The sequence below is a fragment of the Homo sapiens genome, chromosome 19 (assembly GCF_000001405.40).
Source record: "Homo sapiens chromosome 19, GRCh38.p14 Primary Assembly".
Taxonomy (NCBI): Eukaryota; Metazoa; Chordata; class Mammalia; order Primates; family Hominidae; genus Homo; species Homo sapiens.
Genome location: NC_000019.10, coordinates 50,750,677 through 51,010,878, shown reverse-complemented (window position 1 = coordinate 51,010,878; position 260,202 = coordinate 50,750,677). Strand labels below are relative to the sequence as shown.

The 260,202-nt window shown below is 50.1% G+C and overlaps 14 protein-coding genes, 3 long non-coding RNA genes, 3 other non-coding genes and 4 pseudogenes across 77 annotated transcripts, besides 98 other annotated features; 16 read left to right on the top strand and 8 right to left on the bottom strand.

The window, feature by feature from the left end:
• Positions 904–1,404: an enhancer, noted in NCBI's record as "H3K4me1 hESC enhancer chr19:51512731-51513231 (GRCh37/hg19 assembly coordinates)". NCBI's record gives its function as "activates a minimal SCP1, AML or CMV promoter by ChIP-STARR-seq in primed H9 embryonic stem cells {active_cell/tissue: H9 hESC(primed)}" and the evidence as "EXISTENCE:reporter gene assay evidence [ECO:0000049][PMID:30033119]".
• On the top strand, positions 1,287–8,371 carry KLK9 (kallikrein related peptidase 9). Its single transcript, NM_012315.2, has 5 exons — positions 1,287–1,374; positions 1,540–1,696; positions 4,156–4,421; positions 7,039–7,175; positions 7,619–8,371. Exons 1-5 carry the CDS (start codon positions 1,332–1,334, stop codon positions 7,766–7,768), a joined length of 753 nt encoding a protein of 250 aa, NP_036447.1. The 5' UTR covers positions 1,287–1,331; the 3' UTR covers positions 7,769–8,371.
• Positions 3,801–4,300: an enhancer, noted in NCBI's record as "H3K4me1 hESC enhancer chr19:51509835-51510334 (GRCh37/hg19 assembly coordinates)". NCBI's record gives its function as "activates a minimal SCP1, AML or CMV promoter by ChIP-STARR-seq in primed H9 embryonic stem cells {active_cell/tissue: H9 hESC(primed)}" and the evidence as "EXISTENCE:reporter gene assay evidence [ECO:0000049][PMID:30033119]".
• KLK8 (kallikrein related peptidase 8) lies at positions 9,275–14,871 on the top strand. Of its 6 annotated transcripts, none has more exons than NM_007196.4 (6): positions 9,275–9,347; positions 9,704–9,781; positions 10,296–10,455; positions 10,621–10,883; positions 12,995–13,128; positions 14,665–14,871. In NM_007196.4, the coding sequence occupies exons 2-6, from the start codon at positions 9,712–9,714 to the stop codon at positions 14,818–14,820; spliced, it is 783 nt and encodes a 260-aa protein (NP_009127.1). In that variant the 5' UTR covers positions 9,275–9,347; positions 9,704–9,711; the 3' UTR covers positions 14,821–14,871. The 6 variants fall into 6 exon arrangements, 5 of the variants coding, with proteins under 5 accessions (NP_009127.1, NP_653088.1, NP_001268360.1 ...); NM_144505.3 differs by having other exon boundaries at positions 10,161–10,455; NR_104008.2 differs by lacking the exon at positions 10,621–10,883.
• Positions 16,372–16,666: an enhancer, noted in NCBI's record as "tiled region #5518; HepG2 Activating non-DNase unmatched - State 22:ReprW, and K562 Activating DNase matched - State 12:CtcfO". NCBI's record gives its function as "activates a minimal TATA promoter and a strong SV40 promoter by Sharpr-MPRA in HepG2 and K562 cells {active_cell/tissue: HepG2 | K562}" and the evidence as "EXISTENCE:reporter gene assay evidence [ECO:0000049][PMID:27701403]".
• Positions 20,220–20,420: a silencer, noted in NCBI's record as "peak3546 fragment used in MPRA reporter construct". NCBI's record gives its function as "represses an SCP1 promoter by STARR-seq MPRAs in K562 erythroleukemia cells {active_cell/tissue: K562}" and the evidence as "EXISTENCE:reporter gene assay evidence [ECO:0000049][PMID:32103011]".
• Positions 26,673–27,227: an enhancer, noted in NCBI's record as "H3K4me1 hESC enhancer chr19:51486908-51487462 (GRCh37/hg19 assembly coordinates)". NCBI's record gives its function as "activates a minimal SCP1, AML or CMV promoter by ChIP-STARR-seq in naive H9 embryonic stem cells {active_cell/tissue: H9 hESC(naive)}" and the evidence as "EXISTENCE:reporter gene assay evidence [ECO:0000049][PMID:30033119]".
• On the top strand, positions 26,815–34,411 carry KLK7 (kallikrein related peptidase 7). Of its 4 annotated transcripts, none has more exons than NM_005046.4 (6): positions 26,962–27,028; positions 28,422–28,552; positions 28,965–29,112; positions 30,392–30,639; positions 30,955–31,091; positions 33,188–34,411. In NM_005046.4, exons 2-6 carry the CDS (start codon positions 28,480–28,482, stop codon positions 33,341–33,343), a joined length of 762 nt encoding a protein of 253 aa, NP_005037.1. In that variant the 5' UTR covers positions 26,962–27,028; positions 28,422–28,479; the 3' UTR covers positions 33,344–34,411. The 4 variants fall into 4 exon arrangements, with proteins under 4 accessions (NP_001230055.1, NP_005037.1, NP_001193982.1 ...); NM_139277.2 differs by lacking the exon at positions 26,962–27,028 and adding an exon at positions 27,064–27,107 and having other exon boundaries at positions 33,188–34,400; NM_001243126.1 differs by lacking the exon at positions 28,965–29,112 and having other exon boundaries at positions 26,815–27,028; positions 33,188–34,400.
• A 1,741-nt stretch (positions 34,412–36,152) lies between these two features.
• LOC105372442 (uncharacterized) lies at positions 36,153–60,756 on the bottom strand. Of its 9 annotated transcripts, XR_007067301.1 has the most exons (9): positions 60,572–60,756; positions 57,941–58,119; positions 53,110–53,242; positions 52,064–52,111; positions 43,391–43,554; positions 42,526–42,606; positions 37,819–37,919; positions 37,546–37,698; positions 36,153–36,219 (listed from the first exon to the last, which is right to left on the bottom strand). It is a non-coding gene; the product is annotated as an uncharacterized LOC105372442 (long non-coding RNA). The 9 variants fall into 9 exon arrangements; XR_007067304.1 differs by lacking the exon at positions 57,941–58,119; XR_007067308.1 differs by lacking the exons at positions 53,110–53,242; positions 57,941–58,119.
• KLK6 (kallikrein related peptidase 6) lies at positions 41,288–52,248 on the top strand. 6 transcript variants are annotated; one of them, NM_002774.4, is made up of 7 exons: positions 41,288–41,389; positions 42,288–42,338; positions 42,767–42,814; positions 43,554–43,710; positions 47,330–47,577; positions 48,999–49,135; positions 51,563–52,248. In NM_002774.4, exons 3-7 carry the CDS (start codon positions 42,775–42,777, stop codon positions 51,713–51,715), a joined length of 735 nt encoding a protein of 244 aa, NP_002765.1. In that variant the 5' UTR covers positions 41,288–41,389; positions 42,288–42,338; positions 42,767–42,774; the 3' UTR covers positions 51,716–52,248. The 6 variants fall into 6 exon arrangements, with proteins under 6 accessions (NP_002765.1, XP_024307379.1, NP_001306877.1 ...); XM_024451611.2 differs by lacking the exon at positions 42,767–42,814; NM_001319948.2 differs by lacking the exon at positions 43,554–43,710.
• KLK5 (kallikrein related peptidase 5) lies at positions 57,841–67,576 on the top strand. 5 transcript variants are annotated; one of them, NM_001077491.2, is made up of 7 exons: positions 57,841–57,929; positions 58,065–58,132; positions 58,211–58,294; positions 60,763–61,024; positions 61,764–62,020; positions 62,106–62,239; positions 67,093–67,576. In NM_001077491.2, exons 3-7 carry the CDS (start codon positions 58,222–58,224, stop codon positions 67,246–67,248), a joined length of 882 nt encoding a protein of 293 aa, NP_001070959.1. In that variant the 5' UTR covers positions 57,841–57,929; positions 58,065–58,132; positions 58,211–58,221; the 3' UTR covers positions 67,249–67,576. The 5 variants fall into 5 exon arrangements, with proteins under 5 accessions (NP_001070959.1, XP_011525005.1, NP_001070960.1 ...); XM_011526703.3 differs by having other exon boundaries at positions 57,841–57,943; NM_001077492.2 differs by lacking the exon at positions 58,065–58,132.
• Positions 71,678–71,841: a silencer, noted in NCBI's record as "fragment chr19:51442294-51442457 (GRCh37/hg19 assembly coordinates)". NCBI's record gives its function as "represses an EF-1alpha promoter that drives an FKBP-Casp9 reporter gene in an ReSE screen in K562 erythroleukemia cells {active_cell/tissue: K562}" and the evidence as "EXISTENCE:reporter gene assay evidence [ECO:0000049][PMID:32094911]".
• PPIAP59 (peptidylprolyl isomerase A pseudogene 59) lies at positions 83,262–84,012 on the top strand (the record flags this gene model as incomplete). The annotated part of the gene is made up of 1 exon (XM_047439804.1): positions 83,262–84,012. A coding segment is annotated over one exon (540 nt), but the record flags the coding sequence as incomplete, so codon positions are not given.
• KLK4 (kallikrein related peptidase 4) lies at positions 99,484–104,528 on the top strand. Of its 4 annotated transcripts, NM_004917.5 has the most exons (6): positions 99,484–99,540; positions 100,130–100,201; positions 101,465–101,627; positions 102,050–102,300; positions 102,384–102,520; positions 103,793–104,528. In NM_004917.5, exons 2-6 carry the CDS (start codon positions 100,141–100,143, stop codon positions 103,943–103,945), a joined length of 765 nt encoding a protein of 254 aa, NP_004908.4. In that variant the 5' UTR covers positions 99,484–99,540; positions 100,130–100,140; the 3' UTR covers positions 103,946–104,528. The 4 variants fall into 4 exon arrangements, 3 of the variants coding, with proteins under 3 accessions (NP_004908.4, XP_011525847.1, NP_001289890.1); NR_126566.2 differs by lacking the exon at positions 99,484–99,540 and having other exon boundaries at positions 100,141–100,201; positions 101,484–101,639; positions 102,388–102,520; NM_001302961.2 differs by lacking the exon at positions 99,484–99,540 and having other exon boundaries at positions 100,141–100,201; positions 101,465–101,639.
• Positions 113,812–113,941: an enhancer, noted in NCBI's record as "active region_15007". NCBI's record gives its function as "activates an Ori minimal core promoter by ATAC-STARR-seq in GM12878 lymphoblastoid cells {active_cell/tissue: GM12878}" and the evidence as "EXISTENCE:reporter gene assay evidence [ECO:0000049][PMID:35858748]".
• Positions 113,972–114,351: an enhancer, noted in NCBI's record as "active region_15006". NCBI's record gives its function as "activates an Ori minimal core promoter by ATAC-STARR-seq in GM12878 lymphoblastoid cells {active_cell/tissue: GM12878}" and the evidence as "EXISTENCE:reporter gene assay evidence [ECO:0000049][PMID:35858748]".
• Positions 114,481–128,783, top strand: KLKP1 (kallikrein pseudogene 1; annotated as a pseudogene). The gene is made up of 5 exons (NR_002948.1): positions 114,481–114,552; positions 115,187–115,288; positions 115,611–115,816; positions 123,005–123,160; positions 128,195–128,783. The product of NR_002948.1 is annotated as a kallikrein pseudogene 1 (transcript).
• Positions 119,579–119,688: an enhancer, noted in NCBI's record as "active region_15005". NCBI's record gives its function as "activates an Ori minimal core promoter by ATAC-STARR-seq in GM12878 lymphoblastoid cells {active_cell/tissue: GM12878}" and the evidence as "EXISTENCE:reporter gene assay evidence [ECO:0000049][PMID:35858748]".
• Positions 119,759–119,808: an enhancer, noted in NCBI's record as "active region_15004". NCBI's record gives its function as "activates an Ori minimal core promoter by ATAC-STARR-seq in GM12878 lymphoblastoid cells {active_cell/tissue: GM12878}" and the evidence as "EXISTENCE:reporter gene assay evidence [ECO:0000049][PMID:35858748]".
• Positions 130,312–137,440, bottom strand: KLK2 (kallikrein related peptidase 2). Of its 5 annotated transcripts, none has more exons than NR_045763.2 (5): positions 137,360–137,440; positions 135,913–136,158; positions 134,121–134,407; positions 133,871–134,007; positions 130,312–132,475 (listed from the first exon to the last, which is right to left on the bottom strand). NR_045763.2 is itself a non-coding variant. In NM_001002231.3 (5 exons), exons 1-5 carry the CDS (start codon positions 137,403–137,405, stop codon positions 132,471–132,473), a joined length of 672 nt encoding a protein of 223 aa, NP_001002231.1. In that variant the 5' UTR covers positions 137,406–137,440; the 3' UTR covers positions 130,312–132,470. The 5 variants fall into 5 exon arrangements, 3 of the variants coding, with proteins under 3 accessions (NP_001002231.1, NP_005542.1, NP_001243009.1); NR_045762.2 differs by having other exon boundaries at positions 133,834–133,994; positions 135,999–136,158; NM_001002231.3 differs by having other exon boundaries at positions 133,834–134,007; positions 135,999–136,158.
• Positions 137,415–137,768: a promoter, noted in NCBI's record as "CP325 or hKLK2-323 minimal promoter fragment". NCBI's record gives its function as "androgen-responsive minimal KLK2 promoter in transfected LNCaP and PC-3 cells" and the evidence as "EXISTENCE:reporter gene assay evidence [ECO:0000049][PMID:10197620, PMID:7686046]".
• Positions 137,415–138,040: a promoter, noted in NCBI's record as "hKLK2-597 promoter fragment". NCBI's record gives its function as "androgen-responsive KLK2 promoter in transfected PC-3 cells" and the evidence as "EXISTENCE:reporter gene assay evidence [ECO:0000049][PMID:7686046]".
• Positions 137,415–144,459: a promoter, noted in NCBI's record as "7 kb CP383 construct fragment". NCBI's record gives its function as "drives expression of the KLK2 gene upon androgen induction in transfected LNCaP cells" and the evidence as "EXISTENCE:reporter gene assay evidence [ECO:0000049][PMID:10197620]".
• Positions 137,602–137,616: an enhancer, noted in NCBI's record as "ARE or ARE P fragment used in duplicate or triplicate in reporter pBLCAT2 constructs". NCBI's record gives its function as "activates a heterologous thymidine kinase promoter upon androgen induction when duplicated or triplicated in transfected PC-3 and LNCaP cells" and the evidence as "EXISTENCE:reporter gene assay evidence [ECO:0000049][PMID:7686046, PMID:11064155]".
• Positions 137,602–137,616: a transcriptional cis regulatory region, noted in NCBI's record as "ARE region that has its 5' half-site (6 bp) deleted in the hKLK2-597delta and hKLK2-323delta constructs". NCBI's record gives its function as "necessary for androgen-responsive activation of the KLK2 promoter in transfected PC-3 cells" and the evidence as "EXISTENCE:site-directed mutagenesis evidence [ECO:0005528][PMID:7686046]".
• Positions 140,092–140,386: an enhancer, noted in NCBI's record as "tiled region #1578; HepG2 Activating non-DNase unmatched - State 4:PromP, and K562 Activating DNase unmatched - State 1:Tss". NCBI's record gives its function as "activates a minimal TATA promoter and a strong SV40 promoter by Sharpr-MPRA in HepG2 and K562 cells {active_cell/tissue: HepG2 | K562}" and the evidence as "EXISTENCE:reporter gene assay evidence [ECO:0000049][PMID:27701403]".
• Positions 140,828–142,594: an enhancer, noted in NCBI's record as "CP379 construct fragment; includes the DEE 2 (distal enhancer element 2) region that is similar to DEE 1 upstream of KLK3 (see GeneID:106128905)". NCBI's record gives its function as "activates the minimal KLK2 promoter upon androgen induction in transfected LNCaP cells" and the evidence as "EXISTENCE:reporter gene assay evidence [ECO:0000049][PMID:10197620]".
• Positions 140,995–141,878: an enhancer, noted in NCBI's record as "hK2 0.8f construct fragment". NCBI's record gives its function as "activates the KLK2 promoter and a heterologous thymidine kinase promoter upon androgen induction in transfected LNCaP cells" and the evidence as "EXISTENCE:reporter gene assay evidence [ECO:0000049][PMID:11064155]".
• Positions 141,027–141,613: an enhancer, noted in NCBI's record as "KLK2 LTR40a fragment used in the pGL3 promoter construct". NCBI's record gives its function as "activates an SV40 promoter upon androgen induction in transfected LNCaP and C4-2B cells" and the evidence as "EXISTENCE:reporter gene assay evidence [ECO:0000049][PMID:22597536]".
• Positions 141,029–141,613: a mobile genetic element.
• Positions 141,086–142,253: an enhancer, noted in NCBI's record as "CP390 construct fragment". NCBI's record gives its function as "activates the minimal KLK2 promoter upon androgen induction in transfected LNCaP cells" and the evidence as "EXISTENCE:reporter gene assay evidence [ECO:0000049][PMID:10197620]".
• Positions 141,243–141,267: a protein binding site, noted in NCBI's record as "ARE E gel shift oligonucleotide". NCBI's record gives the evidence for it as "EXISTENCE:protein binding evidence [ECO:0000024][PMID:11064155]".
• Positions 141,244–141,266: an enhancer, noted in NCBI's record as "ARE E fragment used in triplicate in the pBLCAT2 construct". NCBI's record gives its function as "activates a heterologous thymidine kinase promoter upon androgen induction when triplicated in transfected PC-3 and LNCaP cells" and the evidence as "EXISTENCE:reporter gene assay evidence [ECO:0000049][PMID:11064155]".
• Positions 141,244–141,266: a transcriptional cis regulatory region, noted in NCBI's record as "ARE E region mutated in the CP457 and CP458 constructs". NCBI's record gives its function as "necessary for androgen-responsive activation of the minimal KLK2 promoter in transfected LNCaP cells" and the evidence as "EXISTENCE:site-directed mutagenesis evidence [ECO:0005528][PMID:10197620]".
• Positions 142,172–142,365: an origin of replication, noted in NCBI's record as "20mer2 M amplicon; peak of nascent strand synthesis detected by PCR of lambda exonuclease-treated nascent DNA". NCBI's record gives the evidence for it as "EXISTENCE:nuclease protection assay evidence [ECO:0001106][PMID:16707432]".
• Positions 142,242–142,261: an origin of replication, noted in NCBI's record as "20mer2; can confer replication of a plasmid". NCBI's record gives the evidence for it as "EXISTENCE:genetic transformation evidence [ECO:0005027][PMID:16707432]".
• Positions 150,115–155,964, bottom strand: KLK3 (kallikrein related peptidase 3). 3 transcript variants are annotated; one of them, NM_001030047.1, is made up of 5 exons: positions 155,878–155,964; positions 154,480–154,639; positions 152,564–152,850; positions 152,284–152,420; positions 150,115–151,349 (listed from the first exon to the last, which is right to left on the bottom strand). In NM_001030047.1, exons 1-5 carry the CDS (start codon positions 155,921–155,923, stop codon positions 151,263–151,265), a joined length of 717 nt encoding a protein of 238 aa, NP_001025218.1. In that variant the 5' UTR covers positions 155,924–155,964; the 3' UTR covers positions 150,115–151,262. The 3 variants fall into 3 exon arrangements, with proteins under 3 accessions (NP_001025218.1, NP_001639.1, NP_001025219.1); NM_001648.2 differs by having other exon boundaries at positions 150,115–150,907; NM_001030048.1 differs by having other exon boundaries at positions 150,115–150,907; positions 152,564–152,721.
• Positions 155,927–156,586: a promoter, noted in NCBI's record as "PCPSA 660 bp fragment". NCBI's record gives its function as "androgen-responsive promoter" and the evidence as "EXISTENCE:reporter gene assay evidence [ECO:0000049][PMID:1724287, PMID:8573614]".
• Positions 155,927–161,716: a biological region, named in NCBI's record as "KLK3 upstream enhancer/promoter region". NCBI's record gives its function as "regulatory_interactions: KLK3".
• Positions 155,953–156,288: a promoter, noted in NCBI's record as "300 bp fragment". NCBI's record gives its function as "minimal androgen-responsive promoter" and the evidence as "EXISTENCE:reporter gene assay evidence [ECO:0000049][PMID:1724287]".
• Positions 155,953–156,504: a promoter, noted in NCBI's record as "550 bp fragment". NCBI's record gives its function as "androgen-responsive promoter" and the evidence as "EXISTENCE:reporter gene assay evidence [ECO:0000049][PMID:1724287, PMID:8626436]".
• Positions 155,953–161,716: a promoter, noted in NCBI's record as "6 kb HindIII fragment". NCBI's record gives its function as "directs prostate specific expression" and the evidence as "EXISTENCE:transgenic organism evidence [ECO:0001131][PMID:9259317]".
• Positions 155,990–156,053: a transcriptional cis regulatory region, noted in NCBI's record as "-100 construct sequence including B region". NCBI's record gives its function as "required for mitogen-activated protein kinase-stimulated promoter activity" and the evidence as "EXISTENCE:reporter gene assay evidence [ECO:0000049][PMID:12858361]".
• Positions 155,995–156,036: a protein binding site, noted in NCBI's record as "Sp-A; -72/-31 probe; includes region R1 and region ii DNase I footprints and P2 site". NCBI's record gives the evidence for it as "EXISTENCE:nuclease protection assay evidence [ECO:0001106][PMID:1724287, PMID:11006269]" and "EXISTENCE:protein binding evidence [ECO:0000024][PMID:15708372]".
• Positions 155,998–156,122: a transcriptional cis regulatory region, noted in NCBI's record as "pN/H region". NCBI's record gives its function as "positive regulator of promoter activity" and the evidence as "EXISTENCE:reporter gene assay evidence [ECO:0000049][PMID:11006269]".
• Positions 156,032–156,073: a protein binding site, noted in NCBI's record as "Sp-B; -109/-68 probe". NCBI's record gives the evidence for it as "EXISTENCE:protein binding evidence [ECO:0000024][PMID:15708372]".
• Positions 156,065–156,111: a protein binding site, noted in NCBI's record as "Sp-C; -147/-101 probe". NCBI's record gives the evidence for it as "EXISTENCE:protein binding evidence [ECO:0000024][PMID:15708372]".
• Positions 156,113–156,142: a protein binding site, noted in NCBI's record as "ARE I". NCBI's record gives the evidence for it as "EXISTENCE:protein binding evidence [ECO:0000024][PMID:7514587, PMID:8626436, PMID:9013762]".
• Positions 156,116–156,138: an enhancer, noted in NCBI's record as "ARE I". NCBI's record gives its function as "androgen-responsive enhancer" and the evidence as "EXISTENCE:reporter gene assay evidence [ECO:0000049][PMID:1724287, PMID:9013762, PMID:9070893]".
• Positions 156,143–156,166: a protein binding site, noted in NCBI's record as "TRE (T3-responsive element)". NCBI's record gives the evidence for it as "EXISTENCE:protein binding evidence [ECO:0000024][PMID:11191079]".
• Positions 156,179–156,579: a DNaseI hypersensitive site, noted in NCBI's record as "DHS IV; stimulated by androgen in LNCaP cells; the nucleotide coordinates are approximate for this feature". NCBI's record gives the evidence for it as "EXISTENCE:in vivo cleavage assay evidence [ECO:0001075][PMID:9013762]".
• Positions 156,220–156,266: a protein binding site, noted in NCBI's record as "Sp-D; -302/-256 probe". NCBI's record gives the evidence for it as "EXISTENCE:protein binding evidence [ECO:0000024][PMID:15708372]".
• Positions 156,331–156,365: an enhancer, noted in NCBI's record as "ARR (androgen response region); includes ARE III, ARE2S and region A". NCBI's record gives its function as "androgen-responsive enhancer" and the evidence as "EXISTENCE:reporter gene assay evidence [ECO:0000049][PMID:8626436, PMID:9013762, PMID:9224617]".
• Positions 156,340–156,359: a protein binding site, noted in NCBI's record as "ARE II; also known as ARE2S and region A". NCBI's record gives the evidence for it as "EXISTENCE:protein binding evidence [ECO:0000024][PMID:8626436, PMID:9013762, PMID:9224617]".
• Positions 158,076–158,087: a protein binding site, noted in NCBI's record as "PSA H". NCBI's record gives the evidence for it as "EXISTENCE:protein binding evidence [ECO:0000024][PMID:10625666]".
• Positions 158,121–158,132: a protein binding site, noted in NCBI's record as "PSA G". NCBI's record gives the evidence for it as "EXISTENCE:protein binding evidence [ECO:0000024][PMID:10625666]".
• Positions 159,437–160,847: a DNaseI hypersensitive site, noted in NCBI's record as "DHS I, II and III; stimulated by androgen in LNCaP cells; the nucleotide coordinates are approximate for this feature". NCBI's record gives the evidence for it as "EXISTENCE:in vivo cleavage assay evidence [ECO:0001075][PMID:9013762]".
• Positions 159,629–161,213: an enhancer, noted in NCBI's record as "DEE (distal enhancer element)". NCBI's record gives its function as "androgen-responsive enhancer" and the evidence as "EXISTENCE:reporter gene assay evidence [ECO:0000049][PMID:8636136, PMID:11170135, PMID:12589022]".
• Positions 159,726–159,737: a protein binding site, noted in NCBI's record as "PSA E". NCBI's record gives the evidence for it as "EXISTENCE:protein binding evidence [ECO:0000024][PMID:10625666]".
• LOC105372441 (uncharacterized) lies at positions 159,736–180,349 on the bottom strand. Of its 2 annotated transcripts, none has more exons than NR_131205.1 (3): positions 180,315–180,349; positions 179,586–179,780; positions 159,736–159,968 (listed from the first exon to the last, which is right to left on the bottom strand). It is a non-coding gene; the product is annotated as an uncharacterized LOC105372441 (long non-coding RNA). The 2 variants fall into 2 exon arrangements; NR_131203.1 differs by having other exon boundaries at positions 179,586–179,763.
• Positions 159,775–160,215: an enhancer, noted in NCBI's record as "AREc". NCBI's record gives its function as "androgen-responsive enhancer" and the evidence as "EXISTENCE:reporter gene assay evidence [ECO:0000049][PMID:9013762, PMID:11006269]".
• Positions 159,781–159,806: a protein binding site, noted in NCBI's record as "ETS10 probe". NCBI's record gives the evidence for it as "EXISTENCE:protein binding evidence [ECO:0000024][PMID:19789348]".
• Positions 159,809–160,409: an enhancer, noted in NCBI's record as "LTR40a". NCBI's record gives its function as "androgen-responsive enhancer" and the evidence as "EXISTENCE:reporter gene assay evidence [ECO:0000049][PMID:22597536]".
• Positions 159,810–160,409: a mobile genetic element.
• Positions 159,813–159,829: a silencer, noted in NCBI's record as "XBE". NCBI's record gives its function as "negatively regulates transcription" and the evidence as "EXISTENCE:reporter gene assay evidence [ECO:0000049][PMID:14715080]".
• Positions 159,813–159,829: a protein binding site, noted in NCBI's record as "XBE". NCBI's record gives the evidence for it as "EXISTENCE:protein binding evidence [ECO:0000024][PMID:14715080]".
• Positions 159,826–160,649: a promoter, noted in NCBI's record as "PSAR822 fragment". NCBI's record gives the evidence for it as "EXISTENCE:reporter gene assay evidence [ECO:0000049][PMID:9012480]".
• Positions 159,826–160,649: an enhancer, noted in NCBI's record as "PSAR822 fragment". NCBI's record gives its function as "androgen-responsive enhancer" and the evidence as "EXISTENCE:reporter gene assay evidence [ECO:0000049][PMID:9012480]".
• Positions 159,836–159,857: a protein binding site, noted in NCBI's record as "ARE IIIB DNase I footprint". NCBI's record gives the evidence for it as "EXISTENCE:nuclease protection assay evidence [ECO:0001106][PMID:10464314]".
• Positions 159,884–159,916: a protein binding site, noted in NCBI's record as "ETS8/9 probe". NCBI's record gives the evidence for it as "EXISTENCE:protein binding evidence [ECO:0000024][PMID:19789348]".
• Positions 159,886–159,991: a tandem repeat, noted in NCBI's record as "LTR40a internal Dup 2 region". NCBI's record gives the evidence for it as "COORDINATES:sequence similarity evidence [ECO:0000044][PMID:22597536]".
• Positions 159,896–159,919: a protein binding site, noted in NCBI's record as "PSA2/HNF-3". NCBI's record gives the evidence for it as "EXISTENCE:protein binding evidence [ECO:0000024][PMID:12750453]".
• Positions 159,911–159,937: a protein binding site, noted in NCBI's record as "ETS7 probe". NCBI's record gives the evidence for it as "EXISTENCE:protein binding evidence [ECO:0000024][PMID:19789348]".
• Positions 159,922–159,948: a protein binding site, noted in NCBI's record as "Psa3.1; includes PSAe4045 probe". NCBI's record gives the evidence for it as "EXISTENCE:protein binding evidence [ECO:0000024][PMID:11000519, PMID:12782640]".
• Positions 159,942–159,989: a protein binding site, noted in NCBI's record as "ETS6 probe". NCBI's record gives the evidence for it as "EXISTENCE:protein binding evidence [ECO:0000024][PMID:19789348]".
• Positions 159,952–159,967: a protein binding site, noted in NCBI's record as "A3a binding site". NCBI's record gives the evidence for it as "EXISTENCE:protein binding evidence [ECO:0000024][PMID:11006269]".
• Positions 159,959–159,981: a protein binding site, noted in NCBI's record as "ARE IIIA DNase I footprint". NCBI's record gives the evidence for it as "EXISTENCE:nuclease protection assay evidence [ECO:0001106][PMID:10464314]".
• Positions 159,961–159,990: a protein binding site, noted in NCBI's record as "PSAe4085 probe". NCBI's record gives the evidence for it as "EXISTENCE:protein binding evidence [ECO:0000024][PMID:11000519]".
• Positions 159,992–160,087: a tandem repeat, noted in NCBI's record as "LTR40a internal Dup 1 region". NCBI's record gives the evidence for it as "COORDINATES:sequence similarity evidence [ECO:0000044][PMID:22597536]".
• Positions 159,999–160,013: a protein binding site, noted in NCBI's record as "PSA1/HNF-3; includes fp6 DNase I footprint". NCBI's record gives the evidence for it as "EXISTENCE:nuclease protection assay evidence [ECO:0001106][PMID:11170135]" and "EXISTENCE:protein binding evidence [ECO:0000024][PMID:12750453]".
• Positions 160,012–160,049: a protein binding site, noted in NCBI's record as "ETS5 probe". NCBI's record gives the evidence for it as "EXISTENCE:protein binding evidence [ECO:0000024][PMID:19789348]".
• Positions 160,023–160,045: a protein binding site, noted in NCBI's record as "ARE III DNase I footprint (PMID:10464314)". NCBI's record gives the evidence for it as "EXISTENCE:protein binding evidence [ECO:0000024][PMID:9013762, PMID:9070893, PMID:10464314, PMID:11006269]".
• Positions 160,025–160,039: an enhancer, noted in NCBI's record as "ARE III". NCBI's record gives its function as "androgen-responsive enhancer" and the evidence as "EXISTENCE:reporter gene assay evidence [ECO:0000049][PMID:9013762, PMID:9070893]".
• Positions 160,059–160,082: a protein binding site, noted in NCBI's record as "ARE IV DNase I footprint". NCBI's record gives the evidence for it as "EXISTENCE:nuclease protection assay evidence [ECO:0001106][PMID:10464314]".
• Positions 160,061–160,090: a protein binding site, noted in NCBI's record as "PSAe4190 probe". NCBI's record gives the evidence for it as "EXISTENCE:protein binding evidence [ECO:0000024][PMID:11000519]".
• Positions 160,104–160,128: a protein binding site, noted in NCBI's record as "ARE V DNase I footprint". NCBI's record gives the evidence for it as "EXISTENCE:nuclease protection assay evidence [ECO:0001106][PMID:10464314]".
• Positions 160,174–160,204: a protein binding site, noted in NCBI's record as "ETS1 probe". NCBI's record gives the evidence for it as "EXISTENCE:protein binding evidence [ECO:0000024][PMID:19789348]".
• Positions 160,178–160,200: a protein binding site, noted in NCBI's record as "ARE VI DNase I footprint". NCBI's record gives the evidence for it as "EXISTENCE:nuclease protection assay evidence [ECO:0001106][PMID:10464314]".
• Positions 165,942–166,463: an enhancer, noted in NCBI's record as "H3K4me1 hESC enhancer chr19:51347672-51348193 (GRCh37/hg19 assembly coordinates)". NCBI's record gives its function as "activates a minimal SCP1, AML or CMV promoter by ChIP-STARR-seq in naive H9 embryonic stem cells {active_cell/tissue: H9 hESC(naive)}" and the evidence as "EXISTENCE:reporter gene assay evidence [ECO:0000049][PMID:30033119]".
• Positions 166,464–166,986: an enhancer, noted in NCBI's record as "H3K4me1 hESC enhancer chr19:51347149-51347671 (GRCh37/hg19 assembly coordinates)". NCBI's record gives its function as "activates a minimal SCP1, AML or CMV promoter by ChIP-STARR-seq in naive H9 embryonic stem cells {active_cell/tissue: H9 hESC(naive)}" and the evidence as "EXISTENCE:reporter gene assay evidence [ECO:0000049][PMID:30033119]".
• Positions 170,272–170,459: a silencer, noted in NCBI's record as "fragment chr19:51343676-51343863 (GRCh37/hg19 assembly coordinates)". NCBI's record gives its function as "represses an EF-1alpha promoter that drives an FKBP-Casp9 reporter gene in an ReSE screen in K562 erythroleukemia cells {active_cell/tissue: K562}" and the evidence as "EXISTENCE:reporter gene assay evidence [ECO:0000049][PMID:32094911]".
• Positions 172,331–172,460: a silencer, noted in NCBI's record as "silent region_10982". NCBI's record gives its function as "represses an Ori minimal core promoter by ATAC-STARR-seq in GM12878 lymphoblastoid cells {active_cell/tissue: GM12878}" and the evidence as "EXISTENCE:reporter gene assay evidence [ECO:0000049][PMID:35858748]".
• Positions 174,446–174,495: an enhancer, noted in NCBI's record as "active region_15003". NCBI's record gives its function as "activates an Ori minimal core promoter by ATAC-STARR-seq in GM12878 lymphoblastoid cells {active_cell/tissue: GM12878}" and the evidence as "EXISTENCE:reporter gene assay evidence [ECO:0000049][PMID:35858748]".
• Positions 174,656–174,915: a silencer, noted in NCBI's record as "silent region_10981". NCBI's record gives its function as "represses an Ori minimal core promoter by ATAC-STARR-seq in GM12878 lymphoblastoid cells {active_cell/tissue: GM12878}" and the evidence as "EXISTENCE:reporter gene assay evidence [ECO:0000049][PMID:35858748]".
• KLK15 (kallikrein related peptidase 15) lies at positions 177,305–185,590 on the top strand. Of its 8 annotated transcripts, none has more exons than NM_001277081.2 (6): positions 177,305–177,352; positions 179,356–179,429; positions 183,067–183,217; positions 183,718–184,001; positions 184,122–184,258; positions 184,931–185,590. In NM_001277081.2, the coding sequence occupies exons 2-6, from the start codon at positions 179,387–179,389 to the stop codon at positions 185,081–185,083; spliced, it is 768 nt and encodes a 255-aa protein (NP_001264010.1). In that variant the 5' UTR covers positions 177,305–177,352; positions 179,356–179,386; the 3' UTR covers positions 185,084–185,590. The 8 variants fall into 8 exon arrangements, 7 of the variants coding, with proteins under 7 accessions (NP_001264010.1, NP_059979.2, XP_047295020.1 ...); NM_017509.4 differs by having other exon boundaries at positions 183,064–183,217; XM_047439064.1 differs by lacking the exon at positions 184,122–184,258 and having other exon boundaries at positions 183,718–183,883.
• Positions 187,092–191,733, top strand: KLK1 (kallikrein 1). Its single transcript, NM_002257.4, has 5 exons — positions 187,092–187,176; positions 189,008–189,167; positions 190,436–190,725; positions 190,844–190,980; positions 191,530–191,733. Exons 1-5 carry the CDS (start codon positions 187,131–187,133, stop codon positions 191,683–191,685), a joined length of 789 nt encoding a protein of 262 aa, NP_002248.1. The 5' UTR covers positions 187,092–187,130; the 3' UTR covers positions 191,686–191,733.
• Positions 189,831–189,900: a silencer, noted in NCBI's record as "silent region_10980". NCBI's record gives its function as "represses an Ori minimal core promoter by ATAC-STARR-seq in GM12878 lymphoblastoid cells {active_cell/tissue: GM12878}" and the evidence as "EXISTENCE:reporter gene assay evidence [ECO:0000049][PMID:35858748]".
• Positions 191,014–191,143: an enhancer, noted in NCBI's record as "active region_15002". NCBI's record gives its function as "activates an Ori minimal core promoter by ATAC-STARR-seq in GM12878 lymphoblastoid cells {active_cell/tissue: GM12878}" and the evidence as "EXISTENCE:reporter gene assay evidence [ECO:0000049][PMID:35858748]".
• TMEM277P (transmembrane protein 277, pseudogene) lies at positions 192,001–205,978 on the bottom strand (annotated as a pseudogene). 4 transcript variants are annotated; one of them, NR_197389.1, is made up of 6 exons: positions 205,771–205,978; positions 205,271–205,392; positions 201,909–202,005; positions 193,349–193,495; positions 192,842–192,934; positions 192,001–192,744 (listed from the first exon to the last, which is right to left on the bottom strand). The product of NR_197389.1 is annotated as a transmembrane protein 277, pseudogene, transcript variant 2 (transcript). The 4 variants fall into 4 exon arrangements; NR_197390.1 differs by lacking the exon at positions 205,271–205,392 and having other exon boundaries at positions 192,842–192,971; NR_197391.1 differs by lacking the exon at positions 205,271–205,392 and having other exon boundaries at positions 192,001–192,652; positions 192,842–192,971.
• Positions 193,138–193,367: an enhancer, noted in NCBI's record as "active region_15001". NCBI's record gives its function as "activates an Ori minimal core promoter by ATAC-STARR-seq in GM12878 lymphoblastoid cells {active_cell/tissue: GM12878}" and the evidence as "EXISTENCE:reporter gene assay evidence [ECO:0000049][PMID:35858748]".
• Positions 193,448–193,507: an enhancer, noted in NCBI's record as "active region_15000". NCBI's record gives its function as "activates an Ori minimal core promoter by ATAC-STARR-seq in GM12878 lymphoblastoid cells {active_cell/tissue: GM12878}" and the evidence as "EXISTENCE:reporter gene assay evidence [ECO:0000049][PMID:35858748]".
• Positions 205,656–205,705: a silencer, noted in NCBI's record as "silent region_10979". NCBI's record gives its function as "represses an Ori minimal core promoter by ATAC-STARR-seq in GM12878 lymphoblastoid cells {active_cell/tissue: GM12878}" and the evidence as "EXISTENCE:reporter gene assay evidence [ECO:0000049][PMID:35858748]".
• Positions 205,956–206,205: an enhancer, noted in NCBI's record as "active region_14999". NCBI's record gives its function as "activates an Ori minimal core promoter by ATAC-STARR-seq in GM12878 lymphoblastoid cells {active_cell/tissue: GM12878}" and the evidence as "EXISTENCE:reporter gene assay evidence [ECO:0000049][PMID:35858748]".
• On the top strand, positions 206,285–213,175 carry C19orf48P (chromosome 19 open reading frame 48, pseudogene; annotated as a pseudogene). Of its 10 annotated transcripts, NR_171556.1 has the most exons (6): positions 206,285–206,307; positions 207,005–207,326; positions 208,265–208,425; positions 208,622–208,662; positions 211,522–211,607; positions 211,921–213,175. The product of NR_171556.1 is annotated as a chromosome 19 open reading frame 48, pseudogene, transcript variant 3 (transcript). The 10 variants fall into 10 exon arrangements; NR_171562.1 differs by lacking the exon at positions 207,005–207,326 and having other exon boundaries at positions 211,522–211,585; positions 211,955–213,175; NR_171554.1 differs by lacking the exon at positions 207,005–207,326 and having other exon boundaries at positions 211,522–211,585.
• Positions 208,358–208,858: an enhancer, noted in NCBI's record as "H3K4me1 hESC enhancer chr19:51305278-51305778 (GRCh37/hg19 assembly coordinates)". NCBI's record gives its function as "activates a minimal SCP1, AML or CMV promoter by ChIP-STARR-seq in naive H9 embryonic stem cells {active_cell/tissue: H9 hESC(naive)}" and the evidence as "EXISTENCE:reporter gene assay evidence [ECO:0000049][PMID:30033119]".
• Positions 208,458–208,554, top strand: SNORD88C (small nucleolar RNA, C/D box 88C). The gene has a single exon (NR_003069.1). It is a non-coding gene; the product is annotated as a small nucleolar RNA, C/D box 88C (small nucleolar RNA).
• Positions 211,344–211,440, top strand: SNORD88A (small nucleolar RNA, C/D box 88A). Its single transcript, NR_003067.1, has one exon. It is a non-coding gene; the product is annotated as a small nucleolar RNA, C/D box 88A (small nucleolar RNA).
• SNORD88B (small nucleolar RNA, C/D box 88B) lies at positions 211,754–211,850 on the top strand. The gene has a single exon (NR_003068.1). It is a non-coding gene; the product is annotated as a small nucleolar RNA, C/D box 88B (small nucleolar RNA).
• Positions 213,775–213,894: an enhancer, noted in NCBI's record as "active region_14998". NCBI's record gives its function as "activates an Ori minimal core promoter by ATAC-STARR-seq in GM12878 lymphoblastoid cells {active_cell/tissue: GM12878}" and the evidence as "EXISTENCE:reporter gene assay evidence [ECO:0000049][PMID:35858748]".
• Positions 215,475–215,534: a silencer, noted in NCBI's record as "silent region_10978". NCBI's record gives its function as "represses an Ori minimal core promoter by ATAC-STARR-seq in GM12878 lymphoblastoid cells {active_cell/tissue: GM12878}" and the evidence as "EXISTENCE:reporter gene assay evidence [ECO:0000049][PMID:35858748]".
• ACP4 (acid phosphatase 4) lies at positions 215,660–220,464 on the bottom strand. Its single transcript, NM_033068.3, has 11 exons — positions 220,354–220,464; positions 220,181–220,285; positions 220,019–220,105; positions 219,077–219,223; positions 218,708–218,806; positions 218,542–218,637; positions 217,063–217,195; positions 216,909–216,991; positions 216,298–216,422; positions 215,915–216,093; positions 215,660–215,836 (listed from the first exon to the last, which is right to left on the bottom strand). Exons 1-11 carry the CDS (start codon positions 220,462–220,464, stop codon positions 215,721–215,723), a joined length of 1,281 nt encoding a protein of 426 aa, NP_149059.1. The 3' UTR covers positions 215,660–215,720.
• Positions 215,785–215,844: a silencer, noted in NCBI's record as "silent region_10977". NCBI's record gives its function as "represses an Ori minimal core promoter by ATAC-STARR-seq in GM12878 lymphoblastoid cells {active_cell/tissue: GM12878}" and the evidence as "EXISTENCE:reporter gene assay evidence [ECO:0000049][PMID:35858748]".
• Positions 216,315–216,444: an enhancer, noted in NCBI's record as "active region_14997". NCBI's record gives its function as "activates an Ori minimal core promoter by ATAC-STARR-seq in GM12878 lymphoblastoid cells {active_cell/tissue: GM12878}" and the evidence as "EXISTENCE:reporter gene assay evidence [ECO:0000049][PMID:35858748]".
• Positions 216,535–216,594: an enhancer, noted in NCBI's record as "active region_14996". NCBI's record gives its function as "activates an Ori minimal core promoter by ATAC-STARR-seq in GM12878 lymphoblastoid cells {active_cell/tissue: GM12878}" and the evidence as "EXISTENCE:reporter gene assay evidence [ECO:0000049][PMID:35858748]".
• LOC105372439 (uncharacterized) lies at positions 217,581–223,498 on the top strand. The gene is made up of 4 exons (XR_936026.3): positions 217,581–217,914; positions 218,375–218,474; positions 221,164–221,261; positions 222,437–223,498. It is a non-coding gene; the product is annotated as an uncharacterized LOC105372439 (long non-coding RNA).
• SMIM47 (small integral membrane protein 47) lies at positions 224,719–225,151 on the top strand. The gene is made up of 3 exons (NM_001384597.1): positions 224,719–224,789; positions 224,878–224,937; positions 225,056–225,151. The coding sequence occupies exons 1-3, from the start codon at positions 224,775–224,777 to the stop codon at positions 225,065–225,067; spliced, it is 87 nt and encodes a 28-aa protein (NP_001371526.1). The 5' UTR covers positions 224,719–224,774; the 3' UTR covers positions 225,068–225,151.
• Positions 226,973–227,267: a silencer, noted in NCBI's record as "tiled region #1509; HepG2 Repressive DNase unmatched - State 12:CtcfO". NCBI's record gives its function as "represses a minimal TATA promoter and a strong SV40 promoter by Sharpr-MPRA in HepG2 cells {active_cell/tissue: HepG2}" and the evidence as "EXISTENCE:reporter gene assay evidence [ECO:0000049][PMID:27701403]".
• Positions 230,153–230,323: an origin of replication, noted in NCBI's record as "20mer1 M amplicon; peak of nascent strand synthesis detected by PCR of lambda exonuclease-treated nascent DNA". NCBI's record gives the evidence for it as "EXISTENCE:nuclease protection assay evidence [ECO:0001106][PMID:16707432]".
• Positions 230,236–230,255: an origin of replication, noted in NCBI's record as "20mer1; can confer replication of a plasmid". NCBI's record gives the evidence for it as "EXISTENCE:genetic transformation evidence [ECO:0005027][PMID:16707432]".
• Positions 232,442–233,266: an enhancer, noted in NCBI's record as "H3K4me1 hESC enhancer chr19:51280870-51281694 (GRCh37/hg19 assembly coordinates)". NCBI's record gives its function as "activates a minimal SCP1, AML or CMV promoter by ChIP-STARR-seq in naive H9 embryonic stem cells {active_cell/tissue: H9 hESC(naive)}" and the evidence as "EXISTENCE:reporter gene assay evidence [ECO:0000049][PMID:30033119]".
• Positions 239,147–240,415, bottom strand: GPR32 (G protein-coupled receptor 32). Its single transcript, NM_001506.2, has one exon. The coding sequence runs from the start codon at positions 240,276–240,278 to the stop codon at positions 239,208–239,210; it is 1,071 nt and encodes a 356-aa protein (NP_001497.1). The 5' UTR covers positions 240,279–240,415; the 3' UTR covers positions 239,147–239,207.
• GPR32P1 (GPR32 pseudogene 1) lies at positions 251,378–252,646 on the bottom strand (annotated as a pseudogene).

The window sequence follows — 260,202 nt, the reverse complement described above, 5'->3', positions numbered from 1 at the left end:
GAACATTCAAGGGGAGCCCAGACCCAGCTTCATAACCAGGCCTGTGAGCAGGAGAAAGTGGAAGGGATCGTAAGTGCCCAGGGGAGGCAAAGATGGACTCTGCCTGAGGATCTCAGAGATTTCCTGGAGGAGGGAGAATTGAGGTTGGGTGTTGAAGGATGAGTGGGAGTTCACCAGGAAAAGAAGGATATGGAGAAAGACATTCACTCATTCAATGAACATCTCCTGAGGACTTCTGCAAGCCCTGTTCCGCCTGGAACGGGGTGATGCTGGGACACAGAGATGAGTCAGACCTGGGCCCAGCCCTCCAGAAGCTGTCCACCTGGTGAGAAGGAATGATGAGGAGAGAGGCAGGGAGGATGGGGTGATGGAAGGGACAATGGGGTGGGGGGCAGGGAGATGGATGAAAAAAATATATAGCAAATGTTCTCAGGATTTGGCAAAGATCAGGATGTATTAAGAGAGAGCACAGGGCACTTGCTACCTGGAAGGTTGGGCACCTGGGTCCTTGGGTGGTGGAGCCGTGGGGAAGGGGGCAGGTTATGACAAGAGTGGGTTAATCCAGATGGAACCAGATTTCTCAACATTCTAGGAGAGGGCCTTGTCCTTGTGGGAAGAGGCCCAAATCCCCAGGGCAGGGAAGGTTCTGCAAGGTGTGTAAACCTGTGCAGCTGCCTGTGGTCTCTGCCTCACTCCACCTGGATTTCCCTCAATCTTTCCCGTGTTCTGTCTCCTCCTCCCACTCCTCCTCTCATCTTGGGTCCTTCTGTGCCTGTACCTCCCTCTCTTTGTATCTTTTGCTCTTGTGTCTGAGTCCTGACTCTGTCTTCCACCCCTCGCCTCCTTTCTGGGTGGTCCCCCTGCACATCCCTCCAGCCTGCCGTGGGAGGTTGGTCTCTGCACACCACTGCTTTATCCAAAATAAACCTGCTGCACCCCAGGACCTTAGGCTTCAAGGATCTCCCTCCTTTTCCAGGACACAAAAGATTCTGTATCTTGTAGCCTAAGGTGATGAGGAATGAGGTCTCCCACTCTGAAGACCCCAGAGGAGGTGCCCACAACCTCTCCACACCCCCAGCACTCCTCCTCCATTCAGTCAAGCTCTGGCCCAGCAAGCCGCCAGTTCATCCCAAAAGGGGGGTCCCCCTGCACTTACCTCCTCTCCCAAGGCCCCTGTCACAGCCCCAGGGCTTCCCCCTCCCCCAGGTACATTTCCCAACCCCGATTAATCACAGGGGCGGCCCCATGGAGGAGGAAGGAGATGGCATGGCTTACCATAAAGAAGCACTGGACGCCGGGTGCACGTTCCAGGATCCAGGTGCCCAGGGGTCATGAAGCTGGGACTCCTCTGTGCTCTGCTCTCTCTGCTGGCAGGTGAGGCTCCCAGGCTGGCTGCCCCTTCACGGCTGTACTAAGGTCACCTTGCTCTTCCCTCCCATCCCAGGCTTCTGCCTCCTGCCCTCTAGGCTTCTCAGCATCCTCTCCCTGCCCTCCCAGCCTGCTCTTCGCTGACCCCTTTGTCCCTCATCCCCACCCCAGGGCATGGCTGGGCAGACACCCGTGCCATCGGGGCCGAGGAATGTCGCCCCAACTCCCAGCCTTGGCAGGCCGGCCTCTTCCACCTTACTCGGCTCTTCTGTGGGGCGACCCTCATCAGTGACCGCTGGCTGCTCACAGCTGCCCACTGCCGCAAGCCGTGAGTGACCCAGGCTGGCCATGCTGGGGAGGGACAGAGGCTGGGGGTCAGGAGAGGGTGAGGGGTGCTTTAGGCCAGAAGTGCGGAGCCTCCACTTCTGATACCACAAGTTCAACTCTTAGAAGTAGGAAGGGTAGCCTCCCAAATCCTAAAATTCTAGAGACCAGCAATATCTCATTTGAGAAGTCTAAGATTCGAAACTTAGGCTCTTCGAATCCGAGACTGACCCAGAGAAATCCAGAATCGTAGAATCCTAAAATCTTGAATTTATGAAATTCTGCAATAGCCTCAGCAAATTTTAGAATCATAGATTCGCAGACTATTAGAATCTTAGCAGTCTGGGTCAGCACTGCCCAGAGGAATTATGATGCCAGCCACATGTGTAAGTTTAAATTTCTGGTGGACACATTTAAAAAATAAGGAATGAGTAAAATTAATTCTAATAGATTTAACTTGACATACCCAAAAACTTATTTTGACATGTAATCAATTTTTAAATACGTATGAACGATACAGTTTACTTTTGTTTTGGTACTAAGCCTTTGAAATCTGTTCTGTATTTTACACACATAGCCTGTTACAAAATGGACTAGCCACATTTCAAGTGTTCAATAGCCATAATGGCTAGTGTGATCCTAGAATCTTAAATTCAGAGCTTTCTAGATTCATTGAATATTGAAACTCACAGTACTAGAATCTTTGATTCACAGTATCCTAGAATATTGAGATTCAGATAATTCTGTAGTCTTAAACTATTTGAATCCCAGACTCTTAAATTTCTAAGGTTATAGATTTATAGAATGATGACATTCTAGTCTTTCTTTTTTTTTTTTTTTTTTTTTTTTGAGACAGAGTCTCCCTCTATCTCCCAGGCTGGAGTGCAGTGGCACAATCTCAGCTCACTGCAACCTCTGCCTCTCGGGTTCAAGCAATTCTCCTGCCTCAGCCTCCTGAGTAGCTGGGATTACAGGTATGCACCACCATGCCAGGCTATTTTTTTTTTTTTTTTTTTTTTAGTAGAGACGGGGGTTTCACCATATTGGCCAGGCTGGTCTTGAACTCCTGACCTTGTGATCTGCCCGCCTCGGCCTCCCAAAGTGCTGGGATTACAGGCGTGAGCCACCGCGCCCAGCCAAAATTCTAGTCTTTTTGTCCTAGAACATTAAAATTCTATGTTCAAATCTTAGATTTAATTCAGATAATGTTAGAATCCTGGAGTTTTTTTGATCCAGGGGAATCTGGAATGTTAGAATCTTGGATTCATAAAACTCTAAACCTTGAGCCTCTAGATTCTAGAATCATGGATAATAGTGTGTCGGAATCTGAGAATTCTAGAATCTTAGGTTCTGGGCATTCTAATAGTATCCTGGAATCCACCTGATGCAGGAATCCTCTCTCCATTGCCTCTGAAAAGTGACCATCCATACTGTTCCAATTTTCTTCCCTCCATGAGTAAAGCACTGATTGTGGTAAGAGATGCTGTGTGGGAATTTCCCATCATGCATTGCTCCATGATGGAACCTCCTTTAACTTAAGCCTATACATCAGACTGGGAGAACGATGTTCAGATTTCAGCCGAAAGTGAAGCAGGAGAAATGCAGAGATATGAAGGTGGAAGAGAGTGAGAGGCAGGGGAAGGGTAGGGGGATGAAGGGATGTAGGGGTGAGGACTACTTTTCCAGATCCAGAGCCAAGACAGCAAGAATGACAGAGAGAGACAGACACAGATGTTTCTGGTTCCCCAACCCTGAATTCGCAGTCATTAGCCTGCTGCCTAATGTCAGAGGTCAGAGGCTGGGGAATGGACTTGTCATCCCCGAAAGGATCCCAGCTGTCTAGGGCATGGACCAGAAATGAAACAAGTGCGCTGAGACTGTGGTGAGGGCTTAAGGTTAGACACCAGGAAGACATGCATTGAAGGGTGAAGGATATGATAGACAGGAAAAGCTGAGGCCAGAGATGACCCCCAATTTGGGGATTTTCCATATCCCATCCCCTTTCATACACACGCACACGTATACACACACACCACTTAGACATACAGAGCCGCTCCCACAGAAGCCACCAGACCTGTGGGGGCAGGGGTGGGGCGGTTGTTATGTGGTAGGTGGGGTCCCCCGTGCCCACACCGTTCCTAGGGACCCAAGTCACCACCAAGGCTCCAGGTGAGTAGGGAGGAAGGTGGCTCACTCAGCCTGGGACTAGGAGCGGGGGCTTTGTGGGGAGAGCTACAAAGATGGAGACACACAAAACATCAGAGTGGGGACCAGGGACCCAGAGGAGGTGTGTGCCTCGCTTAAAATCACAGTACCCTGGGCCAGACATAGATGATGAGGGTGCAGAGAGGGTGTGTGGCTTGCAGAGGGTCACACAGCACCCTGATGGACAGGAAAAGAGGGCTGGGGCTGAAAGGACTTTTACCTTTCCCCCAGCTTGACCTCTGAGGCCTGTCCCAGCAGGTATCTGTGGGTCCGCCTTGGAGAGCACCACCTCTGGAAATGGGAGGGTCCGGAGCAGCTGTTCCGGGTTACGGACTTCTTCCCCCACCCTGGCTTCAACAAGGACCTCAGCGCCAATGACCACAATGATGACATCATGCTGATCCGCCTGCCCAGGCAGGCACGTCTGAGTCCTGCTGTGCAGCCCCTCAACCTCAGCCAGACCTGTGTCTCCCCAGGCATGCAGTGTCTCATCTCAGGCTGGGGGGCCGTGTCCAGCCCCAAGGGTATGACCTGGCCCAGAACTCTCTCTGAAACTTGCTCCCTCACCCCTCTGTCTCTGCCTTTTCATCTCTGTCTTCTCCTTTTCTCTCTCCTCTCTCTCTCTGTCAGTCTATCTATCTGCCAATCGATATATTTAACCAAATATAAGATGCTAGCATTTTTAAGATGTGCCATTATTTCATGAACTGCGAAGAAGTGGAAGAAGGAGGAGGAGGAGAAGAAAAAAAGGAGGAGGAGGAAAGATCCCATTAGATCCCATTGATTATATAACACCATTTTCTGGAAGACACATTCTAATTTCAGAGTGTTTGTTTGTTTGTTTGTTTGTTTGTTTTTGAGACAGGGTCTCGCTTTGTTGCTCAGGCTGGAGTGCAGCGGTGTGATCACGGCTCATTGCAGCTTTGAACTCCTGGGCTCAAGTGATCCTCTCGCCTCAACCTCCCAAGTAGCTGGGATTACAGATATGCACCACCACATCCCACACCGGGGTCATTTTTTTATTATTTATTATTATTATTATTATTATCTTTTTTTTTGTATTTTTAGTAGAGACAGAGGTTTCACCATATTGGCCAGGCTGGTCTCAAATTCCTGACCTGGTGATCTGCCCGCCTTGGACTCCCAAAGTGCTGGGAAAACAGGCATGAGCCACTGCACCCAGCCAAAATTCTAGTCTTTTTTAAATCTAGTCATATCTTAGATTTAATTCAGATAATGTTAGAATCCTGGAGTTTTTTGATCCAGGGGAATCTGGAATGTTAGAATCTTGGATTCATAAAACTCTAAACGTTGAGCCTCTAGATTCTAGAATCATGGATACTAGTGTGTCAGAATCTGAGAATTCTAGAATCTTAGATTCTGGGCATTCTAATAGTATCCTGGAATCCACCTGATGCAGGAATCCTCTCTCCATTGCCTCTGAAAAGTGACCATCCATACTGTTCCAATTTTCTTCCCTCCATGAATAAAGCACTGATTCTGGTAAAAGATGCTGGGTGGGAATTTCCCATCATGCATTGCTCCATGATGGGACCTCCTTTAACTTAAGCCTTATGCTAAAAATTTTTATTATTTTTAGCAAAGATGAGGTCTTGCTATGTTGTCCAGGCTAGTCTCAAACTCCTGGCCTCCCAAAGTGCTGAGATTACAAGTGTGAGCCACTGTACCTGGCCCAGAGATGTTTAAATGTGAAATGCGTTCATCTTAGAATGGGAATAAGACCATGTCTCTCAGAGTCACGGATCACTGACCCATTAGCCAAATTGGGTCAGTGGATTGGAAAAACAGTCTGAATTTGTTGCTGCCAATATCTAAAACTTGGAAAGTTTTATACAAAAGCCAGGTTTCTGGATTCACCTGAAAAAGTTTGAAGAACTCACATTCCCAAAATAGCAAGCATTGGGCTGAGTCAATGGAGGCTGCCCCCTTCAGCCAAGATAAGTTCTCTGATTCACTCCAATGGACCCAAATGGCTCCTGTCTCCCTGCACAGCCCCCGTCCCCGACTTCTGTTTACCAATTCTGTTTATCATATCCCTTGATGCATCGGAGCCTGCACCCATGTCTTATATAGATGCACATGTGTATTATATATCCATATCCACATCTATACTGACTACACTGTATCTGGTATCTCTGTCTATGTCTCTGTCTCCATCAGTGACCATCTTCCTGCAAATCTCTTTCCTTTTATCTCACTGCCTTCATTCCACCCCTTGAGGTCTGGGTCTTTTTCTATTTCTTTTTTTTTTTTTTTTAAGAGACTGAGTCTTGCTCTTGTTGCCCAGGCTGGAGTGCAGTGGTGTGATCTCGGCTCACTGCAACCTCCACCTCCTGGGTTTTAAGTGATCCTCCTGCCTCAGCCTCCCGAGTAGCTGGGACTACAGGTGTGCAACAGCATGCCCAGCTGATTTTTTGTATTTTCAGTAGAGACGGAGTTTCACCATGTTGGCCAGGATGGTCTCAATCTCTTGACCTTGTGATCCGCCCGCCTCAGCCTCCCAAAGTGCTAGGGAGTTATATATGCATCTCCTCTTATCTCTTGGCTCTCTGCATGCATCTTTCTGTTTCTCTTCCTTCCTTTCTTTTTTTTTTTTTTTTTTTTTTTTTTTTTTTTTTTTTTGAGACGGAGTCTTGCTCTGTCTCCCAGGCTGGAGTGCAGTGACCAGTCTCGGCTCACTGCAACCTCCACCTCCCAGGTTCAAGTGATTCTCGTGCCTCAGCCTCCCGAGTAGCTGGGATTACAGGCGCCTGCCACCATGCCTGGCTAATTTTTGTATATTTAGCAGAGATGGGGTTTCACCATGTTGGCTGGGCTGGTCTCAAACTCCTGACCTCAAGCGATCCGCCGGCCTCGGCCTCCAAAACACTGGGATTACAGGCATGAGCCACGGTGCCCGGCCAGCCTCTCTCTCTACTTGGCCCTCTTCCTCCTTGTCTCCATTTGTTTCTCTTGTGTGCTATGACTGTCTGTCTGTCACTGTCTCTTGTCTCTATCTTTGAGAGTCCTAAATGTGGCTCCATTGGTCCTTTGGAAAAGCTGCAGGGAGGACTCAGGGCAGTGGGGTGCTGAGTGTGTTGGAGACAGTTGCAGATCCTTGACAGTTCTCTTCCCTGACAGCGCTGTTTCCAGTCACACTGCAGTGTGCCAACATCAGCATCCTGGAGAACAAACTCTGTCACTGGGCATACCCTGGACACATCTCGGACAGCATGCTCTGTGCGGGCCTGTGGGAGGGGGGCCGAGGTTCCTGCCAGGTGAGACCTTACTCTGGGGAAAATGAGGCTGTCCTGCCAAGTTTTCTAGGATTTAGGGGAGCAGAGGGGTCGGCCCCCAGCCTTCCTGGGTCAAAATGAGAAGGAGACTGGGATACCTGGTTCCTGGGAGAGGACGGGACCAGGGCCTGGACTCCTTAGTGTAAAAGAGAAAAGGTCTGGAGGTCCAGACTTCTGGATCTACAGGAGGAGTGGGCTGGGCGTCCAGAGTCTGAGTCCTCGGGGAGGAGGAGGTTAGGTCCTGCGGGGAGGTGGGCCCTCTGAGCTTTTACTCCTGGGTCTGAGGAAGAAGAGGCTGGAGATGGAGGACTCTCGGATGTTGGAGGAGGAAGGGGCTGGGGCCTTTCTGGGAGGGAGGAAGTGGCCCGTGTAATTGTCATGAACAGAGTGGCCTAACAGTTCCTCTGCCCTTCTCTCGCGTACAGGGTGACTCTGGGGGCCCCCTGGTTTGCAATGGAACCTTGGCAGGCGTGGTGTCTGGGGGTGCTGAGCCCTGCTCCAGACCCCGGCGCCCCGCAGTCTACACCAGCGTATGCCACTACCTTGACTGGATCCAAGAAATCATGGAGAACTGAGCCCGCGCGCCACGGGGGCACCTTGGAAGACCAAGAGAGGCCGAAGGGCACGGGGTAGGGGGTTCTCGTAGGGTCCCAGCCTCAATGGTTCCCGCCCTGGACCTCCAGCTGCCCTGACTCCCCTCTGGACACTAAGACTCCGCCCCTGAGGCTCCGCCCCCTCACGAGGTCAAGCAAGACACAGTCGCGCCCCCTCGGAACGGAGCAGGGACACGCCCTTCAGAGCCCGTCTCTATGACGTCACCGACAGCCATCACCTCCTTCTTGGAACAGCACAGCCTGTGGCTCCGCCCCAAGGAACCACTTACACAAAATAGCTCCGCCCCTCGGAACTTTGCCCAGTGGGACTTCCCCTCGGGACTCCACCCCTTGTGGCCCCGCCTCCTTCACCAGAGATCTCGCCCCTCGTGATGTCAGGGGCGCAGTAGCTCCGCCCACGTGGAGCTCGGGCGGTGTAGAGCTCAGCCCCTTGTGGCCCCGTCCTGGGCGTGTGCTGGGTTTGAATCCTGGCGGAGACCTGGGGGGAAATTGAGGGAGGGTCTGGATACCTTTAGAGCCAATGCAACGGATGATTTTTCAGTAAACGCGGGAAACCTCACCTTCTTTCTGCCTGAGCTGTGAGATGAGTGGAGAGCAAACGGGTGGGCGGTGAAGGGCAGATGAGGGAACCGGTACCGCCTTGCAACTCCCCCTTAAACCCCTAGTAAGTTTTGCCTAAAGTCTCTGTCCATCAGCCCTATTGCAGCAAGACTCCTGGGTTCTGCTTGGGTTGGTCTTGCCGCCTCCAGGGGAAGGGGAAACCAGGTCACAGTGCCTCCCAAACCTGCCCTCCCAGATCCCGGACCTCTCAGGGGACAGCGGGCGGGGCCTGATCCACCCTCTGGTTTCTGACCCTAGAAGACCTGCCTTTCTTCGGTTCCCGGTTACTGGCAGCAGCCCCCTCCTCCCACAAAAGATCAGGTTCCAAGCTTCTCCTTTTAAAAGTACTTAGAATTCAGCCCCCAGCTCTCTCCTCCCTCACACCCAGGAATCCAGGCCCCTAGCCCCTCCTCCCTCAGACCCAGGAGTCCTGGCCCCTAGCAGCCCCCTCCTCCCTCAGACCCAGGAGTCTGGGCCCCCAGCCCCTCCTCGGTCAGACCTAAATCCCAGGTCCCAGTCCCTCCTCCCTTAGATTTAGGAGTCCAGGCCCCCAGCCTCTCCTCCCTCAGACCCAGGAATCCAGGCCCCCAGCCTCCTCCCCTCTCAGAACTAAAATCTTGGCCCCCAGCCCTTTATGTTTCAGATCGTAGAGTCTCAGCACCGAGTCCCTCCTCTCCCTAGCCTCAGGAGTCTGAGATTCCAGCCCCTCCTCCCTCAAGATTTCACGTTCAATCCCCTCCGCCCCTTCTCACTCACACCCAGTGTTCCAGTTCCCAGAAGCTCCCCAGGCTCTAGTGCAGGAGGAGAAGGAGGAGGAGCAGGAGGTGGAGATTCCCAGTTAAAAGGCTCCAGAATCGTGTACCAGGCAGAGAACTGAAGTACTGGGGCCTCCTCCACTGGGTCCGAATCAGTAGGTGACCCCGCCCCTGGATTCTGGAAGGTGAGGTGCAGAGGTACTCAGATACAGACATCAGGCCCCGGACCCTCCTTCTCCAGATTCCAGGACCCCAGCCTCAGATGCCCTTCTCTGTCGAGATCCAGCAGTCTGGACCCCGGCTTCCTCCTCTCCCTAATTTAGGAGTCCCAGCTCCCAGCTCCCTGTCCCCTCAGACCCAGACATCGAGGACTCCCCCCTCCCTTGGAATGTAGGAATCCAGTCCCCCAGCCTCCTCCTTCCTCCAGAGAAGCCCAGAACAGCCCCAGATACTCTCGGCTGCCTCCCCAGTGCCCAAATCCAGAACTGGGAGCTCAGGCTCCTCCTTCCTGTTTACCGGCCCCGCCCTCTCCATTTCCCAGACCTCACCATGGGACGCCCCCGACCTCGTGCGGCCAAGACGTGGATGTTCCTGCTCTTGCTGGGGGGAGCCTGGGCAGGTGAGGAGGGTTGCGGAGGCCTCCGGAGGGGAGGGATCTGAAGGCAGCAGTGGCGCTGGGGAGTCTGTGGGAATGCCGCGGGGGTTATGTGGGTGCGTGTGCACGGATGTGAAGAGTGCGATACGGTGCAGGAGCCTCTGTGGGCTTTCCTCAGGGTGGACAGAGGCAAGAAACAGGTAGCAGCAGGTAGGAGTAGGTTCCGTGATGCTGTAAATTGTCTGAATAGCTACAGCCTTTGGGGGCTGCTTGCTTGGGGGCATAGATTCACCTGGGAGTACTCGGGGCCTGTAGACTCATGTGGAAGCATGTGGGGGCATTCTTGGGTGTGTGACTCTTGTATGATGACACATGGACTGAAATGAGTGTCCCCGTGTGGCAGCGTGTGGAAGCCTGGACCTCCTCACTAAGTTGTATGCGGAGAACTTGCCGTGTGTCCATTTGAACCCACAGTGGCCTTCCCAGCCCTCGCACTGCCCCAGAGGGTGGCGATCCAACCCTCTCCCTCCTGCTGCAGGACACTCCAGGGCACAGGAGGACAAGGTGCTGGGGGGTCATGAGTGCCAACCCCATTCGCAGCCTTGGCAGGCGGCCTTGTTCCAGGGCCAGCAACTACTCTGTGGCGGTGTCCTTGTAGGTGGCAACTGGGTCCTTACAGCTGCCCACTGTAAAAAACCGTGAGTGGATGATGGGGGCAGAGGTCAGCTGGGGCTTAAGGAAAGAGGGGGCTGGGGTTTCGACTCAGGAAGGAGAGAGCTGAGGACTGGACTCCTGGGTCTGAAGGAGGAGGGGGCTGGGGGCAATACCCCTGCCTGGGTCCCAAACTATCCCCACCATTACAGGAAATACACAGTACGCCTGGGAGACCACAGCCTACAGAATAAAGATGGCCCAGAGCAAGAAATACCTGTGGTTCAGTCCATCCCACACCCCTGCTACAACAGCAGCGATGTGGAGGACCACAACCATGATCTGATGCTTCTTCAACTGCGTGACCAGGCATCCCTGGGGTCCAAAGTGAAGCCCATCAGCCTGGCAGATCATTGCACCCAGCCTGGCCAGAAGTGCACCGTCTCAGGCTGGGGCACTGTCACCAGTCCCCGAGGTAGTGGGCTTGTCCACTAATGGGAGGGAGAGGAGGAGCTGGTTGGCCCAGTGGAACCCAAGCTATTGGCAAAGCTTGGTCCCCCAGAGGGAGACAAAGAAGGGAAAGTGATCATGATGTTGAGATTCACAAGCAGGAGTCATATGAGAAGCCTCGAAGATCTGACTACTAACAAGAGTGGTGAGAGAAAGAACCAACTAGCAGATTGTTAAGCAGGGCCAGAAAAGCCCATCCTGTATGGCGGAGAGCACTACCCTATGGGACCTTTGGTTGTATAGGATTTTATATAATCTTAACACACTTGGGATATTTGGACTTCTCAGAGGCCCAGGAAAACAGGCTCCTAAGCACCTTCTCCCCCACCTCCCTCCTTTTTTTTTTTTTTTTTTTTTTTTTTTTTTTTTTTTTTTTTGCAGGGGGACACAGTTTCACTCAATCGCCCAGGCTGGAGTGCAGTGGCACAATCTCAGCTCACTACAATCTCTGCCTCCTGGGTTTAAGCGATTCTCGAACCTCAGCCTCCCGAGTAGCTGGGATTACAGGCACCCGCCACCACGCGAGCTAATTTTTGTATTTGTTGTAGAGACAGGGTTTCGCCATGTTGACCAGGCTGGTCTCGAACTCCTGACCTCAAGTGATCTGCCCGCCTCGGCCTACCAAAGTGCTGGGATTACAAGCATGAGCCACCGCCCCTGGCCTTTTTCTCCTTCTTGAACCCAGGAAACCTGGGCCCTGGTCACCTCTTCCCTCAGACCCGGGAGTCTAGGCCCTTCTTCTCCCAGGACCCAGCAGTCCTAGCTCCCTCTTGACTCTGGACCCCAAAATCTGGACCTCCAATGAAGCTGTCCCTTTGGGACTCCAGAATCCAGAGAGCCCCTCGCCTTCCTTCACAGTGAAAACATTGGGACTCACCTAAGAGAGTCAAGGAGCTTCTCCAGGAAGTGGCAAAGTCAGCATTCAGGTCCCTGCCTGCCTCACTCCTGCTCTGAATGCTTTGGATGAGACAGTTTGCGGCTGTGGAAACACACGTGCTCGCAAATCAAGTAGATCAGTTCAAACTATGGCTCTGCCCTTTCTCCCTGGGCAAATTCCTTTCCATCTCTGAGCCTCACTTTCCTTATCTGCAAAATGGGAATCATTAACCAATAGATTTTTTAGCTACGTGAGGGTTCAGGTTACATCAGTTTTCTTCATTGTGTTCTCCTAGTGCTCAGAATGGTGCCTGCTACATGGTAGATGCTCAATAAATATTTGTTGAATGGATGACCTGATGAATAAATAATGAAATGAATGAATGCATCTCTCCTTCAAAGCGCTGTTGTGAGGATTAAATGAGATTATGAGCATATTGCTTTTGGCACGTAGAGATGCCAGATGGAAGTTTTTCCCCCTCAAAGAGGCTTTGGAGAAGTCTATTCCTCAAAAGAGGTTAATAAAAAAGATCAATTCCACCTTCAATCATTAATTCAACTCTTATTTACTGAGCACCTAGTATGCCTGAGGTGCTGTTGCAGGCGCTGGATATACAGCCATGAGCAAACTGTACAAAGTCCTTGTCGTTATGGAGTTGCAAGCTAGGTGGGAGAAATAGACAATAAACAAATACACATAAAATAAAACATTAGGCAAAGTGCTGTAAGGAAATATTGTGGAGCGTAAAAGGATAGGGAGTAATGGAGGGATGGTATTTTTTAATTCGAGTGGTCAGGGAAGGCTTCCAGGAGGAGGTGACACTTGGAAGGAGCAGGATTTAGCACAGATTGAGGACCCGGTTGTCTGAGGGCAGGAAGACTGGAAAGAGAGGGTCAGAGGTATCATAAAGGGGCACCTCCAAGTAACCCCCAGCCCCTTGATTTGAAAATGGCTCAGGGTAAGAAAAAACACGTGAGATCCAAGGGCCCCTCTCTAGATGGAGAAAGCCCAATAGCAACAAGTACAGCTTCGTTTAATGTGGTGAGAAGTGATGTCCCCTGTGCACAGTGTCAGAAAATTCCCCCATGCAGCTGGAAAACTCCCCCATTACATCCTGGAAAGAAAGGGGGTTAGATCCAGACAGGGATGGAGGCAAAGGGCTGCTCTCTCAGGGAACCTTACAACCTCTTCCCCCTCAGAGAATTTTCCTGACACTCTCAACTGTGCAGAAGTAAAAATCTTTCCCCAGAAGAAGTGTGAGGATGCTTACCCGGGGCAGATCACAGATGGCATGGTCTGTGCAGGCAGCAGCAAAGGGGCTGACACGTGCCAGGTGAGCAATTTCTGAAATCCTTCTCCTCACACATCCCTCATTGCCCTCTCGAGGTTCAAGGCTTGGATGGGGGTGGGGGTGGTAAGGGAGTGACCCCAAAGACTTGGCACCCGGAGTGTTCACCCCTATCTCTACGGATTGGGAGCCAGGTTCAGAGAAGCCAAACTCTCTCTCTGAAAGTCACACTGCATAGGGATTAGGAGCATTGAATTGCTGCTGCTGTTTTCTTTCGAACGCTTAACTACAGGATGGGATGCAGAGTTGGGGGCTATAGAGGGTGGGGTAGATGTCCAGCAAGGAGAGAGTCTGAGGCTAGAGTTTAGACGAGTTGCCTGCTCTCTGGTTCCCAGCATTACATCGTGGAATTTGTGCCGACTTTACCACCGGCCCGGTGGTCAGCCACTTTTCTTTGAGACCGGGCTAGAATCCCAAGGCTGGTTCCCTTCTCCTGTGATTGGTTCCTTGGGAGACAATGGTGTCTTCCCAGTTGGCTGGAGTAAATGGTGCCATTGACTTCAGTGCTTCCTCAATGAGCTCCAATCCCTTTCTCTTGGGATTTGTCATAGATATAACTCTCTCTTCTAACTGCAACTTCGTTGTTCCTAGCACTTTCCCCTGGCTTTGTCCACTTCCTGGAAGCCCCACCACCTTTGCCAATGACTGGTCCCTAAATACAATGCTTTCTTCCCCATTGGCCAAAAATGGAGTCGTTTCCATCAGCGATACTGCCATGAAAGCCAGTCTCTGGATTGTTCTGTAGAGATAGTGGTCTCTTCCACAAATATTTCAGCCATGGTCTCTTGGGGATATGGTGTGTGTGTGTGTGTGTGTGTGTGTGTGTGTGTGTGTGTGTGTGTCCATAAGAATCTTGATCCTTTCTCCTATGTTTGGCAACTGCAATCAATGATGCCTTCACTATTGGCCAGGAACAGAGGAAACTTCAGCTCAGTCCTCTCCAAGTAATCCCTACTGTCTTCTCCCTGGATTGGACCCTCGAGAACTCTTTTTTTTTTTTTTTTGAGACAGGGTCTCGCTCTGTCCCCCAAGCTGGAATGCAGTGGCACAATCTTGGCTCACTGCAGCCTCTGCCTCCCAGTTCAAGCAATTCTCCCACCTCAGCCTCCCGAGTAGCTGTGATTACAGGTGTGCACCACCACACCCAGCTAGTTTTTGTATTTTTAGTAGAGACAGGGATTCACCATGTTGGCCAGGCTGGTCTGGAACGCCTGACTTCAAGTGATCTACCGCCTCGGCCTCCCAAAGTGCCGGGATTGCAGGTGTGAGCCACCAAGCCTGTCTGGGATTTCATTCTTTCCCCTCTTCTGTCAGTGTTTTGACCACTACCCTTAGACACCATGTCTGTCTGTACATGGAAGCCCCAAGCCCTGTCCTGACTGGTCTCAGGGGACAATGCTTTTACCCCCATTGGCTACAGGGGACCAATCATGCCAAAGAACTGGTAAAACGCTGGGACAGCAGGAAAAGGGACGTTGTGGACATCTCAGATGCAAGGCTGTTCTCATTCTCCCTGTCTAGGGCGATTCTGGAGGCCCCCTGGTGTGTGATGGTGCACTCCAGGGCATCACATCCTGGGGCTCAGACCCCTGTGGGAGGTCCGACAAACCTGGCGTCTATACCAACATCTGCCGCTACCTGGACTGGATCAAGAAGATCATAGGCAGCAAGGGCTGATTCTAGGATAAGCACTAGATCTCCCTTAATAAACTCACAACTCTCTGGTTCCTTGCCTGTCTCTGTTTTGGCCCTGTGGGGAGGGCTGGATGGGGATCCGGGATTGTTCCTGCTGGCAGACTAGGTGGGGATGTGCAGAAACCAAGTTCTCATGGTCACTTTGGCCATCACCACTGCCTAAAGTGATCCCTCGTTTTCTGGAAGAACTTGGGTAAGAGCTTTATTTCAGGGGAGAAAATACATACAAAGGTCTTCAAACATTCAGTGGGCTGGTATGTGAAAGACAGTTTTGAAAGAGTTTGTGTTTAGTTTTCCTGAGCAAAGCATTTACAAGCTTTGGAGATAAAATTTTCCCCCTTTAAAAAATAATTGGCCAGGTGCGGTGGCTCAAGCCTGTAATTTCAGCACTTTGGGAGGCCGAAGCGGATGGATCACCTGCGGTTAGGAGTTCGAGACCAGCCTGGCCAACATGGCAAAACCCCGTCTCTACTAAAAATACAAAAATTAGCAGGGTGTGGTGGTGGGCATCTGTAAACTCAGCTACTCAGGAGGCTGAGGCAGAAGAATCGCTTGAACCCAGGAGGCGGAGGTTGCAGTGAGCCAGGGATCATGCCATTGTACTCCAGCCTGGGTGACAAGAGCAAGACTCGGTCTCAAAATAAATAAACAAATAAATTAATAATAATAATTGTGCCAGGTATGGTGGCTCATGCTTGTAATTCCAGCACTTTCACAGGCTGAGGTGGGAGGATCACTTGAGCCCAGGAGTTCAAGACCAGCCTGGGCAACAATGTAAGACCTCATCTCTATTTTTATTTAAAAAAAAAGAAAAAAAGAAGAAAAGGGAAAACATTGGGAGATATGCATAGAAAAGAGTGCAGAAAATATATGAACAGCTTAAATATTCACAAATGAACAACCATGAAACCACCACTCGGGTCAAAAATCTTGAGAGCTCCCAAAAATCCAGATAGAACTCTTTCTCACAGCCTAGAGCCATCTGGTGGTGTCTGCTGTGGTAGAAGGAAATGAGTGGTGTGTCCAAATTGAAGTGTGACGCAAAGGGCATTTGGGAAAGTTTTCATTAAAGCAAAGGCTTAACATAACTTGTTTTAGGGAAAGATGAGTGTGGAGGGGGTAGTTATTACAAGGATATAGTCACTCTTCTAGTGGTGCAGGCCAGGTGGGCCCAAAACTGGAGCTTAGCCAGGGAGGGTTCCTGGCTTTGTCCAGGAAATAATTCAAGGGCAACCCAGTGGTGTTAGTGACTTTTCTTGAAACAGTACTGCACAGTAGCAGAGGTACTGCTCTTTGCAGAGCAGGGCTACCCCATAGGCATTGAGCACAAAGTAGCAGCTCAGGGCCAGTTCTGTAGTCATATTTAGTCCCATTTTCAATTACATGCAAATTAAGGGGTGGGTTATTCAGAAATTTCTAGAAAAGGGCTGATAAATTTTGGGTGTTGTCATGGCAGTGGCAAACTGTCATGGTGCTGGTGTGCACGTCTTATGGAGATGTGCTTTTGGTGCCTTTTCCCTGTTCCAGCTGTCTTCAATCTAGTCCAGAGTTAAACCCCGCCTCCTCCTTCACTAGGATCTTTAGAAAATAGTCTCATGAAAGAGAATCTGATTCATCTAGCTCACCTTTTCTTCTTCAGCCACATCATTGGTCACTGAATGGCCAATCATTTGATGGCATCCCAGTCAGGTGACCAAATCTTAGCCAATCAGTGGCTACTTGGAGTCATGTGATATGAAACATGGCCACTTAGTGCTATGGGAAGGCAATTCTCCACAAGGGGCGTGGGTGTGTGAGATACCTTGCATTCATCAATCTCCCTGATGCTTTATGACAGTTCCCCCATACCAGAAATCCTGAGGAAGTCTTTCAAGCATGGCATTAAACTTCTGATGCCAGGGATGCATTTCTGGGGGGGACATCTCAACTCAAAGAATTGTTTTATAATTTTTATTATGGAAAATTTCAAACACATGCAAAATAGAATAACATAATGTGTCTTCATATACCACCATCCAACTTCGATAATGAATGCAAGGTCCGGTGCAGTGGCTCACGCCTGTAACCCCAGCACTTTGAAAGGCCGAGGCACGAGGATTGCTTGAGCCCAGGCATTCAAGACCAGTCTGGGCAACATAGGGAGACTGGTCTCTACAAAAGATTAAAAAATTAGCTGGGCATGGTGGCATGCGTCTGTGGTCCCAGCTACTCAGGAGGCTGAGGTGGGAGGATCACTTGAGCCTGAGAGGTTGAGACTGCAATGAGCTATGATTGTACCACTGCACTCCAGCCTGGGTAACAGAGTGAGACCCTATCTCAAAAAAAAAGTTAATGCAAAACCAATTATTGTTTCACCTATACTCCCACCACACACTTCCCTAATGCCAGAATATTTTGAAGCAATCTCAGTCACCACAACATCTCATTCTTAAATATTTTATTATGCATTTTTAAAACAGGGGATGGCAAATTACAGCTGTTGGACCAAATCTCCTGAGCTAAATTTTTTTTTTTTTTTTTTTTTTTTGAGATGGAGTTTCGCTCTTGTTGCCCAGGCTGGAGTGCAATGGCGTGATCTCGGCTCACCGCAACCTCCGCCTCCCTGGCTCAAGCAATTCTCCTGCTTCAGTCTCCTGAGTAGCTGGGATTACAAGCATGCACCATCACGCCCGGCTAAAATTTTTTGTATTTTCAGTAGAGACAAGGTTTCTCTATGTTGGTCAGGCTGGTCTTGAACTCCCGACCTCAAGTGATCTGCCTGCCTCCACCTCCAAAAGTGCTGGGATTACAGGCGTGAGCTTGATAAGGAATAGCAACAAAAAATTTGTACTAAATTATCATTACTACATTTTGAATTTCATCAATTAAAAATTGTGAAATTTTATTTTCTTTCCTGCTATTAAATATCTACATAATATCTTCCATTTTTCTCTCTTGGTCCACATAAGCTAAAATATTTACTCTCTGGCCCTTTATTTTAAAAATTTGCCAATCCTTGTTCCAAAAGAGACTCGTTTTAAACATAACCAACTTACATTATCACACCTTACACAGTTGATACTTTCTTAGTATCATCCAATGCCAAGGAGATTTTTTTCCTTTTTGAGACAAGGTCTTACTCTGTCACCCAGGTTACAGTACAGTGAGCATTGCACAAACAATGCTTAAGGCAGTTTCTACCTCCTGGGTTTCAGCCATCCTCCCACCTCAGCCTCCTGAGTAGCTGGGACCACAGGCATGTGCCACCACGCCCAGCCATTTTTTTTTTTTTTTCAGTAGAGCTAGGACTCTACCATGTTGCCTAGGCTGGTCCAGGAGATACTTTAATGTCTCCAGTGGAACATAAGCCTGAAAAGACTTGGGGATTGATTTACTCAATCTTAGGTACTAAGGAGGGGCATGGAGGGAACATAGCAGCTACTAACAGAAACAAAAATCTCCTTTCTCCTGGCATCTTGATATTAATCCCAGGGAGGAACTCTAATTGGTCCAGTTTGAACTGGGCCCACCCCTTGAATCTATCATTGTTGCCAGAGAGAAAACACTGATCTTGTTGACTTGGCCTGGGTCATTTCTCCGCCTCAGTGGGTGGGTGGAGTTGGAGAACTACGATTGACAGTTTCACCAGAACTATAAGAAATAAGGCAGCATCTCCCCCAAAAGAAATGGGGTTCTGCCGGAAGGTGGAGGTTGCAGTGAGCTGAGGTCGCACCACTGAACTCCAGCCTGGGTGACAGAGTGAGACTCTGTCTCAAAAAAAAAAAAAAAAAAAAAAAAAAAAAAAAAAGAAAGAAAGAAAGAAATAAGGAGGAAGAGAATCCAGGAAGTATGAAACAATGGGCCATCAGAACCCATGGGCTGAGTCAGGAGGTACGAGGGTCACAGTGTTCAGAATCCCTCAGGGAAAGGCATAGCTGGCAAGATTATCAGATGCCAGTTCTCAGGTGTGATCATAAGGTGGAAGATGAGTCATTTAACAAAGGTTCAGGACATAGGTCTGAGGACGATGGAGGTATGGGGCTGGGTGTCTGGATGACACTTAGCAACAGGTGCCAGGACTAAATGCAAAGGGCACAGGGGGCCTGGATATGGGCCTCTCTCTGACATGGGGGTATGCATCATTAATAGGCTGAGGGCGATCCAAGTCTGTTTTGAACCAAATGAGACTCAGAGGGTACATGTGGATGTAACAAGGAAATTTCCTTCTCAGAGTATGGATTTGTGCAGTAGTGATACCATAGGCCTTTGAATCCCAATGTTCAAATTCTGGCTTTTTTTTTTTTTTTTTTCCTGAGATGGAGTCTTGCCCTGTCACCCAGGCTGGAGTGCAGTGGTGCAACCTCGGCTCACTGCAACCTCTGCTTACTGGCTTAAGTGATTCTCCTGTCTCAGCCTCCTGAGTAGCTGGGAGTATAGGCACATGCCACCACATCCGACTAATTTTTTGTATTTTTAGTAGAGATGGGGTTTCACCATGTTTGCCAGGCTGGTCTCGAACTCCTGACCTCAAGTGATCCATCCACTTCGGCCTCCCAAAGTGTTGGGATTACAGGCTTTAGCCACCACGCCTGGCTGAATTCTGACACTTCTGACTCCTCAGCTCTGTGACTTTGCTCAAGTGATCTAGCCTTTTTTAAACCTCCATTTTCTCATCTATAAAATGGGGATGATGGGGCAGGCGGCAAAAAATAAAGGTAAAATGGGGATGACAATCCTCACCTGGACCAATGTGAGGAATACAGACACACCACACTAAATGTAGGGGGGAAAATGGGAGCTGCTTCTTCATTCCGTGGGTGATGGGCTGAGGGAACTCATGTTAATTCACTGGCTGTTATGTGCCCATCAATTTTCCATTCATAATTTTATTTAATCCTCTCATTTGCCTCGGTAAATAGGTTTTGCTCTCCTCCACTTTGGGGAGGGGCAAAGTCTGACTCAGAAAAATGAAGTCACTTACCCGAAGTCACAGGGTGGGCAACCAGGATTCAAAGCTGGGTTGAAAGTCCAAGTTCTTTCTAGTTCTTTCTGTCACACTGCATGGTGGAACAGCTCAGGGATCAAGGCAGGACTGAATCTAAGGCCTGTGGACCTGTGGATGCCAGAAGTTTGCAGACTAGTATTTATTTAAGTACCTCCTGTGTTCTCCGGTCTGGGCGGGGTGCTGGAAAAAAAAAAAGAACCCCACACACATTTCCTCTGCTTGTGATGACCAGTGTTTGGCAACAAAATCAGGTTAAATAATTAGGAATATAATTTACAGAATGATAGATGATGAAAAGCAGAGGATAGACGTTTTGGTGACTTAGGAGTGAATAACAGGGCTCTAGAGTAGCCTGGCTCCTTCCTCTTTCTAACAGATACTAAGGAGGCAGAGGACTGAGGGAGGAGAGAATCTAAGGATGAAGATGCAGGGAGTAGATAATACACTGGAAGTCTTGCTACCATTTCTGTCTTTGAGAAGCCAGGAAGGAAAGATACAGATTGCTGAATCATGGAGCTGTGAGGTCAACTGGGCTGGAGTCTGCTTCTCCTTGATTTGGGAGCCCAGGTCAGGAATGTTGACACCCTTCACGACCAGATTGCTGCTGTGGAATGGGCAGGGCTAGATGTCCAAGTTCGGGGATCTGATTTTGGATTCGATGACAGTAAATGTCTCAGAAGATTTTGGGACTCGGCTTGAGTTGAGTTAGTATAGCATCAATGTTAGCAAGATATTCGTTGGCAGACTTTATTTTAGAGTTTTTGTAAAATGAAGAGTCAAAGTTGTGTGGTGAGCTGGAGAAATAAAAATGGAACTGGGAAAAGAATTGGGGATGGAAATGAGAATGGGATTTTAGGTAGCAATTGGGTTGAGGATGAGAATAGGGGTGGGATGGGGTGAGAGTGTTAGAATTGGTGTTGGATGTGAGGGAATGGGTTCATGGGGGAGGATATGAATGTGGGCTTCCTAGAATATGATGGGAATGGAGACTAATGTCTGAATTATCCCGTGGCAGGCTTGATACTCAGGCTATGGTGACATTCACTGCTCAGGTCAAGGTTGAGTTTGGCTTATGGCTAATGGTTCAGGGTTAAGGTCAAGGGTCAGGAGGGTTAAGTTTGATTGAGGTCTGGATCCTAGCCTGAGTTGATATTTGGAGTCAAGAACTCAGTCAAGATTTAGGTTATTGGTTGAGATACAAATTGGGGTTCATCAAGGATAAAGCAGAATTTGAGGTTCAGGATTGGGTACAGATTAAGGTTTGGGGTTAAGACTGGGGCTTACTAAAGAGTCAAAAAAACAATAGATGTTGGCATGGATGTGATGAAAAGGGAACACTTATACACTGCTGGTGGGAATGTAAAGTAGTACAACCTCTGTGGAAAACAGTATGGTGATTTCTCAAAGAACTAAAAGTAGATCTACAATTCAATCCAGCAATCCCACTACTGGGTATCTACCCAAAGGAAAAGAAGTCACTATATCAAAAAGACACATACACACGTATGTTTATCGCAGTACAATTCACAATTGCAAAGATATGGAACCAAAGTAAGTGCCCATCAACTGATGAGTGGATAAAGAAAATGTGATGTGTATGCACCACGGAATACTACTCAACCATAGAAAGAATCAAATAATGTCTTTTGAAGCAACTTGGATGGAGTTGGAAGCCATTATTCTAAGTGAAGTAACTCAGGAATGGAAAACCAAATGCCTTACGTTCTCATGTGTAAGTGGGAGCTAAGCAGTGGGTACCAAGTGGTATAATGGACACTGGAGACTCAGAAGGGGGAGGGTATGAAGAGGATAAGGGATAAAACACTATAAATATTGGGTACAATATACACTACTTGGGTGATGGGTGCACTAAAATCTCAGACTTCACTGCTATACGATACATCCATGTAACCAAAAGCCACTTGTACCCCGAAAGCTATTGAAACAAACAAAAAGGCTGGGGCTTATGTCAAAATACGTGTTGGGAGTTGTGTCAAAGTAAAGGTTGGATTTAGGGTTCTGCTTGAAGTCAGGGTCTGAGGTCTTTTCTTGTCATATCAGAACCATTTGACCACATCTACCATGTCTTCTCAATGAATGGCATCACTGTCCATCGAGCAACAGACTTTGAAATCTTAACATCTTCCACTACCTCAACACAACCTTCATTCAATCCATCACCAAGGCTTGTTGATTCTCTCTCCTAAGTGCATTTTGAACCCATGTACTTAACATCGTCTCCACCTTTCAACCACCTGTATCCAAGTCACCATCTTCCCTCATCTAGACAACAACAATGACTTCCCCCATGGTTGCCCAGTATCTTCACATCCCACCCAAATCCAGCCTTCATACAGTAGCTAGGTTGATGTTTTGAAAATACAAATCTTGTTATGTTATTTCTCTGACTAAGGTTCAAATAGTTCTTCATTATCCACAGGATAAAGCAAGACTCACAATGACATACAGAGCTCGTCATTATCTGGTCCCAGTTAACCTCTGGCCTCCGAGCTCCAGCAATAATGCCTTGGGCCTTTGCACATGCTCTTTTCTCTACACAACACACTCCCCATTCTCCTCCCATTTTCTTCTAGTTACCAGAAGAAATTTTCTTCTAGTTACCAGAAGAAATTTTCTTCTAGTTTACTATTTCTAGTTACTAGAAGATTTCTTCTAGTCTACTTCTAGTTCCTAGAAGATTTCTTCTAGTTTAATATTCTTTCAAATCTCAGCTCATAGTCAATTCCTGGGTCTAACCCCTCTGGAAGTGCCTTCATAATACCCTGCACCTGTCTTTCAGAGCATGCCTTGTAGTTGTAATTTTACACTTGTTTATGAATTGACTGTATTTCTTTTACATGACACTATCAGCTCCTTGAGGGAAGAGACACTATCTAGGTTTGCACACCATTGTATCCTCATTGGTAGATAGCTACCACCCAATCCATATTTGTTAAATATATAAAGGATTGGTGTTAAACTATTGCATAAACAATCAACAACTTTTCCCTAAAAAATAAGAAATCCACTGTATAGAAGAAAAACTAAGAAAAAATTAAATTTAGATGAGAGGTAGTCAGCTATAGGATCCAAATTACTAATTTGTTTTTTTAAAAAAGACTATTCTAAAAATTAAATTGGTCATCTTCACATTAACAATGGCCAAAATGGGATATGGGCTGAAATGGGATATGGGGATGAGGGTTGGGAAGAGAGCTAAGACTGGAGGCATGGTTGAGTTTGTTGATTTATGTGGCTTCAAGATATGGAATCAAGTTAGAATCGGATTTGGATTTGTGGCTTGGGATCAGATTTGGGATCTGAGTCAATATTCTGATTGAACATTGAGGTCTTATAAAGATGATTTTGGCTACAAGGACCAAGCAACTCTAACCCAGAAGGGGAATCTGAAAAATCATGACATGAAGAGGCTCCATCGTTGGTTAATTCACCAGCTCAGTGACTTCATCAAAGACCCAGCTGATCCTCACCTCTCTGGTGGGCTACCTGCAGTGTTTTGACTTAGTCCTCTGGTCACTTCCCTCTGTGGTCCCTGGGGTGCTGCCACAGTTCCAGAATTTGCATCCAGAAAAGACACCATCTAGCAGAAGAAAAAAGTCCCCTTTCAGTGCCTCTTTTTGAAAATGAGAAAGTCTTTCCTAGAAGTGCCTCAGTGGTCTTCCCCTCCTCCTCATTGGCCAGAAGAACAGCACATGTCCATTTTCCAACTAATTAAGCAAACGAAATATGGCTTCAATGCTTGGTTCATTGAGGCTTATAGTCCTGATGAGGATAAAGTATTATCCAAACAAAATGGAGCCTCTGATAGAAAGGCAGAAGGAGTGAATGCCTGGGGACACAACAATAATGTCTACTATTATGGGTCAAATGTAGAATCGAGTTGGGGTGCCAGGCGTGGTGGCTCACACATGTAATCCCAGCACTTTGGGAGGCTGAGGAAGGCAGATCACCTGAGGTCGGGAGTTAGGGACCAGCCTGACCTACATGGAGAAACCCCATCTCTACTAAAAAAAAAAAAAAAAAAAATTAGCCAAGTGTGATGGTACATGCCTGTAATCCCAGCTACTCGGGAGGCTGAGTCAGGAGAATTGCTTGAACCTGGAAGGCGGAGATTGCAGTGAGCTGAGATCGCACCACTGCACTCCAGCCTGGGCAATAAGATCAAAACTCCATCTCAAAAACAAAAACAAAACAAAACAAAGCAAAAAAAAGAATTGAGTTGGGGTCAGGATTGAGATAAGTTTTAGGTCCAGGGTGGAGAAATAAATCCCATTTTGGGGATATAATTTAGAGGTTGAGGTCAATTCCAACTTTAGAAGTGTGTCCAACAATGGTTCCTGTCTTACTCAAAATAAAAGCCAAAGACCTTTCAGACCGCATGTCATCAGAGTCCTGTTATATTTCTGGCCTCATCACCTGCCCTCATCTCCTTTGGTCACTCTGTATTGGTCGCAGTGATTTGTCTGCTGAGGCACTTCAGATATGCTCCTTGGCTAACACACCTGCCTGCTCGCTTTGCCTGGAACTCACTACCTTCAAGCAGCCACCTGGATCCCTCCACCATCTCCTTCAAGACTTTGCTCAAATATCACCTTCACGTGGGGTCTTTGCAGCCAACCTTCCTGATATTATAACCTCAGGGATCCTCGAGGGTAGAGGGAATCAGTAACTCCCCAACCCTCTTCCTTGCTTGGATTTTCCCTTATAGCGCTTACAACCACCTAACAAACTCTACATTTTATTTGCTTATTTTTGTGCTGACCTGACAGTACAAAACAAAAACCTCTATGAAGACAGAAATTTTTCTCTGTTTTATCACTGCTGTGTCTCCAAGAGCCTGAATAGTTTCTGGCACAGAGTAGATGCTCAATGGATGCTGTTTGAATGACTACAATGAACAAAGATGAATGTACAAAGAAGTTCATCTCAGCATTATTATAATTAAAACTATCCAAGTGTATTTCAATTTGAGGCAGATGACATGCATCATGATACAAGTATAGTATGGAATATTACACAACCATTATAAAGGAAGGAAAAGTAATCTAAATGTACAAAGAGGGAAAAGTTTTCCTCTTTTTAAAAAATAAATGTTATTGTGTATATTTAAAGTGTACAATATGATCATATGCGATGTATATACATAGGACAATGATTACTATAGCTGAACAAATGAACATGTCCATCATCTCACATAGTTACCCATTTTCCTCCCCTGTGGCAAGAGCAGCTATAATCTACTCATTTAGCAAAAATCCTTGGCTGGGCGCGGTGGCTCAGGCCTATAATCGCAGTACTTTGGGAGGCCGAGGCCGGTGGATCACCTGAGGTCAGGAGTTGGAGAGCAGCCTGACCAACATGGTGAAACCCCATCTCTACTAAAAATACAAAAATTAGTTGGGCATGGTGGTGCACGCCTGTAATCCAGCTACTCAGGACTCTGAGGCAGGAGAATCACTTGAACACGGGGGAGTGGAGGTTGCAGTGAGCCGAGATCGTGCCATTGCACTCCAGCCTGGGTGACAGAGCCAGAGTCCATCAAAAAAAAAAAAAAATAAGAAAGATTCTTCTCTCCTCTATGTGTCCATGCAGTCTCATCATTTAGCTACCACTTGTAAGTAGGAACATGCCATATCTGGTTTTCTGTTCCTGCTTTAGTTTGTAAGGGTAATGGCCTCCAGCTCCATTCACGTCCCTACAAAGGACATGATCGTGTTCTTTTTTATGGCTACGTAGTATTCAATTGTGTATACGTACCACATTTTCTTAATCCAGTCTATCACTGATGGACATTTAGGTTGATTCCCTGTGTTTGCTGTTGTCAATAGTTCTACAATGAACGTACGTGTCCATGTGTCTTTAAACAGAATGATTTATATTCCTTTGGGTACACACACTGGGGCTTATGAGAGGGTGGAGAGTGGGAGGAAGGAGAGGATCAGAAAAAAATAACTAATGGGTACTAGGCTTAATACCTGGGTGATTAAATAATCTGTATAACAAACCCCCATGGCGCACGTTCACCTACGCAACAAACCTGCACATCCTGCACATGTACCCCCGAACTGAAAAGTTAAAAAAAGAAAAATAAATATTTGCTTATAAATTAATAAATGAAGCCCTCAAAAATGTTCTATTAGATAATGTTAAGTACAGACATTTTTGTTATAAATACATAATATACAAAGAAATCTATGTATAACATGATTAAAATGACCATAAGAACATAGATCCTAAACATGGCAAATATTAGTGGGGTGGGGTTAGGGAAAGCGTTGTTTTTAACTTACACCTCTCTGTTAGAGTTGGGAATGGGTTCAGGCGTAATTACAGGCACGACTGGGATCAGCTTGGACAAGTTCCCCCAGGCGGGCCAGAATTAGGATGTAGGGTCTAGGCCACCCCTGAGAGGGGGTGAGGGCAAGAAAATGGCCCCAGAAGCCGGGCGCAGTGGCTCACGCCTGTAATCCCAGCACTTTGCGGGGCCGAGGCGGGCACATCATGAGGTCAGGAGATCGAGACCATTCTGGCCAACATAGTGAAACCCGGTCTCTACTAAAAATACAAAAATTAGCTGGGAGTGGTGGTGCGTGCCTGTAATCCCAGGTACTCGGGAGGCTGAGGCAGGAGAATCACTTGAACCTGGGAGGCGGAGCTGGCAGTGAGCCGAGATCGCGCCACCGCACTCCAGCCTGGCGATAGAGAGAGACTCCATCCAAAAAAAAGAAAGGAAGGGAGGGAGGGAGGAGGGAAGAAAGAAAGAAAACCGCCCCAGAGAAGGACCCGAGCCAGAGCCTATTCTCTGAGCTCAGCGACTGCTTGAATCCCGCTCCTGCCCCTCAGACCCAGCGCACCGGGTCCCTCCCCCGAGAGCAGCCAGGAGGGACTGTGGGACCAGAATGTGCGGGGGCGCAGGAGCTGGGCACCGCCCGTCCTTCGGAGGGAGGGTGGAGAGAGAGTGCAGTGGTGCCAATTGCTCTCGCTGCGTCAGGGTTCCAGATAACCAGAACCGCAAATGCAGGCGGGGGTGTCCCAGAGTCGGCTCCGCCTGCACCCCAGGGCGCTGGGGCCGGGCATGGGGCGGGGGGTGATATAAGAGGACGGCCCAGCAGAGGGATGAAGATTTTGGAGCCCAGCTGTGTGCCAGCCCAAGTCGGAACTTGGATCACATCAGATCCTCTCGAGGTGAGAAGAGGCTTCATCAAGGGTGCACCTGTAGGGGAGAGGGTGATGCTGGCTCCAAGCCTGACTCTGCTCTCGAGAGGTAGGGGCTGCAGCCTAGACTCCCGGTCCTGAGCAGTGAGGGCCTGGAAGTCTGCAATTTGGGGCCTTTTAGGGAAAAACGAACTACAGAGTCAGAAGTTTGGGTTCCACAGGGAAGGGCAAGATCGGAGCCTAGATTCCTGGGTCTCTAGGGATCTGAAGAACAGGAATTTTGGGTCTGAGGGAGGAGGGGCTGGGGTTCTGGACTCCTGGGTCTGAGGGAGGAGGGCCTGGGGGCCTGGACTCCTGGGTCTGAGGGAGGAGGGGCTGGGGGTCTCGACTCCTGGGTCTGAGGGAGGAGGGGCTGGGGGCCTGGACTCCTGGGTCTGAGGGAGGAGGGGCTGGGACCTGGACTCCTAGGTCTGAGGGAGGAGGAGCTGGGGCCTGGACTCCTGGGTCTGAGGGAGGAGGGGCTGGGGCCTGGACTCCTGGGTCTGAGGGAGGAGGGGCTGGGGCCTGGACTCCTGGGTCTGAGGGAGGAGGGGCTGGGGCCTGGACTCCTGGGTCTGAGGGAGGAGGGGCTGGGGCCTGGACTCCTGGGTCTGAGGGAGGAGGGGCTGGGGCCTGGACTCCTGGGCCTGAGGGAGGAGGGACTGAGACCTGGACTCCTAGGTCTGAGGGAGGAGGGACTGGGACCTGGACTCCTGGGTCTGAGGGAGGAGGAGCTGGGGGCCTGGACTCCTGGGTCTGAGGGAGGAGGGGCTGGGGCCTGGACTCCTGGGTCTGAGGGAGGAGGGGTTGGGGCCTGGACTCCTGAGCCTGAGGGAGGAGGGACTTGGACCTGGACTCCTAGGTCTGAGGGAGGAGGAGCTGGGGGCCTGGACTCCTAGGTCTGAGGGAGGCGGGGCTGGGGGCCTGGACTCCTGGGTCTGAGGGAGGAGGGGTTGGGGCCTGGACTCCTGAGCCTGAGGGAGGAGGGACTTGGACCTGGACTCCTAGGTCTGAGGGAGGAGGAGCTGGGGGCCTGGACTCCTAGGTCTGAGGGAGGAGGGGCTGGGGGCCTGGACTCCTGGGTCTGAGGGAGGAAGGTGCTAGGGTCTGGACTCTTGGGTATGAGGGAGGAGGAGGTTAGGGGTCTGGACTTCTGAGTGTAAGGAAGGAGAGGCCAGAGAAAGGAATTTCTGGGTCTGAGGGAGGAGGGGCTGGGGTTCTGGACCCCTAGGTCTGAGGGAGGAGGGGCTGGGGCCTGGACCCCTGGGTCTGAGGGAGGAGGGGCTGGGGCCTGGACTCCTGGGTCTGTGGGGGGAGGGGCTGGGGCCTGGACCCCTGGGTCTGAGTGGGGAGGGGCTGGGCCTGAATGCTTTCTCCTTCTCAGCTCCAGCAGGAGAGGCCCTTCCTCGCCTGGCAGCCCCTGAGCGGCTCAGCAGGGCACCATGGCAAGATCCCTTCTCCTGCCCCTGCAGATCTTACTGCTATCCTTAGCCTTGGAAACTGCAGGAGAAGAAGGTGAAAGCTGGACTGGGAAGTCTGACCTCACCTCAGGGCCCCCACTGACCCTCTCCAAGGAGTCCCTGAGTCAGAACCCTTCCCTCCTCAAACAGCTTCCATCCTGGGAGGACCAGACTGTCGGCTGAAGCCCCCGCTCTTCCTGCTTCTGCTGACTCAGGGGGTCTCTGTCCCCTCCAGGCCCTGCCTCCTGTGCTCAGGGTCTCTCTGTGGTTCCCCAGATGAGATGCGCCTCCTGGGTTTCTGAGTGGGCTCCTTCTGTCTGTCTCTATCCCTATCTCTTGCTTTCTCTGTATTTCTCCACACATTTTCATCTGTCTCTGTCCATCTCTGACTCTGGGAATCCCTGAGGTGCAGCCTCAGCCTTCCCCTAATGCTAGCTACCCACGTGCTCCTCCATGTCTCCATCCAGCCCAGGGTGACAAGATTATTGATGGCGCCCCATGTGCAAGAGGCTCCCACCCATGGCAGGTGGCCCTGCTCAGTGGCAATCAGCTCCACTGCGGAGGCGTCCTGGTCAATGAGCGCTGGGTGCTCACTGCCGCCCACTGCAAGATGAAGTAGGTGCCGCCCAAGTCTCTGCTGGAGGTGCACCAGCGTCTCCAGCTCGCTATGGGGGTGGAAGGGCAGTCTTTCTGTGCCTACGGCTCTATTCTCCTCTCTCTGGGTCTCTGTCCTCCTCTCTCTGGGCCTCTGTACCCCCTCTCCCTGGGGCTCTGTCCCCCTCTCTCCCTGGCTCTCTGTCTCCCTCTCTCTGGGTCTCTGTCCCCCTCTCTCTGGATCTCTGTTCCCCTCTCTCTGTGTCTCTGTCCCCCATTCTCTCTAGGTCTCTGTTCCCCCTCCTCTCTCTCTGGGTCTCTGTCCCTCTCTCTCTGGTCTCTGTCCCCCTCTCTCTCTGGATCTCTGTCCCCCTCTCCCTGGGCCTCTGTACCCCCTCTCCCTGGGGCTCTGTCCCCCTCTCTCTGGGTCTCTGTCTGCCTTTCTCTCTGGATCTCTGTTCCCCTCTGTGTCTCTGTCCCCTTCTCTCTCCGGGTCTCTGTTCCCCCTCCTCTCTTTCTGGGTCTCTGTCCCTCTCTCTCTGGGTCTCTGTCCCCCTCTCTCTCTGGTCTCTGTTCCCCCTCCTCTCTCTCTGGTCTCTGTCCCTCTCTCTCTGGGTCTCTGTCACCCTCTCTCTCTGGGTCTCTGTCACCCTCTCTCTCTGGTCTCTGTTCCCCCTCCTCTCTCTGTGGGTCTCTGTCCCTCTCTCTCTGGGTCTCTGTTCCCCTCTCTCTCTGGTCTCTGTTCCCCCTCCTCTCTCTCTGGATCTCTGTCCCCCTCTCCCTGGGGCTCTGTCCCCCTCTCTCCCTGGCTCTCTGTCTTCCTCTCTCTGGGGCTCTGTCCCCCTCTCTCTCTGGTCTCTGTTCCCCTCTCTCTGGGTCTCTGTCCCTCTCTCTCTGGGTCTCTGTCCCTCTCTCTCTGGATCTCTGTCCCCCTCTCTCTCTGGGTCTCTGTTCCCCTCTCTCTGGGTCTCTGTCCCCTCTCCTCTCTCTGTGTCTCTCTCCCCCCTCCTCTCTCTGTGTCTCTGTCCCCCCTCCTATCTCTGTGTCTCTCTCCCCCCTCCTCTCTCTGGGTCTCTGTCCCCCCCTCTCTGGGTCTCTGTCTCCCTCTCTCTGGGGCTCTGTCCCCCTCTCTCTCTGGATCTCTGTTCCCCTCTCTCTGGGTCTCTGTCTCCCCTCCTCTCTCTGTGTCTCTGTCCCCCCTCCTCTCTCTGGGTCTCTGTCCCCACCCCGTCCCCCAGGTCTTTGCACACCCTCTCTGTCACAGTGTCTCTTCTGAATCTGTGAATGTCACTCCTCGCAGTGAGTACACCGTGCACCTGGGCAGTGATACGCTGGGCGACAGGAGAGCTCAGAGGATCAAGGCCTCGAAGTCATTCCGCCACCCCGGCTACTCCACACAGACCCATGTTAATGACCTCATGCTCGTGAAGCTCAATAGCCAGGCCAGGCTGTCATCCATGGTGAAGAAAGTCAGGCTGCCCTCCCGCTGCGAACCCCCTGGAACCACCTGTACTGTCTCCGGCTGGGGCACTACCACGAGCCCAGATGGTAGGTGGCCTCAGTGACCCAGGAGTGCAGGCCCCAGCCCTCCTCCCTCAGACCCAGGAGTCCAGGCCCCCAGCCCCTCCTCCCTCAGACCCAGGAGTCCAGGCCTCAGCCCCTCCTCCCTCAGACCCAGGAGTCCAGGCCCCCAGCCCCTCCTCCCTCAGACCCGGGAGTCCAGACCCCAGCCCCTCCTCCCTCAGACCCAGCAGTCCTGGGCCCCAGACCCTCCTCCCTCGGAACCAGGAGCCTGAACAACAGCCCTTCTGGTCCTCGCCCCCATCCTCTCTGACTGACAGCTCTCCCTGCTCCTCCCTGCAGTGACCTTTCCCTCTGACCTCATGTGCGTGGATGTCAAGCTCATCTCCCCCCAGGACTGCACGAAGGTTTACAAGGACTTACTGGAAAATTCCATGCTGTGCGCTGGCATCCCCGACTCCAAGAAAAACGCCTGCAATGTGAGACCCTCCCCCCCAATTCCTCCCCAGTCCTGGGTACCCTGTCTGCATGCCCCAGGGACAGAGCTTGACCCGAGTGACTGGGTACCAAGCCCGGCCTTGCCCTCCCCCCAGGCCTGGCCTCCTCAGCTTTTTCCACCTCATTCTCTGCCTAGGTCAGGGGTGGGAGTTTACTTAGGGGCCAATGTGGCCCTGGGGATGAGACAGAGAGTTTAATAGGGGTGAGAAAGTGGGGGTGGGACCAGGGAAGGAGACTGAGGTGCTGGCCTCAGGCCCAAACCTTAAGGGGGCACCAAAAACCTCAGTGATTGAGATAAATCATAATGCAATATTTAAAAATAAAAATAAAAACTCATGCAGAAGTCCATGATGGACAAAATGTCACATTTTAAATAAAGAGCAGGTGGATCTTACTGAATTTTCCCTTGCCGTAAGTACTAGCGTGGCTCAGCACAGCGCTGTACTGGCACTGTCTTCATTTAAAATGTGGATACCATGCCCATCATGCAGTTTTATGTATTACATTTGATTTCGTTAAGTACTGCATTGAAGTATTGTGTATTGCAGTTACTGAGATTTTGTGCCTGAAGCTGATGACTCACTCACCTGACCCTGGCCCTGGTCCCGGGGAAAACACTCTTTCTCTCCACCTCCTCTCTGTTCCCTCTTTCTGGCCTTTTGTCATCCCCTCTGTTTCTGAACAGTCTTCCCACATCTCTCTTTGTGACATAATTTCATTTCATTCTTTTCCTCTTTGTTTTTTCTCTGTGTTGAGCTAGCTTGCTCTCCCTCCCTTGTTCTCTCTCCATGCCCTCCTCTCTGCTCTCTGTCTTCTCCCTCTTTCTCTTGCTTCTCTCTCTCTCCTCCCCTCCCTCTCTCCTCTCCCTGCCCCCCTGCTCTCTCTTTTTTCCTCTCTCTCTGTCTCCTCTCTGGCCCTCTCCTCTTTCTCTCTCTCCCCCACTTCTCTGTCTCTCTTCATCTCTCTCCCTCATCTCTCCTTGCCCCCTCCTTTTTACTGTCTCTCTCTTTCTCTTTCTTCTATCTCTCTCCTCTCCCTGCCGCTCCCCCATCTCTGTCTTTCTTTCTCTCTCTTTATTCTCCTCCTCTCTTCCAGTCTCTCTCTCCTCTCCCCACCCCCACCCCATCTCTCTCCCCACACCTTCCCCCCCTTTCTCTTTGTCTCTCTCTTCTCCCTCTTTCTTCTCCACCCCCATCTCTCTCTCTCTTCTCTTCCCACACCCTCCCCATCTCCCTCATCTCTTTGTCTGTCTCTCTTCTCCCTCCTTCTTTTCCACCCCCATCTCTCTGTCTCTCTCTCTCCCCATACCCTTTCCCTCTTCCTCATCTCTCTTTGTCTCTCTCTCCTTTCCCTCTTTCTTCTCCACCTCCAACTCTCTCTGTCTCTCCACACCCATCCTCCTTGCTCACATCTGCACCTTCAGCTGTCAGGGGATGTGGGATGGTGAGTGTTAGGGATAGAGGAGATGGGAGAGAGATGACTGTCCTAGAGAATAGGGTGTTCCCCTTCTCCCCTGGTGAGGGCCAGTTTCATGAATGTGCAAGCTCTGCACGGACACAGAGCCCCACACTCAGAAGGGTCTCAAACTTAGTCTAATGCATTCCTGCTGTTGTCTTGAAATTCTCAATAATTTTTGAACAAAGGGCCCTGCATTTTCGTTTTGCACCAAGTCCTGTAAATTATGTAACTGGTCTTCACCCTGGTCTCCGAGACCATCGTGTCCCCCTTTCCTGCGCCACAGGGCACGCATCCACCCCTTGGAGATGATGTTCCTTCTCCCACTAGCTTGGAGCAGGGTCCTTAACATTGGAAAATAAAGAGTGCTCTGATCCTGGAAGCCCCACCCCTTCTCTGCAATTGGTCTCATTGGCCAAGGGTCAAACCAGTGTCTTCAAAGGACCTAGTGTGTCCCTAGCACTAGCTCTCCCATTAGTCCCCAGAGACAATGAGTCTCTTCTCATTGGCTATGGTGGAAGTCCATAATCTGCAAGACAAAGACCGATAACTGAGGAATGTATGAGAATGAGTTGGGCTTTGATCTGAAGCCAAAGTTAATCTCCGGCTCTATTCCCTCTAGGGTGACTCAGGGGGACCGTTGGTGTGCAGAGGTACCCTGCAAGGTCTGGTGTCCTGGGGAACTTTCCCTTGCGGCCAACCCAATGACCCAGGAGTCTACACTCAAGTGTGCAAGTTCACCAAGTGGATAAATGACACCATGAAAAAGCATCGCTAACGCCACACTGAGTTAATTAACTGTGTGCTTCCAACAGAAAATGCACAGGAGTGAGGACGCCGATGACCTATGAAGTCAAATTTGACTTTACCTTTCCTCAAAGATATATTTAAACCAACCTCATGCCCTGTTGATAAACCAATCAAATTGGTAAAGACCTAAAACCAAAACAAATAAAGAAACACAAAACCCTCAGTGCTGGAGAAGAGTCAGTGAGACCAGCACTCTCAAACACTGGAACTGGACGTTCGTACAGTCTTTACGGAAGACACTTGGTCAACGTACACCGAGACCCTTATTCACCACCTTTGACCCAGTAACTCTAATCTTAGGAAGAACCTACTGAAACAAAAAAAATCCAAAATGTAGAACAAGACTTGAATTTACCATGATATTATTTATCACAGAAATGAAGTGAAACCATCAAACATGTTCCAAAAGTACCAGATGGCTTAAATAATAGTCTGGCTTGGCACAACGATGTTTTTTTTCTTTGAGACAGAGTCTCTGTTGCTTGGGCTGCAATGCAGTGATGCAATCTTGGCTCACTGCAACCTCCGCCTCCTGGGTTCAAGTGATTCTCGTGCTTCAGCCTCCCAAGTACCTGGGACTACAGGTGTGCACCACCACACCAGGCTAATTTTTTGTGTATTTTTACTAGAGACAGGGTTTCACCATGTTGGCCAGCATGGTCTTGAACGCCTGACCTCAGATGATCCACCCACCTTGGCCTCCCAAAGTGCTGGGATTACAGGCATGAGCCACCACGGCCAGCCCACAATGATATTACAAACCTATTAAAAATGATACTTAGACAGAATTGTCAGTATTATTCAAGAACATTTAGGCTATAGGATGTTAAATGACAAAAGGAAGGACAAAAATATATATGTATGTGACCCTACCCATAAAAAATGAAATATTCACAGAATCAGATCTGAAAACACATGTCCCAGACTGCATACTGGGGTCGTCATGAGGTGTCTCCTTCCTTCTGTGTACTTTTCCTTGAATGTGCACTTTTATAACATGAAAAATAAAGGTGGGGAAAAAAGTCTGAAGATCTAAGATTGGAGAGAGGTGACCTTTCAGGAAGGGAGACTAGAAAGAAATATGTGCCTGGTTTTGAGCCCTGGTCCTGCCGGCCCTGTTCCAGGGCATATTTCCATTTCCCAGATCTCAGTTTTTCCTGTCTGTAAAATGGGAGAGAGAGGAAAGGATGGAGAGAGGAAGAAGGAAGGGAGGAGGGAGGAGAGAACAGGCCAACTTCATCAGCGTGGGAAGGGGTGTGAAAGTGTTTCTGAGCATCTCACGAGTGACAAGTGAGGAGGGAGGCTGGCGGTTTTCAGAGGGATTGGGATGACAGTAGACAGGACACAGGGGTCCCACGGGGGTCTGCCAGAAGTAAGCAAACAGTGCCGGAGGAAGATGGTGGCACCTGCTCCCCAAGAAGGGAGGGAAAGGAACCTCGGGAAGCGGGTAGGATGAGGGAGGAGTCCTCTGTGACTCAGAGCCTGGCCACAGCCCCAGCCATCTAACATCAAAGATCCTCTGTGTGGTCACACCTCAGACGCTGCTGACCGAGGAGCCACTCCAGCCCAGGACACGCCCTCCTACCTGTTCTTCCTGTTTTTCTCCCAGAATTCCCTCCCCACCAAGATCCTCCAGATCCTTCCCCTCCTTATCTCATCTCCCTCTGAGTCTCTCCTAACCCAGGCACCACAGCCCTGTCATATTGCAGAAATTCTGCAGCCGCTAATTCTGATTCTCCCATATAGGAGGCTAACACAGAAAACGCAGGAGTCCAGGCCCCCAGCCCCTCCTCCCTCAGACCCAGGAGTCCAGACCCCCCAGCCCCTCCTCCCTCAGACCCAGGAATCCAGACTCCCCCCAGCCCCTCCTCCCTCAGACCCAGGAGTCCAGAACCCCAGCCCCTCCTCCCTCAGACCCAGGAATCCAGACTCCCCCCAGCCCCTCCTCCCTCAGACCCAGGAGTCCAGACCAGCCCCAGCCCCTCCTCCCTCAGACCCAGGAGTGCAGGCCTGCCCCCACGAGCCCCTCCTCCCTCAGACCCAGGAATCCAGACTCCCCCCAGCCCCTCCTCCCTCAGACCCAGGAGTTCAGAACCCCCCCCACCAGCCCCTCCTCCCTCAGACCCAGGAATCCAGACTCCCTCCAGCCCCTCCTCCCTCAGACCCAGGAGTTCAGACCCCCCTGCCAGCCCCTCCTCCCTCAGACCCAGGAATCCAGACTCCCCCCCAGCCCCTCCTCCCTCAGACCCAGGAGTCCAGACTCCCCCCCAGCCCCTCCTCCCTCAGACCCAGGAGTCTAGACTACCCCCAGCCCCTCCTCCCTCAGACCCAGGAGTTCAGACCCCCCCCCCCGCCAGCCCCTCCTCCCTCAGACCCAGGAGTCCAGACCGCCCCCAGCCCCTCCTTCCTCAGACCCAGGAGTCCAGACTCCCCCCAGCCCCTCCTCCCTCAGACCCAGGAGTTCAGACCGCTCCCCGCCGCCAGCCCCTCCTCCCTCAGACCCAGGAATCCAGACTCCCCCCAGCCCCTCCTCCCTCAGGCCCAGGAGTCCAGATCCCCCCCAGCCCCTCCTTCCTCAGACCCAGGAGTCCAGACCCCCCGCCCCAACCCCTCCTCCCTCAGACCCAGGAGTCCAGGCTCCCCCCCAGCCCCTCCTTCCTCAGACCCAAGAGTCCAGACCCCCCGCCCCAACCCCTCCTCCCTCAGACCCAGGAGCCCAGGTCCCCAGCCCCTTCTGTTTCTGGGCCTGTCAAGTTTAAGAATGTCAAACATTTTCGACCAGTCATTCCCCTGAAGTTTTAGCAACATTTTCTCTCTCTTCTGCAAGGCACTCCAACATTCAATCTGGAATTTTAAAAAGTAACAAAACATTGCATTTGCACTAAGTCAGCCTGGAGATCCCTGGCCCTGGCCCTCTGCTCTCCTATACGCAAGCTACAGGTAGATTGGTTTGCAATGACTGAGATGGTACTAATGTTGATTTTTTTTAAGTAATTCATTTTTCTTTGGGTAAGCAGTATAGTGTGGTAGTTAAGGGACTAGCTCTGGATCTTGGCTTCTTGGGTTCAAATCCCAGTTCTAGTCCCTACAAGCTATTTTCCTTTAAGCTCATTACTTCCCCTGTCCCTGTTCCTTCATCCTTGAAATGGGAGAAAAAGCACCTACTTTCTAGGGTTATTACAGAGATTCAATAAGTTAATATACAGAAAGTGCTCAAACATTGTGTGGCACGAGGTAAGCCTTCCTTCAATGGTCATTGGTTTTAGTTTAGTTTAGTTTAGTTTAGTTTTTCTTTTTTTTTGAGACAAAGTCTTGCTCTTGTCACCCAGGCTGGAGTGCAATGGCGCGATCTCAGCTCACTGCAACCTCTGCCTCCCAGGTTCAAGTGATTCTCCTGCCTCAGCCTCCTGAGTAGCTGGTATTACAGGTGCCTGCCACCATGCCCGGCTAATTTTTGTATTTTCAGTAGAGACCAAGTTTCACCACGTTGGCCAGGCTGTCCTCAAACTCCTGACCTCAGGCAATCTGCCCGCCTTGACCTCCCAAAGTGCTGAGATTACAGGCATGAGCCACCGCGCCTGGCCCAGGCATTGGTTTTTATTGTTTATGACTTCTGGCACTTTTTTCTGCTTACAGTCTCATGAAGTTTCCTTATAATTTTTTTTTTCTTTTTTTCACATAGGGTCTTGCTCTATCATCCAGGCTAGAGTTTGGTGGCATGATCATAGCTCACTGCAGCCTCAGTCTCCTGGGCTCAAACAATCCTTTTGCCTCAGCCTTTCGAGTAGCTGGGACCATGCCTGGGCTGATTTTTTTTTTTTTTTTTAGTAGAGACGGGGTCTCACTATGTTGTCCAGGCTGGTCTCTAATTCCTGAGCTCAAGTAATCCTCCCACCTCAGCCCTCCAAAGTGCTGGGATTACAGGTGTGAACCACTGCACCGAGACAGAAGAATTTATTTAGTGAAGAGTTTTGCAGAGCAAGACAATCTGGAGCAAACTATCCAGTAAATAAGCATTCAAAGTATGCAGAGATGGCAAACCATGAAGGTCACCAGAGAAGAGGTAGAGTTAGAAATTTCTTTCTCTTCAAAGTCCCTCCACTCCCCACAGCCTAACACCTCCCTTCTTTCCCCACCCAGCTCTCAACAATTCCTCCCAAGTTCACTCACCTCGTACTGTCATAAGATAGACCCAGCCAGGCCACCAAGGGATGGGCCACATCCACGCCATGTTGGAAGCTGAGTTCCCATTCAGGCTCCACCATTTCCTGGATGTTTGATGATGAGCAATGAACTTCCCGTTCTGAGCCTCAGTTTTCTTATCTGTAAAATGGGAGTGGGTGTGATAAAGTCATTTAGTCATTTGGTCAGTCTTGCCTAAGGCTTCTTCTGGGCAAGGTCCTGTGTGGTTGCTTGGGACACAGGGATGAGTCAGTCCCGTACCTGCCCTCAAGGAGCTCACGGTCCAGTGGAAGAGATGACGAATGTCAATCCAGGTGGCCCCCCGTCCAGGTTGGGTTGAGGGAGACACCTGCTGTGGGAACCTACGTGAGAGAATGAGTAATCCAACTACAGCAGGTGGCAGCTGGGTGGTGTTCAGGGAAGGTTTCCTGGAGGAGGTAATGTCCAAGTAAAGACTTGAAGGACAGGTTATTGCCAGGAAAAGGTGGGGAAAACATGCTAAGAAGAGAGAATAGGCCAGGCACGGTGGCTCACGCCTGTAATCCCAGCACTTTGGGAGACCGAGGCAGGCAGATCACCTGAGGTCAGGAGTTCATGACCAGCCTGGCCAACATGGTGAAACCCCATCTCTACTAAAAATATAGGCATGGTGGTGTGTGCCTGTAATCCCAGCTACTCGGGAGGCTGAGGCTGGAGAATTGCTTGAACCCAGCAGGCGAAGAGAGATCGCGCCACATCACTCCAGCCTGGGCGACAGAGCGAGACTCCATCTCAAGAAGAAGAGGGAATAGCATTCAGTGAAGGGCCAGAGGCCAGAGGGCATGGCATGGGTCAGGGAAGCTTGATGTGTTCTAGAAAGCTGGAGCCACACGGAGACGTAGACATAGCTGTGTCATGCAGTGTGAGGGCCACTCACCACTCAGGACTCCTTTTAAAAAAATTTTTGACAGGGTCTGGCTCTGTCACACTGAAGTGCAGTGGCGTGATTATGGCTTACTGCAACCTGGGCCTCCAGGCTCAAGCAACTATCCCACCTCAGCCTTCTGCATAGCTGGGACCACAGATGTGTGCCACCACACCTAGGTAATTTTTTTCTTTTCTTTTTTTTGTTTTTTTTTTTAGAGATAGGGTCTCACTATATTGTCCAGGCTGGTCTCGAACTCCTAGGCTCAAGTGATCTTCCCACCTCTGCCTCCCAAAGTGCTTGGATTACAGGCATGAGCCACCTTGCCCAGCCATGTCAGGCTGGGGTGCAGTGGTATAGTCACAGCTCACTGCAGGCTCGACCTCCCAGGCTCAGCAATTCTCCCGCCTCAGCCTCCGGAGTAGCTGGGACTACAAGTGTGCACCACCACATCTGGCTAATTTTTTTACTTTTTGCAGAGATGGTTTCTCACTATGTTGCCCAGGCTGGTCATGAACTTCCGGACTCAAGCTATCTACCCACCTTGGCCTCTCAAAGTGCTGGGATTACAGACATGAGCCACCATGCCTGGCCTTAAATTTATTTTTTAATTGACAAGTAAAAATTGTATATATTTCTGGTGTATAACATCATGTTTGATATATGTATGTATATGTTGTGGAATGGCTAAACCAAGCTATTTAACATATGCATTATTTTACACCCTTATTTTTTGTGGTAAGGACACTTAAAAAATCTTCTGACTTAAAAAAAAAAGTATGGTGATTGGAAAATGTAAATGTGCATGCGTGCTTGGCATCACATTTCATTGGCCAGGACTTCCCTGGATGCTAAAGGTCCTCAAATGCCAGGCTGGGGGGCTGGGACTTGGTCCCAAGGGAGATGGGGACCCAGGGCACGTCTGTGAGAGGAGGGGCAAGGTCAGCACAAGGCACAGGAAGGTCTCTCTGGGGCAAGGGATACAGAGAACAGAGGGATCCTGGTCCAGGTGGGAGAGGTGCAGCTCTGAGTTGGGGTTGAGGGTGTGGGTACAGAGAGGAAGGGACCCCCCAGAGAGAGGAGGCAGAGGGATAGGGCCTGGTCACTGGGTTGTGCAACATCAGACTTGCTGTCTGTGAAGATAGCACGTCCTGAGAAGAAGGTGCTGAGGTCAGTGGGGACCAAATGTGAGAGGGAGCACCCGGAGAGTATACTGAATACCGAAGTAGTCTTCATCCCTGGAGTGATGGGGGGTGCACAATGCAAGATGACAATTAGATTCAATGCAAGACAAAGAAAAGGGTTGGCTGGGAACAGTGGCTCATGCCTATGGTCCCAGCTCCTGGGAAGACTGAGGCGGGAGGGTCGCTTGAGCCCAGGAGGGTTGAGGCTGCCACGAGCAAGGATCGTGCCACTGCACTCCAGCCTAGGCGACAGAACAAGACCTTGTCTCAAAAGAAAAAAGAACTTTTTTTTTTAAGTTACCTGTAGTGCCCAGCCCAAGCAGGTGCTGAGCCAGACTTCATTCCTATCATTGTCCTTATTACGCAGTGACTTCCCCCTCCTCATTTCTCTCCACTCTGCCACGCACACACCCTCACCCTCCAGCCCATACCAACCACCCCAACCACTGCCTGTGGTTTCCCATGTGCACCCAGGCCAGGCATTTTCACGGCCTTTCCTCCTGACCTACGCCTGGCTCAGCTTTCTAGGCCCAAGTTCAAAGACACCTCCCTAAATCTTCCCAGATCCCTCTGCTACTGCCCAGCACCACCATCTTATCACAGCCCCACGTCGTTCCCAAGTGCTCTCCGATTTCTGCTTAACTCCATGCCTCTCGCTGTGTGTCCGCATCTCATCAATAAGTCCTCAAGTCCTCTTCCATCCTGCTAGCTTCCTCATCGCTCGGGAATCATCCCCGCTACTTCCTGGGGAAACTGACTCCCTTCTGGGCACACACAGTGCTACCCCCGGGGAAATCTAAGAAGAGACCCAGGAGAAGATAAGCACGGAGAGTCAGAGAATCAAGGGGAAAGAAAGGGAGAGAGGCCGGGCACAGTGGCTCACACCTGTAATCCAGCACTTTGGGAGGCCAAGGTGGGTGGATCACCTGAGGTCAGGAGTTTGAGACCAGCCTGGCCAACATGGTGAAACCTCTTCCCTACTAAAAATACAAAAAACATTTAGCCGGGCGTGGTGGTGGGTGCCTGTAATCCCAGCTACTTGGGAAGCTGAGGCAGGAGAACTGCTTGAACTCAGGAGGCGGAGGTTGCAGTGAACTGAGATCACACCACTGCACTCCAGCCTGAGTGACAGAGCAAGACTCCGTCAAAAAAAAAGAAAGAAAGAAAGAAAAGAAGGAAGGAAAGAAAGAAGGAAGGAAGGAAGGGAGGAAGGGAGAGAGGAAGGGAGAGAGGAAGGGAGAGAGAGAAAAAAAGAGGGAGAGAGACACAAATACAGAGACTGAGATGGGAGAGAGAGAGAGATGGAAGCTCCCTCCCCTCCATGGCCAGGGAGACAGATGGAGCAAGAGACCTCAGGGGTGGGCAGACTTGGAGGAGAAGGACCAGGAGGATGTGGAGTGCCGAAATCTCCAGTCAGGGCCAGGTGGGCAGTCAGAGACTGCAAAGGAGGACTGTCAGACAGGGACAAAAGGAAGCCATTGATGTAACCGCCCTCCCGCCTGCCCGCCGGAAGAGAGGTTGAGGCCGGAGCTGCTGGGAGCATGGCACTGGGGTGCTGGGGGCGGACAAAGCCCGATTGTTCCTGGGCCCTTTCCCCATCGCGCCTGGGCCTGCTCCCCAGCCCGGGGCAGGGGCGGGGGCCAGTGTGGTGACACACGCTGTAGCTGTCTCCCCGGCTGGCTGGCTCGCTCTCTCCTGGGGACACAGAGGTCGGCAGGCAGCACACAGAGGGACCTACGGGCAGGTGTGTGAGTCACCCCAACCGCACTGAACCTGGGCAGGCTGCTTCCCAGTGCCGGAGGGCTCTAGAGCCCGGAGTGAGGGCCTGCAGGTCCCTGGGTGGCACAGAGAGTGCTGGGGGTGCAGGGAGGCCTGGGGCACCATCTGCTTGCCCCAGAGGCCGGAATTTGTCTTCAGACACTTTCTTTCTCCAAAACCCGGAGGTCTAAGGACTGAGCCGACTAGAACTTCCTCTGCCTCAGATTCAGGCCCCAGCCCCTCCTCCCTCAGACCCAGGAGTTTAGGTCCTAGCCCCTCCTCCCTCAGACCCAGGAGTCCAAGTTCCCACCTCCTCCCTCAGACTCAGGAGTCCAGGCCCCCAGCCCCTCCTCCCTCAGACCCAGGAGTCCAAGTTCTCACCTCCTCCCTCAGACCCAGGAGTCCAGGCCCCAAGCCCCTCCTCCCTCAGACGCAAGGGTCCAGGCCCCCAGCCCCTCCTCCCTCAGACTCAGGAGTCCAGGCCCCCAAGCCCCTCCTCCCTCAGACCCAGGAGTCCAGGCCCTCACTGCACTCAGGGACCAGTGCTCCCTTCCCTGGAGGCCTGGTCAGGGGTCACCAAGAGCAGAGCGTGGGGGCGGGAGGAATGTGTGTGGGAGGCCTGGGTAAGGAGGAAAAGGGTGTAGCCAGTCTCCTGGCTCAGGGACCTGAGAGACAGGGGTTAAAAGGACGTTCCAGAAGCATCTGGGGACAGAACCAGCCTCTTCCAGGGAGGCCTGGGAGCTGGGGGTGTGTGTCTGGCAGTCCCTGCAGCCCTGGGCTCTGCGGCCCCTGCGTCCTCCGCTTGGCTCTGCCACTGCATCTGAGTGTCTTCTCTCCTCACGGCTCCCCGCATTTCTAACTCTTTCTGCCTCCTCGTCTCAAAGCTGTTCCTTCCCCCGACTCAAGAATCCCCGGAGCCCGGAGGCCTGCAGCAGGTGAGATCACAGACATCACAGAACCTGCCGGGTGGGCGGGGTGGGTGGCCATTGCGCACAGAGCCAGGCTCCGAGGAAAACTCCCATACAGAGGAAGAACGCTAGGGCCCCCTAGGGTAACCCTCTCCTGTCGACAGGAAGGCAAATCAGTGCCCAAGAAAGTAGAAAGATCTAATCAGAATCTCACCATGGGTTACTGGACCAGTGGACGTAGTTCTGAATTCTCTTTGGCACTGTTTTCGTGGGATCCTCTGATGGAAGATGTGGGCTGAGGAAGAATAAATCAGGAGGCTAGATGGGAAGGACAGAGGTCAAGGCAGGAGACCATAGCAGGCCAGGAAGGAAGGAGAGGATGCAGAGGGAGCAGACAGAGGGATGGGGGGAGGGTCGAGGCAGTGACTAATGGACCATGTGGCTTCCCCTCTCAGGAGCGGCCATGAAGAAGCTGATGGTGGTGCTGAGTCTGATTGCTGCAGGTGGGGAAAGGGCATTTGGATGGGGGAGGCTTGCAGACAGGGTTGGGCTTGTTGATGGAGAAGAGGCTGGTATTGGGGATGGGGATATGCACAGGGTTGGGGTGGGGGAGCTTTGAAATGAGGAAGACGTTGGGGATTAGGCTAAGGGTGGGGAATACAGATAGGGAGGGTGGTGGGAGGTGGGTTTGAAGATATGAGGGTTTGGGGTGGGGTTGGCTTTAGGGATGGGGATCTAAACATAGAAGAGGTAGGAGGTAGGTTGGAAAGTTGGAGAGAGCCCGGGAATAGGGGATACAGTTGGGTTTGTAATGGGAATGGGGTAAGTTTGGGAGTGGAAATACAGAGAAGCTTTTTTTTTTTGAGACAGGGTCTCACTCTGTCACCCAGGCTGGAGTGTAGTGGCATGATCCATAGTTCACTGCAGACTTGAACTCTTGGGTCTCAAGTGACCCTCCCACCTCAGCCTCCCAAGTAGCTGGGACTACAGGCGTATGCCACCATACCCTGCTAATTTGTGTGTGTGTGTGTGTGTGTGTGTGTGTGTGTGTGTGTGGAGATGAGGTCTCACTGTGTTACCGAGGCTGGTCTCAAACTCCTGGGCTCAAGCGATCCTCCTGCCTCAGCTGGGATTACAGGCATAAGCCACTGCACCTGACCAATCTTGACTGGAGTTCATGTTGAGGGGGATGCGCTTGGTTTCTCCAGAACTCCTCTCTGACTCAGATCTTCTCTCCCTCAGCCTGGGCAGAGGAGCAGAATAAGTTGGTGCATGGCGGACCCTGCGACAAGACATCTCACCCCTACCAAGCTGCCCTCTACACCTCGGGCCACTTGCTCTGTGGTGGGGTCCTTATCCATCCACTGTGGGTCCTCACAGCTGCCCACTGCAAAAAACCGTGAGTCTACACTGTAAATGAACAGCAGATGCGACTGAACCCTGAGGGTGTCTTATAGATGTCAGGCAGGAGGTGACATAGGCATCCCCCCCATCCCAGCACGAGGCCATCTGATAGCCAGGTGCATTCGGCTGTTGCTTAATTGAGTACTTAATGTGTGCCAGGCCCTGCGGGCATAGCAGTGGAAAAGAAAATAAAAAAAAGAAAACAAAAAAAAACAAGCAAAATTGCTGTTTTCCTGAACTTACTTTCTAATGGGGGAATTGGATCATTTGGGGACCTGCAGGGCGTGATGGGCATTTGGATTTAATTCTGAGCACAGTAGGAAGCCACTGGGCAGTTTTGTTTTTGTTGTTTGTTTGTTTTTTGAGACACAGTCTCGCTCTGTCACCCAGGCTGGAGTGTAGTGGCATGATCTCAGCTCACTGCAACCTCTGCCTCCCAGGTTCCAGCGATTCTCCTGCCTCAGCACCCCAAGTAGCTGAGATTACAGGTGTGCACCACCTTGCCTGGCTAATTTTTGTATGTTTGGTAGAGACGGGGTTTCACCATGTTGGCCAGGCTGGTCTCGAACTCCTGACCTCAGGTGATCCGCCCGCCTCGCCCTCCCAAAGAGCTGGGATTACAGGCATGAGCCACCACCACACCCAGCCTGATTTACATTTTTACAAGCACCCTGGCTACCACGTGGAACGTGGTCTGGGCAAGAGAGAGGGAGGGAGGCCCACGTGGGGGCTGTTGCTTTCATCCGGCGACATAGGAGGGTGGCTTGAACCCAGGCGGTCGCAGTGGGGATGGAGGGATGTTGAATATCTTGGGATGTGGAATTCTGAGACTGAGCCAGCAGAATCTGGCAACGAGGAACAGGAGGGAGAGGAAGAAGCACGGCTGGCTTCCGTGTATTTGTCCTGAACAACTGGGTGTTTTGCCACGTCTTTCTCTGAGTTGTGGGAGAGGGAAAGAGAAACAGGCCGGGTGTAGGCAGGGGAGCATCTGACATTTTGCTTTAGCCACGATGAGTTGGAGATGCCGGGGAGATGTCCCAGCAGGGAGGCCAGGGAGGACTCTGGAGCTCAGAGGAGAGGTCAGGGCTGGAGGTTAAAATGAAGGCATCGTCAGCAAACAGGTGTATTTAAAGCCATGGGACTAGATGAGATCATCCAAAAAGCTGGCATAGTTGGAGGAGCTGGAGGGCCCAGGACAAAAACCCTGGGCGCTGATCCTCACTAGTCAGATTCACGACAGCTGCCACTTGTTTGATGCTAACTACCAATCAGGTGCTGAGTGAAACCATGTACACACCTTTCCTGGAATGCCCACCACAAGGGACTCTTGGCACCATTTTGCAAATGAGGAAACTGAGGTGCAGGGAAATAGCAAGTGACAATCCCTGGGGTGGTTCCCCTGACCCCAAGGAGACCTTGGATGACTCTCACCACCATCATTCATTCCTTTGATGTACATTGACTAAGAGCACCTGCTAAGTGCCACATTCGAGTTGGGCAGTGGAGATTCAGCAATGGATGGGACACACACGTCATCCCTGCCCTCGGGAGCACAAGGACAGAAAGGTGCAGACAAGCAAAGTGAGGGCTGGGCATGGTGGCTCACGCCTGTAATCCCAGCACTTTGGGAGGCCGAGGTGGGTGGATTACCTGAGTTCGAGACCAGCTTGGCCAACATGGCTCAACCCTGTCTCTACTGAAAATACAAAAAATTAGCCAGGCGTGGTGGTGGGCTTCTGTAATTCCAGCAACTTGGGAGGCTAAGGCAGGAGAATTGCTTGAACGTGGGAGGCGGAGGTTGCAGTGAGCCGAGATCGCGCCACTGCACTCCAGCCTGAACCACAGAGCGAGACTCTGTCTAAAAAAAAAAAAAGGAAAGAAAGAAGCAGCAAATTGGGCTGGCCGTGGTGGCTCATGCCTGTAATCCCAGCACTTTGGGAGGCCGAGGCGGGTGGATCACTCGAGCCCAGGAGTACAAAGCTGCAGTGAGCTGTGATCTACAGAACACCACTGCAGATCCAGCCTGGGTGACAGAGCGAGACCCTGTCTCAAAAAAACAAACAAACAAAAGAAGCAAACCCTTCAAAACCCCATATAATTACAAATTATGAAGGAAAAGAATACGGGTACCTACTTTAGATGGAGGAGGGTCAGGAAGGACTTTCTAATGAGATAAAATCCAAGCGGAGGCATGAAGATGGGAAAAGGAATGTTCAGGGCAGAGGAAAGGCTGTGATAACACCCCTGAGGTGAGAACCGTCTTGAGTATTCTCAGAAAATAAAATTTCCCGTTCACTGGGGGGCAGAAGGTGCTGGGAGATAAGGTTGGAAAGTGACTACAGCCAGATCACACAGGGGCTCCAGTGCCAAGTGGAGGAGCCCAGGCTTTATTCTTAGGACAATGGGGAGCCATGGGTGATGTCTGAGCAAGGGAGTGACTCTCTGTTTCAGGAATATGTATCAAACACCTATCCTGTGCCAGGTGCTGATCAACGCACTGGAGATACTATATCTGAATAGAACAAAAATCCCCATCTTGACATCCTAGAGCTGCACTGTCTAATATGGTAGCCATCAGCCACATATAGCAAATTACATTGAAATTAATGAAATGGAAAATCCACAAGCCACATTTCAAGTACTCAGCAGCCACCTGTAGCTTGTGGTTCCCCCAGCCACCTCTGGACAGTGCAGATCGAGATCATGGCATCGTAGCATTTAGTGGACAGCATTGCTCTGCAAGGAGGAGAAATAACACAATGAGTAAATATTTAACAATAAATATATAGCAGGTCGGATGATTGTGATAGGTTCTCTGGTGGAACAGAAAGCAGGGGAGGGAGATAGGAATTGCCTACTAACAGGTATTTGTATTTTAATTGGGCAACTAAGGAAGGCTTCCCTGAGAGGCGACATTTAAAGGAAGTGAGGGAGTGAGCTATGCAGATACTTGGAGGACAGACTTGCTGGCAGAGGGAACAGCAGTGCAAAGGCCCTGAGGTGGGAAGATCACTATTGTGTTCAAGGCAAGACAGGGAAGCCAGCGTTTGGCTGGAGCAGAGGGAGAGAAGGGGAGAGTGGGAGGAGAAGATGTCTGTGAGATGATGGGGCAGTGCTTGCAAGGCCTGGTGTGCCACGTTGAGAACTTTGGCTTTGATTCTGAGTGAGATGGGAGTCATAGGAGGGGCTGAGCAGAGGAGGCACAGGACCAACTTACATTGTTAAAATATCTCTGGTTGCTTTGTGGAGGATGGACTGTGGGGGACCAGAGACAGAGCAGGGAGCCCAGTGAGGAGGCTACTGCTCTAGTTCAGGTAGGAAGTGAAAAGGCAGCTCAAACCAAGATGGTAGCCGTGGGAAAGGTGAGATGTGGCCAGATTCTGGATATGCTTCAGAGAGGCAAAAGGAATTCTGGACAGCTTGGATGTAGGGCATGAAATAAAGAGAGTGAAGAATAGCCCCCAAGATTATTCTGAAAGGATGGAATTGCCATTTACCCAGCTGGGGAAGACTGTGGGAGGAGCAGGCCAGCGATTCATGACTTCCCAGCCCTCTCTGAAGCCTCAACTGCAGCCCAAGGGCTCCAGGTGAGACCCAGCCCTCTTCCTTCCCAGGAATCTTCAGGTCTTCCTGGGGAAGCATAACCTTCGGCAAAGGGAGAGTTCCCAGGAGCAGAGTTCTGTTGTCCGGGCTGTGATCCACCCTGACTATGATGCCGCCAGCCATGACCAGGACATCATGCTGTTGCGCCTGGCACGCCCAGCCAAACTCTCTGAACTCATCCAGCCCCTTCCCCTGGAGAGGGACTGCTCAGCCAACACCACCAGCTGCCACATCCTGGGCTGGGGCAAGACAGCAGATGGTCAGTAGTGGGAGGCTGGTGGGGAGCAGGCTACTGGCTACTTGGGGAAGTGTGCCAAAGGATGGGGAGTGGGAAAATTGGTGAGGGGCCATGGGAAGATGGGCTAATGGTGAGGACCAATGGGACAGGGTTTCAATGGGAGAAAGGTCAAGGGGGAGGGAGAGTGAATTTGGGAGCTGGGCCAGTGAGTGAACAGCCAATGGAAAATGTAGACCAATGGGTGAATAGCATGGGAGAGATGGAACATAAGATGAAGGTTCAATAAAGAGGGAAGGTCAGTGGGGAGATGCTAATCAGGAAGGATGTCAAAGGTCAAAGGGGACTGATCAGGATTCATTGAACAGCAGGAAGGAATAATGGAGAAGGAACTGATGGAAGAAGAGAAACCAATAAAGCACAAAAGCCAACTGAAGGATGTGAATTGAGACAGTGAATGGGGGTATAGCTGATGGAAGAGGGACTAAGGGGAAAGGATCAATGGTCCAGAGGAGTCACTAGAGGAAAAAACAGGTCCAATAGATCAGCAGGATCCATGAAGGTGGGCCTGTGTGTGAAGGGCCAATAAGAAAGGTGAACCATTGGATGAAGGGCCAGTGGGAAGGCAGAGACAATGGGGGAGGATGCGGCAAGTTAGAAAAGGACCAATGAGGGAGGTGGACCATTGGATGAAGGGCTAATAGGAAGGGAGAGCCAGTGGGGGATGGTGAGGCCAGTTAGAAAAGGACCAAGGAGGGAAGCAGACCAATAGGAAGAGAGAGCCAATGAGGGAGGGCAGGGCCAGTTAGGAAAGGACCAATGAGGAAGGTAGACCATTGGAGGAAGGGCCAATAGAAAGGGAGGATCCATGAGGGAGGGTGGGGACAGTTAGAAAAGGACCAATGATGGAGGTGGACCATTGGATGAAGAACCAATAGAAAGGAAGAACCAATGGGAGAGGGCATGGCCAGTTAGGAAAAGACCAATGGTCACAGAGTGACCAATCAAGATGAATCAATGGGCAGGAAGTGTCCAATGAAGAATGGACTACTGATCAGGAGGGGTACAGTAGAGGAGGGCGTAACAGAGGAAGAGTCCTCCAGGTCAACTGAAACTACTGAAGAAGGTGGGACCAGTGGAAGAGAGAAAAGTGGAGGAGGGACCTAAGAGAAAAGGAAAACCAATAGGAAATGAGGACTCCTGGAGAAGAGACTATTAATGAGGAAGACAGCCAATGGGGGGGAAGAATGATAGAAAGAGGGACCAATTAGGAGGCAGGGACGATGGTAATGAGATGTAAGAATGAGAGACAAACAGGAAGAGGGGTGCCAATAGAAAAGAGGGACCAATAGAGGATGGAGGACTTATAGGGGTTGGGGGGTGACTGGGGAGGATGAGGGGAGTGCAAGGCCTGGGCTGAGTCTGGCCCATCTCTCCCCTAACAGGTGATTTCCCTGACACCATCCAGTGTGCATACATCCACCTGGTGTCCCGTGAGGAGTGTGAGCATGCCTACCCTGGCCAGATCACCCAGAACATGTTGTGTGCTGGGGATGAGAAGTACGGGAAGGATTCCTGCCAGGTGAGGTGACCCGGATCTGCCACTTACACAGCCAGGGACAGGACGAAGTCACAAAAACATGGCCAGACACAGGAAGAGAGAGACACAGGCCAAAAGAGAGCTTTACAGAGACAGATAGAGACAGGCTGAGGGAGAACCCAAGCCTTGAAAAGAAGAGACTTAGTTCAACACACAGAGACACAGTCAGGGATATGCAGAGATATAAAGACACAGCCAGCAGAGACAGGAAGTGCAGAGACAAGGATGGAGGCCGCGGGATCAAGAACCAGAGAGGCCAGGAGCAGCGGCTCATGCCTGTAATCCCGGCACTTTGGGAGGCCGAAGCAGGAGGATCACCTAGGGTCAGGAGTTCGAGACCAGCCTGATCAACATGGTGAAACCCTATCTCTACTAAAAATACAAAAATTAGGATGGGCACAGTGGCTCATGCCTGTAATCCCAGCACCTTGGGAGGCCGAAGCAGGAGGATCACCTGGGGTCAGGAGTTCGAGACCAGCCTGATCAACATGGTGAAACCCTATCTCTACTAAAAATACAAAAATTAGGATGGGCACAGTGGCTCATGCCTGTAATCCCAGCACCTTGGGAGGCCGAAGCAGGAGGATCACCTGGGGTCAGGAGTTCGAGACCAGCCTGATCAACATGGTGAAACCCTATCTCTACTAAAAATACAAAAATTAGGATGGGCACAGTGGCTCATGCCTGTAATCCCAGCACCTTGGGAGGCCGAGGTGGGTGAATAACCAGGTCAAGAGATTGAGACCAGCCTGGCCGATATGGGGAAACCTCATCTCTACTAAAAATACAAAAATTAGCTGGGCGTGGTGGCAGGCGCCTGTAGTCCCAGCTACTCAGGAGGCTGTGGCAGGAGAATCACTTGAACCTGGAGGCGGAGGTTGTTGCAGTGAGTCGAGATCATGCTACTGCACTCCAGCCTGGCAACAGAGCAAGATTCCGTCTCAAAAAAAAACCAAAAAACAAAAATTACGCAAGCATGGTGGGACACACCTGTAGTCCCAGCTACTCGGGAGGCTGAGGCTGGAGAATTGCTTAAACCCAGGAGGCAGAGGCTGCAGTGAGCTGAGATCACGCCACTGCACTCCAGCCTGGGGACAGAGCCAGACTCTGTCTAAAAACAAAAAGAACCAAAGAGAAGTAGTAAGGAAGCAGATGGTGTGAGGGGACTGTCCTTCCTCAAACAGAGCCCCCACGAGTCCTGCTCAGAAACGACCAGGCTCTGGAGGAGGGAGACACTAGCTGGGGAAAGGGGACTCCCTCCCGAATACTTTAACTTGGGTTTCCTCCATTGTCATCCATCCAGGCTCTCCTCTTTATGCCAGAATGACTAATGCACTGAGGGATGTGCAGAGACCAACCAAGGGGGAGACACAGGCAGAAACGGAGACACAGGCAGAAACAGGGACAGAGACAGGGAAAGCGATACATAGCAAGTTGGACGCAAAGAAAGGGCAGGTGGGCGAGACTGTCCTCAAGACACGAGGTGGAGAGGTGTCCCTGGACAGAATAGTGCCAGGCATATCTCTCCCTGGGCCCTCCCTACCTCTCCCACCTGGGTCTTATCGTCTCCTCCTCCCCCTCCTCCCCCTCCCCATCCTCCTCCCCCTCTCCATCCTCCTCCCCCTCCCCATCCTCCTCCCCCTCCTCCTCCCCCTCCTCCTCCCCCCTCCTCTCCCTCCTCCTCCTCGTCTTCCCCCTCCTCCTCCTCCTTCTCCTCTTCCTTCTCCTCTTCCTCCTCCTCGTTCTCCTCTTCCTCCTCCTCCTCTTCCTCCTCCCCCTTTTCCTCCTCCTCCTTTTCCTCCTCTTCTCCTCCTCTTCCTTCTCCTCCTCCTCTTCCTCCTCCTCCTCTTCCTCCTCCTCCTCTTCCTCCTCCTCTTCTTCCTCCTTCTTCTCCTCTTCCTCCTCCTCTTCCTCCTCCTCCTTCTCCTCTTCCTCCTCCTCTTCCTCCTCCTCCTCCTTCTCCTCTTCCTCCTCCTCTTCCTCCTCCTCCTCTTCCTCCTCCTCTTCCTCCTCTCCTTCTCCTCTTCCTCCTCCTTCTCCTCTTCCTCCTCCTCTCTCTCCATCGGTCTCTACACCTCTGCCTCTCTCCACACCTCTCAGTCTCCATTCTTAAATTGTTTCTCTTTCTTGCTCTCTATGTTCCTCTGCATCTTGGCATTCCTATCTCTGTGTCTTTGAGTCTCCTTTATTCTCTCTCTACCATTCTCTCTCTGTGCCTTTGTGTGTCTTACTGTCTCTCTCTCTGTCTCTCTGTCCCTGAGTCTTTCTCTCCATCTTTCAGTAAGTACCTCTGTCCCTTTCTACCTCTCTCTCTGTCACACACACACACACACACACACACACACACACACACACACACACAGTCTCTGGGTTTCTATCTGTATCTGACTTTCTCCCTCTTTCCTGCAGGGTGATTCTGGGGGTCCGCTGGTATGTGGAGACCACCTCCGAGGCCTTGTGTCATGGGGTAACATCCCCTGTGGATCAAAGGAGAAGCCAGGAGTCTACACCAACGTCTGCAGATACACGAACTGGATCCAAAAAACCATTCAGGCCAAGTGACCCTGACATGTGACATCTACCTCCCGACCTACCACCCCACTGGCTGGTTCCAGAACGTCTCTCACCTAGACCTTGCCTCCCCTCCTCTCCTGCCCAGCTCTGACCCTGATGCTTAATAAACGCAGCGACGTGAGGGTCCTGATTCTCCCTGGTTTTACCCCAGCTCCATCCTTGCATCACTGGGGAGGACGTGATGAGTGAGGACTTGGGTCCTCGGTCTTACCCCCACCACTAAGAGAATACAGGAAAATCCCTTCTAGGCATCTCCTCTCCCCAACCCTTCCACACGTTTGATTTCTTCCTGCAGAGGCCCAGCCACGTGTCTGGAATCCCAGCTCCGCTGCTTACTGTCGGTGTCCCCTTGGGATGTACCTTTCTTCACTGCAGATTTCTCACCTGTAAGATGAAGATAAGGATGATACAGTCTCCATAAGGCAGTGGCTGTTGGAAAGATTTAAGGTTTCACACCTATGACATACATGGAATAGCACCTGGGCCACCATGCACTCAATAAAGAATGAATTTTATTATGAGTGGGGCTTTTTGCTTTGATTTGACGTCCACCTTTCTGAAATCTAGATATTCTCAGTTCTCCTTTACAGCCAATTTGATTTTTCCTCCCCTCCAGGAAGGCACTCTTGATGCCTCCACCTTGTGCTATACCTCAAAGATGGCTTTTGCCCCTAAATTTTTTTTTCCCTCCCCAAGATGGAGTCTTGCTCTGTCACCCAAGCTGGAGTGCAGTGGCGCCATCTCGGCTCACTGCAACCTTCGCCTCCCGGGTTCAAGCGATTCTCCTCCCTCAGCCTCCTGAGTAGCTGGGATTACAGGTACGTGCCACCATGCCCGGCTAGTTTTTGTATTTTTAGTAGAGACGGGGTGTCAACATGTTGGCCAGGCTGGTCTCGAACTCCTGACCTCATGATCCACCCACCTCGGCCTCCCAAAGTGCTGGGATTACAGGTGTGAGCCACCGCGCCCAGCCTAAACTTTTGTCACAGCCAAACCAGGAAGGTGGGAGGGTAGGAAGACCACCATGCATGGGTAACGGTGATGGGAGAGGAGGGCAGGGATCAGATCCCCAAGGATCTCAGATGCCAGCATGAGAGGCTGAAACCTTCTCCTGAGGGCACTGGGGAGCCATGGAAAGTCTGTGAGCTGGGGCAGCCCTAGGGCCATGTGCAGGATGAACCAGAGGGGAGACCCTGGAGGCTGGGGCTGGGGAGGAGGTTGAGGTGATGATGCAGGGAGAGAAGATGAGAGTTGAGGTGGGGCTGGGCCCAGGAGGGGTGGAAAGGAAGGCTGGATATGAGGTCACCCTTTGGAGAAGTTCGGGTGGGTGGCATTCTCACAGAAGGAACAACATGTAGACAATCCTGGGGGTGTGAGGACACCTGTGAATCGTCCTGGATGGTGGAGGCTGGCGTTTGAGGTGGGAGAAATGAATGATATGGCTGGAAATGTAGGTCAGCGGAAGATGATGCCACTGAGCGCCAGGCAGAAGAACTTGGACCTGATCCCGAGGGCCTGGAGAAAAGGAAGGACGTGGTCGGATCTGGGCTTTAGAAAGACCCTATGATCTTTGCCTTAAGAATCAGAGAAATGCAACATTCTATCATGGGGACGTGATGGAAGGAAGTGGCTGACTTTGTGACTTGATGGAATTATGAAGTCATGTGAATGACCTGGGCCCCCCTTGAGCAACCTTCTCCGGAAAAGCCGTGAAATTCACCAGGGTCACCAAGAGGAACCCAGCCAATGACGGTCCAGACCAAAATCAGCTGCAGTTAATTGAGAGAAAATTGACTTTCTTTTTTTCTTTTTGAGACAGAGTCTCAGAGTCTCACTCTGTCACCCAGGGTGGAGTGCAATGGCACGATCTCGGCTCACTGCAACCTCTGCCTCCCGGGCTCAAGCAGTTCTCCTGCCTCAGCCTCTGAAGTAGCTGGGATTACAGCTGTGTGCCAGCACACCCAGTTAATTTTTTTTTTTTTTTTTTTTTTTTTTTTTTTTTTTTTTTTTTTTAGTACAGACAGGGTTTCACCGTGTTGACCAGGCTGGTCTCAAACTTCCGACCTCAAGTGATCCATGAATCTCAGAATCCCAAAATGTTGGGATAGCAGGCGTGAGCCATTCAGAAAGAAATTGACTTTCTGAATGGATAATAAGAATAATGATAGTCATGACAACAGTAATAATAATAATTTAAAATATACTGATTAGCACTTACCAGGTACTATTCTAAGTGCCTTACATATATTAACTCATTTGATCCTCATCACAAGCCTGTGAGGTGGATACCATTATTGTTCCCATTTTACAGACAGGGAAACCAAGGCACAGAGGGGGTCCATGGTGTGATCAAAGCCTCACAGCTAGTAGATGGCTACACCAGAATTTAAATGCTAGGGGCTGGTTCCACAGTTTGGGCTCCTAACCACTCTTCTGTGCTGAAGTCTTCTTGTAATTCTGAGATGTTTTGGAACTGAGCATTAAAATGTTTAGACATCCAACCCTTCTTATGAATTTTATTTTTTTGAAGCAGAATCTCTACACTTTTGGTATTTTAGGTGCTTGTGTGTCTAAGAGAATTTCACCTGTTATAGGGAAAGCCTTGTGACTTCAGCTTTAAATGTGTAATAATTGAGCTGTGATTTTTTTAAGATGGAGTTACGCCAAGTTAATATCCAGCATTGGGATATCTGAAAGAATGCAACATGGGTCATATTTATGAGTGTAATACACTCAGATGTACAAACTCACTTCAATGCTTTGGAAGTGGTGCCTAAAAATCAAGGGACTTCCAGAAGAGATTGAATATGTTGGTTTTAGAAATGTAGTTTAAAATGTCTGAAGGTGTTTAATTAACTTAGTTTGTGAATAGGACCAAGCATTATTATGAGGACCCCATAGGCCGGGTGCGGTGGCTCACACCTGTAATCCTAGCACTTTGGGAGGCTGAGGCGGGCGGATCACGAGGTCAGGAGATGGAGACCATCCTGGCTAACACGGTGAAACCCCGTCTCTACTAAAAATACAAAAAAATAATTAGCCGGTGTGCCTCCTGTAGTCCCAGCTACACAGGAAGGAGGCTGAGACAGGAGAATCGTTTGAACCCAGGAGGCGGAGGTTGCGGTGAGCCAAGATCGCACCACTGCACCCAGCCTGGGAGACAGAGTGAGACTCCATCTCAAAAAAAAAAAAAAAAAAAAAAAAAAAAAACTTAAAAGCAACTGATGTCTAAAAGAAAGAAAGAAAAAAAAGATTTATCTAGACCAAAATGGGTTGCAAACAACTTAAAAGACTAAGGAAGAAATAGGTTGCTGGTTTTGTCACTTTATTAATTAATTAATTTATTTATTTTGAGATGGAGTTTCGCTCTTGTCACCCAGGCTGGACTGCAGTGGCGTGATCTCAGCTCAATGCAACCTCCACCTCCCAAGTTCAAGCGATTCTCCTGCCTCAGCCTCCTGAGTAGCTGGGATTACAGGCACCCGCCACCACGCCTGGCTAATTTTTGTATTTTTAGTAGAGACAGGGTTTCACCATGTTGGCCAGGCTGGTGTCGAACTCCTGACCTTGTGATCCACCTGCCTTGGCCTCCCAAAGTGCTGGGATTACAGGGGTGAGACACTGCGCCCGGCCACGGTTTTGTCACTTTAATGAATGAAATATTAATTGTCATAATCAAAATAAACCTCAGAATAGGTTTTTGTTATTTTGGGTTTTTTGGTATTTTCCCTGTGCACTAAAACCAGTCCTGAGTGCTCTAAAATCTCCCCTTTAACAGAATTATAGATGTGAGCAACACAGCTCGGTTGTTTTTTTGCCCTCAAGGAATGAGGGCTCAAAGAAGGCAGCATCTTCAGGCGTCTTTGTCATTTTGTTCACGGACACCTGAGTCTGATTGTTCACAGACACCTGTGTCTGGCACATCACAGATGAATGTTTCATTAGCTCTTGCTTCCTAGTGAGGACAGAGACAAGGAGACACGAAGACAGATGCAAAGAGCTGGCGGCAGATGGAAAGAAAAGCTGGCGTAGAGACGAGGTCAGGAGAGGTGGCCTCAGATGGCTCAGGAGTGGAGAGGGAGAAGCCACCTTTCGGGTTCCCCACCCAATGCCCATTTCCCAAGCCGTCTGCCCCTCTCCTGGCCTCTTGATCTATTTTCCCAATAACAAGTAGCCCTGCCCAACTCTCTCACCCATGCCTGGCCACACCAGCCGGGCCACGGCACCTGCAGATTCCCAGACTGGGTCCCTGCCTCTTTGTGCTCCACGGCCTGGGCCCAGAGTGAAGGCAAGAGAAGGAGTTGAGAGCTCCCTCTGCAAAGTGGCTTGAGTCTCCCCTGCCTAAAATGCAGGGAGAGGGAGGCAGAAAGACAGGGAAGGAGGAAGGGGTGGGGAAGAAAGAGAGAGAGAGAGAGAGACAGAATAACACAACTACAGAAACACAGAGAGAACACACAGAGAGCCTGGGACACAGGGACACACAGAGTCAGAGAGAAAAGAGAAGATAGAGAAAGACACAAATGGAGACACAGAGGTGTAAAGAAAGAGAGATTAACAGAGTCCCAGATACACGCAAAGGGGCAGAAGCACAGTTTTCAGGGTGGTGTCTATGATCATCTTCTTTTTTTTTTTTTTTTTTTTTTTTTTTTGAGACGGAGTCTCGCTCTGTCGCCCAGGCTGGAGTGCAGTGGCGGGATCTCGGCTCACTGCAAGCTCCGCCTCCCGGGTTCACGCCATTCTCCTGCCTCAGCCTCCCAAGTAGCTGGGACTACAGGCGCCCGCCACTACGCCCGGCTAATTTTTTTGTATTTTTAGTAGAGACGGGGTTTCACCGTTTTAGCCGGGATGGCCTCGATCTCCTGACCTCGTGATCCGCCCGCCTCGGCCTCCCAAAGTGCTGGGATTACAGGCGTGAGCCACCGCGCCCGGCCATGATCATCTTCTTGACTATGCTGATGTGACAAGTACCTAAAGCCATCAGACTCTACCCTTTAAATATGCAGTTTGGGCCAGGCACCGTGGCTCATGCCTGTAATTCCAGCACTTTGGGAGGCAGAGGTGGGTGAATCACTTGAGGCCAGGAGTTTGAGACCAGCCTGGCCAACATGGTGAAACTCTGTCTTTACTAAAAAAAAAAAAAAAAAAAAAAAAATCAGCCGGGTGTCGTGGGGCACACCTGTAATCCCAGCTATGCTGGAGGCTGAGGCACGAGAGTCACTTGAACCCTGGAGGCGGAGGTTGCAGTGGGCCGAGATCACATCACCGCCCTCCAGCCTGGGCGACAGAGCAAGACTCTGTCTCAAATAAATAAATAAACAAACGAACAAGCAGTTTGTTGTACCTTAGTTATATCTAAAAAAAAAATGCTGTCAACAAATAGAGCAGAAGTGAAATAAAGGAAAATAAATGGGCCAAGAACTCTAAGGTATATTTGACAAATCATTCAGAACCTTTAAAAAAGAAAGAATCACAGAGGCATAGAAAGACAGGGAGGAACAGGGAGACAGAAACACCTGTGGCCCAAGGAGAACAAAACAAGGCTCCTAAGACAGACAGGAGGAGAGAGAGAGAGAGTGAGTGAGAGACAGACAGAGAAAAAGACAGAGAGAGAGAGACAGAGACAGAGAGACAGAGAGGCGAGAGGGATAGAAAGAGAGAGAGGGGTGGAGAGAGACACGAGATATTGAGAGAGACTCAGAAAGATAGCCGAGGGAGAACCACAGAGAGATGGAAGAAGACTCTGAGAAAAAACCAGAGACAAAGATGGAAAGAGGAGTATCGAGGGTGAACAGACAGTGGTGGAATGAGCAAAATGCAGAGAAGAAAGCAAGCAATCCAGGCGCCAAGAATAGTGACCCAGAGTTGGTGAGAAGCCAGATCCTTAAGGCTGGGGGAGGCAGGGAAGGGGCTGGCCTGGCTTCCGGAGACCCCTCCCCATTCTCCGGGCCAGGGAGGTAGGGAGTGACATTCCGGACTGGGTGGGGGGTGCTCTGGGGGTGGAGATAGGGGGAGCAGGAGGAGCTATTGCTAAGGCCCGATAGGCACCTCATTGCCCGGGAATGTGCCCCAGGGAGCAGTGGGTGGTTATAACTCAGGCCCGGTGCCCAGAGCCCAGGAGGAGGCAGTGGCCAGGAAGGCACAGGCCTGAGAAGTCTGCGGCTGAGCTGGGAGCAAATCCCCCACCCCCTACCTGGGGGACAGGGCAAGTGAGACCTGGTGAGGGTGGCTCAGCAGGCAGGGAAGGAGAGGTGTCTGTGCGTCCTGCACCCACATCTTTCTCTGTCCCCTCCTTGCCCTGTCTGGAGGCTGCTAGACTCCTATCTTCTGAATTCTATAGTGCCTGGGTCTCAGCGCAGTGCCGATGGTGGCCCGTCCTTGTGGTTCCTCTCTACCTGGGGAAATAAGGTAGGGGAGGGAGGGGAAGTGGGTTAAGGGCTCCCCGGATCGCCTGGGCCTCCCAACCCTCTGACATTCCCCATCCAGGTGCAGCGGCCATGGCTACAGCAAGACCCCCCTGGATGTGGGTGCTCTGTGCTCTGATCACAGCCTTGCTTCTGGGGGTCACAGGTAACCAGAACTCTGGGGTGGGAGGGTTGTGGGATTGGGAGGACTGTCTCTGCGGCACTAGAGCGCCTGTCCCCTGGGGAACTGTGTGAGCCTGGGCATGACTCCGGGACCGGGTGAATGTGAGTCTCTGTCTGTACTTGTGGTTGTGCGATCGTATGTGGCCCTGTGACTGCCACGGTGTGTGTCGGGGAGGGGGATGCCTTTTCCCATATCAGGTGACTGTGCGGCAGGTGGCACTGACCCTTTGAGGCTGTGTGTGTGGTTTTGTGATTGTGTGTGCATTTAAGATTGTGTGTGGCTCCACAGCTGTGTGGGTGAATGCATGTAGCACTGGGGGTGTTCACTGTGTGTTTGGCTGTGTGTGGTGACTTGGCATTGTATATGACTGCAGGTATCTGCAGTTCCTGTCCCTGAGGTCCCGGGATTGCGTGCAACAAAAGTGGTCATCACCATGGAAAGCTGTGACTGTGTGCTGCTTGCAGGCGATTATGTGATTGTGGCTGAGTGTGACGTTATGGATGCCCGTATTTGTGACCGTGTGACTACCTGAAGCTCTGTGTAGGGGTGACTGTATGTGACTGTGTGTGTCTGTGTGAGGCCGTGTAAATGCTACTGTATGTGTGATGGTGCAGCTGTGTGTCTGGAGTTTCTGTCTCTGCCTGGAGGGATAGAGGGTGCAGGGGTAGCTATCTCTGGGAGATGGGTGCCAGGTGACTGACTTGCAGTGTGTGCCTGTGTGCAGAAGAGTATGTGGCAGTCTGAACATCTGTGCACACACGGCATCTGTGCGTGGCACTGAGACACTGTGGATGAGGGTGTGCGATCCCGCTAGGCTGCCCGGGAGCGTGTGTACCTGGAGACAGAGCTGTATGTTAGCTGCACCTGTGGAGGCAACATGGGCGTGTCTGCAGAACTGCGTGCGTGCTTGGCTGTTACTGCTGTTGTGCGCGTGGTTCTTGGGGTGAGTTCGTGAATGATGGTGGTGCCAGGGCCATCAGCAAGGGTAAGAACCAGGCCGGGCGCGGTGGCTCACGCCTGTAATCCCAGCCCTTTGGGAGGCCGAGGCAGGCGGATCACCTGAGGTCGGGAGATCGAGGCCAGCCTGACCAACATGGAGAACCCCGTCTCTACTAAAAATACAAAAAATTAGCTGGTGTGGTGGCGCGTGCCTGTAATCCCAGCTACTCGGGAGACTGGGGCAGAAAAATCGCTTGAACCCGGGAGGTGGAGGTTGCGGTGAGCCGAGATCGCGCCATTGCACTCCAGCCTGGGCAACAAGAGCGAAACTCCGTCTCGAAAGAAAAAAAGAAAAAAAAAAGGGTAAGAACCAGTGAATGGGCACGGGAGGACTGATGATGGAGTGGGGCATGCATGTAGTCTGTAGGTCTGTGTGTGAGAGGAGGAGATTGACAGGATTGAGAAGGCATGTTTTCATCTGAGAATTCAGAAACCTAGGCCTGCTCTTCCCCTCCATGTGGCCCCCTAAGCTGAGCCCTTCTTTCCTGGTCCTGCTTTCGGAACCCTAGCTCCGCCCATGAGCTCTGACCCCACCTCCTTTCCTCAACCACGCCCCTAGGCCAGACTCTAGTGGACCCCGCCTAAGGCCACACCCCTTTGGGCCAGGCTCCACCCCCTATTCTGTGGGTACCTTCTAGAACCCCCTTCAAAGTCAGAGCTTTTTTTTTTTTTTTTTTGGAGACAGTCTTGCTCTCTCTCCCAGGCTGGAGTGCAGTGGCGTGATCTCGGCTCACTGCAACCTCTGCCTCCCAGGTTCAAGTGATTCTCGTGCCTCCACCTCCTGAGTAGCTGGGATTACAGGTGCGCGCCACCACGCCTGGCTAATTTTTGTGTCTTTAGTAGAGACAGGGTTTCACCTTGTTGGCCAGGCTGGTCTCAAACTCCCAACCTCAGGTGATCCGCCCACCTCGGCCTCCCAGAGTGCTGGGGTTACAGGCGTGAGCCACCGCCCCCAGCCCAAAGTCAGAGCTCTTTATAGGAGACTCTAACATGTAACCCTGACCCTGGCCCTAACTAAGTCAATTCCAAACCCCTTCCTGCCTCCAGCCCTGACCCCACTCACTGAGGCCTGACCCCACTTCTTGAGACCAGTTCCATCCCTAAAGCCCTGGTCTCCCTCCCATCCCCAGGCTCCAGCCCCCACAGCTTTGGCACTACCCCTGAGCTTGTCCAGGAATCCTGTACCCAATTTTACCCTCACATGTAGTTCTAGCCAATTCCAGGAATCTGTGAGGTCCAGTTAGAGTCCAGTAACCCTACCTGAGCCTGGGCTCTGTCCTTGAGCTTGAGCCTGGGCTTGAGAGGTGCCACTCTTATTCTCCAGGCCCTGCCCCTGCCCCCTCAGCATGTCAGACACCCACCCTCTAGCTGGTCTGGCCTCTTGAGTCTGAAACCCACCCCCAGCCCAAGCCCCGCCTCTGAGCCCCGCCCAACCCATTTTCCGTTCCCAGAGCATGTTCTCGCCAACAATGATGTTTCCTGTGACCACCCCTCTAACACCGTGCCCTCTGGGAGCAACCAGGACCTGGGAGCTGGGGCCGGGGAAGACGCCCGGTCGGATGACAGCAGCAGCCGCATCATCAATGGATCCGACTGCGATATGCACACCCAGCCGTGGCAGGCCGCGCTGTTGCTAAGGCCCAACCAGCTCTACTGCGGGGCGGTGTTGGTGCATCCACAGTGGCTGCTCACGGCCGCCCACTGCAGGAAGAAGTGAGTGGGAGTTCCAAGAGGAGGGTTGGTGGGGACGGGGAAGTGGGGGTGGGGGTGGGGAAGTGGGGGTGGGGGTGTCATGGAGGTGAGGGCTGGTGGGGACGGGGAAGTGGGGTTGGGGGTGTCATGGAAGGTGAGGGTTGGTGGGGATGGGTTGGGGATGTGGGAGCAGGAGGAGGTCGAGTTGGGGATAGGACTAAGGATGGAGTTTTGCGGGGGAGCAAGGTGGGAGGATGAGGTTGGAGAGGGGAGAGTGTTGTGGTAGGGAATGGGAAGGAGCCAAGGATGGGTTGGATTTGGGGTTAGGAGCATATATTTGTTGAATGGTTTGGGATGGAGGTGGAATTGGGATTGGCTTTAGAATTGGGGGTGGGTGAAAATCGGGCTGGGGTGGAAATGAAGATAGCATGGAGATAGGGTTGAGATTGGGAGCAGATATAGAATGAAGGATGGGGATTGGAGTTTTGGGTGGGGTTGGAGATGGTTGGATTTGGGCTTGAGAATGCATATGGTGATGGCTTCTGGGTAGGGAAAGAATTAGGGTTGGGAATGGGATGGGTTTGGAATTGTGACTGGGATGGGGACAGGCATGGGATTGGAGACCAAGAGGGAGTTGAGGATGGTTTGGGGACCGGGGGTGGGGATGGGGGTGGGGCTGGGGCTGGGTGTGGGGTTGGGATTGGCGTTGGACGTGGAGATAGAGATCAGGGTTGGTGGTGACCTGCCCCATCTTCCTCAGAGTTTTCAGAGTCCGTCTCGGCCACTACTCCCTGTCACCAGTTTATGAATCTGGGCAGCAGATGTTCCAGGGGGTCAAATCCATCCCCCACCCTGGCTACTCCCACCCTGGCCACTCTAACGACCTCATGCTCATCAAACTGAACAGAAGAATTCGTCCCACTAAAGATGTCAGACCCATCAACGTCTCCTCTCATTGTCCCTCTGCTGGGACAAAGTGCTTGGTGTCTGGCTGGGGGACAACCAAGAGCCCCCAAGGTGAGTGTCCAGGTTCTTCTTGATACCGACCCATCTCTGCCGCCTTCCATCTTTCTCCACTTCTCATTGTGTTCCTGTTTGACAGTGCACTTCCCTAAGGTCCTCCAGTGCTTGAATATCAGCGTGCTAAGTCAGAAAAGGTGCGAGGATGCTTACCCGAGACAGATAGATGACACCATGTTCTGCGCCGGTGACAAAGCAGGTAGAGACTCCTGCCAGGTGAGGACACCTCTCTTTATTCAGCAGATACACACTGAGTGCCAACTCGGTAACATGGAGCGTTGCCAAATTCTGAGAATCCAGCAATTGCCAAGACAGTCAGGACCCCTGTTCTCACAGAGCTCATACCCTAGAGTAGTGGTGTTTAGTAGAAATAATGCTGAGCTGCTTATGTCATTTCCAGTTTTTTAGTAGCCACATTAAAACAGGTAAAAAAGGCTGGGCGCAGTGGCTCACACCTGTAATCCCAGCACTTTGGGAGGCTGAGGCAGGCAGATCACCTTTGGTCAGGAGTTTGAGACTAGCCTGGCCAACATGGCGAAACTCTGTCTCTAAAAAAAAATACAAAAATTAGCCTGGCATGGTGGCGGGCGCCTGTAATCTCAGCTGCTCAGGAGGCCGAGACACAAGAATCACTTAAACCCAGGAGGTGGAGGTTGCAGTGAGCTGAGATCGTGCCACTCACTCCAACCTGGGAGACAGAGTGACACTTTTGTCTCAAAAAGAAAAAAAAAAACAAGTAAAAAAGAAACAGGTGAAGTTAACTTTAATAACCCAATGTATCCCAAATACAATCATTTCAAAGTGTAATTAATATAAAACAATTATGAATGAGATACTTTACATTCTTTTCTTGTTTTCATATTAAGTCTTTGAAAGTGAGTATATATGTTATGCTGACAGCACATCTCAATTTGGACTAGCTACATTTCAGGTGCTCAGTAGCCACATGTGGCTAGCAGTTACTGTATTGGATGGCACGGATCTAGAGGGAAAGATCAGGGCTGTTTTGTATGGTTGGGCAGGTTGTGCACTGCATAAAGATACCATATCTAATAGGGGCACTCCGTGTTACAGATGTCAGTTTTGGCAGTTTTCAGGCGTGTGGTAGTTAAGTGTCTTGTTTCAACAAAATCTGTAATATGACAGTTTTCTAGCAAGTGCTGGTAAAATATCTTGAGGAAGGAAAAGAGAAATCTGGTAGGTATTTTTACAAGAGAATATTTAATACAGGGGATTAATTGCAAAGCTGCTGGAAGGGCTGGAGGAACAAAGTTAAAAAATAAAAAACTCTGTGGTCAAGAATCTGCATAAATAGGGCAATTTCAGAGAGTGGTAAAGGTTAACCCCAAAATAAAACATGGTTTTAGGATAGTAAACAATAAGGGCCAATATTCAAAAAGGTGGTCAGGGGAGCCTCCTTGGAGAGGTGGCATTTGAGCAGAGAATGGATGACACAAAGAAGCTAAACTCGTGAAGTTTAAGGGGAAAGAAAAGGCACGTGCAAAGGCCCTGAGGCAGTAAGGAATTTGGCTGATTCAAAGAAGAAGAGGAAACCAATGCAACTGGAGAACAAAAGTGGGGGCAACAGTAGAAAGTGACGCTGGAGGTGTAGGCAGGGGCGAATGCTCTGCAAGTATTTCTTGGTCACCAACACAGAGCTTCCCTATGTTCTAATGGAAGCTGTATCTGTTGAGGAAGACAGAATTTAAAATCAAACTGTTACATCAACCAGCACCCTTCTCTGTATTCAGGCTCCCAAGGGATCTAGAAGGACGTAAGTTAACAAGCTCTCATTAGCAGGGTGTGTGTTTCAACAGTAGTTAGGAAGCTGGGGATTCAGGAGTACTCCAGTCCCATGGCTATGAAAAGCTCCCCCCAAATTGTACAAACCTGACAAATGCAACACCTCCCCAGCTCTCCCCATTTCTTCTCTGTGCCCTGGGTGTGGGGGGGTGGGTTGCGAGGGGGAAAACTTTTAACAGAAGAAAGCACATCTCGGCCGGGCGTGGTGGCTCACACCTGTAATCCCAACACTTTGGGAGGCCGAGGCGGGTGGATCACTAGGTCAGGAGATGGAGACCATCCTGGCTGACACGGTGAAACCCTGTCTCTACTAAAAACACAAAAAATTAGCCGGGCGTGGTGGCAGGCGCCTGTAGTCCCAGCTACTCGGGAGGCTGAGGCAGGAGAATGGCCTGAACCCGGGAGGCGGAACTTGCAGTGAGCCGAGGTTGCACCACTGCACTCCAGCCTGGGCAACACAGTGAGACTCCGTCTCAAAAAAAAAAAAAGAAAAGAAAAGAAATCACATCTCATTCAAGTGGTGGCATTTAAAACTATTTAGCCTTTCTGTAGGCAAGGTTAGTATCTTGTTTTTCCAGACCTCAAGGTGTTTTTTTGTTTGTTTTTTCATACCGGTGTGTGGTCTGGGTGTGGCCACTAAAAGCTACAAGCAAGAAATAATAACAACTACAACAATACTAATACCAATAGTATAAAAATAATAGCATCTGGCTAATTGCTGGACACTGTTTTAAGTGGTTTGCATGCCTCAGCTCATTAACTCATTTACCTGTTATTATTGGCCCTATTTTACAAACAAGGAGCCAAGGCTCAGAGCAGTTAACTAACAGCCTCTCAAAAGAAACTCTGCAGAGATATTAAATTTAAAAAATAATGAGAGAAATTAAACCACAAGAAAGTTGAAATTTAGAGGTACAGGCAGCTAAGCTTGTTTGCTTTGAAACAGTGTCTGCTACTGGGAAAAAGGCAAGTCTTGGCTTTCCTAATAATTGATACCAGGACTCTGTAATTCATATTTTGCATGCATGTAAGTAAGAAATGAAGCCGGGTGCAATGGCACATGCCAGTAATCCCAGCACTCTGGGAGACTGAAGTGGGAAGATCACTTGAGCTCAGGAGTTCAAGACCAGCCTGGGCAACTAAAAATTAAAAAAATAAAAATACTAATTGTTTTTATTTTAGTAGATTTTATTCATACCACTTACATCATTATTGTAGTATGTACATATTTATTTCTTTTCTTTTCTTTTCTTTTCTTTTTTGAGACGGAGTCTCGCTCTGTCACCCAGGCTGGAGTGCAATGGCACCATATCAGCTCACTGCAGCATGCGCCTCCTGGGTTCAAGCATTTCTTCCACCTCAGCCTCCCAAGTAGCTGGGATAACAGGCACCCACCACCATGCCTGGCTATTTTTTTTTTTCCGTAGAGATGGGGTTCCACCATGTTGGCCAGGCTGGTCTTGAACTCCTGACCTCCAGTGATCTGCCTGCCTCGGCCTCCCAAATTGCTGGTATTACAGGTGTGAGCCACCGTGCCCAGGTGGGAGATAGACATTTCTCTCTACCTCAAACAGAGGTCCACTCAAGCTACTTTTCATTTTCTTCATAAATATTAGCCGAGTGGCTATTTTGCACCAGGAATGGTTCCAGGTGCTGTGGATATGGCATCAGGCAAAACAGACCAAAAACTTCCTGCCGCGTGGACCTCATGTTCCCCAAGTGGAAGACAGGCAATAAAGAGATAGATAAATATGTAGTAAATTAAAAAAAAAAAAAATTAGCCGGGTGTGGTGGCTTGCACCTGTAGTTCCAGCTACTTGGGAGGCTGAGGTGGGAGAATTGCTTGAGCCCAAACGTTTGAGGCTGCGGTAAGCCATGACTGCACTGCTGCACTCCAGACAGCAGCCTGGGTGACAAAGCAAGACGTTTTTGTCAGAAAGAAAAAAAAAAGAGACGAAGGGAGGAAGGAGAGAGAAAGGAAGGAAGGAAGGAGAAAGAAAGGAAGGAAGGAGAAAGAAAGGAAGGAAGGAAGGAGAAAGAAAGGAAGAAAGAGAAAGAAAGAAAAAGAAAGAAAGAAAGAAGAAAGAAAAGAGAGAGGAAGGAAGGAAAGAAGGAAAAGAGGGAAAAAAATGACTGTTGAAGAGCAGTGAGTATTATTATAGGAGGGTAATTATAGGGAGGTATGGGGAATTGAAGACAGGAAACACAAATTAGTCCAAGCGAATGGATTTCTATTGGGAGTGATTCTGCCCCTAGAAGACACTGGCAATACCAGGAGACATTTTTGGTTGTCACAACTATATGGAGGGGCATTACTGGCAACTAATGGATAGATGCCAAGTGTGCTGTTCAACATGCTATGATGCACACGGCAGGCCTCCACAACAAACCATTATCCAGCTTCAGATGCCCACAGTGCCCAGATCGAGGAACCCTCATCCAGGGGCTGAGAACCGTATTTTTGCAGAAGGGAGGTATAAGGATGGGTTGGTGGAGAATGGGGAAGGAAGGTGTGTGTCCAGTAAGAGAAATAAGGCCTGCACAGGCTGGAGGGGAGAGTGAGAGAGAAAGGGAGGCGGAGAGATACACGATGAGGGAGACAGGCTGGAACAGAAAGTAGAGACGAAGATTCGAGATGTGGAGAGGAAGGGTCACAGACCCCCCCGAAATGATGTGTGGACAACAGGAATCTGGAAGAGGAAGATGGAGTGGAGAGTGACAAATGGGGTCTAAAGGTTGAACTTGGAGGCCAGGCATGGTGGCTCACGCCTGTAATCCCAACACTTTGGAGGCTGAGGTGGGCGAATCACTTGAGGCCAGGAGTTCGAGACCAGCCTGGCCAACATGGTGAAACCCCGTCTCTACAAAAAAAATACAAAAAATTAGCCGGGTGTGGTGATGGACACCTGTAGTCACAGCTACTTGGGAGGCTGAGGCAGGAGAATTGCTTGAACCCGGGAGATGGAGGCTGCAGTGAGCTGAGGTCAGGCCACTGCGCTCCAACCTGGGCAACAGAGTAAGACTCCATCTCAAAAAAAAAAAAGCTGGATTTGGAGTGAAATATTAATAACATTCTCCCTCTCTCTCCTTTTGCCTGTGTCTCCATCTCTGTCTTTTTCTGCATTTCTTCATCTCTGTACTTTCCATCTCTGTGTGTCTGTTCCCATCTGCTTCTCCATCTATGGGCATCTCTGGGTCTCTCATGTCTCCTTCTGCCCACTTTGCCACATCTCTGCCTCTCTCATGCCCCCCTTTCTCTCCTGCAGGGTGATTCTGGGGGGCCTGTGGTCTGCAATGGCTCCCTGCAGGGACTCGTGTCCTGGGGAGATTACCCTTGTGCCCGGCCCAACAGACCGGGTGTCTACACGAACCTCTGCAAGTTCACCAAGTGGATCCAGGAAACCATCCAGGCCAACTCCTGAGTCATCCCAGGACTCAGCACACCGGCATCCCCACCTGCTGCAGGGACAGCCCTGACACTCCTTTCAGACCCTCATTCCTTCCCAGAGATGTTGAGAATGTTCATCTCTCCAGCCCCTGACCCCATGTCTCCTGGACTCAGGGTCTGCTTCCCCCACATTGGGCTGACCGTGTCTCTCTAGTTGAACCCTGGGAACAATTTCCAAAACTGTCCAGGGCGGGGGTTGCGTCTCAATCTCCCTGGGGCACTTTCATCCTCAAGCTCAGGGCCCATCCCTTCTCTGCAGCTCTGACCCAAATTTAGTCCCAGAAATAAACTGAGAAGTGGAATCTTCCTGTGTCTCCTCCCTGTGCAGGGTGGCTGTGAACAAGTCATATCTCCGCCTCCAGGCTCATGTGTTTTGTCTATGAGGTCACTTGGGTTGTGAGAAACAGAGGTCCAGTCAGACTACTTTTCACCTTCTTCATAAATATTGGCCAGGTGGCTATTTTTTATTTTCATTTATTTATTATTATTATTTTTTTTTTTTTGCGATGGAGTCTCACTCTGTTAACCACACTGGAGTGCAGTGGCACAATCTCGGCTCACTGCAACCTCCACCTCCCAGGTTCAAGCGATTCTCCTGCCTCAGCCTCCCAAGCATCTGGGATTACAGGCGTCCACCACCACGCCCAGCTAGTTTTTGTATTTTTAGTAGAAACAGGGTTTCACCATGTTGGCCAGGCTGGTCTCGAACTCCTGACCTCAAGTGATCTGCCCGCCTCAGCCTCCCAAAGTGCTGGGATTACAGGCATGAGCCACCACACCCGGGCCCATGTGGCTACTTTGCACCAGGAATGGTTCCATGTGCTGGGGATAAGGCATTGGGCCAAACAGACCAAAAAGTTCCTGCCTTGTAGAGCTCACATTCCAGGAGTGGAAGACAGACAATAAAGAGAGAGATAATTGGGAGGCCAAAGCAGGCGAATCACAAGTTCAGGAGATCGAGACCATCCTGGCCAACATGGTGAAACCCCCTCTCTACTAAAAATACAAAAATTAGCTAGGCATGGTGGCATGCACCTGTAATCCCAGCTACTCAGGAGACTGAGGCAGGAGAATTGCTTGAACCTGGGAGGTGGAGATTACAGTGAGCAGAGATCACGCCACTGCACTCCAGCCTGGCGACAGTAAGATGCCAGCTCAAAAAAACAAAAGAGAGAGAGAGATAAACTTGTATGTGCCATAGTAATTATGTAAGTGACATGAACACAATGAGAGCAGGGCATAAGGCAAGAGAGGAAATGTCGTGAGTTGGTGGGGGGGGTCTCTACATTGGATGATCAAGGAGGGCATGGGAGGCAGCATAATGCCTCCCTCCCACCTCGAAACGCCATCTTAATTTCTGGAGCCTGTGAATATGTTACCTTCTATAGCAAGGGGGCTTTGCTGATGTGATTAAGGGTCTTGAGATGGGGAGATGATCCTGGATTATCTGGGTGGACCCAATATAATCAGAAGGGTCCTTATAAGAGGGAGGCGGAAAGATCAGAATGAGAGACTGGAAGATGCTATGCTGCTGGCTTTGAAGACAGAGGAAGATGAGCATGGTGGCTCACGCCTGTAATCCCAGCACTTTGGGAGGCCAAGGCAGGGGCATGGCTTGAGGCCAAGAGTTCAAGACCAGCCTGGGCAACATAGGGAGACCCCATCTCTAAAAAAAAAAAAAATGTTTTTTAATTTGCCAGGTGTAGTGGTGTGTGCCTACAGTCCCAGCTACTCGGGAGACTGAAGTAGGAGGATCACTGCACTCCAGCCTGAGCAACAGAACAAGACCCAATCTCTAACAATAGTAATAATAATAATAATAATAATAATAATAATGATGATGATGATGAAGGTGAAGGAAGGGGCATGAGCCAAGGAATATGGGCAACCTCTGGAAGGCAGGAGGACATGGGAATGGACCCTCCCCTAGAGCCTCCAGAAGGAACCAGCCCTGCCGACCACCTTGATTTCTGCCCAGTGAGATCTTTAGGACTTCTGACCTCCCAAACTACAATAGAATAAATCTGTGTTGTTTTAAGCAACTAGACTCTCAGTGATTTGTTACAGTAGCCACTGTAACAAACACAAAGGGCCTCGCCGAGGAGGTACCATTTGAGACTGAGAGGATAGAGTGGCCAGCCCCAGGCAGGGCGCAGTGGCTCATGCCTATAACCCCAGCACTTTGGGAGGCTGAGGTAGGTGGTTACTTGAGGTCAGGAGTTCAAGACCAGCCTGGCCAACATGGTGAAACCCTGTCTCTACTAAAAATACAAAAACTAGCTGGGCGTGGTGTTGCACACCTGTAATCCCAGCTACTTGGGAGGCTGAGGCAGGAGAATCACTGGAACCTGGGAGGCAGAAGTTGCAGTGAGCCGAGATTGCGCCACTGCACTTCAGCCTGGGTGATGGAAGGAGACTCCATCTCAAAAAAAAAAAAAAAAAGAAAGAAAGTGGCCAGCCCCATGAACATCTGGGGCACTGATGTTCCAGACAGAGAGGAGGTCAAGTGCCAAGTGCTGAGATTGGAGCATGCTGGACATTCTCCAGGAGCTGAAAGAAGACCCATAGAGCTGGACACTTGTTTGTTTTCTCTGAGAATTTGGGAAGTCATTGGAGGTTTTCCAGCCGGATCTGGTTCATGCACAAAGGAGAACATTCTGGCTCTTTGTGGAGAACAAACTGGAGCTGCTTGTTGGCCAGGGTAGAAACGGGAGGTAGGTTATTGTATTAGTCCATTCTCAAGTTGCTGCAAAGATACTACCTAAGACTGGGTAATTTATAAAGGAAAGAGGTTTGATTGACTCATAGTTCAGCATGGCTGGGGAGGCCTCAGAAAACTTACGATCATGGTAGAAGGGGAACCAAACATGTCCTTCTTCACAGGGTGGCCGAAAGGAGAAGGGCAAACTGAAGGGGGAAAATTATAAAACCATCAGATCTTGTGAGAACTCACTACTATCACAAGAATAGCATGGGGGGACTGTCCCCATGATCTAATCACCTCCCATGAGATCCCACCCCCAACACGTGGGGATTATGATTCAAATTAAAATCCAAGATGAGATTTGGGTGGGGACACAGGGCCAGGCCATATCAGTTATCAAAAGAATATCCATTAATTTAAATTGGAAAATGTCAGGGCAGAAGCAGCTGCCTGTGGGATCTCTATCCCTTCTCCCCTAGGTATGTGTCTTTCACGGTCTCTTTCTTCTCATCCCACCTCTGTTTTCTCATTACATTGACTGCCTGTTGCCTATCAAAGCATCTCTTCTCTCCCCCATAACTGGCTCCAGTTACTGGGTTTTCTTTGTTCATAGCCCCTAGAGAAAAAATCTGGTTGGCTGTCCTAGGGTCAGATGCAGACTCTATCTCTAGTCTGAAAGGTGGGCCCACAGAGTGCAACATGGATCCCCCAGCCACCCCTTCATCCATAGCAGTGGGCAGGGCAGGGCCCCTAAGAAGGTTGTGGGCGTGGTAGTCATTGAAATGGACAACACATCAACACATGGACATTCTAGTCTTCAGCACTTTCTGAGTGACCTGTGTAAAGGTCATTTGTACTTTTTCTGGACCTCAGTTTCTCTACCTGTAAAATGGGAGGATTGAAACGTAATGATCTCCACGTGCCAATCCAGCTCTAAGATTTCTCAAGATACTCACAGGTGGTTATAGAAAGTCACTCCAGGGAATACTTTGGAAATTGAACACTCTAGAAAAGGAATTACACTAGAAAATTTTGTCAGTAACAAAATACCCAACTCAAAGTGGGTTAAGCAATAAGGACGTGTATTATTTCACATAATAAGAAGCCCCAAAAGAGGGAAGTACTGTGGTTTGGTGATTCCTACATTACATCATTAGGGACCCATCTTTCTTCTCTACTGCCCTCTGCATTCATTCATTCATATATTTATTCAACTCATGAGCACCTATGAGAGCCAAGTAATATTATAGACACTTGGGATAGACTGATTAATAAAACAGACACCAAACCCCTGCCTTCCTTAAGCTTATGTTCTAGCAGGAAGAAGAAAATATGTCAGCTTTCTCCTTTAGGCTTGTAATCTCGTGGCTGTAAAATGGCTGCCACAGCTCCAGACATCACATCCTCACGCACCATGACAAAAGGCAGGAAGGAGAGACTCTGTTGGCAGAGCTCTCTTCATTAGGAAAGAAAGTCTTTTCCAGAGTCCCCCCACACCCCTGGATCTGTTCTTGGGTCTCAATGACCACTCATTGGAGAAGGTCCCAATGCTGACACTCTAGCTTCAAGAGAAGCTGAGAAAGTGAGTTTCTGACATTTCTCTGTCACGGGTGCAGTCCTTACCAGCAAGGAAGAAGAGATAAGAAGTGTCTGCCTGATGAACAGTCAAAGGTGTGAGAGAAGGACACATACATCAAAATGATCCAATAATTGTCACCTTTATCTTCCCCTTTGTGCCTAGCCATTTACAAGTCCTCACGACTTTTTAGGGGACATTCCAGAAAGACTGGGCTGCCAGGGTGTGTGGTGTGGTGTGAAAATAGGGGCAAATAGTACTGGGTGACAGTTGTAATTCAATGTTTGTTTTTTGTTTTTGTTTTTCTTTAGACAGAGTCTCACTCTGTCACCCAGGCTGGAGTGCAGTAGCGTATTCTCGGCTCACTGCAACTTCCACCTCCCCAGTTCAAGCAATCCCCATGCCTCAGCCTCCTGAGTAGCTGGGACTATAGGTGTGAGCCACCATGCCTGGCTAATTTTTGTATTTTTAGTAGAGACAGGGTTTCGCTATGTTGGCCACACTGGTCTCGAACTCCTGACCTCAGGTGATCTGCCTACCTCAGCCTCCCAAAGTGCTGGGATTACAGGCGTGAGCCATCTGGCCTCAATTTTTTTTTTCTTAATCTTAAAAAAATCTAGATAGGAGCAGAATCCTAGCTAAGGGGCAGTCTTGAGCACATTTTCCAAAATGATGTTTCCGGTTAAGCTGCTTTGAGGAACAAGAGAAGATTCATGCTGGCTTCAATAGTAAATAAGTTTTAATTTCACATATCAAGAAATCCAGGTAAGGGCAGCTCCAGACACAGGGCGTCAGGCTGTGTTTCGCTTGGTTCTCCTCGGCGGGGGGTCATCATCCTTAAGATCAACACCCGTAGTGGGTCTGTCTTTGAGAAGGATGATGCTTTTCCAGAAACCACCCCAGCAGAATTTTATCTTATTCTTACTGGCCAGAATTGGGTCACATGTCCTTTCCTAAACCAGTCACAGACTGGTGGGGTGGGGTGGGGAGTGGGGTGGAGAGGTTAACATGGTTGATTTGAACCAAACAGGATTATTCTTTCACGATGGAGTGGAGGACCTCCCCTAAAGCATGTAGAAGCTGCTCCTTGAGAGAAATCAGGATTCCGACATCAAAGAACGGGAGGAACAACCAATGATGTCTGCCCCATAGATGCCCTTGCAGCAATATTTTAAATTAACTTTTATTGAAAGATAATGCACAGGGCCGGGCATGGTGGCTCACACCTGTAATCCCAGCACTTTGGGAGGCCGAGGCGGGTGGATTACCTGAGGTCAGGAGTTCGAAACCAGCATGGCCAATGTGGCGAAACCCTGTCTCTACTAAAAATACAAAAATTAGCCGGGCTCGGTGGTGGGCACCTGTAATCCCAGCTACTCGGGAGGCTGAGGCAAGAGAATCGCTTGAACCTGGGAGGTGGAGATTGCAGTGAGCCAAGATCACGCCATTGCACTCCAGCCTAGATGACAGAATGAGACTGTCTCAAGAAACAAAAAAAGAAAGAAAGAAAGAAAGAAAGAAAGAAAGAAAGAAAGAAAGAAAGAAAGAAAGAAAGGAGAAAGAAAGAAACATGCACAGAAGTATCATAAATGGCAGTGAAGTTTCACAAAACAGAACACACCCTTGTAACCAGCATTCAGACAGAGCCACGGAACCTAAGCATCTCCTCAGAAAAACCAGTGGGGTCTTCCTTGCAGTCACTACCTCCCCTGCCAAATGTAGCCGCTTCCATTACTACCTAAATCCCTCGCCTGCAAGGGTAGCGACTTTCATGACTTCTCCCCAAGTGTAGCAACTTTTGTGACTTCTATCACCATAAATTAATTTGTCCCATTTATGAACAACATATAAATATAAATTTATTTACATAGACATATAGAAGTATAATAAGTTTATATAAATAAATCATTTGGGAGGCTGAGCCGAGTGGATCACGAGGTCAAGAGATCGAGACCATCCTGGCCAGCATGGTGAAACCCCGTCTCTACTAAAAATACAAAAATTAGCCGGACATGGAGGCATGCACCTGTAATCCCAGCTACTTGGGAGGCTGAGGCAGGAGAATTGCTTGAACCTGGGAGGCAGAGGTTGCAGTGAGCTGAGATCGTGCCACTGCTCTCCAGCCTGGTGACAGAGTGAGACTTTGTCTAAAAAAACAAAAAAACAAACAAACAAAAAAAGCAATGAGTGTCTTATATTATTTTGTGTTGGGCTTTTTTTTTTCTCAGTATTATATATTGTGTGGTCCGCCCAGGTTTTTGTTTATGGTTGTAAATGTTTTATTCTCATCGTTGCACAGTATACCATTGTGTAAATGTACTCCGATTTATTGAGCCATTTTTTTACTATGAGGAGACATTTGGATAGTTTCTAGTTTCTTTAACAGTTGTAAAGGTAATACACTTGTGGAACAATTGCTACAACCGTGATGAAAAGAAGAGAGGCCGGGCATGGTGGCTCACACCTGTAATCCCAACTACTTCAGAGGCTGAGGCAGGAGGATTGCTTGAGCCCAGGAGTTCGAGACCAGCCTGGGCAACAAAGCCAGACCCTGTCTCAAGAAAAATAAACCAAGAGTTTAGGAGAAACAGTGTGCTTGGTTCTCTGCCCACCAAAGATGCAAGCACTATCCCCACGCTGATTGTTGCTAATGGCAGAGCCTGGATGCATTTTCCCATCAAGTTCAGGCTCAAGGGCAAACAGGCGAACAGAGGGGAGATGTGTGTGGACTAAGAGGCAGAGGTTGGTGTTTTGTGACTTGTCTGACTTGGCACAGGGCAAGCTGGGTGCAACTGAGATGTGCTTATCATTCTTCCCACTGCATTACTGACGAGCCCGAGTATTGCTCAGATTGGCATATGACCTGGATACATCCGGGTGGCCATGTCATCCAGTTATAAGCAAGAAGACAAAGCTGGAGTTTCTGGGAAAGTTTTTGTTTTGCTGATAAAAGAGAAAGAGTAGGCTGGGTGTGGTGGCTCACACCTATAATCCCAGCACTTTGGGAGGCCGAGGCAGGTGGATCACGGGGTCAGGAGTTCGAGACCAGCCTGGCCAACATGATGAAACCCCATCTCTACTAAAAACACAAAAATTAGCTGGGCACAGTGGTGGGCACCTGTAATCCCAGCTACTCAGGAGGCTGAGGCAGGAGAATTGCTTGAACCCGGAAGGTGGAAGTTGCAGTGAGCCGAGATCGCACCACTGCATTCCAGCCTGGGCGACAGAGCAGGACTCTGTCTTAAAAAAATAAAAAATATAAATAAATAAATAAATAGGAGAGAGAGAGTAATGTTTGGACCTTTGGACCTTCCCTTCCACCTCTTCTCACCTGGAATATGGGTGCCTGGAGACGGACCAGCCACCTTGCATGATGAGAATAAAAGCCGCAGGATAAAGATGGGATTACAGAAAGCAGCTCACATTTCTGATGATTTCCTTCGGAGCTCCATGCATGGACTTCCTACATCTGGGCTTGGAACAGGCAGAATACAATCTTGGGTGTCCGGGCTACCGTAGTTGGTTTTCTATATGCCGATATAGAGAGGATGGTATGGGAAATGAAGCTTCTGGAAACTGAAAGATGAGCTAAGACATTGTGCAGATTTTCCTGGGCAGCCTTGACTTTCTTTTCCTGGATGAAGATGTCTTTTTAACATGGAGGCTGGATCCAGAACCAGGAGGGGACAGATGTCTGTAAATTGTTCCCATTAAGGGTGGAGGAGATCAGTGTATTTCCTGCATGGTGATGTAAGTGGTGAGAAAAATGCGGCTGTGGCGGTGCAAGAAATAAGCTCCTCGCCCTACTCGATATTAAGACATGCTACAAAACAAAATCAGTGTTTTTAAAAAAGGGTGGGATCAGTGCAAGAACAGACAAGTAGACCAGAGAGGCAGGAGAGAGGTCCCAGAAAGAGAATCATAGGAAACTGATGTATCATCATATAATATATTAGGGACTTAATATAAGATAAAATATCAACACAAATTAGTGGGAGAATGATGGTATATTTAGTAAGTGGCATTAGAAAAACTCGTCTGCTGTGCAGAGAAAAAGAAACCTAGATTTCTAATACTACACATGAAATTGGATTCCAGCTGTATTAAAGACCACTGAAAGATAATATTATAAAATTAATAGAAAAAATCATGGTGAATATATATTTATTTTATTTATTTTTTTATTTTTTTGAAGACTCTATCGTCCAAGCTGGAGTGCAGTGGCATGATCTGGGCTCACTACAACCTCTGCCTCCCCGGCTCAAGCGATTCTCATGCCTCAGCCTCCCAAGTAGCTGTAACTACAGGCACATGCCACTACGTCCAGCTGCTTTTTCTATTTTTGGGTAGAGATGGGGGTTTTGCCATGTTGGCCAGGCTGGTCTCAAACTACTGACCTTAAGTGATCCTCCTGCCTTGGCATCCCTGTGCTGGGAATACAGGCATGAGCCACAACACCCGGCCTATTTTTGAATCTCTGTGATAGGGGATGACTTCTTAAGACCTAAAAAAAACACACATCATATGACAAAACATTGATTAGTTTGATTATTTTAAAATTAAACACTTTGGTTTAAGAGAAGGTAAGGACGATTCATAGGCATTTATCAGAATGGGAGAAGTTATTTGTAACATCCAAAATGGACAAAGAACTAGAACCTGTAATATGCAAGAAGCACCTGTGAATTAATGAGAAAAAATATGGATATCCTTATAGGTAAATGGATAAAAGCTACAAAGAGGTGATTTGCAGAAGCAGAATTCCAAAAGCTAACATGCACATAGAGATGTTCAAGGCCAGGCGCGGTGGCTCGTGCCTGTAATCCCGGCACTTCGGGAGGCCGAGGCAGGCGGATCACTTGAGCTCAGGAGTTCAAGAACACCCTGGGCAACATGGCGAAACACGGCCTCTATAAAAAAATATTAAAAATGAGCCAGGCATGCAGGCGTGGTGGCGGGCGCCTGTAGTCCCAGCTACTCGGGAGGCTGAGGCAGGAGAATGGCGTGAACACGGGAGGCGGAGCTTGCAGTGAGCCGAGATCACGCCACTGCAATCCAGCCTGGGCAACAGAGCGAGACTCCGTCTCAAAAAAAAATAAAAAATAAAAAATAAAATAAAATTAGCCAGGCATGGTGGTGTCAGCCTGTGGTCCCAGCTACTCTTGAGGCTGAGGTGGGAGGATCACTTGAGCCTGGGAGGCTGCCATGAGCTGTGATCGCAGACTGACACCTGGTCTCTAAAAAGAGAGAGAGATGTTCAAACTTTTTAGATACTGTAACTTGAGATGTGACTTTACATCAAGTAGTCTTCTCATTTTGAGAAGGGCAGACAAGGTCAAGGGCTGTCAGGGATGTGTAGACATTCGAATGTTCAAGTGCAACTGGGTTGAGTGTGGTGTCTCCAATTATGAAGACGGAGCTGATGCTATTTCATCAAACAAGTATACACACACCCAATGACTCAGCGATTTCTCTCCTGGCTACACATCCCAAAGAAATTCTTACACACCCACAAGGGGACACGTACAAGCTTGTGCTTTGCAGTGTTCTTTGCAGTGGCCAGAAACTGGAAGCCACCAAGTGCCCATCAGTAGGGGAATTGTGTAAATGTGGTGGACGTCCCGCCATGAAGTTCCTATGCAGAAGTCAGATGCAACGAACACATGTATGAACACGTAACAACACGGGTGGGCCTTAAAAACATAGTGCTATTTGCAAAGTGGCTTAGGATAGAGTAAGAATATCACCTAATGCCAGTTAAGTAAATTAAAGTCACACATTCACTCATACATAAGAACCACACTGCACATTTTGTAGGACTGAGGGAGAGTGGGAGGGAGGAAAAGAAGGCACAGAAAGAGAGAGAGAAAATGAAGAAAGGGGCCGGGCATGGTGGCTCATGCCTGTAATTCCAGCACTTTGGGAGGCTGAGGTGGGCAGATCACCTGAGGTCAGGAGTTCGAGACCAGCCTGATCAATATGGAGAAACCCCACCTCTACTAAAAATACAAAAAATTAGCCAGGCATGGTGGCGCATGCCTGTAATCTCAGCTACTTGGGAGGCTGAGGTAGGAGAATCGCTTGAATCCATGAGGCAGAGGTTGCGGTGAGCCAAGATCGCACCATTGTACTCCAGCATGGGCACGAAGAGCAAAACTCCATCTTAAAAAAAAAAAAAAAAGAAAAAAGAAAAGAAAAGAAAAGAAAATGAAGAAAGGAATCTGTTTGAACCAGTGATGATAATAATGCATTTAATATTCAACCTCTTCACCTAAGCTATAAATGGAGTAAAAAGTAGCTTGTCAAATTGTCAAGCCATAGCTTGAATGGATGTTGACCTGGGGCTGAGCCACCCGTGAGACTAGTGTGTGTGTGTGTTTGTGTGTTGTGGTTCCTGCTCACTGTGGCCACCTTCTGATGCTGTTTTATATCCCTGACTTGCTAAACCAGACACTTAATGTAACCCAGCGGTGGCTGATTCTCACTTGAATACATACCTCTCTGAAATGTACAAAATTGTGGCTCACACCTGTAATCCCAGCATTTTGGGAAGCCAAGGCAGCAGGATCGTTTGAGCCCAGGAGTTCAAGACCAACCCGGGCAACATAGTAAGACCTGTCTCTAAAATAAAAAGGGAAATAGATAAACCACTTTTTATAAAAGAAAAAAAAATGAAATGCACAGAATTGGCTGAAGATCTCAGATAGGCTTTGACTGAGGGCGAAAAGTGTCAGCAGGTGTGGCTCAGAAAGCTGGCACATCCTCCACCCGGTCCTCGCTCTTGGGGTGGTTGATCCTGGCGAGAAACCGAGGTCAGGGAGTGGCCCCAATTTTATTGGTGGGAGGGCCCTCCCCCCCTGCATTCCACACACCAGATAAGCATCTAATTGTTGGCTACAGAGAGGCTGGCTGTGGGTTACCTTTTATTAGTAATAATAATAATGATGATGATGACAACATCTACCATTCATCCAGTGCCAGACACCTCACTGCATTCATTGCATGCTTATTCCTCCTGGTCCTGACAGAAACCTTAGGAGGGAGGCCCTCAGCCAGCCAGGAGGCTGAGGAGCAGGGAGGTTTGGTGCATTTGGCTCAATTTCTGCAGCCGGTACTTGGCAGAGCCGGAATTTGAGTCAAGGGCGTAGGAGTCCTAAGCCCGTGCCGGTAACCACAACACTAGATTGAGCCAGCGAAAGCAAACATAGGTACATAGGGCCAAAGCCATAAGGATGTGAGGTGAAGGGGTAGGAATGGGGGAAGTAGGGAGACTCTGAGAACTTTAAAGAAAGAAAGACTTGGCCAGGTGCGGTGACTCACACACCTGTAATCCTAGCACTTTGGGAGGCCGAGGCGGGCTGATCACCTGAGGTCAGGAGTTCAAGACCAGCCTGGCCAACATGGTGAAACCCTGTCTCTACTAAAAATACAAAAATTAGCCAAGCATGTAGGTGGGTGCCTGTAATCCCAGCTGCTCAGAAGGCTGAGGCCAGAGAATCACTTGAATCCAGGAGGCAGAGGTTGCAGTGAGCTGAGATTGCACCATTGCACTCCAGCCTAGGCAACAGAGCGAGACTCCATCTCAAAAAAAAAAAAGAAAAGAAAAAAGAAGAAAGAAAAGAAAAGAAAGAGACTCAAACAGATGTAAAGACAGAGAGAGATGGAGAGAGACAGATTTGGAGGGGAGAGGAAGGAGGGAGAGAGGAAGGGAGGAAAAGGAAGAAAGAGAGGAACAGAGAGATATACTGGAATAGATTTAAGGCAGATGGACTCAGAGAGACTTAAAGAGAGAAACTTGGGGAGAGTGAGACAAACAGACTCAGATTTTTTTTTTTTTTTTTGGAGACAGAATCTTGCTATGTTGCCCAGGCTGGACTCAAACTCCTGGGCTCAAGGGATCCTCCCACCCCAGCCTCTGGAGTAGCTGGGACTGTAGGCTCATACCACCTCAACAGAAAGACTCAAGTTTAAAGAGACTGGGGGTGGGGAGGGTAGAGAAAGATTCAGAAAGAGGGGAAGAGCTAGCTTTGGTGACATTCAAAGAGAGAGAGAGAAACAGAGAGAGAGAAGAGACTGAAACACTGATCATAGAGAAAGTGATGGAAGAAGGACATAGGGAGAGCAAGAGGATTGAGGAAGGAAAGGAGGGAGGGAGGAGGAGAGATGAAGAGAAAGAGACCCAGAGAGAGATCTGGAAAGAGAAGGGCAAACAGAGAGGGAGAAATGAAAGGGAGAGAGAGAGAAAGAGAGAGAGAGAGAAAGGATTCCTTTGGTGAGAGTTGTAAGGGAGGTAGTGCAGGATCTGGGGTTACTTTGCAGATCTTTCTATTTTATTATATTATTATTATTATTATTATTATTATTATTATTATTATTATTATTTGAGAGGAGTCTGGCTCTGTTGCCCAGGCTGGAGGGCAGCGGCACGATCCCAGCTCACTGCAACCTGTGCCTCCCGAGTTCAAGTGATTCTCCTGCCTCAGCAACACCCCCAACCCCAGTAGCTGGGATTACAGGTGCTCACCACCACACCCGGCTAATTTTTTTGTATTTTAGTAGAGACGGGGTTTCACCATGTTGGCCAGGCTGGTCTCGAACTCCTGACCTCAAGCAATCTGCCCACCTCGGCCTCCCAAAGTGCTGGGATTACAGGCGTGAGCCACCGTGCCCGGCCCTTTGCATATTATTGATCTCACTCTTCCTCCTAATCCCCACAATCCCGCTGCCTAAGCGGCCTCGTCCCACCGCTTGGCCTTGCAGCCAATCCCCCAGAGCCCGGGCCTCTCTTCCCCCATGCCTTGGGCTGAGTCCCCCAGGGATGGCATCTATCCTGTAGGAAAAAGGGAAGGGGTGCAATAGACACAGACTGGTTCAATCCTACCTGTTTCCTATTCTGTAAAATGATGCTACTTCATGAGACTGCCTTGAGCATTAAAGGAGAGAATGCGCATAAAGGCAAAGACAAGAACACAGAGGCCGGCACAGAATAAACATGTGGAAATCGTTGTTTCTGTGATTGTCATGAACGTCATTAGTTACTGTTCTGGAGTTGGCTGCCTGCACAGGTGTGGCGAGGGCTGTTTATCCCACTGAATGAAGCTCTTGCTGCTCAAAGCTGAAGCGACATGCCCTGGAAGCATATTAAAAAACACAGTCCCACTCCAGACCAACTGAACCAGAAGCGGCATTTCCATAAGATCCCCTGGTGTTTCGTGTGCACGTTCAAGTAAGTGCCCCACCCTGCAAGCCTCCCAGGAAGAAATTGTAAACCCAAGTTAGCGGAATCCACCATTTGCTCTATCGCGCCACCTGGAGGCCTTTGCAAGAACTGAACTGGGACCTGGGAAAGTTGTGGGAGGGGCATGAAATTTGGAATCCAGGGCCGGGCGCGGTGGCTCACGCCGGTAATCCCAGCAGTTTGGGAGGCCGAGGCCGGTGGATCACTTGAGGTCAGGAGTTCAAGACCAGCCTGGCCAACATGGCAAAACGCCGTCTCTATTAAAAACACAAAAAATTAGCCGGGCGTGGTGGCGGGCGCCTGTAATCCCAGTTACTTGTGAGGCTGAGGCAGGAGAATCGCTTGAACCTGGCAGACGGAGGTTGCAGTGAGCCAGGATCGTGCTGCTGCACTCCAGCCTGGGTGACAGAGCGAGACTCCGTCTCAAAAAAGAAGAAAAGAAAGAAAAAGAAATTTGGAGTCCTACAATCCTGCGAGCCATTCCCAGCTGTCTAGTTTTGGGCAAGTTCCTTGACCTCTCTGAGCCATGGTGTATAGGTCACACTCTTCACCTGTAACACCAAGATGACAATTCCACCTCATGCACAGTGCCTGCCCCAGAGTTGGCACAGACCAATCTGGTTTCACTTTTTTTTTTTTTTTTTTTTTCAGACAGAGTCTCACTTTTGTCGCCCAGGCTGGAGTGCAGTGGCACGATCTCGGCTCACTGCCACCTCCACCTCCCGGGTTCAAGCAATTCTTCTGCCTCAGCCTCCTGAGTAACTGGGATTACAGGTGCGTGCTACCATGCCCAGCGATGTTTTTTTGTATTTTTGGCAGAGACGGGGTTTCACCGTGTTGGCCAGGCTAATCTCAAACTCCTGACCTCAGGTGATCCGGACCTCAGGTGATCCAACTGCCTCGGCCTCCCAAAATGCTGGGATTACAGGTGTGAGCCACTGTGCCCAGCCTGGTTCCACTTTTATGTAACAAAGTTGTGAGATGTTTTTCAGTTGCCATGGTATTTCAGGTCATATAACCTGAGTACACCCAGATGAACCATGCGTGCAACCACAGGGGGAACCAAAGTGCTTGGATGGAGGAGCAGGGACTGAATTAAGAAGCTGACACTGCATGGCAGGATCCAGGATCCGATCAGATTTGAGCCTTGGTGTCACCCCATGGCAGGATCCAGTCAGATCATGCTTCTCCAGCATCACCTTATTGCCAGATCCAATCAGATCACGCCTCCTTACTCCATGCTTATAAAACCTGCTCCAGCCCCCAGCTCAGGGAGACAGAGTCAGGTATTTCCTCCTATGTCCTTTTGCTGATCAACGTGCAATTAAGTTTTTCTTTTCTCAAAAGCCGGTGCTATGGTATTGGCCTCTATGCACATGGGGCTGTGAGCCCACTGGTTGCATGGTAACACTACCACTTTTGGAATGCATCACTGACGCATCTGAGATGTAGCCTAGAGCCTGGACATTATTTAAAGGGCAGGCTACTGAATCCATAATGTTATAGGTTGAAGTGTTCCCCCACAAAAAGATATGTTGAAGTTTTTTTGTTTTGTTTTGTTTTGTTTTTTTTGTTTTTTTTTTTTTTTGAGATGGAGTTTTGCTCTTGTCACCCAGGCTAGAGTGGATGGTGCAATCTTGGCTCACTGCAACCTCCGCCTCCCACGTTCAAGCAATTCTCCTGCCTCAGCCTCCCAAGTAGGTGGGATTACAGGCATCCACCACCACGCCTGGCTAGTTTTTGTATTTTTTTTTTAGTAGACATGGGGTTTCACCATGTTGGCCAGACTGGTCTTGAACTCCTGACCTCAGGTGATCCACCTGTCTCGGCCTCCCAAAGTGCTGGGATTACAGACGTGAGCCACCGCGCCCAGCCGATATGTTGAGGTTCTAATCGCCAGGACCTCAGAATGTGATCTTAGTTTGAAATACAGTCATTTCAGGTATAAGTAGTTGAAGTCTTACTAGAGTATGGTGGACTCTTAATCCAGTATGACTGGTGTCCTTATAAAAACAGGGAAGAAAATATGAAGACAGACACAAAGGGAGAGGGCCATGTGAAGAGAGAGGCAGAGATTGGAGTATTGCAGCTGCCAGCCAGGGAAGGCCAGTGGTCAGCAGCCGTCAACAGAAGCCAGGAAAGACTCTACGCAGAGCCTGAGGGCGTGTGGCCTTGCCGACACCATGGGGACCTTGATTTCAGACTTACAGTCTCCAGAGCTCTGAGAGAATACATTTCTTTTGTTTAAAGCCACCCAGTTTGTGCTAGTTCGTTACAGCAGCCCCACAGAACTGATACACGAGTGGGTCAGCTCTCGGTGTACACAGGTCCACTTGACAACAGCAGACATACAAAGGGCCATAAAGCACACGAAACAATGCTCAACTTCTTTCGTCATGAGAGGAAATCCAATTCAAGCCACAATTAGACGCTACCACCCACCCATCAGATCGGTTTTAAAAAATTAAAATAGGCTTTGCAGACACTGCCGCTGCGAGTCCTGTACTATCAGCCACGGTCAACCCCACCGTGTTCTTTGACATCGCCGTTGATGGAGAGCCCTTAGGCCACGTGTCCTTCGAGCTGTTTGCAGATAAGTTTCCAAAGTCAGCAGAAAAGGTTCATGCTCTGAGCACTGGAGAGAAAGGATTTGGTTATAAGGGTTCCTGCTTTCACAGAATTATTCCAGGGTTTATGTGTCAGGGTGGTGACTTCACACGCCATAAAGACACCGGTGGCAAGTCCCTCTACAGGGAGAAATTTGATGATGAGAACTTCATCCTAAAGCATACAGGGCCTGGCATCTTGTCCATGGCAAATGCTGGACCCAATACAAATTGTTCCCAGTGTTTCATCTGCACTGCCAAGACTGAGGGGTTGGATGGCAAGCACGTGGTCTTTGGCACGGTGAAAGAAGGCATGAAGATTGTGGAGGCCATGGAGTACTTTGGGCCCAGGAATGGCAAGACCAGCAAGGAGATCACCATTGCTGACTGTGAACAACTCTAAGTTTGACTTGTATTTTATCTTAACGACCAGACCATTCCTTCTGTAGCTTGGGAGAGAACCCCTTCACCCCACTTGCTTGCAGTATCCTAGAATCTTTGTGCTCTCACTGCAGTTCCCTTTGGGTTCCATGTTTTCCTTGTTCCCTTCCATGCCTAGCTGGATTGCAGAGTTAAGTTTATGATTATGAAATAAAAACTAAATAACAAAAAACTACAATAAATTCAATAAAAATAAATAAGATGAAAACGCCAAGATGTTGCACACTTCGTGGGGCACCTCGAACTCTCATACCTGGTTGAAGGGAGTGTCAAATGGTTCAACCGCTTCGGGAAAAAGTCTAGCAGTTTCTGATAATAAAAACCCCAGCCTGGGCCAGGTGCAGTGGCTCACGCCTGTAATCCCAGCACTTTGGGAGGCCAAGGTGGGCAGATCACTTGAGGCCAGGAGTTCGAGACCAGCCTGGCCAACATGGTGAAACCCTGTCTCTAACAAAAATGCAAAAATTAGCCAGGTATGGTGGTGGGAGACTGTAATTCCAGCTACTGGGGAGGCTGAGGCAGAACAATCACTTGAACCCCGGAGGTGAAGGTTGCAGTGAGCCGAGATCACAAAACTGCACTCCAGCCTGAGCGAAGGAGCAAGACTCTGTCTCAAAAAACAAAAATGAAAAAACACCCCATGATCTCACCAACCAGAGGAAACCAATGTTGACATTTGTGTGCGTGCGCGCGTGCGTGTGTGTGTATGTGTGTGCTGGACAGAGACAGGATAGCAGAGCAGCTAGGCACACAGTCTTCCGAGCCAAAATACAAGAATAATAGTACAAATGCAAGAATAATAGTACAACTTCACGGGGTTGTTTCAAGGATAATGGATTACTCAGCAAAGCTTTGGATTTGGATTTGGGTTTCAAGAAAAACTGTCGAGAAACCACTCTACCAAAACACCCCTGCAAGGCAGTAGACCAAGATGAGTGAAATTGTTCATCTTCACAATTAGGAGCTTGTCCTGAGTTTTTGTAGCTTTTTGAAACAGTGCACCTTAAGAAATAAGCCAGGTCTGCATCATCTATCTCCACTGATAACAATGAAGGGAGTCATCACTAGTTCTCACACTTAGTCACTGTTGTATAACTTACGCAACTGACTCAATGATGTTTCACAAAGTTTGTGACCAACTCAAAGGTGGTCTTTTGTTTTGTTTTGTTTTGCTTTTGTAGATAAAGTTTTATTGGAACACAGCCATGCTTATTCATGTATGTATTGAGTATGAGTTGTTCGATGAAGCAGAGTTGACTGGTTGATAACAGAAACCATATAGTCCACAGAACTTAAAATATCTTTAAAATTGCAATTTAAAAATATTTCCCTTATTTTATTTTATTTTTTATTTTATTTTATTTTATTTTTTGAGATGGAGCCTTGCTCTGTTGCCCAGGCTGGAGTACAGTGGCATGATCTCGGCTCACTGCAAACTCCACCTCCCGGGTTCAAGCGATTCTCCTGCCTCAGCCTCCTGAGTAGCTGGGATGACAGGTGTGCGCCACCACGCCCGGCTAATTTTTGTATTTTTAGTAGAGACGGGGTTTCACCATGTTGGCCAGGCTGGTCTCGAACTCCTGACCTCAGATGATCTGCCCACCTCGGCCTCCCAAAGTGCTGGGATTACAGGCATGAGCCACCACGCCCAGCCTGAAAATTTCTTTATGGTGATGAAGTAGTTCTGTATCCCAACTGTGGTGATGGTTACCTTTATCTATAGAGCTATAAGAACTAGATACATGAAAAGAGAGACAGAGAGAAACAGAGACAAACAGATGGTGGGGATGGGGTGGAGAGAGAGACAGAGAGAGAGATGTAAAAAATGATGAAATCCAAATAAGGTCTCTATGTGAGTTAACAGCATGGTATCAACGATGTTTTCCTAGTTTTGACAGTGTACTATCCTTATAAAAAATGTTACCATTGGGAGAATCTGGATGAAGGGTACATGGGCATTATTGCACTAGTTTGCAATTTTTGTGAGTTTTGAACTGTTTCAAAATAAAATGTCATAATAAAAATGTGTCTGGCATATCGGAAGTGCTCAGTAAAAAATATTGTCGTCCTCCTAGATCTCTCTGATTGCATTTTCCCTTCGACTTTATTTGCTGTATTGCCAGTGTCTATTTTCTGGCCAGCTCTAATCATTGCAGAATGAGCAATGAGATCCCTTTAGGAAAAAAAAAAAAGTTCCTCCCACTGAGTTCTCGCAGGCTGAAAGACTCTCTAGCAGAAAGCTTGACAGCCATATGTGTAATTATGAATCATCTGTAATTTTCACACCAGCTATTGTTTTATAACTTGTGTAATTATCCAAACAGTGTTTCACAAACCTTGACACTAACCAGGCATTACAGGTCTTCAATTCTGATAACAAGAAAGAGAATTCACCAAGTGGTCTAAGCTCCGGGAGACACGTTTCTTGGTGCGAAACCCAGCCTGGTGGCTAAAGGCAAGAGAAAAAAAAATAAAAACACATCTTTGTATGCATCTGTCCCTGTGCCACAAAATCCTGGAAGATGATCCAAAAAAACATATTCTAGTTTTTGTGTTTTGAAGAGGGATGAAGACAGGACAGGTTGGGGAACAAAGTTAGGTGGAGGTTTATCACTCTGTATTTTTTATAAACATATTTTTTTACCATGTAAAAATATTTTCTTCTTTTTTTTTTTTTTTCTGAGATGGAGTCTCACTTTGTCACCCAGGCTGGAGTCCAGTGGCGCGATCTCAGCTCACTGCAACCTCCGCCTCGTAGGTTCAAGCGATTCTCCTGCCTCAGCCTCCCAAGTAGCTGGGATTACAGGCACGCATCACTATGTCTAGCTAACTTTTGCATTTTTAGTAGAGACAGGGTTTCGCCATGTTGGCCAGGCTGGTTTTGAACTCCTGGCCTCAAGTGATCCACCCACCTTGGCCTCCCAAAATGCTGGGATTACAGGCATGAGCCATAGTGCCTGGCCGAAAATATTTTCTATTCAAAAAATTAAATAGAAATGATGTTACACACACACACTTGTGCCAGAGTCCCTGTGTCCAAACCTGGCTGCTCCTTACTGTGTGACCTTGGAAAATGACTTAAAAAATTTTTTTAATAGAGAAAGGGTCTCACTATATTGCCCAGGCTGGCCTCGAACTCCTGGACTAAAGCAATCCTCCCTCCTCGCCTCCCAGGATTAAAGGTGGGATTAAAGGTGTGAACCATGGCACCTTGACTTAGAAAATAACTTTAATCTCCCTTTGCCTCAGTTTCTTCCTATTTATAGTGGCGATAGAAACAGTAGCAACTTCCTAGGGTGGCTGGGAATATAAACAAGTTCATTCCTGCAAATCCCTTAAGACTATGGTACAGCACACACACTTAGCATGTGTTACCAATTAGCGGCAGTGTTCTCCCACTTCAGTAAGTGTGGAACCAAACAAAGATTTGCTTTCTTCTCACCTTTCCCCAATCTAACAAATCTAGCCAGTGAGAATTTTGCGGAGAAAAGCTGATTTCCTTTTCAAATGGGGAAAGAAATCAATTCAGAAATTGATTGTTTGCAGACAACAGAGTGGCAGGTGAGAGCGCTGGGGATCTGCACTTTTTTTTTTTTTTTTTTTTTTTGAGATGGAGTTTTACTCTTGTTGCCCAGGCTGGAGTGCAGTGGCACCATCTCAGCTCACCGCAACCTCTGCCTCCCGGGTTCAAGCAATTCTCCTGCCTCAGCCTCCGGAGTAGCTGGGATTACAGGCATGCAGCACGACGCCTGGATAATTTTGTATTTTTAGTAGAGACAGGGTTTCTCCATGTTGGTCAGGCTGGTCTCAAACTCCCAACCTCAGGTGATCCGCCCACCTCTGCCTCCCAAAGTGCTGGGATTACAGGTATGAGCCACCATGCCCGGCCCTGCACCATTTTTTTTTTAAGACAGGCTTATGATTTTATCCTATAATATTAAGTACAACAACTCAAGTTAAAGAATCTGCTGGGTGCAGTGACTCACCTGTAATCCCAGCACTTGGGAGGCCGAGGTGGGAGGACGGTTTGAGGCCTGGAGTTGAAGACCAGCCTGGGCAACGTAGTGAGACCCTGTCTCTATTTTTAAAAAATGACTATAGCCACTCAATTATGTGAGAAGTTAATTATTATTATTATCTGCATGGTTGTTATTTGACTATATGGGTGCACAGCGGAGCGGGAGATGGCGAAGGGCAACCAAGGTCACCATGTGACTTCATTGTATTCATAGCAATAATTGGAGATACCATTTGCCGGGCTCTTGTGTGTCCAACGTGTTGTGTGGACGTCCCCATTGAAACTTCACATAAACCCATGCGATGTCGCTATCCTCAGCTGAGGAAAGCCGACCATGAGGCCAGACACTCAGCCCTCGCCTGATGTCACGCTTGAACCCCTCCCTTTACATCTGAGAGACCCAAAGTCAGGACCATGACTTGGTGTCCCCAGGTGGAAAGCTCTGGTGGCGGCCAGCCCTGCTTCCTGCCACCTCTGCTCCCGTTTCTGGATCCTGAGCCGGATGCTGCGGCCCAGGGTGACTGGCGCAAGAGAACCCTGGGCCCACAACCTTTAGTCCTCCCCGAGTATGTCTCTCCGGCTCCACTAGGTGGCAGTATTGCACAGTTGTAGGCGCACTTGCTCCGAGCTTGGGGAGTGCCCAGCCCAGCGCTCTCACCTGCCCGCTGTTTTCTGCAAACAACCCGGGAGCTTCTCTGTGACTCTTTGTTTAAATCTATAAAGTGAGGGTGATAATAGTTCCCACCTCATGGAGATTAAATGAGTTCACATTTACAAAGAGCCTAGAATAATGCCTGGCACAAGATAAAGTACGTTACAAGAGTAGCTATGATGATGATGTTCATGGTCAGGGTGATGGATGACTCCTTTTGTGGTGTTGTTTCGTTATTTGTGACTTTCTTTCCCTCTGATCTCTTTATATCCATGTCTCTGTGTGTCCATGCTTTTTTCTCCACCGAGGTCACAAACTCAGCCACCTCCTGGGGCCAGGCAGGAAGTATAAATGAGGGAAGCTGACTGTGTGTGGGCCAAGGAAAACCACAGGGTGCCCCCGGGGTGGCCACTCAGCACCTGCTGATGCTGGATTATGGCCACGTGGGAATGCAGGCGTGATATTGACTGATACCGTGGCCTTTTCAAGAGAAACTTGCAATCTCTTGACCTTTTAATGCTCGTGATCCATTCAAACAAACAAACAAGCAAACAAAAAAGTCCAGACTCTACGAGACAGGCCAGATGTGTCTGCAGCCTGCATGTTGTTCAAGAGCCCTCTGTGGGTGGCCCGGGTAGAGATCCTAAGAAATTGCAATGAATTTCACTCCATAACCAGAGGAGCCAGGAAGCAGTTCATGAAAGTTTCCTTTTATGAAACAGAAACGATAAGGCTTTCTCCTCTCCTTTCAGAAAAAAACCATGGCTTTCCCCTTTAAGAAGGAAATCTGCTTTTAATCAGCAATTTGGCAGCTGAATTTGTCAAGCTAGGAGAATGAAATCCAGACTCAGTTTTGAAATGAGTTCGTGAAAGAAAAATAAATCTTGGGGCCCCCAAAATTACTAAGCTAAAGGGAAAAGTCCAGCTGGGCACTGCTTAGAGCCCACCAGACTCCCATTCTATTCAAACCCACCCTCTACTCACTGAGATAAATGCATATCTGGCCGGGGTGCGGTGGCTCACGCCTGTAATCCCAGCACTTCGGGAGGCTGAGGCGGGCAGATCACAAGATCAGGAGATTGAGACCATCCTGGCTGACATGGTGAAACCCTGTCTCTATTAAAAATACAAAAAAATTAGCTAGGCTTAGTGGCGGGCACCTGTAGTCCCAGCTACTCGGGAGGCTGAGGCAGGAGAATCACTTGAACCTGGGAGGTGGAGGTTGCAGTGAGCCAAGATCACGCCACTGCAATCCAGGCTGGGCAACAGAGCAAGACTCCATCTCAAATAATAATAATAATAATAATAATAATAATAATAATAAATAAATAAATGCACAGCTGATTGCCTTCTTTGGAGAGGCTAATCAGAAACTCAGAAGAATGCAACCGTTTGTCTCTTATCTACCTTTGACCCGGAAGCCCCCTCCCCGCTCGAGTTGTCCCACCTTTCCAGACCAAACCAATGTTCATTTTATATATGTTGATTGATGTCTCATGCCTTCCTAAAATGTACGAAACCAAACTGTGCTCTGCTGACCTTGGGCACACATCGTCAGGACCTCCTGAGGCTGTGTCACGGGCACACGTCATCAACCTTGGCAAAATAAACTTTCTGAAAAATCTGAGACCTGTCTCAGATTTTCAGGATTCACAACTTGTACGGACTGTATTCTCTCGCTCCTTGAGTTCATGGTGAGCTCAAGGTGGAGACAATAAGAATCTTCCAAAGTGTTGCTGAGATGTTTAATCTATTTGGAACTACAAACGAATCCCCTATGCTTGGGTTTGCATCATGTTTTGTTAAATATCATTTCAGATATTTGCAGAATAATATTAACAATGACAATGAAAGCTAACGCTTATGAAGCACTTCCTTTGCGCCTGGCAGAGTTCTAACTGCCTTGTATGTACTAATTCATTTAATCCTTCTAACATTCTATGAGACAACTACTGTAACTATCCCCATTTCACGGATAAGGAATCGAGGCACAGAGAAAGTACGATTTGCCTAAGGTTGCCCGGCTAGTGAATGGCAGAGCAGAGATTTGAACTATGACAAGTGTGTATTCCAGAGTCCGTCTCTTAATCAGTGTAAAACGCAATGCCAATTTCAAAACGGTTTCTGTTACTGTAAATCACTTGTTCATAAGAGCATGAATTTTTCTGTCCTTGGAACATTTGTCCTCAGTGAATGGTTTTGTTTTGCTTTGTTTTGTTTTGTTGAGACAGTCTCGCTCTGTCGCCCAGGCTGGAGTGCAGTGGCACGATCTCGGCTCACTGCAAGCTCTGCCTCCCGGGTTTACGCCATTCTCCTGCCTCAGCCTCCTGAGTAGCTGGGACTACAGGTGCCCACCACCAAGCCTGGCTAATTTTTTGTATTTTTGATAGAGACGGGGTTTCACTGTGTCAGCCAGGCTGGTCTCGATCTCCTGACCTCATGATCTGCCCACTTTGGCCTCCCAAAGTGCTGGGATTACAGGCGTGAGCCACCGCACCAGGCCAGTCCTCAGTGAATGTTTACTGATCAACTACTATGTGCCAGGCATCGTCCCTGGCATTGGGGATACAATGGTGACCCTGACAGGGTCATGTTTTGTTCCTCATGGAGCTTATGGTCTAGCAGAGGCAGGCACAATAAACGAGCAAATCACTGAATATGCCGCGATTTTTGAGTACACAGAATAATACCCCCTCTCCAAAGATGTCCATGTCCCAATCCCCAGACCCCGTGCATATGTGACCTCACGTGGCAGAACAGACTTTGCAGATGGATTAAGTGGATGATCTGGAGATGAGGAGATTATCCTGGATTACCCGAGGGGGCTCCAGGTGATCACAAAGATCACCTTGATCACCCATAAGAGGGAGACAGAAGAGTCAGTCAGAGAAGGAGGGTGAGTACATGAAGCGGAGGTCAGGATGATGCAGGCGACTGTTGGCTTTGAAGATGGAGGATGCGGCCACCAGCCAAGGTAGGCAGGTGACATCTTAAAGCTGGAAACAAGGGTGAAACAGAGCCTCCTCTGAAGCCTCCAGAAGGAATCAGTTCTACTGACACTTTGACTTTAGCCCACTTTAGACACTTTGGACTTATGACCTCTGGAATTGTAAGAGAATGCATCTCTTTTGTTTTAAGCCACTAAGCGTGTGGTAGTTACTCCGGCAGCAATGGGAAATGAAATGAATACAGACTTACATACTTGATAACAATAAAATCAGGGTAAAGAGATGGAGCCATTCTAGACAGGTGGTCAGGAGGGAACATTTAAGAAGAAACCTGGACCAGGTGCAGTGCCTGACGCCTGTAATCCCAACATTTTGGGAGGCTGAGGCAGGCACATCACTTGAGCCCAGGAGTTCAAGACCAACCTAAGCAACTAGTGAGACCCTGTTTCTGCAAAAATAAATAAATAAATAAATTTAAAAAGGAAAAAGAAACAGGTAAAATTAATCTTAGTAACATATTAAACTTGATATATCCAAACTTGTCATTTCCACATGTAACCAATGTAAAAAAAAATCAGTAAGAGAATTTACATTCTTTATTCCACACCAGTTCTTCGAAATCCAGTGTATATACTTACACTCCCAGCACATTGCAATTTGGATGCTAAGTTTTTTCAGAAATATTTGATCTGCATTCAGAGCCCAGAAAGTTTAGAGTTGAAAAAGATGATTCACGCACCCACGTTGTTCCAAACATACTTAATTAAAACTCTCCCAATAACTGAATCAGGTGTGGGTGTTTACATTTAAATTAATTAAAACTAAATAAGGCCAGGCACGAGGGTTCACACCTGTAATCCCAGCACTTTGGGAGGCCAAGGTGGGCAGATCACTTGAGGTCAGGAGTTCGAGACCAGCCTGGCCAACATGGCGAAACCCCGTCTCTACTAAAAGTACAAAAAAATTAGCCAGGTGTGGTTGCGTGTGCCTGTATTTCCAGCTACTCGGGAGGCTGAGGCAGGAGAATCACTTGAATCCAGGAGGTGGAGGTTGCAGTGAGTCGAGATTATACCACCGCACTCCAACCTGGGCGACAGGGCAAGACTCCATCTAAAAAAAAAAAAAAAAAACCTAAATAAAATTTAAAAGCTAGTCCCTTGACCACACCTGCCCACTATGGCCTGCACAATTAGATCTTAATTGATTTCAGTCTGCTCCAGGCCCACTGCCCCTGTCCCCATCTGCCTGGCAAGAAATGTCACAGCTACTTTGGGGTCCCATCCATCCTCCTTCTTCTGTAGAGTGATGTCTGATGACTCAGCTTGGTTGCTGCTAGAAAAATGGGGGATGCCCAGGCCCTTGGTTAATGAGGCCACCATCATAACTTCTGCTCCTTTGGTTTTTGTGGGGTTTTGGGGTGATATTTTTTTTTTTTTTTGGTGAGTTTGTGTGTGAGACAGTCTCACTCTGTCGCTAGGCTGGAGTGCAGTGGCGTGATCTTGGCTTACTGCAATCTCCACCTCCTGGGTTCAAGTGATTCTCGTGCCTCAGCCTCCCAAGTAGCTGAGATTACAGGCACGCACCACCAAGCCCGGCTAATTTTTTGTACTTTTAATAAAGACGGGGTTTCAACATGTTGGCCAGGCTGGTCTCAAACTCCTGACCTCAGGTGATCTACCCGCCTTGGCCTCCCAAAGTGCTAGGATTACAGGCATGAGCCACCATGCCCAGCCTTGTTTGTTTTTGCTCTCACAGGCTGGAGTGCAGTGGTGTGATCTTGGCTCACGGCAGCCTTGAACTCCTGGGCTCAAGCGATCCTCCTCCTGCCTCAGCCTCCTGAGTAGCTGGGACGACAGGTGTGCACCACTATGCCTGGCTAATTTATTTTTAGTAGTGACGGGGTCTTGCTATGTTGCCTAGGCTGGCCTCGAACCCCTGAGCTCAAGTGATCCATCTGCCTCAGCCTCCCAAAGTGCTGGGATTACAGGCGTTAGCCACTGTGCCCAGCCCTCCTTTATTATTTACTGGGGTTCTTCTACTTGCTGCTGCAGAGTGGCTAGAAGATCCTCCCCAGAGTGGTCCCCCCAGCCCACAGCCATCCTCCCATCTTGCTGGCAAACAGGCTGTGTTCTCTCTGCCTCCCTGCACCTCCCTCATGCTGGAGTGAGCTCCATCTTTCCTTCTCCCAAAGTCCGTCTCTCCATCCTCCTCCCCACTTCTGGAGGAGATCCCAGGATTGCACCATTCAGTCCCAGCCTCTCTCCTCTTGAGACCGGAGCAGGAAAAGGAGCCACTCACACCAGGACTTTTGAGTTTTCTTCCTACTGAATATCCTATCGTCCATACTAAGGAAGGAAAAGACTTTTCTTGTGTAATACAATCTGCCCCAAGGTAGCCTTATGTTATTGAATAAAAGGCAAGGATGGGCCGGGTGTGGTGGTGTGTGCCTGTAATCCCCACTATTCGGGAGGCTGAGGCAGGGGAATTGCTTGAACCTGGGAGGAGTAGGTTGCAGTGAACCGAGATCCCACCACTGGACTCCAGCCTGGGCGACAGAGCGAGACTCCATCTCAAAAAAAAAAAAAAAAAAAAAAAAAGCAAGAGTGATGCCTTCTTCCACCCTTGAGGTTTGTTCAAATCCAGCCGACAGGAGTTCCCTGAGGTTACTGAGGAAAACTCAGGGGTCAGTTCCCTAAGGGCTGCTCTGGGCACCTCAGCAGAGATGGCTGGGGCTGCCTCGGGGCCTTAGTGCAGCGGCACCACTGCATCCAGAGATTCATGCCTCTTGTGGCTCAGCCAGCCCCCAGGGGGATGGGAGGTAGAAGGGGCTTGTTCTTCCAGTTATACAGTAAGAGCGGGCTCTCTCGGTGGGCGGGTGGCCCCGTCTGTGGCCGCATTCCCTCCCCTCCCCAGCAATACTCCCTGGCTTCTCTGGCTGAGGCTGCATCTCATCCGCAGGTGGGGGTGAACTCAGATGACTCAGATGATGGATAGTGGGCCAGGGTGGGCCCCCATGACCTGTGTATCTACAGGAAGGCCCACCTGTCCTTTGGCTTCAGCTTCTGTTTCCTGACTTATAGAGAGAGGTGGCATAACAGCTCAAGATATGGGCTCTGGGGTCAGGCAGCCCATGTGCATGGCTGCTTTGCTGTGTGATCTTCAATAAGTAGCTTGCCCTCTCTGTGCGTTCATTTCCTCTTTCATCACATTGGGAATAATGATGAGTACCTCAGGGAGTTATGAAAATTAAAACTAGTTAACTTGTATAAAATTGTTACCATGACAACTAGAAGAGAGGTGATAGATAAATGTTAGATATTTTATCATTATTATTATTACTTGTTTGTTTTCTGAGACAGAGTTTCACTCTTGTTACCTAGGCTGGAGTGCAATGGCGCGATCTCGACTCACTGCAACCTCTGCCTCCCGGGTTCAAGTAATTCTCCTGCCTCAGCCTCCCAAGTTGCTGGGATTACAGGGGCCCACCACCACGCCCAGGTAATTTTTGTATTTTTAGTAGAGATGGGGTTTTGCCATGTTGGCCAGGCTGGTCTCGAACTCCTGACCTCAGATGATCCACCCGCCTCAGCCTCCCAAAGTGCTGGGATTGCAGGCGTGAGCCACCGCGCCCAACCTGATATTTTATTATTTTTAAAGTGATGATTATTCCTAATTCCTGAGACGTGTCTCTCTTTCAGCGTCTTCCTATCTTTTTGGCCACATCTCTCAGTGTGTTCCCAGCTCTCTCCTACTCTCCATCTACCCACTTCTGTCTGTTCTTCTCTTTTGGCCTCAGTCTTTCTGTGACCTTGGTAAACTACTTACCCTCTCTGTGCCTCAGTTTCTCCATCTGTCAAACAAAGTTCATAGCAGCATCTACTTCTTAGATTTTTTTGAGGAATACATTTGTTATTGCATTTAAAATACTTAGAAGAGGGCCAGACATAAGGTAAGTTCTTGACCTCCTTACAATTAATTTAACATATTCTAAAGGTTAATTAATAGTAAGCTACCATTGTTGTCTGTTGTTATTTTCTCTCTCCGTCAGCCTTCATCTCTCCCTCTCCTGTCTGTCTCTCTCTATTTTTGTATCTCCCTTTATCCATCCACTCAACACATCTGCAGTGAATAGTTTTTATCAGTGAACATAACAGACACCAGCCCTGTCCCCAAGGGGCTCCCACACTAATGAAAGAAACAGCTACTAGAAAAATAAACACACAAGACGGGCGCGGTGGCTCTCGCCTGTAATCCCAGCACTTTGGGAGGCCAAGGTGGGCGGATCACCTGAAGTCAGGAGTTTGAGACCAGCCTAGCCAACATGGTGAAACCCCATCTCTACTAAAAATACAAAAATTAGCCAGAATTGGTGGCAGGCACCTATAATCCCAGTTACTGGGGAGGCTGAGGCAGGAGAATCGCTTGAACCCGGGGGGCGGAGGTTGCAGTGAGCAGAGATCGCACCACTCTACTCCAGCCTGGGTAACACAGTGAGACTCCATCTCAAAGAAACAAACAAACAAACAAAAAAGAAAAAAAAAGAAAAAGAAACACATAATAATACGTGTATACATTGTACCAAATTCTCTAAAGGAGCATGTAGGATGCTATAAGATGAAAAAACAAATAGGGGAGTGAAGACCCTGAATCAGACTAGGGGAGGGCTCAGGGAAGGGCTCTGAAGAAGTAACACTTGAGTTGAGACACAATGAAGAGAGCGAAGGGAGAAGTGTTGGAAGCGCATGGAAAACAAAGACAGAGCAACATGAGAGAAGACAGGAGGAAAGTGGAGACAGAGAAAGATAGACAGAGACAAAGGTGCAGAGCCACAGACAGAGAGACAGAGACAGAGATGGGAGGAGAGAGACACAGAGAAAGATGGACAGAGACAGGTGCGGAGACACAGACAGAGAGACAGAGACAGAGATGGGAGGAGAGAGACACAGAGAAAGATGGACAGACACACAGGTGCGGAGACACAGACAGAGAGACAGAGACAGAGATGGGAGGAGAGAGAGACACAGAGAAAGATGGACAGAGACATGTGCGAAGCCACAGACAGAGAGACAGAGACAGAGATGGGAGGAGAGAGAGAGACACAGAGAAAGATGGACAGAGACACAGGTGCGGAGACACAGACAGAGAGACAGAGACAGAGATGGGAGGAGAGAGACACAGAGAAAGATGGACAGACACACAGGTGCGGAGACACAGACAGAGAGACAGAGACAGAGATGGGAGGAGAGAGACACAGAGAAAGATGGACAGACACAGGTGCAGAGACAGACAGAGAGACAGAGACAGAGATGGGAGGAGAGAGACACAGAGAAAGATGGACAGACAGGTGCGGAGACAGACAGAGAGACAGAGACAGAGATGGGAGGAGAGAGAGACAGAGAAAGATGGACAGACACACAGGTGCGGAGACACAGACAGAGAGACAGAGACAGAGATGGGAGGAGAGAGAGACACAGAGAAAGATGGACAGAGACAGGTGCGAAGCCACAGACAGAGAGACAGAGACAGAGATGGGAGGAGAGAGAGACACAGAGAAAGATGGACAGAGACACAGGTGCGGAGACACAGACAGAGAGACAGAGACAGAGATGGGAGGAGAGAGAGACACAGAGAAAGATGGACAGACACACAGGTGCGGAGACACAGACAGAGAGACAGAGACAGAGATGGGAGGAGAGAGACACAGAGAAAGATGGACAGACACAGGTGCAGAGACAGACAGAGAGACAGAGACAGAGATGGGAGGAGAGAGACACAGAGAAAGATGGACAGACAGGTGCGGAGACAGACAGAGAGACAGAGACAGAGATGGGAGGAGAGAGACACAGAGAAAGATGGACAGAGACAGGTGCGGAGCCACAGACAGAGACAGAGATGGGAGGAGAGAGACACAGAGAAAGATGGACAGACACAGGTGCAGAGACACAGACAGAGAGAGAAGGCAAGGTGAGACAGAGACAGGAGGAAAGAGAGACACACAGGGGCAGACAGAGACAGACAGAGATCAGAGGGTCACAGACAGAGGTCAGAGGGAGAGCGAGAGAGAAGGGATCAGAGAGAGAAAGGGACAGGGACAGGGAAAAGAGAGACAGAGACAGAAACCTGCCAGGGCTTCCTGTTCTGTGGTCCCAGCCTATGTCCCGTCCTGCCCAGAGTTATCTGGGGGCGCACGGGCCCAGGACAGAGTTGGGGGAGGGTCTCACTTGGGATGCTTCCAGTCTGGCAGGTGAGAGAAACAGAGACAAGGGGGAGAGAGACAGAGATGGGACCAGAGAGGCAGAGGAAAAGAGAGCCAGAGAGAAAGAGAGACAGACACACGGGGTGGGCTGTGGGGGAAAGAAGTAAGGAAGGAGAAGGAAAGAGTGTTAGAGACCCAGGAGAGACAGAGAGACACAGAGACATTCCTGCCTCGTCGCGGTCACCTGCGGGCACTATCCCTCACCCGCGCCGGCTCCGCGGTCTACACCCACCCACTCCTTGGATGATCTCACCCGGCCTCGTGGCTGTAAACACCACCTCTCCCCTGATGAGTCCCCGCTGTTTCTCGGCAGTCCTGACCTCGGCCTGCCCCTCCGTGCACCCTCCGCGGTCTACGGCACCCTCTCACCCCCCACCCCCCTTCCCGCACCTATGCGTCTCCACAAGATCCGTAGAGCGCAAGCCAGCAGACCAAGCCTCCACGCCATCCTTGGCCCCTCTGCTCCTGGCCCCCCACTTTCCATCCATCGGGCAGTAACTTGGCTCCACATGCAGAGGGGACCCCGTGTCCATTCACCTCTCTTCTCCCTTGACCCCGTCACCTCCCACCTGGGCTGTTGCCACTGCCCCCCGCCCCGCCCCCACCATCACTCTCCAAGCTGGAAGTTTTTAAAAAGTAAATAAGATTATGTCACTCCATCCTCGTGCTTAAAATCCATTGCACTTAAGTAAAACCCAAGCTCCTTAATCCTGGTACGTAAACTCCTGCAGGCCCGCCCGGTTCCCGGTCTGCGCTCCTACCCGCCCTGCCCTCCTACCCGCCCTGCCCTCCTCTGGCTGGAGCCAAGTTCTCCCCTGCACCCCGCAACCGCCCCTGCTGCGGCGACCCTCCTCCTCCTCTTCCCTGGGATCTCAGCTTAAATGTTCCCCTTCTCTGAGTCTCCCCGACCACCACCTTATATGCTGGTCCCTGCAGTTTTCCTTTATGGTCTGTGCCCCCGGGTAGGACGCGATCCCCAGTGACGAGGACTTTGCTGGTTCCTCCTGTGGCCCCAGCACCTGCCGCAGAGCTCGGAGTGTGGTAGGCACTCAGCTGCTTTTCACTGAGCGAAGACTTTTTAGTTCTCCCGCTCACCGAGAGCCTACAATGTGCCTGGCACTGTGTGCCTTTCCCTGAATTACCTCTTTGAATCCACTTGGGAAATGGGGCATAATGGTCACTCCAGTTTTACAGTTGGAAAAACAGGCTCACAGGGGTGCAGTCACTTGCCCAAGGTTCCAAAAATAGTTCGTGATGTAGGCTGGATACGAACCTGGGGAAATTTGCTGGAGAAGCACAGAAAGAGAGGGATGAAGGAGGAGGGGAGAGAGAGAGAGAGATTTAATTTAAAAAGAGAAAGAACATGAGAGAGAACAGGAGAGAATGAGAGGAAATGAAAGAAAACACGAGAAAAATAATGAGAGAGAGAATGAGAGAAAGAAAGAAGAAGAGAAAGAGAAAATGAGAGATACAGGCAAGAGAGAGGTATCTCATGAGAGAGAATAAGAACATGAAAAGAGAAAGAATGAGAGAGAGAGAGAGAAAGAAAAAGGAGAGTGGAGTCTAGGATCTGGGCAGGGGTCTCCTCCCTGGGTCCCTAGACCCTGCTGCCAGCCCCTTCTGGGCCCCCAACCACTGCCTGGTCAGAGTTGAGGCAGCCTGAGAGAGTTGAGCTGGAAGTTTGCAGCACCTGACCCCTGGAACACATCCCCTGGGGGCAGGCCAGCCCAGGCTGAGGATGCTTATAAGCCCCAAGGAGGCCCCTGCGGGAGGCAGCAGGCTGGAGCTCAGCCCAGCAGTGGAATCCAGGAGCCCAGAGGTGGCCGGGTAAGAGGCCTGGTGGTCCCCCACTAAAAGCCTGCAGTGTTCATGATCCAACTCTCCCTACAGCTCCATGTCGCTGGATTCTCAGCCTCTGTGCCTTCTGTCTCCACATCTCTCTAGACAGATCTCTCACTGTCTCTAGTTAGGAGTCACTGTCTCTAGTTAGGGGTCTCTCTGTCTCTCTGAATCTATATCTCCATGTCTAACTCTCAGACTGTCTCTGAGGATATCTCTCAAGCACTCTGTCTCTCCGGCTCTGATTCTCTGTGTGTCTTCCCTCCATGCTTGTTTGTGGGTGGCTAGACACCATCTCTCCCCATTCACAGATGGCTAGATGCTTTCTCTAAACTTTCCTTTCTACCTAGTTCTCTCTCTCTCTCTCTTTTCCCATCTCTCTCTCTCTTTTTCTCTCTCAGTCTCTAAATCTGTCTCTCTAGGTTCTGGGTCCATGGATGGGAGAGGGGGTAGATGGTCTAGGCTCTTGCCTACCTAATAACGTCCCAGAGGGAAGAAAGGGAGGGACAAAGAGAGGGATGGAGAGACTTGGGCTGAAGATCCCCAGACACGGCTAAGTCTCAGTCCTCATCCCCAGGTGCTGACGTGATGGCCACAGCAGGAAATCCCTGGGGCTGGTTCCTGGGGTACCTCATCCTTGGTGTCGCAGGTATCTGAGTATGCGTGTGTGTGTCTGTCCGTGCTTGGGGGCACAGTGTTTGTTAATGTTCAGGTGTGACTCAGTGTCCTCTTGCTTGTGACTGCAAAGCTGCCTGTGAGACGGTACCGTGTTATCCGTCCCCCATGGCTGTGCCCCTGCAACTCCTTGTATCGTGGTAAATTTGTGTGTGGCAGTGTGCCTGGGTGTGTGGTTGTACCTGTGAGACTCTGACAGTTTGTGCCTCTGAATATCTGGTGGAGTGACAACAGTGTAATGATGATATGGGGACAGGGGAAGCCGAGGGTGCAGGAGATTGTGCTTCCTGGGGCGTGATCCATTGCTGGGAATCTGTGCCTGCTTCCTGGGTCTTCAGTCCTGAGATCCCCCTCTCCCATCCCCAAGGAACTCACCTCACAGGACTATAAAACGGTGTTTTGGTGTGCATGGGCTTGTGGCTTGGTGTGACTGTGGGCAAGGCTGGGAGAGGATAGGAGTGACTCGGCGCAGGACCGACTCTTTGAGCATCAGTCTGCGCAGACAAGTGACCCGATCCTTGCTCCCAGCAACAACTCCACCCCCTGAGCTTTAATTCACCCCGAAGGACCCGATCCTACTGCTATGAGCCTAGACTCCTCTGTTGAACCCCTCCTGACCGTGGCTTTGCACCGCGATGGCACCAGTCTCACCTCCAGAGCTCACCCCAGAGCCCTGACTCCGCCCCAGAAGCCCTGGTCCCACCTTCTGAGACTGCCTCTAGCCATAACCCAGCTCTTGAAGCCTTGATGGCGCCCCTGCGCTGTAACCCCAACCCTAGGAGCACTGATCCCGCCTTCTCAGCCCACCCCCATGCCCTGACTCTCCTCCCAGGAGCCCTGACTACCCTGAATCCCTGACCAGGCTCCTGCACCGTGATCACCGCCCCTGGGAGCCCTAGGCCTATATCCTGGACCAGCCCCTGAAGCTCCGATCATGACCCCTGCACCATAACCCCACCCCCAGGAGCCCTGGGTCCGCCCCCTGGGCCCGCCCCCAGCCCTGACTCGGCCCCCCAAGAGTCCTGACTGCTCCTGAAGCCCTGACCACGCCCCTGCTCGGTAACCCCTCCCCCAAGAGCCCTGGGCCCGCCTCCTGAGCCCGTTCCCAGCCCTGACTCCGCCCCGAGGAGCCCTGACTGCTCCTGAACCTCTGACCACGCCCCTGCTCGGTAAGCCCACCCCCAGGAACCCTGGGCCCGCCTCCTGGTCCCGATCCCATCCCTGACTCCGCCCTCAGGATCGCTCGTCTCTGGTAGCTGCAGCCAAATCATAAACGGCGAGGACTGCAGCCCGCACTCGCAGCCCTGGCAGGCGGCACTGGTCATGGAAAACGAATTGTTCTGCTCGGGCGTCCTGGTGCATCCGCAGTGGGTGCTGTCAGCCGCACACTGTTTCCAGAAGTGAGTGCAGAGGTAGGGGGAGTGGGCAGGGCCTGGGTCCGGGGGCGGGGCCTAATATCAGGCTCATCTTGGGGTGCTCAGGGGGAAACAGCGGTGAAGGCTCTGGGAGGAGGACGGAATGAGCCTGGATCCGGGGAGCCCCAGAGGGAAGGGCTGGGAGGCGGGAATCTTGCTTCGGAAGGACTCAGAGAGTCCTGACTTGAAATCTCAGCCCAGTGCTGAGTCTCTAGTGAACTAAGGCAAGTTCTTGTCCCTGAATTTTTGTGAATGAGGATTTGAGACCATGGTTAAGTAGCTCTTAGGGTGTTTAGCGAAGAGGGTGGGGTTGGGGTTAGGAGATGGGGATGGGAATGGGGTTGAAGATGAGAATGGAGGTAAGGATGTAGTTGCCACAAAACTGACCTGCCCTCCGTGGCCCACAGCTCCTACACCATCGGGCTGGGCCTGCACAGTCTTGAGGCCGACCAAGAGCCAGGGAGCCAGATGGTGGAGGCCAGCCTCTCCGTACGGCACCCAGAGTACAACAGACCCTTGCTCGCTAACGACCTCATGCTCATCAAGTTGGACGAATCCGTGTCCGAGTCTGACACCATCCGGAGCATCAGCATTGCTTCGCAGTGCCCTACCGCGGGGAACTCTTGCCTCGTTTCTGGCTGGGGTCTGCTGGCGAACGGTGAGCTCACGGGTGTGTGTCTGCCCTCTTCAAGGAGGTCCTCTGCCCAGTCGCGGGGGCTGACCCAGAGCTCTGCGTCCCAGGCAGAATGCCTACCGTGCTGCAGTGCGTGAACGTGTCGGTGGTGTCTGAGGAGGTCTGCAGTAAGCTCTATGACCCGCTGTACCACCCCAGCATGTTCTGCGCCGGCGGAGGGCAAGACCAGAAGGACTCCTGCAACGTGAGAGAGGGGAAAGGGGAGGGCAGGCGACTCAGGGAAGGGTGGAGAAGGGGGAGACAGAGACACACAGGGCCGCATGGCGAGATGCAGAGATGGAGAGACACACAGGGAGACAGTGACAACTAGAGAGAGAAACTGAGAGAAACAGAGAAATAAACACAGGAATAAAGAGAAGCAAAGGAAGAGAGAAACAGAAACAGACATGGGGAGGCAGAAACACACACACATAGAAATGCAGTTGACCTTCCAACAGCATGGGGCCTGAGGGCGGTGACCTCCACCCAACAGAAAATCCTCTTATAACTTTTGACTCCCCAAAAACCTGACTAGAAATAGCCTACTGTTGACGGGGAGCCTTACCAATAACATAAATAGTCGATTTATGCATACGTTTTATGCATTCATGATATACCTTTGTTGGAATTTTTTGATATTTCTAAGCTACACAGTTCGTCTGTGAATTTTTTTAAATTGTTGCAACTCTCCTAAAATTTTTCTAATGTGTTTATTGAAAAAATCCAAGTATAAGTGGACTTGTGCAGTTCAAACCAGGGTTGTTCAAGGGTCAACTGTGTACCCAGAGGGAAACAGTGACACAGATTCATAGAGGTGAAACACGAAGAGAAACAGGAAAAATCAAGACTCTACAAAGAGGCTGGGCAGGGTGGCTCATGCCTGTAATCCCAGCACTTTGGGAGGCGAGGCAGGCAGATCACTTGAGGTAAGGAGTTCAAGACCAGCCTGGCCAAAATGGTGAAATCCTGTCTGTACTAAAAATACAAAAGTTAGCTGGATATGGTGGCAGGCGCCTGTAATCCCAGCTACTTGGGAGGCTGAGGCAGAAGAATTGCTTGAATATGGGAGGCAGAGGTTGAAGTGAGTTGAGATCACACCACTATACTCCAGCTGGGGCAACAGAGTAAGACTCTGTCTCAAAAAAAAAAAAAAAAAAAAGACTTTACAAAGAGATGCAGAGACACTGAGACAGATAAACAAGCCACAAAGGAGACAAAGGAGAGACAGACAAACAGAAACAGACAGACCACAAGCCCAAGAGAAGCAGCCAGCATTCAGGACATAGGACATCGGGAAGCAGGATTAGATGAAGTCAGGGATCTGGAATGGGACTTCCAACAGATATGTTGCTGGGCTATGTTGTTATTGATGATGGTTCTGTCTTTGTTTCTCAGTCTCATTTAGTTCCTTTCTGAGCCCACATCCATTTCCACCTCTCTGTGTTTTGAATTCTGACTCTCCCTCTCTTCACAACAGGGTGACTCTGGGGGGCCCCTGATCTGCAACGGGTACTTGCAGGGCCTTGTGTCTTTCGGAAAAGCCCCGTGTGGCCAAGTTGGCGTGCCAGGTGTCTACACCAACCTCTGCAAATTCACTGAGTGGATAGAGAAAACCGTCCAGGCCAGTTAACTCTGGGGACTGGGAACCCATGAAATTGACCCCCAAATACATCCTGCGGAAGGAATTCAGGAATATCTGTTCCCAGCCCCTCCTCCCTCAGGCCCAGGAGTCCAGGCCCCCAGCCCCTCCTCCCTCAAACCAAGGGTACAGATCCCCAGCCCCTCCTCCCTCAGACCCAGGAGTCCAGACCCCCCAGCCCCTCCTCCCTCAGACCCAGGAGTCCAGCCCCTCCTCCCTCAGACCCAGGAGTCCAGACCCCCCAGCCCCTCCTCCCTCAGACCCAGGAGTCCAGCCCCTCCTCCCTCAGACCCAGGAGTCCAGACCCCCCAGCCCCTCCTCCCTCAGACCCAGGGGTCCAGGCCCCCAACCCCTCCTCCCTCAGACTCAGAGGTCCAGGCCCCCAACCCCTCCTTCCCCAGACCCAGAGGTCCAGGTCCCAGCCCCTCCTCCCTCAGACCCAGCGGTCCAATGCCACCTAGACTCTCCCTGTACACAGTGCCCCCTTGTGGCACGTTGACCCAACCTTACCAGTTGGTTTTTCATTTTTTGTCCCTTTCCCCTAGATCCAGAAATAAAGTCTAAGAGAAGCGCAGGTTCTGTTTGTAGTGTCCTCCTTGCTTCCCCTTCCATTCAAGAGATTCCAGCAAATGGCTTTCCCTCCATGGGTCGCATTTCCCTATCTGGGAAATGCGAGCTTTGACCAGGAGGGCCACAGAGTTTCAGAGGGAGGGGCCATTCCCTGGATAGTTAAGAGAAACCAGTGCCATGGATGTTGTCCAGTTTCTGAAAAGTCAGGTCAGCAAATGGTAACCGTAGAGATTTTCTTGCTTAGTTTAACTATTCAGCTTTAGTTGATCTATATTCATTTTTGTCTTCTTAACTGCATTTCAAGAATTTTTAATTTGCATGTGTCTCAGAAGTTGGCTGCTGCAGCTAGAGTCTAGTGGGGAGAATTGTGGCGAGGGCTACTGTGAGTGACAGCAACAGAGACCAAGGAGTAGAAAGAGGGAAGTTTGAGGGGCACAATGGGGCAACTGAGGGGCAAGGAGATGGGAGACTGAATAAGTATATAGATAATTTGAACAGTATGATTAACATACTCTATTTAATGGTCATATATGGAATGTTGCACCCAGTATCTGAAAAATATAGAATCATTTCAAAAGACATACAGCTACCAGAATGGCTAAAATTGAAAAGAATAACAGCATCAAGTCTTGGTTATATCTACAGCAGCTGTAACTCTCCTACATTGCTGGGGGTAGGGGGTAAAATGCTACAACCATTTTGGAAAACAGCTTGGCAGATTCTTAGAAAGACAGGCATACATCCACATGACGGCTAGCAATTCTACTCCTAGGTATTTAGGTAATAGCCATAGAAAACACTTCCCTAAGAATGTTTATAGTAGCTTCATGCATAATAATGAAATTGGAAATGCAGCAAATGTCTATCAGTAAGTGAGTGGATAAGCGAACTGTGATATATCCATACAATGGATTGCTACTCTGCACCAGAAAGAAATAAACTATTGATATAAGCAACAACATACATGCATCTCAAAATCATTATTCTGAGTGAAAGAAGCCAGACACAAAATATGATACACTATATGATTATATTTATATGAAATTCTAGAACAGGCAAAATTATTCAATGTGGCCTGGTTGCTGGGATGGGAGAGGGGAATAGGTATAGAAACAGATTGGGGTCAGGTGCGGTGGCTCACCTGTAATCCCAGCACTTTGGGAGGACAAGGTGGGCAGGAGTTCAAGACCAGCCTGGCCAACATGGTGAAACCCCGTCTCTACTAAAAATACCAAAATTAGCCAGGCATAGTGGCAGGTGCCTGTAATCCCAGCTACTCAGGAGGCTGAATCAGGAGAATCACTTGAACCCAGGAGGTGGAGGTTGCAGTGAGCCAAGATCGCGCCACTGCACTCGAGCCAGGGTGACAGAGCAAGACTCCATCTCAAAAAAAAAAAAAAAAATTAGATGGGTGTGTTGGTGGGGGCCTGTAATTCCAGCTACTCTGGAGGCTGAGGTGGGAGACTTGCTTGAACCCAGGAGGCAGAGGCTGCAGTGAGCCGAGATCACACCACTGCACAGCAGTCTGGGCAAAAGAGTGAGACTCCATCTCAAAAATAAAAGTAAAAAAAAAAAAAACAGACTGGGAATAAGGGTAAAAGAACGTTCTCGGGTGATGGGAATTTTCCATAACTTTACAGGAGTGAGGATTACATGAGTATGCATTTGCCAAAACTCATTGAACTCTAACGCCACACTGTGCATACCTCAATAAAAACTTTACCTCAATTTAAAAACCACACATAGCATTTACAAAAGTGAACCTGTTACTGAGGTACGAAGCAAGTCTCAACAAATTTCCAAGTTGGAATATATAGAGTATGTTGTCTGACCACAATGTAATTAAGCTAGAAATCATGATAACCAGAAAATCCTCATGTGTTTTCAAAATGGTCTTAGGGAGTGCAAGTGCACTTTTTTGTTTTTTGTTTTTGAGGCGGAGTCGCGCTCTGGCTCTGTCGCCCAGGCTGGAGTGCAGTGGCACGATCTCCGCTCACTGCAGGCTCCGCCCCCCGGGTTTACGCCATTCTCCTGCCTCAGCCTCGCGAGTAGCTGGGACTACAGGCGCCCGCCACCTCGCCCGGCTAATTTTTTGTATTTTTGGTAGAGACGGGGTTTCACCGTGTTAGCCAGGATGGTCTCGATCTCCTGACCTCAGGCGATCCTCCCACCTCAGCCTCCCAAAGTGCTGGGATTACAGGCGTGAGCCACCGCGCCCCGCCCGCAAGTGCAGGTTTCTTACAGGGATATGTTGTGTGGTGGTGAACTCTGGGCTTTTTACTGTACCCATCACCCAAGTAGTGTGCACTGTGCCCAACAGGTCATTTTCCTCCTTCGCCTCACCCCCTCTCATGCTTCCACCTTTCGGAGTCTCCAGTGTCTATTATTTCACTCTATGCCTGTCTGTACCCACTGTTTAGCTCCCATTTATAAGACAGAACATGTGGTATTTGACTGGCTGTTTCTGAGTTATCTCATCTAGGACTGTGCGTTTTGATTTTAAAAGAACACCTCTAAAGAACCCAGAGTTCAAACAAGAGATATAATGGAAATTAGAAAATATTTGGAATTAAATGCTAAGGAAAATACCAGATGTATACACATGTATTGCGTATGCCTACTACAGTGCTCGGAGAGAAACATGCAGCCATAAGCACATAATTATAGAAGAAAAAGAGCTGGCCGGGCGTGGTGGCTCACACCTGTAATCCCAGCACTTTGGTAGGCCGAGGTGGGCAGATCACCTGAGGTCAGGAGTTTGAGACCAGCCTGACCAACATGGTGAAACCCCGTCTCTACTAAAAATACAAAAATTAGCTGGGCATGGTGGCATGTGCCTGTAATCCCAGCTACTCTGGAGGCTGAGGCAGGAGAATCACATGAACCTGGGAGGCGGAGGTTGCAGTGAGCCAAGATCACGCCATTGCACTCCAGCCTGGGCAACAGAGCAAGACTCTGTCTCAAAAAAATAATAATAAAACATTTTAGTTGATATGATTGTGAATGCAGAAAGTCCCAAATAATCAATAAATAATTATAGAAATAATCATATCATTTAGCAAGATTGTTGGAAGCAAATGAATAAAAAATCAACTGCATTTCTATGTAACTGCCACAAAATTTTAAAAAATCAAAAAATGTAAAATCCATGAAGACCCTAAAAATAAGTCTTCAAAGATATCCAATACCATAGAGAGATATTAAAGAAGACCAAAGGCCAGGCGCAGCAGTTCACGCCTGTAATCCCAGCTGCTCAGGAGGCTGAGACAGGAGAATCCCTTGAACCCGGGAGGCGACAATTGTAGTGAGCTGAGATCGCACCACTGCACTCCAGCCTGGGCAACAGAGCAAGACTCCATCTCGAAAGAAGAGAAGGGAAGGGGAGGGGAAGGGAGGGTAGGGGAGGGGAAGGGAGGGGAGGGGAGGGGAGGGGAGGGGAGGGGAGAAAGAAAAGAAAGACCAAAATAAATGGAGAGATATATTGTTCCATGTGCACGGAGGGGAAAACTCAATGTTGTAAAGAGGAGAAATATCTCCAAATTTATTTTAAAATTCAATGTATTCCAAACCAAAATCTCAGCAGGATTTTTCTGGAGCCTGACAGACTGTTTCTAAAATTTATGAAGAAGAAAGGGCAAGGGCAAAGGTCAGCCAGCACACTTCCAAAGAAAAGCAAGGAGGGTAGCCTTTTCTACTTGTAACTTATCACGAGAAGTGTGATATTAGCACAGACATAGACAAACATACCAATAGAATAGAACCCAGAGCCAGAAGCAGACCTATGCATTTATAGGCACTTTATGTGAAACAGAAATCACACTGCAAAGCAGTGGAGAAAATGTCTTTTCAGTAGGTATTGCTGGGAAAATTGGGTATCAGTATGGAAAAAAAATGGCATTGAACTCCTACCTTACACCACACACGGAAATCAGTTCCAAGTAGATTAGACCTGATTAAGGCAAGACAATGTAACTTTTAGGACATAATTTAGGAGGATATTTCCATGACCTCAAGTAGAAATGGTAAAGATATGCATATCTTTTTTTTTTTTTTTTTTTTGAAACGGAATTTCGCTCTTGTTGCCCAGGCTGGATTGCAGTTGCACGATCTCGGCTCACTGCAACCTCTGCCTCCCTGGTTCAAGCGATTCTCATACCTCAGCCTCCTGAGTAGCTGGGATTACAGGCATCTGCCACCACACCTGGCTAATTTTTTGTATTTTTAATAGAGACAGGGTTTCACCATGTTGGCCAGGCTGGCCTTGAACTCCTGACCTCAGGTGATCTGCTTGCCTCGGCCTCCCAAAGTGCTAGGATTACAGGCATGAACCACCACACCTGGCCAAGATATGCATATCTAATGCCCAGAAATTTCACTCCTGAGTATACGCACTAAAGAAACTTATGCATATCTGCAATATATAGGATATATATAATGATTTAGACTCTATATATGTGCGCCTATATATATGTTCATGGAAGCTTTTTTTTTTATAACAGCATCTAACTGGAAACAATCAATCCAACAGGTAAAACTAGTAAATTGGATAAGTAATTTCTGGCATATTCATACAATGAATATTCAGTCACAAAAAGGAATGAAATACTAAACATGGATGAACTTTGAAAACATGATGCTAAGTGAAATAATTCAGCCACAAAAGGCTGAATTATTCCATTCCATCTCTTGTGGCTGAATTATGCTTCTATTTATATGAAATACAGAATAGGCAAATCCATAGAGACAGAAAGCAGATTAGCAATTGCCAGGAGCTGGGGCTCGGGGGGAGTGGGGAGTGATTGCTAATGTGTACAAGGCTTCCTTTTGGGGTAATAAAAATGTTCTGGATTAATACTGGTAGGGTTGTACATCGTGAGTGTCCTAAATGCCACTAATTGTAAATTTTATATTTTGTGTACTTTACCACAATAAAAAAGAATGAGGACATAAATTTCCATAACACTATTAACCTATCTATACAATTTCTACATATAGAAATCTAAACCTAGCCCACTTTGGGAGGCCGAGGCAGGCGGTTCACCTGAGGTCAGGAGTTCAAGACCAGTCTGGCCAACATGGCGAAACCCTGTCTCTATTAAAAAAACAAAAATTAGCCAGACCTGGTGGTACGTGCCTGTAATCCCAGCTACTAGAGAGGCTGAGGCAGGAGAATCACTTGAACCCAGGAAGTGGAGGTTGCAGTGAGCCAAGATGGCACCACTGCACTCCAGCCTGGGCAACAGAGTAAGACTTTGTCTCAAAAAAAAAAAAAAATTCACAGGCACCAGGCATTGCAGCACTTTGGAGGCTGAGGCAAGAGGATTGCTTGAGGCCAGGAGTTTGAGACCAGCCTGGGCAATATAGCAAGACTCCATGTCTACAATTTTTTTTAAATTAGCTGGGTGTGGTGGTGTGCACCTATAGCCTCAGCTACTCAGGAGGCTGAGGCAGGAGAACTGCTTGAGCCTAGGAGTTCTTGGCTCCAGTGAGCTATGCTCACACCAGCCTGGGTGACAGAGCAAGACCCTGTCTCTAAAAGAAAAAAACATTCATAGGACCTCAGGGGATGAGTGGACAGTTCATAAGACCTTAGTGAATGGATGGACAGGTCATTTTACTCATCTCAGGTTTACCTGGATAGACATGAACTTGATCAGTAATTTTGCCTTAGATGGTTCTACAAGCAGCCTGGAGGGGTTGCCTATAATAACAAAATGGTGACACCTGGGCCCCTGCGGCACTCCTTGCTCTGAAGAAAAGACAGACAGTTCAGGTCAACTCCATAGGACGATGCCAGACCTCAGTTAGTTGGGTAGAAACATGTTGAGTCACAGGGAGCAGGCAGGAGTCCCCAGTGGTAGGAAGGGAAGACCTCTCTCTCTGTGTTATACTGACAACTAGACCAAACGACTTTTCATGATTATCCAGACAATGTTTTATAAAGGTCAGGTAGGAGACTGGCAGGACTTGTTTTCTGGTCACAACCCTGCTGACCAAAACAAGTCCAGGCAGGATAAAATTCAAAAAAAACAAAAAAACAAAAAAAAAGGCTGGGTGTGGTGGCTCACGCCTGTAATCCCAGCACTTTGGGAAGCCGAGGCAGGTAGATCACGAGGTCAGGAGATCGAGACCATCCTAGCTAACACGGTGAAACTCCATCTCTACTAAAAAACAAAAAATTAGCCAGGCGTGGTGGCAGGCGCCTGTAGTCCCAGCTACTCGGGAGGCTGAGGCAGGAGAATGGTGTAAACCCGGGAGGTGGAGCTCGCAGTGAGCCGAGATTGTGCCACTGCACTCCAGCCTGGGCGACAGAGCAAGACTCCATCTTAAAAAAAAAAAAAAAAAAAAAAAAAAAAAAAAAACCAGCAGGAATGACCAGATGAAGACAAAAGTGATCCCTATCTGCTCTCATTGCTCATTGGTATAGAACACCCTCACCAGTGTCATGGCATTTATAAACTGTCATGGCAATGACCTGAAAGTTACTTCCCCTTTCCATGGCAATGACCCAGAAGTTACCTCCCCTTTCCATGGCAGTGACCCGGAAGTTACTGCTCCTTTCCATGCCAATGACCTGGAAGTTACTGCTCTTTTCCTAGAAAGTTCTAAATAAATGACCCCTCAATTTACATTGACCCATTACTTAATTTGCATGTAATTGAAAGTGGATTTACATGAGTATAAATATAGTTGCCAAGAGCCCATAGGTGGCTGACTCTGGGCACATTGCCTATGAGTTAGCCCTGCTTCGCAAGGAGCAGCACCATTCAACGAAAATTGCTGTCTCACACTACCAGCACCCTTGAATCCTTTCCTAAGTGAAGCCAAGAACCCTCCTTGGCTAAACCCCAATTTCAGGGCTAAACTGTACTGCAATGAAGTGACAGTCTCTTGTGATCTACATAAAAAAATCTTAACTCCAAAATGAGGACCTCAGTCACCAAATTCAGATTCTAGACTTTGAGCTTCATCTTCCTGGAGATCAGACTTGTGGTCCAAGCTCTAGATATCAGACCAGTCTTTGGACTCTAGAACCAAGACTTCCATTTCTGGATTCCATTTTCCAGGTTCCAGTTTAATCAGAAGTAAACAAATCACCCCTGCAGGCCAAATCCAGCTGCTGTGTGTTTTTGTAAATAACATTTTGTTGGAACATACATTAATTCCTTCTTGTGTTGTCTATGACTGCTTTTATGCTGGGACAGCAGAAATGAGCAATTACAGCACAGACTGTCTGGCCCACAAAGCCTAACATAATTACTTTCTGGACTTCTACAGAAATAGTTTGCTGATGTCTCGTCTAGATTCCAGATGCTTCACTCCAAACCCCAAAATCCCAGAATTCAGATTCCAAGCTCTAGATTCCACAGCACAAACTGGAGATTCTGGAGGTTGACTCCAGACCTCAGACCCAGCCTCCAAACTCCATTCCTCTGCTCTAGATTCCCAACCCCAGACCCCTGACAAGACCCCAACCACCCTCTAGAGACTAAGAGATCTCTCCAGTGAGAGATCTACTGAAAGAGACAGGAAAAAGTGATGGAGAGAGTGTCAGCCACAGAGAGACAGATATAAACAGAGAGAGAGAGTGTGTGTGTGTTAGTTGTCTGTCTCAAAGACAGAAACAGCCAGAGAGGCAGTACCCTGACCGAGAAGCTCAACTGAGAAATACAGTGATAGAAAGAGTTTGTGGCCATCCATTCATTCTCATTTATTCAGTAAGTACTTATCAGGTACCTACTATGTGCTAGGCAGGGTTTTAGGGGCTTTGGATAAACCAGTGAACAAAACTGGCAAAGATCCTTGTTCTTGTTGTAGCTGAAAGATACAAACAATAGAAAATACATCCAATAAAATAAATAACAAATTAGATATACATTTATATGTGTTAACATAATATTGTAAATTAGTACAAATCATATATAATAAGTTAAATAATAAGGAAGATTGGGGAGAGGGAAGTTTGCAGTGTTAAAGCAGTGACAGACGTTCCATAAACTGGCGAGTGGACAGATAAACCATGGTGCATCCATACAATGGAATCCTATTCAGCAGTAAAAATGGAATAAACTGCTGATAGCTGTGTGACCTTCGGCAAGTTACTTAACCTCTCTGATACTTAACTCTGTGAAATGGGGCTAATAATCAAATCTTCCAGGTAAGGTTCCTATGAAAGTGAATTACTGCATGTCAAGTGCTTAGAACAATGCCTGGGCACAGAGGCTGTAGGCTGTGTCTGCTGTCAACACCTGTATTTCCGTCTCCATACCTTTCAGACTCACTGACCCTGAGAACTCTTTGTGCCTGTGTTTCCATCTTCCCCATCCTAGCTTTCTGACTCTGTCTCCCCCAGCCTCCATCTTGGTGTCTCTGTATCAGTGTCTCTGTGTCTCTATCCCTATCTAACTTTCTCTGTTTCTGTCACTGACTTTCTTTGCCTTTCTTGCACTCTGAGTTTCCATCTCTCCAGCTCCCCATCACTCCCTCTCATTCCAGATGTTGCTAACACTGACTTCTCCCAGAGACCACTGGACAGTGGGACATTTTTGGTTGCTATGACTTGGCAAGGAGGGTGCTACTGGCATCTAGTGGGCAGAGGGCAGGGATGCTGCGTAATATCCTACAGCACACAGGGCAGTGCCCACAACAAAGAATGATTCAATCAGAAGTGTCAGTAGCGGCCAGGTTGAGAAATTCTGCCCTAGGTTATGGTTTCAGGGTCTCACCGCCTAAGGTGGAGAGGATCCCTTATGGCTGTTGCTGCCCAGAGATTCTGTGGGAGGGTGGAGAAGGGAGACGGCTAAAGAATCCCAGAATCCCCTCCCCACCAGGTGCCAACCTGATGACCACAGCAGAAACCCCCTGCACCAGGCTCCTGGGATATGTCGTCCACAATGTCACAGGTGTGTGTGTTGTGTGTGTGTGGTGGGAGAGTGGTGTAAGTGTGTGTGTCTTAGTCTTCTCTGGCTCCCATAACAACATAACACAGACAGGTGGCTTCCACAACAGAAATTTATTTCTCACCATTCTGGAGACCGGAAAGTCCAAGTCTGAGGTTTAGCAGGTTTCAATTCTCTCTCCCTCTTTTCCTCTTCATATTAGGGCACTTAATTTCATCATGAAGGCCCCACCCTCACAACCTCAGCTAACCCTCCTCACCTCCCAAGGGTCCCAGCCCCAAATGCCACTATCTTGGGGCTTAGCACTTTGACATATAAGTCTGGAGAGGGGGGGACACAATTTGGTCCATGGCTTTGCGTGTGTGATGTGTATGTCCCAAAGTGTCACCGTCTTCAAGCAGACAGGGTTGCTTCTAAGTTTACATGCCCGTATGACGTGTGTATGGGGGTGCTTGTGTGGCTGTACTTGTGTGATTTTTGTGTATTGGGGTGAATAGGCATTTCCATTCATCCGAGGCTGTTTCTGGATTATGATATCACTGTAATTTACCATGTGACTGGATCTTTGTGGTTGTACCTATCTGGTTCAGTGTCATGTGCTGTGTGTATCATGGTGTGACCACATTGTATGAGTCACCCTGCAGCTTTGCAAGAGTGTGTGTAGCCAAGCGTGATGTCACATGGGAGGTTGTGTCCTGTGCCTGTCACCTGGTCCTGTGTCCCTGAGCCTGACTCCAGGGTTCTGACATGTAGCTGCATGTTTAGTCATGCCCTGCTCACTGGGGCCTTGGGAGGCCTTATGGGACAGTGGTTAAGGAAATAGGCTGTGGAGTTGCCCTGCCTGGGTTCAAAGCCCTGCCCTGCCATTTATTAGCTGGGAGACCCTGTAATCCCAGCACTTAGGGAGGCTGAGGTGGGTGGATCATGAGGTCAGGAGAGCGAGACAATCCTGGCTAACACAGTGAAGCCCTGTCTCTACTAAAAATACAAAAAATTAGCTGGGTGCGATGGCAGGCACCTGTAGTCCCAGCTACTCAGGAGGCTGAAGCAGGAGAATCGCTTGAACCCAGGAGGTAGAGGTTGCAGTGAGCCAGGACTGCGCCACCACACTCCAGCCTGGGCGACAGAGTGAGACTCCATCTCAAAGAAAAGAAAAGAAAAGAAAAGAAAAGAAAAGAAACTGTGTGTCTGAGGATGGTGTAAGAGGAGGTATCGGAGGGACAGACCAGGGGCCTGGAGTTTAGAACGGACATGTCCTGGCTGGGCACGGTGGCTCAAGCCTGTAATCCCAGCACTTTGGGAGGCCAAGGCGGGTGGATCATAAGGTCAGGAGATGGAGACCATCCTGGCTAACATGGTGAAATCCCATCTCTATTAAAAATACAAAAACTTAGCCAGGCATCAGGCATGGTGGCAGGCGCCTGTAGTCCCAGCTACTCAGGAGGCTGAGGCAGGAGAATGGCGTGAACCCGGGAGGCGGAGCTTGCAGTGAGCCGAGATCACGCCACTGCACTCCAGCCTGGGTGACAGAGCAAGACTCTGTCTCCAAAAAAAAAAAAAAAAAAAAAAAAGAACTGACATGTCCTTTAGCCTCATCATGCCCCAGCCCAAAAAGCAGACCTGGATACCCTGCCCATGTTTTCCCCCCTGTATTAGTCAGGATTCTCTAGAGGGGCAGAACTCATAGGATTGATGTATATAAAAAGGGGAGTTTATTAAGGATAAGCGACTCACATGATCACAAGGTGAGGTCTCACAATAGGCTGTCGGCAAGCTGAGGAGCAAAGATGCCAGTCCAAGTCCCAAAGCTGAAGAACTTGGATTCCAATGTCGAGGTCAGGAAGCATCCAGCAGGGGAAAACGTGTAAGTTGGGAGGCTAAACCAGTCTAGTCTTTCCACGTTCTTCTGCCTGCTTTTATTCTGGCCACGCTGGCAGCTGATTAGATGGTGCCCACCCAGATTGAGGGTGGGTCTGCCTTTCCCAGTCCACTAAGTAAAATCTTAATCTCCTTTGGCAACACCCTCACAGACACCCCCAGGGAACAGTACTTTCCATCCTTCAATCCAATCAAGTTGATGCTTGATATTAACCATCACACCCCTCAATACAACCCACACCTTCCTAATCCTAACCCTGACCCTCGACTCTGAACCCCTCCACTTTGTGTCCTGATTCCATCCCCAGGAGCTGTGATTCCCCCTGAAGGATCCCAGACTCCATTCCCAAGCACTTTCTCCAGTGCCAGCAAAGTCCTCATTGGTGGCAACAGGAATACAGTCTGCACTTGCAGCCCTGGCAGGCAGCCAGCACCGTCAGTGGAAAACTTTAAGACGCTGGGGCATCTTAGAGCATCCACAGTGGGTGCTGTCGGCTGCACACTGCCTCCAGAAGTGAGTGCTGGGTGGGTCTGGGGCAGAGCGCCAGCTAAGAGGCAAGCGCTGGCTGGAGGAGAGTTTGAGTGAAGGAGAGTCCCAGGCCAGGGGTGGCAGGCTAGCAGGGATGGGGCCTTATGCATGATGGGGCTTAAGAAGAGGGCAGAGCCTTGGTCAGAGATGATGCTCTCGGTTCACTGCAACTTTCACATCCTGGGTTCAAGCGATTCTCCTGCCTCAGCCACCAGAGTAGCTGTGATTACAGGTGTGCACCATCATGCCCAGCTAATTTTTGTGCAAAGGGCCTGGGGCACAGGTGGAGTTGAGCAGGGGTGGGGTTGAGCAGGATTACGGCTTTGGGATGGGTGGAGCCTGATAAGGGGTGGGGCTTGAGCAGAGGGCAGCGCCTTGGTCAGAAGCTTGCACAGAGGAAAGGGCTTGGGCTAGGGGCAGGGCTTGAGCAGGGATAAGACTTTAGGAGGGGTGGGGCTTGAGCATGGGCCAGGGCTTACCTTGGTGTAAGGTCTGGCTAGGAGCTCAATATTGGTGGAGTGAGCTTTAGATGATTTTGCTAGGTCTGAATGAGAAGCAGAGCCTCCATGGAGTCAGGGAGACTAGGTTATCTCAGAACCCTGGGTTTGAGCCAACTGTGGAAGCTTCGGAAGGAAAGGATAACCTGAGAGACGTAGGTGTTCCAAGAAAAGGGGAGGAGATGCAGGAGAAAGACCTAGTCAGCCCTGGGTGTGAATCCCAGCTCAGCCTCTGGGTAACTAGGTAATGTTGGCAGGTGACTTCCATTTTCTTTTTTGTTGTTGTTGGCGGGGGCCCTTTTTGACCTTTTGTTTTGACCTTTTTTCTGATGCTTCTTGACTCTATATCTCCTGGTTTTCTGCACACATCCCCTGTTTTCTTTCCTTTTTTTTTTTTTTTTTTTTTTTTTTTTTTTTTTTTTTTGACAGAGTCTCCCTCTGTTGCCCAGGCTGGAGTGCAGTGACGTGATCTCAGCTCACTGCAACCTCCGCCTCCTGGGTTCAAGTGATTCTCCAGCCTCAGCCTCCCCAGGAAGCTGGGAGTACAGGCGCGCACCACCATGCCCAGCTAATTTTTGTATTTTTAGTAGATACGGGGTTTCACTATGTTGGCCAGGCTGGTCTTGAACTCCTGACCTCAGGTGATCCACCCGCCTTGGCCTCCCAAAGTTCTGGAATTACAGGCGTGAGCCACCGCGCCTGGCCGTAAGTTCCATTTTCTGGGCGTTCCTTTTCATCAGCTCTCAAGGGCAGGAGATGGTGACAAAGTTAGGGATGAGGATGGTGTTGGGATGGATTGTGGTGGAGACAGGGGTGTAGCTGAGGGCAGGGTCTAGGATGCAACAAATCAACATTTGCCCTGGATGTGCAGTTTAGGGGAACAGCCAACAACATTAGTAACCAAGATCAAGATTTTAGGATCATTTGCGCCTCCGCCCTCCAAACATGCACACACTAAGGTGTCCATCAGGTGCCCTGGGTAGTCCATGTTACCAGATGTGTCTGAAATTATGCTGATGTTGGCACAATACAATTATCAAGGAGACCCACCAGGGAAGACCGTGAACTTGAGAAGGACCCATACATTCAGGACCCTGCCCCTCTTCCCAAAAGCCATGTATTTCAGGTTTCATAGACTGGACACATCTGGCTTTTCTCAAGCATCTTGTGACCCAAGCCTCCCTGTGGTCCTAGGCTCCTCCCTATGGACACAAAGCCTAAGTCAGCCACCATGTTGGACACACCCACAAGGGGGCAGACGTGGGCAGTGCCATGTGATACATGTGACTGGAGAGGCGCACGGGTGATGGTGGGCTAGTTGCGCCGAAGTGACGCCATAGTGGTGCGCCGGGATCCTCATAGTGCTGATGATGTCAGAAGATGCGCCAAACGCCCTTCAGCTGTTTAGAACCAGCGCGCTTGCGCAGTTCCTGCTCGTCGGGCTCCTGCTGGCCCAGCAACTATAGGGAGCTAGCAGGCCAGTGGTTACCCACAAGCTGAGTGTGGAGTAGACAGAAAGACCCAAATGTTAGCAATCTGGGATCCCCAAGCCCTGTGATAATCTGAAATTCCACTTACCACCTCCTGAGGCCCTGGTACCAATGGCCCCTACTCCTGCCTCTCAGATAGCTAAGAGTTCCAATGTGTGGGCACACACCCATTGGGCTGTAGTCCCCAAGCTCCAGTACTTTTGTCCTCAGAGGAGTCAAGGACTCTCTCCCCAACCCATTAAAATACAGGAGTCCAGAATCCCAACATTTTCCTTCTCCAAGACCTTGGACTCCCGGCTTTCAGCCTTCTCCAACTCCAGGTACAGAACCCATGGGTTCCTACTCCCAGCCACGTTTTTCAGGACCCTGACCCCTGCCTTCTTACCAGGTTTGGTAGTGGGCCTCAGAGAGCTCACAGCGGGGGACAGTGCATGAAGGACCACAGTTAAAATGTCCACATTCAAAGAAAATCACTTGCCAAGATTGGGAGCAGAGCATACACTCCTCAGTTCCCAGGACCTAGTCACCGTCCTAGGCCTCTGGGATGGGAGTAGAGGATCCATGAGGACAGGGTCCTTCTCACCTCCTATTCCCTGACTGTGCCCTTATCTACCTACATATTCTTCACTTATGCCTTCCCCTCAGTTTCTCCAGGAGCCTCTGATATGTTTTTAAAATACTGTTTTCTCTCTAGCTTTAAAAAACTTTTGCCTCTTTTCCCTGGAACTGTATCCTTTTTTGTTCCCACCACCCATCTCATGTGTTATAGGTTCCCAAAAGAGAGAGAAAGGGGAAAAGACCAGAGGGCAAGAAGTTCTCTGTGGTTGGGGATGAAGATAAGGTCACTGGATACAGTGAGTTCAGACAAGTGGTCACTTGGAGCCAGTCATTCAGGCTCATTCATCTGTCACAGATATTAAATGGATGTGACACTCAGTATGTATGACACACAAATTTGGTCCCAGAGTTTGGGTATCTCGGCCAAACTCAGGGTCATACAAGGGCACAGATGTGGCCATACTAGATTGTGGACCTACATATATGCACAACCAGACTTTCAAACTTAGGTATTGGTAGGTACAGCATTTACAGCTTACCTTCACGTAACATATAAATAGATCTCAGCTTCGAGGGTCACTATATGGACATTGATATTTGTATGTAAGTGTGGACAGTTAAGACATGGGTGTGGCTAGGCACAGTGGCTCACGCCTGTAATGCCAGTACTTTGGGAGGCCAACGTGGGTGGATGACCTCAGATTGGGAGTTCAAGACCAGCCTGACCAACATGGAGAAACCCCTTCTCTACTAAAAATACAAAATTAGCCAGGCATGGTGGCACATGCCTGTAATCCCAGCTACTCGGGAGGCTGACACAGGAGAATAGCTTGAACCAGGGAGGCAGAGGTTGACTTGAGCCAAGATCATGCCATTGCACTTCAGCCTGGGCAACAAGAGCAAAACTCTGTCTCAAAAAAAAAAGACATAGGTGTATGTGTGCATACACACGCGCACACACGCGCACACACACACACACACAGAGCTTTGGACATAGAAGCTTGGACCAAAATCTACACTCCACTGTAGGTCTGGATACCCAGTGTTCCAGTTGCACACACTTGCACACAAGGTCTGAACGTACAAGGTGGGGGCCTTAGTAAAGGTACACAGGAGAGAGACACTGATATGCAGTGTTGGGTTTGACTTTGAGGGGACATATCCTGAGTAGCCCCTCCAAAAGCAATTCACAGACATGGGTCTATAGTATGGTGGTTGTATCCAAAAGTATGACCACCTGGGATCAAACATATTATTTCTGAATCTTTGAGAAAATTATTTGACCTCAATGTCTTTCCATTTCCTCATTTGTTCATGGGGGTTTCCTTAAGACTTAAATAGAAAAATGTGTCTTTGTGTGTATGCCTGTGTGTGGGTGTGCATGATAATGCCTGGCACACAGTAACTGTAATGCATAGTAATAAATATCAGTTATTTTAATCAAGGACACATGACTTAGTTATGGTACATACGTGTGCACGTTCAGATTTTGAAAACAAATATAGCCAAAATCAGACATATGTGCAGACCCAGATAAAGTTAGTCAAAGCTAATACTGTGATTCATCCATAAAACCACTTAGTGGTGATTCAGAGTTGCAGACACCAACCCCAAGGGCCAGACATTCAAATACAGCTTCATAGGTTAGATTCCTGGCTACTCCCAGACACAGAGTTGGGCATTTATGGGGAAAGACATATTCTGGAGACACAGGCAGCTGGGACAGGAAAGATTTATCTGTCTCTAGATCACCCCCCAAGTCAGACACTTGGTGTTGAAGGTTACTCATCAGTTTTCCCATATGGGGACATGGCTCACATGTGTGGGCAGGTAGTGGACAGCAGGGCCTTGCACACCCACCACATACACATGTGCATGCACATACACACACACACAACACACACACACGCACACAGAACTGCACTACGCACAAGTACCAAACAAGGACTTTTCACAGTCAGAAGACCCTGAGCCTCTACACTGGGAAACGTGGATATGTCCCCTCAAAGTCAAATCCACACATAAACAGACAGCAACAATAGGGCACATCCAGATCAGATCCCCATATTTTTCCTGCCATCTTTGGGAACTGGGCCTGGCACACTGGTGAGGCTAGGGTAACAGATGTGGCAGACAAGGGGTATAAGGAAGAAAGTATAAGTTTGTTTTGCAGGGAAGGTTAGAGAATTTAAATTATGATTCTGAGAGAAAATTCTCCATGGGCCTCTCATGTTTCTACATGGCTTCAAAGTGAAAAAAAAATTGCTTTGGACTATCAAGGATGTTTGGCTAGCAAGCCATCTTGCAAATGGTATTTTCAACAAAACAGCTTTGCTTACCGACCAGTGTAATAATGTGTCCCTTAAAGCAGATTTGTTTAGTGTTCAGTACAATAAATATAGTATGTTCCTCCAGAGCAGGTCTGTTTGTGGTCGGGATAACGAAGAATGTGTCTCCCTCTCGGACAAATATTAATAGTCCCTTCATACGATTCAGGATTCCTAAGCTCAGGTTTCTCAGCTGTGGGTCAAAGCATCGTGTCACAGGATCCTCCTAAACTTCTCTGATCATTCCTGTGGGACTTAGGGTCAAGGCGAACTGATGTGAACACAAAGCTCATGCTGTCTTCTGTGCTGTGAGTAATAAAGTCCTTTGCCTTTGATCCAGAATCCAGTGTGTTCTGCCAGTATCCATAAAACTGTGGCAGGCTAACTTATTTGTTTGCCAGTTGGCAAAATATCAGCCCCTTCAGAGTTTTTGACAAACAGTTGGGCACTAAGGCTGCACCTGTCCAGCTGGAGATGGAAGGGTGGGAGGTAGGAGGGGCCCCAGCTGGGCACAGCCACATGACAGAAGAGGGACCAAGGCTAGGTTGAACTTTTTTGAGGGCAGTGTAAGCCAAGCTGAAGTTGAACTTTCTTGGCCCTTGGAGTTAGGAGGGGCCCCAGCTGGGCACAGCAAAATAACAGAAGAGGGAACAAGGCTGAGTTGAACTTTTCTGGGGATAGTGTAAGCCAAGCTGAAGCTGAACCTTCTTGGCTCTAGCTGGATCCTTCCAGATACAAATTCATCCCACCTTTGGCATAATAAATTTCCTTTCGCCATTTGTCTCTCCTCCTCCCCAACATGCTCTTCCTCTTGGGTTCTCCCTCTTGGGAGAGTTCACTGCTTCCTCAGGCACCAGGATAGATGCCAAGTGCCCCACATCCTGCCAGACACTGGCCACATTCTATCTGTCCCCTGGATCTTCATTTTTAAAGCCTCAGGCCACATCCTCTAACTAGACCCTTTCCCCAGTCTCCTGACCATAATCAGAGTCTTCCCACATGTCTTCATTCCAACTTTTGGGATCCCTACCCTTTCAATTATGCCTTCACTTTAATGGCAGACAGCATGCATGCTGAGGATTTAATTAGCACTGTAATTCAGCCACTCACACAATAAGATTCTAGGTTTGATTTTCAGAAATCTCAGCTCTGTGGCTACAGGAGATAAAGGTTTCTTTCAACATCATAGACATAGCAACTTTAGATTATTTCTTCAGTCTGAGATCTGGAAATTTAAAGTCCTGTGCTCATTCTTTTCTTTTTCCACTTTTGCCAACACAACTAGAAGCAATCATCCAATTTCATTATGCTTGTTACTTTAAAAAATATTCTAAAGTGTCATATACATGATCACCCTGGTCATTTCTCCTTTATTTGATTCGGAATATCCAGTGGTGTTATTTTGCATATCTCTATTGCCACATTACACCACGGACTTTTATTTCTGTTTGTATTACTGAAAATAGAGTTGTGGTGCCTTTAATTTATTCGCATTACAGAACCAATTCCAAACACTAGAAATGCCAGAACTAATTCAGAAAGCTCATCCTTAAGACTTCCTTCCTCTAGAACAACTAGTAAAGTTTCTCTCAGACAGGATTTTTAGAGAAACAGAAAAAAAATAAGATACACACACACAAATATACACATGCAAAGAGACAGACAGAGATGGAGACGGAAAGACAAGGACAAGAAGATGGAATCTGAGCTAATGGCAGAGACATGGAACCAGTAGAGAAGAGACCCACTGTCTTCAGAGAGTGCTGACCAGGAAGAGGAGAAGCCTTGGGGACTGGATCAGGTGTCTGTCCCTAGGTCCCCATTCCTGACTCTTCTCCTGCCACCCTGATCTGGGTGTAGCATCATATTAGGTAATTTGGCTGAAAAAACTGCTAACTTGGGAAAATGTCCCCTGTCCATAGGAGCAGGACATCCCAGACTCAAGAAGCTCATAAACCCACAAGCACTCTGTCCTTCATCTCCCCACCACAGCCTCCTAGACAAGACCCCAAATCACCCCACATACTTTGCTCCCAACCCAATGCCTGCTCCAGGCAATCTCATGTCTCCTACCCTAATCCCTGGGGTTTGCCCTGCTCTCAGAGCAAAGTCTCCCCACCAGGAACAGCCACCAACCCAAACCCCAAGGAATGGTCCAGAATCTCAGGCCCTCCTGTGTCCCTGGATCCCCAGCCCTGGTCCTCTGCCCCCTTCAAACCCACAGCCCAGCTCCCTCTCTTAGCCCAGTCCCTGGGCCCTCCTGCCAAGCCTGCCCTCCCTGACCCAGCACTCCCTCTGCAGATGCTGTGATTGCCATCCAGTCCCAGACTGTGGGAGGCTGGGAGTGTGAGAAGCTTTCCCAACCCTGGCAGGGTTGTACCATTTCGGCAACTTCCAGTGCAAGGACGTCCTGCTGCATCCTCACTGGGTGCTCACTACTGCTCACTGCATCACCCGGTGAGTGGGGACCTGGGGTCTGGGGAGGGGTGTCTGTGCCCCACAGGAATAACAGTTGGGCATTTCCCCTCAGATGAGGCTGGGGACAGAGGGAGAGAGACAGGGAAGGTTCTGGTTCAGGTTGCATGAACAGGCATTGGGGACCACCTTCCTGGGGGCTGCCTTGGTCTCTCACCGTATATCTGTCCATCTAGTCTCTCTGTGTCTCTTGGTATATGGCTCTGCTGTGTCTGTGTGGCTGTGTTTCGGCCTTGATCTCCCTCTCTCTTCTCTGTCTCTTGTCTCTGTGTCTCCCCGTCTCTGTTTTTCTCTGCATCTCTCTTGGCCATCTCTGTCATTGTGTATCTCAGCCCCCATCTCTCTGCCCATCTCTCTCTCTCGGCCATCTCTGTCATTGTGTATCTCAGTCCCCATCTCTCTGCCCATCTCTCTCTCTCTCTCGAGTCTCTCTCACCCCTCCCCACACCTCCCCATTGCCATCCTGAGCCTCTGCGGAAAGGAATAGAGGATCCCTGAGAACAGAGACTTCTTCCTATGTGGCCACCCTTCCCAGTGCCCTACAGTACCTACATATGTGAAAACCATTCACATATGCTTTTCCCACAATTTATCCGGAAGTCTTTGGTTTTTGGGGGAGTTAGTTTTGTTTGCTTTTTTGTTTTGTTTTGTTTTGTTTTTGAGACAGTCTTGCTCTGTTGCCCAGGCTGGAGTGCAGTGGTGCAATCTCGGCTCACTACAACCTCTGCCTCCCAGGTTCAAGCGATTCTCCTGCCTCAGCCTCCCGAGTAGCTGGGAGTACAGGCGCATGCCACCACGCCCAGCTAATGTTTTTCGTTTTTTGTTTTTTGTTTTTTGTTTTTTTAGTACAGACCGGGTTTCACCATGTTAGCCAGGATGGTCTCGATCTCCTGACCTCGTGATCCGCCTGCCTTGGCCTCCCAGAATGCTGGGATTACAGGAGTGAGCCACTGTGCCCAGCCTCTGTTATTTTTGAAGCACTCTCCTCTCTTTAGGTTTTACAGCTGCAGCCTGTTTTTCCAGAACTTCTCCTTTCATCTCCTATCCTACATGTGATAGGTTCCTGAGAGCCAGAGAGAGACAGACAGAAGGGAAATGAAGGACCAGAGGGCAAAATTCCCTCTGTGATTGGAGATGGAGACAGGTTCACTGGATACAGGTTTAGACAGACGGTTGCTTTCATATGTCAGAGACCTCAAACAGACGTGTCCATTCAATTTGTACGGTAGCATTCTTGGCCTCAGAATCTGGAGATCTAAGCCAAACTCAGCATGCCAGGGAAGGACACATATGTGACCACACAAGGTCATGGACATACATACAGGCACAAGATGGTTTCCAGGCTTGGATACATATATAGACTGTGTGCCTTAAGCAGAAATTCATATGCATGTACGTGTGGCTTATATAATAAGAGCCCAAGTGATCACATGTGCATATAAATATGGACAGGCATGGGTGTAAGCACACACATACACATTCATAGACACAGATTTGGACATAAGAGCTCAAACCTAAATTCATAACCTCCAGTGTGGCTCTGGGTGTGCAAGGTCACGTGGGTACACACTTGCACACAGGGTCTGGATGTACAAGGTTGGGTCTTTAATAAGATTACAAAGGGAAGAGACAGGGATATGCACTCAGAGTCCCAGACACTGATTCACAGACATGAGTATGGTGGTTATATCCAGAGTCTGACCACCTGCATTCAAAAATATCAGCTTTGAGACTTTGAGAAAATTCTTTGATCTCACTGTGCCTCCATTTCGTCTGTAAATTGGAGGTTGCTGTAAAGGTTAGATGGGTGGGAGATACATAGCATCTGTGGATATTCAGATTTGAGAAACAAATATGGCCGAAGTAATTCAGACATAATCACAGGACCGGATATGACAGTCAAGGTCAACACTGCGATTCATGCAGAAGCCAGTGTGCGGTGATTCAAAGTTGCAGGCGCAGTCCCAGAGGCCAGGCATTCGGATATGGACCCACTAGAGCAGATGCCAGGGTAGTACCCAGACACACGGTTGGCCATTCAAGGTCAAAGGTGTAGCTAGAGACACAGGCAGCCAGGAAAGGAAATAATCTACGTCTGGATCAGTGCCCACATCAGAGATACTTGGTATTGAAGGTGACTCATCAGGTTTTGCATTTGAGGACAAATGCACACATATGGGCAGGTAGTGGACAGACAGAGCCTCACACTCCCACCACCCATGTACATGCACACACAGAGCTTCACTATGCACAGATACCAAACAGAGACATTTCAAAGTCAAAGGACCTTCAAAGTCAAAGTCACACACACATATGCACCGAAGAGTAGGGCAGGGTTTGCTCATCCCGATTGAATTACTGTTGTTATATCTACCATGGGCATAAACAGGGCCCAGAACACTGGGAGAACTGGAGGAACGTGCAGTGAGTGAGAGGTGGAAGGGAAGAAAGGGGGGGCTCTCCAGCAGAGAAGGGTGGAGGCCAGGAGCTGAGTAGTGAGTGACAAATTTCCACGAGTCTCTTACATTTCTATATGTATTTTGAGCAAAGGTACTAACATTATCTTACTCGATAATATCTATCAAGGATGTCTGGCTAACAAGCAGTCTTTCAAGTTGGTATCTCCATCAGAGCAGGTTTGCTGACTGTCCAGGATAATAAAAATAATGTCTTCCCAGAATGGACTAGTTTACTGTCCAGGACAATAAATATAATATGCCCCTGTGCAGCAATTCTGTTTGTGGTTCAGGGTAATAAAAATAATATCACCACCAAAGACAAAGATTCAAGGCTGAGGTGGGAGGATCGGTGGAAGTCAGGAGTTCAAGACCAGCCTAGGCATCAATGCAAGACTCCCTCTCTACAAAATAAGTATATACATACCTACATACATTAGCCAGGTGTGGTGGTGCAAGCCTGTAGTCCCAGCTACTCATAAGGCTGAGGTGGGAGAACTGCTTGAGTCTAGGAGTTTGAGGCTGCAGTGGACTATGATCCCACCACTCCCTTCCAACCTGGGAGAGAGTGAGACATTGTCTCTTTAAAAAGCAAAAGGCAAATGCTGGGCAGGTTTGCTAGTGCCCACTTATAAGACTGAGGATTCTGAAACTCAGGACCCTCTGCAGTGGCATAAACCACTTTGAGTGCAAAATCCACCTGGACTGCTCTGGTCACCCTATAGGACTCGGGCAAGATGAACCCATATGAACATGAACCTCACGCTGCCTGCTGTGTCAAGTAATCAAGTCCTTTGTCTCTGGCCAGGTTCTGGTGTGTTCTGCCAATACCCGTGAAGGTGTGGCAGGCCAACTTTTTTGTCTCTAAGTTGGTAAAATGTCAGCCCCTCAGAGTTCTTGACAAACACGTGGGCACTGAGGTTGCACCTGCACAACTGGAGATGGAGATAGGACGGGATTCAGCTGGGTGCAGCCACATGATAAAGGAAGGACCGGGGCTTGGTGTAACCCCTGATCCCTCCTTTGTGGGGAGTGTAAACCAGGACAAAGCTGAACCTTCCTGGCCCCACCTGAATCTCTCCAGATACAAATTCATCCCAACAGCTATGTAAAAAAACTTCCTTTTACCACCCTTGTGTTTTCTCCTGCCCAACATGTTCTTCCTCTTCGTTTTCATATCTCACATCTCCGATGATCTATTGTTCCCTCAGACACCAGGTCAGACCCCTGGGTGCCCCACAGCCCATCAGACGCTAGCCACATCCCACCTAGCCCCTAGATCTTCTCCAGTCCCAAAGAACTCACCTCCAGCCACACCCTCTATCTGGACCCACTCCCAGACTCCCACTCTGAATCCCAGCTTCCAGTCCAACCTCCCATGGACTCAGAGAGCAATTTAAGCCTAATGCAAACCTAAGAAAATAAATAATAAAAATTATGGCAGAAATTGGCGAAATTAAAAACAACCTATAGAGAAAATCAACTAAAACAACTGTTTCTTTTAAAAGATCAATAAAATTGATAATTCTGTAGCCAGGATAACAAAGACAAAAAAAAAAACAGAAGATACATGTTAGTAAGATCAGAAATGACAGTGGATGCATCATCACTGAGACACCAAGAGGATATTCATGGATAATAAAGCCTTGTCAGTAGAGAACGAACTGCTGCTGGTTGCCTTTATTAAGATATTGAGGTGAAACAAAACATTAACCAGGTCAATAGCTGCATATGAGGTACCAGGAGATGTGTTATTTGCTCAAACAATGAAGCCACATGAAGAGCTGTAATGAAATTCACTGCCTGGTTATACTTAGGATAACTCACTATCATCCCCGAAGATCTGTCTGTTTTCAGCATGGGCCAAATAGGTGAACTGGATGTGGATGTAGTGGGAACCACCACTCCTGCGTCCTTCAATCATTGACAGTGTCACCAACCTCTGTAATCCCTGCAGGAACGCAGACTTGCTTTTGGTTTATGATTTCCCTAGGTGTGGAGATACGACGGGATTCAGCTGGGTGCAGCCACATGATAAAGGAAGGACCGGAGCTTGGTGTAACCCCTGATCCCTCCTAGATGGGGCTAGGTGGGGCTAGCCTAGATGGGGCTAAGTCCTAGCGACTTCCACCTGGACTTGTCTGGTGTAACATCCCTCATCCACAGGTCTGGAAGCCCATGTGGAAATTCTGTCACTTTCTCAGCATGCCTGTCCCAGTTATGCATTATTCTGTAATTGGTGAAATACCGGAAGGGTAGGTTCAGAGACCCACGGGACCCATTGTGAGATGGGCCTTGGCCACAACTCCTGACCTCCACCAGGCGCCACACTGATTGTTGGACTACAGTGGTGTTTTGGGTCTCTTGTAATTAGTGTCAGTTAAGAATCAGTGTCCAATAATCTCCAAAACATCTGGTAACTGACTCAAGTTTATGAATTGAACGATGGGCCAGGATTCTTTGCTTTTATGATTCAAATTATACTTCTGTTCACTGGACCCAAGAAGTCTTCTGATTACATAGAAATAATTTAGTCTTTTCCAATCTATTTCTCTTCCAGGAACACTGTGATCAACTAGCCAGCACCATAGTTCTCCGAAGTCAGACTATCATGATTACTGTGTTGACTGTGCTGTCTATTGTACTAACCATGCCGATGTTTAGGTGAAATTAGCGTCACTTGGCCTCAACCATCTTGGTATCCAGTTATCCTCACTGAATTGAGATTTCCTGCTTCAGTGTCAGCCATTCCCACATAATTTCTGACCTACAGAGGTGAGGGATCATATAGCTCTTCAAGGATGCTGGTACTCCCCTCACAAATTCATTTCTCCTGTTGTAGTGAAAGGTGCGCCCTCTGGAGCCTCCCAGGGTGGGTGTGCAGGTCACAATGATGAATGTATGATCGTGTTCCCATTACCCAAAGCCTTTAAATCCCTCATGCTCAGTACACCAGGGCAGGTCTAGCATTTCTTCATTTAGTGTATGCTGTCCATTCATGCAACCACCTCAGGACTCCTGGATTCTCTGCCTAGTTGAGCTCCTGCATGCTGCCTCCTTGGGGAGGTGAGGGAGAGGGCCCATGGTTCAATGGGATCTGTGCAGTTGTAACACATTAGGTGCTTAATAAACAGAAGCTGTGATGTTAACCACGAGGGGATACTGTCTTCCTGTTTGTCTGTGTCTCTCTGTGTGTCTCCAGCTACCTTGTTTTTTCTCTTCCCATTTTGTCATTGTCTATCTCAGATTCTGTTTCCCCTGCTGTCTCTCCGTCTCTGGTTTTCTCTTTGTGTTCCTGTGGCAGTCTCTTTAAAGCCCCATCTCTGTCTTGGATGAAACATAATCCTTGTTCATTACACACACTATTCATTGGTATGAATATGCCATTTATTTCTCCATTCTCCTATAGATAAACATTTTGGGCAGTTTCTGGTTTGAGGATGCTATGAACTTTCTGGTACGAGGATTTTTATGAAAATATGAAGTATTTCTAGGGTTTCTAGGGGGTATATTTCTAAGATTGATACTGATAGGTCATGCATATGTTCAGCTGCAACATATACTTCTAAATCATTTTCTAAAATGAGTATACCAATTTATACTCCCTTAAGCAATGTATGAGAATGTTGCATTGTCTAAAAAAGGCTATTGATACACACTGCCAAACTGTTGGAATGAATTTATATTCTAGTTCTACATTCTTTTCCTTCAATATTTCCGCCATCCTTTCTCTCCAGGGCTTTGTCAATGACATTTTTTGTCAATGACAATACTAGTTTTCTTTTTTGTTTCATAGCCTTTCCTTCTTTCTACTCAATCACACTCTATGGATTCTATTGATCTGAGGTCGTTCAGATATTTTAAATTCTATAAAACTTACCTTCAGGCTGGGTGCGGTGGCTCACGCCTGTAATCAATCCCAGCACTTTGGGAGGCCAAGGCAGGCGGATCACCTGAGGTCAGGAGCTCGTGACCAGCCTGACCAACATGGAGAAGCCCCGTCTCTATTAAAAATGCAAAATTAGCCAGGTGTGGTGGTGTGCACCTGTAATCCCAGCTACTGGGGAGGCTGAAGCAGGAGAATCACTTGAACTGGGAGGCAGGGGTTGCAGTGAGCCGAGACTGAGCCATTGCACTCCAGCCTGGGCGATAAGAGTGAAACTCTGCGAAAAAAAAAAAAAAAAAAAAAACCTGCCTTCAGTGTTTAGTCATGTGTTTCCTCCTTTCCTATTTTTCTCTCTTCCTGAGTCTTTAGTGTTCAGTATCTGCACTGCCAGCACTCACATCATTCAGTATTTCTTTGACATTTTTCTTCAATCTAGTCTAAAATGTCACTATTGCGTTCTTCACCTCTACTCAATTCTATTAATCCATTTTTTTTACTTTTTCCAATTATCATATTTTTCCCACCTAATATTTCCTACCTTTTTCTCATATTTTATGTATGTTAGTCTTGCTCAATATTCCTAATATGTTCTCTTATTTTTCAGCATGCTTATTAACTTCTAATTCAGTATAAAATCAATCAGGTTTCTTTCAAACAATTCATCATTGCAGAGATAACTCCATGGGTTACTCAATCACAAAACCAAACCAGTCCCACAGGTGCATTCACTATCCCCCGTCTTTCCCTGACCCCCTGTACATTACTAAATGTCCACTTACAATTACACAGTATAAGGTCTGAAAACAAGATTCAGTTTTATTTGCTGCCCCAGTATCTGTAACCAGGAGTGCCACAAAATCTTGCCAGATATGTCCCACACCCACTGGGAAAGGCTCCCACCTGGCTACTTCCTCTATCAGCTGGGTCAGCTGCATTCCACAAGGTTCTCAGCCTAATGAGTTTCACTACCTGCCAGTCTCAAAACTTAGTAAAGCAAGACCATGACATTCCCCCACGGAAATCAGAGTTTGCCCCACCGTCTTGTTACTATAAAGCCTGCCTCTAACAGTCCTTGCTTCTTCACACCAATCCCGAGCGCATCCCCCATGTCATCCTGCATGGTGTGCAGCGTCCTCCTGCTCTGGGCTGTGAATCTCTATGGCTAAGAAACTGTTGATCTCATATCTCCGGTGCTATGTGTGGGGTGTTCAACCATCTTCATAACCCCAGGGTGGTAATCCCTCCCTCACCAATGGTGTGAAAAGAAGGCAAATAAAACAATGATTGAATGCTCTTTGGGCTCAGTATCATTCCTCAATGTGCCCCTATTTCTGGATTCTTCTTTGTAGGGATAGCCCCATAGACCACCTGATCACAAGACCAAACCAAATCCCCAGGGGGGCTTCCTCATCCTCTCCCTTTCCCTCATCCCCTGTACAATAAAAGGTTGACTCAGCAGCCCTGCACTGCTCAAAGCCTGTACATCCCAAGTAAAGGGCTCACCCTTGAATAACTCCTGGGAGATGACATTTGATTCCTTGGCATGTTCTGCCCAAGTGCCTTGATATACTTGGGGCCTTGGGCCATGCCAGACCCTTCATGCTAAAGATGGGATTTGTGATGAATCCCTGTTTTTGTACATCTGGGACTCTGGACCATGCTGTATCTGTTTGAACTCTAGGGAACCTCAGGTCTGAGGACTTCAGGTCAATTATTCAAGTACTCCATACTCGTCCTACAGACCCCCAGTAAAAACCCTGGACACTAAGGATCAGGTGAGCTTCCTCAGTTGGAATTACTTTGTACATATTATCATACATCCTTGCAGGGAGAATTATATGCTGTCCGTAAGTCTCCACTTGGAGAGAATAACTGTCAGATATGCCCCCCATCCAAAGGGAAAGGCCCCCACCTGGCTAGTTCCTCTATCAGCTGGATCAGCTACACTCCACAAGGTCCTCAGCCTAATAGGTTTGACTTCCTGCCAGTCTGAAAACTTAGTAAAGCCAAGTTGCCAGTCTTCGTAACTGCAAGTTTTCCTCTGTTTTCTCCACACTCTAATCTATACATCTGTTTTGTTTGCTGATTTCAGTATGTATCCTATCAATGTAACAAACCATAATAAACCACAGCATGATAGCTCTTTATTTCTGTAAGTCCTGCTAGGAAATCATCAAATCTGACGGTGGTTTGGGGGACCTGAACAAACCTCCTGTAATTAATCAGCTTTCAGTTTCTCCCCCTAGTCCCTCCTTCAACAACATAGGAGGATCCTCCCCTTCTTTCTGCTCACGGCCTTATCTAGGCTTCCCAGTGCCCCCAGGACAGCGTGGGCTATGTTTACAGCGTCATCCTTGCTGTGTGTGTGCCTCATGCATTGTGGCTCCAGCTTATCCTCAGTGATCTGTAGAGAGTGTCCACCTTGTGTCACTGTCCACTCTTCCAGGGTGGGCCCCACCCCTCCCATCTCTGCACCCCACAAACAACATGGTCACCCACGTCTTTGTGTGTGTCCTCACTGAAACTGAGCGAGAAGTCTTCAGAGACAGCCAGTGTTCCGAAGGAGAGGACGAAATTATACCCATTTCAGAAACATTGGCATACACCTGTGTCTGCCCATTCCTTTTCCTAGCAGCCCTGGACTCCACACCAGAAAGCACAGGTCAGTAGGACTCAGGAGGCTCGAGCTTCGGCCAGGTGAGTTCCAAGCTTCAGGTGTCCAGCATCCAGAAAGGCCAAGTGATGCCAGAACGTGAGGTGGACTTAAATTTACTAGAGGTAGGGGTGGGACAGGGGCACTCAGGGGTTGGCTGCGATGGTGTCCTTGATCCACTTCCGGTAATGCACCACCTTGGTGTACACAGCAGGCTTTTCAGGCAGGGCACATGGCTCAGGGCCCCATGATGTGATACCTTGAAGCACACCATTACAGACAAGTGGACCCCCAGAATCACCCTAAGGGTAAAGGAGGAGAGACACAGTGAGAAAGATTGGCCCCAATAACTGCCTAGGCAACTCCATCTCTCAGAACCGCGCAGGCAGATGACTGAGAGCAATTCCCAGCTCTCAGGAACAGACAGAAATGTCTCCAGAACCCACTCCCACAAGAATATGGGCAGGGAGTCCAACAGAGGGAACAAGGCTCCAGTCTTGGCCTATGGGGAGGGGACTTCAGGGTCCAGCTCCTGCACAAGGGGCAAGGTCCAGGAGGACAGTCCCTGCAGACAGGTCAGCAGGATGAGGGCCGGGACCATCTGCAGGATGCTGCCCCCACAGGCACATCGCAGAGGCCACCTCTTCAGGACTACTCTCTGACTAGATGTCCCCTCTCCAGGGCATTGGGGAGCCATGGAGGGCCGTGGGCAGGGCTGGGTATGGTCAGTTCAGTGATCAGAATGACCCACTGAGGCCAGATGGAGGATGGAGTGGAGGGGAGAGACTGAGGGCCAGGAGACTGTGAGGGAGGCTGGGTGAGGGCCCAGGCAGGGGCAAGGCCTGGAGCCACCCCCAGGTCATCCTCATCGTCACTCCCCCCACAACCCTGCCGCCCTCCCTCCCTGCAGTCTGATCCCAAAGGGAAGCCAGCGACAGCCTCTGGACACCTGAGCCAGGCCCTGTCCTTCTTCTGTCCAGCACCATCCACAGCTCCTGACTCCTCAGAGGAAAAGCAGTGTCCTCCTGTGGCCCAGGTGAGGCCCTGCAGGAGGGGCCCTCTCTTCCCTGTGTGAGGCCATCTCGCGCCCTGCCCCTGATCCCTCACTCCAGCCATGCAGCCCCCTCGCTCCTCCTCACGCCCTCCCGGCCCCTCCTCCCAGGCCTGGGCAGGTGCTGCTCCCTCTGCTCCCCCAGGTGCCGCAGGGCTCTCCCCTCCCCTGCAGCGGGTGTTTGCTCACTCCTACCTTCTGCAGGATGTCCCCTCCCAGTGACACTCCCCACCCCTCCTCCCTGCCCCAGAGCCCGATCACTTCCTGACACCCTCCAGCATTTCCATGTTGGGTCCACTGTTCCTGCCAGTGCCCCTCACCAGCATGGGGGCTGCAGGAGGGAGAGGCTGCTCTCTACCTGTTCACTGCTGCTTCCCAGGGTCTACGGCAATGCTGGTCACGTAGCAGGTGCCCAGTAAGCATGTGCTCAACACAGGAATGGGTGAATTATGCTGTGAGAATCACCTCTTGTGTTGAGGGAGTCAGGGAAGGGGGAAGGAGGGCGGCAGATGAGGCATGGGGAGGGGGCGTGGCTATAGCTGGGGAGCAGGGGAGGCAGATGTCTGGTTAGCTTTCAGATTGCAGCCCAGAATTAGGGTCTTCACTCACCTTTCCCCTCCAGATGTTGGGAGTAGGGATGACTCACCCCACAAGTGTCTTTACCACCTGTCCAGAGCCCAGCACACAACATGAACTCTGTCACCTTCTCAGAGTAAGCTCTAGCACACATGTCATTGGACAGGAGATGGAGGCTCACACACTGAAGACTCCTGGGGCGCAAGACTATGGGTCAGAGAAAAACTGGGCTGTGGCCGGACCCCACCTGGTTCTTTGGCCCCACTTCCCTCAGACCCAGGCATCTGGGCTCCCAGCTACACCATCTGGCCCAGGCGTACACTCCTCTGGTTCGATGCTGCCCCAGCCTGAGGCGTAGCAGGTGGTCCCCAGTGCTGGCTCCTGGGTGGGCAGGCCCAGGACCTTCACAACATCTGTGATCTTGGCAGGCTCTGACAGGCGGAGCAGCATGAGGTCATGGCTGGAGTCTTCATCTGGTCTAAGGCTTTGATGCTTCAGAAGGCTCATATTGTAGAGCGGGTGTGGGAAGCTGTGGCTGACAGGGACCCTCTGGCCTGTGTCTTCAGGCTCAAACAGGTTGTGCCGACCCAGCCAGACCTGGCTATTCCTGGGGAGGAAGGGGGTGGATGCATGAGGAGAGAGAAAATGGGGAAAGGTAGATGGGGCAGGGGAGGATAAGGGAGACTCCAAAGGGAAGAAAAAGAAACAGTGAGAAAAGCACAGGGGTCGGGGAGATATAGTCGTGGTGAAATACAGACAGTGAGTTAGAAAACAGGAGTGTGATCATGTGAGAGGCAGAGACAGAAACTGAAAGAAACGAAGTGGAAAAGAGAGAGCATAAAATGGCAGAGGAATGACAAAAACAGAAGGGAGAACAGTGAGAATTAGGATGAGCAAAGAAGAGACAGAGACAGCAAGAAATAGACATGGGGAAGAGGAAGGGAGAAAGAACAGAACCAGGAAGGGAGTGAGAAATAGACAAATGAGAAAAGGATGCGGGAAGTCAGAGAGAGAAGGAGAAACAGCAGAGAGGAAGCCAGGGGTGATACAGTGTGGGAGAGAAAAAGGAGGGAGGCCACGGGGGCATCTGAGGAGTGTGGAGTAGCAGGGGGAGGAGGAGAGGCATGAGGGTGGCTCACCTGCAGCTGGGGCTGGAGTGAGGGCTCTGTAGTGGCGGGTGGCCCGGCCCACAGCTCAGGGCCACGTCCCCCTTTCTCTCTCCAGCTCCCTTCCCCTCCTTTCGATTTTTTTTGTTGTTTGTTTGTTTGTTTGTTTTTTCTGAGATGGAGTCTTGCTCTGTCACCCAGGCTGGAGTGCAGTGGCACGATCTCGGCTCACTGCAACCTCTCCCTCCCGGGTTCAAGCGATTCTCCTGCCTCAGCCTCCCTAGTAATTGGGATTACAGGCGCGCAGCACCACGCCTGGCTACTTTTTGTATTTTTAGTAGAGACGGGGTTTTGCCATGTTGGCCAGGCTGGTTTCAAACTCCTGACCTCAGATGATCCACCCACCTCGGCCTCCCAAAGTGCTGGGATTACAGGCGTGGGCCACCGTGCCCGGCCACCTTCCCCTCCTTTCTTGTTTCCCCTTCTCCTTCCTCCCTCCTCAATTGTGCACCCAGCTACAGCTGAAACCAGCCCTCCCTGTGTCTCCCCAGGGTGGAGGGATGTCCTGCAGAGAGTGCTGTGCAATGACAGGCACCCCCTCACATGCACACACATTGAGCTTAAAGTCCTTCCTTTTTCTGGGTGCTCCCCACCCACCCTCACGGGGTGTGTTCAGTAGTGATGAGGAAGGGCTGAGGCAGAGACCCAGAGAGAAAGACAGGCAAAGAGATGCAGGGTGAGACACACGGTGACAGAGATGGCCACAGAGAGACCCAGAGACAGAGACGGGGGAGACACAGACACAGGGAGACAGAAAAGAGAGAGGGACATAGAGACCAAAACACAGTCATACAGACACAACCAGAGCCAGATACCAAGAGACACAGCGAGATCAGACACAGAGAGAAACCCAGGCAGCCATGGGGAGAGTGGTCCAGCCCCAGCTCTGCCTCCGGGTGCGACCTGGGCCAGGACCTTCCCTCTCTCCTTTAGTCTGAAGCCTCACCTGAGAAGTGACCCTGGGGGAAGCATCCCGCTGTTATTCCTGTGGGACACAGCCATTCCCTCCCCAGATCCCAGGGTCCTACTTACTTCTTTAGGCAATGGGCAGCTGTGAGCACCCACTGGGGGTGCACCAGGACACCCCCACAGTGTGCCCATCCATGACTGTACACAGCCACCTGCCAGGGTTGGGAATGCTTCTCACACTCCCAGCCTCCCACAATCCGAGACTGGATGAGGGGCACGGCACCTGCGGAGGGGGTGCTGGGTCAGGGGGATCAGACCCAAAAGAATTGGATAGGGGAGGGAGCTGAGCTGTGGGTTTGAAGAGACATGGGGGCAGAGGACCAGGACTGGGAGTCCAGGACACAAGCAAGGGGTCCTGGGAGGGCTGGCAATTCTGTAGCTATTCCCTGCGTTAGCGGGTTGGTGGCTGGACCAGGTCGGGAGGCTTCATGCTCTGAGAACGGAGCTGACCCCAGAGATCAGAGTAGGGGACATGGGAAACATCTGAAGCAGGCATCGGGTTGGGGGTTGGGTCATTTGGAGTGATTTGGGGTCTTACACTGGGAGAAGGGACACTGTGGTGGCAGCTGTGGGTTCTAAGAGAATAAGAGGTTCCAGAAACCAAGGATAAGTGCCCAGTGGAGAGGTTTAGTTGCTGGGAGAGGAAGGTTTTGGATGGTTTACCATGTCCAAGGTTAAGCAAACAGTTCTGCCTGAGTTGTTTCTTGCTTTGTTTTGTTTTGTTTTGTTTTTGAGGTTTTGAAAAGGGTGCGGATTTAGGGAATCAGAGAACTGGCCGTTGTGGTTGGGGGTGCTCGTGTTTTTCCCATGGAAAAAGCTAGCCATTGAATGACGGGTCTGGGGCAAAGAGTCAGGGAAGGAGGAGTTCTGAAAGTCCCAGTGCCAGACTCAGGGTGGGAGGCAGCATTTGTTGTCTCAGGCCAGATAGCCTCGGGGGGAAGAAGGAAGTGTCTGGTGGAATCTGGGTTTCCTGGGACAGGGTTGGGGAGCCAGGTGTCAAGGTCCAGGGGACAGGGTTGAATGCTCACAGCTGAATAGGAAAAGTCAGTAGACTGTGGTAGGACTGAGGGGCTCAGGAGGCAGCCCAGTGATAGGGTCCAAGGAACCAGTGGCATGGAGAGAGGTCCTTGAAAGGTTTTGAACCCCATAAAGAGAAACACAGAGATGCCCAGGAACTTGCTCTTTAGTAAAGCAGCTGGGAGCAGGGATTTGGCTGGGCAATGGAGAGAAAGGTCTGAGGTAAGTGGGAGGGAGCGGGGACCTAGTGTGGGCATGAGGACTATTGCAATGTGGAAGAGTCAGGGGCACATTGTCTGGGCTGAACTGTGGGCTGAAGGGACGAGGCTGGGGCACTGGGTGGGAGGAAAAGGGCTTCAGCATAAGAGTCAGAACCCGCCCCCCTTCCTTTATCCCCCCAATCTCACCAGTGCACCCCACAGACAAGGCGATGGAGAGAACCAGGTCCCACATGCTGACACAGGTGTCCACGGCCAGGTGGTGAGTTTGGGGCTGGGGGGCCTCCCTGAGGAGCCCTATAAAGCCTTCATTCTCCAGGACCCCGCCCTTGCCCTGTTGGCACCTAGATGCTGACCAAGGCCCTCCCCATGCTGCTGGAGGCTGGACAACCCCCTCCCACACCCAGAGCTGTGGAAGGGGAGGGAGAGCCAGCACTTGCTGTTCCACACATACTAGATCAGTCTGGAGGCATTCCCACGGTGTGAGGTCAGATTGGGCAGGGCCTATGGATCATGGAGATGTGATCTAGGGAACAAAGCCAGAGAAGGCAGGCTCAGGATGAACAGCAACAGGGGTTGGGATGATCACTGATTCTTTTTTAAAAAAATTCTGAGACAGTCTCACTCTGTTTCCCAGGCTGGAGTGCAGCGGCGTGATCGCAGCTCCCTGTAGCCTTGAACTCCCAGACTCAACCGATTCTCCTGTCTCAGCCTCCAGGATAGCTGAGACCACAAGCATGCACCACCACATCCAGCTAATTTTTAATTTTTTTGTAGAGAGAGGGTCTGGCTATGTTGCCTAGGCTGGTCTCCAACTCCTGGGCTCAAGCCATCCTCCCACTTCGGTCTCCCAAAGTGATGAGATTACAGGCGTGAGCCACCACGGCCAGCCCCAATCATTGATTTTCAATACAAAGTCTCATGTGCCTAAGTCCCAAGTACTTCCTTTGCACCCCAAACCTAATATGCCCTGAAATATCAGAATGATCGGATTGTGAGACTTCCTGGTCCCTATACCCGTCTGAGCCCAGAAGCTGGACCTCCAACTTACCATGTTCCTGAAATAGAAGCGTTGGCATTCAGTACTCTCTGATTCTTGCACTTCCACACTCAGAAAATGGTTCCCCACATACATTTCTCCCTCATCATAAAACCTTGTGATACCACATATTGTCCAATCCAGAAATATGACTCTCCCAGACCAAGTTCCCTATTATTTCAAAATCCAATGTCCACTAAACAATATGGGGTTCCGGTGGCTCCTCACTCCTCATTCTCCATGCCTGTACAACGTACAGGTACAGCGGGGATTCCTGTTGACCTGCCCTCCTAGGTCAGAATTGTCCTCATGCAAAATCCAATGCCTCCTTCTCACTGAAATGTCTAGCTATCAGGAGCCAGGTTTATACACTCCAAGATTAAGCTGCAAGCCAGGCACGGTGAGTGGCTCATGCCAGCAATCCCAGTGCTTTGGGAGTCCAAGGCTGAAGAATCACTTGAAGTCAGAAGTTCAAGATCAGCCAGGGCAACAAAGTGAGACCCTTTCTCTACAAAAAAAAAAAAAAAATTTAATTAGCCAGGTGTGGTGGCAAGCACCTGTAGCCCCATCTACTCAGGAGGCTGAAGCAGGAGGATCCCTTAAGTCCAGGAGGTCAAGGGTTCAGTGAGCTATGATCACACCACTGCGCTCCAGCCTGAGTGACAGAGCAAAAGACCCAGACTGTGTCTCAAAAAAAAAAAAAAAAAAAAAAAGAATTAGGGTGGCATTGAGAAATCTCATTTTGGTGTCTCAGAAAAGAATCAAGAATAAGAGTCCTGGTGTTAACTCTTATTATAAGAGTCCACTGTTAACTCTATAAGATTTCTTTGATTTTGAAAAAAAAAATGTGATTTCATCTGTTCAATAAAACCAGAGCAGCTTACGCTGATCCAGACCCAGCTGTGTCTCAAGAATTTGACAAAATCTTCCCCCATTTCCAGCTGAATGACCAGATCAATTCCAAGTACAGTGAAGGAGACAGAAGTGGACATAGATAATCACAATTCAAGACCAGGATAGAGGGATATTCACAGCCAGTGGCCTGATTTCCCCCACACAACCACTCGTTCCCTGGAATGACCGTCTGAAAGGAAATTTGCCTCAGCTTGAATGAGAACCACCTGAATCCAGTGTCCCAAGCATATCCTCATCCCCATGATAACCTCAACCAAAACCTGACCCAAACCAATTTAACACAGCCCAATCCAACCACATCACCCACAAGCCCAACCCATCAACCCAACACAACTTAATCTAATTCAAGACAACCCTAATAGCCTCCTTCATTTAAAGATCAAACCAAACTAATGCACATCCTCGCATGCAATAGCCAGCTCCATGTATTCTATCTCCAAAACTAAACCTACTTCATCCCCAATTCAATCCCCACACCCTTCCCAGCCAACATAAAAACAAACCTATTTCCATCCCAAAGCCATGCCATCCCAAACCACCTTTAAATTGCCAATCCCCAAACTCATCCGAAGCAGAATTTTACCCCATCTGTAACTCAACTCCAACCTGACCCTCCATTCTAACTGGTCTTCATACTCCGTTTTCAATGCTATATCCAGCACTTTATCTGGCCAAAGGAGATCAAACACAACCACATCCCACTTCTCGAGCCAGTCCACAGCCTCCTCCCCACCCGTCATGGCCCCCTCTGGGCTCTGACCACACAGGAGTCCGTGCCTTCACCCGCTCTTCCTGCACACACCATGGTGTTCATCAGGGCCCTGGGTAGTCCCTGTTACAAGATGTGGTACAGATGAAGCTGATGCTGGCACAGTGCCTCGTATCTGGGAGACTCACTTGGGAGGACAGTGGAGTGGGGCAAACCCGTAAGTTCAGGCTCCTGTGCCCTCCACCCAGAAGTCCTTGAGATTTCATGGACAGCGACATATGGCCATTCTCTAGCACCTTTCAGTCCTGGTTTCCTGTGGTTCTAGGATCTTTATCGGACACCAGGCCCCGGCCTGGCACCACGCAGGCCACATCCACCAGGGGACGCACGTCCACAGCTCCATGGTTGGGACGTGACGGGAGAGGCGCGCTGCAGGGATAGTCGCAGCTACATGACGTCATGGCGCCGGCCTCGCCCGCATAGTGCAGATGCTGAATGATGAGTGGATGATGCCCCAGGCCTCGGGACATGGCACATGTGCAGATTATACTCGCGCAGGCGCACTCTTGTGGAACTAGAAGAGTAGGTGATTACCCTCAAGTGGAGTAAGGAGTAGATGGAAAGATCAAAGCATGGGCAACTCTCAGTCCTCTGACCCTTTGAGAATCAGGAGATTCCATTACCTTCACACCAAACCCTGGAGCCAATGGTTCCAGTCCTTGCTTCCCAGGGACCCACCAAGGAGTCTCAAGCTAACAAACCCCTGCAACTCAACCCCTCACAATTTCAGCCCCTTCTTCCCGAGGATACGGGATTCTTAGACCTCTCAGGCCATTCCCACGTCAGTACCTCGGAAGCTGGGACCTTACCAGTCTCCTCCCTTGGGGATTTAAGAGTTCAGAACCCACATTCCTCCTCTCCAAGGACATTCACCTCCAGCCTCTTCCTCCTTCGGAACCAAGGAGTATGGGCCCCCTCTGCACTCAAGCCCAGAAGTTCTGATCCCCACCCATGTCCCCTCGAAATTCTGAGCACTCCCTTATTCTGGGGTTGGCAGTGGGGCACTGCCAAACATGGTGGGGAACTGGACCTAGAAATCTTGGTTAGGCACAGTGAAGCCAGATGTGGTAGACACACTAATGATGGGATGTTAAGACTGTCCTGCAGACAAGAGTGGAAGGCTCTGGGTGAACAGTGTTGGGAGACAATTTTCCATGGTTCTCTTATGTTTCTGTGTGTCTTCTGAGCAAAGGCAATAATACCGTTTTCTTTTCTGGACCATCTTTTCAAGCATATTTGTACAGCAGATAGCCTTGCAAGATGGTATCGCCTTCAGATCTAGGTTTGCTTACTGCCTTAGATAATAAAGTTAACGTCTATTTTACAGCAGATTTGTTTACTGTTCAGGACAATAAATACAATATGTTCCTCCAGAGTAGGTCTGCTTTCAACCCAATTATAAAGATAATATCTCCGTCAGATACAAAGACTGGACAAGTTTGCTGGTACCTTCTTATAAGATTGAGGATTTCTAAGCCTAGGTTGCTCACCTTTGCCACAAACCCCTGTGTCCATCCACCTGAACTGCTCTGATCATCCCATATGAATTGGGGGGCAAAGTGAACAAATGTGAACACAAAGTTCATGCTGCCTCCTTAGCTGTGGGTAATAAAATCTTTTGCCTCTGACCCAGGAGTCTCATGAGTTCTACCAGCACAAAACTGGCAGGTTAGCTTATGTGTTTGCAAGTCGGTAAAATGTCAGCTCTTTCAGAGTTCTTTTTTTTTTCTCCCCTGTAGGATACACATTTATAGTTCTCTGCAAAGAGTTAGGTACTGTGGCTACACCTGGCCAGCTGGAGATGGAGCTGGGAAGAGTGGGCAGTAAGACTGAGGAAGGGGAGAGGGCACAGAGAGATTATGATGGGCTCCTGGTATCATAGAGGAAGTCTGAGATAACCTCAAAGTCAAGATCTGAGATAGGGGGTCAAGGAAAGTGCATCCCCCTTTCCGGGGCAGAGACATCCAGCCATAATTTCTCTGCAGACAATGTCTAATCATGGTCCTCTGGAGCCCCTTGCATCCAGAATGACTCTGACCTATTGGTCACCCCCTTCTTATCCACAGTCCTTTCCTCTGTCAAATGAGGCTAGTAGTGCCCACCCTGTAGCCATGTTGTGAGGATTAGATGAGCATCTGTGAGTGCTGAAAGCCATGCCTAATACTTTCTTAGCACTCAGCAATGTTAGCACACATAGAAGTCACTCTCCACAGCCAGACATGTGCTGGTGTCTCACACACATGACCACATTTGATCCTCACAATAACCCTGTGAAGGAGAGTGTGCAGTAAAGGATTCTCCTTGCCCAAAGAGGCCAGGTCTTTGCATTCAGCTCCTGAGAGGTCATCTCTAAGCTTTTGAAATATCCTGCCTGTTTAGAGTGCCTGTGTTTACACGGGAGCTTGGGCCACACTGGATAGTCTAACAATGTGATTTATGGTGACAATGTTGGGTTACAGCCTATCAGCTGTAGACGTCTGGAGGGGCTAAGTACTAAAGTTCAGCCATGAAGGTGGTCGACATGTCTGTGCAACCAAGCTCCAATATAATCAAGGCTCAGTTGAGTTCCCTGATTGGCAATACACTGAATATTATCACACATCATTGTATGGAGAAGATACTGCTTTCCATGACACCACTGGGAGAAAACAACAGGAATCTCTGCACTTGGAGCTCTCCTTGTCTTTGCCCCATGCAACTCTTCCCTTGCTAGATTTTCATCTCTATTCTTTTGCTGTAATAAACCATAGCCATGAGCATAACAGCTTTCATTGAGTTATATGAGGGCTACCAGCAATCACTGAACCTGAGGATGATCTTGGTGACTCCCTTGAAATCTCAATTGATGTCAGAAGTAAGGGCCATCTTGAGAACTCCTGAACTCTGCAGAGGGACTCTTATTTCCACTTTAAAGTAAAAGAATGTAAATCAGGTATGTTAATGCACTAGAAACTGGCAAAGCCAGGATTACCATATATAGGTAGAATCCAGGGAATATATTGGGAATGCATTTTTAAGGTGGGTGTAGAATAACGGTAGAAGGAATGTAAAGTTGGATCAGGCTGAAATTATTCATATGAACCTATTAAACAGAAATCCTAGGTTTAACATTGCAGCTAGGGAAGTGGGGAAAGGTTCTAATGGTTTATTCGGTTGTTTGGTTGAAACATGGACCAAAAGATAGCCCACTGTATATGAAGTTGAAATGCCAGACCGGGTCACTGACTACAGACTCCAGCCCTAGAAGGCAGAACCAGGACTGGAGATGTCCTACTCAAGATAATAGAATTCTGACCACAGATTTCAGATTCTAGATGCCTCAAGGACAGACATTAGGATTCAGAGCAAATACCAAACCCCAAACCACAGTCGCAACATGTCAAATATGTGCTCCGGAAGCCAACCCCAAACTGCTGAAGCCAAGCTTCAGACTTCAGCCCCATACTCCTGATTCTAGGCTGAAGAAGCCAAGCTCCAGGTTCTATATTCCCACACTCTAGAACTCAGGAAAATCTCTGGGACAGTAGTTCTCAAACATTTTCCATCTTTGGACACATTTACACTCTTAACAATTATTGAGGGCCCTCCAAGAGCTTTTATTTATGTGGATTATATCTATCCATATTTATCATATTAAACATTTGTTTCATGGTGGGCAGGGTTGTGCAACCTACCCCAAAGTCTGAGGAAGCTGAGAGTCCAAAGAAACAAGCTGACAAATCCAGTTTCTTAGAAAGAAACATTTAATAGAGACTTACCAACAGAAGCCATGTCTGTGTCTCAGGTGGCAGCCAGACAAGATGGTGGACCCCTCTGCCATTATCCCCCAAGACCCAGGGCTTATATGCCATAGGGGAGGAGTCATTCAGAAGGAATGTGTAAGACAATTGAAGTACGATGCCATCAAGGTTGTTTGACCTAAGGACAGGATTTATGGTAAATACCTGCTATTTGGCAAGAAAGAATACATAAACTTGGAATTTTGGAGATCCTTGTATTAGTCCGTTCTCACACTGCTGTAAAGAAATACTCAAGACTGGTAATTTATACAGAAAAGAGGTTTAATTGGCTGATGGTTCTGCAGGCTGTACAGGAAGCATGGTGGCATCTGCTTCTGGGGAGGCCTCAGGGGGCTTTTACTTATGGTAGAAGGCAAAGCAGGAGCAGGTATCTTACATGGCAGTAGGAGGACCAAGAGAGGGAGGGGAGGGGCCACACACTTTTAAATGACCAGATCTCACGAGAACTCACTCACTATCACTGTAACACCACAAAGAAGAAAATCTACTCCCATGACCGAATCACCTACCACCAAGTCCCACCTCCGAACACTGGGGATTACAATTTAACATGAGATTTGGGCAATGACACAGACCCAAACTGTCAGTCTTCCCAGAACAGGGGTTAATCAGAAGCCACCATGGCAGGTTAGCTTTCAGGATAGGTTGCTTTACCTTCTTATTCAAGGTGGAGTTGCTCTGACCTCCACACTCTACCCCCCGAATCTGGCTCTTACAATTTCATGTTTCCTCCTCTTCCATGATGGTCCCTGATCCTTTAGTGAGGGTTTTAAATGTATAGCTTTAGCAGCAGTGCATCAGCAATCTGAAGCAGATCAAGCCCAGTGGATTGCATATGAGGAGATTCACCAGCTGTGTTGAGTCATCTCTAGTCCTCAGAATACCATGGCTTCAGTTTTCTCAAAAGAAGGAAAACTATGAGATACACATAACAATAATTTGAAGAGTAGAACTGTAAGGCACACAAGCTAGAACACCAAAAACAAGAAAACTGTTCTAGTAAAGAGCCAGATAAATGTGTCACGAAGACAATGAAAACCAAGTTCTTCTTTAGAGAGTTTTTGCAACCAGAAAATAATTCAGGATTTAGCTCAAATTGTAGGCACATATAAAAATTCAGAAAAAAAGGTCAGATGCAATCTAAATTTTTCTCTATTTTCCCTGTTCTTACCAAGAGTAAATCATAGCAGGACCAATTTATTTGCAAAATAAATTTTGGCCTCATTATATTTGGCCTGTTTATTTGTGTAAAGTATAGCAAGAAGAGTGATCAGCCATACAGGCCCCTTTTAAGGTAGCTTAGCTGGAGCTTTTATAAAAAATTTTGGATTCGACTTTTAAGAGCCTAAAGTCTTGAAGCCAAGCCACGCCAAAGATTTGCCATTAGGCTGTGCTTGTAATACCTGTATGAATTCCTCTCTTCTCAAGGTCCCAAAATATCTTGAGGTTCTTGGACCTCTTAGAAAATGACATTCTTGGCTGGGCACAGTGGCTCACACCTGTAATCCCAGCACTTTGGGAGGCCAAGGCAGGCAGATCGTTTGAGGTCAGGAGTTTCAAACCAGCCTGGCCAACATGGCACAACCCCGTCTCTACTAAAAATACAAAAATTAGTCGGGCGTGGTGGCGGGCGCCTATAATCCCAGCTACTTGGAAGGCTGATGCAGGAGAATCAGTTGAACCCAGGAGGCAGAGGTTGCAGTGAGCCAAGATCGTGCCACTGCACTGCAGCCTGGGCAACAGAGCAATACTCCATCAAAAAAAAAAAAAAAGAAAGAGAGAAAGAAAGAGAAAGAAAGAAAGAAGGACAAAAAGAAAGAAAGAAAGAAAGAAAGAAAGAAAGAAAGAAAGAAAGAAAAGAAAGAAAGAAAGAGGGAAAGAAAAGAAAGAAAGAAAGAGGGAAAGAAAATGAGAGTAGACCTTTCACATATACAAAAGCTAACTCAAGATGCATTAAAAATGCAAATGTTTACATTCAGACTTTCAAAATTCTAGAAGAAAACCTAGGAAATACTCTTCTTGACCCAGACCTTGGCAAAGAGTTTATGACTAAGTCCCCAAAAGCAATTGCAACAAAAACAAAAATTGGCAGGTGGTTTCTAATTAAACTAAGATGCTTCGGCACAGCAAAAGAAGCCATCAATAGAGTAAACAGACAACCTACAGAATGGAAGAGAGTATTCACAAACTATGCATCCAATAAGAAGTCTAATATCCAGAATCTATAAGGAACTTAAACTAAAAAGCAAAAAATAATCCCATTAAAGTGGCCAAAAGGCATGAAGAGACACTTCTCAAAAGACGTACAAGCAGCCAACAAATATGAAAAAATGCTCATTGTCACTGATCATCAGAGAAATTCAAATGAAAACCACAATGAGATACCATTTCACGCCAGTCAGAGTGGCTATTATTAAAAAGTAAAAATTTGCTTAAGTTCCTTGTAGATTCTGGATATTCTTGACCTTTGTCAGATGAATAGATTGCAAAAATTTCCTCCCATTCTGTAGGTTGTCTGTTTGCCCTGTCAGGGTGAGGGTGGGGCAGTAGTGAGAGCATTAGGGAAAAGAGCTAATGCAGGCAGGGCTTCATACCCAGGTAATGGGTTGACAGGTGCAGCAAACCACCATGGCTCACGTTTACTACCTATGTAACAAACCTGCACATCCTGCACATGTACCCTGGGAAAACAACAACATATTCTTTTTTAAAATAAAGAAAAAAAAACCATGATGACAAAGCTGTGGAGAAAAGGGAATGCTTATATACTGTTCGTGGAAATGTAAATTAGTTTGTTCTCTATGGCAAACAGTTTGGAAAATTCTCAAAGAATTTTAAACAGAGCCACCGTTCAACCCAGCACTCCTATTAATGACTGTATACCCAAAGGAATGCAAATCATTATACCAAAAAGACACATTCATTCATATGTCTACTGCCACACTGCACACAATAGCAAAACTGTGGAATCCATGGAATCTACCTAGTTGCCCATCAATGGTGGATTGGTTAAAGAAAATGTGGTATATATGGGCCGGGCGCAGTGGCTCACCCCTGTAATCCCAGCACTTTGGGAGACCGAGGCAGGTGGACCACAAGGTCAGGAGATCAAGACCATCCTGGCTAACACAGTGAAACCCCCATCTCTACTAAAAACACACAAAAAAATTAGCCGGACGTGGTGGCGGGCGCCTGTAGTCCCAGCTACTTGGGAAGCTGAGACAGAAGAATGACGTGAACCCCGGAGGTGAAGCTTGCAGTGAGCCGAGATCGTGCTACTGCACTCCAGCCTAGGCAGCAAAGCAAGACTCCGTCTCAAAAAAAAAAAAGAAAGAAAATGTGATCTATACGCAATATGGAATACTGCATGGCCATGAAAAATGAATCATATCCTTTACAGCAATATGAATGGAGCTGGAAGCCATAATCCTAAGTGAATTAACACAGGGACAGAAAATCAAATACCACACGTTCTCACTTACAGGTGGGAGCTAAACCTGGAGCACACATAGACATAAACATGAGAACAATAGACACTGCACACTACTAGAATGGGGAGGAAAAGAGGGGGAGTGGGTTGAAAACCTACCTGTTGGGTAGTATGATCACTACCTGAGTTCAATATACCCATGTAACAATCCTATATATGTGCCCCCTGTATTTCAAATAGAAGCTGAAATTTAAAAATAAAAATAAAAAATAAATAAAGTGATTGGGCACGGTGGCTCATGCCTGTAATCCCAGCACTTTAGGAGGCCAAGGCAGGTGGATCACCTGATGTCAGGAGTTCAAGACCAGCCTGGCCAACATGGCAAAACCCCGTCTCTACAAAAAATACAAAAATTAGCCGGGTGTGGTGGCACGCACCTGTAATCCCAGCTACTCGGGAGGCTGAGGTAAGAAAATCACTTGAACAGAGGAGGCAGAGGTTGCAGTGAGTGGTATCGCACTATTGCACTCCAGCCTAGGAGACAGAGCGAGGCTCCATCTCAAAACTAAATAAATATATAAATAAATAAAGTGAGGAGACCATTTTACACTCGCTTAAGCGATGTATGACAATAGTGTATTATCTAGAAAAGGCTACAGCTGCACACTACCAAACTGTTGGGATGAATTTATATTCTAGGTTCTGCATTCTTTCCCGCCAATATTTCTGCCATCCTTTCTCTCTAGGACTTTTAACATTTAAGCTTTGCCAATAATATTTCTAACTTTCATCTGGCTTCTTGGCTTTTCCATCTTCCTCTTCAATGGCACGGTATGAATCCTTTGATGTGAGGTCTTTCAAATATTTTAAAATCCATCAAACATGTCTCTACTATTTATTCACATATTTCCTCCTTTCCTATTCTTTTCTCCTCCTGAGGCTTTAATGTTATTGACTGTACTTCTAACACTCACATGGTTTAGCAATTCCTTAAAATTTTTCTGTCTCTGTCCTTCAATCTGGTCTAAAAAGTCACTATTACGTTCTTCACCTCTTTTACATTCTGCTACTCATGCATATTTTTTTTTACTTCTTTCAACTATTATACTTTTCCTACCTAATATTTCACCTTCGTCCTATTTTATATATTTTCTCATTCAATGTACCTAATATCTTCTGTAATCTCTTCTAGTATGCTAATTAGATTAACTTGTAATTAAATACAATATCAATTGGATTTGTAAAAACAATTTCTATGCAACCATAAAAAAGAATAAGATCACGTCCTTTGCAGGAACATGGATGGAGGTGGAAGCCATTATCCTCAGCAAACTAACACAGAAACAGAAAACCAAACACCACATGTTCTCACTTATAAGTGGGAGCTGAACAATGAGAACACATGGACACAGGGAGGGGAACAACACACACTGGGGCCTGTTGTGGGAGTCAGGGAGAGGGAGAGCGTCAGGAAAAACAGCTAATGCATGCTGGGCTTAATACCTAGGTGATGGGTTGATAGGTACAGCAAACCACCATGGCACATGTTTACCTATGTAACAAAGCTGCACGTCCTGCACATGTAGCCCAGAACTTAAGATAAAATAAAGTAAAATTTAATTTAATTTAATTTAATTTAATTTAATTTAATTTAAAACAGTCGCTTGTTTTAATTTAATTTAATTTAAATAGTTCCAAGACCCCCTGGATCACAAGACCAAACCAGACCTCCAGGAACTTTCCTCCTCCCCTCCTTTCCCTCACCCCCTGTACAGAAACAAATATATCTTCACACCCATGCAGTATAAAGTTGAAAAATAAGATTTCATTTTATTTGCTGCCTCAGTACTTGTACCCTAAAGGGTCTCAAAGGCTTCTATTGCCAGATATGTCCCCCCTACAATGGGAAAGGCCCCCACCTGGCTATTTCCTTTATCAGTTGGGGCAGCCGCCCTCCACAGGTCCTCACCGTAATGGGTTTTATTCCCTGCCAGCTTGAAAAATTTGTAACAGGACCATCACATTCCCCCATGGGAATCAGAGTTCACCCTGCCCTCTTGTTACTACAAAGCCCACCTCCCACAGTCCTTGCTTCTTCAAGCCAATCGTGAGCGCAATTCCCATGTCATTCTGCCTGGTGTACAGTGTCCTCCTGCCCTAGGCTGTGAATCTCTGTGGCTGAGAAACTCTTGTCGAGCTCATATCTCCAGTGCTATGTGTTGGGTGTTCAGACATCTTCATAACCTCAGGGTGGGAATTCCTCCAGCACCAATGTTGTGAAGAGAAGACAAATAAACCAATCACTGTATCCCCTTTGAGTTCAGTGTCCTTCCTCAACCTTCCCCTATTTCTGAATTCCTCCTTCTTGGGATAGCCCCATGGTCCACTTGGCCACAAGACAGAACCAGATCCCTAGGCGGTTTCCTCATCTTCTCCCTTTCCCTCACCCCCCTGTACAGTAAAAGGTTGACTCAGCAGCCCTGCACTGCTCAAAGCCTGAACGTTCCAAGTACAGGGCTCACCCTTGAATAACTCCTGGGAGATGACATTTAATCCCTTGGAACATTCGGCCCAAGTGCCTTGGTATACCTGGGGCCTTGGGCCGTGCCAGATGATTCATGCTAACAGTGCGATTCATGATGAATGCCTGTTTTTGTACATCTGAGGCTCTAGGCCATGCTGTATCTGCTTGAACTCTTGGGAACCTCAGGTCTGAGAAGTTAAGGTCAGCTATTCCAGTACTCCATGCCTATCCTACAGACCCCCAATAAAAACTCTGGACACTAAGGCTCAGGTGAGCTTCCTTAGTTGGAAATACTTCATACACAAGGTCACACATCACTTCTGTGTGATTTAAGTGCTGTCCACAACACCCCACTGGGAGAAAACAACTGAAAGATTTTCCCTGTTTTCTTCACATCCCCACTTAGATGCCTGTTTCCTTTGCTGATTTCAGTGTGTCTCCTGTCAATGTAACAAACCAGAATAAACCACAGTATAACAGCTCTTTATTTCTGTGAGTTCTACTAGGAAATCATCAAATCTGAGGGTTGTCTGGAGGACTTCAATACACCTCCCCCCATAGTGAATCAGCTTCCAGGGGGTCCAGTCCCTCTCCTTACTTCATCCCCATCCCATGCCAAAGGAAGACCCTCCCTCCTTGGCTCACAGCCTTCTCTAGGCTTCCCAGTGCCTCCAGGACAGAGTGGGTTATGTTTTCAGCTCCATCCTTGCTGTGAGTGTCTGGTGCGTTGTGCCTCCAGCTTCTGCTCAGTGCTTCATGGACAGTGTCCAGCACATGTCACTCTCCACTCTCTCAGTGTGGATCCCACCCCTCTTTCATCTCTGTACCCCACAAATAACACAGACACCCCATCCTATCTGTGTCCTCAGAGAAATTGAGTGATATGTCTCCAGGCATGGCCAGTATTCCCCAGGACACAGAGAGGACAAAATTACACCATTTAAGAAACACTCTGGTCTACACCTGTGTCTGCTGATTTCTTTTCCTAGCAACCCTGGACCTCACACCTAAGGACAAAGGTCAGTAGAACTGGGGAGGCTTGAGTCTTGGCCTGGTCATTTCCAAGGTTCCAAGTTTACTACAATAGGGGGTTGATAGGGGTGCTCAGGGGTTGGCCACGATGGTGTCCTTGATCCACTTCCGGTAATGCACCACCTTGGTGTACAGGGAAGGCCTTTCGGGCAGGGCACATGGTTCACTGCCCCATGACGTGATACCTTGAAGCACACCATTACAGACAAGTGGGCCCCCAGAATCACCCTAAGGGTAAAAGCAGGGAGAGAGTGAGATAGGTCAGTCCCAGTTTCTGCCTGGGCAATCCTATCTTTCAGACCTGGACAGGCAGATAACAGATAGCAGTTCCCAGCTTTGGAAGAAGAGAGAAATGTCTCCAGAGCCGACTTCCAGAAGAAGGTGGGCAGGGATTCCAACAGAGGGGTAGGGGCTCCAGTCCTGGCCGGTGGGGAAGGGACTTCAGGGTCCAGCTCCTGTGCAGAGGGGAGGGTCCACGAGGACAGTCCTTGTAGACAGGTCGGTGGGACAAGGGCCAGGACCATCTGCAGGATGCTGTCCCCGTGGCTCCTCACAGAGGCCACCTTCCAGGACTACTCTCTGACTAGACACCTCCTCTCCAGGGCACTAGGGAGCCATGGAGGACCATCGGCAGGGCTGGCATGGTCAGTTCGGTGATCAGAATGACCCACTGTGGGTAGGTGGAGAATGGAGTGGAGGGGAGAGACTGAGGGCCAGGAGCCTGTGAGGGAGGCTGGGTAAGGGCCCAGGTGGGGACAATGCCTGGAGCCACCCCCAGGTCAGCCCCATCATCACTCCCTCCACATCCCTGCTGCCCTCCCTCCCTGCAGTCTGATCCCATAGGGAGGCCAGCGGCAGCCTCTGGACACCTGAGCCAGGCCCTGTCCTGCTTCTGTCCAGCACCATCCACAGTTCCTGACTCCTCAGAGGAAAAGCAGTGTCCTCCTGTGGCCCAGGTGAGGCCCTGCAGGAGGGGTCCTTTCTTCCCTCTCGCACCCTGCCCCGATCCTTCACTCCAGCCAGGCAACCTCCTCTCTGCTCCTGACGCCCTCTAGGCCCCTCCTCCCAGGCCTGGCCAGATGCTGTTCCCTCTGCTCCCCCAGGTGCCGCAGGGCCCTCCCCTCCCCTGCGGCAGGTGTTTGCTCACTCCCGCCTTCTGCAGGATGTCTCCTCCCAGTCACACTCCCCACCCCTTCTCCCTCCCCGAGAGCCTGATCACCTCCTGACACCCTCCAGCTTTTCTGTGTTGTGGTCCCTGTTCCTGCCTGTGCCCCTCACTGGCTTGGGGGCTACAGAAGGGAGGGGCTGCTCTCTGTCTGTTCACTGCTATGTCCCAGGCTCTAGGGCAGTGCTGGGTGCATAGCAGGTGCCTAGTAACCGTGTGCTGAACGCAGGAACAGATGAGTTGTGCTGTAAGAATAACCTATTGCCTTGAGGGAGTCAAAGAAGAGGGAAGGAGGGAATGAGATGAGACACGGGGAGGTGGCATGGCTACAGCTGGGGAGCAGGGGAGGCAGACGCCTTGTTGGCTTCTAGACCCCAGCCCAGAATTAAGGTCCCCACTCACCTTTCCCCTCAAGATCTTGGGAGTAGGGATGACTCACCGAGCAGGTGCTTTTGCCCCCTGTCCAGCGTCCAGCACACAGCATGAACTTGGTCACCTTCTGAGGGTGAACTTGCGCACACACGTCATTGGAAATAACATGGAGGTCCACACACTGAAGTTTCTTTGGGGTCAAGACTACGGGCCAGGCAAAAACACTGTTGTGGGCTGGACCCCACCTGGTTCCTTGGCCCTCCTCCCTCAGACCTAGGAGTCCTGTCCCCTCCTCCCTCAGACCCAGGCATCTGGGCTCCCGGCTGCACCATCTGGCCCAGGCGTACACTCCTCTGGTTCAATGCTGCCCCAGCCTGAGGCGTAGCAGGTGGTCCCCAGTGCTGGCTCCTGGGTGGGCAGGTCCATGACCTTCACAGCATCCGTGAGCTCGGCAGGCTCTGACAGGCGGAGCAGCATGAGGTCGTGGCTGGAGTCATCACCTGGCCTGAGGAATCGATTCTTCAGGAGGCTCATATCGTAGAGCGGGTGTGGGAAGCTGTGGCTGACCTGAAATACCTGGCCTGTGTCTTCAGGATGAAACAGGCTGTGCCGACCCAGCAAGATCACGCTTTTGCTGGGGAGGAAGCAGACGCAGGAATGAGGAGCGAGGATGATAAGGAAAGAGAGAAGGGACAGAGGAGCAAGGAGGAGGCTCCAAAAGAGAAAAAGAAACAGTGAGAAAAACACAGGGTTGGGGAAGACACAGTTCAGGCCAAAAATACAGACAACGAGTTGGGAAACAGCAGTGTGAGAGGGTGAAGGGCAGATACAGAAACTGAGAGAAACCAAGGGAAAAAGGAAGAGGGTAAAAGGACAGAGAGAATGAAAGGGCAGAGGGGAGAACAGTGACAAACAAGGTGAGCCGAAAATACACAGGATGAGAAAGAAAAGACAGAAACATAGAGAAACAGACATGGGCCAGAGAAAGAGAGAGAGAAGAACAAAACCAGGCAGAAAGTGAGAAACAGATGAATGAGAAAGGGAAGCAGGAAGTCAAAGGAAGAATGAGAACCAAGTAGAGAGGAATCCGGGGGATGATAGAGTGTGGGAGAGAAAAGGGAGAGAGACTTTGGAGCTGAGTGGGGACCGCTGGGGAGGGGAGGCCTCAGAGTGGCTCAGCTGTAGATGCGGCTTTGGCGTGGGTTTCCAAGTGGGTAGGTAGCCTGGCCTGCAGGCCCAAGGTTGTATCCTCCACTTCGCTCCCCAGGGTCCTTTCCCCCATACCCTGTTTTCCTTCCCCCTTCTCCTTCCTCCTCCCTCAATTGCCCCTCCCAGCTCCAGCTGGAACCAGCCCTTCTCTGTGTCTCCCAAGAGTGGAGGGATGTCCTGGAGAAGGAATGGAGTGAGAGGGGCCCTCTCATACCCTCATACCCACACACATCAGGGATAAAACACTTCCTTTTCTTTTCTTTTCTTTTCTTTTTTTTTTTTTTTTTTTTTGAGGCGGAGTCTCACTCTGTCACCCAGGCTGGAGTGCAGTGGCACGGTCTCGGCTCACTGCAACCTCCACCTCCCAGGTTCAAGCAATTCTCCTCCCTCAGCCTCCTGAGTAGCTGGGACTACAGGCATGCGCCACCACGCCTGGCTAATTTTTTGTATTTTTAGTAGAGATGGGGTTTCACCAGTTGGCCAGGCTGGTCTCGAACTCCTGACCTCAGGTGATCTACCTGCCTTGGCCTCCCAAAGTGCTGGGATTACAGGTGTGAGCCACCGCGCCCAGCCAAAGCCCTTCCTTTTCTCAGGGTCCCCCCAGGCCCATCCCATGCGTGTGCTCAGTAGGGAGAAGGCACAGGTGAGACAGAGACCGAGAGACAGAGCCTGGCAGAGAGATACAGGGTGAGACACACTGGCTAGAGAGGGACCAGAGAAGGACAGAGAGAGGGGGAGATATGGAGACTGAAGACAGAGAAGAGAGGGAGAGAGAGAACAAAATAGTCACACGGAGAGACACAACCGAAGCCAGTTACCAAGAGACATAATGAAAGCGACACAAAGAGACATAGAGGAACACAGATGGAGACCCAGGCAGCCATGGGGAGGGTGGTCCAGCCCCAACCCTGCCTCCCCATGTGACCTGAACCAGAACTTTCCCTCTCTCCCCCAGTCCCAAGGCTGGCCTTAGAGGTTATCCTGGGGAAAATGCCCAGCTGTTATTCCTCTGGGACACAGACACCTGCTCCCCAGACCCCAGGCCCCTACTCACTTCCTGATGCAGTGGGCAGCTGTGAGGACCCACTGGGGGTGCACCAGAACACCGCCGCAGACTGCCCTGCCACGAGAGGCCACAAGCACCTGCCAGGGTTGGGAATGCTTCTCGCACTCCCAGCCTCCCACAATCCGAGACAGGATGAGGGGTGCAGCACCTGCAGAGGGGGTGCTAGATCAGGGGAATCAGGGTTGACAGGAGGAACTGGGGGACTCGGATAGGAGATGGATTTAGGATGTGGGTTTGAAAAGACACGGGGGCAGAGAACCAAGGCTGGGAGTCCTGGGACATGGGCAGGGGGAGCTGGGAAAGGCTGGGAATTCTGTCAATCTTCCCTAGGTTTGCAGGTTGGTGGCTGGTGCTGGTGGAGAGGCTTCATGCTCTGGGAGCAGAGTTGAACCCAGGGATCAGGGTAGGAGACACAAGACAGCGCCCAGACCATATCTTGAGTCTGGGGATTGGGTCCTTTGTGGTGATTTGGGGTCTTGGACTGGGAGAAGGGAAACTTGGTACAAGTTGTGGATTCTGAGGGGATAAGCGGTGCTAGGAACCAGGGATAAGTGCCTTATGGCGAGGTTCAGTTGCTGGAAGAGGAAGGTTTTGGAAAGTTTAGGAAGTCCCAGGTTGAGAAAACAGTTCTGGTCTGAGTTGGTTTTGTTTTATTTGTTTTTCTTTTTGTTTTTAGGTTTTGAAAAGGATGCAGATTTGGGGAATCAGAGAGCTGGCAGTTGTGGCTGGGGATGCTCATGTTTTTCCTAAGGAAAATGTGGGCCACTGAATGAAGAGTCTGGGGCTAAGAGTCAGGGAATGAGGAGTTCTCAGAGTCCCATTGCCAGACTGAGGGACCCATTTGTTGTCTCAGGCCAGATAGCCTGGCTAGGAAGAAGGAGGTGTCTGGTTGGCATCTGGGTATCCTAGGGCAAGATTGGGAGGCCAAGCATCAAGGTCTCTGGGATAGGGTTGGGCACTCACAGCTGAATGGGAAAAGTCAGTAGACTGTGATAGGATTGAGGGGCTCAGGAGGTGGACCAGTGATACGGTCCAAGGAACCAATGGCATTGAGAGAGGTCCTTGGAGGTTTTGAGCCCCACAAAGAGAAACACGGAGATGCCCAGGAACTTCCCCTTTAGTAAAGCAGCTGGGAGCAGGGAGCTGGCTGGGCAATGGGGAGAAAGTTCTGGGGTAAGTGGGAGGGAGCGGGGACCTGGTGTGGGAGTGAGGACTGTTGCAATATGGAGGGGCTGGGGGTATGGGCTTGGAGTGGGGCTGGGAGAGACAGAAAAGAGCCCAGCTCCCTGTCTGGGCTGGGGTGCTGGGTTGGGGGGGAAAGAGCCTCAGCTTGACAGTCAGGGCTGGCTCCCTCTCCTGCATCCCCCCAACCATGGCCCCTCTCACCAATCCACGTCACGGACAGGGTGAGGAAGACAACCGGGACCCACATGGTGACACAGCTCTCCGGGTGCAGGTGGTAAGCTTGGGGCTGGGGAGCCTCCCCCAGGAGCCCTATAAAACCTTCATTCCCCAGGACTCCGCCCCTGCCCTGCTGGCACCCAGAGGCTGACCAAGGCCCTCCCCATGCTGCTGGAGGCTGGACAACCCCCTCCCACACCCAGAGCTGTGGAAGGGGAGGGAGAGCTAGCACTTGCTGTTCTGCAATTACTAGATCACCCTGGATGCACCAGGCCCTGTAGCTCATGGAGACTTCATCTAGGGGACAAAGGCAGAGGAGACACGCCCAGGATGAAACAGAAACAGGGGGTGGGTACGATCCCCGATTCTTCATACAAAGCCTCACGTGCCTAGATCCTTTGCACTCCAAGACCCAGTGTGCCCTAAGACACCAGCACTCAGGAGATTGTGAGACTCCCTGATCCCTGCACCACTCTGAGACCAGAAACTAGAACTTTTATTCCTCATGCTCCTGAAATAGATGTCTTGGCATTTAGTACATTCTTTTCCTTGCACTCCCAACCCAGAATCCAGCTCCACAGATACATTGCTACTGTCATCATAAAAAGATCTTGTGGTCCACAGATCCTCTAGCCCAGAAATATGAGTCTCCCAAAGTTCCCTAGCATTTCAAAATCCAACGTGCAGCAAACAATGTGGAATTCCAATAACCCCCCACTCCTTGTTCTCCAGACCTGTGCACTCTATCTGTGCAACAGAGATGCCTGCTGACCTGCCCTCCCAGGTCAGAATCATCCTCATGCAAAATCCAATGCCCCTTCTCCAACAAAATATTTAGCCTTTAGGAGCCAGGTTTATGTACCTCAAGATTAAACGACAGGTCAGTCATGGTGGCTCACGCCTGTAATCCCAACACTTTCCGAGGCCAAGGTAGGAGGATCACTTGAAGCCAGGAGTTCAAGGCCAACCAGAGAAACAAAGCAAGATCCATCTCTACAAAAAAAAAAAAAAAATTTTTTTTTTTTGAGACAGAGTCTCACTCTGTCACCCAGGCTGGAGTGCAGTGGCGCAATCTCGGCTCATTGCAACCTCTGCCTTCTGGGTTCAAGTGATTCTCCTGCCTCAGCCTCCTCAGTAGCTGGGATTACAGGTGCCGTGTGCCACCACGCCCGGCTAATTTTTCTATTTTTTTTTTTTTTAGTAGAGACAGAGTTTCACCATGTTGGTCAGGCTGGTCTCAAACTCCTGACCTCGTGATCCACCCATCTCAGCCTCCCATGGTGTTGGGATTACAGGCGTGAGCCACTGTGCCCGGCCCCCCAAAAAATTTAAAAATTATCTGGATATGGTGGTGGACTACTGTAGTCTTAGCTATTGGGAGACCGAAGCAGGAGAATCTCTTAAGGCCAGGAGTTCAAGGCTACAGTGAGCTGTGATCACGCCATTGAACTCCAGCCTGGGAAATAGAATGAGACTGAAACCTCGATTTAAAAAAAAAAAAAAAAAGATTAAGGTGGCATGCAAAATCACAATTTGTAGTCTCAGAAGAGAATCGGGAACTCTTAAGAGCCCTGGTACCTCCACTGTTAACTCCGTAAGATTTCATCAATTTCCAAAAAGTTGGTTATTTCAGCTGTTCAATAAAACCAGAGTAGCTCACTTGATCCAGCCCGAGCTGTGTCTCAAGAATTTGACAAAAGTGGCTGGGCGCGGTGGCTGACGCCTGTAATCCCAGCACTTTGGGAGGCTGAGGCAGGTGGATCACCAGGTCAGGAGTTCGAGGCCAGCCTGGCAAACATTGGTGAAACCCCATCTCTACTAAAAATACAAAAATTAGCTGGGCATGGTGCTGCATGCCTGTAATCCCAGCAACTCAGGAGGCTGAGGCAGGAGAATCACTTGAACCTGGGAGGCAGAGGTTGCAGTGAGCCGAGACTGCGCCACTGCACTCCAGCCTGGGCAACAGAGTGAGACTCTGTCTCAAAAAAAAAAAAAAAAAAAAAAAGAATTTGATAAAATCTTCCCCTGTTTCTAGTTGAGTGATCAGGTAAACTCCAAGCACAGTGAGGGAGACAGAGGTGGATATAGATAATCACAATTTAAGACCATCTTAGAGCTGGAGTGGAAGGATATACTTAGCCAGTGGCCTGACCTCCCCTACACGTGAATTAAGGCTTCCCCGGATTCATCCTGGAAAGGAAGTTTGTCTCCACTCCAGTGAGAACCTCATGGATCCGGTGTCCCCAAGCATATCCTCAACTCATCCTCAACCAAAACCTGACCCAACCCAATTTAATACAAACCAATCCAACTGCATTATACACAGCCCCGACCCCATCAACCCAACGCAACTTAACCTAACAAGCCAACCCTTATGTCTTCCCCCATTGTTTGATTCCCCATCAAACAAAACTCATGGCCACTGTCAAATCTGACAGCTACTTCCACGTCTTCTACCTCCAAAATCAAACCCAGCTTCATCCCCAGTTCAATCCCCAAGGATGTCTGAGCCAACATCAAAACAAATCTATTTCCATCCCAAAGCCATGCCATCCCAAACCACCTCCACAGTGTCAATCCCAAACTCATCCGAAGCACAATTTTACCCCATCTCTAACCCAACTCCAATCTGATCCTCCATCCTAACTGGTCTTCATACTCCACTCTCAATCCTATACCCAGCACTTTATCTAACCAAAGAAAACCAAATACAACCACATCCCCGTTCTCAAGCCTGTCCATTGCCTCCTCCCCACCCATGATGATGCTCCCTTGGCTGTGACCTCACAGGAGTCCGTGCCTCCACCCCCTACTCCTGTACACACCATGGTGTTCATCAGGGCCCTGGGTAGTCCCTTTTACAAGATGTGGTGGAGATAAGGCTGATGCTGGCACAGTGCCTCGTATCTGGGAGACTCACTTGGGAGAGCAATAGACTTGGGGAAAACCCATAAGTTCAGGTCCCTGTGCCCTCCACCCAGAAGCCCTTGAGATTTCATGGATGGTGACATATGGCCATTCTCTAGCACTTTTGAGTCCTGGATCCCTATGATTCCAGGCTCCCTGTCTGACACTAGGCCTCAGCCTGGCACCATGCAGGCCACTCCCACCAGAGGAGGATGTCGGCAGCTCTACGGTTGGCAGGTGGCTGGAGAGGCACGCTGCAGGGATAGTCACAGCAACATGACGTCATGGTGCTGGCCACACCCTCAGAGTGTGGATGCTGGATGATGAGTGGATGACACCCAAGGCCTCTGGGGCATCTTTCATGCTCAGATTGTGCTTGCCCAGGGGCACCTTCATGGAGCTAGAAGGGCTGGTGATACCCTCAAGTGGAGTAAGGATTAGGTGGCAAGATGGAAGAATGGGCAACCCTCGATCCTCAGACTCTTGAGGAATCAAGAGATCCCATTACTATCACCCCAAACCCTGGACCTAATGGTTCCAGCCTCTGCCCTTCAGGGGCCAAAGAGCCTTAAGCCACAAATATACCCAGAACTCTACCCCTCAGGATTCCAGCACCTTCTTCCTGAGGATATGAGATTCTTAGGCCATTCCCACATCAGTACCTCGGGAGCTGGGACCTTACCAGTCTCCTCCCTCATTGACCTAAGAGTTCGGAACTGACACTTTCCCTCCCCCAGTTCCTTCACATCCAGCCTCTTCCTCCTTTGAAATTCAAGAGGGTGGACCCACTCCTCACTCAAACCCAGAAGTTCTGATCCCCAGCCATGCCCCTTCGGGATCCTGAGCGCTGCCTTATTCTGGGTTTGGCAGTGGAGTGCTGCCAGACACAGTCGATCGGGACCTAGAACCTTGGTTAGGCATAAATAAGCAGGATGTGACAGAAGAAGTATTTAATGGTGGAACGTTGAGACTGTCCTGCAGACAAGGGTGGAAGGCTCTGGCTGAACAGTGTTGGGAGGCAATTCTCCATGGTTCTGTCACGTATCTGTGTGTCTTCTGAGCAAAGACAGCAACACCTTTTTTTTTCTGGATTGTTGTTTCAAGGATGTTTGTAAAGCAGGCATCCTTGCAAGATGATATCTCTCTCAGATCCAGGCTTGCTTACTGTCCTAGATAATAAAGATAATGTCTCTTACAACAGATTTGTTTACTGTCAAGGACAATCGATACAATATGTTCCTCCAGAGTAGGTCTGTTTTCAATCCAAGATCATGAAGATAATATCTTCATCAGAGACAAAGGCTGAGCAGGTTTGCAAGTTGTCCCAGTATAAGATTGAGGATTCCTAATCTCAGGTTTCTCACCAGTGGCACAAACCCCGTGTGCACAGCATCCACCTAGACTGCTCTGGTCACCCTACAAGATTTGGGGGGGGCAAGGTGTACTAATGTGAACATGAACCTCATGCTGTCTGCTAAGCTGTGAGCAGTAAAAGCCTTTGCCTCTGACTCAGGAGTCTCATGGACTCTGCCAGCATTCACAAAACTCTGGAAAGTTAGCTTATTTGTTTGCAAGTCAGTAAAATGTCAGCCCCTTCAGAGTTACTGACAAACAGGTGGGCACTGAGACTGCACTGGCCAGCTGGGAATAGAGATAGGAGGGGACCCAGCTGGATGCAGTGGGCAGTGGGGGTCATAGAGTCAAGAGGGTACAGAATACAATGGGGTCCTAGTATCATGGTGGAGGTCAGAAAGAGCCCTAAAAGAGAGGGTCAAGGTAGGAGGTTAGTGAAGGTCCACCTCCACCCTCTCCAGGACAGGGACATCAGGCCACAATTAATTTCTCTGCAGTTGGTGAGTGGTCATGGTCTCTGGAGTCCCCAGCATCCAGAGTGTCCCTGGTCTAGTGGTCCCCCCTTTCTGAGCCACAGCCAGTTTCTCCATCAAATGAGGCCAGTAATACCCATCCCATAGTGATGCTGTGAGGATGAGATGAGCATCTGTAAGTGCTGAAGATAATCCCTGACACATCCCAGCCATTCAGCAGTGCAAGCATACACTTACACGGCACTCCCCAGAGCCAGGCATGTGCTGGTGCCTCATACACGTGACCACATTTGATCGTCACAATGACCCTGTGAGGGAGACTGTGCAACAGAGGACTGACCTTGCTCAAAGACCTCAGGCGTTTCCCCTCAGAGCCTGAGAGGTCATCTCTTTTTTTTTTTTTTTTTCCTTTCTTTCTTTTTCTTTTCCATTTCTTTTTCTTTGCAAGAGGTCATCTCTAATGCTTTGGAATATCCTGCCAGTTTAGAGTGCCTTTGTTCACCTGAAGGTTTGGGCCACACCAGATAGTCTAACGGTGTGATTTGTGCTGAAGGTTTTGAGCCACACTATATCAGCTAGATTTCTAGAGGGGCTGGATACTAAAAGTCAACCATGAAGACAGTCAACATGTCTGTGTGATGGAGCCCCCCAAAAAATCTCTGGATATCGGCCAGGCGCAGTGGCTCACGCCTGTAATCCCAGCACTTTGGGAGGCCAAGGTGGGCAGATCACGAGGTCAGGAGACTGAGACCATCCTGGCTAACACAGTGAAACCCCATCTCTACTAAAAATACAAAAAAATTAGCCAGGCGTGGTGGCGGGTGCCTGTAGTCCCAGCTACTCAGGAGGCTGAGGCAGGAGAATGGCGTGAACCCAGGAGGCGGAGCTTGCAGTGAGCCAAGGTTGCACCACTGCACTCCAGCCTGGGCACAGAGCGAGACTCAGTCTCAGAAAAAAACACAAAAATCTCTGGACATCAAGGCTCAGTTGAGTTCCCTGGATGGCAATACACTGTGAATATTGTCACAGATCATTGCTTAGAGATGCTAGTGCTTTCCACGATGTCACCGGGAAAAGAAAACTAGAAGCTTCGCACTTTGAGTTCTCCTTGTCTTTGCCTCATTCACCTCTCCCTTGCCAGATTTTCATCTGTATCCTTTTGCTGTAATAAACCACAACCATGAGCATCCTAGCAAACGACTGAACCTTAAGGATGATCTTTTGGACTCTCCTGGAATCTCAACTGATGTCAATGGAGGGTCATCTTGGGAAGCCCTAAACTGTACAGGAACTGTTATTATTTCCACTTTAAAGTACAATAACATGAGTCACAGAGATGTTAGGTCACTAGAAACTGGCAAAGCCGGGATTGCCCATTATATAGACAGAAATCCAGGAAATATATGTGGGAATGCATATTAAGGGTTGGTATGGAATAATGGTGGAAGGAATATAAGGTTAGATCAGGCTGAATTTATTAATATGGACCCACTACACAGAAATATTGGGTTTAACATTGCAACTAGAGGAATTAGAAAGGGCTCTAACGATTAATTTGCTTGATTGGTTGAAAACAGTACCATGAAGTGGCCTATTCTGTGTGAAGTTGAAATGCCAGAACGGATCACGGGTAAAGAATCCAGCTCTGCAAAGCAGAACGCAGACTGCAGGTGTTCAACTAAAGATAATAGATTCCAGATTCCAGACTCCTCAGGGGCAGACTTTAGGATTCAAGGCAGATAGTAAACCCCACGCAGCAGATGAGCATGTCAGATCTGTGTTCCGGAAGCCAGCCCCACACTGCTGCAGCCAAGCCTCAGATCCCAGCTCCAAATTCCAGAATCTAGGCTCCAGAAGCCAAGCTCCAGGTTCTACACTCCCACACTCTAGAATTCAGGAAAATGTCTAGAACGGTGGTTCTCAAACATTTGCCATCTCAGGACATGTTTACACTCTTAAGAATTATTGGGCTGGGGCCAGGCGCTGTGGCTCACGCCTGTAATCCCAGTACTTTGGGAGGCCGAGGAGGGCAGATCACGAGGTCAGGAGATCGAGACCATCCTGGCCAACATGGTGAAATCCTGTTTCTACTAAAAATACAAAAAAATTAGCTGGGTGTGGTGGCACACACCAGTAATCCCAGCTACTCGGGAGGATGAGGCAGGATAATCACTTGAACCTGGGAGGCAGAGAGTGCAGTGAGCCGAGATCGTGCCACTGCACTCCTGCCTGGTGACAGAGCAAGACTCCGTCTCAAAAAAAAAAAAAAAAAAGGGAATTATTGGGCCGGGCATGGTGGCTCACGCCTGCAATCCCAGCACTTTGGGAGGCTAAAGCAGGTAGATCACCTGAGGTCAGGAGTTTGAGACCAGCCTGGCCAACACGGTGAAACCCCATCTCTACTAAAAATACAAAAATTAGCCGGGCGTGATGGCAGGCACCTGTAATCCCAGCTACTCAGGAGGCTGAGGCTGGAGAATCACCTTAACCGGGAAGGCAAAGGTTGCAGTGAGCCAACATTGTGCCACTGCACTCTACCCTGGGTAACAAGAGCAAAACTCCATCGAAAAAAAAAAACAAAACAAAAGAATTACTGAAGGCCTTTCATGGGTTTTTGTTTATATTAACTATATCTATTGATACCACAGTAGATATTAAAACTGAGAAATCTTTAAAATATTCAGTTATTAATTTATTTTTAAATAACAATAATAAATATGTTAACATAATGTATTTTAATGAAAAATAGCTATATTTTAAGAAAAAAACTAGTGAGAAAAAATGTTATGCACTTTTGCAAGTCTCTTTAATGTCTGGCTTAATAGAAGGCAGCTGGACTCTCATATCTGCTTCAGGGTTTAATTTGCTACAATATCACAGCATGTAGGCTCTGGAAAATTCCACCTTGTGCTTGTGAGAGAATAAGAGTGAGAAAGGTGCCAGGCGTGGTGGCTCACACCTGTAATCCCAGCACTTTATCAGGCCAAGGCGGGCGGATCATCTGAGGTCAGGAGTTCAAGACCAGCCTGGACAACATGGTGAAACTCCGTCTCTACTAAAAATACAAAAATTAGCCAGGCGTGGTGGCGGGCGCCTGTAATCCCAGCTACTTGGGAGGCTGAGGCAGGAGAATCACTTGAACCCGGGAGGCAGAGGTTGCAGTGAGCTGAGATTGTGCCACTGCACTCCAGCCTGGGCAACAAGAGTGAAACTCCATCTCAGAAAAAAAAAAAAAAAAAAAAAAAAAAGAGTGAGAAAGGTAAATAATGTGTACAGATTATTATGAAACTAGTGTTTGACCTCGCATACCCCCAGAAAGGTCTCAGGAATCCTTCCACTCCAGAGTTCCAGAATCTCCACTATAACAGCCTGAGATGGTCAGAGAGGCCCTCCCCCAGGGACAGAGAGGGACACAGAAGGACATACAGAGATGAATATGGTGCTTTTCTTCAAGATTACCATCATGTTTTCTCTTTATTGAGTACTACTTCATACCATATTTCATGTTGATCAGGTTTTCTGAGGTCTTCAGCTTCTTAAAAACAAAAAAAGAATAAAAGATTCTTAATATAAACTTAGGTATAACCCAGATTAATCTAATGGGAAAAGAAATAACAAATGTAAATAGCGAATCTAAATGATAAAAGGAATAATACGGGAACTATTCAAAAGAGTATACAGTACCAAAATCAATGCAAAATTTAGAAGATGTGGAATTTTTTAATTTAGCAATTGTCTTAAATGCCTTATAAAGTTCTTCTCCTACATTCTTTTGTCCTCATACTCTTCAGTTATCTCTGCTTATCATCAAATGATTTTGTAATCTGATTTTCTTTTTCTTTTCTTTTTTTTTTTTTTAGACAGAGTCTCGCTCTGTCGCCCAGGCTGGAGTGCAGTGGTGCGATCTTGGCTTACTGCAACCTCTGCCTCCCGGGTTCAAGCAATTCTTCTGCCTCAGTCTCCCGAGCAGCTGGGACTACAGGCGCATGCCACCACACCTGGCTAATTTTTGTATTTTTTTTTTTAGCAGAAACGGGGTTTCACCATGTTGGCCAGGCTGATCTTGAACTACTGACCTCATGATCCGCTCACCTTGGCCTCCCAAAGTGCTAGGATTACAAGTGTAAGCCACCACACCCGGCCTGTAATCTCATTTTCTAGGGGAAGAAAAATAATTTCATTTTTATCATATTTGATCAAAATCTGTTTTTCATTATTAATCCTTTAGAAACATTTCTTTCAGCTTCAAAGCTTTTATTTATTTAAATTTCATATGATTTGTCTAGGATTCTTGCCCAATTTGGGGAGAAATAATAGTAAGTTTCTTTCAAATGTCAGCTGAAAGATTTCAGGACATTTCAAGTGTTCTGATCCACCAATTAATCTAACACGGTTTATAAGCTAATGACACTAGTTTATCGTTCCTTTTCTTATTGAGGGATATTATTATGAGTTTATGTTATCTTCATCAAGTCACAGTTGTGACAACTAGCAAATATCAGTTAAATGAGAAATTAATGAATAGCTATATAGATGGGATGAGATACAGAAACAGATGGACAAACAGAGAGGGTTAGAGAGGCTAGAAAATATGAGAGATAACCTTTGTTATCTAACACAAAGAAAAGGCTTCTTGACACAACTTCAGAAGCACAAATCATAGACCAAAATTTGGATGTACTTCATTATAGGAAAATTTAGAATTTTTGCTTAGAGGGCACTGTCATCCAGAAACTTGTATAAGAATTCAGAATTTCTATTTATAAAAGATGACTTATACAATGTTCAAAACCAAAAAGAGATCACCATTTAGAAGGCACAAGAAACTTCTGACATGAACAAGAGAGCAACCCCTAAAAAAATGGACAAAGCATATGAACAGGCAATTAATAAAAAAGAAAAGTCAAGTGGGGGGAGGGATAGCATTAGGAGATATAACTAATGTAAATGACGAGTTAATGGGTGCAGCACACCAACATGGCACATGTATACATATGTAACAAACCTGCACGTTGTGCACATGTACCCTAGAACTTAAAGTATAATTAAAAAAAACAAACATATATATATATATATATATATATATATATATATATATATATATATATATAAAGAAAAGTCAAAAAGCTAATGTGGGGAGAAAATGGTGGCTAGGAAGCAGGACTAACTTGCAGCTCCCACTCAGATGGACAGAGCAGCATGTGGAGACTCACGTCTTGAATTTTTGCTCCAAGAACTACTGCAGGAACATACCAGGAAAGCCAAGAGAACCCACAGACCCTTTGAAGGAAGCACATTGCTGCTGCAGGCTCCAGGAGACAGCTGAAAAACTGTGAGTGCTCAAAGTGTGAAAAGTGTGAAGGGGGGATCATCCGCCCCTGCACACACATCCTCACTGGGGAATCTGAAGGTCCAGATCATGGGAGAAGGATTTGACCTTACCTGGAGCCGAGATGAACTTAGAGAGCTGAATGAAATACGGGGGGTAGAGAAAGCAGCAGGAAGAGCCCTGAGGGTACTGTTGGTCCCCAGGGAAGCCATTTCTGACTTCATCTCACAGGGGTCCTTGGGGAGGGCTGCCAACGGAATTGGGGAAAGACTACAGGGAGAAGGAAGCTTCCAGCTGAACTTTGCAACAATTTCAACTGAACACGAAGTTTCCTGGACAGAACTCAGGGGAGGGGGTGAACTGTGAGTGCAGACATGAGCACAGAAGCTGCAGCAGGTGGGGAGGCACGAAACCTGAAAGCCCTGCTTGCTTTCTCAGCAGGGAGGCTTGTAGCCTGGGGCGAGTTCCCAGCCCTGCGCACCTGCTGCCTGCAAACAAACTGTGCATTGATTGGGGATGCACACAGTGGGAATGAGACCAGCTTTTTGGGCTGCATGGGAGCTGGGTGAGCCCTGAAACTGCTGGCTTTCTCCCACTTCCCTGGTGACCCACATGATGCAGTAGAGGCAGCCATAATTCCCCTGGGAACATAACCTCATTGGCCTGAGAACCACACCCCACCCCCACACAGCAGCCACAGCGACCCTTACCCAAGGAGAGTCTGAACTCAGACACCCCTAACCCTGCCCCCACCTGATGGTGTTCCTCTACCTGCCCTAGTAGCCAAAGACGAAGGACATACTCTCTTGGAAGCTATCTGGCCCCATCCTCCACCTGAGAAACCTGAATACTTATCCAGGTAACCCTAGGGCAAGCTGTTTTCCTCCCTGTACTACTGCAGCTGATGCTGTCTTGAAAGTGCCGTCTCCTGGCTGGAGGCCAACCAACACAAAACCAGCGCACTAAAAAATAATACAACCAAGGAACCCCAGCGAGTCTACTTTACTCCTCTGTTACCTCCAACGGAGCAGGTGCTGATATCCACAGCTAAGAGACCTGAAGATGAATCACATCACAGGACTCTTTGCAGACACCCCCCAGTACCAGCCCAGAGCGCAGACGCTCCACTGGGTAGCTAAATCCAGAATCTGAGCAGCCCTTGAGACCCAGATCTTCCTTCTGACATAGTCTACAAAGGAGAAGGAACCAGAAAACCAATTCTGGTAATACGACAAAACAAGGTTATTTAACACGCCAAAAAGATCACACCAGCTCACCAACAATGGATCCAAACCAAAAAGAAATCTCTGAAATTGCCAGAAAAAAAAAAAATCAGAAGATCAATTACTAAGCTACTCAAGAAGGCACCAGAGAAAGGTGAATACCAACTTAAAGAAATTTTAAAAAGTGTTACCGGATATGGACAGAAAAATCTCCAGAGAAATAGCGTAAATCAAAAACAATTACAATTTCTGGAAATGAAGGACACACTTAGAGAAATGCAAAATACACTGGAAAGTCTCAGCAATAGAATCAAACAAGTAGAAGAAAGAACTTAAGAGCCCAAAGACAAGACTTTTGGATTAACCCAATCCAACAAAGACAAAGAAAAAAGTATTTTTAAAAAATGAACAAGACCTCCAAGAAGTTTGGGATTATGTTAAACAACCAACCTAAGAATAATTCATGTTCCCAAGGAAGAAGATAAATCTAAAAGTTTGGAAAACATATTTGAGGGGAATAATCTTCCTTGGCCTTGCTAGAGATCTAGATATCCAAACATGAGAAGCTCAAAGAACGCCTGGGAAATTCATTGCAAAAAGATGACCACTGGTCGGGCGTAGTCGTTCACGCCTGTAATCCCAGAACTTTAAGAGACTTAGGCAGGCCAATCACAAGGTCAGGAGATCGAGGCCATCCTGGCTAACACAGTGAAACCCCTTCTCTACTAAAAATATAAAAAAGTAGCCGGGTGTGGTGGCACGCACCTGTAATCCCAGCTACTCGGGAGGCTGAGGCGGAAGAGTCTCTTGAACCCGGGAGGCGGACGTTGCAGTGAGCCGAAATCGCACCACTGCACTCCAGCCTGGGCAACAGAGTGAGACTCCATCTCAAAACAAAACAAAACAAAAAAAAGATGACCCCCCTAGGCACATAGTCATCAGGTTATCTAAAGTCAAGATGAAGGAGCATCAGGTAACCTATAAAGGAAAACCTATTAGATTGACAGCAGATTTCTCAGCAAAAACCCTACAACCTAGAAGGGATTGTGGTCCTGTCTTTAGCCTCCTTATACAAAACAATTATCAGCCAAGAATTTTGTATCCAGTGAAACTATTGGCAGAACACACAACAACTCCGGGTCAGAGACAAAGGACTTTATTACTCATGGCACAGCCGGCAGCATGAGATTCATGTTCACATGGGCTCACCTTGCCCCCCAGGTCCTACAGGGATGATCAGAGTGGCTCAGGCAGATGCTGCGCACACAGTGGTTTGCGTCAATGCTGGGGAACCTCTGTTTACATGTATTTACAAATCTTCAATCTTATAAGGGAGATGCAAGGAAATCTGCTTGACTTTGAAACTCGGAGAGATATTATCTTTGTTATGTCGGACTGCTGATCCACCTGCCCCGGAAGGACATGTTGTATTTACTATCCTAGCCAATAAATAAATCATTATGGAAGGACATTATCTTTATTATCTAAGACAGTGAACAAACATGCTCTGATGCTCTAGAGAAACATCCATAAAAAGACAATCTGGAACTCAAAAGTGGCTAATACCTTTTTCAGGAGACAGGCAGAAAGGTAAGAGAGCCATGGATAATTGTCTCCTAACACCATTCAGTTCATGCTCTCGATGCTTCCCTACAGGATAATCTCAGGCTTCCCAACCAGGCATTCAAAGTGCAGGCATTTGGTCTGGGATACAAAACCCAGCCTCAGTTTACCTGGTTTTTTTGTTTGCTTGTTTGTTTGTTTTTGAGACAGAGTCTCACTCTGTCACCCAGGCTGGAGTACAGTGGTGCGATCTCGGCTCACTGCAACCTCCACCCCACCATGGGTTCAAGCGATTCTCCTGCCTCAGCCTCTTGAGTAGCTGGGATTACAGACACACACCACCACACCTGGCTAATTTTTGTATTTTTAGTAGAGACAATGTTGGCTAGGCTGGTCTCAAACTCCTGACCTCAAATGATCCGCCCGCCTCAGCCTCCCAAAGTGCTGGGATTACCGGCGTGAGCCACCACGCCTGACTTGATCCTGTCTTTCTCATGCTATCTTCTCACTCCCCGTTTCTCACGGTTTTCTGCCTTCACCATTCCCTCCCTCTTTTGATGCCTCTTCCTCACTCCAGTCCTTACTTTATCTCTTCTACACTCCCCGACTCCACCCTCCTTTGTTTTTGCCCGGTCCCTATTTCTGCAGGCTTCTCTTTCCAGCTCCCCGTGTCTCCTTCTCTAGACAGGAAGCACCCATCTAAAAAGGTGAATGCTCCTGCAGTGAACAATCATCTCCAGGCCCACCTGGCCAAGGCTAGAGCATCCCCCAGCCCTCCTGACCTGCGTCCTGAGGTGTGGAGTCAGGTGCAGGGGAGAAAGGAAGCTTCAGTGACAGGTATAGCCCAGTGGTTCCCCAATGGGGCAAAGTTGTCCCCTCCACCCGCCCCACCCTCCTCCACCCATCCAGGGGCACACTGGCATTTTCTGGCAATCTCATCACATTCAGGTTCTGCAAAGACACACATCGGGGGGGTTGCCACTTTATTTGTGGGGTGCAGAGATGGAGGAAGAGAGAGGAGAGAGGGTCTGCCCTGAGATAGTAGACAGTGACAGGTGGTAATGCTCTCCACGGACCACTGAGAGGGACCTGGGGACGCAACGCGCCACACACACAGCAAGGGTGGAGCTGAAACCTGGCAAGAGCCACATTATTCTTTTTTTGCTAATTTGTAATTGTTGTGGGTACATAGCAGGTGGATATATTTATGGGGTACATGAGATATTTTAATATAGGCATATAATGTGTAATAATCACATGAGGGTAAATGGGGTATCCATTACCTCAAGCATTCACCCTTTGTGTTACAAACAATCTAATTATATTCTTTTTGTTGTTTTTAAATGTACAATTAAATTATTATTGACCACAGTCACCCTGTTGTGCTATCGAATACTAGATCTTATTCTATTTCCTCGTACCCATTAACCATCCGCACTTCCCCACTACCCACATACCCTCACCCTCCCCAGCCTCTGATAACTATGCTTCTACTGTCTATCTCCATTAACTCAGTTGGTTTTGTTTTTGTTTTTTGTCCCTATTTCTCCAGGCTTCTGGAGATGGAGTCTCGCTCTGTCTCCCAGGTCGCTGGAGTGCACTGGAGAGGTCTTGGCTCACCACAACCCCCTCCTCCCAGGTTCAAGCACTTCTGTGTCTCAGCCTTCCAAGTAGCTGGGAATACAGGCACGCGCCACTGCGCCTGGCTAATTCTTGTATTTTTAGTGGAGACAGGGTTTCACCATGTTGGCCAGGCTGGTCTTGAACTCCTTACCTCAGGTGATCCACCTGCTTCAGCCTCCCAAAGTGCTGGGATTACAGGTGTGAGTGCCCGGCTAATTGTTTCAATTTTTAGCTCCCAAAAATAAATGAGAACCTGTGAAGTTTATCTTCTGTGCCTGACTTATTGCACTTAACATCATAACCTCCAGTTCCATCCATGTTGCAAATGACAGGCTCTCATTCTTTCTGATGGCTGAATAGTGTTCCACTGTGTATATGTACCACATTTTCTGTATCCATTCATTTGTTGATGGACACTTAGGTTGTCTCTAAATCTTAGCTATTGGGAATAGTGCTGCAATAAACATCATTCTTGGCAATACCACAGCCAGCTTTCCTGCACTGGGAGGTGGGGTGTTCCATGATGACTTTTTACAATCTCAGCCTGGGCAACATATCAAGACCCCATCTCCACAAAAAAAAAAACAAAACGTAAAAATTAGCCAGGTATGGTGGCACACACTTGTAGTCCCAGCTACTCGGGAGGCTGATACCAGAGGATCGCTTAAACCCAGGAGTTTGAGGTAGCAGTGAGCTATGATTGCACCATTGCACTCCAGCCTGGGCAACAGAGCAAGACCCCAACTCTAAAAAATAAAAACTAAAAGAAGCTGACAGGATCACGGGGAGAGGGGAGCAGAAACACAGACATGGGGAAAGTGAGCAGGAGTCACGGGAGGGAGAAGACACACGTCTCCCCAGCTCCCTCCTCCCTCAGACCCCCCAGCCCCTCCTCCTTCAGACCCAGGAGTCCAGGACCCCAGCCCCTCCTCCCTCAGACCCAGGAGTCCCAGATCCCAGCCTCTCCTCTCTCAGACCCAGGAGTCCAGGCACCAGCTTCTCCTCCCTCAGACCCAGGAGTCTGGGCCTCCACCTCCCTCCTCCCTCAGACTCCCCAGCCCCTCCTCCTTTAGACCCAGGAGCTCAGGACCCCAGCCCCTCCTCCCTCAGACCCAAGAGCAAACCTCCTATGAACAAACGCAGAAGGGAAGCTTCCAGAAAGGGAAGAGGAGGGAGCTGGAAAGTGGGCTGGGGGCTCAGGACTCTAGCGAAGAGGTCTATGGGTGGGGGTGGAACACAGAGAGGGAGACGCAGGCAGGGCAGGCCTTTCTCTCCCAGCCCCAGAGTGCAGGACCCAGGAGTCCAGGCCCCAGCCCCACCTCCCTAAGATGCCCCAGCCCCTCCTCCCACCGACCCAGGAGTCCGGGTCCCTAGCCTCCTCCTCCCTCAGACCCAGGAGTCCAGACTCCAGCCCCACCTCCCTTAAACCCCCCAGCCCCACCTCTCTCAGACCTCCCCAGCCCCAGCTCCCTCAGACCCAGGAGTGCGGGCCCCCAGCCCCTCCTCCCTCAGACCCAGGAGTCCAGACTCCAGCCCTACCTCCCTCAAACCCCCCAGCCTCCTCCTCCCTCAGACCCCCCAGCCCCTCCTCTCTCAGACCCAGGAGTGCAGGCCCTCAGCCCCACCTCCCTCAGACTCAGGAGTTCAGACCCTAGCCCCTCCTCCCTCAGATCCCCCAGGCCTTTCTCCCTCAAACCCAGGAGTCCGGGCCCTCAGTCCCACCTCCCTCAGACCCAGGAGTCCAGACCCCAGCCGCTCCTCCCTTGGACCCAAGAGTCTGAGTCCCCAGCCCCCTCCTCCCTCAGACCCCCCAGCCCTTCTTCCTTGAGACCCAGGAGTCCTGGACACCAGCCACCCGTCCCTCAGTCCCAGGAGTCCCGGCCCCCAGCCTCTCCTTTCTCAGACCCAGGAGTCCAGGCACCAGCCTCTCCCTCCTCAGACCCAGGAGTCCAGGCCCCCAGCCCCTCCTCCCTCAGACCCAGGAGTAAAACTGCTATGAACAAACGCACAATTGATGCCACCTATCGGTAAGGCCCTCCCAGGACAAAAGAAGAGAAGATGTGGGTTTTTCTGCCTCCTCCCCTCCAGCTTCCCCCAGCACAGCCCAGGAAATAAAGTCTCAGAGAAGAACTCGTCTGCGTGTGACATTCTCTTTGCTTGACGTCACACTCTCATACCAGGGTCTCACACCTCCATTTCCTCTCCCTGGGCCTCAGTTCCCCCATCTGTAAAACAGGGGTCTTGATAAAGGGGTCACAGGGATTCAGAAAAAGATACCACATCTGGGAGATCAAAACAGTGGCTTCTGGCTGGGCGCGGTGGCTCACGCCTGTAATCCTAACACTTTGGGAGGCCAAGGCAGGTGGATCACTTGAGGTCAGGAGTTCAAGACCAGCCTGGCCAACACTGTGAAACCCCAACTCTACTAAAAATACAAAAATTAGCCGGCTGTGCTGGTGGGTGCCTGTAATCCCAGCTACTCAGGAGGCTGAGGCAGGAGAATCGCTTGAACCCAGGAGGCGGAGGTTGCAGTGAGCCAAGATCATGCCATTGCACTCCAGCCTGGACAACAAGAGCGAGACTCCGTCTCAAAAAAAAAAAAAAACAAAAAACAGAAAACAAAACAAAACAAAAAGCACAGTGGCTTCTTCCAGTGCCAAATCTGCTGCTACCCAACTGTGTCATCTGAGAAAGACCCCACATAACCATCCCTCCCCAGCTTTCAGTTCCCAAGGGTAATAGGACAGACTGATAATGGCCCAGCACTCACTCAGTGCCGGGCACAGATTTCAAGAATGAACACCTCAAAACACTCCCACAGAAGAGGGAGGAGCAATTATTACCCCCACTTTATAGTTGAGGCAGCTGAGGCACAGAGAGGCTAAGTGACTTGCCTGAGGGTGCACAGTATTATGGGACAGAGGCAGAACTCAAACCCGGGCCACCTGGCTCCAGCGGCTACATCTGAATCACGTGCCGTGTTAACCGGTCTTGCAAGCCTCAGCCTGATTTTATGATTCGCACACCTGCTCCATGGGTATGACCTCATCCAACCCCTGTGAGGTCCCTCCCATTTCCACCCCACCGCAACGGAAGACCCCTTCGCAGATGAGCACCTGACACCCAGAGAGCTGATGCTTCTCACAAGGGGCACCAGGACCCCGAGAACCATTCTCTTGATTCCACTTCTGCAGCCTGGGTGACCTTCACCAGTGACCCCCGCACTCCCGTCTGCTCATGTGTTAAATGAATGAATCGTCATAATTTACTATATGCTCTGAGCTCCTAACACAAACTAAGTCGTTACTCCTCGAAAAACTCTACGAGGGGATCCTCTGATTTTAAGGATAAGAAACTGAGACACAGAGAAGAAAAAACTCTTACCAGGGTCTCCCAAAATAGTAAGTAGTGGAACAGAGATCTGCACCCATGCTGTCTGGATCCAGACCCAGCGCCCTGAAACAGCAGCTTGTCTGGTTCCAGAAGGAACGGAGGCCGTGGTGAGACTAAGTTAGAAGAGGGCCAGCACCTCATGGGGAGGCCCTTCGGGCACCACGAGTCCAGTCCCGCTCCGGAGGTGGGCAGTCTGCAGGCCCCCTGAGAAGGGGGTTTGAGGGGAGGCTTTTTCCTGCTGGGGAATCTCAAAGGGCTTAAAACTGCAGACCGAGAAGCCGGGACCTTGCCCAGGGGTGATGGGGAGCTGCAAGGGAAGGCTGTGAGCAGGGGAGGGGCGGGGTGATCTCCAAGTGCAGAGAGACCCTCTAGGGCCACGTGGTGACCGACAGGAGGCTGTCCTCCCGGACAGGAGGAGCGAGGGTCCAGAGAGAGAGGAGGACGTCTGAGCTGGAGCCAGGCCAAGGGGACAGAGAGGAGGGGACGGGGCAGAGAGAGGCAGGGGCCGAAGGGACAAGGCTGGGGACCGATGGGCTGTAGGGGATAAGGGGAGAGATGGGGCAAGGTCAGTGCCAAGGGCGTCTGGCCGAATAACTGGGTGGTCGGTGACGCTGCCCCTGAGATGAAGAACGTGGAAGAACAGGGAAGGAGGGTTTGGGGAAATAGAGCAATGAGTTGGGACTCGGTAAGTGAGAGGGGCCTAGGGACAGTGGTGCAGGGGGCGCCCAGGAGCAGGTGGCTGCCCAAGCCGGAGTTCAGGGTCAGATGGAGGAGACCTGCGTGGTTGGTGGATGAACCACGGGAGTTGATGAAAAACTCCCAGGGAACGTTCTCAGGAGGAGGAGCCGGGCAAAAGTGAGACTCAGGCCGCGGTGGGCGGGACCCAGGCCGCGGTGGAGGTGAAGGACGTCCGCGGACACGTCCAGGAGGACATCGATCGCGCGAGCCTGAGCCAGACACAGTGGGCGGGGACGGGGCGCCGACGTCACCGCGTGGGGGCGGGGCTGCGGGAGCCGCTGGCTGCGCGCCCTCCAGGGAGCCGAGCGCAGACCGGGTGCGCGCCTGGGTTCGGCGCGGCGGGAGCGCCCTCAGTGTCCCCGTCTGTATCAGGGGTGCTTCATCAGTACCTGCCTAGGCTGGTTAGGAGGAGGAGCACGTGCGATCGTGACGGGAAGCGCTCAGCACAGACCTGGCACCGAGGAAGTCCCAGGGGCTCGGCTCCTTTCCCTCGTCACCACCGCGCCCCAACAGAGGGAGGCGGCTGCAGGGGTGGCGGCGAAAGGGCCCACCGGGCGTTCCGGAGTCGGAACACTGATTCCTCTCCCGCGTGGCCTCTCGCTTCTGCAGGAACCTTGCTTGTGCTGCCTCCTGTCTGGGCCTCAGTTTCCTCCGTATTCAGCAGGAAGCCATAAGGTTATTAATATAAACACCTCACAGGGCTGCCGGGAGCCGGAGTGAGATCCTACAAAGAGAGCACTTGGCACGGAGGAGTGGCCTGCAGCCGCATTCCATAAACAGGGCTGCTCAGCTGAAGCGGTGGCCCAGGGTGAGGCCCGCAGACTTTGAGCATCAATTTGTGGGGAGGGAGGCAAAGGGACATAGGAGTTCTAGAATAGCTTCCAACCTGGGGATCTATTATGTCTGCCGGTCTGGGCTTGTAGAATGTCTGGAGACCCGACGTTCTAGAATGCATGAGGTTTCTGGGGACTCCAGAGTGCCCGATGTTCGAAGGTTCTAGAGTGTTTGGAGCTCTGTGGTTCTAGGCTATTCTAAAATCTTACCTTCCAGAGTGTCCTCCACTGCCAGAATGTCTTAGGGCCTGTGCTTTTAGAATCTGAAAGTCTGATATTCTAGAAATTCCAGGGGCCTGTAGTTCTAGAATGGCTGAATCCTTCCCATAAAGATGATGACTTTCCACACATGGGGAGAGACCACGCTTACAACAGGTCCCATCCTTCACTGGGTGACCTGAGTGAGGTCAGTCCCTCCTGTCTTGGGACCTCCTCATTAATTAAGCCAAAATAGACTCTAGATAATTGCTTGGGGCCCTCTGGGGTTCTGAGACATTGGAAGCCAGCCTCAAATACCCAAAGCCTTGGGTCATCTCAGTGATCATCTCCAGCCTCTGGGATGCAGAATCCAGATTTCAAGCTCTAGAACCCAGAAATAAGACTACAGGACCAGAATAGAGACCCTGGGTTCCCAGACTCTAAATTCAGACTCTAGAGTCAAGATTCTAGCAATCTCAGAATCGTGAAAGCCAGGTCCCTGTCTCTCAATTCAGCCTTTTAAAAATTTATTTACTTATTTATTTATTTATTTAGATTTTTCATAGAGATGAGGTATTGCTGTGTTGCCCAGGCTGGTCTCAAACCCTTCAGTTCCAGCAATCCTCCTACCTCAGCCTCCCAAAGGCATGAGTCACTGGGCCCAGCCACAGTCCAGGTTTTCAATGCAAAAACAGATTTGAAACTCCAGACTGTATGTTCCAAAGTCTACTCCTGAAAGCTCAGAGGCTAGATCCACCCTGTAGAATCCAGACCCCAAGCCTGGCATGGTGTCTCACGCCTGTAATCCCAGCACTTTAGGAGGCTGAGTCAGGTGGATCACTTGAGATGAGGAGTTCGACACCAGCCTGGCCAACATGGTGAAACCCTGTCTCTACTAAAAATATAAAAATTAGCTGGGCGTGGTGGTGGTCGCCTGTAATCCCAGCTACTCAGGAGGCTGAGGCAGGAGAATCTATTGAGCCCAGGAAGTGGAGGTTGCAGTGATCTGAGATCACGCTATTGCACTCCAGCCTGGGTGACAAGAGCGAAACTTCATCTCAGAAAAAAAAAAAAAAAGAATCCAGACCCCACAATTCAAAATCCCAAATCTACCATTTGTAGTCTAGGCCCCAGGCTTCTCATAGCAGGTGCAAAGGTTTCCAGCCTCGATTGCCAGATTCCAAACACCAGATTCCAGGCTCCTATTGTGGGTTCTAGATTCGAATGCCCCGGGATCCAGAATCAAGGTTCACGATCTGTCACTCAAAGGCCCGACTCCAGGATCCAGATTCCAGACCCCCAGCCCAAGAACTCAGACTTTGAAATCCATATTCCAGACTGCAGGTCATTAATCTCCAACTCAAGATCCTCAAATCCAGAATCCAAGACCCAGATCCAGAACCAGATCCGGATCCAGAACCCGGGATCCAGAACTCTGCCCCAAGCCCAAGAACAGGGACTTTAGGATCCAGTTTCCACACTCCAGACCCCAAATTCCAGACTCTGTCTTTTGATCTCCTCCTAATTTCTGTTTTTGTCCTCCTGTCCCCTCCCCCTTGAGGAACTGCTCCTGGTGGAGAATTCCTCTTTGTGGACTCAGACAACAGCTTCAACCTAATAAATGCTCATTAGGCCAAGTCTCCCACCCCACCAGCAACCAAGGCGTCTCTGCCTGTAAACCTGACTCTCAGCCACCTCCCACCCCACCCTACACCACCACACCCCCAGACCCAGCTGGGACTGGGAGCTTATAAATTCAGGCATCCTGGTACCTGCTCCCTTCTGGCACCCAAGCTGCCCTAGATGCTGCTGGAGGATCTGGAGGAGGTGAGAGCTTTGAGACAAGACTGAGGGAGGGGCAAAGGGGAGATTCACTGTGCCCTGGTTTCAAGGGGAAACGTTGACCACGCTTGGAGAACTGAGTGTCAAGGGCATGGGTAGATCCACGTGTCCTTTACCAATGCCCCAAATTGAACCTGAACCAAGAAAATGTCCTGGAATGGCCAGAAGGAGCTGCAGTGGTGGGGAGGGAGGGGGATGGAGTGGATCAGGAGGACGTCCCTGAAGTACTTGTATCAGAGCCAAGAACGTGGTCAGGAGTGATCACGGGTTCAAGTCAGTTCAGCACAACCTCCCGGAGGCCTCCTGTGTACCAGGCCCCAGGTGGGGCAGTGCTGAGGTCACAGAAAGAACCTGACCTGAGCCCCATCTTCAAGACCCCCAGATGGAGAAAAGAACAGGCCAGACCTCAGCAAGTATGGGGCATCTGCGCTGTAATGGAGACAGAATGGGTGCTGTGGGATTCAGGGGAGACACCTGTTAGGTGTTGGGGCCTCCCAGAAGAGGTGGGGGCAGAGTGTCAGAGGACAAAGATGAATTTGGAAGATATGGGGAAGAAGGATTTCAATTCACCCTCAAAGCTTCCTGAGGCCTCCCGTGGGTCGGGCCCTGCAGTACTGGAGACCCAGAGTGGAGTCAGACCAGCTCCTCGGGGAGCTGCCAGTCTCGTAGGGGAGGCAGACACCACTGAGGGTCAGGGGAGGTCAGAGAAGGCCTCAAGGAGGAAGCGGGGCTGGAAGGGAATGGCGTTGGATATGCGGTGGGAGGAATAGCCTAAGCATGAAATGGCAGGAGGGAAAATGGCAGCACTGGCTGCGTCTAGGACAAGGTCATGGGAGACCCAGGGAGAGGGGCTGGAAGGGAAGAAGCCACTTTTGTCCTTGAAAGTGAGGCTGGAGCCAGGCAACTCATGCCTGTAATCCCAGCACTTTGGGAGGCTGAGGCGGGTGGATCACTAGAGGTCAGGAGTTCAAGACCAGCCTGGCCAACATGGTGAAACTCCGTCTCTACTAAAATTACAAAAATTAGCTGGGCGTGGTGGCACACACCTGTAATCCCAATTGCTTGGGAGGCTGAGGCAGGAGAATCTCTTGAACCCAGAAGGCAGAGGTTACAGTGAGCGGAGATCACGCCACTCCACTCCAACCTGGGCTACAGAGCCAGACTCCGTCTCAAAAAAAAAAAAAAAAAAGAAAAAAAAAGAAAGAAAGTGAATTTGAAGAGCTGGACTTTATCCTGGTGGTGCCAAGGATCCATGGAGGGTGGTGAGCAGGGGAGGGGCACAGCCAGCTCCAGATGTAGAAAGACCCTTTGGGGTCATGGCTGGAGGGCAAGCTGGTGGAGGGGACTGGACTGGAGGGGGACCCAAAAGGCCAGATAAGAGGGTTGAGATAGACCAGGCGCGGTGGCTCATGCCTGTAATCCCAGCACTTTGGGAGGCCGAGGTGGGTGGATCATGAAGTCAAGAGATTGAGGCCATCCTGGCTAACACGGTGAAACCCTGTCTCTACTTAAAAAAAAAAAATTTCCAAAAAATTAGCCGGGCACGGTGGTGGGCGCCTGTAGTCCCAGCTACTCGGGAGGCTGAGGCGGGAGAATGGTGTGAACCTGGGAGGTGGAGCTTGCAGTGAGCCGACATTGTGCCACTGCACTCCAGCCTGGGTGACAGAGTGAGACTCCGTCTCAAAAAAAAAAAAAAGTTGGGACAGGGGTCCTTGGTGATGATGGAGAGAGATCCAGGGGCTGGTAGCATGGTGCTGGAGGCTGACAGGTGGAGGAGGTGGGGCAGGGTCTGTCCGAGTGCCTAGAGGAAGAGTAAACCTTCCAGAGATGGGGGACCCAGAAGGAAGCGCAGAGTGGGGTTGGGGGAAGGGGATACCGGTGGTCAGAAGAAATTTATTAACAGTGGATGGGATAAGTCTGTGTCTGGAGGGATCCTGGTGGAGGCAGAAGGGTCCTGCCTCACCTGGATTCTCTCACTCCCTCCCCAGACTGCAGCCGAACCCTGGTCCCTCCTCCACAATGTGGCTTCTCCTCACTCTCTCCTTCCTGCTGGCATCCACAGGTGAGGTGGCCCCAGGAGGGGGCCAGGTCTGTGGGAGCAGGTGCCCCCTTCCCAAGCATGTCTGGGCCCAGTGATCTGCCAGCCCCTACCTCACCCAGAGACCACTAAAGATCCTTCCTTCACCCTCCACCTGTGCCAATGTCCCTAAGCCCTTACCGTCAGGTGCTGGTGCTGCTGCTCTGGAGTCGCTATGTTGCCTGGGGCCTCTCGCTGCCCACGACAAGGAACACGGTCCTGGGGTTACACAAACCTGAGCTGAGTCCTGGGGCAACCGCTTCCTTGCTGTGTGTCCTTGAGGGAACTGCTTCACCTCTCTGGGCTTCGAATGCCTTCTCTATAAGACAGCACCCACTTGAGACAATAACAGTGAGGTCTCAATAGCATAACAGAGGTAATATACATAGCAAGCATTAGACAAGTGCTGAGAGGCCAACAGCACAGACAGACTCCAGCTTGAGTCCCACACCTGCCACTCCCTGTCTCTTACAGGGTCTTTGAGGGGATTAAATGTGGTTGTGTGTGAGGCAGAAGCATAAGCCTGGCCCAGGTAGTGCCCCTTCAGGTGTGCAAGCCAGGCACGGTGCTTAGAGCTTACATACAACGTCTATGTGTGGTGGGCACCACCGACCTCATTTGACAAGGGAAGGGGCTGTGGCTCAGAGGGACGGCCACAACATCAAGGTCACCTTGGGTGTCAGGCAAACTCCAGATTGAACTCAGCTGCCACACACCAAGAAATTAATTGTAACCTGATGCCTCTCTTCTGGAGAAATTGGGGGGTGGACTTTCATTAACGTTCTGCCACAAATGACCCTCACTCCTGGGGGCCCCTGAGACCCCCACGCCTCCAGCCTCCCCTCCGGCTCTCTCTGTGCACTCACCTACCTGCCTCGCGCCTGCCTGCTGCGCCCAGCTGGGGCCTCCACCTTCCTCTGGCTTGGACTGGCCAGGTGCAGCCTCGGTGCCCAGCTGTTCAGCCCGTACCCTCCGCCCTTCGGAGGACGACCTCACCCTTCCTTTGTTAAGCCCCTTGTCCACCACATCCGCATTCCCCTGGTCTCACGGGGGCCTTTGGCCCAGTTCCTGACTGTGATGGGGAGAGTGTGGGCATTTGGTCTGGCTGTGCAAATCCTGCCCCTGTGTGGGTGGGAGTGTGCATGGCTTCAACCTTCAGGGGATGCATCCACATTGCCCAGTGGAGAGGGGTCCTGGTCCTGTGACCTTGAATGTCTCTAATCATGTCCTTAAGCATAATGCCATTCTGTGTGTGTGTGTGTGTGTGTGTGTGTACATGCACGTGTGCAGTGGGTATACAAGGCCCTGTATGTTCACATCCTCTCCACATGCATGAGCCAGATCCCCATATGTGAAACCCAATCAGTGACTCCACAGATCTGGCTTGGGGGCTGATCTAGAGATGGATAAATATGTCCTGCCCTGGCTGCCTCTGGCTTCAGCTGCATGTCTTTGACCTTGAATGCCCAGCCCCGTGTCTGGGTGCTGCCCCAGACAGCAAGTCCACATCTGAGTGTTGGCCTTCTGGGTTGGTGTCTGCAGCTCTAACTCTACAAAATGTCTTGTGGGTGAATCACGGTTTTAACCTTGACTTTTTTTTGTTTGTTTGGTTTTTTTTGAGACGGAGTCTCGCTCTGCCGCCCAAGCTGGAGTTCAGTGGTGCAACCTCAGCTCACTGCAACCTCCGCCTCCCAGGTTCAAGCAATTCTGTCTCTGCCTCCCGAGTAGCTAGAATTACAGGCACGCACCACCACGCCCAGCTGATTTTTGTATTTTTATTTATTTATTTATTTATTTTTTAGTAGAGACGGGATTTCACGATGTTGGCCAGGCTGGTCTCAAACTCCTGACCTCAGGTGATCCACCCACCTCGGCCTTGGCCTCCCAAAGTGCTGGGATTACAGGCGTGAGCCACCACACCTGGCCAACCTTGACTATTTATTATAGGTAATTCTGTGCAGATGTCTGACTTATGTTGGCCATCTCCAGGATGGACCTGAACTTTCACACGTATGTCCCTGTGACTAAATCCAGGTGTCATTTGCAAAAAACAACTAATATTATTAAGTAGCTACCAGGGCTAGGTATCACTCACCATACATACACACATGCACACACACACATACACATTCCTACCTCATCCTTACAACAATCTTCATTTTACAGATGAGGAAACAGAGGCACAGACAGGTCGAATAACTTACTCAAAGTTTCACAGCTAGTACATTCGAACCCAGGCTTAAGGACCCATCTTTGTCCAGACCCTGTATGCAAGTGTCTGTGACACTGGATGCCAAGACTCACACTAGAGATGTTGAATTTAGGTCTGAACAATATCCAATTCTGTGTGTGTGTTTGTGTGTGCATGTGTGTGTGTGTATGTATTCATGTCTTAACCATCCATATTCATATACACATATGAACATCTGTGCTGTGATTCTTTTTTTTTTTTTTTTTTTTTTTTTGAGATGGAGTTTCACTCTTGTCACCCAGGCTGGAGTGCAATGGAGCAACCTCCGCTCACTGCAATCTCCGCCTCCCGGGTTCAAGCGATTTTCCTGCCTCAGCCTCCAGAGTAGCTGGGATTACAGGCACCCGCCACCATGCCCAGCTAATTTTTTGTATTTTTGTTAGAGACAGGGTTTCCCCATATTGGCCAGGCTGGTCTCGAACTCCTGACCTCAGGTGATCCACCCGCCTCGGCCTCCCAAAGTGCTGGGATTACAGGCATGAGCCACCGTGCCCAGCCTGTGCTGTGATTCTTGAAGCTGCAACCCATGTGCATGCAAGTGAATTTCAGCTTCCAGTCCTGTCCATAGCTGTACCTAAGTGTGGAAGCTGGATGTGCATGTATGCATGTCCATGACCTTGTATAGCCACATCTGGGACTCATACTGCACACTGAATTTGGCTGACATGTCCAGACTCTGGGGCCAAGGCTGGGTCACACATACTGAGTGGCCACATGCGTTTGACGTCTGTGACAATTTGGTGACCGTGAATGACTGGTTTCAAGTGACCACCTGTCTGAACCTGTATCCAGTGCCCCTGTCTCCACCCCCAACCACAGAGGACTTCTTGCCCTCTGGTCTGTTCCCCTTCCTCTCTCTCCCAGAGTCTTATAGCAAATGGGGTGGGGGCTAGAGTTCTGGAGAAAACAGGCAGCGGTTGTAAATAAACAACAGGGCAGGCGGAGCATGGTGGCTCACACCTGTAATCCCAGCACTTTGGGAGGCTGAGGCGGGCAGAGCATTTGAAGTCAGAAGTTTGAGACTACCCTGGCTAACATGGTGAGACCTCGTCTCTACTAAAAATACAAAAATTAGCCAGGTGTGGTGGCGGGCACCTCAGCTACTCGGGAGGCTGAGGCAGGAGGATCACTTGAACCCAGGAGGCGGAAGTTGCAGTGAGCTGAGATCATGCCACTGCACTCCAGCCTGGGCAAAAGAGTGAGACTCCGTCTCAAAAACAACAACAACAACAAACAAAAACAGGGCAGGGTGTCTTGAGAAGTTAGGGGAAAGGCATAGGCATATAGTAGTTAGGGCAGGGTGCAAGGAAGGTGTAGGAGGCAATGTAAACGTCCCTGTCCTCAGGCATCCTCTACCCCTTCTCTTAGCAGCCCAGGATGGTGACAAGTTGCTGGAAGGTGACGAGTGTGCACCCCACTCCCAGCCATGGCAAGTGGCTCTCTACGAGCGTGGACGCTTTAACTGTGGCGCTTCCCTCATCTCCCCACACTGGGTGCTGTCTGCGGCCCACTGCCAAAGCCGGTATGAAGGCAGGGGCTCAGGGTCCTGAGGGAGCCTGGTTCGGGGGGAAGAGCTCCTAGATTTGGGGGAAGACGGAGGCAGACGCCAGAACTCCTGGGTTCTGAAAGACGAGGAGGCCGGATGTCAAGCCCCTGGGTTAGGAAGGAGTGTGTGTTTCAAAGCCTTCGATCTCTGAAGGAGGAAGGAGAAGACTAGTTCCAGCTTTTGAGCCTCAGTTCTAGGGATGTGAGAATCCTGGATTCGGGGACAGACCAGGAGGGGGCTGGGAGTAGTTGGAGGGGATCGAGTTCTAGGAGTGTGCCTGACTTCAGACTCGTTGGTCCTTGAGGAGCAGGGGCTGGAACCATTGGCTTCAGGGTCTTGGGAAAAGGTAATGGGATGTCGAGATTTCTAAAGGGTCGGGAGACCTCGGGTTGCCCACTCTTTGATCTTTCTGTCCTCTACTTGCGGGTAACCACTGGCCCGCACTCCACTGGCGGGAAAACCACTCGCCCGCACAGCTTCATGAGAGTGCGCCTGGGAGAGCACAACCTGCGCAAGCGCGATGGCCCAGAGCAACTACGGACCACGTCTCGGGTCATTCCACACCCGCGCTACGAAGCGCGCAGCCACCGCAACGACATCATGTTGCTGCGCCTAGTCCAGCCCGCACGCCTGAACCCCCAGGTGCGCCCCGCGGTGCTACCCACGCGTTGCCCCCACCCGGGGGAGGCCTGTGTGGTGTCTGGCTGGGGCCTGGTGTCCCACAACGAGCCTGGGACCGCTGGGAGCCCCCGGTCACAAGGTGCGTGAAAGGATGGAGCTGGATGCGAGGCCTCAAGGAATCCTATGCTCCAGGGCTCTTGGGCGGAGGGGACAAGGGCCGGAATTTATGGATCTGCTCCAAGTCCACTGTCTTCCCCAGTGAGTCTCCCAGATACGTTGCATTGTGCCAACATCAGCATTATCTCGGACACATCTTGTGACAAGAGCTACCCAGGGCGCCTGACAAACACCATGGTGTGTGCAGGCGCGGAGGGCAGAGGCGCAGAATCCTGTGAGGTCAGAGCCTAGAGGGGCCATCAGGCGGAAGAAGAGGGATGGGGACAGGTGTGGGAGTCCGGATGGGGTTGGATTTTCTTTGCTTTGGGCCAGAGAAGATGCTAGGGTTAGGCTTGGAGATGGAGTAGGAAGAGAAGTTAGAATAGGGGTGAGGTTGGAGTTGGGGTTATAGGTGGGGATTGCGTTGTTTGAGGTGGATAATGTGATAGTTAGTTTGAGATGGCATGGGTTGGGGTTGAGAATGGGAATGGTTTGGTTTGATTCTGGGTGGGAAATACGTCAGGGTTGAATTGGGATGAGGTAGATTTTGTTTGGAATGCAGAAGACATGAAGATTGAGATTGGATTTTGAGATGGGCATGGGTTTGATTTGATTTTGAATGGTGAGGATGTGGGCTGAGTTGGATTTAACTTAGTACAGTTGCACTGGAGTTGCATGGGGGTGAGATTGGATATAGGTTGGGTGAGTTGTATTGAGCTGTGTTGAATTGGGGTTGGGGTTGGGGTTGGGTTGGCTCTGTTTGGGATAAACTGGGCTGTATTGAGTTGAGTTGGGTTGGGGTTCCCTGGGATGGGGATGGATTGGGTTTGGGGTGAGATTGCAAATGGTGATTAGGATGAGGATGAATCCAGGAGGTTTCACTCAACCTGAGACCCCCTCTTTTCCCCACAGGGTGACTCTGGGGGACCCCTGGTCTGTGGGGGCATCCTGCAGGGCATTGTGTCCTGGGGTGACGTCCCTTGTGACAACACCACCAAGCCTGGTGTCTATACCAAAGTCTGCCACTACTTGGAGTGGATCAGGGAAACCATGAAGAGGAACTGACTATTCTAGCCTATCTCCTGTGCCCCTGACTGAGCAGAAGCCCCCACAGCTGGCCAGCAGCCCCGCCTGACATGGAACAGAACGGAGCCATCCCCCAAGACCCTGTCCAAGGCCCAGATGTTAGCCAAGGACTTGTCCCACCTGAGGACAAAGCTGGCGCTCAAGGTCACCTGTTTAATGCCAAGATAACAAAGCGCTGATCCAAGTTGCTCTGTAGGAATTTCTGTGACTTTTTTCTGGGGTCAAAGAGAAACCCCGAGACACTGTACACTGTTCCTTTTCACCCACCACCCCGATCCCTAGGTGAGGAGAAGCGGCTTGAAGCAGGGCTCCATTCATTCAACACACATGACCACCCGTGTGATCTTGAACAAGAGGCCCAATCTCACTTCGCCTTGGTTTCCTTATCTGTAAAATGAGACCATCTTATTGCTGACTTCAAAGGGCTGTTGTGAGGATTAAATGAGATGATTCGTCTGAACTGATTAAAATCGTGTCTGGCACTGAGTAAATACCCTCTATCTCTGGATCCCAGTTAAAGGACCTAACAGACACTAGATTACCAAGAATGGCTTTTTCTTTAAGGTTTAGTTCTGGGCCGGGCATGGTGGCTCACACCTGTAATCCCAGCACTTTGGGAGGCCAAGGCGGGCGGCTCACTTGAGGTCAGGAGTGCAAGACCAGCCTGGCCAACATGGTGAAACCCCATCTCTACTAAAAATACTAAAAAAATTTAGCCGGGCGTGGTGGCACACGACTGTAATCCTAGCTACTTGGGAGGGTGATGTGGGAGGATCGCTTGAACTTAGGAGGCAGGAGTTGCAGTGAGCCGAGATCGCGCCACTGCACTCCAGCCTGGTGACAGAGCAAGACTCCATCTCAGAAAAAAAAAAAAAAAAAAAAAGATTTAGTTCTGGGCTTCCTGGTAGCCATGGCAAAAAGGCAAATACTGTCCTTTCCTTAGCCAGGTCCCTGATATACAGCAGAGGCTGGAACTCTGAGCTGCTTTGATTTTACCAAAAAGCCAAGACAACCTGTTGGAAGCCTATGGGTTTACCATTGAGGCTGCAGGAATCTAGTTCCTAATTATCTTCAGAGACCACAAAATGTGATGTTCAAGGTCGCTGAATGTTGAAGTACATGAACCTGGCTCGTGAGACCTAAATATTGTACTGGTGGTGGGGGGGAAGGGTCATTGGAATCTGTGGTTAGCCTGATCTTGACCTGGGAGGGAAGGTTGTCCAGATCTCTGGGACTTTGGAGGACAGGACGTTGAGCACCCATAACTGGGAGCAAGAAGTGGGAGGCTCATTGAGACCCCAGCATTGTTTGGGAGGGACACTGGATTTTGTAATGCTAAAGAACTTACCCTGGGAGACCCCTGAAACTTCACATTCCTGGATCTGGAGGCACTAGGAATGTGGTGATGTGTACCCCAAAATTTTATTATGAAAGGAACAGTAGCTTTGGGGACCTAGGTCCTGGGTCTGGGAGTGCAAGAACCAGGGCATTCTGAAGGCCAAGGCTTATATTTCAGGGGGAACTGGCAGCTGAGATGCTAGTATCTTGGCTCCGAGTGGTGCAGGGAATCAGAGCCCTAACTGCTGGTGTTTGAGGGCACCAGGTCTGGGGGTGCAGGGCCTTAATTGAGACTGAGGTATATGGGGCTTTGTACCAGGGGTCACTGATTCCTCCGTCTTCCTGTTTCTGCTTCCCCTCAGTCCCCCCTTGCCTCACTGGCTGCTCCCCAGAGCAAAGCCCCAGAGCCACAGGCCCTGCCCCACCTGGCTTCAACCCCAGGAATGCGTCCAGCGTGATCCAGGGCCTGCAGAACAGGTGCTGGTTCTCCCTCCCCGTCTACAGCTCTGGGGATCGGAGGGGGGGGGGGCAATTGTCCAGCCCCCAGGCAACAGGGGAAGGGCCTTGGCCAACATCTGGGTGCCAGCAGGGCAGGGGTGGGGCTCTGAGGGGATAAGGGCTTTTAAAAGCCTCCCCAGGGAGGTTCCCCAGTTCCTCCACCTGCTGGCCCCTGGACACCTCTGTCACCATGTGGTTCCTGGTTCTGTGCCTCGCCCTGTCCCTGGGGGGGACTGGTGAGACAGTGGGGGGATGTGGGAGGGGGAACGGGCCCTGATTCTCTTGCTGGCCTCACATCCCCCCCCGATAAGACCTTCCCCTCCAACACCCCACCCTCATCCCTCTGGCCCACAGTCTATCCTAGTCCGGGGTGCCCCGGCTCTTATCTATCTTGCGCGGCCCCACCCTAAACTTCCACCCCCGCTCCTCCATGTTGTCATAGTGCTCACTCCCACACCAGATTCCTGCTCCTCCCAGGAAGCCTCAGTACTTTCTCCTCTTCCCTAGCCAACGCCCTGTCCCACCGCTTTACCAAAGGGGCAGATTCTGGGCCATCTCTGTCTCTCTCTGGAGGACCCCAACCCTCCCATGGGCTTCCCCCACCCCACAGGACTCTGATCATCCCCTCCTGCCCCCTAGTTCCCTGCGGCCACCTATTTGGCTCCTGAGTCTACAAATCCCACCACACTCCAGTGACTTTTTCCATCCAGCTGTCCGCTCTCAACTGTGTCCTCCAGACCCTGACATCTGGTCTCCCCAGTCCTTCCAGGGTCCCCCAAATTTCACCAGAAAACCCTGCTTCCCAAACTGGCATGTGGGATCCCCCATCTGGTATGGGGGGGGGTCTGCAAATGTCCCTTCCCACCCAGCACCCCCAGCTCTCCCAGGAAAAACACCACACCCTCCCACCACATGCTCCTTTCCTTGGGGAAGTTCCATCCCGCCCCAGGCCCCAGCCCTTCTCTGCCTGAATTGTTCCTACACAGCTCTGGTTTTCTGGAACCCCACCCCAAGGATCCTGAATGCCTTCTCAGCCAGCGCTTCTGCCCTGGCCTCCCCCAAGTCAGTATGTGATTCTACAACCTCACGTCAAGTGGGTCCTGCATTGCATTCCCACAGCTGCTTGGCGCCTGTTCTCACCACTTCTCCAATCCTCTTCCTAGGATTGCCTCCAAGAGGACCCCATATCCTTCCAGTACCCTCAGACCATGAACCCCATCCCCATGAGAAACGAAGATCCCATCCTTCACCCTGTCCGAGAAGGACTGCCACTCACGCCTCCCTCCTCCTGAGCCCCGTCCCAGTCCTGACCGCAACTGTGTTCTCAGGGCCCCAACCTCCCCTCAGATTGCCATTCCTGGTTCACAGGAAGGACCCCAAAACCTCTCGGAAGCCCACCTCTAGCCTTAACCATAGCCCTTTCTTTTACCCTTTAACCAGGAAGCCCTGAAATCTAACTGTCCCAGCCAAGCTGGCCCCTTCCAACCCCAATGTAGGGACCCCAAGTCACCCCCAAACTCTTCAGTCCAGATGCTCTTCTTTACCTCTCAGACCTGGTTCCCTAAAGCTGCATCCTTTCCTGAACCTCAAAAGCCCAACCCAGGTCCTGTTTCCCTAGCCTAGGAGCCCCTTAGCCCTCCAGATTCTTCCTCAGTGAGCCTCTGATCCTGTCCCACCCTTGGCGCCTTGATCCCTGGTTTCCAGAATCCCTTTCCACTCCCCTAACCCACCACCTCCCATCCCCCAGCCCCAGACCCCAAATGACCTGACGCCCAGATGCAGTGTCTGCTCCAGACACTGTCTCCTGTCTCCTACCCTGATCCCTGGAGGCTGCTCTACTGTCAGAGCACAAAATCTCCCCACCAGGTCCAGCCACCACTCCAAAAGCCCAGGGAACAGTCCAGAGTCCCACCCCTTCCCAACACCCCTTGCCCATGTCCCCAACCTCCAGCCCTGGTCCTCTACCCGCAATGTCCCTTCAGACCCACAGCCCAGCTCCCTCTCCTAGCCTTGTCCCTGGCCTCTCCTGCCAACCCTGCCCTTCCTGACCCAGCACCGCCTCTGCAGGTGCTGCGCCCCCGATTCAGTCCCGGATTGTGGGAGGCTGGGAGTGTGAGCAGCATTCCCAGCCCTGGCAGGCGGCTCTGTACCATTTCAGCACTTTCCAGTGTGGGGGCATCCTGGTGCACCGCCAGTGGGTGCTCACAGCTGCTCATTGCATCAGCGAGTGAGTAGGGGCCTGGGGTCTGGGAGGAGGGCATCTATGCTGCCACAGGATTGACAGGCCAGTGGCATTCCCCTTGGATAACCTCAGGCAAGACTGGGGGGCTGAGGCAGAGAGGAAGGCTCTGGCGCAGGTCGCCTGGCAGGGCAGAGCTGGGCTGGACACCCCTCTCCAAGGCTGCCTGGGTCTCTTGGGATCTGGTTCTGCTTGTGTCTCTGTGTGACTGTGTTCTGGTCTCTGTCTTCCTCTCTCTCCTCTGTCTCCTTGTCTCTGCATCTCCCCTGTCTCTGTCTGTCTCTGAGTCTCTCTGCGGCATCTCTGTCACTGTGTCTCACCCTCCATCTCTCTACCCATCTCTCTCTCTCTGGGTCTCTACCTCACCGCTCCCTCATCCCTACTAAACACACACCCAGATGGACCTAAGGGAGGCCCCAGAGTAAAGGAAGGGCTTTATCCCCAACTTGTGTGCCTGGGAGGGGGCGCCTCTCCCTCTGTCCAGCTCCCCGCCCCACAGGATATCCCTCCACTCTGGAGAGACACAGGGAAGGGCTGGTTTCAGCGGGAGCTGGGTGGGGCAACTGAGGGAGGAGGAAGGAGGAGGCGGGGCGAGAAACGCGCGGGAGGGTGCTGGGAAGGGAAGGGGGCCTCGACCTTGGACTTCAGGCCAGGCCACCTGCCCCTGGGGAGCCCGCACCACAGCCCCAGCTGCAGCTGAGCCGCTCTCAGGCCTCCCCTCCTCCCTACCTGCCCCCACCCTCCCCACCTGCCCCCACCCTCCCCCAGGGCCTCCCTCCCTTTTCTCTCCCACACTCGGTCACTCCTGCTTCCTCTCTGCCTCTGTTTCTAGTTCTCACTCTGACGTCCCGCGTCCTTTTTCATTTGTCTGCTTCTCGCTCCCTTCCGTGTTCTGTTCCCTCTTCCTCCCTCTTCCCTGGGCCTGTTTCTCGCTGTCCCTGTCTTTTATCCTTCTCATCTGCCTCTTTTTTGCTCACCCTGTTTCTCACTGCCCTCCCCTCCGCCTTTTTCACCCCTCTGTCCTTTTGAGCTCTTTTTTGCTCTGTCTCTTCATTTGCCTTTTGCACTCTCAAAATCTTTCATCTTCCCATTCGCTGTCTGTATTTCTCCATAACTATATCTTTCTTCCTCTGTCTCCGCCCACCCACATTTTTCTCTTTCCCTTTCTCTCTTTGGGGACCCTCCCCCATGCTCCCCTGCCCCATCCCCTTTTCCCCTTCCCGTCTTCTCATCCCTCCATTCCCATCTTTCCCCAGCAATTACCAGCTCTGGCTGGGTCGCCACAACTTGTTTGACGACGAAAACACAGCCCAGTTTGTTCATGTCAGTGAGAGCTTCCCACACCCTGGCTTCAACATGAGCCTCCTGGAGAACCACACCCGCCAAGCAGACGAGGACTACAGCCACGACCTCATGCTGCTCCGCCTGACAGAGCCTGCTGATACCATCACAGATGCTGTGAAGGTCGTGGAGTTGCCCACCGAGGAACCCGAAGTGGGGAGCACCTGTTTGGCTTCCGGCTGGGGCAGCATCGAACCAGAGAATTGTATGTGGGGGCAGACTGTGTAGCCCAAGGCGGGGATGGGGACTCCTGCGTCCAAGGGAGAAAGGGCCAGGGAAGCAGGTGAGGTCGGGCTGCAGCCCTTTTTCTCCCGGGTTCGTAGTCTCATTTCCAGATGATCTCCAGTGTGTGGACCTCAAAATCCTGCCTAATGATGAGTGCAAAAAAGCCCACGTCCAGAAGGTGACAGACTTCATGCTGTGTGTCGGACACCTGGAAGGTGGCAAAGACACCTGTGTGGTGAGGCAGCCCTGCCCCCAGGGTCTGGAAGGGCTGAGGGAGGGGACTCAGCCTCTGAACTGGCTTCTGAGAGCTAACCAGGCATCTGCTTCACTGCTTCCCAGCTAGCTGTAGCCACTCGCCCCATCAGTGCCCCAGCTCCCCCTCCTTCCCCCGCCCATCCAGGGACAACTGCATCTCACCCCCCACACCAGAGTTCACCGTTCCTCGTGGTAATGTGTTGTTACCGTCGAGTCAGAGAGTAGTCCTGGAGAGGTGGCCTCTGCGATGTGCCCGCAGGGGCAGCGTCCTGCAGATGGTCCTGCCCCTCCTCCCCCTAACCTGTCTGCAGGCACTGTCCACCTGGACCCTGCCCCATGTGCAGGAGCTGGACCCTGAGGTCCCTTCCCCCTTGGCCAGGACTGGAGACCCTGTCCCCTCTGTGGGAATCCCTGCCCACCTTCCTCTGGGAGTGGGCACTGGAGGCCCTGTCTGCGAGCTGGGGCTCCCCAGGCAGAACTTGGGCCCCGTAGACCTTTCTCACTCTCCCCTCCCACCTTGTGCTCCCAGGGTGATTCAGGGGGCCCGCTGATGTGTGATGGTGTGCTCCAAGGTGTCACATCATGGGGCTACGTCCCTTGTGGCACCCCCAATAAGCCTTCTGTCGCCGTCAGAGTGCTGTCTTATGTGAAGTGGATCGAGGACACCATAGCGGAGAACTCCTGAACGCCCAGCCCTGTCCCCTACCCCCAGTAAAATCAAATGTGCATCCAATGTGTGTCACGTTCTGCCATCACCTATCTTTCCAGATGTGGTGCACCTGGACCCACTCGGCTGAGGCTGGGGCCACCCCAGCTGTGTCAATCTCATGCCTGGAAGTCTGAGGTCACCAGCAGGTGGGGAAAGGAAGGGGCTGTGACAGGTGCAGACAAACAGGCAGGGAAAGGCTCAGATCCCAAAGGGCAAGTCAGGGACGCCAGAACAGTTCACTCACACTAGGATGGACCCTGCCCTGGTGGGGAGGTGGGGGGCAATGGAAGGTCTGAGGCTGAGAGGTTTTATTGTGGCGGGGAAGCCAGAAAAGGTACAGAGGGATGTTATTGCAAGCCATGCCTTCCCAGGGAGGGGCCCGTTCTGCAGAAGGGTGGAGTTGCACCAAATGCTGGGCGGTGCTGTGTCCACCTGGGGACAAGGGTGGACATCGGAGCTGAGGCCGGAACTCCGGGAAAGAAGTTCCATGCAGACCACCCTGGCTGGGCACCAGGGGCAGGGCCACACAAACTAGCCACACTGCCGAGCTCAGCGGGACGCTGGACAAGTGTCTGCAGAACGGGAGGGGATGCTGGGCCTCTGGGGTGGAGGTACTGTGAGGACCCAGTGGGCAGGGACAAAGCCGCAAAGGGCGGGCCCTAGAGCGAGGGCTGGAGTTTGCCACCGGTCCCCTCGGAGGGCGTGGCCTGATATCAGGGGGTGGGGCCTCAGGGGAGGTCGAATATCCAGGGCGTGGCCACGCTGAAGGGGTTGGCCGGGCATCTGGCCATGGCTACCGGTCGGTGTCCTGAAGACCTCGGGTGCTATTCCTTGGAGGTGCTTGGGTCTCATCCTCGAGGGTGTATGAAATGGGAAGGCCCGGGGTGCGCTCGGAGTCAGCGTCTGAGTTCCGCTGTTTGGATGTCCGCCTCGCTGCGCCCTGCTGCACGGCCCACCCGCGGTAGCTCAGCCGCCGCGCATTCAAGGGCTGCCCTCTGCTTCACATGCCCACTGGGCTTAGGTAGGACACGGCTCCTGGGAGATGGCTAGGTGGGCCGCTGTACTCCGAGTCCCACCCTAGGCCCCACCCGCTTCCCGAGGCCCCGCCCTCCTCCCGAGGCCCCGCCCTCACCGGAGTGCAGCATCAAGTCGCTGGCGTCCCAGCACAGGTAGGAGGTCACCAGGTAGGACACCACCGGACTTGGGTGCACCGCCTTGCCGTTAACTGAAAAGAGCGTCAGGCTGAAGAGAAATCAGGAGCCCTGCAATGGGGTGGGGCCAGAGACAGAAGGCTGGACAGTGAGCCCTATGACCCCCAGTAAGAAAAGAGGGACTGAGACATCCTCTCCCACCCTCCGTGACAAGCAGACACACACACACACACACACACACACACACACACGCCCTCACAACAGACAGAAAGATACCTGGAGAGAGGGGACAAAAAAAGAAAGGGAAACAGAGAGTGGGGGAGAGAGAGACATCCCACAGATAGAGTAGAACTGAGTCAGAGCTCCCCAGAGACATGCTAAGACAGAGGCCCCGAGGGGAGCAGCACGGAAGTCTAGATACACCTCCAGAAAGCCAGAGAGCAGGGCTGGGGTTAGGGAGGGCCCCCGCCCCCCAAGCCAACACCTACCAATGCCGAGGCAGAGGAAACTGAAGACAAAGTCGGCCATGTTCAGGCGGAGGACCACTGGCCAGGAGGAGAGGGCCATGGGCGGGAGGAGGACTCAGCACAGGGCCACGGCCAGTAACATGAAGCCCTTGCTCATATGGATGAGAACTGGGGAGAGGGGGACAGGGGCCCCAGAGTCAACCCCAGATACCCCTCTTGGTCACCCTCCAAAGTCATCTCTGCTGATACCCACAAGCAGCCCAACAGACAACCCCAAAGTCTGGCACATCCTCAAAATCACCCCTACTCACCTCCCCAAAGTCACCTCCTAGAAACCCCAAAGAAACTCCAATCTCACTCACAAGGTCACCCCCAGGGACCCCTAAAGTCATCCCCCAGTCACACCCTTAGAGTTGTCCCAAATCACCCCTACTTAACCTAAAACTCAATTCTCAGACACTCTCATAATCCCACACACCCCCCAAGGTCACCCCACAGAGGACCCCCCAAAGGTCATCCCACTCATCCTCAAGGTTACCCCACAGAATCACCTCAATCATTTCTTTCTTTCTTCTTCTTTTTTTTTTTTTTTTTTTAAGATGGAGTCTTGCTCTGTTGCCCAGGCTGGAGTGCAGTGGTGTGATCTCGGCTCACTCCAACCTCTGCCTTTGGGCTCAAGCAATTCTCCTGCCTCAGCCTCCCGATTAGCTGATACTACACGCAGCTGCTGCCACGCCAGCCTAATTTTTGTATTTTTAGTAGAGACATGGTTTCACCATGTTGGCCAGGCTGGTCTCAAACTCCTGACCTCAGGTGATCGGCTTCCCAAAGTGCTGGGATTACAAGCGTGAGCCACTGAGCCCAGCCTCGATCATTTCTAGAACCACCCCCACAGACACCCCTGGTCACCCTACTTGAACTCCTAAAAGGTGTCTCATAACAACTCATGTTAGTATCCTCAGTTTCACTCCCAGACACCCTCAACAGCACCCTCAAAGTTATCCAAGACACCACGGTCACCCCAGTCCTCTCCAAAGTCACCCTACTTCTGCTCTAGTCTCTGCTAGTCACCCCCCAAGGTCCCCTAGTGGCCCCATTCACATGCCGAGAATCTCCTCAGACATCCTAATGTCATCTCTTGTTCACACCTGAGAGCCCCCACAAAACACATACAGATTTGCACACAAGAAAAACTTTCAAGTCAAATACTCTAAAACCAATGTGCCCAAAAGCTTAGTTCCAGTTTACAGTGGATATTTATCCAACTTAGACTTCCAGCAGAAGAGAGGTTTACCTGTTTCCGAGATGCTACATCTCCTCCTTTTAGCCCTTTTTCTACTTTGTCTACTTTTCAACAGTGCAAAATTGTTTTAGCCAAATAGGCCAAGACCTCATCTGCTTTGTTTCTGGCAAACTGCACATCTCTAATACCCAACAAGAAAGATAAAGGATCATCATATATACAGAAGAGCAACAGCACTCTGGGAAGTGGGGGAAATATCAGACCCCTTGGTTTTTTGTTTTTGTTTTGTTTTGTTCATAGAGATGGGGTCTCACTGTTACCCAGGCTGGTCTCAGATTACTGAGCTCAAGCAATCCTCCCTCCTTGGCCTCTCAAAGTGCTGGGATTACACGTGTGAGCCACCATGCCCAGCCAGTTCCCTTAGTTCTTTCTGCTCATTGAAGAGTCAAGAAGCAGAGGTCAGGGAGAAGGCACCAAGCCAGAAACCAAGACCTTGAATGGTGAATTTGGTCTGCCCAGAACAGCAGCCTGACATCTCTTGGGGACACCCTCCACCCAACTCACATAACCCTGGATGAGGGATTCTCCTGGCATATGCTGGCCTCTGGGCCACAGAGGTAATCATGTGATTCTGGCTGAGCCAATCACAGTACCCCAGCTGCAGACCCTGCAATTGGCCCAAAGATGGACACATGACCAAAGCCCAACCAATCAAGCTCTGCCCCAAGACTTTTTATTAGGAAGCTGTCAAGGAAAAGCAGTCTCTCCTCAAGGATTACAAGCCTGAAGCTGCCTAAGCCTTGGACCTAGCTTCATGGGGAGAGTAAAACTAAGAAGGAAAACAGACAAGCGAAAGAGCATTGAGCTGACACTGAAGTCCCTGGCTCTCGTCATCCCAGAGAGCAGCCCACTCTGTGATTTGGTCAGAATGAGTGGATATTTGCAGCTTACCTCCCCACCATGCATTTCACCTCCTGCCCATTCCCCATTCTCAGCCCCAGTCTTAAGCCAATCAGCCAACTGTACTCCACTGGCCATATAATTGGCTCGGGGTGCTCATGTGCCCCAAGCCACACAGGATTCTTGCAAGAACTGTTGATAACTTTTTTCTACCGGACTCGGCAGTTATTACCAACTCTGCCAAGTTGCTAACAACTCTGCCAGTTTTTTGTCTGTCTGCTCTCAGATCCATTTCCCGCCCTGTCCTGTTCTGCACTGCAAGGACCACATTTCCCAGCCTCCTTTGCTCACCATCTTATCACTGTGTTTGACTAATGGGAGGCACTGGCAGAAGACTGGTTCTGGGAGGAGAGGGCAAGCCAGGGTATTTATTAGCCTCTCTATCTCTGCATGTGGTGGGTCTTCCGTAGTAGTTGTATCTATTCTCTGATTCTAGCCACTTCTGAGCAATCCAACCATGAACCTATGCGTTCCAGAGGGCTGCAGTTTCTGGACTGTAGTAATACCACCTCCTCCCTTTGTCCTTCTGGCCAAGTAGCAGCATCCTGTAGTTCCTAACTCCTGGTTTGCCTCACTATTTCCTATTGGCTTCTCAGCTCCTCTGTTACTCACGAACAAATTCCCTGTATTTACTTCCTTCTGAAGAATCTGGAATGATTTATTTTCCTTACTGGATTCTGACTTGCCACTACACAGAGCCTTGAGAATGAAGCCAATCCCATAGCCAAAAAACAGTAATATCTGATACTATCACTTGGGCCCCTGGATCCACCCATGCCTGAAGGCATTCCTACCATTACCATTTTTCACTCAGGTGATCCCATAAAGGATCCCCTAGCTAGTTCAAGTTAGTTCACTCAAGCTAATACAACTAGTTCACTCAAGCTAGTTCAAGTTAGAGTTTGTGTCACTTGTGGCTGGGCACGATGGCTCACACCTGTAATCCCAGCACTTTGGGAGGCCGAGGCAGGTGGATCACCTGAGGTCAGGAGTTTGAGACCAGCCTGGCCAACATGGTGAAACTCCGTCTCTACTAAAAAGATAAAAGTTAGCCGGGCATGGCAGCGGGCGCCTGTAATCCCAGCTACTCCGGAGGCTGAGGCAGGAGAATCGCTCAAACCCGGGGGGTGAAGGTTGCAGTGAACCAAGATCACGCCACTGCACTCCAGCCTGGGTGAAAGAGTGAAACTCCATCTCAAATTTAAAAAAGTAAAAAATAAAAAAAATTTAAAAAAAAAGAGTTTGTGTCACTTGTGACCCAAAAACTCCTGACTAATTCAAGTCCCTTCCTTAGGACAGCAGGGAGCACAGAATTCAATGTTCCCTGCATACCAACTCCAAAATCACAATCAAAACCTAAAAATAAGTAATGAGAATTTAAAAAAACAGAACTGAATGTTCATCAAAAATCTGGAGGGAGAACCTCCCGAAGCCAAGAAGCAATTAATAAAGTCACAGAGACAAAGGTGAAGAAATTAAACTACCTAAAAATTCTAAGGCTGGGCACAGTGGCTCATGCCTGTAATCCCAGCTCTTTGGGAGGCTGGGGTGGGCAGATTGCTTGAGCTTACAAGTTCGAGACCAGCCTGGGAAACATGGCAAAACTCTACCTCTACCAAAAAATACAAAATTATAGCTAGGAATAGTAGCACTCCCCTGTAGTCCCAACTACGTGGGAGGCAGAGGTGAGAGGATGGCTTGAACCTGGGAGGCGGAGGTTGCAGTGAGCCGAGATCTCATGCCACTGCACTCCAGCCTGGGTGATAGAGCCAGACTTTGTCTCAGAAAAAAAAAAAAAAATTCTAGATTTCTATACCTTAAAAAATAATAATAAGGGCCAGGCGCAGTGGCTTATGCCTGTAATCCCAGAACTTTGGGAGGCTGAGGCAGGTGGATCACCTGAGGTTAAGAGTTCGAGACCCGCCTGACCAACATGGTGAAACCCCATCTGTGCTAAAATTACAAAAAAATTAGCCAGGCACGGTGGTGCCAATTACCTACAATTCCCGGGTCAGTATCCAAGACCCTCCACCAGCCAGGAACAGTCACGGGGTCAGTATCCAACAGCCTCCACCAGCCAGCAGCAATCGCCTGGTCAGTATCCAAGACCCCTTGCCAATTATTCACAATCACCAGGTCAGTATCCAAGACCCTACACCAGCTATCAGCAGTCAACAGATCAGTATCCCAGAAACACCAGCCATTACCTACAGCCACGATTTCAGTATGCGAGGTGCTTCACCAATTTTCCAAACTCGCTGCTTCAGTATCCAAGGCTCTCACCCCCTGACTAATCATCAATTATCCCCAGCAACAAAGATCATGACCAAAACTACCTGTCAACAACCGAGACTGCCCATTTAAGTGTTCCAACCCCCAACTTCCAAGCCTGGGCCATTGTCAATGTGCTCCCATCACTTACCTACGGCCCCGAGCCCAGTATCAAAAGCATTGAATCAGTTACCTGGGAGTCCCAGGAGAGTCTGAAGGCAAGTGTGCTCAGCTCTGAACTCAACCAAAGTCCTCTAGACAACATGCAAAACCTCTCATTGTGCAGCTCCATTGAGATCAATTCTGGCAGGTATGAGGCAGTGCCCAGGCCGGAGGCCAAGTTCTGAGCTAGACTTCTGGGGGAGGAGAAGCAGTGCTGTGACATCTCCTGCCTGCATGAGCACAGCCAGGATGCTTGGAAGGCCTGCCCTGCCCTCACCACTCCTGGGACCCATCGCTCCACTTTATCCCAGGGACCCCTCCACCTGTCACAGAATGGTTTCTTCCTTTCCTGCAATGATCTTCACAGGTATTTTATGAGTCTCACGGCCCCAGGGTGGTCCTCCCAGCCACAGGATGATCCTCACTGACTGAAATGATCCTCACTGACTGAGATGGTCCTTACTGCCCCAGGATGGTCCTCACAGCACTGGGATGGTCCTCATTGTCATAGGATAGTCCCTACTGCCCCAGGATAATCCTCACTGCCCTGGGATAGTCCTCACAGCTCTAGAATGGTCCTCACTGCTCCGGGATAGTCCTCACTGCCCTGGGATACTCCTCACTGCTCTCGAATGATTCTCACTGCCCTGGGATAGTACTCACTGGTCCAGGATGGTCCTCACTGCCCTGGAATAATCCTCACTGCCCCAGAATTATCCTCACCACCCTGGGATGGTCCTCATTGCCTGAGATGGCCCTTACTTCCATGGGATGGTCCTCCCTGCCTGGGATGGTCCTCACTCCCTGGGATGGTCCTCCCTGCCTGGGATGGTCCTCCCTGCCTGAGATGGTCCTCACTGCCTGGGACGGCCCTCCCTGCCTGGGACGGCCCTCCCTGCCTGAGATGGTCCTCCCTGCCTGGGATGGTCCTCCCTGCCTGGGATGGTCCTCCCTGCCTGAGATGATCCTCCCTGCCTGGGATGGTCCTCCCTGCCTGAGATGATCCTCCCTGCCTGGGATGATCCTCCCTGCCTGAGATGATCCTCCCTGCCTGAGATGGTCCTCCCTGCCTGAGATGGTCCTCCCTGCCTGGGATGGTCCTCCCTGCCTGAGATGGTCCTCACTGCCTGGGATGGTCGTCACTCCCTGGGATGGTCCTCACTGCCTGGGATGGTCCTCACTCCCTGGGATGGTCCTCACTGACTGGGATGGTCCTCACTCCCTGGGATGGTCCTCCCTGCCTGAGATGGTCCTCCCTGCCTGAGATGGTCCTCACTGCCTGGGATGGTCCTCACTGCCTGGGATGGTCTTCCCTGCCTGAGATGGTCCTCACTGCCTGGGATGATCCTCCCTGCCTGGGATGGTCCTCCCTGCCTGAGATGGTCCTCACTGCCTGGGATGGTCGTCACTCCCTGGGATAGTCCTCACTCTCTCGGATGGTCCTCAATGACTGGGACGGTCCTCACTGCCTCAGAGGGTTCTCACTGCCCTAGGATTGTCCTCACAGCCCTAGAGTGGTCCTCACTTCTGGGAATGCTCCTCACTGCCCACCCCACTTCTCACTGCCCAAGAAGCTGCCCTCACCAACCTAGAGGTAGATCCTCAGTGCTGGAAGTATCAGTCTCAATGTCTCTTCTCTGGAGCCCAATTTAAATTTTCCTAAAATGAGAATAAATAATTTGCAAGGGAGGAGCTTTGAGAATACTCCCACACCAACTGGTGACCCTTGTCCCCATACTCAGAGCCTGGGCCAATCATGGTGTTCCTGATTATCTTCCTTCCCCAGACTTGCTGGACCTTTCCTGGGCCTTCCTCCTCTTCTCCAGCATCACCAGCTTCTGCCTTTGCATAGCCCTAATAAGCACCATCCTCTTTACCGGCTCCAACCCGTCCATGCTGGATTTCTTCACCTTCATCACCAGCATCCTGACAGGCATGGCACTTCCCTCAGGAACCAAGGCGAGGAGTACCTCCTCCAGTGCCAATCATGAAACCCAATCCCATCCCCACCACACTCCAATCCCATCCCCATCCTGACCATCATCCGCAATCCCAACCCCATCTCCTTCCAAATCTCTAACCCATTCCCATAAAAAACATCAACCACCAGCCCAACCCTATCTCCAGCCCCAATACCAGCCTCCACTTCAAGTCCCATCTCCATCACCAACAAATCTCAAACTCATTCACATCCCTTTCCCTCATGCCCCTACTCCATCCCAATTCTACATTCTTTCCAATCACCAAACCATCCTCATTACCATCCGCAACCTCTTCAAACATCTCAACAACCAACTTTGCAGCATCCCAACCATCCTCAACATATGTTTCAAATGCAACCCAATTCTATCACCTGTGAACTTCAATGCCAAACTCAATCTAGTCCATTCCCCACTCCATCCTCTTACCCATATCCAATCCATTTTCATCCCCAACCATGACCTATCCTCATCCACAACCCACTCCCATCACAACTTACCCCCAACCACCACCCATCCCCACCACAACCCTTCCCCACCACAATTCACTCCAACCACAACCAACCCAAACCACAACCATCCCATCCACAACCCACCCCCAACCATAACCTATCCCCACAACAATCCACTTCCAACCATAACCCATCCCCATCCTCATCCCCAACCACAACCCATCCCCATCCCAACCCACCCCCAACCAGACCATCCCTGTTCCAACCCATCCTCAACCACAAACTACCCCATTTCAACCCATCCTTACCCCTAACCATAACCCACCCCCAACCACAACCCACCCCAACTACGACCCACCTTCAACCACAACCCATCCCAACTGCAACCTATTCCTGACACCACTCTCAACCTCGTCCTCTAACACTCAAACTTCAACCTCTACCCAATACCCAATCCTATTTCCCATTCTAACCTCATCCCAAATCCTGTCCCATCAGCAGCAGCAGCTCTGTGATTTTGTTCAAGCTACTTCATCTCTCCAAGCCACAGTTTTCTCATCTGTAGGATCAGGACAAAATTTGCTACCACATGGAAACGTACTGAGGATTGAATTAGAAATGTCAGTACTTGGCCGAGTGCAGTGGCTCACACCAGCACTTTGGGAGGCCAAGGTGGGTGGGTCATGAGGTCAGGAGTTCGAGACCAGCCTGGCCAACATAGTGAAACCCCATCTCTACTAAAAATACAAAAATTAGCCAGGCGTGGTGACGCACGCTTGTAGTCCCAGCTACTTGGGAGACTGAGGCAGGAGAATTGCTTGAACCTGGGAGGCGGAGGTTGTGGTGAGCCAAGATCACGCCACTGCACTCCAGCCTGGGCAACAGATTGAGACTCTGTCTCAAAAAAAAAAAAAAAAAAAAGCATTTATGCAGTTTATCTAGTAGCTCTTCCTAATTGTTTAAATATAAAGTACAAGGTATAGAATATTGCGCAAAAAAAGCATGAGTTTTCTAAAAACTATAAAAAACACCTTCGTTTTAAACCATCTATAACAGAACATTTTTCTATAAGAAAACCATTTCTGTCTATTCCTCCTTTTAATTAAACAAAAAATACCTTCTATATTATTTTCAATAACATCAGACAAAACTACCCAGTACTCCACTGTCCAGGGGAAAAAGTCTTTTCCTATTCACAAATTATCTTTAATTCATGTCATTCCAATATATCCAGAATGACCAAGTTCCTTGTCTATTGCTTCTGAAGCCCTAAATTAAAGACCCAATAGAATGAAAATAATCAATCCCAATCCCTAAGGGCTTGCTGTGTATCAGGAAATGTGCCAACCTCAGTAACTCCTCATGACGGCCCAAGGAGATGGGTCCTATGATTGTGCCCACTCTACAGATGAGGAAACTGAGGCTCAGAGATATGGCATGGCTGCCCTAAGTCCAGAGGTGGAGGCAGGGAAGATCCCTGCTGTTGGCCTCAAAACCTGTGGTTACAGACTTACCATTGCCTGGTTAAAGCCCAAGGCTTGCCCTTTCAGTGTCCTCTAGCAGGACTTGGTCAGAAGCCCATCTTCATGCTTAGGAGCAAAGGTACAGGGTCTGGGAGGTTAAAGAAAGTGGGGAAATAATGAGCCAGAGCCAGGCAGCCACATGACTATGGGAAGGAGTCCTTACATATCTGATTCTCAGCCTCCTAACACCTGTGCTCATGCAGGAACCAGCATCGTACTGGGTATCCTGTTCTACCTGCTGCAGGCCCACAGGTACCTGCAGGAAGGCATGACCTACCAGCTGGCACTCAGCTTCTACCTGACCTGGGCCAGTGTCTTCCTCTTCCTGATGACTGGTATGGGAGAGGATGAGGTTGGCTTTGGGTATGGGTTCAGGGATGCAGACAGGAATAGCATTTGGGATAGCATTTGGGACGGGGTGGGGTTGTGGACAGGGCTAGATAGGAAGTGACTGAAGTGGGAGGCGGGATTGGGGATGCACATGGGGCTGGATAATGGGGATGGGACTGGGTTGGAGTTTGCGTATGGGTTAGGGACAGTGTAGGGGATGAAGGTGAGTTTCGGTTTGGAGATGGGTTTGGGAATAGGTTAGGGTATGGAATGGAATTGGTGATGGGTTTAAGAATAGGTTTGGGGATGGGGTTTGATGCAGAGCAGGGCATGCAATTGGGCCTGGGGACAGGACTGTGATTGGGATTGGGTGGGTGAACTCTGTGTCTCATCTCCTGTGCCCTCTTCCTCTCCACAAGGCTTCTTGTCCTATCTGAATTACATGTACTTCTGGTCTATCCTGGCGCTCCAGCCCATCCGGACCTAAGACACGCGAATGATCTCACCGCTGGCCTGCTCCAACAGCTCTCTGCCAAGTGTCTGACAACCCTGCTCTCTGGCCCCTAACCCCACGCTGACAACCCTGCTCTCTGGCCCCTAACCCCATGAAGACTCATCTTTTTTCAGTCTCTTCTGACCCGCCTCAATCCAGATTAATAATCTTTCTTTTAAAATAATCTGTATTTTCTGCCCAGAATATTCTTTAATTTAGCTCTGAGCCTTGGAAGCATTGGTGGAACTGAAACCCCTCTCTGGGGCCATCTTTGGGCCCTCTGGGGTAGAGGGATAGGGAAGGGAAGGGACTCATAAGTAAGGGACTCAAGGCACAAGGTCAACAAAGAGGCCGAGCCAATGGTCCCTGGCATACAGATAGTGCTTAATCAGTGTTTGCCGAATATCTCATTCTCCCCAAGCCCTTTTAGCTTCATCCTTTATTTTTGCAGTCCTTAATAATTTACCCTTCCGGAAGCAAATTCCCCCTGCACCCACACTTCACCTCCTACGCTTAACAGTAGCTCTTACCACCACCCCGTCTTTCTTTTCCCCAGAGTCCCCCAGCACAAGGCTGTGTAATGGCCCTTTGAAGATGGTTTGGGGCTAACAGAGAGCCATTTCCTGGACAGGGCAGAGTTGAAAGCCAAGTACAAAGTCATATCATTGTCCTACAGGGCCTTGGCCTGGGGCTGCCATCTATCTCCCTCTCATACAGTGGCTAAGCTGCCTGGTTTTGAGTCCAGGCTCTGTCACTAGTAGCTCTGTGACCACAGGCAAGGTGTAGAACCCATCTGTAAAATGAGGATAATAATAGTACTTTAATCTAGATAGGATTTAGCACAATGCCTGGTCCATAGTGTGTGCTCTTTCTGTACTATTGCAATAATCCTCCCCCTTGTCTCCTGCAAAAGGCTCCCAAATTTATTCATTTACTTACTTAATTTTGAGATAGGGTCTCTCTCTGTCACGCAGGCTGGAGTACAGTGGTGCAACAGCTCATTGCAGCCTCAACCTCCTGTGCTCAAGCAATCCTCCCACCTCAGCCTCCTGAGTAGCTGGCTCCACAGGCATGTGACACCATGCCTGGCTAACTTTAAATTTTTTTTCTAGAGATGGGGTCTATGTTGCTCAGTCTGGTCTCAAACTTCTGGGCTCAAGTCAGTCTCCTGCCTCAGCCTCCCAAAGTGCTGGGATTATAGGGTTAAACCACCACTCCTCGCTGCAAATTTCATCTTTAAACACAGATGGAGCTGCAACCATATGCTAGACACTGGATGTATAGCACTGATCAAACTAGACACGAATCCTTATCTTTATGGAATTGACATTCAGCAAGGCAGCAAAATATGTCCATAAACAAGTAGTTAGAGCCGGGCATGGTGGCTCACACCTGTAATCCCAGCACTTTGTGAGGCTGAGGTGGGTAGATGGCTTGAGCCCAGGAGTTCAAGACCAGCCTAGGTAACAAGGCGAAACCTTGTCTCTACAAAAAATACAGAAATTATCTGGGCGTGGTGGTGTCCTCTTGTAGTCTTAGCTACATGAAGGCTGAGGCAGGTGGATTGATTGAGCCTGAGAAGTCAAGGCTGCAGTGAGCCATGACTATGCCACTGCATTCCAGCCTGGGTGACAGAGCGAGATGCTGTCTCAAAAAATAAAATAAAATAAAGCAGACAATAGGTTAGAGGTAAATGTTATGACGAAAAATATAGGAGGGTAGGTGAGATGGGATTCGGAACAAGAGAGCCTCACAGTCATATAAAGTGGAGGCAAGGAGGTCAGGAGACTCCATTCCAGGATGACATCTGAGCAGAGATAGGACCAAGGGAGGCAGAAAGCCATGTAGATGGGGGAAAAGAGTTCCAGGCAGAGAGGACAGTACATGCAAAGTCCCTGAAGTAGAAACGTCCTTGGCAGGTTCCAGGAGCACCAGGGAGGCCAAAGGAGAGGAAAGAGATGCAGGCTGAGAGGGGACAGGGGCCAGATCACTAAGGGCTGTGTGGGTCACAGCGAGGACTTTGCTTTTATGCTAAAGTGAGGCAGCAGCCAGTGACATAAACGTCTCTCATTGCCTTAAGAGAGGAATGTAGGTCTCTTCTTTTACTCCAGACCACAAGGTTCATGAAAGGAATCTCCTCACTAGAAAGAAGAAAACAACCCAAATGACCAGGGACCCGCTAAACAAAGCGTGTTCAATTCACACAAAGGAGCCCGTTGCCATTGTTCAGTGAATGAGATAATTCTGTACGTACTCATGTGGGGAAACAACTTATGGGACAGATTAGAGTGGAAAAAAGTATCTTTATCCATAATATGTGTGTGTGTGTGTGTGTGTGTGTGTGTGTATATATATATAAAGTCCATACCAGGCCAGGCGTGGTGGCTCACACCTGTAATCCCAGTGCTTTGGGAGGTTTGAGGCAGGCAGATCACTTGAGGTCAGGAGTTCGAGACCAGCCTGGCCAATATGGTGAAACCCTGTCTCTACTAAACATGCAAAAAAATTAGCTGGGCGTGGTGATAGGCACCTGTAATCCCAGCTACTCGGGAGGCTGAGGCACGAGAATTGCTTGAACTCGGGAAGCGGAGGATGAAGTGAGCTGAGATCACACCACTGGACTCCAGCCTGGGCGACAGAGCAAGACTCCATCTGAAAAAAGAAAACATAAAGTCCACACCAAATTGTTGACAGTGAAACTCCTAGAAAGTGAGTTTGGAGTAGAGAAGTTTCATTTTTTAATTTTCAAAATAATCATATAAGTGGAAAGAATGTATAATCCTATCAGTGGAAAGACACTCCTGAGATCTCCAACCCTACCAAGAATCCAGGCCCCCAGGCCTTAGACCGTCAAAACTGAGTGGGAGCCCCAAAGGCCTCCCTCGGCCCCAGGAGTCCCAGCTCCCAACCCCCTTTTCTCCCAAACACGGGAATCACGACCCCAGCCCCTCCTCCCTCAGACCCAGGGGTCCAGGCCCCCATCTCCCGCTTCTCCAGACACAGGGTCCCTCCTTCCGGCCCTTGCGTCACCGTGTAGGCTCCGCCTCTAATTCTGCGCCACGTGGGCGCTTTCCCAGGACGGCCCCCTGTCAATCTCCACACTGGCCCCGCCTCCAGCCCAGTGGCTGGGACTTAATTTGGGTCCGGCCCTTCGGCTTGGGCCCCGCCTCTGCAGCCTCACTCAGCTCAAGCCCCTGCCGCGCAAATAGTCCCAGCGGATTCTCTCTCGTGTCGGGCCGCCCTCGGGGTCCTTTCTCTTCACGGCCCATCTTTGATGCTGTCTTCAGAATTGCCGGACGCAGGGGACAAGACAATCGTTTCCATCATATCCTTGCCCCTTTTTGTCAGCCCCAGAGACAGCGTCTCCTCGCTTGTTCAGGAAGATTCTAGCGGAAGCAGGCAGTATTCCTTTCCCTAAGCATGAAATGGGGTTTCCCAAACAGGCGTGTGTATTGGACGCCTCGGGCGGAGCGCGGGCTGGCGCCGAGGACCGGCCTTGCGAGCGGCGCGCACTATAAAATGGCGCGTGCTGCAACCCGCGCCCGCTTCGGAGAGAGAAATGCTGGGGTGAGGTTCTTAAGTTTATTACTTTTTCCGGCTGTGTGGAAAGACGCACGTGTCCTGAAGGGTTCGAGGCTGCGACGGGAGCGGCCATGTAGTCGCGTGGAAAGGGTCAGGGCGTTTGCAAGGACCCAGAGAGCGCCCTCCGGGGCGAGCCTGGGAGTTTTCTGCGGGGATGGTGGTGGCTGTTTGGGCCGCCTGGGAGTTTGCGACTCCTATAGCTGGCGCGAGCGGGGATGCTGGGGCGGACCCCCCTCCGTCTGCCCCGCGGCGGAGCTCGCCCCTTGTGCTGCCCGCACGCCGCGGGCCTCCGCCATCTTGTCGATTTGGTTGGGGGAGAGGGGTGGGCGGGCTGGGAGGCGACATTGAGTTCTTTCCGAGTGTTTCCATTTTCGTGCTACCTACAGGTGCTTCCTTAGGAATTCTCTCTTGCTTTTAAAATTCTGGATGGCTGGCATTTTTGTGCAACCTAGAACAAAGACTGGGGGACGGGAGAGGGTTTTGGGGGGTTCCATGGGGGCACAGATAGGGTATCGAGTTACCAAAGAAGTGAGAGTGAAGTTTCTAGGTGAATTGCCGGGTTTGAGAGTCGTGTAGGAATGGATATAGAAGGAAGCAAACGAGGCCTTTGCTTACCTGCGGGAGTCGTTCTGACCGTTCATGCCACGTGAGAGGGTTTTGTTAACGTTAGTTTTTGGCTTAGGTCCTTTAAGGTCTTGAACATCGGTTTCCTGACTTGAGCGGGGCCCATGCCCCTGCCGAGGAGGCTCAGCCTGGAAGCAGCTAGCCCATTTCCTATCTCCCCCACCACGACCCCAGCAAGGATCTCTACTTGACTTACCTCCTTCAGGCAACCACCTAGAAAATCGTTGAGTTTGTTCATGTCACAAGTGAAAGTATTTTTTCATGCATTCATCGTTGGCACGTCGTCCTTTGGCAATATTAAAATCTACCAACAAATGGGAAAAGTTAACATTTGCACCATCTTGCCATATTCAAAAACCTTGTGCTTAAGTGTTTTGAAAGTAAGTTTCATGGCCGAACGCGGTGGCTCATGCCTGTTATCCCAGCACTTTGGGAGGCCGAGGTGGGTGGGTCGCTTGACCCTAGGAGTTCAAGACCAGCCTGAGCAACATGGCAAAACCCCATTTCTACAAAAAAATAGTAAAGTGAGCCAAGCGTGGTGGTGCGGGCCTGTAGTCCCAGCTACTTATGAAGGAAGTGGGAGAATGCCTTTAGCCAAGATCGCGCCACTGCACTCCAGCCTGGGCAACAGAGCAGACTCTTACTTGAAAGAAAGGTTCATATTTCACTCAAAATAGTGTACTTGTGTACCTACAGTAACATTTTTCTACTTAATGTTATTAGCATTGTCACCCTTAATACTGCAATTTAACAATCTGCTTTGTGCCTGTTGTTCCTCAGTCATCTTCGAAATGTCTTTTACAGCTGATATGTTCAAACCTGACTCAGTCGAGGGTCTCTCCTCATTATTATTTACAAGTTGGCTTTGTTTCTTCTTCCTTCTCTCAATAAGTTCTTCCAGGGGATTTGTGTCTTGGCAGCTTTCTCTGTTTATGGGTTATGTGCAGATGTAGGCAGTGCTAAAGAAACCTGCAAACAGTGGGGGATGAACACCGGGGACATCTTCATGTAGTGCATTTGGGGTCCTACCCATCCCATGAGGACAGTCCCCCGAGGACCTGTGACACTGGGGAGGTTGGGGCATCTTGGTGTCTCCATGAGCAAAACTGGTCATTCCTACCTTCTGGATGAGTTTTGCATTTCCTACTCTTTTTGAGACAAGTCTTGCTCTGTCGCCCAGGTTGGAGTGCAGTGGCACGACTTGGCTCACTGCAACCTCCGCCTCCTGGGTTCAAGCAATTCTCCTGCCTCAGCCTCCCGAGTAGCTGAGATTACAGGCATTCTCCACCACGCCTGGCTAATTTTGTATTTTCAATAGAGACAGGGTTTCACCATATTGGCCAGGCTGGTCTCGAACTCCTGACTTCGTGATCTGCCCACCTCGGCTTCCCAAAGTGCTGAGGTTGCAGGCGTGAGCCACCGTGCCCGGCCGCGTTTCCTACTCTTTAAGCTCTGTTAGCTTGGCCTCTGTCCCTGAAGGTAAGTGGCCTCAGGACCTGGTTGCAGAGGGGCTGGGGCTCCCATGATGTCCAGCACTGGGCTCTGATCACCCCTGAGGACACAGTGCACCCCAGGACCTTTGACACCTGGGGGTCTGAGGGGCCCCAGTTTTAATGGCTTGTGGACTTGCAGACTGTTTCCTCCCCCACTCTCACTGTGTCTTTCTGTGTTACAGGTGCAGCTTCAAGCTTAGGACCACCCACCATGCCTATCCAGGTAAGAACCCTTGCTCCTGCTCCTTCACTCACCTGGGTTTAAAATATCTCACTGTCTAGGTTGACTTCATACCGTACCTCTAGAAACTGATTGATGTGCCAATGATTGTACTCAGTGTTTACATACAAAAACCATCTCAGGCTGGGCGCAGTGGCTTACACCTGTAATTCCAGCACTTTGGGAGGCTGAGGTAGGTGGATTACCTGAGGTCAGGAGTTCGAGACCAGCCCAGCCAACATGGTGAAACCCCGTCTCTACTAAAAATACAAAAAATTAGGCCGGGCACAGTGGCTCACGCCTGTAATCCCAGCACTTTGGGAAGCCGAGGCAGGTGGATCATGAGGTCAGGGGTTCAAGACCAGCCTGACCAACATGGTGAAAACCCCCATCTCTACTAAAAATACAAAAAATAGCTGGGCGTGGTGGCGGGTGCCTGTAATCCCAGCTACTCAGGAGGCTGAGGCAGGAGAATTGCTTGAACCCGTGAGGCAGAGGTTGCAGTGAGCCGAGATTGTGCCACTGCACTCCAGCCTGGGCAACAGAGCAAGACTGTGTCTCAAAAAAAAAAAAAAATTTAGCCAGGCGTGGTGGCACATGCCTGTAATCCCAGCTATTCAGGAAGCTAAGGCAGGAGAATCACTTGAACCCGGGAAGCAGAGGTTGCAGTGAGCCAAGATTGTACCATTGCACTTCAGCCTGGACAACAAGAGTGAAACTCCCATCTCAAAAAAAAAAACACCCATCTCACAACTATGGAAAACTTGGCAGGCAGGCCTGGGTCCAAACCCCAGCTCTGCTGTTTACAGGCTTGGAGACATTCACCAGGCCATCACTCTTTTGCGCCTCACTGCTGTGTCTGTGGAACAGGCACCGAGCAAATGGCCCGGGGCACTAGCGCTTCCCGCCTTCTGAAGGTGGGGCTTGAATAAGAAGAGGAATGCGTGGACTGGAGGGAACAAGCATTTGCGTTTCAGGGGAAAGAACTAATCAAACATGTCAAAACTCAGCAGTGGAAAAGAGACAGTAACTACCAGGTGATTCTGTCACGTTACTTCATGGGTTTTGTAGGCTGAATGCAATGTGTCTTTAAGCACAGCTTAGCCTGCAGTGAACCGTTTATATATAAACTGATAGAATTCAGGGAACTCCTATTTTCACAATAAAAATAACAGGCTTTATCAGGAGAATTGTTTCAAAGAGCAAAATCAGACAAGCATGAGTGTGTGTTATCAGAAAAGAGACAGGTGTTCTCAGCTCTGGGAAGATTTTCATTTGTTCCTTAGGTGTCAGGAGCTGGAACCGTGGCTGCAGCGAAATAGAACTGAAAGTGTGTTCTCCGGGTTCTTGGAGGTTTCAGCTATTTCTGGCAGGGAAGCTGGCTTTTGGGCAGGGTTGGCTGGGATTGCAGTTCCCCTGAGTATCTTTCTGAGGGTCCTGTGCTTTTTTTTTTTTTTTTTTTTTTGAGAGGGAGTCTTGCTCTGTCGCCTGGACTGGAGTATAGTGATGCGATCTCGGCTCACTGCAAGCTCCACCTCCCAGGTTCACGCCATTCTCCTGCCTCAGCCTCCCGAGTAGCTGGGACTACAGGCGCCTGCCACCACGCCCGGCTAATTTTTTTTTTTTTTTTTTTGTATTTTTAGTAGAAGTGGGGTTTCACTGTGTTAGCCAGGGTGTTCTTGATCTCCTGTCCTCGTGATCCACCCGCCTCAGCCTCCCAAAGTGCTGGGATTACACGCGTGAGCCACCATGCCCGGCCGGGTCCTGTGCTCTTAATCCGAGATCCTCTGTGGGGTAGTGAATGGAGCTGAGCGTTTGTCATGGCTGGCTTAGAGGGGATTCTTGGGGACATGAGTGGTGTCGGTGCCAGTTGGGTAGGGATGTGTGAGAGGTGAGACGACAGAGCTGATGCGGGATAGGGAGACAGAAGGGACACGTAGCATTTGTGGATTCTGGGCCGGCGCCTTCCTTACGACTGTCCAGATAGAAATGTTCCTCGCCTTGTCCAGTCTGGCAGCCACTGGCCACGGGTGGCTCTTGGACACCTGGAATGTGGCTAGTTTGTGGCTGGGGGCTGGGTTTTTAATTTTCCTTGATTAGTTTAAACAAGGACCCCCCTCTTCCTACAAAGCATATTTCTATGCAAAATGGGGCTTTTGGTGTTTCTGAGGTTGTTAAACAGCAGCACCCACTGAGCGAGCACCCACAGTGTTAGTGCTTTTGCGGAGAATAAACTGAACTTATCCTGCCAGGGTCCCAGTGAGAGGCAGCTGCCCCTTCCCCATGTCACAGAAGGTTCTGGTGAAGTCAGAGCAGCTTAGAAGAGCTGGGCCGGGGGCAGCAGAGGCGATTGAGGGGTATCCCGTTAGGCATGGGAGGCCCAAGCAGAAGGGTTTGGCCCCGTCCTCTCACTGAACCCCACAGATGTGCCTGTCTGCAGGCATCTCTAGTCCCGTTTTCCAGAGAAACACTGCTGCTGGGGGGCGGGGAGGGGTGAGGTCAGTGGGCCTAGATCATACAAGGAGCCATACCCAGGCTGAGCTGGATGGGGAGGGGAGGTAGCCTGGCACCCCCAGGGACCAAGTGTCATTCAGTTTGTTGCCTGATCTCTCAGCACTCTTCTGTGATGTCCCCCTTAGGACAGTAGGTGGTCCTGGGACCCACATCAGGAGGGGGTGAGGGCACCGGGGCCTCCATGATGTCCAGCACTGGGCTCCGACTGCCACTGAGGACACGGTGCCCCCCGGGACCTTTGACACCCGGGGGTCTGAGGGGCCCTGGCTCTGGGGAGGGCTGGTGGGTATCTTGGCTGCCCTGCACCCCACTGACCTTCTCCCCTCCCCTGTGCCCTCCTGCCTCCAGGTGCTGAAGGGCCTGACCATCACTCATTAAGAACAGAGGAGGCTGCCTGTTACTCCTGGTGTTGGTGAGAAGGCAGATGTAGACAGGTGCCCAGCAAGTGCTGAGCCAGGCGCTGCCCTAAGCACTGGGCTCATTAACCTTAGTAACCCTGTTGGGGGGCGGAGGTGGGATGGGGGCTGGGGCTGGGTTGCAGTGAGATGTCCAGTGTCCAGGGTTCTTGAAAGGGCTGCACTTGGGGACCCCGTGATGTCCAGCACTGGGCTCTGACTGCCCCTGAGGACACGGTGCACCCCGGGACCTTTGACATCCGGGGTTCTGAGGGGCCCCACTCCGGGAGGTGATGGTGGGGGTGTGGCTGTTTCCCCCATTCGTGCCTTTTCTGTGTCCTTCCCCTGACAGCATCCCTCCAGACACTCTGCTGTTTCCTGCCTAGGCGTGGCTGCAGCCATGGCTAGGAAAGCGCTGCCACCCACCCACCTGGGCCAGAGCTGGTTCTGCTCCTGCTGCAGGGACACTGAGCTGGCTATCTCGGCGCTTCGGGCAAGAACTGCAACAGGCTCTCCTGGGTCCTGCAGGTGTACAGCCGGGCCCCTGCCTTGTGCCTCAGCTCTCGAGAGCTGCTGCTGCCGGGTGACCTGATCCAACCTGATAAGGTGCCATCTTCAGCTACCACTGCAAGGCCCTGAGGGCAACAGCAGCACGGCACTGCCCACCCGGCTGCTGATGGCCTGGTGCCAGCTGGGAGTCCTCCCGGCACTTCGAGGCCACTGAGCCACCCTTCCAGCCCCAGCCCACCATGGACAGGGGTATCCAGCTTCCTCCTCAACCTCGTCCTCTGCCCCTGAGCCAGTGACGCCCAAGGACATGCCTGTTACCCAGGTCCTGTACCAGCACTAGCTGGTCAAGGGCATGACAGTGCTGGAGGCCGTCTTGGAGATCCAGGCCATCACTGGCAGCAGGCTGCTCTCCATGGTGCCAGGGCCCGCCAGGCCACCAGGCTCATGCTGGGACCCAACCCAGTGCACAAGGACTTGGCTGCTGAGCCACACACCCAGGAGAAGGTGGATAAGTGGGCTACCAAGGGCTTCCTGCAGGCTAGGGGAGGAGCCACCCCCGCTTCCCTATTGTGACCAGGCCTATGGGGAGGAGCTGTCCATACGCCACCGTGAGACCTGGGCCTGGCTCTCAAGGACAGACACCGCCTGGCCTGGTGCTCCAGGGGTGAAGCAGGCCAGAATCCTGGGGGAGCTGCTCCTGGTTTGAGCTGCATTCAGGAAGTGCGGGACATGGTAGGGGAGGCAAAAAGCCTTGGGCACTACCCTCCCTGTGGAGCTGTTCGGTGTCCGTCGAGCTAGCCACACCCTGACACCATGTTCAAGGGTACCGGAAGAGAAGGGTGTCTGCCCCCAACCTCCCCTGTGGGTGTCACTGGCCAGATGTCATGAGGGAAGCAGGCCTTGTGAGTGGACACTGACCATGAGTCCCTGGGGGGAGTGATCCCCCAGGCATCGTGTGCCATGTTGCACTTCTGCCCAGGCAGCAGGGTGGGTGGGTACCATGGGTGCCCACCCCTCCACCACATGGGGCCCCAAAGCACTGCAGGCCAAGCAGGGCAACCCCACACCCTTGACATAAAAGCATCTTGAAGCTTTTACTCCGTTTTTATAAGGATTGGTTTGTTTTGTGTTTTTGAGACTGTTTTGCTCTTGATGCCCAGGCTGGAGTGCAATGGCGCAATCTCAGCTCACTGTAACCGCCACCTCCTGGGTCCAGGTGATTCTCCTGCCTCAGCCTCCGGAGTAGCTGGGATTACAGGCACCTGCCACCACGCCTGGCTAGTTTTGTATTTTCAGTAGAGATGAGGTTTCACCATTGTTGGCCATGGTGGTCTCAAACTTATGACCTCAGGTGATCCGCCCACCTCGGCCTCCCAAAGTGCTGGGATTACAGGTGTGAGCCACCATGCCTGGCCTGTCACGGGTTTTCTCTTAAGGTCTCTGTTGCTATGCCTTCTCTGAAAGCGTGCATTGGCTGTGTGCTGTGGGCAGCCAGTCCCTTCTGATGGGTCTGCTTTTGCTGTGTGTGGCTTCTGTGTTGGTCTGGGTTTAGGGTGTGCTGGGGCCGGAATCTCAGGTGACAGCTCTGTGAGGACTCACTGAGCCCTAGCAGTTCTGACCTCACAGCTGAGGCCTTGGGCACAGGGGCCCCTGTTAAACAGCGGACAGAACACTCCAAACTCTGGTGCTTCATCCTCTGTGGGTTCAGCTGCTGAGCTGCGTCCAGGGGGAGCCACCCAGGCCTCTGCCCACTAGCAGGCCCCCAGCTCTGAACAGGTCCTTCCAGCAGGCTGCTGGGAAAGGGTGGGCTCTTGCCACCAGGTGGGAGTTGGTCACAGCCACAGGTAACCCCACCTGGCACTTGGGGTCTCCATGAACCTGCAAGGAAGCCAGGCTCCCTCCCAGGGCCAGAAAGTGTGAGGGGTGTTCATTCCTCAGCCTTCCCAGGGTCGTGGCTCCTGGCATCCATCTGGGGTGGCCCATGACCACCCAGCTCCTCTAGGGAATGCCGGGTAGGGCAGTGAGGCAGGTCTGGGGACTCCCCAGGGATGAGTCTGCATGAGAGGCTGCCCTCAGCACCCTGGGAAGAAATGGGCTAGGGCAGTATGCAGGTGGCCCTTGTGTGGAGGAAGGGTTGTCCCAGCTTCCACTCCCTGGCGTTTCTGGATCCTGTGCCTTTTTTAGGTCCTGGGTCACTGGGAATGGCTTTGAACCTTTCTCCGACTGCCCCATCTAATGGGGGCCAAGTGGCTGTTATTAAGCATCCACTGTACCAGGGCTCCCTACGGGTTCCCTGGTTAGACAGTGCCACACAGCCATGGGTGTGGGGCAAGGCCTGGGAGGGGCGGGCGCTCTGCTCTAGGCCACACTATGGGAGCCTCCCCTTGGGGGGCCAGGGGCTCAAAGGGCACCCGTGCAGGTGCTCCACAGCGCCTGCTGCTGCATGAGTGTGGGAGGAGTAGCTCTCATCAGCATCTGAGAAATGATTGCAGTGGTGGATGTGTGGCCCATGTGATGGTTGGGAGCTGAACACTCCATTTTATTTAACCTAAATTTAAATAGCCATACATGGTCATGGCTACTGTATTGGCCAGCGCCTCCACATTACTTGTAGCAGTTACAGTGCACAGCCGAGAGTGTCATCGGTTTTCCCTGCTCTCTACCTGTCCCTAGGAAGTTAATTTTTGGAGTTGTGGAGTCCACTGGGTTAGAGTCGTGGTTCTGCCAAGTGAGACACATCAGGGCCTATCACTTGCCCAGAGGCGCACAGCCTCGGAAACCAGGCTTTGAATCGTGCACCTTTCTCAGGTCTGCTGCCAGATCCCTCTGACTCTACCCAAGTTCATGGTTGCATTGAGAGCTATGGAGGTCACCAAATAACCAGACTTGAGGGTCCAACTCCTGTGAGCCTGGTCTCCACAGAGCACATGGTCCACATTGAGGCTCACTGAGTAAGGCCTTGTCACAAGCTGCAAGTGGAGGTACGTACAGGGTCCACCATGTCCTCAGCCAGCCTACCTGCTTCCAGTGCTCATATGGAAAGGTGCATAAACATACCACCTGGGTGTGGTGGCTCACACCTGTAATCCCAGTGCTTTGGGAGGCCATGGCAGGAGGATTGCTTGAGGCCAGGAATTTGAGACCAACCTGGCCAACATACCAAGAAAACAAAATTAACCAGGCATTGTGCACGCCTGTAGAAGCTGAAACAGGAGGGTCACTTGAGACAGGAGTTCAAAGCTGCAGTGAGCTATGCTCATGCCAGTACTCCAGCCTGGGCCACAAAGACCTTGTCTCTACAAGAAAAGTGCCATGCAGGCATGCCTGCTTGTTCAGACATGGGTACATTTGTGCTTGAATGTGTGTCACAGACATGTTTTTTACCAGCATGTACGTACAGACCACCTGTGCACGCGTCTAAGTGCAGAAACTGTTCACACATGTGACACGTATGCATGCACACTCATGCCACCGTCACACAGACACATGCACACACAAACTAGTTTCCAGGCCGGAGACTCCACACAGCCCTCGCTCCCCATGCACACAGGCGCACAGTAAGTCACAGAAGCCAGAGCAGCTACTGAGCATACATGTTGGGGTCCAGTGTCAGCTGGGGGTAGGGAAGCCCTGGTTTCTGGCTCACACGGGGCCCCCCAAGGCCCGCAGGCACCCTGGTCTCCAGGCCAGCAGGCCCAGCCCCAAGCTGAGTGCCACCAGCACAGCTACAGCTCCGGCCAGCAGGGGCACCACTGGAGCTGCAGGGAGAACACGCGGGGGGTGAGTGCCAGGACTTGGCAACCCTCCACTCCCACCCCAACACAGAGGACTGTCACCTGGGGGGATGGCAGCCTCATAGGGGCCATGGCAGGAGACCCCATGGGCGGGAGGCCGGGCCGGGGCAGTCAGCTGGTAGAAGCGGCCTAGTGGACAGGGGGCCGGGCACCCGGGGAGGCTGAGAGGCAGGGGCAGGTGGGCGGAGTCATTGCGGTAGAAGAGGGAGACGGTGACATTCCTGGAGAGAGAGGACATGGTGGCACCTCCTCCCTCCTGTCATTGATCTTAAAGCCTGGAGAAAAGGGCTTCTGACTCCCACCTGTCATCCTCCCAGCATCATCCCATGCAGCTCCCCACCTGGCCATGCCCTCTGCCTGACACATCACCCCTTGCTTTGAGAGTTCTGTCCCACCCATGTCCCTGGGCACCAAACCATTCTCACCCTCCATCTTTGGCGGGATTCCCCAGGTGCTTCCGGAACTCAAAGCCGAGGCAGGCAGCATATGGCGGGGTGTGTCCATCATAGAGGCCCAGGGCCCCCTGGAGGGCCAGCAGGGTGCTGTCATGCTGCAGGTGGACCCGAGGGCTGAGACGGCACTTCTCTCTGGAGGCCTTTCTCCTGAGCACTACACTTGCGCATCCAGATGTCCCCCAGGCTTCTTAGAACCAACCCCCCAAAGCTACTCCTTCCTCCCATCCTGAAGGCAGTACCAACATTTGCAGGCGGCCACTTAATAAAGATTGCTCAAGTAGGTGCAAAATATGATTGGACTAAGCAGCCTTTCTCCTCCGGAAGGACAGACTGCTTAGTCCAATCATAGTTTCTTAAAGAAAACAAGGAATTATATTTATTCATAAATTCTTCCTCCCATAACACCGTCACCTCCCTCTTTCCAGACTAATGGTAGAGCCTGAGAGTAGGGTTTGGAGATACGGGTTACCCCAGGCAGTGGGCTGAGATCCACTGGGACCACAGGCTCTTCCTCACCTAAATCGCTGTCACCCTCATCCCTGTGCCTCAGTGCCATGTGGCACTGCTTCCCAAGGACTCACAGCTGAGTACATGACCATCTTGAGGGGCAGCCCCAGGCGCTGGACCCGGGAGAAGTTTGCAAGGATAGCATTCAGCAGGATCCCTGAGGATGGGAAAAAAGAGCTTAGACTCTCCCAGAGGAAGGCACCCCAGCCTCCCAGACCCACACCTCACCCCCTGTCAGCTGGGCCTTCTCTGCTGCCCGGGGTGGGCCCACGTGGGCTCCAATATCCAAAGCCGAGATCTGGGCAAGAGTCCGCAGGACATCTGGGGAGGCCCAGGCTGGTAGTGGAAGACCGTGGGCTTGCTGTGGGGAGACAGGACAGATGGACCATCCTGAGCCCTCGAGTTTGCCTCTGGCCCCGCAGGCCTGTGCTGCCCCCTGCTCTTCTGAGTCCCCCCATGGGCCGGATCTGGATCTGGCTGGGAAATCATGATGTGGATAACAGTGTTTTTTTGTTGTTGTTTTTTGTTTTGAAACGGAGCCTTGCTCCATCACCTAGGCTGGAGTGCAGTAGCGCAATCTTGGCTGTCTGCAACCCTTGCCTCTCGGGTTCAGGTGATTCTCCTGCCTCAGCCTCCCAAGTAGCTGTGATTACAAGTGTGTGCCACCATTCCTGGCTAATTTTTTTTTTTTATTTTTAGTAGAGACGGGGTTTTACCGTGTTGGTCAGACTGGTCTGAAACTCCTGACCTCAGGTGATCTGCCCACCTCAGCCTCTCAAAGTGGTGGGATTACAGGTGTGAGCCACCACACCCAGCCAACAGCGATTATTAGTTAATAATAGACATCGTCATTACACAGCCCAGAAGGCTTTATCTGAAACCCCTGGGGCCAGAGGTATTTCACAGCTCAGACATTCTGGACTTTAGAAAGGTCTGATGGTGCTGACACCACACAGCATGGAACACACACAGCAAGGGCCGGGGCAGCCCCCTTAGTCACACACATCACTGCTCCCACCCTGCGATTCAGAACATTCCCGTGAGCTGGAGTGAGCAAAGACTAGCAAGAGTACTAGCTGGGTATGGTGGCTCACGCCTGTAATCCCAGCTCTTGGGGAGGCGAAAGGATTGTTTGAGCCCAGGAGTTCCTGGGCAACATAGACCCCATCTCTGCAAAAAATTAATTTTTTTTTAATTAGCCAGGCATGATGGTGTGCCCCTGCCTGCCTCAGCTACTTGGGAGGCTGAGGCAGGAGAATTCCTATAGCCAGGGAGATGGAGGCTGCAGTGAGCTATGATAATGCCATTGCACTCCAGCCTGGGTGACAGAGTGAGATCCTGTCTCCAAAAAAAAAAAAAAAAAAAAAAGCATTGCATCATTTCAGGTCAGCTCCCGCTGCCCAGGTTTTGGGTTTTCTGATTATAGGACTGTGGGGAGGAGTTGCCAAATGTGTAGCCTCAAACCCTGGCAAGGCCCTCACTGTACACCAGGCACTATTGTAAGCACAGTGCGTGGATTAACCCATTTGAATCCTCACAGCGTCCTGGGGAGGTGTTGATACCGGTGTTGCCATCCCCACTGTGCAGATGGGAAAACTGAGGCACAGAGGATTAACTACATGCCTGAGGGAACACAGCTAGTGAGTAGCAAGCTGGGATTGGAAACAGGTGTCCTTAAACCCTTGGCTGGGAAGGGGCAGGGCTCACCTGGCACATGAGGGTGTCCAGAACCTTCCATGCCCTGCGCAGTGGCTCTCCAACCAGCGACAGTCCCGTGAAGTTCTCCAGGCGACTCAGGAAGCCCTGGATGCGCGGGGCTGGGTGAGCCCAGGCCCATCCCCTGCATCCCGCCCCCCACCGCCGCCCTGCTCACCGTCCAGCCCTCCAGGGCCTCCTGGTACTCGGCGGCCTCGGTGGCCTCCCGCAGCAGCTCGTGGTATCGGGGACAGCTGCGCATGGGGAACCTCAGCAGCTGGGGAAAACTGAGTCTCAGAGAGGACAGCCGTGTGCCTTGCCTTGGGTCTCACAGCGGGTCGGGGGAACCCGGGCTCTCGGCCCCTGCGTCTTTGTCGCAGTTTCTCCCAGATCCAGGAGAGCAGCGTGGGCCGGGGCTCACCCTGGTCTGGACAGACCAGCTCGAGGACAGTCTTGCTTCTCGGAGCCAGCTCAGGCGGCCAGACCCAGAGCTGCCTCTCTCTCCACCCGCTCCCTCCCTCGCCACACGTGGGTCCAGCCCCCTGACCTTATCCTCAGCCACGGGCACCGTGTGCACCGGGATCGGCCTCCAGCGGGCCTCGGGGCTCCCTGGAGCAGCCTCGGGAAACAGCCCGGCAAGGTTGGCCTGGGCACTCTCCAGCGTGCGGTCAAAGTCCGTGCTGCGGATGTACACCTGGAGCGGGGTGGAGAGAGGGCACGCGGGGGGTCGTGGTTGGGGACAGAGGTCAGCTGTCGTGGCAAATCAGAAGCCTCAGATTCACTTTGGAGTAGGGGTCAGACACTGAGAATCATGTGGCCTTCGAAGTTGGAAGTTGGGATCAAGGGTCCAGAGGCTAATGTCAGGAGCAGTTGGGCTGGACGTCCTAAGCTGGACAGCCATGTTGGATTTAGGGGGTCAATTGAGTCAATGAGGGTCAAAAAGGAAGATCAGAATCAGTAGAGGCTGGAGGTTAGAGGTCAAGTTTAGGAGGGCAGCTTGGAGGACTTGGAGTCAGAGTTCAATACATGTTCTTCAGAGGTTAGGAGGACTGTCTGTAGCTGGGGGATGTCAGAAGACATAGGAGGAGACAGAAAAGGTAGGTCAGAATTGATAAAGCGTAGAGGTTAAAGGTTAGAGGTCAAGAGGGCAAGTTACGTCAACAAGGGTCAAAGATCGAAATCAAGTTTGGGGTCAAATGTCAGAGGCCAGAGGTCTGACTGGAGTCAATGGGACTTAGAAAACAGAGATGGAGGCCAGAAAATAAAGTCAGAGTTGATGGAGGTCAGAGGTCGAGATGTGACAGGTTGAGATGGGGTCAGAAGTCAGTGTGGGTTAGTCAGTGTATCGGGGGTCAGAGATTAGAGGTAGAGGGCAAGTCAGGTTGATGGAGGTCAAAGGCCAGAGGTGGAGGCCCAAAGAGAGCGTTGTAGTCAGTGGAGGTCACAGGTGGGAGGTCAGGGGGCCAGGTGGGGGTCACTATGGCCCTACCTCCTCCCGCCGGTACTCCGGACTCAGGAAGGCCTCGTAGCGGCTCCTCAGGAAGCGGCCCAGCTCCAGCTGCTGGCGGACCCCCTCCTGGGGACAGAACAGCCTCAGCCTACCACTCCCCACCCCTCCCACCCTTGCCCTCACCGCCTACCCGCTTCTCACCGTGGTCAGCTGGCCCAGGCCTCGTGGCCACAGGGTGGAGGCCACCTCCTTGTGTGGGTCCATGGGGTAGGAGGCCAGCGGGGCCCGGTCGCCATGGCGGAATACCTGGGGACAGGACTGGTCAGGGCTAGCCCTGGGGGAGCTAAGGGCAGGCCGGGGTGGGGGCGCCTCACCAGAGCCACGAACACCAGGGGTCCTTCTGGCAGGGCCCGGGGTGGCAGCACCAGCAGCAGCAGCAGCAGGAGAGGTCCAGCAGGGTGGCCCCAAAACCCCAGGCCGGCCATTTCCACCCAGCCCAGACGCTGAGCTCAGCCCACTGTCTGGGCCGCAGCCCCGCCTGTCCCAGCCCTGCACTCAGCACCCCCATTATAGCAGGCCCTGGCACGCTCCCCCAGGGGCCACAGATCCCATTCCCCAGCGCCTCTGCCAGCCTTGGATTAACCCGTTTCATCTTCGTTTCATCTTCATCGCTGCCCCAGGAGACACTGATGTGCTTACCACCATCCCCATTGTACCGATGGGGAAACTGAGGCACAGAAGGGTTCCCTAACTGGCCTGAGAAAACACAGATTTCTCAGACAAAGCTGCGATTTGAACACAGGTGCCTTTAACCTGGTTGCAGACTTGGACAGAGACCCCCACCCCACATTGTTCGTCTCAGCAACAGTCTTGACCCCCTGAGTTGCAGAGGCTGACGATAGTAACTATGTGCTTGATTTTCTGTACTCTGATGCTTTGACATCAGGGGCCTTGCTGATCGTAGAAGGACCACCCCTCCCAGGGTTACCAGTTCCTGGAGATAGTCAGGGACTGGCCCAAGCGCATGCCTCTCCTGTACAAACCAGCCAACCCACCACCCAGGCCACCATCCACCTGCCCTGATCACCCGGGGCAGGGTATCGGACAACTCAGGACAGCCCCTGTGCCCCAGAGCCTGCTGAAATGGCGCAACCAGCCACTCTTTACCCTACCTTATCCCACAGAAAACACAAGGAAGCCGCTTGCTCGTGGTCTACCTCCTGGGCACCATTGGTGCGTCCCCATGTGGCCCCTGTGGCATGCCCCCTCCTCTGGGGAAGCTGTGAGTATAACAAGTCATCTTCCTTTCTTTCTTTTTTCTTTTCTTTCCTTTTTTTTTTTTTTTTTGAGATGTAGTCTTACTCTGTTTCCCAGGCTGGAGTGCAGTGACACAGTCTCAGCTTGCTGCAACCTCCACCTCCCAGGTTCAAGCGATCCTCCTGCCTCAGCCCCCCTAGTAGCTGGGATTACAGACACACGCGACCATGCCCGGCTAATTTTTGTATATATATATATATGGCCAGGCTGGTCTTCAACTCCTGACCTCAGGTGATCCACTCGCCTCGGCTTCCCAAAATGCTGGGATTACAGGCATGAGCCACCATGCCCAGCCAACAAGTCATCTTTCAATGGCAATCGTCTGCTGCTCAGGCGGCCTCACCATCCCACAATGCTAATAAAATCTACACTTCGCAGCACCACCTGGGGCTGGCTGGCTCTCCTGCCTCACTGCGCACAGTCAGCCTCCAGTCCTGTCCTAGGTTTTTGTTGTTTTTTGAGACAGGGTTTTGCTGTGTTGCCCAGACTGCTCTTAAACTCCTGGGCTCAAGCAATCCTCCCACCTTGGCCTCCCAAAGTGCTGGGATTACAGGTGTGAGCCCCTGCACCAGATACAAAAGTTTTGTGAATCTCTGTCTCTCCTCGTACTTGAAATAGGGTAGAGGCCCCTGGAATAAAGAAGTAGAAGGGCTGGAGGCTTAAGCCAGACCAGGAGCTGGCAGCTCACACCTGTAATCCCAGCACTTTGGGAGGCCAAGGTGGGAGGGTTGCTTGAGGCCAGGAGTTCAAGACCAGCCTGGCCAATATGGTGAGACCCACCCCCCGCACCCGACTCCATCTCTATAAAAGATAAACAAAAATTAGCCAGGCACGGTATGGTGGCATCTGCCTGTAGTCCCAGCTACTCAAGAGACTGAGATGGGAGGATCACGTGAGTCCAGGAATTTGAGGCTTCAGTGAGCTGTAATTGTGCCTTTGCACTACAGCCTGGACAACAAACCAAGAGCCTGTCTCTAAAAAAAACAGAAAAGAGAAAAAAATCCTGAAGCAAAATTAAGAAACTAGAAACCACGTTCTAGCCCCTGGAGATGTCAGCACTTTCCTATCTACTGATGTATTGGCTGCTGTGACAAGTTACCACTCAGTGGCTTAAAATGACACACATTTATTCCCTTACAGTTCTGGAGGTTGGAAGTCTAAAATCAATATAACTGGGCCAGGCATGGTGGCTGACACCTGTAATCCTGTCATTTTGGGAGGCCAAGGTGGGCAGATCACTTGAATCCAGGAGTTTGAGACCAGCTTGGGCAACATGGTGAAACCCCATCTCTACTAAAAATACCAAAAAACTGGCCAGGTGTAGTGGCATATGCCTGTAGTCCCAGCCACTCATCGCTTGAGCCTGAAGTCGAGGCTGCAGTGAGCCCTGATTCTGTCACTCCACTCCATCCTGGACGACAGAGTGAAACCTGATGTTTAAATGCAGTTTTTCATGTATGTACTTCTTACCAAAATGAGATCATACAGAACCTGCAATTTTGTAACCTGCGTCTTTCAGTTAACCTCCTCTTCTCCTTGGCAGTAGTGCTTTCGTCTTGTCTGATACCCATTCCCTATTCAAATGTCCCTCCGTTTCTCCCCAAAGAGACTTTGTCTTGTTTTGTTTTTTGAGACAGGATCTCACTCTGTCACACAGGCTGGTGTGCTGTGGTACGATCTCGGCTCACTGCAACCTCTGCCTCCTGGGTTCTGATGATTCTCGTGCCTGAGCCTCCTGAGTAGCTGGGACTATAGGTGCACACCACTGCACCTGGCTAATTTTTGTATTTTTAGTAGAGACAGGGTTTCACCATGTTGGCCAGGCTGGTCTCAAACTCCTGACCTCAGGTGATCCGCCCACCTCGGCCTCCACCCACAAAGAGCCTTTATAACTTGTTTTGTCCAAGCCAAAACCCGGTCCAGGATCACCCCTCAAAGCTGGTCTTGTGTCTCTTAACGGATTTTTTTCAAATATAGCAAGGCTACTTGCTTTTGTTTTGCACTGTGGCATGGATTTGTTGGAGAGACGGTGCCGTTTGCTCTGCAGAATGTGTTGCCTTCTGGAATGTTCTGGGTAGTGCCGTGAGGTACCGTGTTTACAATCAATTCTTGTTATTCATAGTAGCGATGTTGTATAACTGTGACCACTGAATCAGCAAATAAGGACCCATTGCTTCATTAATAAAAGTATATATTTTTCTATTTATTTTCTATTTATTTATTTATTTTTATTTATTATTATTATTTTGAGATGGAGTCTCGCTCTGTTGCCCAGGCTAGAGTGCAGTGGCACAATCTCGGCTCAATTTAACCTCCTCCGCCTGGGGTTCAAGTGTTGCTGGTGCCTCAGCCTCCCAAATAGCTGGGACTACAGGCGTGCACCACCATGCCCGGCTAATTTTTTTGTTTTTTTGTTTTTTAGTAGAGATGGAGTTTCGCCATGTTGGCCAGGCTGGTCTCAAACTCCTGACCTCAGGTGATCCTCCCGCCCCGGCCTCCCAAAGTGTTGGGAAAACAGGTGTGAGCCACCGGCACCTGGCCTATATTTATATATATTTAAAGAGATGGGGTCTTACAATGTTGCCCAGGCTGGCCTTGAACTCCTGGGCTCAAGCAATTCTACTGTCTCACTTAACCAAAGTGTTGGGATTACAAGCATGAGCCACTGCACCCAACCCTATATATATGTGTTTGTGTGTGTGTGTGTGTGTGTGTGTGTGTGTGTGTGTGTATACATATACACACACACACATATATTTCCCCAATAAGTGTTCACAGTTGTACAACATAACTACCAAAAATAGCGAGACTATATCTGCCACAAATAACGCAAATAGCTACCTGAGTAGCAGATTGTATAGTCCCCATTTTTGTGGTAGCGATAGATAGGTAAATAGGTATCTCACAAATGTATCATATGTATTTTATTTTATTTTTTCTTAGTTGTTAGTTGTGGAGACAGGATCTCACTCTTGCCCAGGCTGGAGTGCAGTGGCGTGATCTTGGCTCATGGCAGCCTCAACCCCCTGGGCTCAAGTGATCCTCCCATCTGGAGGAGGAAATTTTGCCTGGGCCTCCCTTACTGTTCTCCTGGCCTGCAGGCTCCTGTTTTGAGATATTTCTATACCCAGAACTGACCTGGTCCCTCCCCTGCTCTCAACCCTCTCATGGCTCCCCAGCACCCTCCGGGGCAAAACCCAAACACCTCAGTATGGTGTTCAGGGTTGAGACTCTCCAATCTCACACGTCCCGATGTCACATTCAGACACCACATGTGGCGGGCCACACCAGGGTCTGTATCTGCCCTATGCCCCTGCCTGTCCCCTCTACCAGAATGCCCTTTCCCCGTTGCCATGGCCACCATTCTGGTCTCTCCGACAACCCCCTCTCGGAGTTCCAGTGGCTTCTCCCCCCTCTGGCTCAGAGGCCCAGGAAAGAGAGAGAAGACCAACCAAGGGGTGGCTGGAGTCCCAAGGCCATGAACTTTCAGGAAGTGAGGAGGGGTCTGGCAGGGAAGGGAGGCCTGGGGCTGGGCAGAGGGCAGGGAGGGGAAGGGTCCTGACCTCTGATCTCCCCCCCAGAATGTGACCCTGGCCATGGCCTTGTTCACCATCCTGACCTCCATCTATTTCTTCAACAAGGTGAGCGGGAGAAGAGCGGAGGTGGGGGCTGAGTCTCTGTCTCCCTGGTCCAGTTCTGTCATCTTGGTCTCTCTTTCTCTCCCACATCTCTGTATATGTCCCTGTTTTCCTCTCTCAGGCTCAGCAGTGAGAAGACACAGGACCTCCCCGCACAAGAGCCCTGCCTCTCCCTCTGCCATCGCTCTGAGGCCAGATAAATGTAACTGAATCCGCACATCCTGCTCCGCCGACCCACTGCCCTTGCGCCCGGCCTCGGGCCTACACCACACCTGGGGCTCTGTGTTTCAGAAGGGAGTGGGGTGGGGGTCCGGACTCCAGGGTCTGAGGTAGGAGAGTGGTGAGGACCCACCCTCGCAGGTTTGAGGCTAGGAGCTGGGAATCTGCGCTGGGTTTTCAGGGATGAGTAGGAGTCTGTGGGGAAATTCCAAGAAGAGGAAGAACATTTCAACCTGGTGTAAGGGCACAGAGGGAAGAACAAGCAGGGCACATTGAGCACCCGGCACCAACACAGGCTGCTGTGTACTTCGGATTTGTTATTTCCCTTGATCCCGTGATTTCTTCTCCATCAGACAAAGGCGAAAATCTTTGTCCAATGGGCCCCAAAAAACCACAGCCAGGGCAGCCAGAGATCCAAAATGTGAATGCACTTTGTCAGCTGCAGTGGGTCTGTAGTTATCGTCATCATCTTCATCACTGTCATACTGTATCAACACATCTTCCTCTTTTTTCTTTTCTTTTTGAGATGAGATCTCACTCTATTGCCCAGGCTAGAGTGCAGTGGTATGATCATAGCTCACTGCAACCCTGAACTCCCAGGCTCAAGCAGTCCTCCTGCCTCAGCCTCCTGAGTAGCTGGGACTGTAGGTGTTCACCACCATGCCCAGCTAACTTTTTAATTTTTTTTAGAGACAGGGTCTCACTATGTCACCCAAGCTGGTCTCTAACTCCTGGCCTCAAGCAATCCTCCTACCTCAGCCTCCCAAAGTGTTGGAATTACAGGTGTGAGCCACTGTGCTCAGCCTCTTTTCTTAACAAACTCCTATTTAACCTTCAACACCCACCAGCAATGTCCCTTCCTATAAAAATGTGCAGACCCGCCCCCACAGGCAGTTCGCTAGCAGCCCCCTTGCTTAGCGCCCTTCCCCCACCCCCTGCCTCTACCTCCAGCATCCTCAGGTCAATGCCCTGGGGGACACTTCCACCTTCAATTGCATTTCACCTACCTTCTCATCTAGTCAAAAGCAATTTCATTTCAGCTCAATATCTGAAAAGCCAGCTTTGGAGTAGGGTTGACTGCACGTGCTAGGTTTTCCTGAAAAAGCCCAACAAATTTCCTTCCATCCCTCCCTTCCTTCCTTCCTTCCTTCCTTCCTTCCTTCCTTCCTTCTTCCCAGAGTTTTGCTCTTGTTGCCCAGGCTGGAGTGCAACAGTGCAATCTCAGCTCACTGCAACCTCCACCTCCTGGGTTCAAGCAATTTTCCTGCCTCAGCCTCCCGAGTAGCTGGGATTACAGGCATGCGCCACCACGCCTGGCTAATTTTGTATTTTTAGTAGAGATGGGGTTTCTCCATGTTGGTCAGGCTGGTCTCGAACTCCCAACGTCAGGTGATCCACCTGCCCCAGCCTCCCAAAGTACTGGGATTACAGGCATGAGCCACTGTGCCCGGCCTCACCAATTTCTTTTTATTTTATTGTATTTTATTTGAGATGGAGTCTCGCTCTGTTAAACTCAGGCTGGAGTGCACTAGCGCGATCTCGGCCCACTGCAACCTCCACCTCCCAGGTTCAAGCAATTATCCTACCTCAGCCTCCCAAGTAGCTGGGACTATAGGCACCCGCCACCACGCCTGGCTAAGTTTTGCATTTTTTGTAGAGACAGGGTTTCATTATGTTGGCCAGGCTGGTCTTGAACTCCTAACTTAGTGATCTGCCCGCCTCGGCCTCTCAAAGTGCTGGGATTACAGGTGTGAGCCACCGCGCTTGGCCCCAAATTTCAGTAATAAACATTCATAGTTGCACTATAATTTTATCTCGAATTAATAGAAGTTTTGTGGATCACCAACATTTTAGGCTAATGTTTTAGCGTCAGTGGCAATAGTGCCCTCCTGAAGTTCTCAAAAGCTTCCCGATTTGGAGGCTGGCTTTACTTTCAAATTCTTGGCTGCAAAACTCCAAATAACCACATAGTGGCGGTGTTGCACTATTTTCTCAGCCAGAAATTGGTTGCCTTAAGGGTTGAGCGCAAGAAATAACTTTGGTTTTGGCAAAACCACAACTGTTTGTTTGTTTGTCTGTCTGTCTGTCTGTTTTTGAGACAGAGTCTCACTCAAAACCACAATTTTTTGAGACCGGGGGGCGGGGGGTCCTGGCCACTTCCTCCCTCCTCCCTGCCTGGGCTTCCTCCCCCACTGGACCCTCACCCCAGCCTTCTCTCTCTCTCCTCCAGTCCTCAGAGGGGTCCTCCGGGACCCAGAGCTGACCCTGTCCCTTTCTCCTCACAGCCCTCCAGTGGCCCTGTGCCCCCACCCAAGATAAGAATCCCAGGCCCTCCACTGAGCATTGGAGGCTGCATGTAACCTGACCCCCTCCAGGCTTAAAAAAAAAAAAAAAATCTCACCCACCTCCCATGCCCACCCTGGTGTATTCTTGGCCACGGCGAACTCGAAGATAGTCCCAAATGCAGCACCACGCGTTTGCACTGCTGGGTCCCAGCCTGGAATGCCCTTTCCCATGTCTTTGTTTGTTTGAGACGGAGTTTCGCTCTTTCGCCCAGGCTGGAGTGCAGTGGCGCAATCTCGGCTCACTGCAACCTCCGTCTCCCAGGTTCAAGCGATTCTCCTGCCTCAGCCTCCCGAGTAGCTGGGATTACAGGTGCCCACCACCATGCCCAGCTGATTTTTGTATTTTTGGTAAAGACAGGGTTTCACCATGTTGACCAGGCTGGTCTCGAACTCCTGACCTCAGGTGATCCGCCCGCCTTGGCCTCCCAAAGTGCTGGGATTATAGGCAGGAGCCACTGCGCCCAGCCTCCCATGTCTGTTTTGTGTCACTTCCCTACCTCTCCCCTGAGGCTTCCTTGAACGCTAAGCAAAGTCAGACTCTCCTGTCTGCTGCCCCAACTTTGCCTCCCCTTATTCCCGGCTGTGACAGGGAGCTTCAGGGTGGGGTCGCTCTGAACAGCATCTGACCCCTGCTGAACCCACAGTTGGGGCTTGGCTGTCAACGTTTGGGAAACACTTTTTTTCATTGTCGTTAGCTACCATTTATTAAGCACCTCTTGTTTGCTAAGCCACCATGCAAGTTACCGTGCAGTGTGTTTTATGAGGTCATCTCTACACCCAGTCCTGTGTTGAGCGCAGGATGGGGGTGGGGGGTGCCATGGAGGGAGCAAAAAAAAAAGACACCATTCCCACCCTTAAGGAGTTGACAGTACATGGAAGAAGATAACATCAAACCTTACATTTGTGCAACAGTTCACAGTTTTCTTTTTTTTTTTTTTTTTTTTTGAGACAGGGTCTCACTCTGTCACACAGACTGGAGTGCAGTGGCGTGATCGTGGCTCACAGCAGCCTCTACCTCCTGGGTTCAAGGGATCCTCCCACCTCAGCCTTCCTAGCAGCTGGGACCACAGGTGCACGCCACTATGCCTGGCAATTTTTTTTTTTTTTTTTTTTTTAGTAGAGATGAGGTCTTTTTATGTTGCCCAGGCTGGTCTTGAACTCCTGGTCTCAAACAATCCTCCCACCATGGTCTCCCAAAGTGTTGGGATTACAGGCATGAGCCACAGCACCCCCACCACCACTAACGAATATTGACAACAAAGCTGGTCTTTGCATTTTCACCCCAGTTTCCCATCCGCACCCCAGGGTTTGAACCACTCAGTGCTGCCTTTCTCAGTCCTCTGGGAGCTATCAAGGTTGGATTTTCTTTTTCTTTTTCTTTTTTTTGTTTTTAAGACGAAATCTCGCTCTGTCGCCCAGGCTGGGGTGCAGTGGCGCGATCTCAGCTCACTGCAACCTCCACCTTCCGGGTTCAAGCGATTCTTCTGTCTCAGCCTCCTGAGTAGCTGGGATTACAGGTGCCATCACACCTGGGTAATTTTTTTGGTATTTCTTTTTCTCTTTTTTTTTTTTTTTTTTTTTTTGGAAATGGAATCTTGCTTTGTCACCCAGGCTGGAGTGCAGTTACAAGATCTTGGATCACTGCAACTTTCTTTCACCTCCTGGGTTCAAGCGATTCTCCTGCCTCAGCCTCCCAAGTAGCTGGGATTACAGGTGTGCACCACCACACTCGGCTAATTTTCGTATTTTTAGTAGAGACGGGGTTTCGCCATGTTGGCCAGACTGGTCTCGATCTCCTTAATTCAGGTGATCCACCTGCTTTGGCCTCCCGAAGTGCTGGGATTACAGGCTTGAGCCACCATGCTCGCATTTCTTTTTTCTTTTGTATTTCTAGTAGAGACGGGGTTTCACCATGTTGGCCAGGCTGGTCTCAAACTCCTGACCTCAAGTGATCTGCCTGCCTCAGCCTCCCAAAGTGCTGGGATTATAGGCGTGAGCAACCATGCCTGGCCCGAGGTTGTATTTTCACAACCACAGAGAGATGGGTCTCAGCCCAGCTGCCCGCAGAAATCCCTGGGGAGGTCTTGAAATTCCCAGAGCCGAGCTCCACCCTGGACCACTTAAACCACAAGGTCTGGGGATGGGGCCCGGGCATCGATTTTATTTTAAAAGCTCTCCCTAGAGATTCTGCTGTGCAGCCAGGGTCAAGAGCCCTCGCTGTAATGCGTTCCCAGAAGACAGAGGTCGATTTTCCTCCTCTTGGAGCTGAGTGCATTTCAGAGGGAGCTCCGTGGATACATCAAAGACTCAAAACATGGGGCCAAATTTACATTTTAGTTTGGAAACATTCAGGAGCTTGAAAATGAAGGAACGTGAAGCACATTGTTCCCCAGGGCAGAGGGCCTGGTGCGCATGGTCGGAAGGCACTTGCATATTTCACAACAGACTCCTTCAGAAACCAGAAAAGCCGGTGGCCTGCTCCTGTCCCTCATTCTGTCCCATGTGCGAGGACCAGCAAGCTCTGTTTGCACACAAGTAGAGATGGGGTTTCACCATGTTGGCCAGGCTGGTCTTGAACTCCTGACCTCAAGTGATCCACCCACCTCGGCCTCCCAAAGTGCTGGGATTACAGGCGTAAGCCACCGCACCTGGCCTCTGAGGCGTTTTTGAGATCAGGGTCTGGGCCTGTCCTCTGTGGGTCCCCAGAACCTACGATCACAATGGGAGTCACACATTGAAAATGGGGCTCCCATTTTCAAGGGAGTGAATCACTGACACTTAGTAAACCCAGATCAATCAGCGTGAGACTGTATATGTGCAAAGGGGCATCGTTCAGCACTGGGCGCATCCCAGGCACGGGGGACACGGCAGCAAAGGGAACAGACAAAAATCCCCCACCATGGTGGGGGGACATTAGGTGTGGCTGTCACTCCCCCACCTTTTCCTTTTATTCCACTTGAACAAGAACGGAAACCAGGAAACCCACACCACATCTGGTGGTTCGTGGGGAAGGACCTGGGCTCTGGACTCCCACGGTTCTACATTCCAGTCTCGGCCCTGACATCCACGTCCTGGCTGGGACCTTGGCCCCCAGGAGCTGCTGTGCCCCAGCAGAGCTGCCGTGAGCATTGGAGATTACGGGGTTGCCCGTCACCAGGAGCAGAACCTACAACTCTGCAGCCACGCGGGGAGGGTTTCGGGAGCACGGGGCTGGGAAGGTGTCAGGAGGTGAGGATTCCCATGACAGCTATTTTCCGACACTTGATGACAGTCTGTCTCCTACGGCTGGGAACATCTCAAACCAGGCCACGATGGGGGTGCCGCCTCCCCTCCCGTATTGCCTGAGAGAAACGGAGGTAGTGATTAAGAGCGCGTGATTACCTCTCCTGCCTGGGAGGTGAATGTCTTTCTGTGTAATCATTCCGTTCAGAACTGTCTGCCCCCAGGCTGCGAGCTCTATGAGGGCAGACTCCATTCTATTCAGGCATGTTCAAATCCCCAGGGTGGCAGAGATTTGCACCTACTATGAGCTCAGCCAATACTTGTAGGGACAGGGTATAGCAAGGAGGCAGAGGCTGTAGAATCTGAAGGATGGAGAGTGTCAGCCCTGCCCTGAAATGTCAGTTTCTCCCCTGCAATGTTAGCCTCTCCCACTGAATGTTAGCACCCTTATTTGAATGTTAGCCCCTCCTCCTGTATGTCAATTTCTCCCCTGCAATGTTAGCTCCTCCCCCTGAAATGTCAATTTCTTTCCTATGATGTTAGCTCCTCCCTTCTGAAATGTCAATTTCTCTCCTGCGATGTTAGCTTCTCCCCTCTTAAATGTCAATTTTTCTCCTGCGATGTTAGCCCCTCCTCGTTGTTAGCTCCTCCCCCTAGAATGTCCATTTCTTCCCATGGATTGTCAGTTCCTCCCCTTGGCATATTACCCCCTCCCTCATAAAGGTTGGCCCCTCCTTTATTGCCTGAGAGAATCAGAGGTAGTGATTAAGAGCATGCAATTACCCTAAAATGTTAGAAACAGAGGTAGTGATTAACAGTGTATAATTGTACTAAAAATATTAGCCCCTCCTCCTGAAATGTTAGCTCCTCCTCCCTGGAATATTAGCTCCTCCCCCTGGGATGTTAGTCCCTCCCCTCTGAATGTCAATTTCTTTCCCTGGAAGATCAGTTTCTCCCTTTGGAATTTTAGCCCCGCCTCCTAAAGTTATCCACTCCCCCTAAATGCTAGCCCCTCGCCCTTAAATGTTAGCCACTGCCCCCGGCATGTCAGTGCTACTCCCTAGAATGCTAGTCCTTCAAAGGTAGGTATCTTTGTCTTCTTTGCCTTTCTCCCACACCAAAAACAGTGACCTTCACCAGACAGGCGCTCGGTAAACATAACTGGATGGGTTAATGGAGTCAGACCGGTCAAATTCCCATCCTACACTTACTTGCTTTGTGACTTTCTTCTTTTTTTTTTTTAAGACGGAGTCTCACTCTGTCGCCCAGGCTGGAGTGCAGTGGCACGATCTCGACTCACTGCAGCCTCAGCCTCCCGGGTTCAAGCAATTCTCGTGCCTCAGCCTCCAGAGTAGCTGGCGTTACAGGCATGCACCACTACACCCGGCTAATGTTTGTATTTTTAGCAGAGACGGGGGTTTCATCTTTGGCCAGGCTGGTCTCGAACTCCTGACCTCAGGTGATCCGCCCCCCTCAGCCTTCCAAAGTGCTGGGATTACAGGCGTGAGCCACCGTACCCAGCCAGCTGTGTGACCTTCGGTAAATGACTTTACCTCTCTGAGCCTCGAGTTTCCTCCTCTGTACAACGGGAATAATCGCAGCACCGCCCTCAGGGTTGTGATGCTGACTTTGGGAGTTCACATGTTTAGAAAGCTCTGGACAGGGCCTGGTACTTAGGTCACGATCAATACCTGTGAGCTGTCATTATTTAAGGGATGAAGGCGTGAATCGCAGTCTTCAGCTGTCTTAGCAATTCTGTTGGATACGAATTTTTAGTCCCTGCTTGGCAGAGTATAATCCGGAGGCTTAACTCACCTTCCACGACTCTCTCTCGCCGAGGCTGCCCAGGAAAATGCCAGATCCTCTCAAGCACGGGGCCGTGCCCAGCTCCCGCGCGCTCCCCGAGACTCAAACCCACCTCCACCACCGCGCCTGGCTCTGCCCCAGCAAAGACCACGTCTCCCCAGGGAGGATCCTGCAGCCAGCTCTAAAAACCGCAGAGCCTCCTTGGAAGAATGCTGAACCGCATTCATTAGAAAATCAATGCAAATTAAAAACCTCCCCGGGATCCCACTTTTCTCCTCTGAGAAGGCAAAGATCAAAGAGGCTGACTTGGCGGTTGCTGCGTTGGCGAAGCCGTGGGAAACAGGCTTGCAGAGCGCTCGCGGCGGCGTCTGCGACATCGAACACTCCCTCTAACCCGGCAGTTCCCCAGGAGGAATTTATGCAACAGAGGATGATACTGATCACAGCAAACACATCGCACCTCCTCGGTGCCAGGCACGGAGCCAAGCGCCCCACCCACGGCAACGCAAGTCATCCTCACAGGGACCCTCTCAGGGAGCTACTGCCATTATCCCCATTTTACATTGGTGGAAACTGAGGCACAGAGAGTGGAAGCAACTTGTGTCCCATTGTGCTCTTCTGCCTTCTTGAAGCATTCACAAAAGTACACAAACACAAACGTAAAAGAATATTATTGTTGGTTTTGTGTGTGTGTACCTGTGTGCACACATGAGAGAGAGACAGAACATGGAAAAGAGTATTTCTCCTTCCAAAGAACCAGCTTCTTACTATTGTCCATAATTTTTTACTTAAAATTAACTCCCTCTAATCTCTATGAACGCTTTCTTTCAACTTTCAGTGCACTATTTTATAGCTTTTTTTTCTTCCTGAATTGTTTGCTTTGCTAATTTCCTCTCGGACTTTCTCTCTCTCTGTCTCTCTCTCTCTCTCTCTCTCTCTCTTCTAATTACAATTAAATTAAAGGCTGAGTGCAGTGGCTCACGCCTGTAATTTCAACACTTTGGGAGGCCAAGGCAGGACGATGGCTTGAGCTCAGGTATTTGAGATCAGCCTTGGTAACATAGCAAGACCCCATCTCTACCAATAAATTAATTAATTAATTAATTAATTAAACAAATAGCTGGGCATGGTGGAGATACTGGGGAGGCTGAGGTGGGAGGATCACTTGAGCCTGGGAGGTTGAGGCTACAGTGAGCAATGGTGCCACCATACTCCAGTCTGGGTGACAGAGTGAGACCCTGTCTCAAATAAACAACAACAACAACAACAAAACAAATAAATAAGCTATAGATTTTCCTCTGAGCACAGCTTTGGCCCCATCTCATAAGATTTTTTAAAAATATTTATTTATTTATTTATTTTTGAGACAGAGTCTTGCTCTGTCACCCAGGCTGGAGTGCAGTGGCACAATCTCAGCTCACTGCAACCTCTACCTCCAGGGTTCAAGTGATTGTCCTTCCTCAGCCTCCTGAGTAGCTGGGACTACAGGCATGCACCACCACACCTGGCTAATTTTTGTATTTTTAGTGGAGATGGGGTTTCACCATGTTGGCCAGGCTGGTCTCGAACTCCTGACCAGAGGTGATCTGCCTGCCTCAGCCTCCCAAAGTGCTGGGATTACAGGTATGAGCCACCGCGCCTGGCCGTAAGTTTTTATATGTAGTGTGCTTTAAATGAAGTAGAACTTAAGTTTTAATTAACAGTTGAACCAAGATGTTATTTAGAAGGGTGTTTTGCAATGTCCAAGGCAATTGAAGCATTTTTTTCATCTTTTGTTATTAATTTCTAAATTTGAATATGGCCTGTATTACCTCTGCTTTGGGGAATCAACCTATGTTTTATTTGTGACCTAATGCATAGTCTTTTTTTTTTTTTTTTTTTTCAAGGAGAGGCAGAGAATATCATTGCAGGATCCTGCTTTTTAAAAAATGCTCCATGCCAAGGGCAGCGGCTCACACATGTAATCTCAACACTTCGGGAGGCTGAAGCAGAAAGATTGCTTGAGGCCAGGAATTCAAGACCAGCCTGGGCAACATAGCAAGATTCTGTCTCTACAAAAAAAAATTTAATGAGGGCATGATGGCACATGCCTGTCGTCCCAGCTACTTGGGAGGCTGAGGCAGGAGGATTGCTCGAGGCTGCAGGGAGCTATGACCATGCCACTCTACTCCCGCCTGGTCAACAAAGCAAGAACCTGACTCAAAAAAAAAAATTGCTCTAAAGTTTATTATTGGAACAGTTAGGAAATTTGAATATGGCCTGTTTATTAGATAATACCAATGGTAAAGTTCTTGAGGGAGATAATAATATTATAATTTTACAGGGAAAATGCTCTTGTTCTTAGAAGATACAGGCTGAAGAATTAATAGGTAAAATATCGTGACGTCCTACCTGCGCCGACTTTAACACAGTTCAACATTTTTGGGAGGTACCTCTGAGCATTGTGCCCCTTGCAGCACAGTGGGTATGCTGAGGGCTCCCTCCCTGGGTTTCCCAGACCTCATGTCCCCGTCTTGTCTGCTCATCATACTGGAGGTACTACAGTGCGTGGACAGATGGAGAGAGAGACCGACAAAATGTGAGGATGGACAAATATCAGCATTGATATATTTAATTGAAATATATTGGCCAGGGTGGGGAGACTCACGCCTGTAATCCCAGCACTTTGGGAGGCCGAGGCGGGTGGATCACCTGAGGCCAAGAGTTTGAGACCAGCCTGGCCAGCATAGAGAAACCCCATCTCTACTAAAAATACAAAAAAAAAAAAAATTAGCCAGATGAGGTGGCACATGCCTGTAATCCCAGCTACTAGGGAGGCTGAGGCAGGAGAATCACTTGAACCCGGGAGGCGGAGGTTGCAGTGAGCTGAGATCGCACCACTACACTCCTGCCTGAATGACAGAGGGAGACTCCATCTCAGAAAACAAAACAAAACAAAACAAAACAAAAGTTATCTTTAAAGGAGATGGAGGACTGACTGAGAGGGCGAGGAGGTGGGAGGGGAGCCCTGGGGTGGCCACATTGTTTTATGGCTGGGTTGCCTGGTTGTTCACTTAGTGATAAATCAAACAAATTCCCCCCATTCTATTTTCTTTATGTATTGTTCAGAATGTGTGTTTTATTGAATAATTTTCAAAGTTTCAAAAATATCATTGCATCAAATTCAAAGCAACTCATCAGTAGGGGATTAGGGAACACTACTTCCGTGCACAGTATATACATATAAGGGAATACTTAGCCACCACCATTGAAAAGTCATGTGCTAGATATCTTATGTATTGCCGTCCCAAAGGTATACTCTTTGGAAAATACTCACGATGTAGAATCATAGCTATGGCATGCTCTATTTGTGTTGAAAGTGCTTATGCACTGGGAGCGGTGGCTCACGCCTATAATCCCAGGCACTTTGGGAAGCCAAGGCGGGCAGACCACCTGAGGTCAGGAGTTCAAGACCAGCCTGGTCAACATGGTGAAACCCTGTCTCTACAAAAATACAAAAGTTAGCTGGACATGATGGTGGGTGTCTGTAATCCCAGCTACTCGGGAGGCTGAGGCAGGAGAATCACTTGAACCCCGGGAGGCGGAGGCTGCGGTGAGCCGAGATCTCACTGCTGCACTCCAGCCTAGGCAACAGAGAAAGACTCTGTCTCAAAAAAAAAAAAAAAAAAAAAGAAAGAAAGAAAGTGCTTATGCATGGGTTGGATACACAAAAAACTGGTAACAGTTTTCTCGTGAGAAAAAGTAACAATGGAGGATTTGGAATGAAAGGGAGGACTATTTCTCATCACTTTCAAGTTTTTTTTTTTAAATAATACTTTCCCCAGTTTATTTATTTTTAATCAGATCCACTAGTCAACAGAATAGGTAGGTCTCTCTCTCTCTCTCTCTCTCTCTCTCTTTCTGTGTGTGTGTGTGTGTGTGACAGAGAGAGAGAGAGAGAGTTAGAGAGAGAGACTCACTGTGTCACCCAGGCTGGAGTGCAGTGGCACGATCTCAGCTCATTGCAACCTCCACAGCCCAGGCTTAAGTGATCCTCCTATCTCAGACTCCCACGTAGCCAGTACTACAGGCATGCGTCACCATGCCAATCTCTTGTACAGATGGGGTGTCATCATGTTGCCCAGGCTGGTCTCGAATTCCTGGGCTCAAGCAATCCTCCCCGCTCAGCCTCCCACAGGAGTTAATTTTTTTAAGGTGCGTCTGTGTTTCCTGGCACTCAGTCACTGTGTCATTTAATCTCCTCATCCAGAAGATGGAAACACTTGCTTCTATTTTATAGACTTGGGGCAACCGAGGCTCTGAGAGGTGGAGTTCTCAGGGCAAGTCAGAGCTGCTGCTTTTTTTTTTTTTCTTTTACATTTCTTTTATTTTCTTTTTCTTTCTTTCTTTTTTTTTTTTTTTTTGAGACAGAGTCTCAGTCACACAGCCTGGAGTGCAGTGATGAGATCTTGCCTCACTGCAACCTCTGTCTCCCAGGTTCAAGCGATTCTCCTGCCTCAGTCTCCCAAGTAGCTGGGATTACAGGTGTCTGCCACCATGCCCGGCTAATTTTTGTATGTTTACTAGAGACATAGCTCTTATCATCCTGCAGGCTGGCTTTTTCGTGTGATGGTTGGGGAGGGTTCCAAGAGTAAGGAAAGTATGAGGGGGAGGCTCAGAACTCTGCACAAGGTGACTAGCACTCAAGCTACTGGTCAAAAAGCAAGTCACGAGCCTGGCTTAGATTCAAGGTGTGAGGAAAGGACTCCACCCCTTGATGGGAAAATCTAAAGAGTGACATTGCTAAGGAGCACGCATGCAGGAAGGTATGCAGAACGGGGGCCATTTGTGTAATCTGCCACAGCAGCCCTGATGCAAAGCTACCGTGTCCCCCGGGAGTCCCTAGGCCAGCCCTGAGATGCTTACACCCAGGTTGTGAAAGGGGAGGTTTCAAATCCCAGCTCATTGAAGCCACTGTTATTTTGTGTCTCTCCTGCAACAGCTGAATCTACCCCTTAACTATTAATTATGCTGCCAACCTCTGGAACTTGTGTGAAGTGACTTGATAAATTTCCTTATTGTTGAAGCCAGTTGGAGTCAGGTTTTCTGTTACTTAAAACACCCCAAAACCAAACTGATGCATGTAAAGAATAGTCCTTTCTGGGGATTGAAGTCCCAGTGGTCCCTGGTCACAACAGGCCATTCCCTTGGCTCTAGGTCGAGGCAAAAGAAAAATGTCATGCAATCCAGAAGCTGTCACACCACTTGCTCATGATTCAAAGAAGTAGTTCTGCCCAGGTGTGGTGGCTCATGCCTGTAATTCCAGCACTTTGGGAGGCTGAAGCGGGCAGATCATTCAAGGTCAGGATTTTGAGACCGGCCTGGCCAACATGGAGAAACCCCATCTCTACTGAAAATACAAAATTAGCCTGGCATGGGGTGGCACATGCCAGCTACTCAGGAGGCTGAGGTGAGAGGACCACTTGAGCCTGGGAGATTGAGGTGGCAGTGAGTTGTGATCACACCACTGCACTCCAGCCTGAGCAACAGAGCAAGACCCTATCAGAAAAAAAAAAAAAACTTATATTTTTAAGCCTCTAAACATGGAAGGTTTTTGTTACACAGCAAAAGGTAACTGATACATCTGCATTCCGGACAATAGAAAGGGGGAAATGGGGAAATGGAGGGCAGACCCCTTCCATTTAAGGGGCCCTTGAAGGAAGTTACATTGATTGCTGCCTCTTACATCCTATTGGTCAGAAAGCAGTCACATGGTTGTACCTACATGCAAAGGATACTGGGAAATGTAGTCTTTCCTTTTTTCTAGTTAAGCACCGTGCCTCATTAGAACACAGGAGTTTTACTACCAAAAAAGGGGAGGCCAGGTGCTGTGGCTCACACCTGTAATCCCAGTAGTTTTGGGAGCCGAGGCTGGAGGATCACTTGAACTCAGGAGTTTGAGACCACTCTGGGCAACATGATGAAACCCCGTGTCTACAAATTACCCAGGTAGCACATGCCTATAGTCCCAGGTACTAGGCAGGGTGAGGGGAGGTGGGGGGTGGGGCGTGGGGAGTCCTGAGGCAGGAGAATGGCTTGAGCCCTGAAGGTCAAGGCTGCAGTGAGCCGAGATTTTGCCACTGCGCTCCAGCCTGGGTGACAAAATCAGACCCTGTCTTTAAAAAATTTTTAAAAAAAAGAAAAAGAGAGGGAAAGAATGGGCCAGGTGCAGTGGCTCACGCCTGTAATCCTAGCCCTTTGGGAGGCCGAGGCAGGCGGATCACAAGGTCAGGAGATTGAGACCATCCTGGCCAACGTGGTTAAACCCCGTCTCTACTAAAAAATATACAAAAATTATCTGGGCGTGGTGGCACGTGCCTGTAATCCCAGCTACTCGGGAGGCTGAGGCAGAATTGCTTGAACCAGAAAGTCAGAGGTTGCAGTGAGCCGAGATCGCGCCACTGCAGTCCAGCCTGGTGACAGAGCAAGACTCTATCTCAAAAAAAAAAGGGGGGGGGGGCGGGGAAGAATGGACACTGGGGAGTAAGTAGCTGTCTCTACCACAGAGCTTTAGATGAGGGGTTGCTGGAAGACTTCCTGAAAGAAGAGGCAGGATTTGGCAGGGTTTTAGAAGCCAGTCAAGGTAAGAGGCCACAAGCAAACTAAGAAGGACGGCTTCCAGCTTCCAGCTGAAGTCTTCCATCATTCCCGGGGGGCGTTGCCACGGGGACAGGATGACAGAAACTCCTCCTCTCCAAACGCCCTCGCCAGGGCAGAAGTCAAAGACTGGAAAAACTTTTCTTGGAAATCTCTGCCAACGAAGACGTAGAGGAAGGGGTTGAGGCTGCTGTTGACACAGCCCAAGGCAAAGCTAGCCTGGAGGATGAGCAGCATCCGGGGGTGGTAGATTTCCTTGAGCATCACCCGTCGCCACAGATGGACCAACAGCACCACGTTAAACGGGGACCAGAAGATAAAGAAAGCGCTCACCAGCACCAGCAGCAGCCTCTTGGGCCGGTTGGCATGGACCCAGCCCTCCCGCAAGAGCTTGGCCCGGATGAGGTGGGCGCAGGTGCCTATGATTGCTAAGGGCCCCAGGAAGCCCAGCAGGAAGTGGCCAATGGTCCCTATAATGTGTCCCTCCACGACCCCTTCAATCCAAATCTGGGCAGTCTCATTGTCAGAGTTGAACGCCAAGTAGCAGTGCGTACAGCCATTCCATTTTCTGGTTGTCCGGAATTTCAGGTGCGCAGAGCACAAGGCGGCGGCCAGGAGCCACACCCCAAAGGCCAGCCAGCTCGCCCGCTGCACAGTGCGGTGGTTCAGGGCCCAGACGGGGTAGAGGACAGAGATGCAACGGTCCACAGAGATGAAGACAAGGAGGCAGTTACTGGCAAAGTAGCTGAGGAACACAAAGGTGATGTAGAGTTTGCAGGCCCACTCTCCGAGGAGCCACTGCCTGGAGACAATATAGTACATGGCAATGGGCAGAGACAGTGAGAGCATGAAATCGGCAAGGGCCAGGTGGAAGAAGCAGACGGTGGAGACCGTGCGTGCCATACGGAAGACAGTCATCCACAGCACCAGCCCATTGCCCAGCACTCCGACGACAATGGACGCAGACAGGATAACCACAGTCAGTGGGCGGAGGGACCCCACCTCCTCAGACAGGCATCCGGAAGAGTTCATCTTCCTGGAACAAGAGCGATCACGTGTCAGGACCCCAGGTTGCCTGTCACTGCAGCCTCTGGTCCCCTCCGAGACCCCATTCATGATTTCTCCATTCCATAATTTTTATGGAATGCTTATTATTATTATTCTTTTAGAGACAGCGTCATGCTCTGTCACCCAGGCTGGAGTGCAAAGGTACAATCACAGATCACTGCAGCCTCCACCTCCTAGGCTCAAGAGATCCTCCCCCCTCAGCCTCCTGGAGTAGCTGGGACTACAGGCACTTACCACCATGCCTGGCTAATTTTTTTACCTTTTTTTTTTTTTTTTTTTTTTGACACAGAGTCTTGCTCTCTCTGTCACCCAGGCTGTAGTGCAATGGTATGATCTCGGCTCACTGCAACCTCCACCTCCAAGGTTCAAGCAATTTTCCTGCCTCAGCCTCCCAAGTAGCTGGAACTACAGGCACATGCCACCACACCTGGCTAATTTTTCTGTTTTTAGTAGAGACAGGGTTTTACCATGTTGGCCAGGCTGGTCTTGAACTACTGACCTCGTGACCCGTCCACCAGCCTCCCAAAGTGCTGGGATTATAGGTGTGAGCCACTCTGCCAGGCCTTAAATTCTTTTTTGTAGAGATGGGGTTTTGCTGTGTTGCCCAGGCTGGTCTTGAACTCCTGGCTTCAAGTGATCCTCCCACCTCAGCCTCCCAAAGTGCTGGGATTACAAGTGTGAGCCATTGAGCCCAGCCTGAATGCTTTTTATGACACAATAATATTGTTCTTTTTTTTTTTTTTTTTTTGAGACAGAGTCTCCTTATGTCACCCAGGCTGCAGTGCAATGGCACGATCTCGGCTCACTGGACACTATAATATTGTTCTAAGTACTGGACATAACTCGTGTAACAAAACAAGCCCTCATGGAACTTACATCCCAGTGAGAGATGTCAGGTGTAATACATATAATAAATTTACTTCATGATATACTGCTTTAGAAGACTACAAGTGTTATGGAAAAATAATAAATGAAATGGAGGGGCCAGGTGTGGTGGCTCATGCTTGTAATCACAACACTTTGGGAGGCTGAGGCAGAAGGATTGCTTGAAGCCAGGAGTTCCAAACCAAGGTGGGCAACATAGTGAGACCGTCTCTACAAAAAATAAATAATTACAAGTTTTTGTGGCCATGCACAGTGGCTCACGCCTGTAATCCCAGCACTTTGGGAGGCTGAGGTAGGCGGATCACCTGAGGTCAGGAGTTCGAGATCAGCCTGCCCAGCATGGCGAAACCCCGTCTCTACTAAAAATACAAAAAACATTAGCTGGGTGTGGTGGCAGCCACCTGTAATCCCAGCTACTCATGAGGCTGAAGAATCACTTAAACTTGGGAGGCGGAGGTTGCAGTGAATCAAGATCGCGCCACTGCACTCCAGCCTGGGTAACGAGAGCGAAACTCCGTCTCAAAAAAATAAAAATAAAATAAAATTTAAAAATTAGCCGTGAGATGGGCGTAGTGGCTCATTCCTGTAATCCCAGCACTTTGGGAGGCTGAGGCTGGTGGATCACTTAAGTTCAGGAGTTCGAGACCAGCCTGGCCAACATGGCAAAAGCCTGTCTCTACTAAAAATACAAAAATTAGCCAGGCTTGGTGGTGCGTGCCTGTAATCCCAGCTACTCTGAAGGCTGAGGCAGGAGAGTCCCTTGAACCTGGGAGGCAGGGGCTGCAGTGAGCCAAGATCGTGCCACTTCATTCCAGCCCAGGCAACAGAGCAAGACTCTGTCTCAAAAAAAAAAAAAAAAAAAATTAGTCAGGTATGGTGGCACGTGCCTGTAGTCCCAGCAAATTGGGAGACTGAGACACGAGGGTCACTTGAGCCCTGGAATTCGAGGCTGCAATGAGCCATGGTCACGCCATTTCACTTCAGCCTGGGTGATAAAGCGAGACCCTGTCTCAATAAAAATAAAGTAAAAATAATGAGATGGAGGTTCTTTTAACTTTGGATAATGTCAGAGTAACTTTGTCAGACAAATGGTGCCACAGACAAAAAAAAAATTAAAATCTGGACAAAATATTAAAAATTACTCCACTATTTGAAAAAATTGGCAGCAGAAAAGTCTGTCAATCCAGAATTTTATATTCTGTGAAAATATCTTTCAAAAATGAAAGTGAAAAAAGGGCATTTTCAGATAAGCCAGATCTGAAATAATATATGGCCTACAGACCGCAGGAATTGCTTAAGGAAGTAAGTCCTCTAGGCTGAAAGGAGTTAATATCACATGGTGACACATATTGACAGGAAGAAATGAAGATCATGAAATGTTTTCTTTAGAAAAAGATCAAGGTAAGGCCAAGCGCAGTGGTTCACATCCGTAATCCCAGCACACTGGGAGGCCGAGGTGAGCAGATCACTTGAAGTCAGGAGTTCGAGACCAGCCTGGCCAACAAGGCAAAACCCCGTCACTAATAAAAATAAAAAAATTAGCCAGGTGCGGTGGCACACACCTGTGATCGCAGGCATTTGGGAGGCTGAGGCAGGAGAATCGCTTGAATCTGGGAAGCTGGAGGTTGTGGTGAGCCGAGATCAGGCCACTGCACTCCAGCCTGGGTGACAGAGTGAGTCTCTGTCACCAAAAAAAAAAAAAAAAAAAAAAAATCAAGATAAGGACAACTGGGAATGTGAAGGATGAGACAGAAAGGGGCCACTGGTACATTAAACAGGGTGGTCAGGGAAGACCCCGATAAGAATGTAACATTTGTCCATGCTCAGTGGCTCATGCCTGTAATCCCAGCACTTTGGGAGGCTGAGAGGTGCGGATCACGAGGTCAGGAGTTCGAGACCAGCCTGGCCAACATGGTGAAACCCCGTCTCTACTAAAGATACAAAGAATTAGCTGGGCGTGGAGGCTCCCACCTGTAATCCCAGCTACTCAGAGGGCTGGGGCAGGAGAATCACTTGAACCTGGGAGGCAGAGGTTGCAGTGAGCCGAGATCACACCATTGCACTCGAGCCTAGGCAACAGGGTGAGACTCCATGTCAAAAAAAAAAAAAAAGAATATAACATTTGAGCAAAGATTTGGAGGAGATAACAAAGTAGTGAGGCACATACGTATCTGGAGGAAGAGCCCTTCAGGCAGAACCAGCAGCTTGTGCAAAGTCCTGAGGCAGGACGGTGCCTGGAATGCTCAAGGAACAGCAGGGAGGCCGGTGTGGCTGGAGCCACGTGGGCAATGGGAAGAGAGGTAAGAGGTGAAGGCAGAGAGGGAAGCGGGCAGATGGAGCAGGACCCTGTGAGTCATAGTGCAGACTCTCCTGGCCTTTCCTGTGAGTGAGATGGGAGTTACAAGAGACTGTTGAGCAGAGAAGGAACAATATCTGACTTAGGTCTTAACAATCACTGTGACTTTAAGGTTGAGACTAGACTGAGGGGGTGGGATGGAAGCAGGAGGCCGGGAGGAAGCTGCTGCAGTAACCCAGGTGGGCAGTGATGGGGATGGGGACCAGGGTGATGTCAGAGGAGGGGGTGGGAAGCAGATTCCAGGGTCAAGGTGGAGCTGGCTAGATTTGCTGCTGGGCTGGATGTGTGAGGTGAGAGGGAGAGCAGTGTCGGGGTGACTGCAGGACTTTTGAACCGATGGAAGCTGGAGTTGCTGTGCACTGGGATAGGGGAGACGGCAGGAGAGCAGGTTTGGGGTAAGACCAGGAGCTCGGGGTTGGTCACTTCGCCTTTGAAATGCCTGTAAGGCATCCCGGGGAAACTTCACTAAGGCAGCTGGATACCAGCAGCAAGATTACAGGAGGGGACCCGGCATGGTGGCTCACGCCTGTAATCCCAGCACTTATTGGAAGGCCGAGGCGGGTGGATCACCTGAGGTCAGGAGTTTGAGACCAGCCTGGCCAACATGGCAAAACCCCGTCTCTACTAAAAATACAAAAATTAGCTGGGTGTGGTGGCACGTGGCTGTAATCCCAGCTACTCGGGAGGCTGAGGCAGGAGAATTCGTTGAACCCAGGAGATGGAGGTTGCAATGAGGCAAGATGGCGCCACTGCCCTCCAGCCTAGGTCACGGAGTAAGACTCAAAAAAAAAAAAATTACAGAGGGGTTTCTGGCTGGATACGGGCATGTCGAAGTCGTTAGAATTTAGATGCCAGCCGGGCACAGTGGCTCACCTCTGTAGTCCCAGCACTTTGGGAGGCAGAGGCAGGAAGATTGCGTGAGCCTGGGCAACACAACATGACCTTGCCTCTACAAAAAAAAAAACAAAAAACATTTAGATGCTATTTACGTCTTTGAGCCTGAGAATGTCCTCCAAGGGTGAGGTGCAGACAGAGAAGAGAGGTCTGGGGTTGAGGAAAGCTTGAGCTTACACAGCAGACAGGCATAAGTCGAAGCTCTAGTTGAGACACTGGATTATGACTGTGTGATCTTGGGCTCAGGGCTTCCCCTGCACCCCGAGCCTCACTATGCTCATCTGAGATAGGGGTGTAGAATCCTTGAATACCTCTCTCTCCTACTCCCTCAACACGCACACCCAATTCATCAAAAAGCCCTGTCAATTTTGCCTCCAAAAAGCCTCTTGCCTCTGTCCACTATGTCCTGTCTCCATAGCCCTATCACCCAAGCACACAGGGCCCCAGCTTTTTTTTTTTTTTTTTTTTGAGACAGGATCTCGCTCTGTTGCCCGAGCTGGAGTGCAGTGGTACAATCTTGGTTCACTGCAACCTCTGCCTCTCGGATTCAAGCAATTCTCCTGCCTCAGCCTCCTAAGTAGTATAGTTGAGACGCACCCCAGGGACACGCCTGGCTATTTTTTGTATTTTTAGTAGCGACGGGGTTTCACCATGTTGGCCAGGCTGGTCTTGAACTCCTGACCTCGGGTGATTCACGCACCTCGGCCTCCCAAAGTGTGGGGAGTACAGGCGTGAGCCACCGTGCCTGGACTCCAGCTTTATATTTATCTCCTACCAGCCACTCACCACCCTACAGCCAGAGTGATGCTTTGAAAGCCCAAACCTTGTAACCCCAGCGCTGTGGGAGACCCAAGCAGGAGAATTACTTGAGGCCAGGGCTTCAAGACCAGTCTAGGCGGCAAGGCGAAACCCTGTCTCTACAAAATAAAAATAAATTAGCTAAACAGGGTGGCTTGCATTGTAGTTCCAGCTACCCAGGAGGCTGAGGCATGAGGATCACTTGAGCTCAGGAGGTCGAGGCTGCAGTGAGCCATGACTGTGCCACTGCACTCCAGCCTGGGCAACAGAGTGAGACCCTGTCTCAAAAAAAAAAAAATACAGTTCAAACTGGAAAATTACACTGTGGCTCTTCATTGCTTGTGGGATAAATATGAGTCTCCCCGACACCGCTGGTGAGGGCTGGGGCACCTGCTGGCCTCTCCAGACTTCTCTTGCACCTTCCCCCTCTTTGTGCACCAAATCCCGGCTTCCCTACCTTTGTGTCCATTGCCAAGATTCTCGTCTCCCTCCCACCCAGGGCCTTTGCATGTGCTGCCCCTCTGCCTGGAGCACCCTTTCTTTCCTCTGCTTTTTTTTTTTTTTTAACTCCTTCCTGAGATCTCAGTGCAAATTTCACTTTCTCCCCAAAGCTTTTCCCAGCCACCTTGATGAATCAGGCCCTCCTATAGGACCTTCTCTCCTATGAAGACATGGTTACAGGCTGGGCATGGTGGGTCACGCCTGTAATCCCAGGACTTTGGGAGGCTGAGGTGGGAGGATCGCCTGAGGTCAGGAGTTCAAGACCAGCCTGGCCAACATGGTGAAATCCTGTCTCTACTAAAAATACAAAAATTAGCCGGGTAAGGTGGCACACGCCTGTAATCCCAGCTACTTGGGAGGCTGAGGCAGGAGATATTGCTTGAACCCGGGAGGCAGAGGTTGGAGTGAGCCATGATCGTGCCACTGCACTCCAGCCTGGGTGACAGAGCAAGACTCTGATCTCCCCTCAACCAAAAAAAAAAAAAAAAAAAGAGCTAGTTACAGGCAGCAGCAATTAGACCGTTTGTTTGGTCATTTGGTGATCACCCATCTGCATTATTCATCTCTGGGTTCCCTAGAGGCGAGGCTGGTGTGTGGCTTGCTCCTGGCCCCTGGAACACAGCAGGCACTTGGTAAATAATGGATGAGTGATCATTAAGGAGGACAATCTCTCCTTTGTCATCTGAGGATGGATTCATTCATTTAGTGTAAAATTATGCATTGAGCCCAAATCGTACGCCATACACTATCCTAAGCGCTGGGGATACCGCAGTGATGAAGACAGTCAAATACCTCTGATCAGGCACAGTTCACGCATATGGCATGAGAACATTCCTCACCCAGAGGAGGTGGCCCAGAACTTTCAGCCCCTTTTTGCCACCTCTTTTTGTTTTGTTTTGTTTTGTTTTGAGACAGAGTCTCACTCTATTGCCTAGGCTGGAGTGCAGTGGCACAATCTCAGCTCACTGCAACCTCCGCCTCCCAGGTTCAAGCGATTCTCCTGCCTCAGCCTCCTGAGTAATTGAGAGTACAGGCACCTGCCACCATACCCAGCTAATTTTTGTATTTTTAGTAAAGACGGGGTTTCACCATGTTGGCCAGGCTGGTCTCCAACTCTTGACCTCAGGTGATCCACCTGCCTCAGCCTCCCAAACTGCTGGGATTTCAGGGATGAGCGGCCGCACCCAGCCCGCCAGCTCCTTTTTGTATACCCTGGAAAGTGCCCTTCAACTCTCTTAGTCCCCAAGCTCCTACCTCCTGGCTCCCTGAGATCCTCCCAACAAATCCCAGTCCCCTGTCACCTTGTGCTGTGTCCGAGGATGAAAGCAAGATGAGGGGGCTTTCTCTGCTCCGTCGTCAGTCCCAGGCAACCGCCAGCCTTGAGCCCACGTTAAAGGTAGGGGGCTGATGGCAGGAAGCTAGCTGTGAGTTTTGGAGCAGATAAATGTCCAGGAAAGAACCTTGAGCAAGAGCTTCAGAGATCGCTATCAGTCCGGGAAATGTCACCAGATGTGGGCCCTAATAATAGGCCCCAGGGGCTGCAGGCTTGGGGCATAAGGAGGAGGCGGGTGACAGGGAGGTCTTTCCGCAAGGCCATTCCAATTCTCCTCTGCCCTCCTTGTGCTAATGAAATTTGTTAAGAGATACAAAACACTTAAAACTTCTTGCGGCCGGGCTCGGTGGCTCACGCCTGTGATCCCAGCACTTTGGGAGGCCAAGGCGGGTGGATTACCTGAGACAAGGAGTTCAAGACCAGCCTGGCCAACATGGCGAAACCCTGTCTCTACTAAAAATACAAAAATTAGCCAGACATCAGGGTGGGTGCCTGTAATCCCAGCTACTTGGGAGGCTGAGGCAGGAGAATCGCTTAAATCTGAGAAGCGGAGGTTGCAGCGAGTCGAGATTGAGCTACCGCACTCCAGCCTGGGCGACAGTGAGAATAATCAAAAACAAAAACAAAGCAAACACAGAACAAAACAAAAAAAACTTCTTGGCACATAGTAGGCGCTCAGGCATTGTTAGCTCTCTATTGTTAATACTGCTCTCATTATTATTATTATTACTTTTTGTTTTTGAGATGGAGTCTCGCTCTGTCACCCAGGCTGGAGTGCAGTGGCGCGATCTTGGCTCACTGCAAGCTCCGCCTCCCGGATTCATGCTATTCTCCTGCCTCAGCCTCCGGAGTAGCTGAGACTACAGGCGCCCGCCACCATGCCCGGCTAATTTTTTGTAATTTTTAGTAAAGATGGGGTTTCACCGTGTTAGCCAGGATGGTCTCGATCTCCTGACCTCATGATCCACCCTCCTCGGCCTCCCAAAGTGCTGGGATTATAACTGTGAGCCACCATGTCCTGCCTGTTGCCATGGACTAGTATGACGTACTGTACACAGTTGTATGTGCTATGCTTTTATACGACTGGCGGTCAAGTAGGTCTGTGTACACCAGCATCAGCACAAACATTAGAGTAACGCCTTGAGCTACTCCATTAGGACAGCTACAACATCACCGGGCAACTGCAGTCTTTCAGCTCCATTATAATCGGTGGGGCCGCTGTCGGACGTGCAGTCTGTCATTGACAGAAACCTCGTTATGCTGTGCATGGCTTTATTTCCTCAGGAGAATACTGTGGCCTCACGGGTAACATTTCACTGACTCTAAGACACATCATGTCAACAGGTGTCACCAGAAAGACAAGACACCGCCTAAAAAATACAATCCAATGCTTTTTTAATTTTCTTTTTATTTTTCTTTTTTGAGTCGGAGTCTTGCTCTGTCACCCAGGCTGGAGAGCAATGGTGCGACCTCGCCTCACTGCAACCTCCGCCTCCTGGGTTCAAGCAATTCTCCTGCCTCAGCCTCCCGAGTAGCTGGGATTACAGGCATGTGCCACCACGCCCGGCTAATTTTGTATTTTTAGTAGAGATGGGGTTTCTCCATATTGGTCAGGCTGGTCTCGAACTCCCGACCTCAGGTGATCCGCCCACCTTGGCCTCCCAAAGTGCTGGGATTACAGGCTTGAGTCACCCTGCCCGGCCCAGGAGTTAATTTTTTTTAAGGTGACTCTGTGCTTCCTGGCACTCAGTCACTGTGTCATTTAATCCTCTCCTCATCCAGAAGATGGAAACATTTGTTCCTATTTTATAGATTTGGGGGCAAATGAGTCTCTGAGAGGTGGAGTTCTCATGGCAAGTCATAGATGCTTTTTTTTTTTTTTTTTTTTTTTGAGAAAGAGTCTCTGTCACCCAACCTGCAGTACAGTGACGAGCTCTTGGCTCACTGCAACGTCTGTCTCCCAGGTTCAAGCGATTCTCCTTCCTCTGTCTCTGGAGTAGCTGAGACTACAGGTGCCTGCCACCACGTCTGGCTAATTTTTGTATGTTTCATAGAGAAGGGGTTTCACCATGTTGGCCAGACTGGTCTCAAACTCCTGACCTCAAGTGATCCGCCTACTTCAGCCTCCCAAAGTGATGAAATTACAGGCATGAGCCACCCCACCTGGGCAGATTTACTTCTTTGAATCATGAGCAAGTGGTGTGACAGCTTCTGGATTGCATGACATTTTTCTTTTGCCTCGACTTAAGAGCCAAGGGAATGGCCTGTTGTGACCAGGGACCACTGGGACTTCAATCCCCAGAAAGGACTATTCTTCACATGCACCAGTTTGTTTTTTTGGGGGGGTTTTAAGTAACAGAAAACCTGACTCCAACTGGCTTCAACAATAAGGAAATTTATTAAGTCACTTTACACAAGTTCCAGAGTTTGGCAGCATAATTAATAGTTAAGGGGTAGATTCAGCTGTTGCAGGAGAGACACAAAATAACAGTGGCTTCAATGAGCTGGAATTTGAAACCTCCCCTTTCACAACCTGGGTGTAAGCATCTCAGGGCTGGCCTAGGGACTCCCTGGGTACACGGTAGCTTTGCATCAGGGCTGCTGTGGCAGATTACACAAATGGCCCCCGTTCTGCACACCTTCCTGCATACGTGCTCCTTAGCAATGTCACTCTTTAGATTTTCCCATCAAGGGGTGGAGTCCTTTCCTCACACCTCGAATCTAAGCCAGGCTCGTGACTTGCTTTTTGACCAGTAGCTTGAGTGCTAGTCACCTTGTGCAAAGTTCTGAGCCTCCGCCTCATACTTTCCTTACTCTTGGAACCCTCCCCAACCATCAAACGAAAAAGCCAGCCTGCAGGATGATAAGAGCTATGTGGATTAGCCAATCCCATCACCCCAAGCCAGCCACTCTCCCAGAAGCAGAATCACTTAGGTGACCCACAGATGCATAAAGAAACCCAGACGCAAGATGAGAAAACTACTGAGCTGAGCCCAGCCCAAACTGCTGATCCACAGAAATCATAAAAGGTTATGAAGCCAGGTGTGGTGGCTCACGTCTATAATCCCAACACTTTGGGAGGCTGAGGCAGGAGGATTGCTTGAGGCCAGGAGTTTGAGACCAGCCTGGGCAACATAGCAAGACTCCATCTCTACAAAAACTTTTTTAAAAAAATTAGCCAGGTGGGCTGGGCGCAGTGGCTCACGCCTGTAATCCCAGCATTTTGGGAGGCTGAGGCGGGCAGATCACGAGGTCAGGAGATACAGACCATCCTGGCTAACATGGTGAAACCCCGTCTCTACTAAAAAAAATGCAAAAAATTAGCCGGGCATGGTGGCGGGCGCCTGTAGTCCCAGCTACTCGGGAGGCTGAGGCAGGAGAATGGCGTGAACCCGGGAGGCGGAGCTTGCAGTGAGCTGAGATGGCGCCACTGCACTCCAGCCTGGGCAACAAAGTGAGATTCCGTCTCAAGAAAAAAAAAAAAAAATTAGCTGGGCACAGTGGGGTATGCCTGTAATCCCAGCTACTCAGGAGGCTGAAGTGAGAGGACTACTTGAGCCTGGGAGATTGAGGTGGTGGTGAGCTATGATCACACCACTGCACTCCAACCTGGGCAACAGAACAAGACACTATAAAAAAAATGGTTATGTTTTTAAGCCTCTAAACTTTGATGGTGTTTGTTGCGCAACAAGAGCTAACTGGTATGCCTGCATTCTGGACAATAGAAAGGGGGAGATGGGGAAATGGAGGACAGGCCTCTTCCATTTAATGGCTCTTCAAGGAAGTTACATTGATTGCTGCCACTTACATTTTATTGGCCAGAAGCAGTCACATGGCTGTACGACATGCAAAGGATTCTGGGAAATGTAGTCTTTTTTTTCTTTTCTAGTTAAGCATGTGCCTCGTTTGAAACAAACAGGAGTCTTACTACAAGCAAAGGGGAGGCCAGGCGCTGTGGCTCACACCTGTAATCCCAGCATTTTGGGGGGCCAAGGCTGGAGGATCATTTGAACTCAGGAGCTTGAGACCATCCTGGGCAAAATGATGAAACCCCATCTCTACAAATTAGCCAGGCTTGGTGGCACATGCCTGTAGTCCCAGCTATTTGGGGGTGGGGGGCGGGGGTGCTGAGGCAGGAGGATGGCTTGAGCCCTGGAGGTCAAGGCTGCAGTGAGCCAAGACTGTGCCACTGCGCTCCAGCCTGGGTGACAAAATAAGACTCTGTCTCCAAAAAATAAAAAAGGAAAAAGATAAAAAGAAAGGGAAGAATGGACACTGGGGAGTAAGTAGCTGTCTCTACCACAGAGCTTTAGATGAGGGGTTGCCGGAAGACTTCCTGAAAGAAGAGGCAGGATTTGGCAGGGTTTTAGAAGCCAGTCAAGGTAAGAGGCCACAAGCAAACTAAGAAGGACGGCTTCCAGCTTCCAGCTGAAGTCTTCCATCATTCCCGGGGGGCGTTGCCACGGGGACGGGATGACAGAAACTCCTCCTCTCCAAACGCCCTCGCCAGGGCAGAAGTCAAAGACTGGAAAAACTTTTCTTGGAAATCTCTGCCAACGAAGACGTAGAGGAACGGGTTGAGGCAGTTGTTGACACAGCCCAAGGCAAAGCTAGCCTGGAGGATGAGCAGCATCTGGGGGTGGTAGAATTCCTTGAGCATCACCCGTCGCCACAGATGGACCAACAGCATCACGTTAAATGGGAACCAGCAGATAAAGCGCTCACCAGCACCAGCAGCAGCCTCTTGGGCCGGTTGGCATGGACCCAGCCCTCCCGCAAGAGCTTGGCCCGGATGAGGTGGGCGCAGGTGCCTATGATTGCTAAGGGCCCCAGGAAGCCCAGCAGGAAGTGGGCCATGATCACCGCCATTTGTCTCCCAAAGACCTCCTGAGTCCACATCTGGGCAGTCTCATTCTCCAAGTTGAACTGTAAGTAGCACTGCATACAGCCATTCCATTTTCTGGTTGTCCGGAATTTCAGGTGCGCAGAGCACAAGGCGGCGGCCAGGAGCCACACCCCGAAGGCCAGCCAGCTCGCCCTCTGCTCAGTGCGGTGGTTCAGGGCCCAGACGGGGTAGAGGACAGAGATGCAACGGTCCACAGAGATGAGGACCAGGAGGCAGTTACTGGTGGAGAAGGTGAGGAACACAAAACCGGTGTAGAGTTTGCAGGCCCACTCTCCAAGGAGCCACTGCCTGGAGACAATATAGTACACGAGGATGGGCAGAGACAGTGAGAGCATGAAATCGGCAAGGGCCAGGTGGAAGAAGCAGACGGTGGAGACTGTGCGGGCCATGCGGAAGACAGTCACCCACGGCACCAGCCCATTGCCCAGCACTCCGACGACAAAGGAGGCAGACAGGACAGCCATGGTTAGAGGGCGGAGGGACCCCACTTCCTCAGACAGGCATCTGGAAGCATTCATCTTCCTGGAACAGGAATGACCCTGTGTCAGGGCCCCAGGTTGCCTGTCACTGCAGCCCCTGGTCCCCTCCGAGACCCCACTGATGATTTATTTCTCCATTTGATACTTTTTATGGAATGATTATTATTATTATTCTTTTTGAGACAGGGTCACATTCTGTCACCCAGGCTGGAGTGCAATGGTACAATCATAGATCACTGCAGCCTCCACTTCCTAGGCTCAAGAGATCCTCCCACCTCAGCTTCCTGGAGTAGCTGGGACTACAGGCACTTACCACCATGCCTGGCTAATTTTTTTAATTTTTTTTATTTATTTATTTTTTTTGAGATGCAGTCTTGCTCTGTCTCCCAGGCTGGAGTGCAGTGGCCTGATCTCGGCTCACTGCAACCTCCACCTACCAGGTTCAAGCAATTCTCCCGCCTCAGCCTCCCAAGTAGCTGGAACTACATGCACACGCCACCACGCCTGGCTAATTTTTGTGTTTTTAGTAGAGACGGGGTTTTATGATTTTGGCCAGGCTGGTCTCCAACTCCTGACCTCATGATCCACCCACCTCAGCCTCCAAAATGCTAGGATTGCAGGTGTGAGCCACTGTGCCTAGCCTTAGTTTTCTTTTCTGTAGAGATGGGGTCTTGCTGTGTTGCCCAGGCTACTCTTCAACTATTGGCTTCAAGTGATCCTCCCACCTTGGCCTCCCAGAGTGCTGGGATTACAAGTGTGAGACATTGAGCACAGCCTGAATGCTTTTTATGACCCAATAATACTGTTCTTTTTTCTTTCTTTCTTTCTTTTTTTTTTTTTTTTTGAGACACAGTCTTGCTGTGTCACCCAGGCTGCAGTGCAATGGCACGATCTCGGCTCACTGGACACAATAATATTGCTCTAAGTACCAGAGATAACTCATGTAACAAAACAAGCCCTCGTGGAACTTACATCCCAGTGGGAGATGTCAGGTATAATACATATAATAAATTAATTCATGATATACTGCTTTAGAAGATTGCCAAGTGTTATGGAAAAATAATAAGTAAAGTGGAGGGGGCCAGGTGTGGAGGGTCATGCCTGTAATCACAGCACTTTGTGAGGCTGAAGCAGAAGGACTGGATGAAGTCAGGAGTTCCAGTCCAAGGTGGCCAACATAGTGAGACCCAGTCTCTATAAAAAATAAATAATTAAAAATTTTTTGGCCGGGTGCAGTGGCTCACGCCTGTAACCCCAACACTTTGGGAGGTCAAGGCAGGCAGATCACCTGAGGTCAGGAGTTCGAGACCAGCCTGCTCAACAGGGCGAAACCCTGTCTCTACTAAAAATACAAAAATTAGCCAGGCATGGTGGTGCACACCTGTAATCCCAGGTATTCGGGAGGCTGAGAATCACTTGAACCTGGGAGGTTGGAGGTTGCAGGGAGCCGAGATCAGGCCACTGCACTCCAGCCTCGGCGACAGAGTGAGACTCCATCTCCAAAAAAAAAAAAAAAAAATCAAGTTAAGGAGAATTGAGAATGTGAGGGACAAGACGGAAAGCAGAAAGGGGACACTGGTACATTAAACGGGGTTGTCAGGGAAGACCTCAATAAGAATATAACATTTGGCCAGGCTCGGTGGCTCATGCCTGTAATCTCAACACTTTGGGATGCCAAGGCGGGAGGATCACCTGAGATTAAGGGTTCAAGACCATCCTGGCCAACGTGGTGAAACCCCGTCTCTACTAAAAACACAAAAAAATTAGCTGGGCGTGGTAGCACACACATGTAATCCCAGCTACTCGGGAGGTTAGGGCAGGAGAATCACTTTAACCCGGGAGGCAGAGGTTGCAGTGAGCCGAGATCACGCCATTGCACTACAGCATGGGAGACAGGGAGAGACTATTACAAAAAAAAAAAAAAAGAATATAACATTTGAGCAAAGTTTTGGAGGAAATGACAAAGTGAGGCACATACGTATCTGGAGGAAGAGCCCTTCAGGCAGAACCAGCAGCTTGTGCAAAGGTCCTGAGGCAGGACGGTGCCTGGAATGCTCAAGGAACAGCAGGGAGGCCGGTGTGGCTGGAGCCACGTGGGCAATGGGAAGAGAGGTGAGACGTGAAGGCAGAGAGGGAAGCGGACAGATGGAGCAGGACCCTGTGAGTCATAGTGCAGACTCTCCTGGCCTTTCCTGTGAGTGAGATGGGAGTTACAAGAGACTGTTGAGCAGAGAAGGAACAATATCTGACTTAGGTCTTAACAATCACTGTGACTTTAAGGTTGAGACTAGACTGAGGGGGTGGGATGGAAGCAGGAGGCCGGGAGGAAGCTGCTGCAGTAACCCAGGTGGGCAGTGATGGGGATGGGGACCAGGGTGATGTCAGAGGAGGGGGTGGGAAGCAGATTCCAGGGTCAAGGTGGAGCTGGCTAGATTTGCTGCTGGGCTGGATGTGTGAGGTGAGAGGGAGAGCAGTGTCGGGGTGACTGCAGGACTTTTGAACCGATGGAAGCTGGAGTTGCTGTGCACTGGGATGGGGGAGACTGCAGGAGAGCAGGTTTGGGGTAAGACCAGGAGCTCAGGTTTGGGGTAAGACCAGGAGCTCCGGGTTGGTCACTTCGCCTTTGAAATGCCTGTAAGACATCCCGGGGAAAGTTCACTTAGGCAGCTGGATACCGGCAGCAAGATTACAGGAGGGGGCCCAGCACAGTGGCTCACGCCTGTAATCCCAGCACTTTGGAAGGCCGAGGTGGGCGGATCACCTGAGGTCAGGAGTTTGAGACCAGCCTGGCCAACATGGCAAAACCCCATCTCTACTAAAAATACAAAAATTAGATGGGTGTGGTTGCAGGTGCCTGTAATCCTAGCTACTCGGGAGGCTGAGGCAGGGGAATCGCTTGAACCCAGGAGATGGGGGTTACAGTGAGGCAAGATCACACCACAGCACTCCAGTCTGGGTGACAAAGTGAGGCTCTGTCTCAAAATTAAAACAAAAAAATTACAGAGGGGTTCCTGGCTGGGTACGGGCATGTGGGAGTCAGAATTTAGATGCCAGCAGGGCACAGTGGCTCACTTTTCTAGTCCCAGCACTTTGGGAGACAGAGGCGGGAAGATTGTGTGGGTCCAGGAGTTCCAGGTCAGCCTGGACAACATGACAAGACCTTCCTTGTCTCTACAAAAAAATACAAAAATAATTTAGATACTATTTATGTCTTTGAACCTGAAAATGACCTCCGAGGGTGAGGTGCAGGCAGAGAAGAGAGGTCTGGGGTTGAGGAAAGCTTGAGCTTACACAGCAGACAGGCATAGGTCGAAGCTCTAGTTGAGATGCTGGATTATGACTGTGTGATCCTGGGTTCAGAGCTTTCTGCCCCCCATCCCCACCCTGAGCCTCAGTATGCTCGTCTGAGATAGAGGTGTAGAATCCTTGAATACCTCTGTCTCCTACTCCCCCAACACGCACACCCAATTCATCACAAAGCCCTGTCGATTTTGCCTCCAAAAAGCCTCTTGCCTCTGTCCACTATGTCCTGTCTCCACAGCCCTATCATCCAAGCACACAGCGCCCCAGCATTTTTTTTTTTTTTTGAGACAGGATCTCACTGTGTTGCCTAAGCTGGAGTGCAGTGGTACAATCTTGGCTCACTGCAACCTCTGCCTCTCGGGTTCAAGCAATTCTCCTGCTTCAGCCTCCTGAGTAGAGTAGTTGGGACTATAGGCACACACCCTGGGGACATGCCCAGCTAATTTTTATATTTTTAGTAGAGACGGGGTTTCACCATATTGACCAGGCTGGTCTTGAACTCCTGACCTCAGGTGATTCATGCACCTCGGCCTCCCAAAGTGCTGGGAGTACAGGTGTGCGCCACTGTGCCTGGCCCTCAGCTTTATATTCATCTCCTACCAGCCACTCACCACCCTACAGCTAGAGTGATCCTTTGAAAGCCCAAACCTTGTAACCCCAGCGCTGTGGGAGACCCAGGCAGGAGAATCACTTGAGGCCAGGGCTTCAGGACCAGTCTAGGTGGCAAGGCGAAACCCTGTCTCTACAAAATAAAAATAAATTGGCCAAACAGTGTGGCTTGCATTGTAATTCCAGCTACCCGAGAGGCTGAGGCACGAGGATCACTTGAGCTCAGGAGATTGAGGCTGCAGTGAACCATGACTGTGCCACTGCACTCCAGCCTGGGCAACAGAGTGAGACCCTGTCTCAAAAAAAAAAAAAATACAGTTCAAACTGGAAAATTACACTGTGGCTCTTCATTGCTTGTGGGATAAATATGAGTCTCCCCGGCACCACTGGTGAGAGCTGGGGCACCTGCCAGCCTCTCCAGACTTCTCTTGCACCTTCCCCCTCTTTGTGCACCAAATCCCGGCTTCCCTACCTTTGTGTCCATTGCCAAGATTCTCATCTCCCTCCCACCCCAGGGCCTTTGCATGTGCTGCCCCTCTGCCTGGAACACCTTTTCTTTCCTCTGCTTTTTTTTTTTTTTAACTCATTCCTGCGATCTCAGTGCAAATTTCACTTTCTCCCCAAAGTTTTTCCTGCCCTTTTCAATCAGACCCTCCTATAGGAGCTTCTCTCCCATGAAGAGATGATTACAGGCTGGGAACGGTGGCTCACACCTGTAATACCAGTACTTTGGGAAGCTAAGGTGGGAGGATCGCATGAGGTCAGGAGTTTGAGACCAGCCTGGCCAACATGGTGAGACCCCCATCTCTACTAAAGATACAAAAATTAGCTGGGTGTGGTGGTGCATGCCTGTAATCTCAGCTACTTGGGAGGCTGAGGCAGGAGAATCGCTTGAACCCGGGAGGCGGAGTTTGGAGAGAACTGTGATCATGCCACTGCACTCCAGCCTGGGTGATAGAGCAAGACTCTGTTGTCCCCCCGTTCCCCCCGAGCCCCCACAAAAAAAGAGCTGGTTACAGGCAGCAGCAATTAGACCGCGTTTGTTGGATCATTTGGTGATCACCCATCTGCATTATTCATCTCTGAGTTCCCTAGAGGCGAGGCTGGTGTGTGGCTTGCTCCTGGCCCCTGGAACACAGCAGGCACTTGGTAAATAATCGATGAGTGATCCATTAAGGAGGGCAATCTCTCCTTTGTCATCTGAGGATGGATTCATTCATTTAGTGTAAAATTATGCATTGAGCCCAAATTGTACACCAGACACTATCCTAAGCGCTGGGGGTACCGCAGTGATGAAGACAGTCAAATACCTCTGACCAGGCACAGTTCACGCATATGGCATGAGAACATTCCTCACCCAGAGGAGGTGGCCCAGAACTTTCAGCCCCTTTTTGCCACCTCTTTTTTTTTTTTTCTTTTGAGATGGAGTCTCACTCTATTGCCTAGGCCGGAGTGCAATGGCACGATCTCAGCTCACTGCAACCTCTGTCTCCTGGGTTCAAGCAATTCTCCTGCCTCAGCCTCCTAAGTAGCTGGGATTACAGGCAGCTGCCACCACACCCGGCTGGTTTTTGTATTTTTAGTAGAGATGGGGATTCACTATGTTGGCCAGGGTGGTCTCCAACTCTTGACCTCAGGTGATCCACCTGCCTCGGCCTCCCTAAGTGCTAGGATTACAGGGGTGAGCCACTGTGCCCAGCCCACTACCTCCTTTTTGTATACCCTGGAGAGTGCCCTTCAACTCTCCTAATCCCCAAGCTCCTACCTCCTGGCTCCCTGAGACACACCCCGCAACGAATCCCGGTCCCGTCACCTTGTGCTGTGTCTGAGGGTGAGGCAAGGTGAGGGGGCTCTTTCTGTCTCTGTCGTCAGTCCCAGGTGGCCGCCAGCCTTGAGCCCACGTTAAAGGTAGGGGGCTGATGGCAGGAAGCTAGCTGTGAGTTTTGGAGCAGATAAACGTCCAGGAAAGAACCTTGAGCAAGAGCTTCAGAGATCGCTATCAGTCCGGGAAATGTCACCAGATGTGGGCCCTAATAATAGGCCCCAGGGGCTGCAGGCTTGGGGCATAAGGAGGAGGCGGGTGCCAGGGAGGTCTTTCCGCAAGGCCATTCCAATTCTCCTCTGCCCTCTTTGTGCTAATGAAATTTGTTAAGAGATACAAAACACTTAAAACTTCTTGCGGCCGGGCTCGGTGGCTCACGCCTGTGATCCCAGCACTTTGGGAGGCCAAGGCGGGTGGATTACCTGAGACAAGGAGTTCAAGACCAGCCTGGCCAACATGGCGAAACCCTGTCTCTACTAAAAATACAAAAATTAGCCAGACATCAGGGTGGGTGCCTGTAATCCCAGCTACTTCGGAGGCTGAGGCAGGCGAATTGCTTGAACCTCAGAGGTGGAGGTTGCAGCCGGTCGAGATTGAGCTACTGCACTCCAGCCTGGGCAACAGAGTGAGATTCATCAAAAACAAAAACAGAACAAAACAAAAAAAACTTCTTGGCACATAGTAGGTGCTCAAGCATTGTTAGGTCTCGTTATTAATACTGCTATAGTCCTGCTTCGATTAACATCAGGAATAAATTCTGAGAGATGTATCCTTAGGTGATTTCATCATTGTATAGATATCATAGAGTGTGCTTACACAAACCTAGGTGGGAGAGTCTGCTACACACCTGTGCCAGATGATCTAGCACAGGGGTCTAGGCCATAGCCCAAATGCGACCATCTATTTATTTTTTGAGACGGAGTCCCACTCTGTCACCCACACTGATTTGCAATGGCACAATCTCAACTCACTGCAACCTCCGCCTCCCAGGTTCAAGCGATTCTTCTGCCACAGCCTCCCAAGTAGCTGGGATTACAGGCATGCACCACCACACCTGGATAATTTTTGTATTTTTAGTAGAGATGGGTTTTCACCATGTTGGCCAGGCTGGTCTCAAAACGCCTGACCTCCAGTGATCCGTCCACCTCGGCCTCCCAAAGTGCTGTAATTCCAGCTACTGGGAAGGCTAAGGCAAAAGAATCACTTCAACCCAGGAGGCAGAGATTGCAGTGAGCCGAGATCACACCATTACACTCCTGCCTGGGTGACAGAGCAAGACTCCATCTCAGAAAAAGAAAAAATGTAAGACACAAACACACACACATCAGCCTAGGCCTATGCAGGGTCAGGATCATCAACGTCACTGTCTTCCATCTCCACGTCTTATCCCACTGGAAGATCTTCAGGGGCAATAACACCCTTGGAGCTGTCGTCTCCTAGGATAACAGTGCTTTTTTCTGGACACCTTCTGAAGGAGCTGCCTGAGGCTGTTTTGACAGTTAATTTTTCCCTTTCCTTTTTTTTTTTTTTGAGGCAAGGTCCCACTCTGTTACCCAGGCGGGAATGCAGTGGCACAGTCTCAGCTCACTGCAGCTTATGCCTCTCAGGCTCAAACGATCCTCCCACCTCAGCCTCCTGAGTAGCGGGAACTAAGGCACACACCACCACACTGGGCTAATTTTTACATTTTTTTCTTTTTTGCAGAGACTAAGTCTCACTATATTGCCCAGGCTGGTCTCGAACTCTTAGACTCAAGCAGTTAACTTTTCTTTATAAGTAAAAGGAGTACACTCTAAAATAACAATAAAAACTATAGTACGGTGAATAAAGGCCGGCCGTGGTGGCTCATACCTGTTTCCCAGCACTTTGGGAGGCCAAAGTGGGTGGATCACTTGAGGTCAGGAGTTCGAGACCAGCCTGGCCAACATAGTGAAACCCCATCTCTACTAAAAATACAAAAAGTATTCGGGCATGGTGGTGCATGCCTATAATCCCAGCTACTCAGGAGGCTGAGGCAGGAGAATCACTTGAACTGGGGAGGCAGAGGTTGCAGTGAGCCAGCCTGGGTGACAGAACGAGACTCCAT

Bases quoted from the DNA above. Each gene is read 5' to 3' on its own strand.
- KLK9 (NM_012315.2), top strand. From the start codon at position 1,332: ATGAAGCTGGGACTCCTCTGTGCTCTGCTCTCTCTGCTGGCAG. The intron at 1,375-1,539 runs GTGAGGCTCCCA...TCCCCACCCCAG, and splicing joins TCTGCTCTCTCTGCTGGCAG to GGCATGGCTGGGCAGACACC. The intron at 7,176-7,618 runs GTGAGACCTTAC...TCTCGCGTACAG, and splicing joins GGGGCCGAGGTTCCTGCCAG to GGTGACTCTGGGGGCCCCCT.
- KLK8 (NM_144505.3), top strand. From the start codon at position 9,712: ATGGGACGCCCCCGACCTCGTGCGGCCAAGACGTGGATGTTCCTGCTC. The intron at 9,782-10,160 runs GTGAGGAGGGTT...CCCGTGTGGCAG, and splicing joins GCTGGGGGGAGCCTGGGCAG to CGTGTGGAAGCCTGGACCTC. The intron at 13,129-14,664 runs GTGAGCAATTTC...CTCCCTGTCTAG, and splicing joins AAGGGGCTGACACGTGCCAG to GGCGATTCTGGAGGCCCCCT.
- KLK7 (NM_005046.4), top strand. From the start codon at position 28,480: ATGGCAAGATCCCTTCTCCTGCCCCTGCAGATCTTACTGCTATCCTTA. The intron at 30,640-30,954 runs GTAGGTGGCCTC...TCCTCCCTGCAG, and splicing joins CACTACCACGAGCCCAGATG to TGACCTTTCCCTCTGACCTC. The intron at 31,092-33,187 runs GTGAGACCCTCC...TATTCCCTCTAG, and splicing joins CCAAGAAAAACGCCTGCAAT to GGTGACTCAGGGGGACCGTT.
- KLK6 (NM_002774.4), top strand. From the start codon at position 42,775: ATGAAGAAGCTGATGGTGGTGCTGAGTCTGATTGCTGCAG. The intron at 43,711-47,329 runs GTGAGTCTACAC...CTTCCTTCCCAG, and splicing joins GCTGCCCACTGCAAAAAACC to GAATCTTCAGGTCTTCCTGG. The intron at 47,578-48,998 runs GTCAGTAGTGGG...CTCCCCTAACAG, and splicing joins CTGGGGCAAGACAGCAGATG to GTGATTTCCCTGACACCATC.
- KLK5 (NM_001077492.2), top strand. From the start codon at position 58,222: ATGGCTACAGCAAGACCCCCCTGGATGTGGGTGCTCTGTGCTCTGATC. The intron at 58,295-60,762 runs GTAACCAGAACT...TTCCGTTCCCAG, and splicing joins CTTGCTTCTGGGGGTCACAG to AGCATGTTCTCGCCAACAAT. The intron at 62,021-62,105 runs GTGAGTGTCCAG...CCTGTTTGACAG, and splicing joins GACAACCAAGAGCCCCCAAG to TGCACTTCCCTAAGGTCCTC.
- KLK4 (NM_004917.5), top strand. From the start codon at position 100,141: ATGGCCACAGCAGGAAATCCCTGGGGCTGGTTCCTGGGGTACCTCATC. The intron at 100,202-101,464 runs GTATCTGAGTAT...CTCCGCCCTCAG, and splicing joins CCTCATCCTTGGTGTCGCAG to GATCGCTCGTCTCTGGTAGC. The intron at 101,628-102,049 runs GTGAGTGCAGAG...CGTGGCCCACAG, and splicing joins GCCGCACACTGTTTCCAGAA to CTCCTACACCATCGGGCTGG.
- KLK2 (NM_005551.5), bottom strand. From the start codon at position 137,405: ATGTGGGACCTGGTTCTCTCCATCGCCTTGTCTGTGGGGTGCACTG. The intron at 134,408-135,998 runs GTAAGTAGGACC...CTTCCTCCCCAG, and splicing joins GCTGCCCATTGCCTAAAGAA to GAATAGCCAGGTCTGGCTGG. The intron at 132,476-133,870 runs GTGAGTCATCCC...CTTTACCCTTAG, and splicing joins GTGGTAAAGACACTTGTGGG to GGTGATTCTGGGGGTCCACT.
- KLK3 (NM_001648.2), bottom strand. From the start codon at position 155,923: ATGTGGGTCCCGGTTGTCTTCCTCACCCTGTCCGTGACGTGGATTG. The intron at 152,851-154,479 runs GTGAGTAGGGGC...CTTCCTCCCCAG, and splicing joins GCTGCCCACTGCATCAGGAA to CAAAAGCGTGATCTTGCTGG. The intron at 152,421-152,563 runs GTACGCCTGGGC...CCTGGCCCGTAG, and splicing joins CAGCATTGAACCAGAGGAGT to TCTTGACCCCAAAGAAACTT.
- KLK15 (NM_017509.4), top strand. From the start codon at position 179,387: ATGTGGCTTCTCCTCACTCTCTCCTTCCTGCTGGCATCCACAG. The intron at 179,430-183,063 runs GTGAGGTGGCCC...CCCTTCTCTTAG, and splicing joins CTTCCTGCTGGCATCCACAG to CAGCCCAGGATGGTGACAAG. The intron at 184,259-184,930 runs GTCAGAGCCTAG...TTTTCCCCACAG, and splicing joins GAGGCGCAGAATCCTGTGAG to GGTGACTCTGGGGGACCCCT.
- KLK1 (NM_002257.4), top strand. From the start codon at position 187,131: ATGTGGTTCCTGGTTCTGTGCCTCGCCCTGTCCCTGGGGGGGACTG. The intron at 187,177-189,007 runs GTGAGACAGTGG...CCGCCTCTGCAG, and splicing joins CCTGTCCCTGGGGGGGACTG to GTGCTGCGCCCCCGATTCAG. The intron at 190,726-190,843 runs GTATGTGGGGGC...CCGGGTTCGTAG, and splicing joins CAGCATCGAACCAGAGAATT to TCTCATTTCCAGATGATCTC.
- ACP4 (NM_033068.3), bottom strand. From the start codon at position 220,464: ATGGCCGGCCTGGGGTTTTGGGGCCACCCTGCTGGACCTCTCCTGCTG. The intron at 220,106-220,180 runs GTGAGAAGCGGG...TTCTGTCCCCAG, and splicing joins GCCTGGGCCAGCTGACCACG to GAGGGGGTCCGCCAGCAGCT. The intron at 219,224-220,018 runs GTAGGGCCATAG...ACCCCGCTCCAG, and splicing joins CGGAGTACCGGCGGGAGGAG to GTGTACATCCGCAGCACGGA.
- GPR32 (NM_001506.2), bottom strand. From the start codon at position 240,278: ATGAATGGGGTCTCGGAGGGGACCAGAGGCTGCAGTGACAGGCAACCT.